The 211804-nt window shown below is 42.6% G+C and overlaps 2 protein-coding genes across 11 annotated transcripts in view; one reads left to right on the top strand and one right to left on the bottom strand.

Annotated features, from left to right (window-relative positions):
* PRKAB1 (protein kinase AMP-activated non-catalytic subunit beta 1) overlaps positions 1-4527 on the top strand; it is a 9539-nt gene extending 5012 nt beyond the window's left edge. The window contains exons 5-7 of one of the 3 annotated variants that reach the window (XM_090291657.1): positions 1442-1575; positions 2922-2990; positions 3195-4527. In XM_090291657.1, coding sequence (XP_090147783.1) covers positions 1442-1575; positions 2922-2990; positions 3195-3272 — 281 coding nt within the window. In that variant the 3' untranslated portion in view covers positions 3273-4527. Of the gene's footprint in view, positions 1-860; positions 924-1441; positions 2222-2921; positions 2991-3194 lie in introns of those variants that run through there. The other 2 variants (XM_090291655.1, XM_090291656.1) reach the window with 2 other exon arrangements.
* A 4417-nt stretch (positions 4528-8944) lies between these two features.
* Positions 8945-160384, bottom strand: CIT (citron rho-interacting serine/threonine kinase). 8 transcript variants are annotated; one of them, XM_090292496.1, is made up of 48 exons: positions 160289-160384; positions 156323-156464; positions 149020-149195; positions 145643-145744; positions 134759-134901; positions 133964-134057; positions 128669-128872; positions 126633-126786; positions 109187-109370; positions 91844-91949; positions 90780-90923; positions 89399-89518; positions 84781-84951; positions 84450-84500; positions 83854-83907; positions 81653-81793; positions 79659-79784; positions 75823-75918; positions 71753-71869; positions 70654-70763; positions 68494-68668; positions 64925-65122; positions 56738-56791; positions 50269-50466; positions 49606-49799; positions 44026-44161; positions 41682-41786; positions 36927-37067; positions 36147-36254; positions 34106-34223; positions 33683-33847; positions 30456-30593; positions 29719-29899; positions 29005-29096; positions 28383-28487; positions 28002-28171; positions 27257-27301; positions 26727-26807; positions 26435-26570; positions 24685-24824; positions 23525-23617; positions 20559-20667; positions 20335-20463; positions 19657-19737; positions 18014-18092; positions 17686-17865; positions 12188-12488; positions 8945-11370 (listed from the first exon to the last, which is right to left on the bottom strand). In XM_090292496.1, exons 1-48 carry the CDS (start codon positions 160382-160384, stop codon positions 11347-11349), a joined length of 6207 nt encoding a protein of 2068 aa, XP_090148622.1. In that variant the 3' UTR covers positions 8945-11346. The 8 variants fall into 8 exon arrangements, with proteins under 8 accessions (XP_090148622.1, XP_090148621.1, XP_090148620.1 ...); XM_090292495.1 differs by having other exon boundaries at positions 12188-12491; XM_090292494.1 differs by having other exon boundaries at positions 34106-34268.
* Between the last annotated feature and the right edge of the window lie 51420 nt (positions 160385-211804).

Below are 211804 nucleotides of genomic sequence, written 5' to 3' on the forward strand. Positions count from 1 at the left end.
ACAGCACGTACAGTTCAGGGGGAAGGGTGTGTCGTAATCCGAAGGGTCAACAGCAGCCGCACCGCAGGGTCTGGGTAGTTCTTACAAAGGCTGAGACCATTCCTGGGCCCCTGGGGGTGGCGGTGAAAAGATTCCCCAGGACTGCCTGCCAGTCTAAGAAACTGGATTCGGTTCAGTTTACAGGATGATTCTCCATTGTCCCCTGACTCGACCTGGAGGTCCTGCCACCAGGATCTCTTATTCTCGTCAGCTTAGAAATGACAGTGGTAAATTGACCGTGGTGGCCTTGCTGGGGCTGACAGCTCAGGTTGCTATTGAGTAGGAATTGGAAATCCGAAAATCACATTCTTCTCCGGCTAGCTACCTAGTCTTGCAGAGAAACCGTTTCTTTCTTCTTCAGATAGGTGGGAAGCCCCAAATATCTGCACCTTACTGACAAATGTAATTTTGAGCCACGTACCGAAGCTTTCAGTCACGTTTTCACAGCATAGGTCACCTGGGGACAGAACACTGACCCCTCGCTGCTGGTCAACCCATTTCACGCTCTCTGTAGACTCCTCATTTTTAGACATTTGCTTAAAATCTATATTTACTCCCAGCGGCTCAGTTTCCTGCTGTGGTATGGTTGGGTCGTGTGAAGGGAGCCTGTACCCTCGAGAAGGACAGTGAGGGAGTTGGCAGCACCAGGCCGGGTCAGGTTTATCCCAGCCAGCCCAAGGCTCGGGCGGCCAGCCCCCTCCCAGGTGTCCTTTGAATAGCAGCTCAGTCCCTTCCAGCTGGCCAGACATCACTCAGGGGACTGCTCCCTCCCTTATGAAATACCACGCTGCCAAGGTTCTTAATACACCTGTACGATGCAGGTACCCGGGCGAGAGCGCGAAAGGAACCTGAGAGCGATAGAGTCGAGCGCCTTCGGAGATCAGGTTTCCAGTCTTGTTTCGTTTTGGTTGGAAGTGTGCCAGTGCGTTGTGTGCCCCGTTTTCGCCACTGCCTCTGTATAAACGGACCACTGGGGCTTCCGTTTTACTCTGGCTGGTGGTGCGCATGACGTGGGCCTCGCCGCTGGGGCCTCGCCCGACACCTCGGGCGACTTTGCAGCATTCGCCAGCCCGGCCCGAAGCGAGAAGCGGCGTTGCTCGGCAGCGGCTTGTCCCGTTCCCTTATTGTGAACGGCTTCCTTGTTAGTGTGACCCAGACTCCCTGGCTTCGCCACAGCCGCTGTCTTCTAGAAGCCAGGGACTCTAAGGTCACTGCTGAGTGTTATGCCAGGAGGGTGATTGCCTCTGCTCCTCCTCCTGGGGCCTGTGTGTCCTTCGGGAGAACATAACTCTGTCCTGAGGGGACGAGAGCCAAGCAATACCAGACAGCGCTGCAAATTAAATGAGACTGCTCCTTGGCTCCTAATTTTCAAAGTAAATGTCCTGTCACCACCTCCTAACAGAGCTGTCCAGTTCCCCACCAGGACCCTACCACCAGGAGCCCTACGTCTCAAAACCAGAGGAGCGGTTTAAAGTGCCACCCATTCTGCCCCCACACCTGCTCCAGGTCATCCTGAACAAGGACACAGGCATCTCTGTGAGTACACAGCATCCGGCCACCTCTGGCAAGGCTGCTGGCGAAAAAGCTCCGTGTCGCCAGTCAGTGTTAATTGCGGGGGGGCCCATCTCTGCCGTGGGGAATGGGCTTGTAGCAAGGTGTTCTCCGGTGGGTGCTGCCTCCCTGTGCAGCCAAGCCCGTCGGGGCTGTTCTTCCGTGCGTGTGTTTCACTCCTGCCTCAGTCTAAGCCCCATCCCTTTTAAATTCCAGGACAAAATATATAAACTACCCCTTTTCAGTAAGCTGTGTAACGCAGGTCCTCCTTTGGCACCCACATTTTAGAGTCTAGTTTTAATCACCAAATTGCTTTCAGGAGCATGATTGCTGTTGGATCAAAATTTGGGGTATCTGGGTAACACATTTCCTCTGGGAGGTTGATGTTACTCGCAAAAAGTAGTGTGGATCCTCCCGGATCCTGAAGAACACGCCATTATTCCCCCGTGGTTAATTTCCCATTTTGTTTAACCCTAATCGCCCGGTTCCCCGGCTCGGGAATGCGCAGCCTAATTCTAGAGAGCCTAGATGTTCCTTCAGCTTTGTCCAAGTCACCACCTAAAAGGCACCCATTTATAAGGTGACAAGCGCACGGGGCTGCGGCTCTGGACTCCACGTGGAAGGGGCACACACGTGCTGACACAGGGCACTGAAGGCACGCGTGCACAGGCGTCCCCCGCCGTGGCCGGCGCGTTTCCCGGGGGCCCGCCGCTCTCGGGGCAGGCCCCACCGTGGCCAGAGCACCTACACGCACAGCTGACAGCTGAGAGCGTTTGCCCCGCGCCTTTTCTCTTTTGAATTAGCATTTATAAAATCGGGCAATGGTATGTTGAAAAAAAGAATCCAAATTTCTGGTTTCTCTTAAAAAATTGGAAGGTGTGGCAACATGAAGTGCCAGTCCTGGGTGAGCCTTTGGACGCTTATCCACGTCCTGTCCAGGCGCCTGCCTGAGCCTTACAGACACGAGTTCGCCATCCGCTGCTCAGGAGTGATTGTACCCCGCTTTCTCTGAAAGTGCACTCGTGGGCAGCTCTTTCTTCCTGCCCCTCCTGCAGGAAGGACAGCCACGAGCCACACTTGGTAGAGGCCCAGGTAAAGCCTGGCCAGACACCCCAGTGAACCCAGCACACACCCAGGGAGCACTCCTTAGTTGGAGCGTGAGGCGTGACCCCCTCGCCTCACCTGCCATCCTGGACAAGCCCTTTCGCTGCCTGAGGAAGAAGGGGCACAAGAGGCCACCCCCTTCCTTGGCTACCTGATGCTGTGAAATAAGGTGAGAAGTCGTCTTGATTCCAGACCCCAAACCCTCGTCTGCTTCTGTCCCCTCACAGTGCGACCCCGCTCTGCTCCCTGAGCCCAACCACGTCATGCTGAACCACCTGTACGCGCTTTCTATCAAGGTAACGGCGCATCTCTCGCTGCTGGGGCTGTGGTTCTCAGAGTGCGCTCTGAGGGCCCTCGCAACAGAATTCCTGGGGTTCATATCGAAAGGTGCTGAGCTCCGGTCCTGAAGGCGGGCCCAGGAATCTAGTTATTAAGCCCCCTTGGTGATTCTCGTGCACTCTAAGGTGCGAGTCCCTGATCATCTCCGCCCTCTCTCTCAGGATGGAGTGATGGTGCTCAGCGCAACCCACCGGTACAAGAAGAAGTATGTCACCACCCTGTTGTACAAGCCTATATGAGGAGCTGGGAGCCAGCGTGGGCCCGGGGAACAGCTGCACCGGCGGGCTACACGCGTGCGTGCTTCCCACCCGAGGGAATGGACTGTCAGTTTCCCATTTCACACTCTTTAGAAGCCGTTTCTTACCTGCCCTGGTCCTCCCTGAAGGTCTGTTCTGGGCACAGCAGCTCCTGAAGTGCCTCGGTCTGTAATGGCCGCTCAACTCCCAGTGGCCAAGAACGGAGAAGGGGCAGGAGGCCTGCAGCCCCACCGCAGGGCACGACGGGTGCAGTTCTAAATAGACACCTGCCGAACTAGTCACGGAGACTTTTCTGAAGCCAAAAACAAACACTAGCCACTTTGGTAGCAAAAATATGGGAAGCACGGGCCAAGGCCTCCTAAGATTTCTCATTGTATGTGCGTTGTTAAGGCCATCAGCTTGTCCCTGTTGAGGCCTGACTGGCACTAACAAGTACAGTGTTAGTGTTGTCCTCTGAGGTCAAAGCAATTTTGTCTCCCGCTTTCTGCTCCAGGGAGGTGTAATTTCTATAGAAATTAGAACCTGATTTCCAGGTGAAGTTGTACGATTGTTATTTACACTTACGTGCACGAAGTATTAGTGGTTTGTTTTTTTAACCAGAGGTGGCTGGCTGCAGCCCGAGGGCAGTTTTCTAATCACCTCAACTAGAACATAGATCATGTGAGCAAACTGCTCAGCAATAATCTGTCCTCGGAACAGACTTTGGGAGTTGCTGCCGATTTCTCCATTAAGCTGGGCGATCCTGAGGACTGACCACTGCTAGCTGGAAGGTCATCCAGCTTTTTAGTCTCATTGTATCGAGGTGACAGTTCCCATGAAAACTCTGGAGAAGCACCCTTCCCTGGCCTGTGCCACCGTGCTCAGGACCTCTGGCCCTGCCTAGCAAAGAAGGCTGTAGCCGTTACCATTGCTTCTTCTGGAAGGAACTTGGACCCTGACAACAGCCTTCTAAATTTGTGTCGGGAAGATGTCCTTTGGACCAAAGCAACCTCCACACTCGGTTTCCAGGGAGATGCTGCAGGTGCTCCCATGAGCGCAGGTTCCTGTCCCCAAGTCAACAGAAGCTGTCATTGAGCCCTCTGTTCCTGCTGGGAGACGGCAGAACAGGCTTCCTGGTTTCCAGTGCTTGTTTGGTAAACCCACGTCCAGAATACCCTTTTTTGCTACTGTTTTCAAAACACTGAATTACTATCAACTTGACGTATGTACAGGTTTCAATAAAGCTTTGTAAAGATAACGGGCATGCACGTAGAAAAGGCTTTGATTTTTTTTTCAGTTGTTTGGAAGAGACTGGAATTCTTCCAGAGGTTTATTCAATGCATGCTTTTCCATTGTTTTTATGTCTTGGCACATGTTGAAAATGATACCGTCCTGTGGCACACTGGGGCGAGACTTTGGCAGCCCCGTGGCGGAGGGCCATTTCCTGACCCACCGCTTCCGCACACCGTGTGAAAGGCTATTAAGGGACCTTGAAAATCAAGCCCCTTTGAACAGCTCAGTCACAAGGGGAAGCTGAGGAGAGGTAGCTGCGAATGTCCCAGGTCAGAGGTGTTGCTTCCTGTTGCTCATCATCAAGCACTGTGAGGAAGTCTGGTATCGTGACACCTGCCTGGAAGCCACCAGGACATTCTGGAGTCAGAGTGGTTCTCACCAGCTAAAAGGGGGTCTGCCCCTTCTCCCAAAAAGATGGAAGGTTACACGTATCCCTTTAATAAGCCTTTCCTCCCAGGCTTCAGGAAACATTTAAATGGATTTCAGAGAACAGGGAACCTCTGGGACATGGTCCCCTTGAGGTAGGAAGGAGCTTAGAAAGCATTTCTAGCTGGATAATTGGCTGTCTCACCCTAAAAACCCAAATGATGTGGGGAACCGTAGGTTTAAGGGACTATAAGGATTGTGACGAGTAAGGAAGCATTAAAAACCCTCTTTCCAGAACCGTATAAAATATTTTTAAAATACAATTGAAAATACATAGCTAACTTCAAAAGTATAAAGGGTATATTCAAGCACCAGAAACAGAAACCATAGCCCCTAGGCCTGGTGGGACTGGGTGGGTGGTGGGGCTAAGACCCAGGGCTGGGTCTGACACCCGCACCTGGGCGGGAAGCGCCCCCATGAATTGGGGGGCTTCTCAGCATTGCCTCTCAGGTAAGCGGGATTAGAGAATCTGGCTGATGGCCAAGCCAGGGCTCAGGGAGCCGTCAGCCCTGGGCTCCAGGGGGAACAGTAAGAAGCTGGAAAATGTGGCTTACAGATTGGCTCTGCCCACACAGTTCAGAAGAAGCCATGCTGAAAATCCAATGTAAGAACTAATTTGGAGCCAGTAAGCCCGGTAATTGCCCTCTGCAGCCCCAAACATGAGGACATGGTGTCAGCATTCGCCACAGCTGTTTGTGTATTTAAACGACTTAATTTTCTTTAAAAAGTTAACACAAAAGGAAGTCCCCTGTGGTCCAGAAGATTGCTCATAGACCCAAGTGAAAGACTTTATACCCAAGAGGTAACGGAGGCTGTTTCACAGCTGTGGAAGAGAGGCCCCTGCTGTGCCCAAATCCCAGGGGCAAAGCCGCATGTGGAACTGAGGGGCCCGTGACCCAGGTAATGTCTCCTCTGTTAGCATACCGATTATGGACGAGGACTGGCTCCATGGTTAACGCTTAAATTGCTTGTGAATGAAGATATGTTTCCCCCCAATAAGTGTATATACAAGTAAGGCTTTTAAGTCACTAACATGTGAGATGGTACTGCGGGATAAATAGAACCATGTATCAACATACTTAACAAGGTCAAAGGACCCAGGCAAGGCCATTTCCTTCCCCCTGGCTCCGCGAATGGGCGTAACTGAGGAAGTCAGTTGCGCTCCAAGACCAGGTCTAGCCTGATGTTACACGGGAGCTGGCCATTCCCTTGGCAGCCCCTCTCAAAGTGTGGGCATGACTAAGATATGACTAAGATTAGGCACATCCAGTTTGGTTGCTGACTAGCCAGGTGACCTTGGGCAAATCACATGACCTTTCTTATTTCTTGCCTTGGAAAAATGCGAGACTAGCACTAGATGGTCCCTAGGGCTCACTTCATTTCACATTGGAGCCACAAAGCCTTTACTACATGAATGGGATATGGGCACAGACAGGAAGTTGAAGGGCCAGAAAAAGTACCAACACCTCAAGCTCAATTAGAACACTTTCGAGACTCCAAAGGCCAAGCCTGAAACCCAGAACATCAAAGTGATACCGTCCACAGCTGAGGTGAGAGACACCACCATTTTAGAGAAAAGCAACATTTCATTTTCTTCAGCTCTGTTGCTTCCAGATGAGCACGATCTCATTTCTGACAACACGCTCAGTTCTGGTTCCTGACCCTCCACCAGTGTTTACAAAAGGTTCAAACGAATTCATGAAGACTGAGGGCTACAGACCCGTCAAATCTTCATCCACTGGAGAAAAGAAAACTAGACGATTGTAACTGTCTTTGGGAGAAAACAAGGAAGTTAGTATCATACCTGCCTTTCTTCTAAAACCCAAATCACCCCAGCTATAAATAGCCAGAGGGGCTCTTCTAAGAGTGGTGGCTGCTGTGAGCCAGACTCTTAGGACCCTGGGAGCTGGGGCCCAGCTGTGTCCCTGGGGTGAACTGCTGAGCTCTGCCAGCAGGGTCACCTCCCACAACCCCCTCGTATTTTTTGTCCTAAATACAGCTCCAGAGCCTTCGCCTGGATGAGGATACTAGCCCATCCCGCCATCTTTTCTACTTCGCTGGAGTGAATTCACCCATCTCATCTGGAAAACTCAACAGCAAGTGAGAGAGAGTTCCAGCTGCATGTACCTGGGCCAACTTATTTTCCGTCTTTGTGGTTTCCTGAAAGACTGTCGAGTTAAGTCATTTTCAAGGTTCTTTCCTCCTAACAACCCCTTCCGGGCAAACAGAGTTCCATTAATCATTGATAGGCTCAAGGGAAAGCCAAGCGTTCAGCAGCATATTTTATATCCACTGCCCTCACCCTCCCAGCTTCAGGAAAATAAAGCTTCAACATTTGATTAGGCAAGTGATAAACCATTATTCTCATATCAACACTGTGTGCCTGGAGCCACTGTCTCCATACTTTGGATGTTACAATCAGTATTTAAAGTGACATGAAAGAAAGCTGACTAGAACAGCCCAAGGTTTCTTAACCTTGGCACTATTGACAGTTCAGGCCTGATAATTGGGGACAGGGACAGAGGAAAGCTGTCCTGGGCATTGTAGGGCATTTAGCAGCATCCCTGGCCTCTGTCCTCTAGGTGACAACCAAGAGTCTTCAGACATTGTCAAATGTCCTGGCAGAAGGGGAGCAAATTCTCCCCTAGTTTAGAACCGCTGGAACAGGCCCATGTAACTGTTGTATTATAAGACTGAAAGCCTGGCTAGTCCCACCTACCCCTGTGGGCCTAGATTTAACGCTTTAGACTTAACTCTGCATGTTTTCTAAAGCAAACCACATTCGAGAGACCCAGTTCTGAAGACAAGCTGCCAAGGTCAGTCCTATTAAGCAAATCAGCCCTTTTTGGCCTAAGTCTCCAAATCCTCAAGTTTCACGGTTATGAAATTTGCTGTACAGTCAGCCTCTTTAGTCTTGTGCAAATTAAATTGTAAAAGCAGAAACATGTCTAATTTTGTGCTTAAGACACAGAAATATGGTGTGGCTGAGTAATGTGCCAGTTGTTTCTTTGAGGTCATCCCTGAGGGGTCAAAGGACCTTTCTGGCGCATTCCTTTTGGAACAAACCAGTTTACTTATGCTTTTGAAGTTTCTGTGGCTGATGAGAACCCTCAGGACAACAACTGAAATGCCAGGTTGATATTTAATGGACTTTTTCATCTTTGGAATTATTTCATTATCATAGTTATGACCTTGGGCAGATATTTTGTTCCCAAAAGTAAAACAGAAAAGAGGAACAGAATTAAAACTACGGTTCCTGTCATAAACCATGTTAGATACGACCCTGTAAGTCAAATTTTAACTGTGGTCAGATTACTCCATTGGAAAATAAAAATCAAAAGACTAAAAGCAGCAGGAACCATGAGAATATCATCAGTTGCCCAAACTGATGTTTTTGTCTGGCTCAGGCAAAGTTTTACTAAAGCTGGGAAAAAAAAAAAATTCAGAGGAAAAATACTTTTCATTGTAGACCATAAAAATTCATCTAGTTGAAAATAGGAGTATTTACATTTTAAATCACCTTGATCTGAACCCCTCCCTCCAAGGAAATCTATCTACATCTTTAAATGCCTGTGGCCTCATAATGGATGAGAGAAATTTTAAGGTGACTTATTTTCCTAATTAGCTGCATGCTAGGTAAGCTGGGTAATCCATTCTTGAGTAATCCTTTCGAAATGGCCTGACTGCTCAAAGAGCTTTCCAGTTCTGCAGTCCTATAAAGTGACCTGAATCACCACTTCATGGTTCACTGGTCGCACTTTAGGAACAGAATGTCACAGGTCTCTTCATTCCAGGAGAGGGGCATGCTCCCACAGCTGTGTGGTTCCCACTTCCCCAGAGAAAAAGCCTCATCAAAAAGGCAGGCCCCAGGCCGTGATAAACCCCTGCTGACACTGGTCATACTTAGGACTTTTACGATCTCGCTCAAGAAAAGAAGAGGTCATTGCACTCGAGCAAACATTTTAGATCATTGCTTTATTTCACTATTGTTCAACAGCAAAGTTCATTCCTCTCGAGGCGGATCTTGAATCGTTCTTTTCCTCGTTCTGAATAAAAAAGGTAATGAAGAAAAAGCCTGTACTTTTGGAGACCTAGAATCTTGTTTATGCTAAGAAGCTTTTGACTGCAATTGCGTGTTGCAATTATTTCCTGCTGACATCTTGGTGGTCACACGGAGCTCCCCACCCTCCAGTGAAGATGGCTGTCCACGACTACCACCGTTGAAACCAAAAGTAAGTGGTGAAAAATGCACCTTGTACAATAAAAAAGTAGAAACCAATTCAATTTCCTTTTTTTTTTTTTTTTTTACGAATATAAAGTTTCTTGTAAATATGTACAGTCTTTTGAGCTAGTTCTATAGCAGGAAGCACTTCACAAATGAGACACGATACACACGTTCGGGGCTCTAAAAGCCCATTCGCACGGAGATCCTAAATGAGATGCCAAGACTGAAAGACCAGTTTTCAGTGACCTTCCAAATACTTGTGGACCAGGAGACAAAAACTTCAGCAAACATTCAGTCGGACCTGCCCTGGGGGACGGAGGAGGTGCAGTGTGACCCCAAAGACTCTAAGCAACACATGAAACAAGACAGCATGACACTGGCCAAGGGTGCGACAACATGGAGGATCATGGGCGTTTCAGATGAGAAAGCACTTAGGTTAAGAGACGAGCAGGAAGAAGCCAGGACTTGGGCCAGGCTGCAATCTGGAAAGTGGTCTAACTGGACACATGGGTTGAAACATGGTCATGTTCACCTGCTGTGGTGGAAACAGTCTACCTATCAGCCTACCTACAATGCGCCTTGGTTGGTGGAGGCGTACCTAAGAGTCATGGAGAATCCGAAACAAGAGATGCCTTGTGGGAGATTAAAAGGCAGAAATAAGGCCGCTAGTTAGCTTGCCAACTGCAAAGCCTCTAAGTTGGTTCTTTACCGGTCGCCAGGAATTTACTAGTCGCCAGAGGGTAGAGACATGGTGAGCCGTACTGCACCTAAGGACTTCCAGACCCTGGCAGAGGGGGAGTTTAGCTGCGGCTTCCTTCTCAGCTTCCTGGTCTTAGTCTGGCCCTAGGGAAAGGCTCATTTGGGAAGTCACAGTTTTGTGGGGTAGAACCATGCTGGGTTTCGTGTGAACACAGTCGTCCATGTGGGAGTCAGCAGGAAGCATGACGTGTGAGGTGGTGGTTTGCTGAAATCCTTCTCTGGTCGTAAGGCTTGAGCGTTTGGTTTTTTGTTTGTTCAGTGCTACAGACTGCAGCTTGTTGTGGCCAGTGAGTTGGCAAGTCGTCAGAGGGTCTCGATTCGGCGGGAGCTATGGTATGATACTAGGACATTGGCAGAGCAACCCAAGGGGGGCAGCCAGGTCGGGGGGCAGCACATGCAGTGAACCGCCATGCAGAACTCCCGGACACATCTCTTCCCATCCCAGAGCGGGAACAGCGTGCCATTACGGATAGGAGGTGGGCGCCCCCAGTCCCTTCGTGGGCCCAGAGACCCATTAATGCTGGGCTCAGAGCAAATCTATTGCATGCTTTCCTGGCCAAAGCTACATGGAAAGCGGGGGTAGCAGGCTGGGACGATGATGCTGGGGGGCGGGGAGAGAAAGTTCCTCGAGGTCCCTTGGCCCCAAGTCACTGCCTCCAAGCTGAGGCCCGATGACCTCCATACATTCTCAGCTGGTGGGAGGGGAAGTCGTCAAGGCCATAAAAGGCAATGAGAACAGTAAACATTTGGCTAAGATGTCACCCTGGGTAAAACAGGGCCATCTGTGAGGATGGGCAAGAATGAGGACAAACCTATGTGAGTGCAGGAGGTTAGCCAACTGGCAGGGACTCTTCTACAATACGTTTCAGTAGCAAAGACCTGATGGTGTGATCCAGCTAAAAATGACTACAACAGGAAATACATTGCTATTCAAATCTAGTAAGAATTCTGTTGTCTTAAAAAAAAAAAAAAAGAAAGAAAGAAAGAAAACTGAAAGGAAAAAAACCAACCAACCAACCCCCTAGGATATTAAAGTAGCTGTTCCTTAGGACTCTAACCACGTTGTAGTAGCGCCCGGTTGGTTTCCTCGGATGAGCTGGTACAGGCTAGAGCTAGGTACAAAAGTCTACAACGCTGTGAAAGAGTAACAAAGTGCAGAGCAGATGACTGCAGGGAGGCGCGGGCAGCTCCCGCGCGCCTCGGCCCCCCGCACCTCCCGGATGCAGGGCTGTCCTTGCTGAGGTGGGTCTGGGCCCAGCTCGGCCGTCAGGTGGCTGAGCCGATGGGCGCTCGGGTCCCGGTCAGCAGAGTTCCAAAGTGTGTTTGGTGTTTTCCTGCAGGTTAAGATGAGGAGTTGGTTTTTCTGACTGAGATTTATACTGAAGACTGGTCCCAGACCTAGGAGCAAAAGAAGGGGCGGTTTTTGCATAATCCAAACAGGAAGTCTGCAGCACCTCCCACCTGCTCTCAGCTTTGCAGGGTGGCACCGAGCGCAGAGCCATCCTTCAAAGCTCAGGGTCCACCAGACACTGAAATTCATTGAGAAGTCCCCAAAGCTATGTGTATATTTCTGCTGTTTTACACACACGCACACACGCGCACACAATCTGATCAGTGACGTGGAGGAAATAAAAAACACTGAGATGGCTCTCCTCCTCTCTGAACCGCAGGGGGGCCTACAGGACGTGCAGTTGGCATCATAAGAAAAATGGAATCTAGAACATCAGCTTCTGGGAAAAGAAGGCTCCAAGTTCTAGAAGGCAGCCACTGTGGCCAGTTTCTGTGTAGCCTTGCAGAAAAAATTTTCATGTCCATGTATGTTTGTATGTGTATTTGAAAAACCTAAGTCCTAGAACGTTTTATACAGTATGTTATTTGTGTGTAAGAGCGAACACACACACACATCTGCTTACATACATGGACCCTCTTTAGAAACTGCTAACAGCAGTTGCCTCTGAGGAACGGAATGATCTCTTTGGTAGCTATTGCTTTTTTTCCTTTTTTTCTTTGGTAGCTGTAACATTTCCAGGTACACATTTACACATACACATTATCCATTTGCTTAGGAAGCCTCTTCTGAAATCAAGTACATCTTCCTGTCCTCATTATGTGACTCACCAGATCTGAATTACAAAACACAGTTCCATTTCTCAACAGTGGCCCTGAGGAGACCTCGGCTCCTGGTCACCCCTCTGGCCTCAGGGTGGTGCCTCACCTTGTTTACCTGGGACAAGGGTGTCCTCACGGCTCCCGCAGGGAGCCGGCCCCTGCTGCTGTCTTCAAACAGCCTCCCGGGGGACCGCTCCCTCCGCGTGCTGAGCACGCGGCCAGGGGACTTCTCCCGCTCCAGGGGGCGGCCGGGAGACTTGTCCCTGCGCAGCTCCGTCCTCCCCTCTCGGTAGCGGTGGGGTGTGCTTGGCTCTCGCGGGTGGCTGGGGCCTTCGGGTGGCGCTGGGCTGGAGGCCACGCGCTTGGTGATGTGCTCGTTGTATGTCGGCGGGCCTCGCTTGTTGGGGCTGCTGGCGACAGGAGAGGAGGGAGCGCCGGGGAGTCACCACCGCAAAGTGGCACTTTCTGCTCTGCGAAACCCCCATTCCCAAGCTCCCCACTATGAGAAAAGGGTCCCACCTAGAGCTCTTCAGGCCTGCTTGGTTTATCTCAGCAGAGAGAGCAAGGCGGAGAGCAAAGATGACGACAAATGGGAACCACGCGTCCCCCTCTCCAACAGGCTTTTCTGTTTACTGAGCGCCCCTGTGTGCCAGGCCCTGGGCTCAGCTCCCAGTGCTGCCGAGTCGTCATCACAGTGCTACAAGCTGGGGACAAGCAGGCCCCTCGTAGTACAGACAAGAAACTGGAGACACAGACAGGGGGGTGACCGCCTGAGCCCGGGGACTGCAGACTGGGACTCCAGTGCAGGTCAGTGAGATGTCATAACCCCCACAGTATATCCTCTGACCTAGTACTTTTCAGAGCCTAGGAAGCACAGGAGGGCGTCTTTGTTTAAACGTTAAGCCTGCTCCAAGGCCCTCGATGCGAGGGAGCAGTTTTGAGAAAGCCTGTTCTCATCACTGTCACCTGCCATTTCTGTCCCAGTCCTGGGCCTGGTGTTTGGTCACCTCTCCCTCCAGGTGGCTTTCTAGGTCATTGTGGCAACCCAGGGCCGCAAGAGGTGTAGGGTGAATCAGACCCGATACGATTAGGAAGTTGAACAGAGCAGATAAAAACAGTATAGCTGGCTCAAAAATGTCCTTGGCTCCAAAGATTGATGGTTAATAACCAAAGAGTTGAAAATGCTGAGGCCTTTTTGTACAAGCAATCCAGCCCTGCACCCAGTGCTGACCTGGGTATTTCAGATGAAGATTTCTGCACACGTGTGCCTAACCACCTCTATGAAGAAGCAATATCCCGAAACATAGAACTGAAATGCATCCTTCCAGGTCAATTCCTTCCCAGCCCCATGAGCAGAAAAAGTCCTTGGGTCCTCGTTGCCTGAGCATAGTTAGTGCTGGGAGAAGGCAACGTACTTAAAATGGCAACACCATTTTATAGTGAGTCCTCTTGGAGACATATTTTCATTGATTGGGGCTTTAGCTTGGAAAGTGAAAATAGCAGGAAAATAAATTTATTTCATCCTAGGTGTTTTAAAAATCTAAATTACAATGACATGCTGATTCTAAGAATGAACCCAGCATGACTCTCATACTGATTTAGTCTGTATTTTTCTCACCAACACTGTGTGCTAACGCACTACATGACACCCTTCACATCGATGTGGGCTTTTGCTGTAAGTCATCAAGACATTTCTTTGAAAATATTTGAGAGTGTCATTGGTTTTCCGAAAGGCCTATTGTAATCCTTGAAAGTTAAATCTGTCTCTTGGGAACAGGTTATCATTTTATCAAATTTGTTGATTTTCTTTCTTCAATTATTGGTATAACTTTACCAGAACCTCTTTTGTCAATGCTTGTAATTGAAAGCAACTGATGGGAGAGAGACTCTAGAGTAGGCATCCAGACAGATGCCTGTTTTGATTGATTGATTGATTTTTAATCCTCATCCAAGATTTTTTTTTTTAAGTTTATTTTAGAGGAGGGGGGAGGGGGAGAGAGAGAGCGAGCGAAGCATCGATGTGAGAGAGAAACACTGATAGGTTGCCTTCCGTACACACCCTGACTGTATCAAGCCCATAACCTAGGTAGGTGCCCTGACTGAGAATCAAATCTGCAACCCTTTGGTGTACAGGACGATGCTCCAACTAACTGAGACACCTGGCCAGGGCCAGATGCCTATTTTTTAAATAAAGTTTTATTGGAACACAGCCATACCCATCTGGTTATGCACTGTCTGTGGCTGCCTTCACATTACAGTACAGTTGAGTAGTTGAGACAGAGACTATATGGCACACAAAGCCAAAAAAATTTACTATCTGGACCTTTACAGAGAAAATTTGTCAATCCTATTCCACAGTGAAACAGAGGTTGGTGAACAAAGATAATTTTATAAGTGGTCAGTTGGTTGTGCATAGTTTCATGTCATTCTCTTGCTTCGTGGTGCAACTCTAACTGTGAAGATTCAGATAAATGTTCAGAAAGCCAGAAGCTCCCTGTATTTGAGTAAGCAGCAATAAAATGCAGTAACTCAGACTGCAATAGCTTGGATTCAAGGATTATATTCATCTCTAGTTGGGTAGCTTTAAGATATAGTAGACAAATAACAAAATGAATCCCAAGTAGGAGGATTATATTGAGTCCGTTTGTAATGGAAGAGAAATTATAAAATGTGTCCACAGGGCCCCATCATAAAGCCAGGGAGTGGGCACTTACTGCCCAGGGGAAGAAAGATGGCTCAAGGAAGGCCATTCGGGATGGCGGCTTAGATTAATGGAATGAAAGGAAACACCCATCATCCCAGGCCGAGTGGGCAATCCTCCATCTCTGTATCCATTAATAACCAATGATTTTCCAAGTCAATTTTATGCTGCTTGCAAAGAGTTACATTTCCCGCTCTACTAAACAGACCAGGATGATGCAGCCCAGAGGGTAGCTGCAGAGTTAGATTGAAATCACCAGGCACAGATTTAGTCTTGTCATTTTGCTTATACACTGAGGGAAAAATAATTTGGTTTATTAAACATTTCATGTGACTGCACCCAAGTTTTGCCAAGCTGTGTAGTGACTTTCTAATTCCAGTTTTCATAGCCTGGAGATTATATTGTTGCTTTCTCATGATGTAATGACTTAAGTTTGTTTTGTATTATAGTCTCTATACTCCTTGTATTTTTCAAGAGCTATTTTGTAAACAGATGATATACTTCTCCACTGAAAACACAATCACTTTTTTTAAAAAGCACAGTCCCCCATCCCCCCAAAATTTCAGACTTCTGCATTCTGACCTGCCCAAAGCAGTCAGCAGCTAAAAGACCATTTTAAAAGTCAAGAGGCAGCTAAAGACTAACTGCTGATTTTCCAGACACACCTGGTAACACACACCAGGAAAGCAACAGCATTATTTCTGCCCCATGTTCACAGGAACCGGGACCACGTTTCACTACAGAAAAGCAACTCACTACAAAGACATCATACAGTTGCAAAAGGAAGGTGCCTGGCCAACTAGTGAGGCAATGGAGGGAAAAAAAAAATCTAATTACAGTACTTGGGTTTGTTTTTCGCATGACTTGGGGCTACTTATATAATATCCAGATAAAGAAAATAAAAACTACTTAAATAAAATCTAAAACTTTCAGGTGAAGACCACAGCCCCTTGAGCAGCCACTCTTGAGTTAGAAGCTGCTGGGTATTTGGCACTGGTTATCCAGCAAGTCCCCAGGATTAAAATCACACTGACCAAACACTTCTGACTAACTTGCATATTTCAGAAAAAAAAAAAAGAGAGACTGACTGTTCACGAGGACATACCCTCAGAATATTAAAATCGGTGGCTCTCTTTTCCAAGATCTAAGCATTTGGTAATATTAGAGGTGATTCCTCCAACAAATGGAGAGTCCCTTCAAAATAAAGTGGCTCCTTCATCCGCACATCCCAGCCCCAGACATTGTGTCTGGCATGTGGTAGGGGGTCCACATAACTCTTTATAGGGCAGACATGTGGAGTTTGTAAACCAGTCCAAAAATCAAAATCTCAGACCTTTCTATGGACGAAGAACTTAAATTTACACTCCTCAAACCTATATATACATCAATTGGGACCTGGGTCCTAGCCATCTAGGTCACAACAAGGTAGGTCCCATTTCCACATGATGCTGGTGGGACTACAAAAGGGTTCGGCCTCCACTGAGGAAAACTCAGCAACATCCATCAAAATCACAAACGCACAGCCGCCTCCAGGCGTTTATCCTACAGATGGATTCCTAAGCATGCAAGGGACAAAATGACAGGCCCAAAGTCATGTGCTACAGCAACGGACTAGAAACAACCCAGACGCCCACTGGGGAAGAAGCAGCTAAGTAAGTTAAGGTCATGGGAAGGAATGCTCTGTAGGCATAGAAAAGAACAAAGAAACATTTCTCATATTAACATGGAGCAATCTCCGACCACGTGAAGGTCTGCAAGAATGAATCGTGTGCAACCACCTCGGTGCATTAAAAAGAAGGGGCACAGCACTTCCAGAAGAGCAGAGCAAGGACCTCCAAAAACCTGTTCCCCCATAAAAGCAATAAGAACACAGACAAAAATTGTCAAAATCAACTTTTCTGAACTCTGGAAATTAACCAAAGGCTTGCAACAATTTGAAGAGTATTTATGCAAGAAAAACGGCCGAATCTCAGTAAGAACAAGCTTTGTGACATTTTACCTTGACCTGTTCCCACCCACTTCTCCCCAGACCTGTGGCAGTTTTGAAAGCCACAGCCTTGTCACCACAGGAGCCGTGGAACCCAGCAGCATTGCTGCCCCGGAGGGAGCCCATCAGGACTGAAGCTCCCCAGAGAACTGTCACTGTCTGACCCCTACGATTACTCCCTAGAAAAGACCGTCCTCAGGGCTGGTTTTCAGTTTTCCTGATTCAGGGCTACCTCAGGAGAAAAACCCCATCCCCAGACCTCACTGGCAGCCATAATAAAGAATACACTTCACAGACTTAGGGTAGGAGGGTCACCAAATAAACAGCAACAACAAACCAGGGAGGGGAACTGACTTCCAGAGTCACCACATTATATTATCTGAGATGTTTGGTTTTCAACAACAAAAATCACAAGACATGCAGAGAAAGAAGAAAATATACGTAGGGCCTCCCTTATTCCAGAAAATCTTCCCTGACCCCAAGCCCAGGCAGGGTGCCTCCGCTGAGTGCCCGAGGTGCCTTAAACAACCCTGAGGGCAGCAGCCGCACCCCTCTAGGCCACGCTGGAATCGCCTACATGCCCGGGTCTCTCCCCCGGGGCCTCATCAGGGAGGACATGCACCGGCTTCTCCACCACTAACCCTCCCACACTGCCCAGCTGGCCCGGCAGAATGTCTGCTAAAGCAACGAACGCACAATTCACGCTCCGTTCCAAACAGGGTCACTGAGAGCGCCACCGGAGAGTGGCCGGCTGTTCCCTGCCGCCTTGTTTACGGGGCATTTAAAAACTCTCCTGCCGCTTCCTGTGACTACTGCGTGTCACGGCTGCAGACCTCTAGCCAGTTTAGCAAGATTTCCTTCTGCTTTGCAGAAAGCACTTGGACCCCTGTCATGAGGAGGAGGAGGGACACAGTACCTGCGGGAGGTGGAGGGACCCCGATGGTGGTCAGTGCCGGACTCCTTCACGAGGTTCCCTTTGCAGCAGATGACCCTTAATTTATCCTGGTAGGAGGACGCCAGGTAAATCGCTCCCGAGGAAATCGCAGGGCCCAGGTAGCGTGGGTTTGGGATTTCCAAATACGCTCGGGCAGGGGTCCTGCGGGATACCAGACAGGAGTGGGCATCGCAGGTCAGCTCCACTGCTAGGCAAGAAAGGAAGGAACACACCCAGCCCCAGCCCCAGCCCCAACCCCGACCCCGACCCCAACCGCTGCGCTCTTCAGAGCCTGGGGGACAACGCTTACCCCAGAGAGGAGCGTGCCTGGATCTCAATCACTTCGAGTGAGTTGAAGTGGGTCACAAACAGATAGGGTTCTCTGTAGGCTGCACGGCCACCACGGGGGGAGCGTGTGAAGGGAGGGTTAAAAGAAAGGAGATCGACACCTGCACCCAATGCATCTTTGGCCCCAGCAATCCCGCCCAAAGGGATTATCGTACATCCACGCGCCAGAAGAATGGGCGAGGGTGTTCACTGCCGTGTTGTTAGGGCAGATGGTACGTTCCAGGGGATCAGTTAAAGGAATGACGGTACATCTACAGCCCTCTGCAGAGCTGAAAAAATGCAAGCGGCAGCTCTCTGTGTGCTGACACGGGAAAAAATCTGAGGTGTGCTGTCTTACTTAGTGCCTAAAGCAAGGTTCAGAATAATGTGTAAAGTGTGCTACTGTAATGTTAAAAAAGGGGTGGGGGATATAAGAATATATTTTTATGTCTCTGTATTTGCATAAAGCCCTAGAAGGATAAGAAACTCATAATTTTTTTCTCTTGAGGGACTGGGGATAAAGAGTTTGGAAGATGAATAACATGGACGAGACTTTTCATTGTATACGTAATTAGATTTTTCTGGTCTTACTACTATATACCATAGTGTCACTGAAACTCTAGGGTATGACCGGAGCTGTTTTCTTCTTAAAGAGAAAAGAAGATTCTCTTCTTATTCCTTGTGGTAAACTTTGCTTTAGTATTTGACTATCACCCATGCCTCCCAGTGCTGAGGCCCCAGTGGAGTCTCCTTGCCTTGCATCTGGGCTGCTCTGTGGCCTGCTTTAACCAGAGAATATGGTGGAAGCGAGAAGGCCTGACGGCTGCCACTTCTGCCCCCACGGAGAGGACCTGAGGCTGCAGGCCACCAGCCCCAGCTGAGCTCCCGCCCACTGCACCATTTGCTGCCATGTTTGTGAGGCCACTGTGGACTTTCCAGTTGTCCCTGTGGCCCCGCTGACACCACATGAAGCAGAACTGTCCAGACAACCACAGAATGTTGGGCAATAAGTTATTGCTACGTTAAGTCACTAAGTTTTGAAACTTGATATGCAGCAACAGATAAACGAAAAAGCCTCTAAGGGTATTTCAGCAGTAGTGGTAATTCAGAACACTCACACGGCTAAGCATGTCCGTATCTGTATGTAGTGTGACTTTGTATGTAGTTCCACTTTTAGAACTTATAAGCCGAGGATACTATTTGACAAGTGTATAAAAGATTAGTACAAGATGTCTGTCACAGCGTTGTTTACACTTACAGAAAGAATGGCCATGACCTAAGTGCTCTGCCCAACTAGGACTGAGAATATTGATAGGTTTTCAGCTAGGCCATGAATACTGTGCTGTGTTTGAAGTGTCTTAAATAAACTCACAGGGAATGGTCTCCTTTCTGTCATGAGAATCTAACAAATACTTCACAAGGCTGGTGGGTCTGGCTGATGCAATTCTTCGTCAAGTCTCAGCATCTTGGCCCTGAGCACTTACTGGGTGACGACTACATATGGCATGTGGTGTCCAGTGGAATCCACAAGGACAGTGCTCAGGTCAAAAAAAATTCCACCCACAATTCTTTCCCAGGACACCAGCTGCTGGCAGGAAAGAGCCCTCCACACCTTGCCTCACTTACCAAAGGCCAAAGGTAAGCGACTCCACTTGAGATCGTCTGTGCGGCTACGTCTTCCGTAAGAATCCACGAACACCCCAAATTCTGCAAGGAGTCAGAGCCCAGGGGCGTCAGCATAGCCAGAGGCTGGGGGTGTCAACAACACACGCTTGACAGGAGAAGAACGAATCGGGCCCAGGGACAACTGCCCAGATTTCACTGAATCGTTAAAACCTAAGGACCTCTGCTGAGCCTGATTTATTAGAAAAAGTGGGTTTGAGTGAAAGGGGGAGAGAAAGGAAGGAGGACAAGGATAGGAGGGGAGGCAGACAGGAAAGAAGGGAAAGAAACAGAGACCCAGAGACAAAGGAAGAGAAAGATCCAGAGATTTGGAGAGAGAAGAGAAACATCAAGAGGGAAAAAAAAAGAAGGAACGAAAAAATAAGGAAAGGGAGAGAAAGAGGCGAGGACAGCGAAGGAAAGGACGGCCTGCTCTTTGAACAGCATACAACAGAGCTGGATCGGGTTAGCGCCCTGGTGGGGAGGACAGGACCCTGAGGGGGTCTTTGTGGCAGCGGGATCGATGTCCTCTGCACTCCCAGCAGGACCCACCCTGCCCCAGAGGCCCACTGGCCAGCTCACAGCCCCTGGTGGACCCAGTCTGGGACCGTGGGTGCCAGTGAGGAGCAAGCCCCCGCTCACCGTGGAAGCAGAGCAGGTACTCCTCCCGCTGTCCTGCGCTGTTCACCTGCACGATCGAGACAGGGAAACTGTTGGAGGAGGAGGCAAACACAGCAGGAGCCAAGGAATGGTCGTTCTTATCCAGGAATTCTGAAAAGGCAGGTGAGAAGCGGGGCTTCAGGGACGGGCTCGAGGTGGCAGCAAAGCCGGAGCAGTGTGTGGGCTAGGGAGGACTCGGGCCCTACCCTCAAGCGTGTACTGCTTCATGTCAATTTCGTAGAATTTATTGGTTCCGATGAGGATACTGTAGTTGGTGAAGTGGATACAGCTGCAGGGCTCTGAGGTCTCTATCTCCTGAGACAGAGGGCAGAGAGGAGAAGGTGAGTGTTGACCCAAGGCAGCCATGATTCTACTGCTCTCCTGTTTCCGCCTTGGGCATCTAACCAAGCCTTGCGAAGGCCGCCACCAGACTTGTTCAAGCTGTCGATGACGCACAGCACGGAGATCTTTTCATGTCCCTTGCTACCTCTAAATTCTTTGCAACCCCAGATAAGAAAATAAGGCCAAATTATACCCCAACAGAGTCAGAAACACCATTTCAATGCAAAGGTAGCATTCAGAAAGAGCCCTTTGAAAGTAAACATTCTCATCAGAGGAAAAGAGCCTGGAAAAATACACCAACTACTAATCGTGGTGGCTAGAGGTAGTGGGTTTAGTTTCCTTCTTTCTGTGAGCTTCTACATTTCTATTTTGCACCTATATTACCTATATAAGTATTGTCATCATCACTGTCATCATCTGTCTGAATTACCTGCTTCCTAATTCAGGTTGGTGCAAAAGTAATGTCTGACTTTTTTTAAAAGGAAGTTTTAGATGTATTTATATAGTATTTATTATATTTGTGCCCCTTCTTATAATTTTTTGATGTCACAGTGACTAATTTACACCTTATTTTTTCAGATTATCGAAGTATTGTTCATAATCGTCCGCAATATTTGCACCCATGTTCGTCCCATCTAAAGACCACGTTAGAAATGTTTTACTCTGTAAGTTTCATGAAGGTGCCAATGCAAGGACAGCAGCAAAGTCTATTCAGAGCTCTTATGGGGACGATGCAGGGACCAAAAGAAGTTGCAGGAGGTGGTTTTCCTGTTTCCAAAGTGGGGATTTCAGCTTGAAAAATGAGCCAAAAGAGGGTCGTCCCAAAACACTTGATTCCGAAGTGTTGGAAGCTGCTGTCACAGAAGACCCCACCGTTACCTCCAGGGAACGGGCAGAACAATGTAACGGAGCCCATACAGCGGTGCTGCGCTGACTGAAAAGGACCGGAAAGGTGTCAGTGGTTGGGAAATGGGTCCCACACGAACTGTCTCCAGAGAATCTGCAACAGCGTGTTGCTTGTTGTGAATCGTTGCTTTCACGACACCTTCAGGCACCACTTTTAGGTCGGTGTGTTACAGGTGCTGAGAAGTGGATCCTTTACCGTAACGTTAAATGCCGCCAACCGTGGATCAGTCAAGGAGGAAGAAGAGTCCAACAACCAAGAGGAGGACTTCATCGAAAGAAGGTCATGTTGAGTGTGTGGTGGGATACAGTCCGTAACAGTCCATTACGGATTGTTAGACAACAATCAAACCATTACTGCTCATCTTTACTGTGAACAACTTCATCATTTGAAAGCAGCTTTGAACCAAAAGCGACCCTCCTTAGTCAACAGAAAGGGTGTCATCTTCCATCACAATAATGCTCGTCCTCACACAGCTTGACTCACCAAAAACTTACTGAAAGAGTTTGGCTGGGAAATATTGCTTCATCCTCCATATTCTCCTGACCTTGCTCCTTCTGATTATCACTTGTTTCGGGGACTACAGAACCATTTTGATGGTCTTAGGGTGACATCAAGAGAAGAGGTTGAAAATGAGTTGGATTCATATTTTGCTTCAAAACCTCAAGAATTTTACAAGTGTGGCATTTATAAGCTAGTTGACAGATGGAATGAGGTTCTAGAAAGCAAAGGCGGTTATGTTAATGAATATATTGTCATAATCATGGTTTTTTCATTTTTAAAATAGACCTCGAAATCAGACATTATTTTTGCACCAACCCTATACTTTCACTTGCTTTCTGGCCAGTCCTAATGGCTTCAACAACCTAGACATGCTCATTCAAAATGGTGGCCAGGAATTATATAAAAGCAATGATTTTTGAGAATTCTCCTGAAACGAATAGTTCAAACTCTAATCAGCATTATCATGACCACTGAATATTTATTGATCACCTACTAAATGTAAGGAAACATTTAGGGAACATGACGTAATAAAATGGTAGGAAAAATCAAACTTCAGTTTTGGTCTCAATTTTATAACTTAGGACCTCAGCCAGCCTCAATCAATGGTCATACCTGAAATTGGGGATGGCCAAACCTGCTTTTCAGAGCTGTTGTGAAAAGTTTTTGTCAAGAAGCCAGCTCAATGTCTGGTACCAGTAGGCGCTCAATAAAACTCCAAAACTAACAAGAGCCCACCCAAGATGAAATAGTTTCTCTAACAGTTGTGACCTTTATATATTCATCTCTCATTTCACTTCTGAGACTAATCATGAAAGTACCTGAAATAAATCAGGCTTGTGATGGGTGAAACATCCCAGTCTCAGGGCAGTAGCTTTCTCCGGAAGCGAGGCAAATGTAAGGATCTAACAGGCACCCTGTTCATTCTGCAGTCACCATCACACCTCCCTCTGCCCCTAGCAGAACTAGGTCCCTAATTGCATTCCAGAAAACAGCTAGCACCGGCTTTTTCAAGGTTATTAATAGATACTTCTAGGATCTGAGGTTCTAGTAAGTGCCACCAGGGACTGCCAGCTTCTCAGAGGTCTCTTTCCTTTTTTTCTGCTGGTTCAAAAGAAGTGTCTCCTCCATCAGCCAACTTACTTTCTGTCTCAACAAAAGGCTGGATTCACTGGGCCGGCTGGAGAGACAGCTACAAATAGCAGAAGGAAAGTGAGAGAAAAGCCTGCAGCTACTAGCAGCTCTGGAGCCTCCTCCAGGAAGGAAGGCGCTCTCCCCCACCTCCACCCCTCTCTCTCTCTCCCCCTAAGGAGGTCACCCAGGCTAAAGGACAGCAGATGAAGGGACTAGACACATGTTCGCTGAAACAGCCCACTTTCCACACCAGCTTGCGGGCAGAGCAGACGGGCCAGGCCCAGGACTTACTTTCCGAATGCAGTATTTGCTGAGGTTTTCATTGTAGCGGAGAATGACGACTTTGTTGGGCATGGCTGCACAGATGCAGAGCCCGTTCTCAATCTGAAAAGCAATCAGAGGAAAAAAGAAGGAAAGAATGTCACTGGTGTGTATACCAACTGTGCAGCAAAACTAGGAAAAGAACATCAATTTAGATCAGGGTCTCTCAACTTCAGCACTACTGACCCTTCAGACCAGATAGCTGTCTGTGGTGAGGGGCTGTTCTGGGCACTATAGTGTTTAGCAGCAACCCTGTGCTCTACCTAGTCAATGCCAATGTACAAGGGCCAGTTATGACAAGCAAAAATGTCTCCAGACATTGCCCATTGTCTCTGGGGGGCAAACTCACCCTTGGCTGAGAACCACTAAGTTAACAAAACTGCAGAGAAAGGCTCAGAAAATCCACCTGCCCCCCATGCACATGTATGTGTCTTGTCCTGGAGACAAATTCTTTTGACAACCGTATATCATCAGGAAGGGGAAAGGCAACAGACAGGGCTATAAGAATTTGGAGATGGTATCGGCCCAAAGACAAAAGCTCTTAGCTAAGATCTGTGTACAGAGTTCTACATCAAAATTCTGTTTTTCTGGAACAGCTAAATCCCTCTTACTTCACCTTCCACAGCTAGATCTTTGTCATTTCATCAAGGATAAAAAGCTTATTGTTCAAATCAGTCCTGAAATGAAGGTGGCTAGCAGGGTCAGTGGAGGGAGATGGGCTAGAATAGGAGAGGAATATACAGGAAAATGCAAATTGTTGGTAATGTTCTATTTCTGGGGTTGGGTAGTGAGTTTGTGGATGTTTACAACATTATTAGGTGTTATAATTTTATAATTTACATATATACTCCATATATTTATTTTTTAGTACTTCAAACACTATAATGAAATTAACCTACAATTTTTAAAAACCAATTTTTGGAAACTAACATATATATTTCTAAGTAACAACATTCATGGGGGAAAAAAATCATAAGAAACTCAAAAGTATGTAGAATGAAATTTATAGAGTGCAACTAAAATTGTAGTTAGAGGAAAATGCATAGCCCTATAATGCTTATATTAGAAAAAAAAAGCCTAAAAATTAATTAGTTAAATATTCCACCAGCAGAGGCCCAGGGGCAGCTTACCTTGCCAGCAGAAAACAAGTGGCAGCCCTTGACAGCTTCAAAAATGTTGGGCGAGACATCTGGCTGGGCGGGCAGGTGAGACTGTGCCAGGGACTGCTTCACCTTCTTCACGTCAACAAGACACAGGGCCCGCTCTTCTCCTGAGGGGAGAAGGAACACTCTTTGGTCAGTATGAGGCCATTAAGCAAAGTCATAGGATGGCAGCTCTATTTATAAATAAAAGCCAGCAAAGCCACATGGATGGACTATTTTCTACCAGTTCCATAAATACAGTTTAGGTCCACATTTTAGATCTCAAATGAAAACATCTGGCCTCTTAGTCAAGGTTCTGGGAGAAAAAATATTCTGCAGGCAGAAAAATCGGAGAGGGTGCATCATACTTTTCAAACATACTCCACCAAAGAGAGAATGTATCAGGAACAACGAGAGACATTTTATAGAACAATAGGCTCAGACTATCCCAATGGGCAATGTCATGAAAAACACAAGAAAGGCTAAGGATCCATTCAGGTTAATGGAGACTAGAGAGACATGACTACAAGAAGTGCATGATCCCAGACTGGACCGCTAATCAGGAGAGTAAACACTATGCTCTAAAGGACCTGATTGGGGGCACAGATAAAATCTGACGATGGGAGGTGTATCAGATCAATGTATTCCAGCAAGGGCTCAGCTCCATGAATTCATAACTGTACCATGTGAAACTCCTTTGTGTGGTGCTGCCATAGTGGATTCATGCCATGGCCTTTGTGTCCAAACCCACATACAGCACCAAGAGCAAACCCTCATGTAAATTACGGACTTTAGGTGACAGTGATGTGTCAGTGCAGGTTCAGCAACTGTAACAAATGTACCCTCTCCTGGGGGATGCTGATCGTGGGGGAAGGCTGTGTGTGGTTGGGAGAAATCTCTGTACTTTCTGTTCAGTTTTGCTATGAACCTAAAACTTCTCTGAAGAATAAAGTCAAGGAGGAAAGGAAGAAAAGGAAGGAAAACCAGTAAGAATAAAGAAACAAACACATGAACAAAGTAAGCAAGCAGAGGAAAAGAGCTGAAAGACCAAGAAAGTCAGTTCTTGGCCTCATTAGGTCAGCCGCTGGATCCATCCAGCTGTGTCTAGCACAAGACCTAACTGTGGATGTTGTGAACATTGAGAAACTAAACTACTGTTTTCGCCTTAAAAAAAAAATAGTACCACCAATGAAGAGAGAGAAAAATTTTTTTGCCAGTTATGTGAGAGCATACCCTTGTCCTTTGGTGACATGCTGAAGAACTGACTGCAACTGACTCTCAGTCCAAAAAAGTGATAGCATGTCTGTGTATCATAGGGAAAGAGAGAAAAAGTGCGGCAAAACCTTGAAAAGTGGTAAATCTAGACAAAGGGTCTCTGAGAAGTCACAGAGAAACAAGAGAGCCAGCAAGCTCTCAGAGAGTCATGGCTCACAGTGGCATTAATGCGACGACGGCAAAGGTCTGACATTAATGAGGCCGAGGCTCGCTACACTTCACTTGGCATAATGGTGAGATCTTCCCTGGGGGTGTCAGCCTGTGCTAAGCTGGACCCCAAGGGAACCAAAACTGAACAGAGAGAGCCATCAGCCTGGGCACGAACAGGGACAGAGGGAAGAGCTGCTTCTGCTCCAACCTGCCACCAGGATGGCCTGTCTCTGTGTTCCACAAGCATGACATTTGGCTTTCAAATAGTTTTCCTTAAAAGTGAAGAAAAAGCGCCATGCCCTTGGCCTACCACCTGCTATCATGAGTAGCTTCTCCAGGTCCTTGATGATATAAATTTGGAAGACTGCTCCAATTCCTGGGACGTGAGTGAGGGAGTTTTTCAAGACATTCAGTGCATAGAGCCCTTCCTCGGTGCCCACCAACACCACCTGAGGGCAGAAGTCCAAAGGCAGAGCATGAGCATCATCATGTCACCATAACAACCCCAAATAGTAAAAGCAGTGAAGCTGATGTAGCCCTTCCTTTCCTGACTGCATGTGGCTATTGCCAGATGTCAGCTGACAGTGTCTAAAAAACATCATTACCTGGTCGCTGAAGGGCAGTGTGCAGTTCATGTCTAGACGGTCATCACCTTCCAGTTTCAGCAGGGAGTTTCCAAGCAATTTCTTTTCATATGTGAAAAAAAAACAAAGGAAAAGGAAATAAAAGAGGATCTGGTGAGAATGAACTTTTCACGACCAAACCATCCAGAGAAACAAAAGCAAGAATGGAGAGACATTTAATGCCAAAAAGAAAGGCAAGTTACTCCCGAAACTGCTCAGAAACACACATCTGCTCTTGGCTTGCTTCATATTTTGAGCTGAGCTCAAAAGGGAAGACATGAATCTTATCGCTATCTCTGGAGGGGTTAATTAGCATCAGTTATAGCTCTGCTTGGACACAAGTGAGTGTAAGAGACAGAAAATATTCTGGGGTAGGAAATAAGCTGAAGCTAAAAAGATGTCACCTGCAAAAAGTTAATGAGCCACCTGGAAGGCTCCTCCCCCTCCAGGCTGCAGCAAAAGTGCAAAGCACAGCGCGAGCAGCAAACCAACAAGCTTCTCAATCCCTTTACCTGAACACATGCGGGCAGAATCTCGAAGGAAAGGCAGTCGTGGCCCTATTATACACATATTAATGTGGATTTCAGTAAAAGGTAGACACAGGTAATGATGAAGCAGGTCATTAAAACAAGTCTACGCAGTGAGCAGAGCCCCTTATCAGGAGATTCGTGGTTAAGAATTTCCAACTGCTAAAACATGAAGTGTTTGGTCTTTGGTGGAGAAAATGCCAATGAGCAATGAGCCCTGTTTATATACTGGGAAGTTCTAGGAGTGCTGCCAATCAAAACACACCTACGTTTCTAATATCTGCCCACGGGAAGAGCAAACCGTGGGCAAGCAATTGAGGAGGTTATGCAAAGCCTGCCTAGAGTAGCCATGTCTGTCGGCAGCCTTTTGTGCCGCTTCATGGCCAGAGTGCTTCGAACTCAAGCCTCCAAACCAAATAAACTTGTCAGAGTAAATAAGAGAGAGGACTCCCTCATAAATCCATTAGCTGCTGTGTTGCCATAATCAAGAGTTGGCTCACCAGGCTGACTCCGCCATTCGAAAGGACTGTGGGAGGAGGACCCATGATACCCAGACAAGCCACCGGAGAACCTGTATCTCTGTCACCACAAAACTCTTGGTCATGACAGTCTCAAGCCTTCACCCCTCAGAGAGGGAGTCCGAGGGAATTCATGGCAGCCAGAGGGCCCCCCGCCCCCCAAGTCAGCCCACTGTTCAAAGACGAGCTCCAGCACCCGTTTTCATACTCACAGCATCGGCTTCTGCTTTTTCCCTAGAAACTCTCCCACCTGCGACAACTGATTCTAAGGCGGTGACCCAGCGCTGTTTGTCAGGGAAGCTGGGAGCTAGCAAGTAGAGGGTTCTCCCGGGCCAGCAGGTGGTGTGCGGGTGGGATTCCATCTTCAGTATGTATGGGACATCTAGGAGATGGGAAAGAGAGCTTAGGTTGGGGGTGGACTTCCTCCGCTCTCGCTGGGACAGCTGACCCTGAGATATCAGAGATTTAACGGCTAACGGGAGAGCTGAGGAGGGTGGGCCTCCTTTGCAGGCCAGTCTTCTGTGTGCTCCTCTGGCCCTTGCTAACTCAGCAAGCCCAGCCCACCTCTGGGGTGAGGCTCCCCTGCCTCTCACCTGCTTTGGCTGTATTTGCGAGTTCAGAAGCACCAACGGCGCCATGAATAGATACGTCCCCATCGGGAAGGCACAGCTCAAATTCTTCCACCGGCCTCTGTCCAGCTTGGTGCAAAGAGGAAGGGCAGAAAGAAAAACAAAAGAACAGGAACAAGAACAAGGGGAGAAAAGAGGGAAAGAGAGAGCGAGAAGGCGAGAGAGACAGTGCGAGAAAGACAGTATGCGTGGAAAGAGAGGCGCACGAGAACAAAGGGGGGACAGGGTGTGCAGAGAAGGTGGAGAGGGAAGATAAAAAAAAATAAAGTGTGTCAGATGAGTAGCACAGTCAAATTTCTGATGACGATGCGGATTTATGGGTTAGTTGACTGAGGCAGAAGTTCTCGGAAGGTGTATTAGCAGGTAGAATCTTCAGGGCAGCACCCTGCAGTGTCTTCAGAGGGGAGACCTATAGACGTGAGTATCGTACCAATAACCTTTAGCAAAGTCACTTCGTGTTTAATTTTCAAAAATGGAAAATCGTAGAAGGCTTGCAACGCAGTCCGAAAAGCAAAGCCTTCACGCCAAGACTGGGAGACCTAGGTCCACCACGTGCAATGAAATTCCCCCTGAATTATTAATTTACCTTCTCTGGCTTCGTTGTCATAAATAAGGACTTTGGATCCCTCCAGTACAATGTACTTTCTGTCCCAGCCTAGCTGTCCTCGTTTGTTATTCCTGGGGAAAAAAAAGATGGAAAAGAAGAAATGTTTGAACTCAGAGGAATCAGGCGGGAGGAAGGTGAAGAAGGAATCTCAGAGAAGACATCCCTAGAATTCTCTAGAAAGCATCAGGAGTGGATGTGACTTGTGGCCTTCCATGCCAGTGCAGGGGAGGAGAAACTTCTTTCAACCCTTCTAGGTTCTGTGGCTGGCATAGGAATTCAACTAATATCAGATAGATGAACGGGAGAAAAGCATACAAATTTTGTTTTACGTGGGTGTCTCCATCAGAAAATAAAAACCTGAAAAGCCGATAGGCCCAAGTGCTTACGTACTAAGTTGAACAAAAAGTAGTAATTGTGGAAAAGTAACTAAAATGTACATGGAGGCCAAAGAAACACATGATTTCTCTCGGTCAGCCTTGACTCCCCGTCTCTGGAGATAAGAACATTTCTTTCTTCCTGCTACAGAGACTTTTATCTCTGATTTTCAGGATGGGAAAGGGAGGTCAGAGTGTTCTGCTTGCACCTGCTGCTTTTTAGGTGCCTTTAGCTCAAAATAATCCCTATTGCCACGGGGCATATTTGGGACACCCTTCACCAGCACCTGCCCCAGCCCAAGCCACCCTACAGCAATACCTGGGCACCTTCATCCACCCTTCCAGGTGCAAGCTGCTGCTGGGCTCCTTGGTCTGGAGACCTGGGGAGTTCATTTTGTCACGGCAGAAGGCCTCAGTGAAGTGTGTGGCATATTCGGCTGGCAGGCCACAGGTAGCTGGCAAGCATGTGGAGCACTTGGGATGACACATCACCTGACATTCTAGGGAAAAGCAGAGAACAACCTGGAAACGGGCTTGGCTGATCCTGGACCATTCGTTCCCTTCCTCTGCCAGCCAGCCCCTGTCAGGCTTGTCAGTCTGAGCAAGTCACCAAAGTAATCCCTAAACTCCCCTAGGAGCCAGGCCTCTGCAGAGAGAGGAGATAAGAGAGCCAAGTGCTCTCCATCCCATTGTTCTGGCTTCTCCCAGGACGTCACAAACAGATGTGTAAAGGACACATCTGCACGTTCCAGTTGGAGCCAGGAAGCACGCAGCCTAAAGAGAGCGAGAGACCAGCCTGGTGAAAAGGGGTCCAGAAATTAGCAAAGCCCAAGGCATTTTGCACAGCAGGTTGGAGACATGAGCTGAAAACAGATATAAACTCACTCCTCTAATAGGAGAAAAATAGCATCCTCCCACTGAAACTAAAAGCTTGAAAATGAAAGCACTCTATGATAAGGAATTTCAAATGGGGAAAAAACACCTCCCCCAGAAAGATTTTTTTTTTAGGTGGCGACGCACAGGTGCCCACCACAAGCACACGACCACTGTTCTTACCAAGACATTTGGATGCCTGGCGTCCAAAGTGCACGGTATCCAGGCACACAGCGCACTTTGTGGCTCGCATGTTCAGTCCTATGTTAAATCGGTGAGGGATATTGTGGTGCATGCGCTCCTTAAGACGCCGACTGAATTCTGGAGGAAAAATTTTAAAAATCATTACAGTGCTACAACTTATACAATCAAGAAAGCGAAAAGACAACTTATAAAATGGGAAAAAATACTTGCAGATCATATTTCTGACAAGGGACTTGTAGTTAAAATACATAAAGAACTCTTATAAAGCAATAATAAAATGACAAGTAACCCAATTTAAAAATGAGCAAAGGATGTGAATAGGCATTTCTCCAAAGAAGATAAATAAACGACCAACAAACAAATAAAAAGATGCTCCACATCATGTAGCCATTAGGGAAACCCAATCTGGCAGTTCCCTTAAAAATTAAACATAGGATTACCATATGACCCCAAAATTTCACTCATAGGCATATGCCCAAGAGAATTGAAAACATATGTAGCCACAAAAATTTGTGCACAGTGTTCACAGCAGCATTATTTATGACAGCCAAGAAATGGAAACAACCCAAAAGTCCATCGATAGCTTAAGAGATAAACAAGATGTGTTAGTCATGCAATCGATTATTATTCAGCCATAAAAAATGAAGTACTAATAAATTTTACAACATAGATAAATCTCAAAAATGTTATGGCCCAATGAAAAAAGCCAGACACAAAGGCCACATACAGTGTGATTCCATTTATATGAAATGTCCCGAACAGCAAATCCGTAGAGACAGAAAGCACAGTAGTGATTGCCAGAGGTTGGGCAAAAGGGGAAAGTGGGAAGTGACTGCCACCGGGTACAGAATTATTTTTGGGGGGGACGGAGGGGGGCAAAAATTAGAATGTGATGGTTATTACACTACCTGATAAATTTAACAAAAAACAACGTATTGTACATTTCAAGTGAGTAGATTGTATGATACAAAGGGGCAGGGCTCAAAAAAACAGAATTTATAAAACACTGTGTATTTTTACATACTTAAACTTCAGTCACCTTCAATGTATTCTCCATCTGATGCAATACACCTAGGGAGACATTTTTTCCCCTGCTCAAAACAGTTTTTGAACTCATCAATTTCGATGCCTTTTAGTGCTTCTGTTTTTTCTTTCACCTCTTCCACATCAGCAAAACCTTTCCCTTGGAGGACTTTTTTCATCCAGGGAAACAAAAAAAAGTCACAGGCGGGAGAGATCGGGTGAACAGGGAGAGTAAGGCACAGGGGTCATGCTGTTGGGGGTCAAAAACTGCTGCACACTCAGTGCTGTGTGGGCAGGTGCACTCGTATATCACTCATCCTGAAATGGGCAACGTGTTGAAAAGAGTCTTCAAACAAAATTCACTGAAGCCAAACGCAGCCTCTCACAACAACGCCAGCTCGTGCACTGATATACATGGGTTCCTAGAACACTCACCTAGCGGGGGAAGCCTGTACTACAAGGGGCTCACCCTCCAGAAGATAATCACGGGTTTCTTTTTGGGTCCCCTCGGTATGTGAATTTATCTCAACAACATTGTTAAAAAAACGATTAAATCAGGTTAGTTACAGACTGGGAAACTATTTTAACTCTAACAGATGCATCTAATTTATATGAATCAACTGAAAATTTCCTTTATCTGGTTATTAGGAATTAAGGCTTTTTGAAGAACGTATTACTATAGGAGACTGGCTATATAATAGCACAGATGTTGTGGGCAGATGCTTTTAAGTCAAATATTAGTAAATATCTTAGTCACGAACACTATAGTTTTCCAGATGAAATGATATATCTAGACTGTTTCAGAATCCAGTTTAAAAATCACTCTTATGAATTACAGAATTTCTAATTATTAAGTATGTAAGTTGACTGAAGAATTCTCCCTTCTTTCATGAATAACCTCATGTTAAAACCAAACTTTTAAGCCTCAAAAAAGATTCTTACATTTACATTCCTGTCTGTTAAAATTAATAACTTGATTTTTTTTTCCCTTTTAATAGGCCCCCTCTCAATAGTGACCTAGAACTAACTAAATAAAGAGAAAAACTAAGGACCCAAATTTCTGAATCCAAATTACGTTCTCCATATAACACCTTCCCCCTTCCTTTACCGTAAAGTTGTAAGGAATTAATAACGTGTACACAGTTAGAAACTTCCCGTGCAACACACCCAAAGAAGGTGCTGAGAGCAGTACAACAAATGACTCGGGGGTCACTCTACCCAGCCACCTCAATGAACACCAGAGCCAGAAGCCATTCCTGCCTGTGTTAGGATCACCATTTCAATGAATTTAAGCGTAAAGCTCTTTGACTGACTCAGTGTTGTGTAAACATAGAAAACAAGATGACATCATCACTAAAAAAAAAAGCCATCCATATTCACAACTAAAGGAGGTTTGTTGGTGATACCATGATGCTACACCACTGCTCTACTCCACTCTCCCTAAGACTTCCCAAACCACCTTCTTTGGCCTTTATTTTTAAGTCCTTTTCATCTCTGGGTGAACCGAGTACTTTTGAAACCACAAAGGAAACTCTTCACACTGTTGGTAGGAATATAACTCAGTTCAAACTCCCAACACTCAAAAAGCATATGACCTTAAACCCAAAGACCTGTTTCCTAAGAACATATCCTACAGCCATTATGCCCACGGAGATGCAGGATGGTCACTGCTGGGTGTCTATGGTTAACGAGCGATTGAAAATAACCCAAATGTCCATCAGCAAGGGCCTGGTTTGGCAGGTGAATCATATACACACACCACAGAATACTATGCAGCCCTTGAAAAGGATGAGGTCTATCCATGTGTTAATATGAACCACTCAAAGATAACATTTTAACTAAAAGAAGGTGTTTTGTAGTGTGTAGCATAATGTGCTCTGATATTTCTAGAAGAAAAAAGTGCTGAAAAAAATATGCTTATTTTCTCATGCCCTTTAAATATAATTACATAATATAAAATATATGAATAATATAGACATGCAGTTCCATGTACAAACCGTTGCTGGATGAATACAATGGCTGACTCTGGGTAAGAGAACTAGGATTGGGGGCGTGGGGGTGAGAAGACTTACTTCTTACTCTTTATGCCTTAATATTATTTGTTATTTTTACCATATGTCTGCATTTCTTAGTCAATGAAAATAAAATGTCAACGGAACTCCAACGGCCACTTGAGAACATACCCTCCGGAGTTGAGGACTCCTTTCTGCGGCTGGACGGCGGGGCGAGCAGGCTCATGGCACTGGGCTGGTGCTCAGGCGACCGCACGATGGCAGACATGGCGATCTGCTGCCTCGCAGTGGCTGGCGTAGATGGGTGCGGGTGGTCTGTGGCTTTCCGGTGAGCGGCTGGGAAGAGAGAAGCCCAGCACCGTTTGGTTAGCTGAGTCACCAAGAGGCCCCAGCCGAGCGGACTGCCCCTGGGCTATCATTCAAGGACCCCAAACCAAAAGAACACACATTGTACCAAATCAGCAACGCCAAGGATGCCATGAATTTTTCAGACTTGGGATATCTGGACTGAAAGCTTATGGGCCTAAATGCAGATGCTGAGCTAGTCTGGAAGAACCTCCTTGAGATCAGTCATAGAGAGTCAGGAGCCCCTACCTTCCTCCCGGGCGGACCGGAGCTCAATACGGGTCTTCTGAAGGGCTTCCTCTAGCTCTGCACAGCGAGCTTTCTCCTTCTCCAGAGCCACCTTCAGCTCATTGTACTGCAGAGGAACCTGTGTGGGCAAAGCAGGGTCCTCTTTCCGTCGACTAAATAAACCCTAGCAATGGAAACAGAGATATCTCCTAACTCCTGGAAACTGGCACTTTAAACTAGCTAAAGGAACTCTGACTCGGGAGGAGCATACCATGAAAGCCAGGAGCATACTCACTGTAAGTGGACTGAGTAAAAATGGCATGTGAAGGGGGAAAGGGGACACTGGGCCACAGCCCATCCCAGCCGGCTGGAAAAAAAAAGGGGTGCGCAAGTTTCCACCGAGGGTTTAAGATGCTTGGGTTGCCACCACCGCTTCCTTAAGCATTCCCAAGGAGAGCCATTTCCTGATTCTTTACCCTCAAAAAATGGAAATGAAGGATGAAGTCAGGAGAGATGGCTCAGAAATCTCTCTTGCCTTGAATTGTCTCAAGATTCTTAGTTACAAGACACAGAGATGAGTGTTTTTTAAAAAGGAAGCAAAAAAATAAAATAAAATGAAATAAAGAAAAAAGAATGGAATGCTGAAATGATGTCAAAACAAGGGGCTTACTCAAAAAAAGGCAAATGGGAACATATGTTATACATGGAAGAAAAAAAAAGGAAAACACAGCAATAATGAGACAAAATAAAAAATAAAGAAAAAAGAAATGGAAATACCCTGACTACATCAAGTGACATAATCCAGTAACAGTCCACAGCTAAAATAAAAATATTAAACATCATAAGCATAACAAACACAGTCACACAGTGCGCAAGAAACACCTCCCCCTGCAGGCACCACTTAGTAGGAGGTGCTTCTGAATGCTTCCCTTATCCCTGCACTGTAAACACAGTGTCAGGAGCATTGAGACCAACTGCCCACTTCAGTCCTAGAGGTTTTTCCGGGGAACACGCAGCCCCTGCTGCTCTGGAGTAGGAATGCCTTTGGACAGTAACTTAATTCCTCAGAGAACGTTTCAAACTGAGAACACTGGGCGCAACCTAGTAGTAGGAGAGCTTCAGCAGTTTAGGGATGCATGTTAAAAGAAATTATTAAAGCTTATTAAATTATTTAAGCTTATTAAAAGAAACCTTCCCGCCCTGGCTGGTGTGGCTCAGTGGATTGAGCGGCAGCCTGTGAACTAAAGGGTCGCAGGTTCGGTTCCCAGTCAGGGCATATACCTGGGTTGCAAGCTAGGTCCCCAGTTGGGGGCACACAAGAGGCAACCACACATTGAGGTTTCTCTCCCTCTTTCTCCCTCCCTTCCACTGTCTCCAAAAATAAAAAAATAAAAAATAAAAAATCTTCCCATGTGCATCTATATTATAGGAAACCCTGTTCATTGTTGTTTGGGGAACTTTTTGGCTAGTTTTCAATTTGTCTGCTACAACTTTACAGGAATGAAGCAGTACCTAGTGGAGGGTATAACTGTATGTATAGTCAGGTCACTTCAGCTCTCTGGGTCCCAGTCTCTTCAAGAGCCAATCAAAAGGACTGAGCTAGATGACTTCTAAGTCCTTTCTGGGGTCCCAAACACGTGACCTGCAATCTCTCTAGAGCCCCATACCTGCAGTTTACTGATCCCTTGAGTCCCGTACACATGTGCTGAGAACCCCTTTGGAGTCCTGTCCGGTGCCCTATGTATAAACCTTTCTCTCTGCTCCTGTCCCTATCCCTGTATCTTAGGTTTAAAAAAAAAACAAAAACAAAAAAACAGAGACAGGCACCACAATTTTAAAGGTCATGAACATAAAGTAGTTTGTTACAGAGTTGATAATGCTATCCTCTCTTTAAGGGCTATTCTGATGATCTCAAAACCTACATTTCAACCCAAAATAAAATAAGAGAATGTACACTTCATTTTCTTCAATGTTTCTTGGATTATCTATCACCGTGGCTTTCAGGGAATCATAACAATCAGGGAAAATGTCAACTCCCCACTTTTCAAACAGGTTGACCCACCTTTTTCTTTTTAGCAGGCTGGTCCATTTTGGCTTGCAGAAAATCAATGAGTTTGGTTTGTTGCGAAATAGTGCCTTCCATTTTCACCTTTTCATGAGAATAGAGAACCTAAAATTCATGAAAACAAAAATAACCTCAGACCCAGAAAGAACTATACTTTTAAATTTGGTACTTTAAGAAAATAAAAAATAAAGTCTTTAGGATACAGCAGTCCCTCTCTATGTCGCGGCTCACTTATCGCGGCCTCACTGTATCACGGGACTTTTTGAAATATTATATTAAATTATTTATCATGGATTTTTCGCTATATCGCGGGATTTTGCGGTATTGTATACCTATGTTGTTAAAGTTACGTAGGTTTAAGAGTGTAGAATAAATGTAAGGTTCCTACTTTGCGGGGGGCGGGGGGGAGTCTAGAATGTAATAACTGCGATAAGTGAGGGAATACTGTACTAGCATATGAAAATTCTATACAGTCAATATTTATTTACTTAGCCCTATTCTTATAGCCAAAAAAAAGGGTGGGATCAGACTGATGGATGGATAGATATGTGAAAAATTTAAAATAGCAGGCAGTTAACATCAGAATCTCAGGAGTAATCATTATAGGAAATTTACAACTTTTCTGAATGTTTGGAAATTTTCATAATGAAATACTGGGGAAAATATACAATGGACAGGGCACAACATGAAGATACGGACTATTTCATCAGACGGCTTAGCCACCAGGCTTTGCCTCCGAAGGGAATTTTTAAGTAAATTCCCTTTGCCAGGTCTCACCTGAATGTTTTCTAGCTGATATTCCAGATCACTCCTTTCTGTCTTCAGCAGATCAGCCCGATCTAGAGCTTCTTGGAGCCCTTGAGTCAGACGGAAAATGTGGTTCTTCTGCAGATCCATCTGCTGCTGTAACTTGGCTTGCTAGGGGAAAGGAAGGCCAGAGAAAGGTTCGCTACCCCAAGCAACACAGCTTTTTCCCACACTGTTCCTATTCCAACCTTGTTTCAGGCCTAGCACCAAGAGTTCAGCTTCTGAAATCATCTCATTCCAGAATTACCAACTGACTCATAAATAGTTAAAGAGAATTTGCACAGAAATCTCTAAAGGCCAGCAGGTCATGAAGTGTCCACTGTCACAGGAGGTCCAGGCTGGTGGGGCTGCCTCCCCAGCAGAGTTGCAATGAACGCTGTTTTGGTATTTAATAAGAGTACGAGCCGTTTGAGTTGACACCTAAAGCTATGAGACTTAGTGCCTTGACAACTAAGTTCCAATTTGTCCTTATTTTTTGGTTTTAAGATCTCAATTCGCTGTTAGGAGAAATCATGTTGTCTGGGCTGTGGAAAATAAGCAAAGGGGAATCACATCACTTCGAATTTAAAGGCTCCCTCATCAGGCTGAAGGGCACCAATAAGCATGCAAACAGCCACAATCATAGGAGATATTTCTACAGAGTGGGGACGAAGGTAGAGGATGATCCCAGATTCAGTATAAGTGTCAGTAAAACCAAGGAAAAATTTTCAGTTTATATTAAAAATAGTTTTGAGCTGGAAATCTCTCCAATTTTTACAATGGAAATCAACCAAAAAATGAGGAAGGCTATAACGATACTGGTTTTACGGCTCTCTTTCCTAAAATGCTTATTTGTAAAAAGCGGGAGAGAGCAGCTATCCTGATGAGATGCTGCTTGGTTCCCTCCAACCCTTGGTTTAGTCTAACCACACTTGCTGTGGCCCAAAACCTCTCTTCCCGGGAGGCCTGAACCCTCTGCAGACTTAAGGACAGAGAGCTAATTAAAAGCAACACACTTCACCATGGGAGTCTTCCAACAGACAGTGGCAAATGTCAGTGCTCTCAGACCAGCAGACCGAGAGCTACTAGCAACCTCAGAATCTGCTGACCCTCTTCGTCCTACTTCACTTCCCTTCACCTGTGTTTCTCTGCCCTCCCATTGAGAGGCATCACAGCCTAAGGCAACGAACCGGGGCTTTGGAATGTTAGGGACCCCGGTTTAAATACTGATATGAATACTTATCAGTCATACGACCATGGGCAGCTCCTGTTGCTTCTTGGAACCTCAGTTTCTTCATCTGGAAGTGAGTATAAAACTTCCCCTCGCTGGGTGACATACTAGTGCAGTGCTGAGTACACAGCAGGTGCCTAATGAACTTCAGTGCCGTTTCCTTTGTCCTTCATTCTTTCCTCCATCCAGCTCAGGAGCCCCCCTCTTTCCCATCTGCCTTTCCTGTCCCTACCTACTCCGCCAGCCTCTCCCCAAGCAGTCCTCCACAGGTAAGAGATACTGTTCCTAGCCAGAGATCACCTGGTCTGTGAGCCAACCTGGAATTTCTCAATCAAACCACAGAACCCCCTGAAATAAAACTGAAAAACAAGAAGAAGGAAAACAGCTAAGACAACTTCTCCAAGGGAGCTGTCCACCCCCTGTAGCACAAGCGATTTCTTCTGCAAATTACCCTCTTTTGTTTCTTCCCACTGTTTTAGGACAACACTAATCACTAGGCAGGAAGCAGAGGAACACGCGCTGGGGACAAGAGTCTGTCTGGTGACAGTCAGGCCCAAGATTTTCTCCTAAACACAGCAACCATCTTGTAGATTTCCACGAAATAGGCTCCTTATTTACCATAGTAAAAAACAGGAATGACATTCGTGATCAATGAAATGATTTTTAAAACCATTTACCTGCTTCCCAGAGAGAGGCAAATGGGGGCTATCCCTGGTCAGTGTCAGACTGAAAGGAAGGCTTTAGTTATGTGCTTAGATCTGCCCAACAATTTGACAAGGGTGACATGAGACTGGGAGGAAGCATGAAGAAGCTGGATGATAGAAACCAGAGCATGTAACAACCATAGTGGTGGAAGGACGAATGAAAACTAACAAGAGAAAGTTCAATAGGATGGTATTTTTAAAAACTTCAACTGAATAAATACAGGACATAAAGATATCAAAAAAGAAAAAAAAAACCACTTGTGGAAGGACAGGTGGTGACTTAACAGGTCAATGGGTATCAAGGAACGATAAAGCTCCCCAAAGAGCCCAGGTCACTCGCAGAGCTTTACAGAGTCCTGAAGGGAGGTGATGATGTCCCATGTATTCCGTGCTGTTCAGACCACGTGGACTCCTAGAAACTCTCTTTGAAAAGATAAATCTACCAGAAAAGAACATCGCAAACTTGACATGTTTCATTTAGAAAAGACCAGGTGGTTTGGAGTGGGAGGGCAACTTGACCATCTCATTGACCACCCAGAGATAATACAAGTCATTATCTCACAGAATCGTCGCAAGGACTGTATGCATTAACTCATGAAAAGTACTCAGAAAGGCACCTGACATGTAATAAGTGCTAATTAAACATTAGTTATTTTGGTGAATAATCAAGTAATCAATATTAATGTGCTATTTCAGCTGGAAATATTAAACAATTCTCTCTTTGCAAATTTTCAACCTAATAGAACCAATGGGTGGAAGTTACAAGCTTTTGTTCAAAGTAAGAAAAATTAAGAATTAGAGTTGTTGAAAAAATGGTTTGGGCTGTCCAAAGTCACTGTATGTAGGTTGAGGTCCAATGAGACCCACCTGTGAGGAACGTTGGGGAAGGGATTCTCTACCTTGGACAGGAAATTACTTTGACTAGGATTAGCAAATGGACTTTCGTCTCTGGCATTACTTCCAATGGAATCACAGAGGCTGTAAAGTGTCATGTAGAAAAAGCTTCTGAGGCCATTCAGGGCCCAAGAGGAAAGATTTGGGAGAAAGATCAATTAGTAAAGTCTGCCAATGGCAGTGATAAAGTAAACAGTGAGGCCAAGAGTTGAGAATTTGGGCTAGATGACATAAAAATTCTTTCTAGCTCCAAGACTCTTATTCTGGCCCCATCAACAAGTCTCTGTACCTAAGGACAAGGACAACTGGGTTAAGCCCATGGTCACATACTTGGAGGGTACGCACCACAACCCCATTCAGGCCAATAACGATCATTCTATGTTTCATAATGGTTTCAACTGTCAGTGAAATCTGCCTCAAACTCAATGTCAGCCAGATGTCTGTGCTCAAAAATCTGTCTGTGAGGTGTATACAGACTGGGAAACTGGAAATGTTCTCACACAGTTTCGAAGTGAGAATAAGGGGACTGAATCAGGATTTCAGCATTCTATTCCTAGCATTGTCCCTGACTCATCATGTAACCTTGGACCAAAGTATTGAGCTATCAGGGCCAACTCTCCTTCCTCGGAAGAAAATAGGACAGGCGACATCATTGATTATTTCTGTTTCCAACATGTGCCTAAAACGGGACACTGCCTATTCAGCCCAGATAAAAGACTATAATTCTCTATTTGACCGCCAGGTAGACTTTTAAATTTCTATTATAGTCTCCTTAGTGCTGCCTTTAGTAAACTCCATATATAATTAATTGTATTTAAACCTTTCATGTGGCAAAATTTATATCACATAGAATTTAAGATTTTACATAAAACATAAACATTGTTTTTTAGAAGTATACCATAAAAGTCCATGTCAGAGATAACCTTACATAGGTCATTTTTAAGTGGGTGGGTCGGTGGCACTAAGTACATCCACACTCTAGTGCACCTGTTACCGCGTCCATTTCCTGATCCTTCCCAAACTCTCACCCATATTTTTAAAAGTATTATTCTATCAAACACTCCAGAGTCACATGCAAAGTTTTCATCGCATTTTTCAATCAATAGCAGAGCAATATTATTTCTACCAGCAGGGCCCTTCGGGAGCTGTGGGTATCATACAATAAAACATCAATTAAACAGAATAGGCACTCTGGCTAACTGAAGTGTCAGGCTCACTACGAGTTAAACAGGGCACTTAAATATCTTTATACAGTATATTTGTCCTGGTTGGTCAAGTCTAATGAACAAAGCAGAATCATTAGTGATTCAACAGAGATGGCTTTGCTTGGGAGCGGGAAGTAGTTACCACTTTAATTAGTGATTTTTCAGATTTTTGCTAATAAGCACAGGAACTAGAATAAGGGATTGGTTTATGAGGTCATTTGAGCTTTTCATTTTATGTCTCAAAAGCAGGGGATAATTTTTTGATTGAACTAATCGGATGTTCAAGTCTTTATGAAATTTGTTACTCAGCATAATCTATACAAGTTTCTGCCCTGTGCACAAAGCTAATTTTCATGGATGTTCTATCAGCCTAAAAACTTAATATACTTTGGATATTAAGAACAATTTAACTCAATATTCATTCACCCACATATTTAATAAACTTGCACTGGGCACATAATCACCATGCACTCAACATTCTATAAAGCACCATGTGGGAGGACACAAGTGACAGACACCCTCTGGCCTTCATGACACATTTTTTAAAATGTGTTAAGTACCTCCAAGAGAGCATTAGATGACCACCTTACTTTTCCTCAAAAATTCTAATTGTAAAATTTGAACATCTAATTTAAACCTGACCACCTGAACACAATAAATGTTCATTTTCGAAACTGCACCTGGCTCTATTTGGCAGGTATTTTATACTCACCTCTTCCAGAAGCCTTTGTTTAAGCTCACGTTCGGTCTCCAGTTTCTGTTGTAAACTCCGGGCATTCATTTCAAGCATGGCATGTTTCTTCTCCAGGTCATTGAGCTGAACAGTTGGGAAAATTGGCCATGATACCACATTTAGAAATTTTGAATGCTAATGACTTTTGCAAATATCCATAAACCTTCACATGTAAAGAATAGTTCTGAAGGTCAGAACATAAACATTGTTTTTTAGAAGTATACCATAAAGGTCTATGTCAGAGATAAGCCTTATATAGGTCATTTCTATGAGGACAGAAATTATTTGTAAGGGATAGGTCATATATAAAGCTGTGACAAGTTCTAAAAAAATGACTACTAAAGAATTTATTTACCTGACATGCTGTGGTTAAATTAAATAATACAGCAGTCCCTTGCGATATCGCGGTTCACTTATCGCGGCCTCACTATATCGCGGGATTTTTAAAAATATTATATTTAATCATTTATCACAGATTTTTTGCTATATCGTGGGATTTTGCAGTACTGTATATGTATGTTGTTAAAGTTACATAGGTTTAAGAGTGTAGAATATGTTTAAGAACATTAGTGTTTATAAAAGTGTAGAAAAGGTTAATAAGGGAGTGGGAAAGGTTATAAGGGACTGGGAACAGTTTATAAGTGTGTGGGAAGGGTTTATAAAGCCTTAAAAAATATATAAATACTAAAATAAATGTAAGGTTCCTACTTCGCAATTTTCACTTGTCGGGGAGCTGGGTCTAGAACGTAATACCCACGATAAGTGAGGGAACACTGTACCTGACAGGCTGTGGTTAAATCAAATAATATTCATATGCTGAACACTTACTATTTGCATAGGATATCAGGGGCTTTGAGGATGAAAGGATGAACAAGCTCTCTCAAGAATATTAGATCAAGCCACAGGGCAGAAAGCGGCCTGTAACTAGGCATGTAAGCAAATAGAGGCTGCTTTGTAAGAACTTAATTTTGATAAGAAGTATATTGAAGAGAAATTCACCCCGCATTACCAGTTACCAAGAGAAGATGGTATCAGAATGTCTGTAGCCTTAAAGGATGCATAGGATTTTGCTATGAAATATTTTAAGAACAGTCAAATAGAAAACAAATATTCTTCAAGGTAAACACAAAAGGGTTCACTTATCTCTAAATATTTATTTTCATCATGGTGAAAAAAAATATAGTAAGCCAGTATCTAGGAACTCCGGATATTCCTGAGTGGCAAGCTCTAGCCCTGATCTAGTCACTGTAGTTCTATAAAACTCTGGTAAGAAAATAATCATGGATATCCATAAAGATTTATGTTCATCAATGTGTTGTTTATAATAATAAAAAATTAGAAAAGCTCAAATTTATAATACAAGTGGAATGACTAAAATAGATATCCATGAAATTGATGTTTTTAGGACTAAATGTTTAAAAAATATTCAATAATTCAAGACCTTTTATGTGATTCTTTTTTTAAAAATAAAGCTGTTTCTATAGCAAGAACCTAAATTTGTAAATGTGTGTGTATATGCATAAACATATCATGCAAAGAAAAGTCTACAAATAAATTCATCAATGTAAGAGTGTTGACGCATTATCAGTCACTTTTCCCCTTAATTTTCTGTGGTTTCTGTATCTTCCACAATGACCCCAAATAATTCCTTTTATAATCATGAAATAACAAAGTGTTATACAAATACAAATTTCAGATGACTTCATGTGCATGTGAAAGTGTGTCTGTGTGTACATCAAATCTCGCTGAGCTTCACTTTCATTATCTATAACATGGAAGTACCTATTCCAAATCTCTTTCAAGACTATTAGATAAAATCTCTAAAACACTGATATATCACTTTGTAACTATAACATGGAGCACGACGTGGACAGAACGCACATATTTCCAAAGTGAAAATATTGAGGTCTTGCATTATCATCAGACTTATCACATCCCTGGACTTGGAACATAGACAGACTGAGTAGCCCATTACAGCAGTGATGGAATGATCATTAGGTCTTGCCACCAAGCACTTCCCAAGGATGCTCAATATTAAATCCATAAAGGCTTCTAGAAATCAAGTGCCAGATAACGGGAGAGCTGTACTCCCAGATCAAACTTCAGACCTCAGGGGCCCAGACAGGGAGAGGTTAAGAAGTCACCGACTGTGATACCCTGGCACCCACCACACCCACCCACACTACTGCCAGCCAAGGATGTCCCACAGTGACACACAACCGGGACTATACGAAATATATTGACCATAGATTGCATTTGAATTTTTGTCTAAAAGAAGGAAATGAGAATGTTTTCCTTAAAGGCAGAAGGGACAGGTGCTGACCTTGTCGGAGAGGCTCTCGGCTTTCAGCTTCTGTTCTTTGAGGGCCTGCTGCAGAGCGAGGATCTCGGCCTTGTGTTCCTTCACGGCCAGCTCTACCACCTGGCGTGACTCGGTGATCCGCTGATCGGCTCTTGCCCTGCGGGAAAAACACAGACCCGCCTTCAGAATCCCCATCGTCATTGGAGACAGGAGGTTGGCCCACCTCTAGTCCTGATAAGCAGCCAAACAGGCTGCGGGCTGGGTAGATGCCCAGCCTTGATTCCTAGTTTCAAACTATGTCTTGCTTTCTGACTTATTACAGAGTGAAGGTTTGACTCTCTTTAGGCCTTGGGTAAAAATACTCTTGAAAAAGTTCCTGTGAGTATTCGCTTGGAAAGGTTGACTAGGAAAAGGCATTTTTCCAAATGCTACTGCGCTGAATGGAATTTTTCAAAACCATCACACCCTCCCATGGGAGTAGAAATGGAATGAGGTCCCACTGAAGGACCACCAGGTGCAGAGGATCATGGGAGACCCTATTTACACAAACATTTCCTCTCCTTAAAGTAGATACAAGATGTTAGGTGATTTGTGTGCTCAACAGGAAACTAAAACTTGAATCTGATGAATTCATCTGTAAATAAGGTTAGAGAAAAGAAAAACTAGAAGAAACTGGAAAAATCACTTCCCTTCCCCAGCAGGTCCCACGTTTTGCCCCTTCCATGCCTGGGCGTGCAGTGAGCTCCTCCACGGGCAATGTTCTCCTTCCCAACACTACAAACACAACCGGACTCCGCCTCCAAGGATAAGCTCAAGGGCCATGTCCACCAGCAAATCTCTCCCAATTTCTCCTCCAGAAGTAGCCTCTCCTTGCTCGGTATCCAGAGCACAAACAGACTTCTTTCCTGGCCTAACCCACTATCTATTTTAGGTGATTAATATCTGAATGCATAGGTTATCTCCTCCACTGGACTCTTAGCCTCCTGAGGACAAGAATTAAGAATTAGATTTTAGGACTTCCGGCAAAGATGGAGGCGTAGACAGACAGGCTGCGTCTCCCTCCACAACTAAGAAGGAACACAACTACCTCAAAACTAGAAACAACCAGAAGTTCCAGAAAATCAGAGTGCATGGAAGTCCAGCAAACAAAGATATAAAGAAGAAATACTCATCCAGACAGGTAGGAGGGGCGGAGCCGGGGCAGAAAGGACGCGGTGTGGTGGCGGCAGCAGCGACAACAGCAGCGGGCCGGCAGAAAGCGCAGTCACACGTTTTAAAAAGTCAGGAGGGACACCTGGGGAGCATTCCCAGCTCCTCCCCGAACCTCACAGCTCATGGTCCCAGCACGGGAAAATCAAGCCTCATTGCTTCTGACTGTGCAGACCAGTGGGGGTTGGGGTGGAAGCAGAAACTGCCGGTCTCTCAGCAGAGCCACTTGTTTAAAGGGCCCCCATGGTCCTAGAATGTCCGCAGACCCACCCACTCTGGGAACGACAGCCAGGGCAGCAGCTAGAGGGGCGCCAGTCCGGTGCGGAAGTGGGAGAGGTGCCTGGAAAAGGGGCGAGTGCTGGGCAGGTGGCATTGTTCCCTCTCGGACCCCTCCCCCACACACAGCGCCACAAAGTGGTGAAACGGGTCGCCCTGCACTGATGAATCCCTAAGGCTCCACCTTCCGGCCAAGATGGAGGCCTAGACTGACACACTCCATCTCCCTCCACAACTAAGAAGGAATACAACTACCGCAAAACCAGAAATAACCAGAAGTTCCAGAAAATAAATGGAAGTCCAACGTATGAAGTTATAAAGAGGTGGGGCTCGTCTGGACGGGGAGGAGGGGCGAAGCTGGGGAGGAGAGGTCAAGCTGTGCTGTCCGCGGCGGCAGCAGCAGCGACAGAGGCAGGACAGCTGTAAGCACAGACGCTCATATTTAGGGGGAGGCGAGAAGCGCCTGGGGAGCACCCCTGGCTGCAGACCAGACCCGTCAGCTTGCAATTCCAAAGCCGGGGAAGGCAGACCTCCGTTGCCTTGGACTGTGAGGCCCAGAGGGTGTAAGGACAGAGGAGGAGGCTCTCAGTCTCTCAGCGGAGAGTGAACGGCAGGAATGCATCTTGGACCCCAACCCCCACAGAAAACGCCACAGTGTGGTGAGACGGGTCACCCGGTTGTGATGAGTGCACGGGGCTTCGCCCCCTATAGTGTAGGAGGTGTGACGGCCCCGCCTCGGAGGCAAAGGCAAACACAAAATGGTCAGGATGGCACAGATCATGATAGAGATCCCCGTGACGCAGCTGACCAGACAGCAAATATCTGATCTAACGGCTCAGCAGATAGGAAATCTTTCTGAGGCTCAGTTCAGAGCTTTGGTTATACGAATGCTTACAGACCTAACAGCAGATCTTAAGACGGAGAAGGAATGAAGGCTAGTCCTGCTGAAATGAATGAAAACACATATGAAACTAGTGGTGAGGGCAAGAAAACCAGGGATCAAATCAACAAATCAGAACATAGGGAAGGAACAAACAGTCAACCAGTGCAGAAAGAGTAAATGAAAAGTGAGGAAAATGAGGAGAGGCTCAGAAACTTATCAGACAGCTAGAAGTGGGCCAACATCCGAATCATAGGACTGCCAGAAGGTGAAGAAGAAGAACTAGAAACTGAAAAATTATGTGAAAAAATAATGAAGCAGAACTTCCCTAACTTGGGGAAGGAAACAGACTTACAGGTCCAGGAAGCACAGAGAGTTCCAAAAAAGCTGGACCCAGGGAGAACCACACCAAGACACATTATAATCAAAATGTCAAAAATTAAGGATAAAGAGAGAATCTTAAAAGCAGCAAGAGAGAAGAAGAGAATTAAGTACAAAGGGGTCCCAATAAGACTATCAGCTGATTTCTCAAAAGAAACTCTGCAGGCAAGAAGGGACTGGCAAGAAATATTCAAAGTAATGAAAAGCAAAAACCTACAACCACGACTACTCTATCCAGCAAAGCTGTCATTCAGAATAGAAGAACAGAGAAAGTGCTTCCAGGACAAAGTAAAACTGAAGGAGTTCATCAGATCCAAACCACTGTTATATGAAATGTTAAAGAGGAGAAGGAGGATCAAAACGATGAACATTAAAATGAAAACTGTATCACAACAACCAACCCTGGCTGGTTTGGCTCAGTGGATTGAGCGTCAGCCTGCGAGCTAAGTGTCGCTGGTTCAATCTTCCAGTCAGGGCACATCAGAGAAGGAAAACTCTGACTCCAAAAAACCTCCGCTGCCTTGCGGCATACCTCTTCAGGGGAAAGGCTAAGGGAGTAAACCCCGACAGAAAATCCGGAGCCGGAGTCCCTAAGGCGGTTTGACGTTGTAGTCAACACCGGCAACTCCTGCGGCGCACCTGAAGCCAAGCTGTATCGACTCCGTCTTTCCCTTGGACCCTTCAGCTGCGAAGAGAGGGGGGGTCTGCTGCATGGGCAACAGCAGACCCTCCATATCACCCTGCCCAGGCTCTGTAGCTTCATCGCAAGATGTCGATTCAACACGGGAGGAGACAGATACCATGTCACTCCCGAGTCGGACTGCACAGCCATTCTCGGTGGTGCAGATAGACTCTTAAGAAGCTACACCATCGTCTCTTGAGACGGACGGCTGCTGACGATCACAACAACCAACAGCAGAAGCTAGGGAATTGAAACAAAGGCAGACTAAGTAGGCAATGAGAGTGGGAAAAGAATTATAGGTATGGGGAACATTTTGGGGGGAGGTCAGCGGGGAGGGGGAAGGGGGTAAAGGGAGGAAGATGGTACAGGAATTAAGAAGCATAGTAGGAGAGAGTGGAGTATATAGGAAGATGTTGAGAAGAACTATATGCACAACCAATGGGCATGGACTGGGGGGGGACGACTGGAGGGAGGGAGGTGACTGGGTGGAGGGGAACAAAGGGAAAAGAAATTGGGACAACTGTAACAGCATAAACAATAAAGCATATTAAAAAAAAAGAATTAGATTTTATTCATCTCAGTATCCCACATAACACCGAAATGGGGGCAGGGGGTGTTTTATTATTGCCTCTGAAAGTACACATGAAATAATCTACCTAAGCGCAGATCATAATTTTGTCTCTCATGTGTAGGTGTATATTTCTTAATGCTGAAGCCCGCCTCAGACGACCAAAACTGTCTCTGAAGGACTCTAGAAATAGGATAGAAGCTGAACTTGAGAGCAGAGGGAGGGGTCTGTGTGAATGTAACCAGAACGCACTGTGAAGATTCGGGCGCCCACGAGTTCAGAGGGAAGCAAGAACACAGGAGATGTTAAACCAGCAGCCCCTCATGTCAGCAAATATCCTGAGTGAGAGGATGTCCAAAAACAGGGAATATTTCTACCAGTTTCTCTTGAAATTGATGGTTCTCATCTTTAGACTCTATAATCTTTTTCTAGTTTAACTAAGTATAGACTATAACATCCATCACATTTATAATAGTTGAGTCTCCTAGAGTCAAGTAAATGTGGAAAATACCAAATGTGTCTGACAGAATCCAACTAAATGATAGATGTTTCTGTGTGTAGTTTATCTTGCTTAAGGAGTATCACAGGAAGGTAAGTTTCAGAGGAAGGTGATGTTACCGAGGTGATGAAGGATGGGTATATCCAGCAGTGCGGACAAGGAGCCGTGGGGCTAACTCTAGCCTATATGGTATCTCAGTGCAAACTGGAAAAAAGCACTGTTCTCCAAGGCCGTTTATTTCCATCTGTTGGTAAACTGCTTTAATATGTCAATTCTGTTCACGCAAAACCCTTTCCTGCCGTGAGCTGTAAGACTGTCCTAAAAAATCTTCAAATCTGTGATGTCTAGGCACTGCCTAGAGCTACGCAGTATGCAACCTGCATTTTTGTGGCTCTGGCAAGAAGGGGATTCTATGCCAGGAGACTGGAAACAAAAGTGAGAAAGCAGAGGAAGAATACTGCCTGAATGTATGATTATTCTTTCCTATGAAAAAAGAAAAAAACAAAAACTAAACCATTCTTGCAAAGCAGCTGTTCTCAACTGGGGGTGATTCTGTACCCCCAGGGGTCATTGGACAATATCTGGAGACATGTTTGGTTGTCACAACTTGAGGAGGAAGTGCTACTGGCATCTAGTGGGCACAGACCAGGAGGATGCTCAACATCACAGAGTGAGCATGGCAGCTTCCATGACAAAGGATTATCCAGCCCAAACTGTCCACTGCCAAGGTTGAGAAACCTTAGGATAGAGGGAAGATTAGCATTACCCATGAACAGGATTAAAATGGTGATGGTCTTGCTCCTTGCTCACAATAATATGAAACCTGAGGAAAGAGTTTCTGCAAAGAAAGCACCGAGACATTTGCCATGCTGACTCCTAGGTCTCTCCATGGAGGAAAGAGACACCAGCTAACACCACCAAATTCAAGTGACACTGACCATAGTTACACTAGGGTAACCAACCCATCCTGGTTTGCACAAGAGTCTTTGTCCCAGGAAACTTCTCAGTCTTGAGCGAGATGGGACAACTAGCCACCCTGTTCATAACTCTCAGGTGATCCTGCGGTAGTCACCTGTCATCAGCTTTCTACAAACAGAAAGTCCCACCTGCTCTGTTTTTCAGTGTCCAGCATCCTCTGTAACTCACGAACTCGACACTCAAACTGGGACTTCTCATCACCCAGGACGCTCCTCCACGCCTCCCACTGCCGCTCCTTTTCCAGCAGCTCATCGTTCAGGGCCTCCAAATCCATGACCTGCTCCTCCAGCATCGTGCAGGTGGTCTTCAGGGCCTCCATCGTCTGCAAATCAGTACCACTGAGTTGTGCCTTGTGTCAAATGAGGGTTTCCCGGACATTCCTTTTGTCAGATCAGTCTCAGAAAAGCCCAGCTTTCTCACTGCAGCCTGAAATACAGCTGACCTTTTTCTTCTACTGACTGAGGGGACCAGATGAGAAAGAGCAAAGGGCCATTTCTGCCGCTGTCTGACAGGCAGAATCCAAAGCCAGGCCAGGGGGAGAGATCACACCTAAGGACCAAGGGGCACACACAGGCCTCCCAGAGCAGTGTATCTTTTTTTTAATTTTTAAAAATAAAAAAGAACTACACACTTTTCAAGGTCATTTTAAAAACCTCCAAGCCTTTGAAACAGACATGACTAAAATAGAGCCCATTTACTGGACAGACTCAGTCTTGGAAGCCAGGGGAGAGATGCACCAGGCACTCACTCTCATCCAAAGGGGGTCGAGAATCTCTGCGAAGCGCCCTTACTTGTTTCTGGCTGGTGAGCTGCATCTCCCTCTCTGTGATCTCACGGCGGAGATGGTCCACTTCACTCCGCAGCTGCACTATCTCATCGCTGGCACCGGAAGCCTCATCGAGTTGTTTGGACAAGTAGAAATTTTGGTTGTTGAGCTCAGCGTTGTCCTCCGTCAGCTGGTTTAGCTGCTCCTCCAGGTCGGTGATTACCTAAAAGATAAAAGGAATCCAGTTACACACCTGCAGGTCAATTTTAAATGAGAAAATGCTTCTATAGCCGTGGATTTCTGAAGCTGCAGGACAATGGCCGTCAACGAGCAGCTCCCATGTTAGCCGATCCAACGCTAAGAGCCAGATGCAAGCTTCCATGCCCACCCCCTGGGCACTGAGACACACACACACACACACTGTGGCAAAAACAAACAAACCTCCATTTCTAACTCAGGGTTCATCTGGAAAACATGGCAAAAGCAAATCAATCAAAAGTGAAGGCCACACAAAAGTGAAGGCCTCATTTAAAGGCAACTTTAAATGAGATAAAGTTCGTGGACAGTAATATAACGTAGAAAATGCAAACTGAGGAAAGAGAAAGGAAAACTGGCTTCACGATCAGCTAATTAAGCTAAAATGCCCACGATACCATCCGTAACAGGTCCCCAACCTTTTCGGTACCAGGGACTGGTTTTTCCACAGACAGGTGCGGGGGGTAGGCAGTGGGGGGCGGACAGGAGGCGGACCTCAGGCGAGCTTCCCTCGCTGCCCGGTTTCTAACAGGTCACGGATGGGGGTCGGGGACCCGTGCACCCGTGACCTATAGGACATTATAATTGGAGATAAGTCTTAGAAACTAAAATAAAGTTCTTGTCAAAGAAGACTTAGTGAAGGACACTAAATTATTTCAGTAATATTTCAGGCAATATATTTAATTCCATGCAACAAAGGGGAAAGAAAGAATTCAGGGAGGCTCAGAGTAATCCTGAAAATACAATATTATACTATGGCATCACTTCAATGGTTTTTATTATACAGCTAGGTATCAGCAAATGGGAAGGCGTGTATATGAAATTGTCATTTTATCGAGAGAGATTTAATCAGGTTTTGCTAAATTATTTCCCCACTCAGTAGAAAAATGACTTCCATTTCAGTGCTTTTAGCTTTCCTATTCTCTTTGCCGAGTCTCAGTGTCAGCACTTGCAGAGGTCTTTAACACACAATACTTTAGAAGTTTAAGGCCAATTTTCTTATAATAGTTGGAATGAGGCGCACAGGCAATAAATTTTATGTAACAAAAAGATGTAAATTAAAAGGAAATGGCTTTAAGCCTATGGTTATTAATTGTTTCCAATTTTCAAACCTAGAGTAGAGTTAGTTTACAAAGTGGTAACACAGTTTCCATGACTAATTTCCTGCTTAACCACCTCTGATTAGCAATTAAAAAATAAAATCTTCCCAAACACATAGAAATCGGGAGTGTCAAGTAAGTAATCTGTCCAAGGTGGCTCAGAAAACACAGCTTTTCATTTTGTTAACTGAGCTGACATATCTTTAGTGCAGTAAGTGGTCTAGGAGCTTGTATTTACATGTCAGAAGTCATGTTAATTCCTAATGGACTGGTTTGAGCACAGAAAAGGGGGCATAGAGGTTATCTGGTTAGGTTCTTAGCTGAGACTCCTCCTCCATCATGGGCAAAGGCAGGGAAACACTGCCAGTTGGTCGTTCCTAACAGGCACCTATGCCTCAGAGGCATCCCTGTATCACCCTTTCTGTAACATGGGAAAGTCTCCTAATAACCAATGAATAAACAATGCCTCACAGTCCAACTGGTCTCCTTCAGATATGTAGTAAACCCAACTCCACTCCTTAAGAGAGTTTTCATTCTAGACTGCAAATATCTCCGTTTAACTATGATGCTTCCTTCTACGTCCTTCCCAAGGAAAAACAAAATGGAGGCAAACTGGCCTGGACTCTATGCAGTAAAAAGCATTCAGGAACCCCAAATAAGCAGTGCTGAACTTGGTTGGGTTGGCTTCTCCAGCTGTGACATGGAGAGAAATACTATATTCACTATCCTTCTGTTTCTATTGTTTTAATAAAAGTTTTGAATTTTTTTGCCTACTATTCCACCTTAATGTACCATGCAAAATACAAGCGATAAAAAAATTAATGGTGCTTCATTGTAAAGATTACAGTGGTGCCTCCTGAGGAGCAGAGACTACAAAAAATTTGTTCACATAAGAACATACACACTGTCAAAATTATTTCCTTGCCATCTGAAGCATATATTTAAGCCTTTGGGTACCCACTTCGATATTTATGAAAAAAAAAAATGCAGTTTGTTATGAATCCATTTCTTCCCCCTCTTCTCTTTCTCCCAAAATTAAATTACAAATTGCTGAAGAAGAAACACCCAAAAAAAGTCAATTAGGTGCCAACACTGTTACTCTCACTTCAACAGAGATGGGCCCATTGGAGCAAGAACTGTCCTATTTCCCTCCTGTCAGCTGGTTTTCAAGGAGGGGGTGGGTCTCATGTCTCTGATTTCCGTTTACAGTTTGGTTCTAGATTTTGTCATTGTCTCTATTTTGCCCGTTGGACAAGAGAAGGATGATGTATTTGTGTGAAGCACCCAAGCACTCATTAAAGCATTTTAATTCACTCCAAGTTTTACATATTCTTTCTGCCCAAGCCATAACAGGTTTAGCTAGCGTTTTGGTATTAAGTGTTACACACACACACACACACACACACACAATTGAGTCTGCAGATATCGAACTGACTTGAGACAAGGCAGTAAATCCATGGTCTCCATGGTTTAAAAAAACACATATATAATAATAAACTTTTATAATAGGTGATTTTGAACCAGGTAATATGTAACGAGAATTCTTGGGTCTACTTTGTGGCCTTCAGTATATTCGCTCCATGCCAAGGGCAAATTATTAGAGTCTGTTAACCTTTCAACTCCAAAGATAGAGGGTAAAAAAGAAAAGCTGAAAGCATGACGCCTGGCTGCATCTTAACAGTAAAAAGCGTGAGGGAGGCAGGGGTACCAGAGCTTTCTTATATGCTGTTTTTGCAGATAACATATCTTGGTGCAGTTCTGAGAGAAAACAGGATATAAAAAATGAGGTGAATCAAAAAAAAAAAAATCTCTATTTGAGTTTATCTGTCGCTTTTCAAGGCTTTCACGCAAACACCATGGTTCTGAGAAATAGATGTAACCTCTCCCACGCAGGTAGGAGACCTGTAGAGGACAGGTTACCAGGTAAATGTTTGCTAGCATGTCAGAAGTGGAGAAATCAGTCAGTTAATGAGCATCAAGCTAAAAAGACACAGGACTCAAGTCCTATTTTAATGCCTGGTATTTTCTTGAAGGCAGCTATTTGCATATTATTTATTTTTAATCTTATAGCTGACAGATTGATTCATAATTAAAACTGTGTCATATGTTTGCCCACCAACTCCACTCCAAAACAGACTTAGGTAGGGTTTTAGGTGCCAGATTGAATCAAATCCTTTTTTTAAATCTCTTCAAAATATAGAAATGGTCAGAGCTTGAAAATCTTACTGTTCATGAGCTTTCTAAAAGCTGCTAACGGGAGCTTCTATCAATGGAGTTATGACACAGGCGTTCCCAGCAGTAACAACGATGACATTTCCTAGTGGAAACGATCTTGGACAGCGCCCACCAGAAAGGAACACCTGTCATGCTCACTGAAGTGTCTTGAAAGCAGCCTTTGAACTTGCAAAAATATAACTGAGATTGACTACTGCTGCCAAACGTTGTTCTAAAGGGGTTATTTTCAAACTTTTTTAAGGAGCAAAACCCTTTTCTAAACAAAAGATTTTCTTTTATTTTATAAATCCAATATAATAAAGTAATAATAGTAACAAACACTACTGGGCACTTTCTAAGGAACAGGCCCCTATGCAAGCACTTCGATGCAGCACCTCATTTATTTATTGCAGGAATCCCGTGGGGAAGGTGTTATTACCACATTTCTAATTCTATGAGTCAGTGTTTCCTAAGTTTTACTGTTTCTGAAATTTGAATGTGTATTGGAACTAAGCAGCTGCCTCTCTTCCCTCACCCAATGGCCAAAGAGCAGTTATTAGATAAATTATGTGTCTTACAATCAATGACACTGGAATCAAGAACAATGTTATCTCCATTTCACAGATAAAGAAACAGAGGCTTGGGAGGGTAACATCACATAGGCTATCAGGAGGTCAATTTAGAATCTGACCCTGGTCTGCCAGACACGGGAGAGCATGGGGTGGCACGCTAAGCTACCCCACTGCAGTAGCCAAAATGCGGTGGGTTCCTCCTCCCACTTGCAGAGGCCCCCAGAGGCTTCTCCACAGAACGCCAGGGGTAAGTAGAGGAAGAATTAGAAGACACTGTTCTGAAGCAAATTTGAGGAATAAAGAGAACCTAAAACTTACATAAGTTGAGAAAGTCGTCGGCAGCCGTCCGTCTCGAGAGACGATGGTGTAGCTTCTTAAGAGTCTATCTGCACCGCCGAGAATGGCTGTGCAGTCTGACTCGGGAGTGACACGGTATCTGTCTCCTCCCGTGTTGAATCGACATCTTGCGATGAAGCTACAGAGCCTGGGCAGGGTGATATGGAGGGTCTGCTGTTGCCCATGCAGCAGATCCCCCCTCTCTTCACAGCTGAAGGATCCAAGGGAAAGACGGAGTCAATACAGCTTGGCTTCAGGTGCGCCGCAGGAGTTGCCGGTGTTGACTACAACGTCAAACCGCCTTAGGGACTCCGGCTCCGGATTTTCTGTCGGGGTTTACTCCCTTAGCCTTTCCCCAGAAGAGGTATGCCGCAAGGCAGTGGAGGTTTTTTGGAGTCAGAGTTTTCCTTCTCTGATGTGCCCTGACTGGAAGATCGAACCAGCGACACTTAGCTCGCAGGCCGACGCTCAATCCACTGAGCCAAACCAGCCAGGGAAAGTTGAGAAAGTAACCAAATTAATTCTACATATTGCCATATTCTATTAAAAACTAAATTTCCAATTTTAAAAACGTGGGGGAGAGTGGATCACAAAGCAGCACAGGAAATGTTTGAGGGGGATGGGCAGGCTCATGATTTGGATTGTCCTGCTGCTTTCTTAGGTATATACGCATGTCAAAGCTCATCAGGGTACTGTACTCCGATTATACTTCAATACAACTATAAAAAACTTTTTTTAAAAAAGCCCTTATGCCAAAAGACTAAAAAAGAAGAAAAGAAATCTCCAGATGAAGGATTACTGATATATACATTTCAAATACATCCAGGTTTATTTTAGGAAAATAGAGTAATCTAAAAATATCACAGCCATAAAAAGATCTATATTTTATTCAATGATCATTTATGAGCATGTACATAATATAAGCAAATAACTCTTGTGTAAAATAAGAAACCTAGACAGAAAGAAACTAAAAAAGTAGGGCAAAAGAGGAAAGGAACAGAAGGCATCAACTCTGCAAGGAAGGGCGTGAGAAAGGAGGAAATCAACAGACATTTCTAAGGTGGGCCCACCCCAATCCAGCCATTGCATCAGGAAATGAAGACAAAAAATCCATCTGCTCGGTGCCCTAGAGTCAAACAAGAGGGACATCTTATGACCCAGTTATTCCACTCTTGGGTATACGCTCATCAGTAATAAGTGCTTAGAGCCACCAAGAGACCTGTACAGGATGTCTTCCAAGAGCTTTGTTGATAGCAAAAACAAACAATTCATACACTAAAAACACCACACCATAATGAAAAAACAAAACAACAAATTTTTAACAGACACAACATGGATGAACCACACAGACAACTTAAGTCAAAAAAAGCTAAACCCAAAAGGGCTTCATTTAAATGAAGTTCAAGAACAGGCAGAACTGATCTATGGAATCAGAGGTCAGAGTATGGTTACGCTTTGGGCAAAGGATGCTGATGGGAACATGAGGGACCACTCTGGGGACTAGAAACGCTCTGCATCTTAATCTATGTTGTGGCTACGCTGTTGCCTATGCATGTAAAAATTTCATTGAGCTGTACACTTAAGATTAGTGTACTTTACGAGGTCCGTCTAGAAGAAGTCCAGCCATTGTTAATACTGGTATAACTGCCCCTGCTCCCTGGACAATCTCTGGCTTGGGCTAGCCTGGGAACCTTCCACTTTGGAGAAGGATGGAGAGCTGCTTAGGAACTTTTATTGCAGCTACTAAAATCTATAAGTGGTTGTGCAGTGAGAATTATTTGGGCCATTCCAATTATTCTCCCTCCAGCATGAAGAATGGTTTTAAATGTTTAAAACTGGCAGAAACTCAAGGAACTGAAGTTCTGGGGCTCAGTAATGCCAATTCAACTTGACAGTATTAACTACTTCAAGCTAGAAGTTTGTATCAAAAATCAGTCACTGATATCACAAAGAGATACCCCTTTTCCTTCTCGGTTTGAATTTTATGCTATTTTAATCATCTTTGGTTAATACTCACAGTACAGCTGTTGCGAAGGGCATCAAATTTGCGCTGAATTTCATCTCTATGTGCCTAAAAGGTAAGAAGTTGATTATAAATTTTCCACAGGGAGGAATACAATTGTACATGCTATGGGTCAAATAAAGAAAACAGTATTTGCACAGAAAGCCAAGAATGCTGTTGCATCAGCCACAGCATCTGTTTTTCAGAGAATTAATAATCAAGTCATTCCCAACATCAGAAACATAAGTTACAAGAACACATGATGTAGTGTTAATACCAAACTGACTATTTTTTTAAATTTAATTTTTCAATTACAGTTGACATACAACAAGGAACTACTTAAGACCACACGTGTTAATCCTTTACAAATATATTTGAACACTCATACTAATGCTTAGAGATGAGTGGGAAAATAATACATAATAAAGGATGAAATTTTTACTCTCCTTCATTTAGCTTGTTCCCCAGCCTTAACCTTTCCCTCTTCCCTCTAACTGAGCCTCCCCCATCAAGCCTACTCCCAACAAACACACACACACACACATACACACACAGGACAATAGCCAAGACAAAGCAGGAACTTTTTTTTTTTTTTAATCAAAAGCTGCTGCAATTCAGAAACCCCAGAGGGATCTTGAAATAAATATAGAAGCAGAACTGCTTCGTTCAGTTGATAAGGATTTTTTGAGTGCACACTATATGCCAGACACTGAGGCAATAAAGCATGCAGGGCCTATCCCTTCATTCTAGGGAGGGAAACGAGAACATAAATAAGCGCATGGTTCCTAACTGTGACAAATGCTGTAAACGAAACAGAAAAAGGGAGTAAGGAAGTTAGGAAGGAACTCAGACGGGTGGTGAAAGAGGCTCCTCTGAAGAGGTGACATTTATATTGAAACCCGCATGACGACGGGGAGCCAGCCATGCAAAGAAAAGGGCAGAGGGAGCAGCATGTGCAATAAGGGCACTGGGGCTTCTGAGGAACAAAAAATAACCTGAGTGGCTAGAGCAGAATTTCTTCAACTTCAAGCTGTGACCCAGTGGCGAGCATGACAAGTGGGATTTTTTGGTTTGTTTTATCCAATGAAATGGAGTAAACAGGAGAGAATAAAAAACATCAGAATATACCTTTTCCGCAACAGTGAACACTGTTGTAGGAAATTTGTTTGAGATATCATAATTCATAGAGTTTAAGTTGCCATCAATTGTAAGACCATCACAATTTTATGTGAGATCGGAAAAGAAAAAGTGCTATCAATTAAACCATGACACGTTTATGTCTATGCGACTATATAATCATATAGATTATGATTATAAGAAGCATCCCGATTTCAGATACCTTAAAGTCAAAGAAATACACTACATGCGCTCTCTTGCATTAAAATGCAAGGTGAAGTGTATTCCTCGGTGGGCTGTGGCCGGACAACTTTCGGAAACCACCTCACTAAAGCGCAGAAGAAGGAAAGCGCGGCTCTAGATGGCAGTAGAGGCAGGCAGAGACCAAGGGTCTCAAAGTCTCAGAAAAAAGTTCTGGATTACATTCAAAATGCAATTAATTGGAAGCCAATGGTGTTTTAAGAAGCAGACTTACGTGATATGATTGTCACTGCACGGATGCAGCAGGAAGAATAGATCAAAAGAGGACAAAGGTAGAAAAGAGCAGGGAAACCACTGTCATTCAACGGAAAGAAGATGGTGGCAAAATACAAAGAAACGTGGATGGAACTGAGATTTCTTTTGGAAACACGTGATAAGACCCACTGATGAACATGGGGGCCAAGAGAAAGGAGGAGTCAAATTCTAACAGCCTTTTGATTCGAGAGACAAGGTAGATTATGGCACCATATGCTTAGCTCTGAAAGCCCAAAGAAGAATCCAGCTTGGGGCAGAGGCAAAAGTGGTCCTTCTCTTTACTTATTTATTTTTTAAAGATTTTATTTATTTACTTTCAGAGAGAAGAGGAGAGAGTGAGAAAGAGAGAAAGAGAAACATGCGAGAGATACATTGATCAGTTGCCTCTCCATGCCCCCAACTGGGGACCCGGCCCACAACCCAGGCGTGTGCCCTGACTGGGAATCAAACCAGCCACCTTTCGATTTGCAGGCTGGCGATCAAGCCGCTGAGACACACCAGCCACGGCTGGTCCTTCTCTTAAAAAAAAAAAAAAAAAAAAAAAAAAAAAATTAGCCTACATCAGAAGGTCTACAGGACAACTAAGTCAAATTTTTTAGGGCTGTGATTTATTCTCTAATATGTCTATTTTGACATAAATTAATATTATAAGTTTATAACAGCAGATTGGACATTGCAGAAAAATAATTGTGAACTTGAAGACACAGCAATAAACTGCAGAATGAAAACAGGCAAACAAAAAGACAATAAAACAAACAGCATTAATGGGCTGTGGGACAACTTCATGCAACCTAATGCACAGTGTAGGAAAAATAGGTTTACAGTTGTTCATATGGAAAATAATACAATAATTAATAAATAATACGAGAATAAACTGAATGTTTTGCATACTCACAACTGTAAGCCTAATTTTGCCCCACCCTGTACATGTAACTAGAGCCCTGAAGGACTGTAGGGATGAGACAGCAAAAATATTTGAAAAATAATGGCCAAAAATTTTCCAAAGTTGATGAAAACCATAAACTCACAGACGCAAAAATTTCAATGAACCCAAGCACAAGAAATATGATGAAACTTAAGTTAATCAAACTTCTTAAAACCAGTAGCAAAGAGAAAACATTAAAACCACCCAGAGAAAAAGACAAGCGACAGATATAGAAACAAAGAAAAGAAAGACAGCGGATGACTAACCAAGGGGTGCTGGGTAAGGGTAGGAACCTGGCTAGAAGACATGGAGCAACATCTTTAAAGTACTGATAGGGGGAAAAAAAAAAAGACAAAAATAACCCAAAAACCCTGTCAACCTAGAGTTCTATGCTCAGCAAAAATATCTTCCAAAAATTAAAGTGAAATAAAGACTTTTTCAATATACAAAAGGTGCAGGAATTTGCCATCTGCACACCTGTACTATAAGAAATGTTAGACGAAGTCCTTCGAGGAGAAGAAAAAGGACAACCAGAAACTTAAATCTACACAAAATAATCAAGAGGACTGGAAAATAATGTAAAACAAAACAAAAATAGAGAGTTGCATAGACAGACTCAAAAACAGATCCATAAGTTGAGTTATCATTTAGAATCAATTTCCAGGAAAAAGTAGCCAATGTTTTTATGTACTGATTTAATAGATTATAATTTTTCCCCAGTACTGATGTGCTTTTTATCCAGCAATAATACAAGTGATTTATTCACTGAATGGGGTATGAATATAATTTATCCAAAGCTGGAACATGACTCTCTACTCTGATGTTGAAAACTCATCTGTGAGCAAGCAGCAGCCTGCCCCAAAGACCATCCAACTCCCTTGAGTGCATTTCATGATCATCAAGGACAAAAGGCATGGGTTCTTCCTAAAAGAAGAATAAGGTCCATAGATTAATAAACTCTACAGCAGGAGTGAGCAAATTTTTTCTTTAAAGGACTAGATAGTAAATATTTTTGGCCTTAAGGGCCATTCAGTCTCTCTCACAATTAGTCAACTGCCCTCCTAGTTTAAGAGCAGCCATACTCAGTATGTAAAAGCATGGGCATGACTGTGTACCAATAAAACTTTATTGACAGAAAACATGAGGCAGCCTGAAGGTGGCCCACTGGTAAAGCTTGCTGATACCTGCTCTAAATGATTATTTAATGTGAAATCTCTCAAAGACAGCAACAAGAAGCTGAGGGTAGAGTTAGTTCCTTCAAAGCCTAAGCAGTGATCATAAAAAAGCTTCCTGGCCTAGACTTAAACATAGACAACCTATTCCACTTTCTTATTAATAGCAAAATTTCCAAATAACATTGCACCATTAAAAGTTTGTTTAACTGCCCCCACTGTAGTTTGAAATTTTAATCACTAATACTGTTTCATTTTCTTTAAAATTTACCATCATTGAGGCTTTGGATTATTTTGACACATCAAATGACAATCCTGTTTGAGGGTATAATATAATGAATTACCATTATAATGGCTTTTGATTTATCATTGACTGAAATATAAACACAAAATGTAGACCAAATCCTGTTGTAACTCCTAGAAATACTATTAGAACTTAACAATTATTAGACTGATCTGGGTTAAAAAAAAGAAGTCAAGAAACATATGTTTTATGTTTCTTTGAAATAAGTTGTAAACCAAATACACAAAATGCAAAAGGTTACACAATAGTGTATATAAGGGTAGTAAAACACATAAGAAAACCATTGGATTCTCTCAATGAAACAACTGAGTGTTGATGAGACATTACATGCCACCAGAAATAGTTACTCTTAAAAATTATTGAGGACCCCAAAGAACTTGTTTATGTGGCTTATATCTTTCTATATTTACCATATTAGAAATTAAAACAGATTTTTTTTCAAATATCTGTATTTTATTTCTTTTAAAATAACAGCATTGCTTTTGTACCATCAGTGTGTTAACCCAATAAAAAATGCCAAACGACATCTTAGTATTATTGTGAAAATAATCTGAACTCGGGGACCATCAGGGATCCAGACCCCACTTTGAGAACCACTGAGCCAGGGGTTGGAATCACAATGAAGCAGAACAAACAGGCTGCAGCCAAAAGAGCAGAGAGACATTCTCTCTGGGTAGTGCTTACTTCTTCATTAATTTTAAGGGAAGTTACAAGAGGAAGAAGCAAAAGAGAATTATAACGCAGCCTTGATAAGAGCAAATACCTGTAGAGCTGAGGAAACCCGTGTTCAGATGTCTGACCACCTTCTGGGATCCACAGTCAGGGTTCTAGAATGCTCAGGCTTCCACTCATCCACCCCTTTCCGTGTTGAAGGCAGGCACCAAGTAAGACTATCTATCACCTTACATGCCCCAATTTCACATCTTGGCTACCATGCTGATGGCTTATTAATTAAATACAAAGTTTTATATTTATGTAAAAAAATAAGAGCATGCACTGACTAATAATATTAACAACTCAAAGAGGACGACTTTGAGACCTCACAATCACGTGATGCTGGGAGACTTCCTTTCATTAGTGTCTCTAGCTTTAGACTCGTGATTATTCTGCATTAGTTACTTAACCAAATCAATAAAAGAACATCATGGGAGGGACACGGAGCACGTCTGTGGGGCCATGCTGGTGTATGCAGGGCTCACGCCACACCTCTGTCCCAAGGCCCCATTCAGAGGGACGCTTACATCATGTCGCACATCTGTGTGCTCTAAGGTGTGCAGATTCAAATCCTCTTTCTTACAGAAGGGGTTGCATGGAGTCTTTAAGTTTCAAGTCCAGGCAGAATATTCTTTCTTCCACCAATAGGCATGGAAGCATCTTGAAAGTGTGGATTTTTATTTAAATTTGACTCTCCTCTGGGTCTCTGCTTTGATTTAATCTCAGCCAGTGAATTTCAATGCAAATGCAATTGACAGGACAGGTAAAGTGAGAGTGGAATAAAAAGAAGGCAGAAGACCAACAATGGCCTCCCAGTGGCGCCTGCCAAGCTCCTGCCAATGCAAATCTTCAATTTAACTGCGATCCATCTAATTTGGTCCAGAGGCAGAGGCCAGATGGGGTAACTACTCTTTCCCAGGCTAGGAGACGGAGGCCTGCTAGAGATAAGCAATAATAGTCCATTTGACTTCTCCCTTTTATTGATTGAACAGCCTGCTGTTAAGCTCACAAGCCTCCTGGGAGATAATTTTAGATTTAATTTGATTGATGCTTACTCTGGGTCTGAACTTGAGCCTCGAACAATGAGAGAGCATCCGAGTACTGCATTTGTGACCATTTTTTCTTTCTCTTGGAAAATACATTCTTCAGAACAAATTCAACAAAGCCATTCAGGCAACAGCCACAACCTGTAACCAGGTTTACAGGACATAACCAAAGGGAGGAGAGAGGGAAAACCCACAGCCTCAGAACTGAATGGAAGCAAACTGACATGAGATGGGGATTCCTGCCTGATGGGTTTGCAAACAGTTGACCGAAGGCAGTTTTCTGCCATCATTTTTAAGACGCCCTGTTTCCCATGGAATCTTCCTTTGAGAGCCTGGTTGAGCCCTCGTTTCTAGACCTAGGGAGGCTATTTCTTTCTTTTTTCCTAAGAAGATGCTCTGAGGCAGTGATCGCATCCAAATTAAGCCGTGACTTGCTGCTGTGCTAGGCTCTCAGCAGCCATTAGACACAGCACATTCCAACCAGCAGCAAGACAGGATTTAAAGACTAATTTCCCCACAGATAAACAACAGTGACACATGCTCTATTTTATATGCTCCTCCTTCTAAAAGGAAGGATGAGATGCAGGGCCACGCCCTCCCTCCAAATTCCAGCAGATCAGGGACAAAAATGTGTCCTTCTCCTCCCATGTAAAGAGATCTGAGGAATTACATGCCAGTCCCCTGGGGAGAAAAGGCTAAAGACACAGCCCTAAGCACATAGTGAGGACTCGTTAACTAAGGATTAAATGACTGATGTCTTCTCCTTTCAGAGGCTGGCAGATAGGGGCAAAATATTAACATACAATGCACTAAATATAATACTGGTTAGATTTTTTTTTTTTTTAATGAAGAAAAATAAATTTTATTCACAACACTTTGCACATAAACTTTTCCTTCTGCCAATCTGCGTGGAGTTGAAAATAAAGGATGCTAATATGCACATTGTGCAGCACATCTTTAAAACTTTGGACTTCTTTTCCCTCTGGGGCCTCTTGTTTTCCTTTATAACCCTTTTTTCCCCTTAAAATCTGTCTTAATTAGCCTCTGCATTCTTCACGGCGAAGCCCACGAGGTAGCCATCTTGCTTGCTTCTGCAGAGGAAGCCTCTACAGTGGAACAGTTCTGCAAACTGCTTTTTGGTATTATTATCATGGTGTTTAAAGGCAGCCCTGGCCTGCCAGCACTGTAGAAGTGCTGGGCATGCCTTTCGCAAAAACAGCCCCACAAAGAGTGCAGCCAATGGCAATGCAGAGCTTAGCAACTCCAAAGTGATCTTCTCTGCCTAGCCTTCCTAGACAAAGGATCTCCTGTCTGGTTAGATTTTTAAGTGTCTCTTTTAGCAACTAAGAAATGCTATCTGGTTGTCTTCCTCCCTATCCATCCAACTCCAGAAAGTACAAACCTTCTTTGCATTCAATCTTATATATTCGTTTCATTCTTACCTCCATTTTTATAGTCTTATTTTCTCTTTGCCTTTTCTTTTTATTTATTCTGTAATACTGTTTTGTATCTTTCTAAACTGCTTTCAATATATTTTGAAACAAGGCAAAGTGTAAAGAGATACCTGACTATTTTTTCCAAACCAAATATTGGTGGCAAGTGGCATCAAGTGTTTAATAGGTGTTCTTATAAAGACAATGGAAAGTCAGATAGCAGTCAGTATCTGAGCTCGGTGTTAAGTCCTAGAAAATCTAGGAATCACAAGCAGCTTCTACTCAGGAGTTACTGTGTGCCCCAGAATCCTGGACGTCCCTGTGTCCCGGACTGGTCCGTAAGGACCCTGGCATTGTCCAATCATGTTTTCAATTCAGTTCAGATAATGGGCTCTTGAAACTCAACAAAGGGAGACAGCTTCTAAGAATCAAACTAGTTTAAAATATATACCATATCATACCAGATGCATACATAAGACATAAAGGAGACCTACAACTTAAAAAAAAATGTAAAATACGGCTAACCAAAACAAATATAGAAATATGGTAAAAAGACTAGTATAAAGTATAAGACTATTATTTTTTTAATGATTATTGAAATTCAGAGTAGAAGATCCAAATAAACAGACTTTGCCTAACACTGGAATTCAAAATATAATGATAAGCACATCTGAAATGAATATAATCTTGAATGTCAACTGTAATTGAAAAATAGAAAAAAAATATATAATGATGATAAATAAAATAAAGGAAGACCTTTTCAAGATGGTAAGGAAAGCTCAGATATTACCAACTGAGTGGGAATCCTAATTCCAATGAAGGAAAAGGCAGTATAAGCCAATTTTCTGCCCACTTAACATCTCTACGGACCCTTTTTTGGTCTCTCAAAATTTCTAAGAGTGAGCAGACATCCTCAGCACCACGCCGATCCTAGCGGAGGCCTTTAGCAACCTGAAGGGGCCACGCCCGGGCCTACCGTGAGCGCCTGGATTTCCTCCTCGGCTTCTGCTGTCGTCTCCTCCAGCTCCGTCTTGGCCTGGCGAAGCTGGCCCTCAAGGGCCGCGCGGGCAGCCTGCAGCGCTGTGAGCTGGGACTCGCGCTCTTGCAGAGAGAGCTGCAGCTCTGTCAGCTGGCGCTTCAGCTCCAGCTTCTGCTCCTCGTGCTCGAGGCTGACCTGGGAAACAGAGAAATGCTCAGTGGGCCTTAACTACACAGAAAGCCAGGATGCGACCTGCTGTTCAATGTAGATCTTAAACTCAGTCATGGAATCAAACTCTTCAGCCATCAACTGAGTGGGAAAATTTAATTAACCGGGTCTGATTTCTATGGGTCTCAAAAATCAACAGGAGTAAGAAAATGTGAGAGGCTATATATACAAACCATCCCTTACTTACAAATATTCAAATGCTTGGGAAGGTTTCAAAAGAAAAACCACACAACAATCTCCAGTGGATATTATAATAAGTATTCTTATTAGAAATACATTTAAAAGCAGATATAAATAACATCATATTAGTAATAGGAACACCTTCATAATAAGAATACAGATGGAACAACAGACTGAATTTATGTATTTTAAATATTCTTGCTCTGATTTGTTCCTCTTAGGTAACCAGTATTAACGTCACATTATGAACTAAACATTCTTCCATGTGCCCATCTATCCCTCTACCTACTCAACATTTCATTCATTCATATAAGAAAAATTCACTCAGTAACTTCTATGTCAAAAGGAATATGGAGCTGAAAGGCAGCATCTGCCTTCAAGTTTAGAAGAAAAATGAAAACCAACCATTATCATATATTGTGATCAAGTGCGCAAAGGTCAAGACATGCAGGGATGTAACGGGAACACAGCAGAGGGTAGAGGAGGTAACTCTGCATCTGTGTGTTTTGGAGAATACAGGAAGCCAAACGAGCAGCTCAAAGAAGAAAGAAAATTCCAAGCAGGGAAGCAAGACATCCAAAGGCATGGAGACGAGGCACATCTACAGAGAAGCCTGCCTCAGGAACCAGGACAATGTCTATGTCAGACAACGAAAAGCAAGCAAATAAGAGATGCTCGCCGCCCTCAGAGAGCGCACCGTCCGATGGGGCCTGCCAAGAGGTACACAAAGTGATGAGCTAAACACAGAAGGCTGTGGGGACACAAAAGAGACATCAGATCCAGCTTCAGAGGCTAGGAGAAGGCTCCGCTGAAAAGTTGACATCGGAGTCTCAAAGGCCATATGGGTGAAGAGAAGAAAGACATGCAAAAGATTTAGCCTAGAGAACCAATAGAGCTTAGTGGTAAGTTCAAGGTGGGGCAGGAAACAAAAGTCAGAGGTGAGTGGAAGGTGAAATCTGTGTTTCTGAGCCGGTGAATTACAGAGTGAGACCATTGGTTAGGGCAGGGAACATGAGAGGAAGAGCCAGTCTGGAGGAGAAAGATAAGAAATTCAGTCCTGACGTGTTGAACTGGAGCACTATGGGAGACATCTCAGGGAGATGTCTAATGCTTACTGGGATAATGGGTCAGAAACTGGGGAAAGGTCTGGGTTGGTACGTCAGTGGCACCTGAAGCCAAGGCTGTCATCTCTCTCTAGTGAGGATTAATGGTGATGATGGTGGCAATGGCAATGATGTGACAGCAGCAAATGTACTCACAACAAGCCAGGCACTATTTTAACTCCTTTCCCCTTCATAACAACCCAGTGAGGGAGGTACTATCATTACCTCCTTTTACAGATTAGCAAACTGTGGCACAGACAGATCAAATAACTGAGCAAATGTCACACAGCTAAAAAAGGGCAGGGCTGGCTTCAAACCCAGGAAGTCTGACTCTACTACTTAGTACTGCCTTATCAAAAGGCCAGCAGTCAAATCAGGCTGAGACTCTACTAGCAGGCTTGGGAATTGCCTTGATGCCACTTGGCAAAACCATGAGAAGCTGGTGACAGTGAGGCAAGTGGCGTGGGTGAGCAGGAAGCTGCACACTGACAGAAGAACCCAGGAGCCCTGCATGCTCAGGACCCCATACACTTTGCTAGAGAAGAGCTAACACTGCTCACACGCAGTGTGGGTGAAGCCCAGGGCCCTTTAAGGGGAAGCACACCCATAGCTGAGGCCTCTGCCCCCTACCTCAACAGCAGCAGGCAGCAAAGAGGAGGAGGACCCGCTCCCATACCACCTTGGGGGCCCAGCTGTATTAATTCAAGGACAAAGCAACATGCTTCCCCTCGGGCATTTCGGTTGCCCAGATGAGCTGTACAGCTGCAGGGCAGGGGACGCAAGAGAGACATCTGTGGGAAAGAAAGGCAGGGCAGCCAGCCAATGTTCCCACACTCAGAGAAACCTATCTGCATTATTTACATTCATATGCTTAAGGCTGACACTGCGTGGAAATGGGAAACTTACACTGAAGAGTAAGAATACAGCCTGGATGATAAAAGTTAACCCACCTAATGCTTTTAGAGGACCTAGAACGATGGTTCTCAAACTTCACAAGAATAAGAATTCCCTGGGGCACTTGTTACAAACGCACAGCCCTGCTCTCCACCTCCTCACCCAATCCCATTAAAACCGGCTGAGGGAGGAAGGAGCCCAGGAATCTGCATTCTAATGGAGGGCCCACACCTTGACAATTCCCGTCCTTTGGAGAGCTGGCCTCATTTTAACACTCCAGCACAAAGATGTACCTAAAATCAGGATTCCCCAAGGTTTGGTCATCAGACCTCTGCCGGCTTAGTGACCAACTACTCTTAGAAGAATTCCATCACAAATATTTGAGTTCGGTGTCTCCACTCCCAGCCAGATATCCCCACTCCCAACAACCATTCTCCTGAGCTCCAGGACTGCCTCTGCCGGTGCCACATAACCCTGCCCACGAGGCTGGCAGCTCCCAAGATCAGGCGCTGGGTCTGTATATCAGACTATGAATTGGCACCCAGCAGGCATTTAATAAATACACAGTGAGTGAGTACATGAATGTAACTGCATCACTTTAATCACTCTCGACATGCTTACAACCAAATGTCTGGTATTTTCTTCCCAAAAACCTGGCTGTCCTTCCCAGCTTCCTTACACCCCTGAAGAGAATCATCTTCCATCAAACAAACCTAATATGTGGGTTTGTCTTTTAAACTTCCACTGTCGGTATAAGACCTCTGCCACTGTCATTAAGTCACACTCTGTAGCCAACACTGTGCTAACCTCTGGGCATGGACTGGGCCATGTGACCCTCGCTAAATTGAGATCAAGGAGGAATCGCTCTGCCCCCATTGACAGATGCACCAATTACATAAGCTACATGTAACTCTGTGAGGGGGCTTCATGTTCATGGCCACTGTACAGATGAGGACACTGATGCACAGAGAAGTAGCCTGCTCAAGGTTACGAAACTCATCAGAGGTGGAGACGGAGCTCCACCGCAGCCCCCCGTGCCCAGTCGGCGCTCCTCCATGCACAACGCCTCTCGGGTGAGCACTGATTCGTGCCTGACACGCGGCTGGTCTGGGCCCCCGGGCCCGCTAACACACCCGCTCGTGCAGTCACCCTCACGCTCACCTCCCTCAGCCTTGTCTCCAGCTCTAACAGACGATTCTTGTCAGTGTGGTCTTGGTGGCTGATTTTTTCCAGCTGCTCCTCCAGCTTCCGGTTCTGGGCTTCTAATTTCCCAGCCTGCGTCTCCAGGTAAAACTTCTGTTGCCTGAGTTCTGAAATCATCTCTTCCTGGGCCTTCCTGGTGGGGGTGGTAAGAGGAACCAAGCAAAATCATAGTCTCGTCAGAAGTGAGCATGTGCCCTTAGAAGGACAGACAGAATCAGTGCGAGGTGTGACTTAGGTAGTAAGTAGACAATGGTCATTCCCAGGTTAGCTCTGACCTGACCTGGCCTCATGGTCATTCCCAGGTTATCTCTGTGCTGACCTGGCCTCATGTGCATGACCCCAGCATGGGGACGCAGGGCTATTTAATCCTCACAGCTCAGAGTCCCTCGTCTATGGGATTAAGTATGGTCACGGGCAATGCAAGAGAAACTAACTTTTCACGCCTTTGGCAGAGCTTTTTTTTTAAGCATTTTTAAGGGGGCAGAAAGAGGGCCCCTTAGAATACAAGAGTACCCTAACCGAGGCAGGAGATAGCATAGGAAGAACTCTGAGACTGCGCTGCTGTTGCTGGCCAGTGGCTAGCATCCTGGTTGCCAGGCAACACCTTTTAGCACTTCAGTAGGATGGACAGTAAACGAAGGCAGGGAGGAGGAGGGAGACATGTCTCACCCACTAACTCAGCAGTCCTGACCCTGGTCCCTTAATATTGCCAGGTGTTCCAACGTTGCAGGAAACACTATGTTAGCAGGGGAGGAGGGAAGCCCTTGAAATTCTATGTATCATTTCCACTATCTGGGAAAGAAAGCCTTTGAAACAATGTATCATCCCAAGGCCCGAAGGGAGAAGAGGAGGGGTCCACAGTGCCCAAACAAGAAGCCCATGAAACAGCTTTAACTGCCTACCTCTAGTCACTATCTGTTTTCGGAGGGAATTCCTAATGCTTACAGAAAAAGCCCATAAATAACTGGGTAACTGCCCCAACTTTAATTAACTGCCTCCTATCACATATCTATTTTACAACAAGATGAACAAACAGGGTCTGGAGCAAGATAAGGATTTGGGCTAACAGATCCCTACACATACCTAAGTCTGGGTAGTCATGTACCCATGCCCACCCCACCCCCACCCCTACTGGGAGAGCTGGCACCACCTTTACCCATCAATCAATATGTAACTTCTTCGCCCCCGTCCTGCCAACTGTGTAAGTCCTCAGAACAAAGGACCTGATGCCTCTGGCCATTCTTGTCCTTGCTACCCCTGCTCTTGCCTTTCTCCCCAACTTTGGCAGGGCCCCTTCTCTTCCCTGTGAACGTATCACTAGTAAACCCTGTTTGCACTCTAACAGATTTGCTGATCTGTAATTCTTCACTGCGTCGGCCAGAAGAACCAGGTTTCTCCCGTTAGCTTAATGACTCTTCAAGGTGGACACTGGAGAAGAAAGGGCAACGAGGAGCAAGAACGCTATTCCTTCTACTTCACTGTGACTCATGCTCACCTCTCCACCAGACGGCCCAGAAGCATCAGAAACCAGAATGACTCAAAGACCAAAAAGAAGTCTACCAAGCTGGTTTAAACTAAGATGGGAATGTTTTAGAAGTTCTCTGAAAATATATCTTTAAAAAAATAAATAAATAAATAGTACTATGGAGATTGTAATTCCTTCAAGGAAAAGATTAAGATCAAAGTGCTCCTGGAACACAAGAGTTCTTGTTGAACCCCAAACTTCATTCCCCAGGGCCTAACTTAATAACAGCAAAATAGAAGGCCTCATTGGGCGCACACAGCTCACCTCTGGCTATTTACAGTAGGCAAGTCTGGAAACAAGAACTGCAGCTTTCCAAAAGCAAACTATAAATAGCCACATTACAGAGAGCAAAACACTCTATAATCTGATGGCAATGTGAAGCATTTAAGAAAACCCAGCTCAAAAGAGAGGACACAGTAGAATGAGACCACTTAAGAGAGGGCAAGATTACATAAGTATGGGGTGAGGGGCTGAGCCGAACTACAGAAGTAATTAAATCTGCTCCAGCTCCATCAGATAGAGGAACAGAGTTTATGCCCCAGGAGAGAAGACCAAAGTGTAATCATGCACACCGTTAGAATTTGAATACTTACATGTTCCTCTGGGTAAAAAGACTGCTGTTTGCTGCAAGTTTATTGGCTTCCGACAGTTCCACAATCCTCTGTTCCAGGGATCTGATCTTGGAATCCATAGCATTGATCATCTGAAACAGAGGGGCCTTTGAAACCTCATGCAGACAGCTCTCCCAGAAGGAGAGTAACGTAGGCCATGTGGGCCAGGCAGGGGTCTCATCTGAAATGCAGGCAATCTAACCAAAGGTAACAAGGCACTCAAAGAGTCTATACCCTGAGGATCACAATCTTATTGCTCAAACGAATGGCACTCAGTTGCTTTACCAAAACAGAGATTACTTGTCCCCACACTAGTTAAGTGGCTTGCATTAAAAACAGGCAGAAGGACCTATTCAGGAACCTGACATTCTACAAATAAGCAGGCCTTGTTAGCCCACGTTGTCTGCATGCGAGCTGAGCCTGCAGGAGCCTCTGATTGGAATCTGCAAGTTCATTCTCTCATCAGCCACGAAGTTGTCCTTTTCTGAATGATTCCTTATCACCCAGCCACTACTATCCTACATTTTCCACAACCCAGTTTCCCCATCTCAAGGAATCATAAAAACTGGAAGGGGGAGGATAGGACAGTTAAGAATACAATTGCCCAGGACCATCCTTTAGAGAGTATGATGTGAAAAGTCTCACTAGGGTCTGAGATAATATGGAGATTAACAAGCACTAGAGATGATCCTTATGAGCAGCAAGTTTCTGAAACATCTGCTTACACGGATTAGAAATGAGAGAAATGGACAAGTGAAAAAGAGAAGACACATGAGGGAGGCCAAGGGCTACTGGGCATTATGTCAGGGGGCATTTTAAAGAACAATGTTTTAGCTAATGGCAGATCAGCTCTTAAAGAAGAGTGTAAAAGGCAAGACCGGCCATCCTAACCTACCACCTCCACTGCTTTTAGGAATGAAAAGTTGCAGAGAGCCACCTGTTAGCAACAAACTCCACAGGATAAAACAGAAAGAATAATTCATCAGCTGAAGTAGAGTTGTCTCAGGTGTGAGGTGTGTGATTCCTGGCATGGTTCACAAACGCTTCTTTGAAAACTGGCTTTGCGATTTCTTATACCTACCGCCTTCTGTTCGCTGAGAATTTTGCCTTTCTCGTGAGCCTCCTCTTCATGTCTCTGCATCATGTTCTCCAGGGTCTCTTTATCAGCCAGGTCCTTCTTTATCTGGTTGTCCAACACCTATGAGAAACAAAAGAAGCAGTTAGTTCTCTGAGCAGTAACACTGAGCAGGGAAGGCTAACCAACGGCACTCGAGAAAAATGGGAAAAGGAAGTAGGAAGGGAGAAGCAGTGGAGAGGACAAGCCCTCCAAACTTTGGGGCAAAGAGAGGGATTGGGAGCCTGATTCTCAGCTGACATGAGGTTAAGAAGTCTTACCATGAAATGGCAAATAACCCATGGACTTGAACTAAGAACTTATTTTAAAATCAGCAACAAAAAATACCCCAAAGATATATCCAAAATAGAGGTGAACTCTAAAATGAGAGAGAAAAAATAATATCTCTCTACAGATCTCATAATTTCAAGATATTACCTGGAGACAACTTTATCATAAGCAATACACCAGTAGTTTTCAGAATATTGGTTGCCCTTAATTTTTAGGAAATTAATCTAGATATCTCTGGGCTGTGTACGGAGAAACAGAAAGCTGAAGACCGAGGAAGTCTGTGTGACCAAGGCTGATGATCAGAAACAGTCAGGGACAAGAGGATTTTGCCCACCAGTAAGGTAGGTGGAGAGTCAACATAAAAGAAAGAAAAAACAAATCCCTCTTTCCTGTTCTTTCCTCTGATCCAGCTGCAAAAAAAAAAAAGTCACTGGAAAAAGAAACCTTTCCCAGGGGAATAGAAACCATGTGTTCTCAGTTCTGAGAACGCCACTGTAAGCACCCACTGTTCCCAAGAGGAAAAAATAAAGCATTAATGGTGTCACTATCCACCAGGTTGATCTAATGTTCCACAAGGTACACATAGCCCGACTGGTTGCCAAAACAACAAGTGAAAAAGAAAGGGAAAAAGAAAGACATCATAACTTGTCCAAGCCTTTGACCACAACCCTGTGTTTCTCATCTGAGAGAACCCACTTTGCTTTTCTGAATGACACCAACTGCACCCGATACTGGAAAGAAAGCTGAAAAAATTGGGGTCACAGATGGGATTGAAATCTGCTGTCCCCACAATGTCTATTGTGAGGGGACCTTCATAGAGCATTGGGGATATCGTCCCTAAAAAGAGGCAGTCGGCAGGGAGGGGGTCCACATGATAAAGAAAGGAAAGAACAGACTTCAAAGAGGGCTTTTAACTAGAACCGACTGATGGAAAAAAATAGAATAAGAGTTGGTGGAGAAGAACAAAAGGTGGAGGATAAGGTCATGGGAAGAGGGAAGAGGCTCAATAGGATAAGTGGCCCATTCTCTTGGATGTTAGGGCATGATTCTAAAATTACAAACAAGAAAAGGAAAGAATCTAGGGTATGATCATAATTATAACTAAAATGGCCTTAGAGAGGCTGGAACAGGAAACACAAAGCAGAACAGGCTAAAAAGAAATGGTTTCATAAAGACTCCAGGAGGGAAGACAGAAGAAAACGGATCCTTCCCTAACATTCCCTAGCACCTATAAGACAAAGTTCCTTCCATCTAGAAGGAAACAGAGACCACATAATATCTAAACCAAGTATGCTCTTTCCTTACAAGGTGCTAAAGTGATGATGTACATTTTCAGGATGCCTCTGCTCAAAAAAAAGACCCCAACTTCGGCAGTAATGGACATCAGTAAGTTCGGCAGTAATGGACACCAGTAAGTGGTAATTGTGGACCAGAAGGAACAAGCCACAGCTAAGACAGAACATGGCTCTTTGTCAGGAAAGTCAATACAATCATGCCAATCTCAATGAATTTTGCAAAGGGTTATTTTCATAACACAAAGGGGGCAATGGACTGCGGTATACACTCCCCTAATTTTATGAAAGTCAGTCTATGCCAAAGACAAAAGTCTGAATGACAGTAATAATTTAAACTGAAATAACTGGAATATAAAGTTTAAAATGCACTGAAGTAGGCAGTCATGCTAAAACACTTTGAGGGTTATTTACCTATATTCCTTTTAATAAAAAATAACCAGAAGTAACACCAAGGGTAAAAGAAAGAAGGTACCAAGGCAGGGATGGTGATGATGTTGTGTGAGCACATGTATGTTTAGTTCTTCAGAAAAAGGACCAGTCAAGTCTTTGAGAATACCAACTAAATCAATAAGAGCATCATCACAAAAATTAAAAGCCTTCTTCACCATCTGATTTGGAAAGAGAAGAGACAATATTTGAGATATAATGACCAATGTCTGATTCTCTAGAACATAAGAATTAAAAGCTAGGTCCAGAATCATAATTTAAAAAACTGTGATGCAATTTTAAAAGGAAATAGATAGGCTGGCATCCATTTATGGTCACTGAATTTATTAATAATAATTGAATTGAAATAATAATTTTAATAATTAAAATAAATATTATTTTATATGGTATGTTAGATTATTTAGGCCACCTCTTCTACAAAGAATAACTTAAAATGTTAGATAAAATATGTAAAACATTTTTCCAAAAGCCTGTAAAAGTGAAAGCAGAAGCCAAGAAAGCTAAAATCAGCACAAACCAGTTTTTAACTTGAGGCATTTGCCAAACCAAATAAACTGAACTTTCAGTTTTAATAGCCTCAAAGGGTAAGACAGACAAGTCAAAACCCAAGGCCAACCCCCAAAATGGGCACACATTTTCATTGAATGTCTCAAAGAATTCCCATTAATAATTTCTCAAGGAAAATTAGCAGCTCTGTGAAAAAGAAGCAAGAGAAACAACAGAGCAGAAACAGACCTTCAGATACCTCAGATATTGGGATTGTCAGACACAGATCATAACATATCTATGCTTAATGCACTTAAATAAAAGACAAGCTTAGAGATGAATGCATGAAATAGAAAAATTATTCTCTTAACCAATATAGGAAACTTGGAAAAGAACCAAATCGAATATCTAGAAGCAAAAAAATACAGTAACTGAAATTTTTAATTCAGTAGGTAGATTTAACAGATTATACAGGTAAGAATTAGTAAACTGGAAAATCCGTCAGAATTTACCCAGAATGTAGCTCTGACAGATAAAGAAATGGAAACTATAAATAAAGGATAGATTGGAGTTGATCTAACACAAGCCTAATCAAATTCAAAAGGAAAAAGGTAAAAAAGAGGAAGAGCCAATATTAGAGATATAATAATCAATAATTTTCTGGAATTGATAAAAAATACCAATATATTCAAAGCTCAGTATATCTTAAGCAGGATAAATAAAGATAAATTTACATATAGACACATACAGTAGAACTTCAAAAAACCGAAGACAAAGCAAATTTTGAAGAGTCAAAGGGGGTAAAATCAATTACTTTCAAACACAGCAACAGTTAAGACTGACAGCTGACTTCTCAATAGCAGTAATAAAAACCAAAAGTCAATGGAATGATAAATGCTAACCTAGAATTCTATACCCAGCCAAAATATCTTTCAAGGATGAAAATGAAAGACATTTTCAGACAAATAGATCAGACAGCTTGTCATCAGCAGGACTTCACCAAAGAATGTCCTAAAGAATACACCTTAGACTTACTGGAGGGATCACTTCATAAATTGTATAAATGTCTAATCACTATGCTATATACCTAAAACTAATATAATATTGAATGTCAAATATAATTGAAATTTTTTTTTTTAATTTAAGGGTATGCTTTAAACAAACCAACCAAAAAAATGATCATAGTTCTGAGATGCAGGAAGGAAAATAAAAGCAAAGAATGTGGTGAATCTGTCTACATCTAAATCATTATGGATTGAATGACAGTGAGTCAAAAAACATTTTAAAGATAAAATTGAGACACATAATGACCAAGTTTTTAAAATAAACAAAATTTTAACCTGTTATCCATGTCCCCACATAGATAACACCACAAAACCTTCCACTATGGCCTGAGGATGGCATTTACCCCAGACATTGCTTTGGTCTAGCAGGAAGTGGTCCGAAGTGCCAAGGAAGAGAAAGAAGCTACATGGTGCTATAGGAGGAATGCCAGGGAAGATCAGAAAATGTCTTTACTTTAATTTTTTCCTCATAGTGCTGCTCTTTCTGTTTCAGGTGGGCCTCTAGGTGCTGGGCTGAGATCTGGGCCTCCCGGTGCTTTTCCTCCAGCTCCTGGACACAAAAGAACAGATGGTCAGGTATCAAAGGGCAGGACATAGCTAGTGTATGTTAAGACATTCACAGGAAACATGACTTTGGCACAGGCACCACAGGTAACAGACATCTGTTCCTCCATCACTAGCCCTAAGGCTCTTGGAAAGGAAACCACCAAGGAGCCTTGGCCCTGGGCTTCCGAAGTCCAAGTATACACACATATACACACACAGCTGGTGGGCAGAAATCAGAAATGTGTCAGTATGACAAGTCAAACAAAGGCAGCTCTTCACCTCTGAATGGAGAAATAGGAGTAACAAGGCAACATTTCAAAGTTTAGTTCACTGCAAAGCCCCTGACCTCTATTCTGAGCCTCAGGTCATTTTCACTGCTATGACAGCCTTAAATGAGACAAACAATTTTAATTTATTTTAAATTTAAAGTTAATTTATTAAGATAACAAAAATATAGTTTGTGTTTTCTTTATTAACAAAATGATTGCTCAAGAAACCTGAGAAAAAAATACTGATATTAGAATTCAAACACTTTGAGTTCTTAATGATTATTTTGACTGACATGCAGAATACGTGAATGGAGACATTCATATACTCTAATGTTTATACCAGTGATTTTCAACCTTTTTCATCCCAAGGCACATATGAACTACTAAAATTCTGTGGCACACCCCAAAATACTATTTTTTGCCAGTCTGACCCAAAAAAAGGTATAATTATGATTCATTCACACCAGATGTCTATTGTTGAGTTAGCTGTTGTCATTTTTTTATTAGACAATAATGGGAAAGCGGCAGTGCCTCTTACTAAATTGTCAGGTATTGCATGTTTTAGAAATTCTTTTTTTTTTTACTGTCCTAAATTGCTTATTAGGTAAGAATTTTACAAACATTACTTATATTAGTGGTAGTAACAAAATTCTTGTGGCCCATGGTTGAAAATCATTGGTTTATATGATATGATGCTAATGGTAACAAAGGAGAACATAAAATACACTGATAATAATGGCATAAATATATATGCATATAAAAGATTGGAAGAGAATTTAGAGTAATTTAAAAAGCTCAAATGTAATGTTCCCTGCATTGTTTTATTAAGTATTCTGCTTTTAAATAAAATTGTAATTCATTTGAAAATTATACCAATTTGCCAACGTATTATAAAATGATTTATAAAAGGCAGCATTCAATTCACTGAAACACTCTCTAATTGCAAATATATATTTGCATTTATGTTGTCTTATGAATTTAACCCATTAATTATTAATATAAGAATATATAAAATTTTATAACTCCAAAAATAAGATAAAAAACTACAAAAAAAAAGTTAGCACTACAAGTTTTCATCTCTTCACACTATTATGAAATTTTTCTTTGAAGTAGAAGTAATTATGAGAATTCTGAAGAGTGAAGAAATGGGAAGAAAATACTTTCAAATTCGCATGCATATAAAAATGTTATTGATTAAGCTTTTGACCTTCTAAAGTCTACAAGTGTTGGCTTTGCTTTAGGGGCCAGTGAAGTGTTCAATTTTAAGACCAAGTGCACAAGATCTGTTGCAATCTAATAAATGTGACCTTGAAAAGTTGAATGTAAACAGGATTTTAATTAATAAAAACATAATTTAAGGGCTTGATGTGTACTAAAGGATCCTCTGCAATGATTTATTTTATTAAAGCAAAACACTTTGCTATAACGAGAATGCCAATTATCTGTGTTGAGAATTCTTACCAGAATAGCAAATATTTTAAAGCAAATGACCTTTTGGGATCTGTTTCCAAGCATCATCCTTATATAACAGTATAAAAGACCACCCTCCACCCATGTCCTAGATACTTTGCACCCTAAGCACAGGGTTCTTGAGCAAAAGGCACCTTCCAATAAATGAAGTCACAACCACAAAGGTACTCAGGCAGATGGCATATACATTCAAACAAAGAAATACGATTACTTTTTCTTTATGTTATAAAGAACTTGATAATCATCTTTTCTTAGTTTCAATCCTAAAATAGCACAGGAATGGACATCAGAATGTAAAACAGGTCGAAAACTCAGATATCTGAGATGACAACTTTAAGACCAAATTTCTGGTCTATATAGAATGGGAGTTTACAACATACAATCAAAGAATGCAGAGCTCTGTACGCCTCCAAATTAATTGCAAGTGAACCTTTGGAAAAGCAGATATTCTAAAATCTGACTTCTTGGCGGTTTGGCATTTTTTGTTGTTGTTGTCATTTTTTTAAATGTTATCTTTTCTATATGTATCGGATCCAACTCTTCAGTCCTGTTTTGCAAACACTGTTGTTGGCTGCTATATTTCCAGCTCCTAGAACAGTGCCTGGCACATAGTAGAAGCTCATTAAATATTTATTGAATGAATGAATGAACACATCACCGGTAAACAGAGAAACACCTTGCAATCACAGGAGACTTAACCACTTCATTTGCACCAAGCAAGGGATAGTGGCAGCAGGATCTCTGTGGGATCTAATTTTACTCACAATAAAATTCACACACTTGACAATTGCCAAGAGAAACTCTGATGTGATGACGGAACAAGAGAACGGAAAGGGCAGACCAACAGTCACATTTGCCTTCGCGTACAGACGTATATGTGAAGACTGTGTCCAAGCAAAACAATATAACCAATTTCTCTTTCACCAGTTTGCTCAAGAGCATCCATATGCATGTGGATATATACAAACATATAAATGTAAAGTTTAAAGAGTTTTTATTTTTTTGGTAATTAAGTACAGGCCTAAAAGTTGGCTATTTTTGAGTTCATATGGTTGCTGGTGAGTCATTTCCCAGAACTGATGCAGAGAGAGAGAGAGAGAGAGAGAGAGAGAGAGAGAGAGAGAGAGAGAGAGAGAGAGAGAGAGAGGAGTGACCTGCTCACCACCTCGCCTCCTTATGGTAGAGAGAAACAGCCGACCAACTACTTCAGAGTCTCTTCCAAGGCGGGGGAGAAGGGAGCTATGAACAGACTCCAAGTCATCACTAAGTGGCATTAAATTCCTGGCTTTGGGACTGAGATCCAAGGAGGGCTCTTCAAAGGTTCGCCTGCCTTCCACTCCGGCAGGGGCAAAACTTTAAACCCATCTGCAAGTACCACCCAAGCCGCCCTTGATAAAGTTAAATTGGTCACCAGAACCAAAAATATAATCATAATAATGACAAAGCTTAAAAAAAGTCCTGCTACATCTAAGGAAATCAAAAAAATAATAACAACCACCAACTGTAGCAGAGAGTGTGAGTGGGTGAACATTGGTCTATGATAAACACTACTCTGAGAAAAACAATTCTGCATGACTAACTTTTTTCTTCTCCATGAGCAAGACTCTGGGTTTTGGTGTTAAAGGTCTAAAGCCCTACAGTTTTTTTAATTTGCATTGCAAAATTAATGGCCATACAAAACTCTGTTCATAGAAGGACATAAATGTTCCTGGAAAAATCTATGGGAAATGACAGAGTATGCATGTTCATATTTTAAAATGTAAAGCAGTAACAAACAGAGCAAAATATATATATATATATATGTAGTAATAATATTTAAGGATCTGTTACCAAATTTTGCTTATTCCTACTGTTCGCTGATGTGGCATACACTGAAATCACTTCTCTTAGTTCTCCTACTGAGTAATACCTCCCCTCTGACGGTGTTTAATGCTTCTTTTACCCCCTTCCCTCTGCAACCTCTAACCTGTTATCTTTTAACTTTTCAACTTTCGTTCCTGCTCACCAGAATTTTATCAGCCATCTGCTGGATCTGTTGGGATTTTGTCTGGATGTCATCCTTCAGTCTGTTTTCTCTACGCTCCATGGTCTCTAGCCTCTTTACCTTGTTCTCCAGAGAATGGCGGCGTTCCTGTAGATCATGAATCAATCAGAGAGTTTTAATGGGGTAACCGCTATGGGCGTAATGCCTGCACTCCAGGAAGGAAGCGTAGTATCAGGCACCCACAGCAACAGCGAAGAAAATAAGACTCTAGAATTCAAGTACTCAGTTGCGTAGATTACAAGAGTGCATTCATTCATTCAAATATTTACCAAGCACCTACTATCTGCAAAATTACCATACCAGGCATTACGGAAAATAGAGAAGAAGCCGACATAATTCTGCCCTTGCTAAAGATAAGGCAAACACAGATAAACATAACATAGGTTAAGAGAGGGAAGAGCCATAAAGCAAACAGGTAGAGAGTGCTGTGGAAGGTCAGAGACAGGAAAGAGGACTTTTTACCCAACAGGTGAGGGGGAATCACAGACACGTGAGCTCTGGAGAGGCCAGGATATGGGGAGGGCAGAAGAGGAGGGTGGAAGGCCTCTCAGACAAAGGTAGGCATATTAACAGAAACACAGAGGTGGTCCCAGTTTAGGCCCCTGCTAAAGCCTAGAGCAGCTACAGCTTAAGATGCATGATGAGGAGAAGCAAGAGTAAAGGTGAAGTTTGTGGGTCAAATAGTGAGAGTTTCATGTACCAGGCTCAGGGGTGCATCTAAGATAAATATATGGAAGTCCTGAAAAGTTTGGGATGGGGTAGGGGGTACTGATGAGCCTTCTGCCTGAGGTCCACAAGTCATACACTGCGTAAGCTAGCTTGGAGAAAGGAGAGACTGGAAGCAGAAGGCAAAAAAATTACTACATCTACTCAGCTAAGAGGGAGAGGGCCTGGTCTGTGAGGCCGCCCACAGAAAAGGCGAGCAGGGGATGAACAGGGGAGACAGTGTGGCTGTATTTATAGGACAGTGTGACTCACTCAATAGCAGGGTCCACGGAGAAGCAAATGACGTCAAGGTTTCAAACCTGGGTGAGACTAGATGAATGACGGTGGCCCTGACCACCGTGAGGAAACTGAGCAGGGAACTCAGTTCACAGGGGAAGAGCCTGAGTTCATTCTGGATTTGCTTCACTGTCCAGATACCCAATCCAGATGTCAGGGGAGCAGTGGGAAATACTGCCAGGAACATGAGTGAGGATGGCCCCGAAGAGACATGAGCAAACAGGTTCATGCCAGCACTGAGAGGGGAAGCATAAGGCCCAGCACCAGGGGCTGATTAAATGCACTATGGCACATCCGTACTGCAGACCAGGCACCAAGGGGCTCGGGGAGACAGACAGGAGAAAAGGGGAAGTGTCACTTTTTATTCTACATTCTTCAGTACTTAAACTTGTTTAACTTTTTGACAATGAGAAGACACTTGTGTATTTCCTGTATAATTATATAAACGATTTCAACAACAACAACAACAAAGAATTTGAAGGAGAGAAGTTGCCCAAAAATATACATCTGGGAAGTAAGTCATCAACACACGGGTAGTAGCTGAAGCCTTGAAAATTAATACGTTACGAACACTGTGAGGAAAAGGCAAAGAATAACGAGGGTATGGAGGGAAGAAAAAGAAAAACCCAGGGGCGGCATTACATTCTGTCGTAAACAAACCCTCCCAGATGAGTGAGCAGGTCAGAGGAAAACAGAAAGGAAAAGCTTTCATCAAAACATCTTTCTACTGGAAACTGCCGTGACAAATCTTTCTTCCCCTTTGGGGAAAACGTTTCCAAGCCACTCAAGTTTCAAAGTATTTGCAGAAGGGAAAACAGTTTGATCAGACATAAGCAAGAGGTGGCTTTGCAGGTCCTCTCCCATGGCACAGCCAAAGGCTGGTCGCTCTCACTCCCACGTGGCCATGCTGGGACCGGGGTCAGTCCACCATGGGCTGGCGGTCCCCTGCTCACCTCAGCTTCAATCAGTTTCTTTTTTATGCCTTCAGAAGAATCCTCGCGGTTCTGCAGCTTCTCCAGCTCACGCTCAGCTCGCTCCTTTGCCTGGCGGATATTCTGCAGCAGCTCGGTGGCCTCTGTGCTGGCTTTTACAGCCTACCAGGAAAGAAGGGACAGGAGATGGATGGCCAAATTTATTCAATATTCTAAATGGAAAAAATCAGGGAACACAGCATTTAAAGTATATCCATTTCTCAAAACATAAAAACACTTATTTTATTCTGTATTCTGTCTATTCTAAGGTGCACATACTTTTTTTTTTAACATCACTGAATTTGGAATGCATCCTACAATAAAAATTGACAGCATTTTTTCTTTTTTGGGCTACATAAGATAATGGTATATCTCATAATTATCAGCATCTTAGAGTCAATGCAACACGGATTTGATGCAAACACAAAAGTTTAGAAGGATTTATCTATCCAGGTAATAATTATTTACCTCGAAGCACTAATTATCTCCTTATTTAATTATCCTATGGATAATCTGTACTACGTTTATAAGAAAACAAAGTAACAACTGTAATTTAAACTATTTTTCAAATAAGTATCTTTCAAAGGACACAACAATCACAGAATACATGGTAATTTGCAAATCTGAATTTTTTTTTTAATGACACATTTTGCAGTTAATTTTTGTTTGGGTCTTCACTATATTGTTGCCCTTATAGCATCATAGTAAAGATCTGAGTTTAAGAGACTAACAACCTCACACTTACTTGCTTTAAAATTTAAAAAACTAGAAGCTTAAAAATTTAAAGTATAGACTGCAAGAAAAGTCCAATTTCTAGACCAGTACCGTCCACACAAGAGCCAGTAACCACATGTGGCCCTTAAGCAGTTGAATATGGCTGGTGTGACTGGGAATTAAATTTTTATTTCATTTAGGTTTAATTCATTTAAAAATCAATATAGTGGAAATGTTTTAATATTGATATATGGTACCATGATATATTGGATACACTGGGTTAAATAAACTATATGATTCAAATAACTCCATTCATTCCTTTTTGCTTTTTCTAATGTGCATACTAGAAATTTTTAAATTACATCTGTGGCTGACATTTGTGGCTTACATCACACTTCTACTGGACAGCGCAGTTCTAGATGAATCCTTACACAAGTGCCTAGCTGAATAAGCTGGCAGGAAAGACTTTCATTAGTGAACTCAAGAATAGGTAAGAAGAGAGATGAATTGATAAAGAAAATGTGAATATAGACAATGGAATATTATGCAGCCTTGAAGAAGGAAATCCTATCACATGCCATAAAATAGATGAAACTCCAGGACATTATGATTATGCTAAGTGAAATAAGCCAGTCACAAAAGGACAAATACTGTATGGTTATACTCACATGAAGTACCTAAAGCAGTCAAAACCATAGAAACAGAAAATTAAAAAACGTGGTAGCCAAGGGCTGGGGGAATGGAATGGGAGGATTAGCGTTTAGCAGGTACAGAGTTTCAGTTTTGCAAGATGGAAAGTTCTAGAGATCCGTTGCATAACAATGTGAATTAACAGTACGGAACTGTACACTTTAAAGTGGTTACAATGATCAACTTAATGTTATATGTTTTTTACTACACTTTTTTTTAAAAGCATAAGAAGAGGCTTTATTAAACGAAGCCAATAAACACGCTCACAAACAGCCACAGGGCATGTCTCAGAACCACATTCATTCTGGTCCTTTCATTGGCGTTTCCAGGGTGCGACTGGCACGAACTTTGCAGGATGCTGTACACCAAACCACCCGCTCCTCCCACCACGAGATGACTCCGCGGCTCCTCCCATCTTCCAGCGCACAGCAGTGCTGCCCACAGACTTTCTAATTGCTTCTCTTACAAATGTGCAAAATGGGGAGCCTGGCCCCACGAAGGGGGAGAAGCACTTCTTGGGTTCTGTCATAATATAATTAGAACTTTTACTTGAGAGTCTCACACAGCTTGGCTTTTAAAAATAAACATTGCAGACACATTTCAAAAGGAAAAGCATATTCAGAACTCTCATATTTTCAGGTAATAGCTCCCTCCCCCTTCGTTTTCCTCGGCGCTGGGTGACTAAGTCTGTTTGTTTCATCTTCCGCGCTCCAGGATGAGGCAAGGTAAAGTATTTGGAAGTGAGGGCTAAGTTCCCGAAAAATCCACCTCAGGCTTACCTTTTCCAGCTTCTCTTGGAGCTCCTGAATTTTGAGCTGCTGCTCAGCATTGACCTACAATTAAAACCCCAGAAAATAAAGAGAAAAGCAAATCGGTATTAAGATCTTGCTATGTTTATTGTAGTCTTATTTTCTTGAGGTTTCTGTGGGGTCTTTTTGTTTTATTTTCCAGTACCTACTAATGGAGAGGGGAACAAAGTGGCCTGTCAGAAAAGACTTTGAACGTCCCAGGGCAAACCTCCATGTTGACTATTCCTCTAGAACCAGCAGCATACAAATGGCAAAAAGAGAATCAAAGTTGCCCAGTGCCTTCAGACAAAGAGAATTTTCACATGTATTTGACTAAGAGTCTGGGTTTACTTGTTTCTGTGAGCAGGTATGACAAAAAAAAAAAAAAAAAAAAAAAAGAGGTGTCTTTTATCCCTTTTAGAATCATAGCTGAAGCTAAAAGTGGTCACCCAGAGGTTGACCATCAAAATAAACCTGAAAGAAAGGTCTCTATTAAGTGCAGGAGTATTCTTACCAATGACTGGCCATTGATAGCAACCTTTAAAAGATTATCTACCAAAAATAACAATATCGATAATGAAAAATACCTTCTCCAGCTTGGAATATTCTCCCACTTCAGGCTTCCCTTGATCCTTAGCCTGTAATTTAAAAGATACGACATAATGGGAAGTTTCAAGAATATAAAAGTCTTATAGACAATATTATCTCCTGTACTTTCTTAGTCTCTGTAACCAAAACGATGATGATGATGATGATGACAACGACAAATAGGTTTTCTTCTATAAAAAAGACCAGGAACTTCCCAGGGTATCCCATTATTTCCCAAACATATACTCATTAGCTAGCATTCCCTTTATTCTTGCTAAGATCATCCATGATTCTACCCACAAAACACCATCCCGGCGGGAGGCGGGCTACCTTCAGCAGTTTATGCTGACATTCTGTTGCTTTCCGCTTGAACTCTTCGGCAGCGAGCCGGGACTCTCTCAGCTCTGATTCATAGAGATCACTCCGTCTTCTTGCCGAAACCAGGTCCTCTTCCAACTGATTCATCATTAACCTCATTTCTTCCACCTGAGCCTGGTACTCCTAAAGGGCAGACAATGGAAGACAGGTGAACTTCAGAACTCCGAAAAGACAAGCAGTGAAGATGGACAAACATCGGCCACAGAGGGAAGACAAAAACTGAAGGGAGATTGGCAGAGAACAGACCTAGAGAGAAGGTGAGAGGACAGATGGGCAGAAGGGAGAGACATGGGAGGACGAGGAGGGAGAAAAGAGTATTAAACCTTTAAACTGTTTTAATGTGGAACAGGTATCACTACTAAGACCTTTGGGAACACGTGTGCCTATAATAAGATCCTTTAAGCAAATAATACCACAAATAAGCAAAGAACCTTAAGGCATTTGCAACACAAGAGAGCTGTAAGGGATGTTCTTTAAACAACCAGGATAAGCTGCTTATGTGTAGCTTTCTTTCAAGGGTAATCGTTTATATAGATTTGTCCTTTAGAAGTCACGTGTTCCTAACATAATTAGATATGGTACTAGTTTTAAAATTAACCTTTCAGACAACAGAAGAGGGTAATTGGAAATCTCAGTGGAAAGAATCTTGGAAGGTGAAACTCATCATGTCAGTTTCTCACCATTAATTTTTCTGGGCTCCAAACTGAATGATGATGAACTTAACATTGCTCTTGAAACATAAGTCACCCTGAAATTTGGAAGAGTCAGAAAACACTGGCTCTGGTCAACATAACTTGTGAGAAAAATTCCAAAGAAAGAATTATCTTGTTCCCTTTAACAAACCCTTTAAAGTGATCCAAACAGCCTGACCTTTTCCAAAATGCATTTCTACTATCAAAACAGAACATTTGAATCAAGGTTTTTCAAAATTGGATTTACCAGAAGAAATAGGCAATGGTTCTGAAAACTTTTGGCCAAAGTATGAAAATATTTTTTGTTAGCAAAATCAAAACTTACACATATAAGAATTATGAATGACCGTTAAAAAAATTTCTTTAATCCTCACCCAAGCACATATTTTTTTCATTGCTTTCAGAGAGAAGAAAGCAGACAGAGAAACATTGACATGAAAGAAGCACCGACTGGTTGCCTCCTGTACACATCCAGACCAGAGGTAACATATATCCACACCTGGAGCAGAGATCGAACCAACCACCTAGGTATGAGCCCTGACCAAAAAACAAACCGGCAACCTTTCGGCTATGAGATGATGCGCCAACCGAGCCACACCAGCCAGGGCATATGAATGACCATTTATGCAATCAATACTAGATGCCTTGGGGTGGTAGAGGGTGGGGGTGGGATAATAAAATGAAAAGAACAAGGAATTGAATCAAGACTGTCTTTGACATTCACAATATACAGTGAACATCTCTAAGATCCATTCTCCCAAGAAATAATTGAAGAGGTATCAATTGAGCAAGGATATGTTTTTTTCTTTTTAAGTAACAGGGTATAATAATAGGCAATTCCCCAGTGCACACTAAAGGGGAGGTGATGTCCTCATGAAAACGGGGTAGTTTTCATGCAAACACACCTCTCTCTATATCACTGATAGAGGAGAAATGGGAAAAAAAAAAAAATGAGCCCAGAGCGAAGCGTGGTCTTATTTCACTGTACCCAAAAATATATTATCATTCAAGTTCAAGCCTAGAAGTCATGGTCACCAGGTTTCTGTGTAATGCATGGTTATATAACCAAAGGTCTTTCTAACCTGCTCACAATTATCTGAACTTACAGAGTGGAACATGAGCTGATTACATAAAATGATAAATCCTTTCCTTGGGGTTTTTCTAGACCCCTTGGCCAGGGACGCATTATGACTGTCATGGCTCTGAGTATTGTGCCTTCCTGGACCCCCCCCCCACATTAAAAAAAATTAATTATATGTTATAACTGTTCATATAAAGGCAAAAACATTAATATTATCTATGAAAAGTTTCTTTGACCTAAAAGTTCAATTTTTTTCTTCTAAATGAAAAAACAAAAAAAAAACTCCAAACATTTTATGGGCACCTAAAATAAAAGTGCCATCAGCCCCACCCATAGCCACAAACACCAAACTGTGGAGGAAGCAGAGCTGGGAGAAAATCTTGGGCATCTTAGCCTCTAGCTCCCTTTTCTAGAATTTGTTAGCGAGAAGGGAATGTAATTTTCGTATTTTGTCAAGAGCAAGGACAGCGCTGTTTATGCCCCAACATCTCTCTTTCCTGAGCTGTCAGCACCCGGGGGAGGAAAGCACGAATCAGGCGACACCCCCGCCAGCTCTGAGCTCTGGGGGCCTTGAGCCTGCCACAAGCATCAACAGGCACTCTGCCTCGTTGGCTGAGCCACTGTTAAGACGCTGCGGACTTCAAGGCAAACTCACGAAGCTAACCGCACCCCTGCAGCAGGGGAATCTGAGAGAAGGTCATCGGGTCTGTTTCCTGCGACAGCTGAGAGCACGGCCTGGACTGCCAGTCAGAGCTGAGCGGGACCAGAATGCGGAGCCACGGCCAGTTTCTGAGGCCTAGGGTAAGCTTCAGAATTTTGTGGGCAGAATCAGACAGCAATTACTACTAAAGGTGCATAAACCAAGTCCAAATACTCTATAGGAGGTAGCTAAGTAGAAGCAAAATATTTTTTTTAAAAAGGCTATACAGAAATTAGCTTTTAAAATAAAGAGTAGGGGAAGACGCCAAATCTGAGAGGAACTAACATGCGGCAAACCAATTATCCGGAGTTTGTTAAAAAGCATGAGATGCTTTTTCCTGGACCACAAACATCCTGCTCTTACAAAACTTACCAAAAGTCATTTTAATAATCCCTCTTCTTCTTCTGGTAAAAAAAAAAAAAAATCTGAAACCAAGAAGTTTTCTTCCCCCAGTGGAACTTGTACCAATCATTAAATCTAAAACTCCACATGCATGCCACCTGTGATATGAATCACAAAAGACATTTCTTTGAACTCAACCACCTTTCAAAATGTCCTGATAATTCTATTTCTGTGGAATTCATGGACACCAGCTGCTCCCTCTGGTGGCCAAATACAGCTTTCATTTCCCCAGCATGTCACCAAAATCGAATTTCCAAACACATTGAACTAACGGGAGAAAAAGAATCCCACCTCTTCAAACTCTTAGAATGGAAAACTATGTTGATAAAAGGGGCAATGAGTCAGCTGTCAGAGCAGATTTTTCAAACTGCATGTGTAGCCTGTAAAATCTCTAAGATTAGTATTATTCAGAAACCTACTAACCAGATTGCTACGTTTCCTATGCATATTTACTTAAAACATTTTTATCAAGCAAGAGGATATTAACCAATCATCTTTAAACTTTAAGGTGATAGATTATGCCAACAACCCCCCCCCCAAAACAATAGTTATTTCTTTAAAGAATAGTGAATGGATCAAATTATTTGCAGGAGTTCCTTACATTTAGCACCACCCAGATGGCTAAGCTTGTACTACCCAGAGACAAAAATGTTCATTTCCCTGAGTGTTTACATGAGATTTTCTGAAGTGAAGGAGAGTTGTCTGGCAGCTGATAATTCAGTTCTCCAATTGCTCATTGCCGTCTCTTCATTAAAGTTTCTATTTACAGTTTTTTCAAAGGACAGAAAAACCCATGCTAAAAAGGAAAGAATGAAGCAAAATAAAAAAATGAACCTTCTTGAAAGAAAACCCTTTTTGAAAAGGAAAAAGAAAAAGAGTGGACTTTATTTCACGGTCTCGATGCTCTTTTCTTAACACACAAAGGATGGCTTTCTGCACCCAGATTTGCTGTGTTAAACATTACTCGGCCTCAACTGCTCACACTCTTCTTCTAGACTATTTCTGTACATTTTACTAATAGTAAGTTTTACTTACTATGAGTTATCCTGACTTCTCTCAAAAACTTAAAGTGCAAATGAAAAACTATAAAAAAAATCTTTATTATTTTTCTTCATGATCTAAAGCAGAAGTTAGCAAACTCTTCCTGTAAAAGACTACATAGTAAGCCATTCCAGCTTGCGGGCCATATAATCTTTGTCACAACGACTCACGTCTACAGGTGTAGCATGATTAACAGCTACGGGCAATACGTAAATGAAGGTACGTGGCTGTGTTCCAATAAAAGCTTTATTTATGGACACCGAAATTTGACTTCCACATACTTTTCACATGCCATGAAATATTATTCTTCTTTTGATCTTCCCCCCCAACCATTTACAAATGCCAAAACCATTCTTAGCTTGTGGTCATGAAAAGCAGGTGAGGAGCCAGATTCGCCCATAAGCCACAGTTTGCCCACCCATGCTCCAAACCTACTTCTTTAATTGAAAAGAGTAGCCATTGTGGGGTTTCAAAGCAGCTAGAGCCAAGTACTCTAAAGTTTATATAAGTGAGGAATCCGAAGTTTCCAAATGACCTACATCTCTCTCTCTCCCCCCACCCTCCTCACTCCCTCCCTCTCGCTGCCTCTCAAACATGCCTTTCCTGAAATGAGAGGTCCGAGTCACTGCCCCACTCCCAGGCGAGCAGTCATACCTGCTCTTTGATCTCCTGGAGCTTCCGGCTCTGCTCTCTGATGTCGTGGAGAAGCTGAAGCGCCTTGTCATCCTCCTGGGACACCTCCATCCGTGCTTGCTCCAAACTTCGCTTTAAGCTCTGCAGAAAGCAAAAATTTTAATAGGGATGCCCTGTGGAGCCTGCTCTGCTCGAAAAGATTCATTATGGGAGCAGCAAGCTGCTTCGCAGACACCAAGACGGTCTCAGGTGACGGACCAAAGCTGACAGCTTCCAGCTGATTGCTGATTCCAGTTTTCAACCTGTAAAAACCTCTGGGTTCAAGAAAACATCATCTCAGCTCTGTGACCTTAAGGATCCAGCCTGAAACTACATCAACCTGTCTCCTACCATCATCTACCTGTCCTAGCAGATACTTACTTGTATGTTTAGGACTAAAAACTAATAAGATCCCTTAGCCATTATGACACCAACGGGATGGCAATAGAATCTTTTCTGTAATATCAGTTATTCAAGACTCACGAGTATATAACTCTCTTTCAAAGTAGCAATGACTTCATTCTCTGCCCTGTTGTCATTTAAGGCTCCAAGAAATCTATTTCCATCTCCTGGCTTACGTCTCCTGGACACCTTTCATCCATAAGGTTCCCTCCATGCTTCAGTGGCACTTAAACATAATCTGAAATACATAGTTGAGTAACTTCACCCACCACTGAAAGGCAGCCAAATCTGGAATGGAAACATAGCAGTTACTCTTAATTAGCCACGTCTGATAGATTTCCTCTCCGTCCTGGGGGGAAAAAAAACTTGAAAAATGTGTGATTCAACTTCTTAAAAGGACTGTTTAATTGGGCACAATAAAAAAAAGCCTGGATGAAAATTTAACAAGACAATGGAGAAGACAGTCTACTCTTGTGAAGGAAAGAAAAAAAAGCCACATGGTAAATAATGACAGAGGGTCTGGGTTCTGAAGGCTGTTTTCTAGTTGCTACGCCAGGTGTACACAATGGAAAATTGATTTCAGGCAGCTTCCAAATGCATTTTCCTGTGCTTATTTGCTAGTTTGGTTCCCGAGGCCGACCGTGTCAGACATGGTGTCGGAATAGACCGGGGAGGCTGGAATGGGAGACGTTAGGACTCTGAGCTGCTGCAGTGATGACTACACCCATGTCCAAGCTCCGCGGCCTACCTGGACTTTCTGGAGTCCAGTCTTATCTCTCTCTGGGGCCTCTCGCCAGGCTCACACTACTCTGCAAATCCCAGTTCTCGCCTTTGTAGTCTCCCTTTCTCTACTCTCTGCCACTGGCTGTGATGTGCCTCATGGAGCTGTCATGAAACAGGATGAGACACACACAACAGGAAGTGCCGCCTCCAAGGGAAGGGGGCTTCGGGGAAGGCTCACACTGCATTCTGTGATGTAGGTGGCAAGGTCCTGCTCCAGGAGGGATCTCTGAGTCTCAGAGGCCTTCAGCTCCACCTCCTTCTGACTAAGCACAGCCTCCACCTCTGACACTCTCCGATGTAACCGGGTCATTTCCTGCTCCATCTGAAATAAACACATCGACAGGTTAAAAAGGCCCGCAGAAGCTCATTGGGGAGCTAGCAAATCTCAAGTAGCCTCCAAAACCACCTGGTGGTCTGGGCAGGCACTATGTTGCCAAAGGTGGGGATGGAAGTACCATTGTTTCTTCGCCCGGGGGCACACGTTCTTCGTAAGGGTCGTAAGGACAGTCCCCAATGCTAAGTCACTCCTCTCATTCAAGTCTCAGTTCACACTTGATTACTTCTCTAACCCAGTGAGCAAGAAAGCCACAATCATCACTTTTCACCTGTTTGCTTTTTGGGTTTGGTTTGGTTTTTGCAGACGTCACTTTAATTTTACCCCAAATCCATCTTGATCCCCTCCCATCTCCTTGCAAAGATCTAGAGGACAAATCCAGGACAGGACAAGGAGATTTGTATTCGTCTGCACTTTTAGGAGTCCTGGGCAAGTGGTGACTTTTATGAGCTTCCAGAAAGCTGTCCCTGGGCAGGAACAGTGAATGTTAAAGAGACGTTGAGCATAATCAACACCGTGGCCGCAGTTACATAAGCAGGAGTTTTAAAAGACTAGGAAGAGAGACTTCGCATCACTCAAAGCAGATGAGGTGCATCCCAGCCACAGGTGAGGACCCACGCCACCTGCCGGAAGAAGCAGACATCTGGCTGGGTCATGCTGAGGAACCGGCTGCTTTAAATCCAGGGCCTCCTCTGGTTAAGATTTAAAGAATTTACAGCAACGTCAAGGCCCGAATTCATCTCCCTCTGAGCTGCCGGAGGCGTGACTTCAGCGAGGGAGATAGCACCTCGCTCACTCTGTATGGATCAGGTGGCTCAGTGCCAGCAGCGGCCCCAGGTGGCTCCCTTGGCATATATTGACGGGAGGATCCTGGAGCAAGGAGAGAGGCCGGCTGTGGAAATAAATACCTTGTGACACTTGTCCTGGGAGTCTTGCAGCTCTTTGCTTTTGATGAGAAGTTTCTTTTCCATGGAGCTAGTCTTGGCAGGGGAGTCCAGGCCCGACACAACAGACCTAGATAGAAGGAAACCAATGTCAAGGTGCAAGTAGGTGGGCCTGAGAAACTGCATTCAAAATCTACGGCACAAATGACGGACCTTCCAGAGTTCTGTGGCCATCAGCAGAGTTTCTAATGACATCAAGGCCATGAGGCAGGGCAGTGAAAGAAAGCAAGAATTCTGGAAGCAGGAAGAAGACCTGGGTGTAAATTCAGTCTCCACTGACCTGAGGTAATGATTCAGACGCTCAGAGCCTCGGTTTCCTTATCTATAATGTGGATAAATAAATAAAAGGACCTACCACACAGGAGAGTGTGAGCATTAAATGCAGCATCTTGCCTACCTGGCTTCATTCACTTACTCAACAGATATGTACTATGCAGCCATTATGTTCCAGAAACTGTTCCAGACACTGAAATAGCAGTAAACAAGACATCAAAGTCCCTGCCCTCCGGGAACTGACATTCCACAGAAGGCAGAAAGAATATATCAGACAAGGCCCTGGGCTGGGTATCTCAGTCAGTGAGAGCATCATCCCAATGCACCACACAAGGTTGTGTGTTCAATCTCATACAAGAATCAACAATGAATGCATGAATAGATAGAACAACAAACTGATGTTTTATCTCCCTTCCTCTTTCTAAAATCAATAAATAAAAATTATTTTTAAAAAGAATGCATCAGGCAGACACACAAACAGAAAGGATACAGATGATGATAACTTCTATCTAAGAGGAAAACAGGGTGAGGTGATTATGACAGAGGAAATGGGTCAAGGATCTACTTGGTAATCAGGGAGGGCTTTTCTGAGGAGGTGACATTTGTGCTGGGCCCTAAAGGATAAGAAGGTATAGGCCATCCAAAGCCCTGGAAGGAAACAAGCTCTAGGGAGGAGGGATAATAGATGCCACAACCCTGAGGCAAAACAGAGCTAACATAGCAAGTACCCAATAAATGTTGTTAGTTACAACGTTTTATTGTTTATTCCATCCCCAAGCCAGCCAGTTGGTTCTGCTTCATTTTATACAAACTGCTAAGTCTTATTATGATAAGCTGATAATGCTCCCCACCAAGATGTCCACATCCTAGTCTCCAGACCCTGTGAATCTGTTATCTGACATCGCAAAAGAGACTTTGCAGATGTGATTAAGTTAAGGATTTTGAGCTTGGGAAATAAATGTGAATTATCTGGTTGGATCCAATGTAATCACAAGGGTCCTTATAAGATGAAGGCAGAAGGGGGAAAGAGATGTGACAAGAGAATTAGGATCAGAATCAGAGAGATTTGAAGATGCTACAATGCTGCCTTTCAAGATGTAGGAAGGGGCTGTAAGCCAAGGAATTTGGATGGCCTACTGACGCTGGAAAAGGTGAGGAAACAGATTCTCTTAGAGGTTCCAGAGAGTACGGTCTTGTCTACACCTTGATTTCAGCCCAGTAAAACCCATCCCAGATGTGTGACCTCCAGAACTCTAAGATGATAAATGTGTCCTATTTGAAGCCACTAAAACTGTGGTAATCTGTTCCAGCAGCCGTGGAAAGCCGAACACTTACTGGGCACTGACTACATGCCTGGTTCTAACTCTAGACATGTTTGAACTCCTTATTCCCCACAACGACCCTAGAAGGCAGATACAATTTACTAACCTCATTTTATAGATGAGAAAGTTGAGGCCCAGAGAGGTTAAGCAACCTGCCAGTTACTAAATGGTTTCTGTTGGTCTCACAATAGAGACCTTGGGTAAAGAAACTGACATGATGCACCTGATATAATCCTCAGGAAAATACCACAAAAATAACACGCGTGACCTCATCAGAGTGGGCTAGAAGGATGCTCTCCCCACAAAGGGAATATACTTGTGAATATCACTCACACACTCTGCCTCGCCCCCAAAAAGCAGTTAATTGCGGGTGGAAATGACAGTTTCCATCCAGGACAGCCTCCCACAGTGGTTGGCTCCCTGGGCACAAACCCTGGGACTGGTGAAGGCAGGGCCGGAGCAGCAACCAGCAAGGGTGCCCCCCCCAGGGAAGGACGTGCGGCAGAGCCCACTGCTGTCCCACGGCCCCATCTTTGTTGCCTTGATAACAGGGTTGTGGGAGCTAGTTGTCAATGAGCATTCACATCCTACCAGCAGGTGAACGTTCTTTCTGCAAACCCAAACTACGTACTTCCCTGCCTAAAAGAGTTCAGTTCCCTGCAGTGACTCAGAACACCTCTCTCCCGCAGTCCCCCACCCAGTGACAAGGGTCGGCGCGATAGTGCTGTCTGGCTGTACCCCAGTGACAGCTCCCTACAAACACACTACAGGACAGTCAAGCAAGTCAACACCCAGAGTCAGGCTGCTCTGTTCAAATCAGTCTCCGCCACTCCACCTATATGACCTCTCTGATCTTCTGCTTCCTCTTCCATATAACGGGGATAAGTCTCAACCTACTTCAAAGAGTTCCTGTAAGGATTAAATGAGATAACCCACATAGAGCCCTTAGCACAGGGCCTGGCATGTCGTGAGGGTTCAATAAATGCCAACCATTTACTATGATCACTGTCATTTTTATCATCACTAGCCATGCAACGTCATAAATAGCACATGCCTCACAGGCCTAAAACAGTTGCTTGAAATAGTCAAACTCAGGGGGTTGAATTCCCTCTGTGTTTTTATTCACATTAAAACAGATGTTAATTATTCATAGAAATGAGCAACAGGGACTGAAACTCAGAAATAAATCCTCTTTAAAATCTAACTTTTTGCCAAAAATTTAAACCGATTTCTACACCTCTCATTTGCCTCTTTTCTACCTAAATCTAGCATGTGCGTGCGTACGCACACGCACACACACTTTTCCCTTTTAATCTGAAATGAAATGGGTTGTTTGGCATGACTTGAGTTAACTATGCTACATCCCTTATTGTTGACTTCACTCTGGGGTGAGTTAGAGAAGAAGACCTAAACCACCCAAGGAGCGAGGGGTGATCCAAAGATGGGCTCCCTGGTCCTTCGGTAATCAAGAGTCAACCACACGTCACTAAGTCACACCCATTGACATGAGTCAGAGATGGTAACACAGGCCACAGTTCTTTGTGTCCAAGGACAAAACGTACACCCTTTAAAAGAACAATTACATGGGCGCATGATGATGGGATGATAAGTGGCTCCCAACACTTGAGGACGCATGGAGGGCAGGCTCCAGCAGTATTTAATGCTTACAGTGCGCTTCTGTTGGTGCAAAGCTGATTGCTCATTCACTAAAAATCTAAAAGAAATAAAAAATAAAAAATAAAAATAACAGCGATTCTAGGTCACTAATTAATGGGGCCCAGAATTGAGGAGATGTGCTACCCCACCCATGGGCACTTGCGGGAGAGAAAGCAACAGCTCTCTTTGCCACCCAAGGTCCAACTTCCTCGTTCTTCTCTTATTTTGATGCTTGACAAATGTTCACCGTTTAGAAGTTCTAAGTATAGCAATTAAGAGCTCTTCAGAATAAAGGTACAAAGGAAATCATTTTTTTAAAGGAAAAAAAAATCACAGATAAAAAAGTTATGGTAAGAATTGTGACTAAACCTGGCTTGTAGCAACAATCCCATAAACAATAATGGATTGGAGCATGAGGTTGGAAGATAGAGGGGGAAAGGTCATCACAATGTTCTGGAACCTTCCTGGAGAGCATTTGAAAAATACTGATGTTGGTCAATGAAAATACTCCATACAACCAGCATCATTCAGTGGGTAGAGCATCAACCCATGAAGCAAAAGGTCACCGGTTCAATTCGGGGGCAGGGCACATGCCTGGGCTGCAGGCCTGGGCCCAGTCGCAGGTTGGGGCATGTGCAAGAGCAACTGATCAATGTTTCTCTCACTTTCTTTCTCCTTCCCTGTACTCTAAAAATAAACAAATAAAGTCTTTGAAAGAAAGAAAGAAAGAAAGAAAGAAAGAAAGAAAGAAAGAAAGAAAGAAAGAAAGAAAAAGAAAGAAAGAAAGAAAGAAAATACTCCATGTGATACTACTGTGATGGATGCATGTTATTACATAAATGTCCAAACCCACAGAATGGTACGACACCAAGAGTGAATCCTAAGGTAAACTACAGACTTGGGTGACAGTGTGTCAATGTAGGTTCCATTGTAACAGATCTACTGCTCTGGTGCCAGACGGACGTTGATAGTGGGGACGGGATATGTGGGAAATATCTGGACCTTCCTCTCATTGCTGTGAACATAAAACATTTTTTTTTATTACTCTTTTTTAAAAAATGGCGTCCAGGGCCCAACCAGACCAATTAAATCAGACAGACTCGTCGTGGGCCTGGGAAGCACCATTTTTATTAAGCTGCCTGGTGACTCTAATGTATACACAGGATTGAGAACCATAGTGCTAATCAGAAAAAAGTGCCTATGATTTAGGGTCTAGGCATTTAAAACTCACAGCAAGACTATCTCCAGCATTTGGTGCTGGGTGGCACTTTGGCCACGCCATTTGGTACTGGTGCTCTTTGGATAGTTACTAAGTGGGAACACAATTTTTAAGTTAATCATGGTGGGCTTTGAATTTTAAGACAATGTACATGTTTCAGACCATGATAAATGACTATTCCTATGCCCAATTTTAATAAATCAACTAAAATATACCATTCTCATGTCTTTCTATAAAAGAAATAAACTAGAACCAGTTAATATGGCTCAACCTAATATATTTGTATTCTATTCATTTTCCGTGTAGATACTTAGGCCAATTCAATCACTAACACCAATGATAAGCTCTCAATATGTATTTCTTGAACGAACAGACCTCCCCACCAATATATATTCTGAAATATTATCACAGCTCATTTATTTCTAAGATTTCATTAGCCATCCTTCTGGCTTTCAGAGCAACAGTAAATTATTGCTGACATTTGCATTATTGTAGAATTGACCAAAATGTGAATCATAGCTTGGGAGGTTCAATCCAAAGCTGGCCTCACAGCCACCAGACTATTACCAAATAGGGCCCTGTTCTCTACAAGTAGTAACTCAGCTGGTCTACAATTACCCTAAAATGCACCATTTCACCAAGAGTGGTATTATTAAAGAGCTGATGCTATTGTTGCTTTAAGGAAAGTTTGCAAAAAATCGTGTAGCAGGTTGGAACTCAGAGTTATAGGTGATACGCACAGGACTACAGTAAAAAAATCTATCTAATTATAAAGTACTGTTGACCCTGGAATAGGACAGAGTTACCTACTAACTAAAGAGTCTTTCAAGGATTTCCCTTTGTTCTCAAAATTCTCAAACTTCAATAAATATTTTTGTACCACCTTCTGTAAGTGAATGTGTATGTGAGACATAGATAAATATGATAGATGAATAGATAGAAAGAGAGAGATATAAAGATATCCCATGAAAGGCACCTGTAAACCAGTGGTTCTCAATCAGGGATAATTCTGTCACCCAGGGGAGATTTAGCAATGTCTGGAGATTTTTTTGACTTTCATAACTGGTGTTGGACTGCTATTAACATCTAATGGGTTGAGGCCAGAGACGCTGCTCAACATCCTGCAATCTACAAATTAACCTCCCACAAGACTTATCCAGCTCCAAATGTCAATTGTGCCAAGGTGAGAAACCTTGCTCTGGAGGTTATAAAATTAAGAAAGCCACAATTCCTGTTCTCAAGGAAGTAGCAATGTGAGAAAGAGAATTAATGCCACCACTTTTATCAATAACAATGCACATCTCTTGAGCGCTTACTACGGGCCAGGCACTGTGCTTAGTGCTCCATGTGTTACCTCATTGAGCCTTCCCAGCGAGCCTACATGGCGGGCATTATTATCCCATGGCACTGATACTCAGGAGCAGCTTATCCTGTGACTTCCACCTTTTCCTACATTATGATGATTGGGGTGCAGGCAGTATAGCTGGAGTTCAAAGTTGGGCTCTGCAACCCAACAGTTGTGGGTTCAAATTCTAACTCTGGTACTTCTTGGCTGCATGGCCTTGCACATGCCCAAGAAAAGTATTGGACAGGCTCATAAAGGCAAGGCCACAGAGGAAAGGGAAATGCATCACTGAGGGAAGTTAACTTCTGTCCACGACTGGCTGTGTGCAGTGCTGGGAGAGCAACTCTAAGCCAGAGCCCAAGACAGCCTTGGGTACCAAAAAACATCCATAGACCAGGCCTGTCCACAGCCACCCCCAGAAGCAGCTCAACCCACACACAAAGAACAACTCTTCCTCCACTTCTTAGTAATTCGGGTGGTAATTAAATAGGAAAGAGTACAGATTTTAGAGGCCCAGGCTGGTTCATGCTCCAGGCTCGATGAGATGCAGTACAATAAGGATGCTAATAAAAGAACATACAGCCTGCCCACACATTGCTTGCCTACCCCTTCTGGCCACGTCCCTGATACACAGCCAGCTCTCCCCATGGAGAGAAAAGGCGCTTCTGAGCCGCGGGTGCATGCAGCCACCCACCCACACAGAGCAGTGCTGTCTCTTCGAGCACAAACCCAAGTTTGGGTTTTCCTTTTCCCTTCTATTTTCTAGAAAAATTTACTTGAAATCAACACCTCTTCCTGATACACATCTGCTTTATAATTACAGAGGCCCAAAGAGTATTAATAGAGGTAACGAGATGACACAGAGCAAAGGTTGGGCTTGGTCGTTACTGCTGCAGCAGAAAGAATATGTTTTTCAAAAATGTGTTAGATGTGACCTAAAAATTGCTTTACATGGAACTTCAACATTTAAGTAAAAATGATAAAATGCAGTTTTCCCAATGTCTATAAATAATCTACATAACTCCAAAAACACCCTTACCCTTAATAAAGCTATTAACAAAATACTTCATATCAAAAGAGCATATAATCTGTACATGTGTTAAGTACTTTCTAATCACCACTGAAATGATTAAGATTGCTCTTCAGCATCAAGCCACCGATTTATTCCCTTAGAAAGAGGACCCAAGACTGCAGAGATGCCATCAATTCATAGATCACACGTGTCGCAAATCACAGATATTCATGAGATAACCAAGAATGGAGACTGGAGGATAAAACGTGGGAATCAAAATTAGCTCGGCTGAGGGCCCTACCTTAATTGTGGCCAACGGCACTAAAAATACATGCCACTGCAGGATGTAACACGATGGAAAAAAATAAAAACTCATCAGCATTCTGTTACAAAAATATTTTTGTAAGATGGAGCATTCTGAAATTTATGAACTAACTTTATAAACCTATTTAAAGTACACAGTGGTGTTCATCATGAACACATGGAAATATCGAAAATACTGTTGTTCTAAAGAGCTTTGGAGTCTAGCTGGCTTTGGAGCATCCCCTACACACACACACACAGAGCAGTGGTTTCCAGCTGAATAAAAGTATTTGGTTTGGAATGATTAATATGTAACTAAAGAATCATTTATGAAAAATCATGTTATTAATAAAAGCAGAGCCTCTCACGTGACCTCCAACGCAGTCCCCACTTCTAGGCCGGCGCCTAGCTTTGCGGGTTAATTTCATTGATGTTCCTCCATCTCTCACCTGGACAGCTGCAATAACCTAAGTCACTTCCCCGAATCTAACTCTTGTGGCCCTGCTACCCACCACACGACATCAGAGGCGCTCTTTGTATAAAATGAGAACCAGCTATTCCACGTCCCTACTCAAAATCCTGTCCAGGCTTCCTGCTCATTGTAATTACAAATGCTCCTTGACTTATGATGGGGTTATATTCAATAAACCCATCATTAAGTTGACAATATCGTAAGTCAAAAATGCATTTAATATACCTAACCTACCAAACACCATAATTTAGCCTAGCCTACCTTAAATGTCCTCAGAACTCAATATCCAAAAAAAAACGACAGCAACACAGCGTACTGTAGGGTATTGGTTGTTTACCCGCGTGATCTCACGGCTGACAGGGAGCTGCAGTTCGCTGCTGCTACCCAGCGTCATGAAAGAGCATTGTACCAGAAAAAAATAAAAATTCAAGATGCGATTTCTACTGAACGCATATTGCTTCTGCACCATTATAAAGTTGAAAGATCCTAAGTCAAACCACCAATCCATCGTAAGTCAGAGACCCTCTACCAAGCAAAATCCAAACCTAAAGGCCCTACCCAACCTCAGTTCAGACCACGTCCCCCACGCATCCTGAAGATCCAGCCACTCTAATATGCTCCCTGTTCACCAAACACCCACAGGCTAGTCCTGGCCTCAGGGACTACCGTGGTCATTCCCAGTACACTCTGATTTCTTCAAAGCCCCTACCACCATCTGAAAACTTCTTATTTATGAGCTTACTTATCCTGTTTTCCCCCAACAGAATGCTATGCCTTTTTCACAATTAGTCCACAAGGCTTAGAGCAATACTTTTGTTGAGTGAGTGAATGAATGAATGATGTGCCAAGAACTTCTGTGCCCCACCCAGCCTCAGTTCAAGGATCACAGTGGGACAAAGGAAACCAAAACAAGCAATGCCTTCAGTCCATGGTAGCATGAGAAATATTCTGGCCCTTGCAAAGGAAGCAATGTCACAATCATACACACTCTCCCATACTCAAGCACTTGAAAGTGGGGGCAGCACATGACACCCAGGTTGCACACACTGCACTTTCTTCTTCCCCAGCTCTGAGTTTCAGACCCCACTTGAAATGGAACCTACCAAAGCCTCGAGCATGTGTTATGGGAGATACAGGTTTAACCAACACATCACAGGCTCTATTCAGAGTAAAATACTGAATGGAGCTATTAGGACATCTGTCAGGCACCCCACATGGAGTCTGATTCTCTCAATGTGCAGAAACCAGCAAGACGTCTTTACAAAGTGGAAGGAGGAAAGGAAAGAGAGCCAAAAGCACCTTTAGGCCCACCCTCTAATAACAATATTTAGGCCATCCCTAAATAACAATAACAAATACGAAATGAACAGCCACTCCGCTCCAGGCGCTAGCATTGCCTGCTCTACATGTCCCCACAACAACCCTAACAGACAGGCACTATTATAACCCCCCACTTATGCATAAGGGAACTGTGGCAGAGAGAAGTTAAATGACTCGTTCACACAGCTAGCAAGCAGCGAAGCTTAGATTTGAGTCCATGTCGCTCTGGCTCCAAAGTCTGTGATCTAGTTCATTCCCAAAAATAAAGAATGCTTATATCAGCTCTAAACTAAATGTTGAAAAAGTTGGCTATCCTCTACCGTGTGCAAGGTACATGAAACTTAAGAAGTACCCCAAGCTTCTTCATCATCACTTGTCTTATCTGTAAAACAATGGACTGTTGTTGGGATTAAATGAGAACGCTTGTCAAGCATTTAGAATAGCACCTGGTACAGAGTGAATTCTCAGTAAAGTCAGCTCTTTCACCGTTTTTATTATTAGGCTACTCCGTAGGTTCTGCATAATCTAGCAAAGTCATGACTATTAGAGGCAGAACAGTACAGTGGTCCTGGAGGCTGCCAGCTATTGGTCTAAGTCTTAGATCTGTAACTACCTCCCAAACTTCAGAAAAAACAATTTAACATTGCTGAGCCTCAGTGTCCTCATCTATAAAATGGGGATAATACCAACTACTTCACAGAGTTATGGTGAGTACTTGACGGGACAATGCAAGTAGAACATTCAGCATAGTTCTGAGTGAGTACATAGAATTCTTATAAGTCGTCGGCGGCGGCAGCCGTCCGTCTCGAGAGACGATGGTGTAGCTTCTTAAGAGTCTATCTGCACCGCCGAGAATGGCTGTGCAGTCCGACTCAGGAGTGACACGGTATCTGTCTCCTCCCGTGTTGAATCGACATCTTGCGATGACGCTGGAGTGTCCTCTCCAGTGAAGCTGAAGCTACAGAGCCTGGGCGGGGTGATATGGAGGGTCTGCTGTTGCCCATGCAGCAGACCCCCCCTCTCTTCGCAGCTGAAGGGTCCAAGGGAAAGACGGAGTCAACACAGCTTGGCTTCAGGTGCGCCGCAGGAGTTGCCGGTGTTGACTACAACGTCAAACCGCCTTAGGGACTCCGGCTCCGGATTTTCTGTCGGGGTTTACTCCCTTAGCTTTTCCCCTGAAGAGGTATGCTGCAAGGCAGCGGAGGTTTTTTGGAGTCAGAGTTTTCCTTCTCTGATTCTTATAAGTACTTAATGAGATAATGTATGTAAGGCACTCAACATAGTTCTGGGCACACAGAAGTACTCAACAGATGACAGTTCCCATTAGCAGTTATATAAACTGTGTAGAAAAAAATGGTATAATCCCTGGCCACTTTAGTCTAATTCAGCTTGACAAATGTTCATTGAAGACCTGCCAGGGGCAAGCCATAAGGTAGAAAACACAGTTCCTGTCCTCGAAGAGCTTGGACAGCTTGGCCAGACACAGGGGACAAGAAGGAGTTACGAATGAAAGGCAGGCTGGGGTCTTGGCATAGCAGGCTTGAATGCCAAGTTCAGGAGTGGCCATTAATTCTGTGCACACTGTGATACTATTGAAGGTCTAAGCAAGAGAATGACATCATCCAACCTGGGATTTGGAAGAATTCCACCTTCTGTGGAGAATGGATTAGAGCCAGGAAAACTGGAGGCAAAGGAATCAGCTAGGCTACTGCAATAGTCCAAGCAAAAGTCAATGACAGGGGGCAGTGAGGACAAAAAGATGGGCACAGGTGCAAGTGTCACCCTAGAAGCACAACTTACAGGTCTTGGCAACTGATGGGATGGCAGGGAAGGTGGAAGAGAGTTTAAGAGGGCCCTGTTTTCTTTCCTCGAAGGGTAGGGAAAGTGGTAGTTTCTTAAATGAAATGAGGAAGTCAAAACTAGCATCTAGCGGCTTCCGGAATGAGTGAGTGCGTCTGTCTGTTTTGGAAGGGACCAGAGGACAGAGATGGCGAGAAACTGTTAGGATATTCTGGCAACGATGAACACAGAACACTCTGGGAGGAAGGCAAAGAGAGTTAAAGTCAAGAAATGGAATGAGATCACAAAGAACAGGCCCAAAAGAGGACCAAGGAGGGAACTGCAGAGAACGGTGTGCCTGGGACAGAAGGTGACAGCCACAAAAGAATGAGAATGGCATAGAATCAGAAGGGAAACCAAGTTTCCAGAAGTACATAGAACACTTCAAGACAAGTAGGGCAAAGAATGGTATCAGCGAGGAAGTGGGAATCACTGGTTTTAGGGGTTGAGTGCAATCAGTAGCTTCTGAGACAGTAATGTCGGTAGAGTTGTAGAGATGGAGAAGCAGGTACCGCACGTAGGCTATTCTTTCTGGAAGTTTGTCAGAGAAAAGAAGGTGAGTGAGGGCAGGAGAAAACAGATAAGTAAAACAGAGAGAACTGCAGGAAATTCACTTAGGCAAAGGAAGAGTTGCCAAACTGGCACACAGCTTGGGAACATATAGCACCATTTAGTCAATTACTGTCTTCTTAGGGGATCCGAGGCAACCATGCAAATTAGCATGTGTAGGCCAGCAAAAAAAAAAAAAAAAAAAACAACACTTGACAGATCTTTTGGAGCCTAATCTTTGGGACTGGGCTAGGATGGTTTGGTAGATTTCCTAAAGGTATCTTTAAGACAAATGAGAAGGCGGCAGAACGGTCCTGCCAGGCCTGCAAGGCAAGCACGCACAGGCTAAATAGGGAACAGAATAAAGCAAGCAGAACAAGATGTGCTCAACTAAGAGAAAGAAGAAATTGAATGATCAAGAGGAGAGAACTGAACACAACAGAGGGGAACGTTAGACATCTGGTCGAGATAATGGCAGAATGGAAACAACATGGGGCAACTTAGGGCAGGAACCCTGGACAGGAGCTAGTTGTGGTTTTTAACCTATTTGGGAAGGGCAGGGAATGCATACCTTTGTGTACTAGGGCAGATTCTATTACTTTTCTTTTCTTTTCCTTCCCCCCCCCCTTTTTTTTAAATCAAAACACAGATGGGGCTCTTTGCAATAGGATCTGGGGGCAGTACACTCAATGACTGGGGCTGGACCTGGAAAGGAAAATGATTTTTGAGAGAAGATCCCCTACCCTCTGAAGTATTTCGGTAAAAAAGAAGTTGGACTGACTGGAGAGTTCAGGTTGTCTTCCACTGGAATAAGCCACCCCAGGGTAGATGACAGGCAGCAGCTTGGAAAATAAAATGTGGATTTGAATATGCGTGGATCACAGAGTCATCAACAAATGGAAAGCTGCAGCCATAAAAATGATTTGGACTGATTCACCAAATGCTTATTGAGCAACCTGTATATGACTTGCCTAAAGATATGGTAGAGAGCAAGGTCAACAGTTCCCTGTCCTCACCAAACTTAGACCCTAGCAAATAAGAACTCTCAGGAAGAGAGTATATATGCCTGTGTTTATGCGCACACACACACACGCACATGCAAATACACACACCAGGGAAGAGTGTCTAAATGAGAAGAGGAAGAAGAAATCAGAAAAATCCTAGAGCTACACAGTCCACATACTCAATAAACTTGCAGAGATTGAAGACAAAACCGTTTAGCACTTAGACCACCTATTGGTTCTCATCCCACTCTCCCCAGCCCCACTGCCTGTCATTCTTCACTTCTGAGACAAGCATGTGAACCTGGGGATGTCATGCAAATTCCCCCATTTCTCCTTTCTGTGGCATTTATACTTGGATAGTACAGTGGCTAAGAGACTCTGCAGCCATGCTACCTGGGTTCGAGTCACAGCTGAGCCACTCAGGGCTGTGCGGCCTTGGGCGAGTTGCTTACTCTCTGTGTGCCAGGTTCCTCACGTGGAAAATGGAATTGCTGATCGTACCTTCCCTGTGGGCTGCTGTGCAGTTTAAGGGAGTTAATCAGTGTAAAGTGCTTGGAACACACCCTGATACAGAGCTGGTACTCTGTAAGGATGAGCTGTTATCACTCTGCCTACCTGAAATTCTCTCTGCATTCCTGTCCACTCATCCAAATCCCTGTCTTTTAAAAAACCAAGCCAAATATTTTACCTTCCATTATACACTTACAAACTCAGTTCCAACACATCTGATGAGGGTCTGCCACATCCAGTGCTCCAGAAAAAGCAGGGTGAATAAGACCCAGCCCTGCCACTGTGATCACAGTTGACTAGGGGAAACGGACAGACATTCCAACAACAATCATCACTGTCATTTGGCAAGAATCGTGAACTACCACTACCCATTAAGTGTCTGCACTGAATTTTGCCTTACTCTTCCTGACTCTCCTAAAACAGATATCCAATTTGTATTGTAATAGTCTGTAGCAAAGGTGTTTGCCTGGCGCTCCCGGAATTGTTTCACACAAATATGCTTTGGCTTGTACAACTTGATGGAAAGGAACCCATTCTGGGACTGGACCTTCTAATTCTATCCCCTAATCCACCCCATCCCAACAACCACCTTCTACCCAGTATTTCACAATTGTGGTTGGTCAGAACATTTAAGCTTCTCCAGCAGAAAATTTCCAGGGCTGGGTTTCTGGCCTGACATAACTTTGGACTACTTAATTATTGCTAAATTCTTCCCATGTCCTCTTGGCATAAATAGGACACCATGCATATATAGAACAGTGTATTAGTAATAACAAAAATAATAAAAGTGAACTTGCGTTGAGACTTTTCCATGTGCCAGGTGCTAGATTAAATGCTTTAAATGCTCCATATAATGCCCTCCAACAGCCCTAAGAGGAGGTATTTTTATTACCCAACTTTGCAGTGGAGGAAACTGACCTGCAAAGAGACTCCAGTAGAGGAGGAGGCACTAAAAACTGGTTCTCTAAAAATCTGGGAAGGCTGTGATGGCAGCCATTTCTCATTCCCCACAGTATTTAGAGGGCTGGCTCCAAAACGAAATTTTCAGATCCACCCAGCAGGAAAGGAAGAAGCCCTGAGCCAAAAGAAAGAGTGAGCCCCTTCCTAAACACAGCCTACCCAGACGCTGTCAGCCCACAGATTCCAGTCTCATGAGATCCCATTGCCCCTCTAAGACTTCCAACTTCTCCAAAAGCATAACACCAGCCTGTGTAAAAAACTAACATAGAATATAAAACGAACCGGCTTTTTCCTTCTGGAGTTTATAGTGAAGGTTTTCAGAGATGCACTGTTTCAGCAAGCATGTCAATGAGGCAGTGCCTCAGGTCTCGGAGGGAGGAGAAGGGACCTAAAGAAATGTGCCCATGCTGCCAGGGGAGGGAAGAGAGCTGGGACGCGTTTTATTTTGAAACCTTAAGCACACTGATTTCTGTCACAACCCTACCATTATGAAATTCAAGCAAAGAGAAGCTCACGGGAACCACCAGGCACTCAGAGCTCGGGGATCTGGTTTGGGTTATTGCTGGTTAAAAATAAATAGGGGATGCTCACCCACTCTCCAGCACCAACCAACTTCGCCATAACCCACCCCAAAGACAACCAAAACTAGTTCTGTAGAATCTCTCCTACTCCCTCCAACACAGGCTGCAAGGAACTCCCACTAAAACTCAGACATAGAACGCTGAAATCGAGAGCATTATTAAATCTTTAAAGAATGATGTGCTCAGTGGCTGGCTTAGAAACAGTCTGGGGGCCCAAAAAGGGATCCTAACAAACGATCGTGGCAATTAAAATCATTCTCACTGCCAGAGCCTCCATGAAAATTTCTCATTCATTCAGTTCCACCTCTGAACATTTCATTCAATTCACTGGTAGCAGAGCTGGGGTCAATTTACCCAGTGCAGTAGAGCAACATCTGCAATTTCCCCGGTGGTGTGAAGAGTGAGTAACAGCACAGGTAATCAATGTGTGTAAATAAAAACCTGTGATGCTGAAAACAGGGAAGGGAGGAGGAACTCAGGAAGAAACACCAGGTCCCTGGTGGTGATGGTGGTACCCCCAGGAAATGCTTCCCCTCACCTCCAAATGAATTTTGTAACTATATATATCAACGAGACTGCAGGGGATTCTAAGTAATTTCATCACTGCGTCTCTTTTATTGAATTTTTAAATAATAACACTCCAATACACCCAGGGTCACCTACACCCAACAGGTGGAATGAATTTCTAAAATGATGTTGGAGGTTTGACCCATAAGGCTGCCCATGGCAGTATAGCCAAGTCCGAAGGCAAGATAACATGAAAAGGCGTAAGATAAAAGATCTTTGTGATTCCAACCCCGAATTTCCATGGAAAGAGCATTCAAGTTCCCCCAAAGTCAGGTACTATGATTCCATCTTCCAGATGGGCTTTTTTTTTATTTTATGAGAATCTTCTTAAGCATTCTGTTAAGAGAACGAACAGAAGCTCATTTTATGCTCTAGAAATAAATTTTGAACTACCAAAAGTGAAATAGCATTATCTTCAAATACAGTGAGCAATATAAACATAATCTAGGGGAAAGGATCATGAGTAAATTAAAATCAACAAATATTTGTCGAGTGCCTGGGCCTTAACACGGAGGTGCCCTGTCAGAGAGCTCCCTTGACTGAGCCTTCGATGAGAAGCAAAAAGATGCAATTACAGTCTTCCTGGAAAATAAGCAATTAATGGCACACTGCTTCAGATTAATTGCCATGCCTAAGACTTCCCCATATCATTCTGCCTTGGCCCCTGACATCTAATCCCCTTGAGCCCTCTCTGGTTTTTCAGATCACTGATTAGCACTGAGCAAGCTTCCCTTCTCACTCGGCCAGCCCGCCACTGACCAGAATTAGAACTCTCCTCGCACCTCCCTTCAGCCTGATGTGTGACCTTCAGTATGCTGCATATGTCAAGGTTAAGCTGTCCACTAACCATGCCTCCTTTAATATCGGGCCTCCACTTCTGCCCAGCTCTTCGATGCCAGTGCAAAACCTCACAGCCCTGCTGGGCCATTTCAAATCTATCTGATGGCACATTCAACAGCTAGTTAGCTTTCTGCCTCTACTCCCATCATCCGGATTGCCCTGGGGTTGCAGAGCAAATTAGCCAGAAAGGCACAACCAACACTACCAAAATTCAACCCCAAATTTTACACCTCACCCCCAGGCAGGGAGGGAAGAAGGACCATCTCAGCCTCTTTCTAAATAAAAATCTGTCTCAAATTCAGTCACAGCCCTCAACCTATCTCATGTCAAGTGCCCAATTTTCTGCAATAGTCTGAAATCTTTTCAGGAACATTACTGTCAAAATAGCACCCAAGGGGAGACACCATCCAAGAACCAACATGACATCCCTTCAAATTGATATCTAAGCTACAAGCACAACAAATGGGGAATTAATGCTGCCAAGGAGAAAATCAAATTCTGCTCGTCTCCTAAGTGGACAGCAACTAACTACCCAACACTACCCCGAGAGCCTCCAAGCGAGGCAGCCAGGGCATGGGAGGAATAACACAGCCGGGTCCAAGACCTGCCCAGGAACTCACGCCTCTGAATACAGAATGTCATCAGATCATGAGAACGAATCAAGACACTGAGCTCCTACACCCACAGAGGCCACTGCATTTTAGATAAATTCCAGGACCCACCAATCCCAAGTGCCATGCTAATGCGGTTTTCATTAGCTTTTTCAAGAATGGAGAAGACCGATCATGTCAAGAGGTTTACAGTAATATTTCCATTTCCGTTTTCTAGCCTCCTGGTTTGTTTGGTTTACCCCAGTAACCAACTGTGAAGCCCAGTTTCTGGGGACCAGCGACTCGGCTACACCATACTCCCTCCCGGGGCTCCCAGTAATGGGGCTTTCGCGGGAGGCCAGCACTCTGCCAGCTCAGGGAGGCTCAGCTGCCAGAGCCCCGATCCCTCGGCAGACTTCGAGTGGAGCCGAGCCCTCTCTCTCAGTGGGAGCTCTGGTACAGCCACTTGCAGCTCAGCAAAACCCATCAGGAAACCTTGAGACACAGTTTTTACGTTGGTGTTATTTTTTTTTTTTTTTCAATACAGCCAAGGTAACAGGCTCCATCCACCCACTTGAGCGAGATATGGATACCCTGGTTGACAGCCCATCTTAACCCTGCACATTTCTCCTTCCACCAAGGGTCTGCACTGTTAGATGTTCCCCACCGTCTCCTCCCCTCTAAAGAAGACCAAAGACTGGAAAACTAACCCAAAGTACCCAGCTGACAATTATGATGCTGCGGACAGGAAGAGGTGCCTTGAACAGAGCAAAATGAGAACACAAACAGCCCACCCCTCCAAAGCCCAAACAGGTAAATGGCTTTCCCAATGCAGGCTGGTGGACAGCATCCCTCCACCGCGCTCCCCCCACCCAGCCACCACCACCTCTGGGCTCTGTACGCCTTGTCAATGCAGGTCCCTTAGAAAGTCAAACCCTCACTTACTCAGATCTACCAAGAATCCCCAGTGCCTTGCTATAGGAAAACCCCACAAACGGCAGTTCTTCGCCGGAGAAGCCCGAGGGGCTCAGCTGGCACGAAGAGGATGAAACCCACGAATTCTTCTCTGGTTCATCAAAATTGGAGGTGTCATCATCAGACTTGAGGGTGGGAACGAAGGGGGGAGGAGCTGGTTAAAGAAAAACAAGAAGAAGGGAGGGGAGAGAGAAAAATTCAGCCGGATTCAACACTGTTGCAGAAAAAATCGCCTCACTCCTTCAGCGTTTGCGATGGCACTGCAGCGCCTGCTTTCAATCTAGCTCACAGGCAGCCCCAGCCTGGGCTCTTACAGCAACAAGAGATTAACCCCCTCTCTGCCAACATGGCCTCCCACCCGCAGACAGGCTGCCTTCCCTGCTGGGATAAACTGAAGGATAAACTCAAACAGGTCACTTGGTGGAAAGCAAGCACTTGGGGAACTCATGTGAGCAAGCTGCTCATCTCTGCTCATCGTTCATCGCTGATATTTCCAGAAAGCTTCTACAGAGCATCAGCCGGCTGGTGCCAGCATGCCCGATGACCTAAACCTATTCATTTTCTCTTCCAGACAGGTCTATAGCATTAATAATTAGTGCTAATTGTTGAAATAAGATGGGATTTCTACGTCTTGTGGATTAGCTGGAATAAGAGGAAGGAGCAGAAAAGAGGCTTTGGGAGGCATGTAACTCATGTTAGGATAGCACTGCAGTCTATCTAGCTCCTTCATATCCAGATGAGTCTACTCGGAGCTCTTATTAACCACTTTTTTTTAGTTCATTATCCCTCCGCCCCAGCTCAAGCATGCCCCCTGAATCCACCGCAGTTTAATCAGCATAATGAAACACCAGGCAAATAAAGTTCTTCCCGATGATTTACAGCACCCCTGCACGCTGATGGTGCTAACACACCCAAGGACAACGGTGTCCTACCTCGTTAAGGCATGACTCCCAGGTAGGAGTATCTTACATCTTCTCCACTTGCTGCAGACCTACTAAACTCTCTCCGTCAGGGAGGTGGAAACTCATCCATCAGTCACCAGGAGGCTGCCCACGGGGGTGGGCTCCCAGGGGTGTAGCCGGCCAGAAGCGTTACCATGGCTGCAGGCTGAAGCATCTGTGGCAGCCCGGTCCGGGGAGTTGGTGAGCCGGGCATCACATCCCCCGCAGTGCAGGCTTCATGCTCCCCACGCTGTGCATGCTCTGCTCTGGCCTTAACCCCACCTGGCCGACTGCATGGCAGGGGCCAGTGCTGATCTGAGTGACAGAGCAGCATGAGTCACTGCCGGAGCTTGCTACAGCGCCCCCTAGGACAGTTGTCACAGCCCTTCACAGTCCAGACTTCTTTTTTAACTCCTTGTTTCCTGGGCAAAAGCTGTGTGCCAGATCTGAGCAGTCTGTTTTCTGCTCACAGACTTGAAAGATTCTGGCTGCTTCCAAAGTTCCCCAATGACAACAACATCAGAAGCAGCACTGGGAAGTAAATGGAGTGGTGAAGGGACGTGGAGGAAGGGGAGAGATGAAGCCAGAGTGAAGGAGTCTGGCTGCTCCCAGGAAGCACAAAAGAGCATTCTCAGAGCTTCAGGTGCATTGAGATGAGGTGGGAGACTAAAAATGTAAATTGTAAAATGCACACTGCCAGGAAATTATTTAATACCTCCAAGCTCTCAAGAGAATTTAAAGCTTCCCTGTTAGTATTGGAATCTACTTGCTTAATACTTTAAAAATTAACTGATGGAAAGAAAAATTACATTGAATGCTTCAGCCTACATCCCATGTGTACTTCCATCAACACAGCCTCAAATCCAACTTGATTTCAATTACCCAATACATTTTTTAAGCAAAAAAAGTTTTTAATAATTACATTTCATAAGAATCAAAGTTTTCTATCCTAAAATAAGGAAACTCAGATAAAGACTGAAGAAATGGATGAAGAGAGATTTACAGATGATAATAATATGGAATCATCAGGGTTAATGGGACAGACTTTGGCATCTGACTGAGTCCATTCAAGCTCTACCACTTAACAGCACTGTGACATCGGGAAAGCCACTTAACGTCTCTGAGTCTCACTTTCAATACAGAAATAACTTTCTCAAAGGGTTGTTGGGAGGTTTAAGTAAGAAAATCTATATAAAGTGCTTACACAGTTCTCAGCATAAACACTCCATAAATATTGCCTGCTATTACTATTATTGCTCATGTGAGATACTATTTACCACAGATGCTGCAGTTACTGAAGTCTGGTGAGATACCACAGAATCTAAACCTGAATAGTCTTCTTTTCTGCACAAGACACTGACACTCATATGGATGTTTGTGTTAATCATACTATATCATTTAATTCATCACAAAGGTTTAATTCTCTTCCTGCTGTATACTAATCTATCTTAGGAGCCTAAAATGGAATTCCATTTCTGAGTGATGAGTGTGATTAATATAGGGGTAGGAGCCCCTTGTTGTGAAGTAAGTATAATTTAGAAATTCTATACTATAAAATAAGATTTCTCTTTAAAACTCCATCATACTCAAAGCTAGCCCATGTGGTCAAGATTAGAAAAAGGACCAGATAATCTTCAATAAAAAGAAATCAACATGAAATATACCAGCTGATAACAAGTGAGATATTGACAGGACAGATTAAAAGCTAGGGTTGTAAACCTCCAGAGAGGTAATCGATTGAGTACAACAGTAAACTCTGAAGAGCATCTAAGGATCACATCCGAGCAGGGAAAAGAACCACAGCCTCAAACCAAAGGGAAGTGGGGAAGATGGAACCTGTCTCCCCACCAGAAAGTTATGAGGATACTCAGCCCTTTTCCAAAGCCCTTTGGGGAAAAGAAACAGGGTGGCTACTAAAACTGTAATCCCGAGTACAGTGCCTACATTTACAGTATCCTACATGATGTAGGAACTACAAGGCAAGAAATTAACATCAATACTGGTCCTGGATCACTGGGTCCTTAGGGCTCTGGCAGACACAAATAAAGAATAACTTATAGGGACACTTTTACAACCCAGGACACACACACATACAGAATCCCTACTGGAAATGAGTTCACAATTAAAAAGTAAAAACCAACAGCTACACATAACAAAGAAATAGGAACCATCCAAAATGCCGTGAAAGAGCATCAACAGATACAAAAAAAAAAAAGGAAAATTTGCCCTTCAAAAATACAGGTAAGAGAACAATCTAAAATGGACTGTTAAAAAAATGTTAATTTATTATCAAGGTAAGTGAATGGAAATTCTAATAAAAGAACAAAATGCTCTGAAAAAGGACCAAGCACAATTGAAAGGAACCAAGTGGAACTTTTAAAAATGAAAAGTATTATTACTGAATTTAAAGTTAAAAATTCACGGGATGCATTAAATAAAAACTTAGATGCAGCTGAAGAGGAAATTAGTGAACTAGCAGTTAGATCTGAAGAAATCACAGAGGCCCTGCTTCTCCAAGTGTCATCTGTACACTGGCAGCACCGGCATCCCCTGAGAGTTACTTAGACATGCAGAATCTCAGACTCTGCCCCATGCCCAGGGAATCAGAACCTGCATTCTAACAAGAAATGCAGGTCACTCATGAGCACACACTGGTGGGAAACATGCTCATACAGAATGTGACAGGGACAAGGAGAAGACATCTGAGCTCAAGGGGACAAAGAATGAGAAGGTTCAATACACATCTAATTGGAGCACCAGAAAGAGAGAGCAGAGAACTCGCTCAAAGTCTAGATGCCACATTTTAAAAGGATTATGTTAAATTTGGTCACGTCTAAAGACCACCAAGTATGTGACCACATCGATATTGGGGGACTAATTCCCCTCCTTCTTGTACCGTATGGAAAATGACCGTTTTCTGATCCTCATAAACTGTAATATTTTTTGCTTTAAAAAAGGTATTAATAGATCATTGAAATCATTGGGTCAGTGTCTATGTTAATGCAGGTACATGTTGCATCTCAGAACACAGTAGGTGCCCAGTAAATATTTACTGAACAAATATGTAATTAAATGACTAGAAAATACCTCTTACAAGAGAGCACCTAGCATAATACAGGCCATAAAGAAGTTACTTGATGTTTGAGTTAAATAAAGAGGCTTTAGAAGTGGAGAGAGTTCTGTCTGAAAAATATGTTAATGAATGCCTATATTAATATTTTCTGATACAGTATTAAAAAGTCACCATCTCTCCCCCACATACCCACCACACTCAATAACGACAAGTAACAAGCCATGTATTAAGATCTACTTTTCATTGGCAAAAGCCAATACAAAAAAAAAGGAAAAAATATTTCTATATATTTTTAAATAAATCAGCCTGTGCTTGAGGTCACGCCAGGGCACATTCTCCTCAGCGGCAGGGGTTCATCCAAATAAGTTCTAGAAGGCTTTATTTTTTTCCACCAGTCATGAGATAGATAGCAAAACAAGGCTTTCGGAAACAAAGAGCTATTTTAAGAGCTGTAGTTAATCTCTCTCCTATAAATTCTCTTTCTCTCTCTCTCTTTTTTTTTTTTTTTTTTTTGAAATCCTGACATCATTCATTAGAAGCTTTGAGGGACAAAACTTTTAGTGCCTTCAAAAATACAAGGAAAGGAGAACCAAACGGATTTGTCCATTGGCCCACTTCTTTTTAACATGCTCCATGGAGCTCCATTTACCTAACTCCTACCTTCAACTTTTCAGTATACCAGACAGACATCAGTATTAAAAACACGGAAGCGTTTACCACCGATTTCCCCACTGGAACACAAGCATGGTCCGTGAGGGAAAAGACTATGTTGTGTTCACCATTGTACACCTCACACCTAGAATAGTACCTGGCTGTCCTTATTCCATGTTTCATATCTAGTTTGTTAAAGAAATGAATGAATAACAAGAGCCTTAGATGTGGCATAATTTCTTAGACCTAATGGGTTATTTCACGCCATATGCCACTTTGGAAAACTCAGAGTATCCAATTTAGTCATGAAAAACTGACACATAAAAAATATATAAATAAAAATAAAAACACCTGAGCCTACATATAGCTCATAAAACTCCTATGGCTTTTAATCATCGCTGTGGGTTACAAATATTGGTGCTGAGTTGTGACAGCAGCAGAAGATGAGTAACAGCCAAAATAGTGTCATAAAAGGCAAAGGCACATAAATAAATATAATGAATTAGGACTGTGCCTGGAACACAGTGGACATTCAATAATATTAAATCAAAAAACATTTTCAACTTCATTCTATCTACCATGATGTCCTGTGCCTTTAAAAAAAAAAAATACTTAAATGACTAATTAGTTGCTATGTTCAAACCTAAAAAGAAGACTACAAAAAAATTAGCTATCTTCCAGTCCCTTAAAATCTGATTGCACTATCTATGTTAAAAGCACAGAACTGCAAAATAAGTGGAGGCTATTTATGTCATTTAGAGGTCAAAATATAGATGTGAAAAGTAGAGAACATATAAACGGAGTGATGGCAAGTTTTGCTGTGATGTGGATACAGTGAGTTTTATGTGTTCCTGCAGGAAAATGTCATGGAGGTGAATGAACTTCAAGAGTTGGTCAAACGGTATCTTCCTGGGCTGAAGTGCAGAAGAGAGCTACTTTAGAAAAGCCACAGAAGGGCAGCCCAAGAGGCTGTGGGTAATGAGGCTGCAAAGTAAGTGAAGTGAAATCTTGGCTGAGCCTTGAAAGGGGGGGTATCCTGGATTAGATTGAAAGATGGGATTATTAGAAAAGAGTTTTTGAGTGCTGGGCTGGTGTCATTTCCTGTGGCTGATATGATCATTTCAGAAGTGATGGTTGGAAGAGGTCGATGCTAGAAACCTCTAAAGGGCAAGCCTGCAACATTCAGCATGACAGATTCCATACGAAGGAAGCGATAACAGAACAGAGAGGATGTGTGTTAACAAGAGACAGGCTACAGAGAGGACTGGCATCATCTGTTATCATTAGAAAAATATCAGTGCCCAGCTCTCTGTTGTTGATGGGAACAAGTCCAAGAGAAAAGGGTTACAACAGAAAGAAGAGCAAGATCATCCAATATCAGAGGTCTCATGAGAATGAACCAAGAGAATACGTTAGGGTATAGACCAACAGAGCCAGTTACTAATATAGATAAATAACTTGCCCATGAGAACAGGTTATAGTCCTTAAAGCCTCAGACAAATGCCCTATTTTCTCTCCTCCAGGTAGGAAGTGATCAGATATAACTCATCCAAATAATACATTGTGTAAGAAATTCAAAAAGAAGATAAATCAGATCCAGTTCCCAATAGAATTAAGTAAATTAAAAGTTATCCCATCTCCTTGCTTCCCAAAAGTGTCCTGAGGGTAACGCTGATTTGGCTGGTGGTTAATTTTTACAATGTATCTTCAAAGGAAATGAACAAGGAAGTTAAGAGTCACTGAAGTGCGCTTCAATCAATCCAGCTCAAGGATGCTAGGGTCTGGCTGCCGACAGCTAAGTAGACTTCTTCTCTGGTGGCAGATAAGAGGTCTCAATGGAGTTGTGTACTTTATCTGAATCTCCCCATTCGCAAAAGCCATGCTGCTACTAGGCTATTTAATATCAAGTTCTTGGTTAACAGCTTGTTTTCCCACAGAATTATACTTTTAGAGATGCTCTCTTCTCATTTCTGGATGGCACTTGAACCAGATTTCAAACATCTTACTTTTGCTTTGTTTTTCCCTTCCCTCTCAGTCTAGGTACTCAGTGACCTGTGAAACACCTACATTGGCTAGAAAACACGCAAAAGACAGTCTTTTCAGGTTGCAACTAGGCATGACTGCATTCCTCTGCAAAGTTGGATTTGGATATACACATCCACTTTGGGGCCCAGGTGGAAGCCACCAGACCATACTTAAACAATAATAGCACATGAGCTGGTTCATTGGCTTCCGTTCCCAGAATCTGCTTGCCCTGGGCCCCAACAACTTTCCCTGAATTACCTTTCCCCCAAATTACTTACACCCAAGAACACACCAGATTAGACTAATTCTTTGCTGCCCTCAAGATTCTGTAGATTCCTTTCCTTTAACATTTTTTAAATTTATTTTTAAATTTTCACTATGGAAACTTTCACATGCACAAAAGTAGTAATTTAGAAAATTATTAAAAATAATCCCCATGTGCCCATCACACAGCTTCCACAACTAGCAACTCCCATTTTCATTTCATCCCACTCTCATCCCTATCTTGTTTACAGCTTCTTGACTATTAAAAGCAAACCCCAGACATCACACCATTTTGCCAATAATTATGGGAGGAGATATCTCTGGCACATGGTTTCTCAGCTGTGGCACCACTGCCATTTGGAATTGGAGAATGCTTTATTGTGCGGAGCTGTCATGTGTAATTTAGGGTGTTGGCAGCATCCCTGACCTGAAGACAAGGAAAGGGAGGGGGAAGGTTGTAGAGGATTAGAAAGAGGCGTGAAGAAACTTGAGGGAGTGATGGATATGTTCATTACCTTGAGTGTGGTGATGGTTTCACAGGGTATACATATGCCAAACCCAAATTGAACACTTAAAATACATGTACTTCCTGCATGTCTTTTATTCCTCTATAAAGCTGTCTCCAACCATCAGGAAGGGAGAATACTTTGTCCCCAAGCCCTTCCTGGTCTAAGGAGCTTCCACCCAGGCTCCTTCACCCCATGAGGCAGAAGTGTTGAATAAATATATCTAGTCTCACTCCTCCCCCAAGGAAGGAGGAGCTGGACATTCACCAGGGTTACTGTGCTGGGAAAGCCAGAACCTGGCTTAACACTTCCTGTTTTACTGCCCGTGTCCAGGCCTGGCAGGCACTCAAGTAGCCACCCTTGTCCTCTCGTTTCTCCCAGGCCCACTGCGGCAGCCTCCCTGTGCAGGAGGGAGGGCCCACCATTGTTCTCTGTTCCGTAGGACAGGTGACTTTAACAGACCCCTGCCTCAAAGGTTATTGAGCACATGCCTTGCCAAATCTGGTCCTTACCTGGGTAGCAAGTCTTTGTGTGTGTTCTTTATTAGTCAGAATTCTGAGGGACAGGAAGGGTGGGTCTCAGAGCCCAAGTGTCAGTGCTATACCCTTCCTTTCTACCACCAGGGATCAACAGAGTTGGCCACACTTATTTTCTCGTAAGTGAGACACTGAGAATTAGTTCCAAACTCTGAGGCATGAACAACCTGGACCTCCCTATTCTTTGCCCCAGGCTTTAATCTATTTTTTGACTCCTGCCAACCTCCCTCTTTAATTCTATCCAAACAGCTCCCTCAGAATATGTACCTAAATGCAATCACCACACTTCATAGAACTGACTAGAAAGTCGGCTCCTGAATATAGTCCCAGATGTTTAATATAATTTTCAATCTTTGGCCAAATCATTTCCATGGCTGCTTGATTGTGGAAGGTTTTCTTGCAAGTGAGAACTGAAGGGTTGTGGACTCCAATTTATGGGCTTTCTCTACAAACCTATTTTCTGTTTCCCATCTTCTCCCAGGAAAGGCACTCACTTACCTCATTTAGAATGGATCTGCCAAACTGAAATTTAACAGTGCGCCGTTGGCTTATACTAAGGGGCACTATAGGAAGGATCACAAAATCAGCAGGGCACACATTGGTCCACCACGTCACAGGGGCCTCATTACGGAGCACCCACTGATGAAATTCCTCAAGGCTCAGGATCCAGGAGGTTGAGTCTTTTCTGAGCTAAGCATCCCGGGTTTCTTTTCTCGTGGAACTGAGGCTTCCATCACTGTTCATATTCTGTTTTGCTTTGGCCTCTAAAAGGCTGAGAGTCCCAAATCTGTCTTCTAGCAACTTGACAGGAACTTGTTTATTTTCACTTTTAGCTCCGACTTTACTTCCTTACCCTGATATTCCTGTCACCCAGATTTCTACATTTGTTTATTTTTTTATCCTTTTCATCCAGCAATTATAGCTAAAATAAGCTGTTTCAATTTATCTTGAAATAAAGTGAAATATTACATATATTTAACATCTCGGGATGTAACTTCTAAATTCAGACTAGAGGGGGGAAATCCTATAATTCTAATTCATAAGCATTTAGCTCTTTTTAGTCTATTTTCTCCTATCAATGACTTACTCACTAAAACAGAACAGCCCCAAGAGACACATCAATATTCACCTGTATATCCCATAAGACTGTAAGAGCTACTGACTATATGTCTTCATTACTCCCGTCTTACATTTCAGCATGCGGTGCCCACATGCTGCTGGTCCGGTAAGTTGTGTCTCTGCCATCACTAGTACAGCATCTCCCCTCTTTCCTCCCTCTGCAGGCTAATTCCCCAAGCATCTCCAGCCCCCTTTCCTCCCTTCCTCCTGCCCTGAAGCAACTGGGTGGGTGTCTGACAGGGAGAAACATTTAAGGGGCCACCCAAGGCTAACAGAAAAGTTCATCTACTATGATCCTCCAACTAGTTTATAAATCAATACACGGCCAGAAGCCTGCTCAAATGATAAGAGACCTTAGAAAGGACCCAAACACACACACACACACACACACACACACACACACACACACACACACACTGCACAAGCCACGGAGAGAATGCTACTTGAAAAGCAGAATACTAAAATAAATAACTGAAATATTTACATCAAAACCGTAAGAGGATTTCATTTGAGAAGACTGCACTGCTCATCTGAAATCAATGGTCAGAGTAGCAAATTCAAAGGATAAACACGGTAGGGCTTTACAAAGACTTCTTCCTCATTTATTTCAATGATAAAGGGAAATAACCTGACAGTAAATACTCCTGAATTCTTGGGAGGCAGTACAACAGTGCTGTTAAAAGTACAGGCTGTACTGGCATTTATATTAATGGAGATTATGGAAAGTTATACAAAAACTTGGCAATAGTGGTTCACTTTAAGGAGAGGTACTGGACATGTGGTGGGAAGGAACTATTTTTCATTATATAACCTTCCTTAACACTTGAATTTTTTACCATAGACTGTACTACTTTTTCAAAAAAAGAAGAGCTAAGAGAACTTGGAGTCAGGGAGACCTGAGCTTGACCCCTGCCACTGCCAACGCCCGGCTCCGTGACCTGCACCGGGGGCTTTATCTCTTTAGGCCTCAGTATCTTCTTCCGTACTAGGGATCAATAACTGTATCTGCCTCAGGGAGGTTTGGGGAGCAGTAAATGAAACGATAATATGCATAAGGTACTTTGCAAAACCCTTAGCACACAGTAGGTGCTCAATAAATGGCATGGCAGTACTCATATAACACACACATTCAAGTGTTAATGATAAAAACTTAATCTATCCTTAATTAAAAGTAAATATAGGACAACAGTAAGCTGGGGTGTGGGGAGGCATAAAAAATGCCTTTTTCCAACCATTTGCTATCAGCAGGTGAAGATTAAGTTAAACCCCCATCCTGAAAGATATGAAGGGTATAAAGCCCATCTGAGGGAAAGCTTTAAATTCCTCGAAAGCAGAGCCTAAATTGGCATTTCTAAGTAGTTCCATCTATCCCTGGAAGTTCTTAGCCAAAAACAGTCTTCCCTTAGCCTGAGCCTAGGACACAAAACTAGGAAGACACCACAAAAGTGAACAAGAAACTCAGATCTAATTTTCTCCTCTTGCCAAGCTCCCCAAACACTAACATGCACAGGAATCGTATTGCTGGGGATCTTATTAAAATGCAGCTTTGGCTCAGCAGGTCCGGAGTGAGGCGTGAATCTCTGCATCTCTAACAAGCTCCCAGGTGACGCTGCTGCTGCTGGTCCAGGACCCACCATCTGCGCCGCAAGGTCCTACGGACCCCAGATGATGGGTCCACTGCTTGTCAGCCAATGGCAGTCTTGGGGGATTCTGATTACTGCGATATTCTCTCTCCTGGTAACAATCAGTCAATTCTTCTAAATCAACGGTTCTCAACTGGGGGCAACTGTGTCTCACAGGGGACACTGGGCAATATCTGGAGACATTTTTGGTTGTCACAATTGCAGGGGTGAGGGTGCTACTGACATCTATGGGTAAAGGCCAAAGGCACTGCTAAGCATTCTACGATTCACACAACAGTACCGCCAACAAAGAATTATCTGATCCCAAATGTCGATAGTGCCAAGGTTGAGAAACCCTATTCTAAATAAACAGAAAACACGAATCAAGTCCTCTCAATTCCCAAGACTATAAACCCTGATTTTAGAAGTGGGTCATTGACCCAACATTGACTGTCCTTTCTCAGGCTAAATCTAGGGGGTGGGAAGGGTAAGAGATTAGGAGAAAGAACAGAATGCTATACCCTATTCCCTCACTTATTGCGGGTATTATGTTCCAGACCCGCCCCCCACGAAGTAAGAACCTTACATTTATTCTACACTCTTAAACCTACGTAACTTTAACAACATATATATACAGTACCGCAAAATCCCGCGATAGAGTGAAAAATCCACGATAAATAATTAAATATAATATTTTTTAAAATCCCACGATACAGCGAGGCCGCGATAAGTGAACCGCAATATAGCAAGGGACTGCTGTATAGAGAGAGAAGGAGGCCACTGAGTCATAGTCTATATTTTGTTTAAAATTAAGCATATGAGCCCTGGCTGTTGTGGCTCAGTGGATTGAGCATCAGCCTGTGAACCAAGTGTTGCTGGTTTGATTCCCAGTCAGGGCACATTACTAGGTTGCACGTCAGGTCCCCAGTTGGGGGCATGAATGAGAGGCAACCACACAGTGATGTTTCTCTCCCTCTCTTTCTCCTTTCCCCTCTCTCTAAAAATAAAATAAATAAATAAAATTAAGCATATGTGGTTTAGTAAGCCAGTGAGTGATCCACTAAGCATTAAACTCTCGACCATTTTGTATAGCAATTTAACAGGACCATTGTTCTATTTAAGCAAAGGACCTAGTTCAGACTATAAGCTCCAAGAAGGCAGGGCCAGATCCAAACTTCTTCATCTGAGGGCTACAACACTCGGTGCAGCACTTAGCACGTCATAGATACTCAAGTATCATGATAAGTCTCATGCATTCAAAAATTACTACAATTACAAACATGCTCACATAGACACAGATTAAACCACTCTCCAGTGTGACATGGTTTATTACTTGTCGTCATTGCAAACATTATTATAAATCATAATTACTTATGCTAAGGCATGCCCGGTATAACAGAAGGAGCATGGGCTCTAGACCTCAACCCTAATCTGGCCTCTCTCACTCACTTGCTACAGGACCTAGGACAAGTTGCCACAATGTCCACATCTGTAAAATGGAAATAGTAATCCATACCTCTGACAGAATTGTTTTAAAATAATATCATGTGATGTACTTAAATAACTAGTAGTTGACCTAGAATAGGTGCTATTTCCTATCATACTAAAGGACTGGCATAAAACAGCAACTGAGTTACATGGTACTTATTTCTATACACAGCAATATGTAGAATTTCACCTGAGGCTAGAAAGAAATAGAATCCCTCTCCTTTAAACCAAAGGCTATCATCCCTCAGGTTAACTGAGCATCCACAGGATTATAAGCTTGTGGTTTCATTATTCAGGGCCAGTAGCAAATAATGATCATCAGCAAATAATAATAATAATAATAATAATAATAATAATAATAATAAAAGGAGACCTATTTGGCAGGGGAATATTTCAATATTCTTCAAGCAAGAGACCACCAGAGACTCTCCCAAATCAAAACAAATGTACTGTCTGCTAACAAATGCTAAGAATCTGAAAATCCAGAATAATTTTTCAAGAACTGCCTTTTTGAGAATGGTGAGAGGAAGGCAATCCAAAAGAAAAGCCCATGCCATAAGCAACAGACAATGCAAGTTCTTGAGAGAATTAGCTATAGATGTTCTAGGAAATAATCTATAATCGACATGAGTTATGCGTTTCTCAGTGTCGAGACCTGCGGCCTTGGATGAAAGGTGCAAGCGTGCTAGTCCCATTGACATCACTATGCCTTTGGGCGAAGATGTTCAAAGAGATGTGACTAGAGGAGTGCTGCAGACAGCAGACTTTTCCCATTGACAGGAGTAGGTGCATGGTGCCACGCAAGGTAGGTGTGTAGCCCCAAAGGCATGAAAGAGGAGCTCTGATTGGCTTCAGCTTTCCAGAGCCCAGAAAAGTAGCATGGATACAACCAGATTCCTGACCAATAGCTGAAACATCACCAGAATTGCACAGCCCAGGGAATCTAGTACACTTAAGAGGCCCCGACTGAAATTTAGAAAGTAACCTTGAAATAATAATAATAATAATAAGCAGCTGAAAACCAACCTTATATTTGATTATGTGAAGTTGGGAATGAAACATCAAGATAATGGGCACCCAGTGACTCATGAACATGGCAGTAACTCATCACAGAGTTTTTGACTTGTTGGAAGAATGAGCATTCCTGAACTGGGTCACATTCCTGGTTTGTGTGGTATTGCCCATATCAACCCCAAGAGGCAGGACTCAGCAGGAGGGTGGAGGGTAGGGGCATTGATGCTCCATCTGACCTCAGTATCAAAGGCAAGACCTGTCCAAGTTTCTCTCAGGAGCCATTCCCAGTGTTGTCATTCATAAATTTGCCCTGACCCTTCTTAAATTGCATTTATATATCCTGCCAGAGCCACCTTTTGAGATAATGAATTTTAGAAGATTATTACCTGCTGTGTTAAGCAGTACTTTCTTTCTTTGGTTACAAGAAGAAGAATTAGGGGTGAAACACCAGAGAGGTTAATGTTCCTTTCATCAAGAAGCAAACTTGTGTGTGGAAAGTAGACTATTCAACAGCTTGGAAGCACAAGGCATTTGCGCAGCAACCATGAACTCAGGAAACTTAATGACTTCAAGTGTGTTGGTTGATGAAAGTTATTCATCATGTGTTTATGAAAAATAGGACTGGGCAAAGGTATAATTTCTGTTAGAATTATCTAGTTAACTCAAATAGCATGAAGTCCGGCAATGTTTTCAAGACCCTGAGTTGATTGCAAGTATGCAGGGATCAGAGGTTGGTGAAAAAAAGGAAAATCTGCTAGGTGACAGTGAAATGAATACCATGGCTCTCTGCGTGGTCAGGGAGGCCACACAGAACCTCCAGGAAAAAGCACTACCAATCCTCAGTGGGCATGAAGATGCCACCCACTGGCTGAGCTACTTAATGTAACTCAGCCAGGATTAGTCCCATCAAAGGCAAATGATTGCAATATGGTGCCCTGGATTCTGTTCCTGGAAAAGAAAGGGGACATGAGTGGAGACACTGATGAAACCAGAATCAAGTCTGAAGTTTATTAATAGTCGTCGTCGGCAGCTGTCTGTCTCGAGAGACGATGGTGTAGCTTCTTAAGAGTCTATCTGCACCGCCGAGAATGGTTGTGCAGTCCGACTCGGGAGTGACACGGTATCTGTCTCCCGTGTTGAATCGACATCTTACGATGACGCTGGAGTGTCCTCTCCAGTGAAGCTGAAGCTACAGAGCCTGGGCAGGGTGATATGGAGGGTCTGCTGTTGCCCAAGCAGCAGACCCCCCCTCTCTTCGCAGCTGAAGGGTCCAAGGGAAAGACGGAGTCAATACAGCTTGGCTTCAGGTGCGCCGCAGGAGTTGCCGGTGTTGACTACAACGTCAAACCGCCTTAGGGACTCCGGCTCCGGATTTTCTGTCGGGGTTTACTCCCTTAGCCTTTCCCCTGAAGAGGTATGCCGCAAGGCAGCGGAGGTTTTTTGGAGTCAGAGTTTTCCTTCTCTGATGTGCCCAGCGACACTTAGCTCGCAGGCCGACGCTCAATGCCCCGACATTAATCTCAGTTTTGACAAATGTGGCACAGTGAGTCATGTAAGATGCTACCATTAGGAGAAGTTGGGAAAGGGTATGTGGGCACTCTCACTACTATCTCTGCAACCTTTCTATAAATATAACATTATTCCAAAGTAAACAGTTTATTAAAATTAAATTTTTTAAAGCAAACGTATTTTGTCCTGACTGATGTGGCTCAGAGGGTTGAGCATCATCCCACAAAGTGATAGGTCGCCAGTTAATTGCCAGGGCAGGTTCGGTCCCCAGTCGGGGTGTGTACGAGAGACAACCAATGGATGTTTCTCTCTCACACTGATGTCTTTCTCCCTCTTTCTCTCTCTCCCCTACCAGCCCTTCATCTCTCTAAAATCAATGAACATATCCTTGGGAGAGGATTAAAAAAAATTTTTTTTAAGTCAAATACTTAAGAGGCAGAGAGTAGAAGATTGGTTACAAGGGTGGAGAGGTGGGGGAAATGGGGAGATGTTGGTCAGAGTACAGCATGATGAATATAGTTAAAAATACTATACTGAATTCTGCAAATCTGCTAAGTAGATTTCAGGTGCTCTCACCACACACACACACACAAAAGTAAGCCCTGACAGGTGTGGCTCAGTTGGTTGGGTGTCATCCTGCAAAGTAAAAAGACGCTGGTTCAATTTTTGGTCAGGGCACACGCCTGGGTTGTGGGCTCAGTCCCTGGTCAGGTAAGTGTGAGAGGCAACCGACTGGTGTTTCTCTCTCACATCAATGTTTCTCTCTCTCTCTCCTTCTCCTTCCCTTCCCCCTCTCTCTTAAATAAATAAATAAATAATTTTTAAATTAAAAAAGTTAACCATGTGAAGAGATGGATGTAGTAATTAGCTTGACTACAGTAATAATTTCACCATGTACATGTATATCAAATCATCAGGTTGTACACCTTAAATAAAACAATTTTTACTTTTAAAAATAAATTTTCTAAAAAAACCAAGATTCAGTTGGATGAGGAGAACCCCTTAAACAAATGCAGGTGTTGGGGGAACCATGTTAAAGGTAAGGAAAAACTAAGACAGCCCCAGAAAGCACAGTGAGCCAAGTACAGCAGCAACAAGTGTGAAGGTGACCAAGACGCTTAGTGATCCATCACAGAGCCACAGCCTCCCAAAGATAACCGTGACCTTCAAAAATGGCCCTCATGATAAACGACATGGACCCCATTCTACGCTGACCTGTATCCTCCATGGGCACTATATAATTTGCAGAACAAAAGTTACACTTACTTATAAACCCAGTGAGTTTAAAACCTATAAACAGCCTGAAAGGAAAAGATTAGAACAAAATCTAAGAATTCTGACAATACTAAAAAGTCAAGGTTTACCAAAACACAAAATAAAATTACTTCGGTAATTAATCACCATTCACTGACTTTCCTGAGTGGAGGGAGTTATGTTGTTAGAAATAATCAGTTAAGTGCGTGCATAAAAAATTAGCTGCTTATTAAAAAAATATTACAGAGATAAAAAGACAAGGCAAGAAAAGATTAAGTATTTGAACAGCAACTAAAAGAAACTGTGTCAAGTCTTTCTGAAAGCAAAAAGACTGCACTGAAAATATGGTGCTGATTAAAAACTTGGAACCTTGGAAGTTTGGGGATTGATTGGAAGTTTGGGGATTGATGCCCAAAGATTAGAAAAATAAAGCCCGGTGGCTACCGGGAGAAAAGCCACTGCCAAGAAGAGACGTACGGAAATGCAGCCTACTGAAATATGTCGTCGGGAGGTTAGAGAAACCATCAAAATGGCTTTCAACTGGACAGTACTGGATCTCAACCCAACCCACACGTTCCAGCTGAAGGTGCAAGCAGGCATCATTACGACGCAGTTCCAACTAGAAGCCCTGTTTTGACACCTAGAAATAGCTTCCACTTTCCCACCTCCCCTCATCGGCAAAAAGAAAACAGAGCTCAAACAGGTCCAATGCGCTAGTGGTTCTGCACCAGGCTAATCACTGGGTCAGGTCACTCGAGCAGAATCAATCAACAACAAATCCAAGAATAGAATAAACAAAAGTTCCAAAAAATTACCAATTTGTAAAAAAAAAAGAAACAAGCATCTTGGTTTGTTGACAATAAATCGGGTGTTTGTTTTTAATGAATTTAGTTTGCACTAATTGATGTATGAATGAATCCACTGTGCATATAAATATTTTACATGCTTATGAGCAAAGACAAAAATTCTAGAGGGAAACAAATAAACACACAAGGCATTTACAGTTTTCATGCAGGCTTGGTCATTGGCAGAGCAACCAGGGCGCTCTGCCTAATCTCTGAATCTTTTCCCTAACCTGTGAATGAAATACCTAGGTCCACATTTCCTCTGGGAAGAAACTCTATCAAACCAAGTAACAACCTTCGAACTCTCTCTAACTTACTGAGGGATAATATTCTAAAAGCCACATCAACACAGTTTGATAAATGACCCAGTTCTAATACAAACAATTTTAAAGTGGAATTATTACTCAAAGACAGCTACACTATATCATTAGCCTTTTCTGTCCTGTAGATAATTAAAGCCCTTATTTTTAAAATTTATACCAGCCTCTGTGGGCCACAAATAACTTCATATCATTCTCCAGTATTTCTCAATCCCAAAACCAGAATTGAAGGAACGCAGCTCTACTTACAGTTCCGAATATTATTCCAGTCAATTTTTGCGAAAAAAGGATGGCAGCAAAGGCCTTCAAACTTCAGTCTCTCTTTCTGGCCACACAACAAACTTTGAATCAGATCCAGTAATTCGCTGCTAACTTTGGGGTTATCGGGAAACTTCAAAAAACGCTATTCCAAAAAATAAAATAATTATTTCCTTAGTAAATTCAGCTTTGCATGTCCCGAAGTCAAGATTAAGTATTTCTCATATGTTTCTTCTTCTTTTTTTTAAAGGAGGAAGTTTTGTGCCCTCTTCACTTTGGACCAAAGGCATGCTCCCAAAATAAAGGGCCTGTTCACATCGGTAGTCTTAGTTCCTTTGCCAGGGTTCAATATTTTTCATGACTTGACCCCTGCTCCTCTTCCCTGTCATCTAGCGACACTCCCACCTTGCTCTTTGCTGTCCAACAATGAGGAGCTATTTAAAGCTGCCAGAACAAATCACCCTGTTCTGTCTGCCTAGCACACCCTCCCCAACCTGAGCCCTTCCTCCCTGCCTACCTCTCCCGCCTTCTCACTCCCTGCTGTGCCCTCCCTCTGTACTCTGCCTTTGCACACACACACAATGTATCCTGACTTCTGTGTGGTGATGAAGAAGGCAGAGAGATCCTTCTCCTTCTTTAGCACTGTAAACCTGTGCCTAGTGCAATCTACTCACTGCTCAATGGGTGGACTGAATGAAGAAAATAAATCAGCCCCAAGAATCATCTAAAGGGAAACCTTAACTCAAGAGGAGACTTGCCCTGGCTGGTGTGGCTCAGTGGATTGAGTGCCGGCCTGCGAACCAAGGTGTTGCCAGTTTGGTTCCCAGTTGGGGCACATGCCTGGGTTGCAGGCCAGGTCCCCGGTTAGGGACATGCAAGAGACAACCACACACTGATGTTTCTCTCCCTCTCTTTCTCCTTACCTTCTCCTCTCTCTAAAAATAAATAAATAAAATCTTAAAAATTAAAAAAAAGGAGACTTAAGAACAAATAACATGTATGTATTAAGCGTATAAAATATTTATTATACATTTAAAAATATGTATTAAGTATTTCAGAAAGATGAAATTGGGTAAGATACAAAAACCTGTGAAATAAGTTTTTTCCTTTTGGCTGAAACCAAAACATAATATATTTATAAGAAATGGGCTTAATATAGTGGAAAGTCAGTTATTAGAAAATAGTCTTAAATTCTACTTTATATATATATTACTGTATTTTTTTTTAAGGGAGAATTCTTTTTTTTTTAACATTTTATTTATTTACTTTTTTAGAGAGGGGAGAAGGGAAGGAGAAAGAGAGGGAGAGAAACATCAACGTATGAGAGATACATGGTTGCCTCATACACGCCACCAACTGGGGACCTGGCCCACAACCCAGGCATATACCCTGACTGAGAATCAAACCAATGACCTTTTGGTTCGGAGGCCGGCACTCAATCCACTGAGCCACACCAGCCAGGGCTATATTACTGTATTTCTAATTCATGTCTTCAATCACATAGGATAGCTACTAGTAGAAAGAAGCAGTATATAGCATAATACCAAAAGCATGGACTGCAAAGCCAGACTGCCTGTGTTATTTTGGACAAGTTACTTAACTACTCTGTGCTTTGGTTTCCTCATCTGTAAAATGAAATTAGTAATATTTACTTCACAGGGTTATCAGAATTTGCCAAGTTAATAAACTGTATTTGATCAATTCTAAGACTCACATTTATTCACACTGAAGAGTACGGAAACCAAAATGCATTTTATAATCAATCAAATATCATTGATTAATTGGCAGGTTTTCTTTTGTAATGGTACACAAAATAATGACATAGACTTACTATTAATTACTGACTGCTGGAAGTCAATAAAATACAATTAATAACGTGTTTAGAATAGCTTTCGGCACAAAGTAAGTGCTATATAAGTATGTGCTATTGTTATTAACCAGTACTGCTTGTTTATACATTATAAACGTTCATTCCACAATTTTTAAATTCTTCAATATTCCTTCAAAATCCTCTAATAGCTCTTTACCTGGAAATTCATGATGTTATTAAAGGTTCTGGCTGCTGTTCCCTCAGTGAACGGGGATCTTCCATAAACCATCTCATAAGCAATAACCCCCACTGCCCACCAGTCACAGTCTAGACCGTAGACAGGTTTTCCATCCCCATTCATCATTGTCAACACTTCTGGAGCCATGTAATCTGGGGTCCCAATCGGGAGTTTAGCATTCACCTGGAAACAGAAATAAAATGAACACAACACACTTTCAATTATCCTCAAACAGATTGCAAACAGCCACAGTTCAGAGACACCAGCCGATTTGCCACTGATTACTATTCTCCCAGGCTCTTAAACCTCTGTCAAGTGGCACACTGTCAGGAAATGCAAGTGATTTACTAATTTTTTTTAAAAAGCACATAATATAATCCAAAGGCCAAGGGCAGAGAGTTGTTGATGATATACACCCTTTGGTTACACAATGAGAGGGGAGTATGTATCTGAAATGGAAGATATCTTTCCTGGTACACGTTACTGATAGGACAGAACTTCTTTTATTTATGAAACAGCAAACTAATAAATCCTAAAGATTAACCTATAAGATCAACCTACCCATTACTGAAGAACTGGCAGCAAGCTGGCAACACAATATTACAAATGTGTTATATCTCAAGTTTAAATATTTGGGATCAACATTCTGACTCTGACAAGTCCACAGGGCAAGATATGAAAAACTTGCACCAGAGGTCAAATGTTGATGAGTTCATTTTCCTCACCCCCAACTCCAGTTCCTTGGTTCCTTCCCCACTGGGGGCCTTGAATCCAATAGCACCCAAGAACACAACCTCAGAAAGAAAGAATAGAATGATGTAGGATGTCTTTTTATAAAGCTAAATATATTTCATTTAAAGAACTGTCCTGTCCTTTTTTCTGAGAATATGTCCTTCTGACTGTTTTATTAGTGTTGAAATGTCCTGTTTCTTGAAATGATGCTCATAACAGAAATAGGTTTTCTGCCCCTTCCGAGCAATAAGTTGGCAACACTTTGATCTTCAAAATTGTTTTCAAGTTTTACTGAGCCATGAAATTTGAGGTCTAAGGATCATCACCTGTCTAACCTTCTTCCCCGTGAAACAGAGAGGGCCTGATGTTAGTCATATACACTGTGCTGACCAGCTGTCCAATAACCCCACATCTAAAAAGGCTCCTCTCTCACCGGCAGTTACGTGGCACAAAAGAACTTTCTCCCTGTCAAAGGATGTTAAGTGCCCCTGAGTAAGCCAAGGTATTTTCGGGTAAGGTCACATGTCCTTAATGCTGGGCTTTACATCAAGAAAGTAAATTGGCTTGGCTTGGCTTTGACTGTGAATCGAGAGGAAAGCGAATATTTAGAGAGGATACTAGGTCTCCCTTCCCCAGTGAGGAAGACCCAAGCACTTCCTGCCTATAATTTTAATTTTGTCCATCCTTCTGCCCCAGAAACCCATTGTGAAAGGAAACAGATTCATGCTCCCTATTTCCTCTCTTTCCACCCCCTGCCTAGGGTCCACCATAGGTTTTTCCAAACTGTAAACCCAGAAAGCAGTGTGATACTGTAATTCTTGATCCCGATGTCATCCACTGCTTTGGGTAACAGGATTCCCACTGCAAGTACCCATTTGGGGAAGCTAGATGGTCACACCACCCAAGAAACCCACAGGCCTGTGTTGATGGACAAAAGTGAAGAGAAAGAAAATATATACAGGATAGCCTACACTTGAGGAACTGAAAGTATCTTAAGTCAAGGGGAAGCCTTGACGCTGGGAAGGCTGAGTCCAGACTTCTGTCTTTTAATGTGTGTGTAAATGTTAATGAGCTCAACACAAGATTAGGATTAAACTGAAGGGTTGTAGGGGGAAAAAACTTAATAATGGCAATGAGAAAGGAACATCTTTTAAATACAAAATAAGAAAAGAAACACTAAGATACCTTGATTTAACTAGATATTGGTAATGTCACAGTACCGTTGATTAAATGCTTACTTAACCTTTATGCTTAATTGCCTTGCAGAACCATTAATACACAATCCTCAAATATGCATCATTTTCACGTTGTTGGGTTTTATTTTCTCATCACAATAGGTTGTTTGAGGCTATTCAGTTCTCCCTGCTTGTAGCTCACTTGGCTTCGTTACTTGATCACAACCAAAGAGCTGAGAGGAACTTGGCCAGGTCATGTTTACCAGCATGACTCAGAGAAGGGCATAAATTGTCAATGTCTCGTTTTCAAACTCATGATTAGACTTACCAAAGAAGAGTCAGATAACTCCCCAACTAAGTCTTGCCCATAAGAGATATGTGACCATATAAATTTGTATCTCGTCATTTTGTAAATTTTCTAAATATTAAAGAAAAATACTCTCCAGCTTGATTTTTGTACGTCTCCTACTATAATAATTAATAAGAATTGACAAAGACTTTTAGTGACTCCTAACTTTCCATTAGCTGCTGCCCTCCAAGCACATTAAATCTGTTCAACATGTAACTTCACACATCCTGATAAGGATTTTGCAAGATGCTTTTCCTCTCCTCTGGGGTCAATTCAAGCCAGCTAACCTGGGTGAGATATTAAGGGAACCCAGCCTTCCTGACAGGCTCCAGTTTTATGAACTTTAGTTCATTTTTACTACATTGGCAGGGAAGAAAATATACCAGTTCTGGAGGAGACAATAAGAAAATGACTAGGAGACAGAAGGGTCAGTCATATTTAAAGAGATAATTTTTAAAAAAGAAAAAGGAAAAGGATTAATCTAACAGATTCCTTTACAAGCAGAAAGCAGATGAGAAGGTAAGAACACCACCATCTTCCCCTTCCCAAGCCCCTTCCCATAAAATACTTAAACACAAAACTGCTTCAGCCTGTCTTTTCCTATCCAGCTGCCCAGGACACAAATATACACCTTGGCTGAAGCAGTGGGGTAAGAAATTCTCACGGTGTTGTTCCACTTGTGGAAAAGAAATAGAATCTTTTCACTCCTACATCAATCTCAAAAAGAGCTATCTCCTAGGGGTTTCCAACTGCTAAGTGGGGTTGATTTATAATCTTTATTTATAATCTTCTTACAATTGTTTTCCTGAGAGCTGGATGAGACAGGCTGGAAATGTTAGCTGTTCACCTTCTTTGAGACTAATATGGTGAAGTGGGTGACCTGTGTCACACAGCATGTCAATGGCACATCTCAGCTCAAAACCCAAACCTCCAGAAGTATGGCCCACCTGTGTTTACTACCAAAATACTCCAAAGCAATATTCTAAGAAGCTTGAAATAAAGACAATGGAAGATGGAAAACACAACAGATTTAAGATTCATAAATATCCAAAACACAAAGAAAATATTTGGGAGTGATAGGGGAAAGAATTCATTGATCTTGGATAATGTACAATAATTTCAGTCACTGTGGATTCAATTCTATATAGTATATTTTAAGTACAAAAAATATTTAGAACCTACTTTAGGCCTACAGAACATTCTATTTAAAGGGAACACATTTTAAACCTACCGCCACTTATCAAAAATACTCAAAAAATATATTATTCTATATCCAAAGTTAATCTAGGTTGCAGATTCTTGGTCTTCTATAATAAAAGGACTTTGCACTTAAAACAAGGCTAAAAATTCCTTCTCTGCTGGTCACATTCTTGGCCCTAAAAGCAGAAAGTTCTAGAGAAATTATTCCAAGAGGAGAGAAGGTGCAATACTCTCGAGTGGAGAGGACTGAGTGCCACATCTCCTTAATCAAAATAATCAGGGGTTAAACTCGTTAAGCTGCAAATAAAACTGAGTGCCTGCAGGAGGCTCCCTGCCTGGAGTGAAGGGTGCTACAATTAGGAGTGAAAAGGGCAGTTTGAAGAACTGAAGAACAGAAATCAAATGAAAAGGAGTCCTGTCTCTCCACAAAGCGCTCGGAAGAGAGTGACTCCAGATGCAGAGACAGGGCCTCAGTCTTAATTCCCAAGCAGTGACTTTGGATCCTAATCTAGCATTTTGAGTAGGTTTTCCTATAGCAAACACATTAACTCTAGCTCTCATTAACTCGATTTCTGATGCTTCTCAATCCACTGTGGTGGTTCTCAAACAGGGGTGATTTTGCCACCCAGGAACATTTGGCAATGTCCGGAGACACTCTGAGTTGTCACAATTGGAGGGCAGGTGCTATTGGCATCTACCTAGTGGACAGAGGCCAGGGATGCAGCTAAACATCCAATAACAAGCAGGACAGCCCCACAACAAAAACCATGAGTTTTTAAGGTCATGAATGTAATGTACAAGTTTTTAAATCCTAGATGATAAAACTTGTTTTACTAAATTTTTTCGGGGCTTTATTCCATACCTAAGTTTTCATGCCTGTTTCCGAATTGTACATAATTATTATTTTTTAAATGCCTTGGTTCTATCATCTAATTCTTAATGTAATGATCAAGGGGAATAGATTCTAAAACGTAATCTGAAATACTACCCACCTTCCCTCTAAGGAACTTGAGAAAAAAGGTAATTTTACATATTGCCCTTTACACAGAGGACTTAACTCTCACCCCTGAGGCATTTCAAACAGCAGCTTCTCTAACCTCTTAATTTGTGCATTGTTACTAGAATTAGAATTTTCTAGAGAAAGAATAAAAGGCCAGATTAATGAGGACTTGTCTTAAAATCTCACTTGGTTTTCTTTTACACCTACCATTTTTTGTATAATTGACTTCCAAATTCACATTTTAATATGTATCAACTTTATTAAACTTTTAAACTATATATATATTTTTCTACTTTGTCATCTTTTCCCTAAAGCGTTCTCACTTTTGATCGCAATAGCTACCCTCTTGCCTTACTACTTAGCACGTGGAATATACTTTAATTTTTACCATAGTTTCGAGACTTAGAATTGACATTTTAACACCTGGTTCTTAATGCTTAAGGAAGGATATTTGGTTCAAGTTCTCTGATGATTAATTTAAATTTTGCTGCATAAAAAAATAGAGGACGCGAGATAAAGAAGGTTACATATCATCAAAATATTTTAAGGTGAAAAAAACATAATGTAACAGAAGACACTCTATAACAGGCAAGGAAAATGAGGGGAAAAACAAGCTAAGCGTTTTCCTTTCCTAAAAACATCTTGTAGGGTATAAACAGGTATTATAACATAACAGGGTGCCAAGGTCAAGTAAGTCTGGGGAATAGCTCTGGGTCCCCATCCCCACTCATCCCTCAAGAAATAATTTCATACCCTGGCAGACAAAGGCTCCCAAACTTATGAGAATCACAGAACACTATCTTATTGCATTTTGTTACCATCTTATCTGAGTTCATTTTAGCAGCTGATCCAAAATCCACTAGCTTGATGTGTCCCGTTCGATCAATGAGAATGTTCTCGGGCTTGAGGTCTCTGTACGAAAATCAGGGCACAAATTAGTGTTGTCTTCTCCATGCCAATCAGCAAGCACTTACTAACCTAGGATACTGATTCAGGCAAGAATCTTAGAGTCTGTATTCTCCTACACAGATCTCCCTATTGATGGATATAAGCAACAAGCATACATTTTTGCAAAACAAATTGAAGAGGAAGAGGAGAAGGATTCCTGTGATTCCTGGCCTAACCAGGACTCCATTTCCACAACATCCTCAGACGTGCATAAAGCATCAGATGAGCGAGGACGCAGGGACACACTTTTGGAATGAGGGTTTTGTGGAACACGCTTATAAATTACAAACAGGCGAGGTCAGAAGTACAGCTCCGTGGTGTTCTGTTCCTACATGGTATGTTAGTTCCTCCTGCAAATTCTGTTTTTCTACCATGTAACCCAAAGAACCCACTGAAGAGCTTCTAGTCTTATTAACTATGTTTAAAGATCTTACCGGCAAACTTGAGAATGTTACAATTCTAAATCTATTTCACTGTTTAATGGGTAAGCTGAAATGTCTGACATTTTGGAAAATTTAGTTTCAGCCAGTCATAGTTAAGACACTAAAAACTGGATGAAGTGTTATTCTGATGCTGAAATCATTTATCCATTTGTTCTATTGCTGGAACTCTTAGGTGATACAAATAAGTTCTCAGTAGACATACTACCAGCGAGTCTCACTTACCGATGTACATATCCCATCTGATGAACGCTGTGAACAGCCAAAATCAGCTCGGCTAGGTAAAATGGAATCATATTTTCATCTAATTGGTCCTCATATCTATTCAGAAGTGACAGCAAGTCCCCTCCTGGCTGATATTCCATGACCTGTATAGAATACCAAAGTTATTAATTCTTCATGCACCCCCAAAAAGGAAATGTCTCAATTAGCTCCTCAAATCCTGCCTGACGTGTTATAATGACGATGTCTACACAAAGTAATGAAGATGTGGGAAACATATGGTAAGTCACGAAAAGAGAGGTCCCTGCCCTAAGGAAATTACATCCGTTCCCCAAGAGAATCAATACAGTGAAAAACTAGTACCAGACACCATGCACACTGTTTGCAAGGCAAGCTTGAAAAGTTGAATTGAATCCGCCCACTCAGCCACCCACCCACAGTGACACCCCAGACATTCCCTGGGATCAGGTACAGACTGAATGGAAATTCCTGGAGGGCAACAAACCCTCTGGCACCCTTTTTCTTTCCCCTCAGCACCCGGCAGAACATGGGAGGCATGCAACAAATGTGATACAACCTCTGCCTCTAACAGTCAGTCACTGGAGAAGGCAATCTGACTCTCTATTAAATATTTAAATGTGAACATACACTGTCTGATCTCGTAATTCCACTTCTATATATTTTACAGGGAACTTGTAATAGTTTACACATAGATAGATAAACAGATTCACTGCAGCACTGTTTGTAACACAGAAGAAAAAAACCTGGAAATCACCCAACTATCCATCATTAAGAAACTGTGAAAATATGATACATCTAAACAATGGGATAAATGCAGGTATTAAAAATGAATGCAGTGGATCTAGTCCTACTGCCATAGAACACTGTCATGATAATATAAAGTGACATCACATTCACAATAAAGCACAACCCCTTTATTGTGATTTTAAAAAACCAAATTATTACATTTTTTAGTATAAAGAAAAAGATCTAGAAGAAGGAAGTAAAGTAAAATGTTTGATTAGCAAAAACGTTCTTCCACACCAGGGAACCTTCGCAATACACAGCCTGGCGCCAACAAGGCCCTCCACACCCTTCATGTCCTTTCACTCTCTATGTGAATTCTCTCCATCCTCCTCCAAACTCCTGTTTGCTTTTAGTCCGAATTAAAATAAAGCTCTAGGCAATCAAACAAGGAACATCTTGTCTGTATCCCCAGAGGCCCCCCGCTTGTCTAGGAGGGACTCTGCCCCCACAGTGGGCCAACCCCACGCCAAGACCCCCCGGAGGAATCAGTCACTGACCTGCCCCCTCGCCCCTAGAGGGCTCCACATCACCCGAGAGACTCCGCCCATTCACATGGCATCTTACACAGAGCAGCTACCCAACCAGAGGCACTGGACAATTTGAAGAGTAAGGTTCCATTTGCACTGCCATTGCTGAAAACATTTTGATTTATAAAGTAACAAGAAGAGCAACACTTAGAAGGGGAGGCAGCTGAAATGTAGACTATTTCCCCCAAATTTATAGCAGACATAAGCTACTTGTCTCCGTGCTAGAGGAGCACACAGGAGCCACCTAGCAGCCTGCAGCTCACCCACTCATCCCAAACTGGCTCTCCATAGCCCCTGAGTATGTGCGTGAATGCTAATTTTTATGTCTGCTTTAAATATATATTGCCATTAAAAAGGTCTTAAACATCCCAGAAAAATCACAGATAATAACAGGAGAACTCACACTTTTAGAACGGAAATGTCTTAAAATAAGAACAATGCATATTTATGACGACACGTTAGTTATAAATTTTCTAATCTGGCTCTTAAAGATGTGAAAAATAGAACAGCTTTTAAGTTCAAGGATGAGAAAGTCAAATATATAGCAGCTACTGGCAACTTTTAAGAACTCACAAACTGACCACTATTTAGTATTTAACAGCTTCTTCTGAGTAGTAGTTGCAATAACCAGTAAAATAATTCAGAAAATAAGAACCATCTCTTATAAAGGCAAAAAGATATGCATGCTACTCAAAAAATAAAATAAAATTTTCTGAGCTGGAGATCCCCAGACTAGATTAGTCTTTTCTACAAGTCAAACAGCTTTTATTTCTTCAAAACCAGGACTGGTTGAGAAGACAAGCAACAAAAATTATCACGGCTGCTAGGCCGCACACTCCACAACATAAGGCCAAAACAGACATACGAAATGACGAACCTCTGAATAGACTGGGCCCTTGTCAAAGAAGCTAATCAAACTTGACCCGCCAACATGATTCCAGATTACCATACAAAAAATCCCAACTGTGCACCATTAGGAGGCCTTAGCTTAAACATTTATGAGTCTATCTGGCTATCCCAAGATGTTACCCGTATCCTAAAACTATCCCACTGCGGCAGTCGCTCATCCTGGTGGGAATGGAGCCCATGGGGAAGGCAGTCTGCGTGTAGCCAGCCCAAGCTTAATCAGTCGTTTTGCTGTTGTGCTTACAACAAAGAATCAGGACTCGGGCAGTTTCAGAAAACACTTTTGGGCTTTTAAGGATGGCACCAAATCAAAAGGCTCCAAAAGCATCATCAGAAGTCACAAACTGCCCTGGCCGGTATAGCTCAGTTGGTTGGGCATCACCCTACAAACTGAAAAGTTGCCAGTTCAATTCTCAGTCAGGGCACATGCCTGGGTTGCAGGTTTGGCACCCCCACCAATTGATGTTTGTCTCTCCCATCGATGTTTCTCTCCCTTTTCTTCTCCCTCCTTCCCCTTTCACAAAAATCAAAAATCAAAATAAATGTTTTTTAAAAAGTCACAAACTAAGAGTCTTTAAGACCAACATCAACAGAACACTATGGACAAATTAACCCAAAGTCACCACCCAGGCTGTGCCAGACTGATCATTTATAGTTTGGTTTTACTACTCAGTGATGGCCAGTGAGGTGTTGATCCCCCCAAAATGTGGTTTCTAACCTAATTAGACTGGTAAGTCCTCTACGGCAGGCTTCTCAAACCTGCCTGCCCACCAGAACACTTGAGGAAGCACTATTTTAAACTAGATAAAACACATTCATCCAAATAAATATCTGAGTGTCTACTATTTGTCAGGCACTGTTCTAGATATTAGGAAAAAGCTACCCTCACAGAACTGGAATTCTAATGGGTTGAAAAAATATTTTTTTAAACTTAAGCAGTATAAAAGGGTAAAGTATGTTTCCTTCCCATCCTAATCATCCAGGGACCAACTCAGACTTCATGGATCAGGCTCCATGGGTGCGGTCCAGGAATCTGCATTTTTCAGGAGCTACCAGAATGATTCTGATACAGCCAGCCCAGCACTGTATTGAAGTTATGAAGCCAGCATGGCTCCCTCCTCCAAGCAATTGAAAAGTTTCTATAGAAAAGGTGCCCTTGTATGAAACCTTGCCTTAATATAGCCATCACTTCAGCTGCTTCCCTTTTATTTCAATAACTACCTGAAGGCTTTCGGCAAATCAAGACAAGAGCACTGCCTTGGCTGGTGTGGCTCAGTGGATTGAGTGCCAATCTGCAAACCAGAGGGTTGCTGGTTCGATTCCCAGTCAGAGCACATGCCTGGGTTGCGGGCCAGGTCCCCAGTTGGGGGAGCGCAAGAGGCAAACACACATTGATGTCTCTCTCCCTCTCTCCCTTCCTTACCCTCCCTCTAAAAAATAAATAAATAAATAAAATCTTTTTAAAAAAAAGACAAGATCACTAACAACAAAGGGCTGGAAAATAACCAGTCCATCAGCACTGAAGCAACAACCACCCATCTTTGCAAGGACGGAAGATGTCCCTGCACACAGTGAACAGCTGTAGGTCACCCAAATGGTGATCACCAAGGCATGGTAATCAAAGGCCAGGGAAGCGCAGGAGGAGGAAAAAGAGCCCCAGACAGTGTGACGACACTGTGGACGGCAGAGAGAGCACAGCAGCGGACAGGCGAGCCCAGCTTGGAGCTGTAACGGACTTGCTCTTTTAAAGCAAAGACATTCAGGCCAACAGAGACGGACCCTTCTGATGGCAGCAGCTGCAGATGCTAATTAAAGGGCAAGTCTTACAAGCCTCTCTACTGGTGTTTGCATCTATATCCCGAAATACTGGGGTGGCAATTCCCATCAGCTGTGTTGCATTAGAAACCAAGGACGCGCGTGTGTGTGTGTGTGTGTGTGTGTCTGTGTGTATGTGTGTGTACATATGCACATGCATATACCTGCACACACACTTGTATGCACATGTATGCATATGTGGGGGTGTATGAATATTTAACAATTCTTTAGTACTCTATTCTTCTTTGCCTAGGGTGTCATTAGAGGCATGCTGTGCTCGCCATCACTCAGAAATGTTTTCCTTGAAATGCTTGCACTATAATCAGCATGACTGCAAGTGCCATGAAAATGTAATGACGCTACTGGCATCACTCTCTGCTCTGCCCAGTGTCCCTGATATTTGGCATGCGGGAGGAAGGAAGGGATCCTCTAAGCAAAGCGGTCCCTGGCAGAGACCCCAAATTATTCTTCTTGAAGGGCAAGATGACCAAGAGGAAAAGAAAGGAGGCCTTTTATTTCAGAAACTATGAATCCCAGCCTGATTCATCCATGAATTCAAAAAAATCCTCACTGAGCACTGAATCATCCAGAGTCCCGGCCAGAAACGGACAGCACACTCTAACTAGGTGACTGAAGACATGAATTAATGAAGGGGCTATTTACAAAGGTGTGGGAAGGTTATAGGAAATAAACATGGAATGGTGAAGCACACTGTGGCTACTTAACAGCAGAGGAGTGGGTAGGTACCACTCCTTGGCCTAAAAGATCCAGAAAAGGGATCTCAGATGTGTACACTATTACTGAAGGACTGAAAGGAAGATGTAGTAACCAGAAACGAACTAGAGCTGTAACAATAGCTATGGGGCCATGGTTCTCAAAGTGGGGTCCGACAGCAGCAGCCTCACCTGGGAACTGGTTACGAATGCAAATTCTTGGGCCCCATCCCAGGCCTACTGAATCAGAAGCTCTGATGGCTGTGCCAGACTAACTGGGACAAGGTAACTCAACGGTGATGCCTAAGATGGTAAAATTCTAAATTCACTCACTTGAAATGTGCCTCAAAAGACCAGAACACGAAACTATTTCAAAAGCACAGAGAACTCAAGGCTCCCCCTAAGGCAGTAACACACTTAGCAATTGAATTGGGGTCCATAAAAGGTATTAATATCTCATTCCGCCAATGAGAATATTGAAGCTGAAAAGGCCAACAACTCCAGAGAGACCAAATAAGGGACAGGAATGAAACAGCCTATATTCTAAGTAGCAGTTTGCTTCTGATGGGCAGCCGCCTTCCAAAGCCCGGCTTCTGAAGCAGCAGCGCGCAAGCACGCTGGCGAGTTTTGAGACAAGCCTGAAAACTGGATATATCTTACCCCGTGAGATCAAAACAGCACATGTCTCACTGTCAAAACTATCACAAGCTGTCACATTTCACTGAAATAAACAATGAAGTTGTATTCGTTAACTCTCTCCAGACTCCCAACAACAGCTCTGGCTGGTGTTCATACAGGTCACGGGGTCACTGCCTAGAAACAGCCCACCTCTAAATTGCTCCTACACAGAAAGGAGATGCTACACTGTCCACCAAATTGCAAGGCTGTGTGTTGAAAGCGAGACAGGAAATATAAAGAACTAACTCCAAGCAGCACAGTGGAAACAGGGTCATGTTAGAAGTGGTTTGGATGCTACAATAAAATGTAACGAATAACAACAGTATGGGAGGTGGATCTAGGGAGCCTGGCTTCAAACCAACTCTGTTTTAATCTTGTGGTGAACTATATACTTTGTCCCCAAATCCATTCTTCCCTTCTTCCATAGTAGTAAGAATTTTAGCTGGATATAGGCCATGCAGCTTGACGGTACAGATGTGTTATCATGTGATAAAGTTCTGGTCAGCAAAATGTGAGAGGAAATTATCTGTCCCTCTTCTATATCATTCTATGTAAAAGAAATGTGCTTGCTTTGCCTTCCTACTCTTTTTTCCCACCAGCCGGGGGAAAAAAAGGCATGAAATGGCCCAAGTTCAAGCACATCAAAGAATACAACACCCTAAGAGATAGGAGGAGCCACAGGATGGAAGGAAACTGGGTCCCTTAAGTATCACAAATAACAGAGCTACTCCACATGCATGGACTGTATTTTGGGGTCTTTTCATTATGGTAACTTAGCCTATACCTTAATTAATACACCCCTACGTGCAACTGGGGGGAAAAAAATGAAAATCAACAGAGGGAAGCTGATGTTAGGCCATAAAAGGGAAAGAAGATTCACAGGTCTGCTATTGGCTTAGAGCAAGGGCAGCCTGAAGAGACCCGCAGTGTGAAAAACATCAATACAAAGCCAGCATGATTTAAGAATTTCACAAAGAATTTAGATATAACAATATTATAAGTGGTAAGTGGCAAAACAATGTTTTCTTTGTAAAGATCACCTCCTTTGTGGAAGGACATTAGTGAAGGCATCTGTTACACAGAATTGAACAGATTTCATCATGAACCAGATTTTAAAAGCACTGTTTCCACGGGCCGCCTGCCAGGATGCGGGACTAGCCTTGTTATATAGCACCAGACATTACAACGGACTTGCTACAATTTTCTGTATACCAGAAAATGGTAAGCCACATTCATTAGCATGTAACTACAAATGGGAAATTTTAACCATCAAAATTCCAAAGGACCCAAGTTCAATTTCCTTGCACTGCACTTCAAATCTTAAAAATCCCACTGTGCCTGTCTTGAATTACATACTTTAAAGAACAAAACTCACACTGCTAACATATGATTTCCATAACACAATTAGTAAATGTGTATGTAAACCAAATTTCTATGAAATTAATCGTGTATTCATCCAATAAACATTTCTTAAGAATTTACTTGGGGAAGCTCTACCGGAAGCAAGGGAGACATCATGGAGGGAGTAGCCTGGTGATGGAGACAAACACCCACTGAGGAAGAGAAAGTACAGGGTGCTATGAGTCCAGTAGAGGGTCCAGGAAGTCTCTGCAAGAAGTGACATCTGGTCTAAGCCCAGAAGTTGAAATCAGAGCAAGCCAGAGAAACAAGGAAAGAGGAAACAGGATGGAGAAAGGTCAGAGGCAAGTTCAAAGGCAGTTTGGGCTAAATGTCAAGTGAAAGGAGAGAAATGGTAGGCAATAAGGCTAAAGGCATATGCAGAAAAGGCCATGTACACCGCGTGAAAGGGTCTGGCCAGACTTCATCCAGAGGGCAGCAGGGAGTCTTGAAGGGTTTTAACAGCAGGGTGACTTGGCTGCACTGTGTGGAAGACCTGGGGGAAGGGCGGGACAGATGGCAGGGAGAACGCTGAGGAGGTTATTGCAGTGATGCCGGCAAAAGGTAGCGGCCTGGGCTCACACAAGCAGGGCTGGAGAACTGAGACAGCTTTCAGAAATATATCGAAGGTGGAATCCTACAGTTTTTTCATTAACATAAAATGTATCCTCAATTAAACTGCATTTGCATTACCAATTAATATTCAACTGTCAGGGGAGCTTACCATGATTTGCATATTTTCCCAAACTTCAAAGGTTTGATGATCTGTAAGTGGCCAATAGGTAAGGGAATTTCAGTACTTTACGATGCCAAAGGAGATCTACAGTCCCCTGGTCTTGCAGCAGAATCAGTTTCCGGATTCAGAAATGTTCAGATTTCAGAAAGGTAAAATGGTGCATATACTTTTTATTACATAACAAGGGTAAGGCCTGAGATAGCACCCTGTAATAAAATACATTCATAATTTTGCAGCAAAATGAATGAATAGTCACACTACAGGGAATGAATAAGAGAGTTCAGGTCAGGTTTTGCTAGAGTTCAAGTTAGGATTTGCTGCCAAATCAGTAACAAAAAAAAATGAGGTTACTCAAGAGTTCTGGGTATTTCAAAATTGCAGATAAGGGATGGTGGATCTATAATCACATCTTAATTCCTATGCTAAGTTTGGATTTTTATATGAAAACTGTACTCTTAGTAAGCTTTTTACTCCAAAGTATCAAATACTTGAGAAGACAATGCAGACAAGGATATAATTACAAGATCCCATCAATGATACCCAACTGAGCTACTAAAAGGCATAAAAATGTCATTGTAGGCAGGTACCAATGTGCTAAGGAAACTAGAACTCCAAAAAGCAGCTGTTTTGCGGTCATTCCCATCTTGAAAAATGGCAGGTGATCACCTGACAAAACCAGAGAGAAGGCCCACAGCTAACAGACCGAAGAAGGGAAGCTCCCTGCAGCCGAGATCCATCCTAGCAAAGGAATGGCAGATATTCCCAATCCATGAGATATTTCAAGAAGATATTCCAAGCAGAAGTCCACACTAGTTAAATCCACAATTAAAAGCAAAGAGATAAGCAAAAGAAAAACCAAAAAAAAACACAAAACAAAAAAACCTCATAGACACAGACAACAGTATGATGATTACCACAGGGAAAGCGGGGTGTGGAAGGGAGAAGAGAGTAAAGAAGGGATAAATGGTGATGGACGGAGACTTGACTTGGGGTGGTGAACACACACTACAGTATATAGATGATGTATTTATTGAATTGTGCACCTGAAACCTATATAAGTTTATTAACCAATGTCACCTCAATAAATTCAATTTAAAAAAAAAGGGAAGGTCCTTACCACTGTGACAAAGCCAATTAATTGGTAGGGATGAAAATGGTGACAACAGAAGACTTTAAAATTCTCAAAATGCCCAAATATTAGCCTCTTGAAGATGTGCTTTGAAAACTGCTGAGCTATGAAAAAAATAAAAAGAAAACTACTATAGTCAACACAAAGAAAACTACCAGTGAGTGTCGCTCCTAGAATCTGTCATCACCCCTGCCAAAACTGACCTTGCCAGTGTGACAGTCCCAGAGCATCTCAACAATGTGTACTTTTAAGAAGAAGCTGCCTGAGATTGGCTATCAAGAAGGTAAGCTCTTCAGCCCAGAGGAGAAACATGAGCTCACAAAGCAGTGCAAGGCAGACCAGAAAACAGTGGACTCTAAACTTTTGCCAAAAATCAGAGCCTGTCCTAGTTCCAAGACTGCCTGTATTGCTTTGAAAACAAAGCTTATCCTCACAAGCTGGTCTCCTAAATAATTTGCAGAGTTCTAATTAAAATATCTTAAATAACAATAACAAACAAATAAACCCTTGCATTTTCAAGGGAATTTCTTTCCTGAGGGCTAATTGAGAAGTCTGTTAATACACCCAAACATAAGAAACTCTGTCAGATTACAGACACCACAAGGCAAATGTTACATTTGCAGGATATATCCTAGAATATCAGTGACCATAAAAACACATCACGGTCATTTGTGAAGGTCAGAACTCCATGTCCCAGGTCTCAAGGAAGAAAAGCTTCCCAGGCAATACTCAAGGAAAGGAAGTTTCAGACTGTAAACACAACAGGTGTGGTGTTGGTTTTGAAAGAGTATGAGATTGGTACAAGGCTGGGCTCCCAACATATTCCTAAGAGAATGTCCTCGCTTAGAAGGCTGGGTGGGCTCTGGAGGAACTTCTCCTCCAGCACAGGTTCTCAACTAATGTAAAACCAAAGCAAATAAACTGTTTATTCCAAGTCAGAAATAAAGGCAAGATAGTCCCCCCCAAATATGTCCTGTGAAATTTCAAGATAAATAGGAGTCTATCTCTCTCTTACATAAGCCTCTATAAACTTCAAAGATTTTATTTATTTTTAGAGAGAGGGGAAGGGAGGGAGAAAGAGAGGGAGAAAAACATCAATGTGTGAGAGATACATTGACCAGTTGCCTCTCACACGCCCCCAACTGGGGGACCCGGCCCGCAACCCAGGCATGTGCCCTGACAGGAATCAAACTGGCGACCCTTTGGTTCACAGGCTGGCGCTCAACCCACTGAGCTAAACCAGCCAGGGCAGCCTCTGTAAAGTTTATACTGTCTTGTTTTAAGGGCTGAATCAGGGACAAAAACTGTTTCTAGATACTGTATTTTTTTTTTTTTAACTTTAGGAATCTAAACCCCCGAAAACCTAAACAAGGCCCCACGATGAATTTTAACAGTCTACAAGTTATGTTACAAGTACATCAGGAATACCTATGGCACCATTCAAACAAATAAGGCAGATCTTCATGGACTGACATGGGAAGATGTCCAGGACAAATCATTAAAAGGCAAAAAGAAGCTGAAGAGCAGAGCAGAGAATAATATACCATTTTTGTAAAATAAATATACATGTCTTATAAATACAGACAGAAATATTTTTTCTATAAGGCATACTTAAGAATCAGAAAGACCACACATAACCATTAATATATGTTTTGCTAGGGAAATAAATTAGAAAGAAAGATAGAAAATTTTCCCTTCTATTTCATACAGTCCTGCAGTGATTGCTATTTCTTAATAATAACCATGAATTACCTCAACTTTTAAAAATTAAAAAATTTAATGTTAACTAGACTAATTGACTTACTGTGGTGATCTTTCACAATATATCAAAAATTATATTATATACTTGACATATAATATTATATATCAATTATACTTCATTTAAAAAATTAAAGCAAAACTCTATTCAAGGTGATATTAGGCTATAACCAAATAAATGATTTCTCATTATTGCCATAGCTACAATACCTACAATACCCAACAGTTAGTAGGGTTGTTTCTAAATGGGCTAGCTCACAATCTTTAGAACAAGGAGAACCAGAAGACAGCTGATGGGAAAGCAACTGAACGAATGAGAGAGATTATGGACCGCACGAGCAAGAACCACATTCAATTCTATGGCTGTGATACCCAAGTATCAGAGCACCGGACTAATTACAGAGAGATGTAAAGACTCACCAGATAAAGGTTACTTTTGTCCTGAAAGGCATACTGTAATTGGGGGATCCAAGGACTTGTGCTCCGAGATAATATGCTCCGTTCTTCCTCAAAAAATGAAATCTTGAAGAAAAAGAAATCTTTTAGACAATTATAATATAAAAAAGTAAATGTAAAGGAGCAGGAAATGCCCTTTTCTCTCTTTTTAAGTCTAAACTGATGTCTCTAGTTTTAAAAAAACAAAACAAAAAACAAACCACTTAGCCCAGCATTCCACAAATCTCATCCATTCGCCCACTTTGCTCACAATCTTTGCCAGCTCTGTATATTATCTGTATTATTACTTACCATCTTTCTTTCAAGTCAACTCACTTCCTTTAACTCTAAGCACCTTTCTGTTTCTCTTCACCTTCGCTTCCTCAATAATTCAGTTCTAAAGCCATTAGGTGAAGCAGATTCAGGTCAACATCCATGACAGGTGGTAGGGAGAGAGTCATGGGGGCCCAAACAGGTGCCAGGACCAAGCAGGGTGAGGAGGGCTGCAAATGTGTGGGGGCAGTCCAGCATAGGATATCAACAACCCACACAGCATAAAAATGAAATCCACATGCAAGGATGGCCTGGAACAGAATATCTGAGCCTACCAAAGGGAGGGGGTAACACCGAAGACGACAGAGTAGATGCACACAGATGTATCGGATAAGTTAAAATACTAAGGACAGAGTCAGGGAAGAGAGTTACAAACATGGAAAGGGTGAAATTTAGAATGAACCCTGTGATGTGGGTACTGGTGTGAACACATGGTTTTCAATACAGAGGTATGAAATATAGATGTAAATGTGTGTGTGTGTGCATGTGTGTGTGTGTGTAGGTAGGTATGTTATATACCTGTACCTGCATTTCCTAGCTCTGTCCACTGACAAGAGTCTGGGAGCAGTGATACGCCAATACCAGTGAGAACATCTAATACCTAGACCCTGACCTCTAAATACAATTTTTACACTAAAAGGACTGATTGCAAGGCTGGGGCAAGCAAAGTATAAGACCTGAAAATCTTGTACCAGAAAGCATGTAGTATTCAAAGATGGGAATATGTTAAAAGGACAAAAATCCAACCTGAAGAGATTCTCATTGGCTAACTTGAAAACAATTTGAGTATAAAAATATATAATAACAGGTCCTGATCAGGTAGTTTGGTTGGTTAGAGCGTAGTCCCAATACACCAAGGTTGCAGGTTTAATCCCCAGTCAGGGCACATACAAGAATCAACCAATGAATGCAACAGAGAGGAACAGCAAATTGATGTCTCTGTCTCTGTCTCTCAATAAAAAAAAAACAACCCTCCAGCCCATACTTCACAAGGGGCCATCTTGAGTCATTCACCTGGAGGAAGGTATACCTATTTGATTCTGTAGCGTGGTATGTTGGATTACTTTGTTTTTACATGCACTATTTCCCATCTAAAACATAAACATCTAATGCCTCTTCCTAAGGACCTAGAAACACTCCAAACACAACAGGTGTTCAGTAAATGTTTCCTCATGATAGATGGTGCATCGGTATCAGGAGGTTGAGTGAGCATCTTCCACACCTCCCTTCCAAATGACCTGCCGCATCTTGTCATTTTTCCTTTCTGTGTAGTTGCTCACACTGCATTCCTACATACAGGCTACATCATTCTTGGGCTCTAACAAGCAGCTTCCTGCCCTCCGCTGCTTCTTTGTTGGAAGCCCCACAAAGCCACTGAAGTCCTCAGACTCTGATCCCAACCTCCTCCTTCCAAAAGCCTAAATGATCTCCAACCATCTCACAAATTAAATTGCCATTCCAAAAACTGGTTTTGGGGGGAATGATGAGTTACCCCTTAATGGATACAGAGTTTCTGTTTGGGATAATGAAGAAGTTCTAGAAACAGATTGTGGTTACACAATATTGTGAATGCACTAATACCAATGATTGTATCTTAAAAATGGTTAAATTGATGAATTTTATGTTATGTATATTTTGCCACAAAAAAAAGGGTTCTTGTGATTTCCCACCAATTACCCACATCCCACCCAAATGTCCTCATTTCTTCTCACTCCCAGTCTATTTGTTCTAAACCACTTAAACACACACACACATGCATATAGCATTCTAGTACTCAAACCTTAAGAACTTCACACACATGACACCTGGCACATTCTCATCACTTCTCTCTGCCTAGGATCTGCAGCAGGGTAGAACTTTCCCTAACTGACCGTGGCTCACCCACCTCTTTCCTCACTCCATTACTTGAGAATCTGCTAACTGCTCCTGTGATACTTTAGCTGTTTTAGCTGGTAAGCACCTGCTTTATATACTTGCATTTTTCCTCTGCTTTCCAAGTTTGTTTTTTAATTGATTTTAGAGAGAGGAAAAGAGAGAGATGAAGAGGGAGAGGGAGGGTGAGAGGGGAAGAGAGAGAGAGAGAGAGAAAGAGAGAGAGAGAGATTTATTGTTCGACTTATTTATGCATTCATTGGTTAATTCTTGTATGTGCCCCGACCGGGGATCAAACCTGCAACCTTGGCATGTCGAGACAATGCTCTAACCAACTAAGGTACCCAGTCAGGGCCCCAAGGTTGTTTCCAAACCCTGAAACTAAAAGCCATGGAGCCTGAACTCCTTGTGCAGGCTTCCCACGGAGCCAGGTACATTATCACACACATGATGTGCACTTGAATGTCTGTAACTAATAAATTACTCTCTGAACTCCAAGGCTGATGGCCATCTCTCTAGAAACACAGCAAATGAATCAATATGTTTGGAGCATCAGGCTTGTTTAAAAGAAAGAAAACTACTGCAACCTTAAAGATAACTTCTTACCCTCTCTGAAATAAGCAACTCCCTAGCCACAAAAGAATTTTATTTTATTTCTTTTCTTTTACATTTTATTGAATTTATTGGGGTGACACTGGTTAACAAAATTATACAGGTTTCAGGTGCACAATTCTATTTAATTTCTTCAAAGACCTGTTTTAAAATCAAATATGCATGCTCATATTACAAATACATAAAATGTGTACAAAAGCAAATGCTGACTCACCCCATAACATGCATATCCCTAAATCCCAGTTGACAGTTATGGAAGATCTTAAACTCGTTAATTAAAAGGCCAAGTTGGTTCTGAATAAAATACAACTATAAAAACATGGTAAAGAAATCAAGGAGATCTTGTGAGCCTTCAAAATGAGTCAGTACCAGTTCAAGAAAAAAAGCTGAGGACGTGAGAGACCTTTCTGCCCATGTAACCATAATTAACGAGAGTCACAGAGGAAAATGGGCTTGATCCCAGATGTCAATTCAGCAGACTGTTGTCTCTGCAATAAACATGCTAGTACAGAGAGGGAGAGGGTGTGGTGTTAAAATGCTCCTACCTGCTCCTGGGCCAACAAGGCCTTCTTCTTCATGACTTTCATAGCATAGACGTCCCCAGTGGCTCTCTCTCTCACCACATGCACTTCAGCAAAGTGTCCACAACCTACCAGACTTCTGACTTCAAAGTCCTTTGCAGAAGGCTGGAGCTCCTGCAACTCAGCAATGGTGCCGGAATCTGCAAATCATAGAAGAATTACTCCCAGGTAAATAAAGAGCTTTGAATATCTGCATCTTTATGAAAGCCAAAAAAAGAAAGATAAAAGTGTTCTTATGTCTCTTCCTTCACTGTCAAAAGACATTTAGTCAGTTTCTAATCATCATGAATAATTATAAAATCGGCACAAAAGTGTTTTTATATGTTCAAATTAAGGGCTCCCAAAATTCCAAAGCACAGTTTCCATGGCAGCTATAATTTGCATCCTGTAGACTTAGAAAATAGAGAAGAAGAATACAAATCATGCTTTTCTTCCTCCTCTTAGAAGGCTGCAGGGCAGTGTTTGGTCAAAGCGGCTTGTCCACATTCAGTCCACATTTAGACCAGTTTACAATGGGACATAAGCAACATGATTCCCATCTCAACGTTGGAGTTGGTTTCCAGATCATTCCCCTCTGACCACATGTGCACTGCCCAGTTTTCTCTCAGCAGCCCATTTTATCTGCCCTGCATTGTGTAATAGTAATGCCTTCCTCGCCTTAGCATATGGCAGTGCTGCCAAAAAACCAAACAACAACAAAAAACCCTTAGCCCACGTAACCAAATGGAGCCTGACATTTGCTCTGCAGAGTTGACATGTCACAGATCTGGAAGGGTCTGCACCTGTCTTTTTCTTAACATATAGTCTTATTTCTTTTTTTTTCCTTCCTTTTTTTTTTTTTTTAATTGATATACCCATTCATTTACTCAGGACATAATCAGCTCTTTTTTTTTTTTTTTTAAGATTTTATTTATTTTTAGAGAGAGAGGAAGGTCGGGGAGAAACAAAGGGAGAGAAACATCAATGTGTGGTTGCCTCTTGCATGCCCCCAACTGGGGACCTGGCCCTCAACCCAGGCCTGTGCCCTGACTGGGAATCGAACCTGTGACCCTTTGGTTCGCAGGCCAGCACTCAATCCACTGAGCCACACCAACCAGGGCCCCTTATTCCTTTTCCTAGTGTAATCTTGTTTTTTATTGAATTTATTGGAGTGACACTGGTTAACAAAGTTATACACGTTTCAGGTACACAATTCTACAACACATCATCTGTACACTGTATTGTGTGCTCACCACCCCAACAGTCTCCGTCCATCACCATGTATCCCCCCATACCCTCCTCTACCTCCCCCCACATCCCCCTAGTCCTAGTGCACTCTCCATCAGTGCCTTGGTTTGTTTGGGCTACTATAACAAATACCATAGATGAAGCGGCTTAAACTACAGGCATGTATTTCTCACCATGCTGAAGGCTGGGAAGTCCAAGATCAAAATGCTGGCAGATTCAGTTCCCGGTGAGGCCCCCCTTTCCTGGCTTACAGATGGCTACTTCCTCACTGTGTCCTCACATGACAAAGAAAGAGGGAGCTCTGGTCTCTCTTCCTCTTCTAATCACATCTTGGAAGCCCTATCCTCATGATCTTATCTAAATCTAAGTACCTCCCAAAGGCCCCACCTCCAAATACCATTCCACTGAGGGTCTGAGTCTCAACACATTAATTTGGGAGGGACACATTCAGTCAGAGATCTTCACTGCAAGAAATATGGTCTAAATAAATGGGAGGCAGGTTTGGAATCAAACGTACATTTTTAACACTCTGAGAACACTAGGCTGGAGCATCACTGAATATGCAACAACTCCAATGACCATCAAGAATGAAGAGGAGCAGCTGTGACTGAGTGAAAAATTAATGCATTTCTACACATTATAGGGAAACTATACCACATACAGGGGTTACACTCCAAAAGAAGACAAGAAAAGCATATAATCAAAATTACCCTGGAGACTCCCTCAGACAGGTACCACCTTGAAGACCAAGAGATTGTCTTGCAATCCCAGAGGTACCCTGGAGTCCTCCAGGCACTGAAATGGATCACCATTTCCATAGGTTGGCCACCAGATCAAGTTGGAAGCTACATTTCTAGTTACATGCAGCTCAGCAAGTTGTCCAGACAATGACAGGGACTGAGTCCACCAAAGGGAAAAGCCATTTCATACCCACAGTCACAGAGTGGCATATTGATGAATTAGTCAATGCAACTGTGACTGTTGTCACCCATACCCCTTCTCTGTCACACGGTGGAATCCCATTCACTTGGATCAAACGCATGTATGATGAACTGTTACACTGAGGGTCTTTCCACCCACAGACCCACCTCTCATATTAGCCAGTCACCCTGAAAACACCTTCCTTTGGTCCCTTGGGGAATCATGCAAGAACGGTAGGTAGATGCCCATGAATTCATCATGGTCACTGTAAAAAATAAATCTACACGCTGTCTTACAGCTCTCTGGGTTGAAACTGATTTCATTATTGCTCCCACACAAGGCTAATCTCTCTTGATTCTCTATTAGGCTTCGGGCCCCCAATTTGCTCACAGCATTTGTCCAACTTATTAACTTTGGGTCTGTCACTGCCAACCACCAGGCATCTCCATCACACAAGGAGACGAACTACTTACAGGCAAACCCACCAGGGCAGTCTCAGAATTCTGAGAAACCATTCCAGATCTCAGCGTCTTTTTCCAAACGCTTGGGACTGTTAAGGCGAACAGGCGAGATCCTAGACTCAAGTCTATGAGTATTAAAAAAAACCTTTACAATTTCTCTCCAAATCAGCAGCTTCTGTGACTCCAAATACACATCACCCTTCATCCCTGCAGGAGGTTAGAGCATTTAAGAGCCCAGAGGGTACTGAGCATTGAGGTGGAGATAAAGACCAGAAGCACTGTAATGAAATGCAGTCAAAGAATGACTTTGTCAGAGAAATGTTTGCACCCAGGGGGCAAAAGCCAACACCCCTGAAAGCGTGTCTTCCTTTTTAACACATTGTTGACCAGTCACAAAAAAACTCGAGTTTCAAGCCCAAACTTTGTTGACCTATGATGAGTTAACTTGTTTGCACTTGCATTAGCTCATACAATCCTTAAAACTCAGAGTAATATAGGACTTTGTAAAAATATTTGTAAGTTGTTTCATTTTCATATTCGATTACGAAAAGATAGCGGGTGATATGGGATAGTTTTTGTATAGAATTGCAGGTCAACAAGGTTTAAGACTCAGTAATCCAACATTTCAACTTCCAGGAACTCCTGCTTCACAGAAACACTCGCCCGTGTGCTCAGAAAAGATACATATGAAAATGTGATGAGCACTCTTGTAACAGAAAAACACTTAGAAACAACCTAAAGCTTCATTAACAGGAAAGTCCCCCCACATAAAAGAATACGAAGCCCATGTTTAAAACAATGAGGTAGAGCTCACCCTCCACTAGAATATGTAATTTTTTTGTCTGTTTTGATCATTATTGTAAACCTAATGCCTAAAATGGAACCTGGCACAGAGCAAGTATTCCATAAATATTTGTTGAGTAAACATATTGCTAAGGGAGCAAAGCTAGTGACAAAACATTACACACATATGTAAGCAATAATGTAAACTGAGCCACTGTCAAATGGAGCTGGAGCTGCCCGGCACCTCTTCCGTCTCAAATCTTTGGAATGTTAAAAAGGGCAAAATAACCTTTGGACTGAGCATAAGCAACCTTGTGTCCCAAAGAACTATTTCCCAAACCACAAAAAAAAAAAAAAAAAGCAGTTATTATGACTGATGCCTACTGGATCAAAAATTTAAAACACTATCTAGAATTAATATCACTATGTTATATTACCGCACGGATAGAAATGCCTCCCTTCTACTGATGCAATTGCTCCCCTTCTCTTTCTCACAAATACCCACGGCCTTTGTCTTCTAATAGCAACACTATTTGGGCTTTGCCTGAACCACTGATTCCCGAGTAACTATTATTGATCTCAGATAAATCCTTATATCTCGTTTTTAATTTCACACGAATGATCCATTTTGTGTAACATTAAACAAGAGTAATGTAAGGACGTGCATGGTAAGGGCCGACCGCTGCTAGAGTTAATGGAATGGTACGTAAGGGACTCATAGTACTACTTTCTTTACCTTTCGACATGTTTGAAAACTGCCATAATAAATATTTTATATAGACAAAAGAATTGCAATACTATGCACCAAACTATTAACTGTGGTTATCTCAGGCAGGTAAGATTTTGAGGCATTTTTCTTTTTGACCTTTTATATTTAATTTTGTATTATGTTTACAATTAGGGGGGAAAAAAACTTCAAGTTATAATTTGCCCAAAGTACTAAATTTGTAAATATACAGAAACTTTAACCTTATAGTAAATATAGAAGAGGGTAGAATTTCAGCTATCAAAACACCAAGAAATGCCCAACTTTGACAGTTTAAACACTTTCTTATGCACGTTTTAATATCATACTTGCTGTTTATTTTTTACACAAATAAGACACTATGCTTAAGGTTTGGCCACTTATTTTGTTTACTTCACATTACAGTCAGTCAACCAATATTAATTGAGCATTTACTATGTGCCAGACACTGGAGATAGAATAGTGATTAAGAAATAAAAATTCCTTCCCTGGTTCCCAGATGCTAATTCCCTGCCTCCCTAGGCCCATGCTAGGGGTGCAACACTTCAGGACTTGAACTCTGTCTCATTTCCTCCAACAGACCCCAAAGAAAATCTCCATCTCTATGACAAGATTCAAGAAACTTAGGCAACAGCAGCTGTTGGACCCTTCTTCTCGTGGGAGAACAAAGCTTACATCCCAAAAGAGAAATTCAAAAGGGAAAAAAAACTCATACTAATGTAATCATCCTTTTTCAATCATAGCCTCTCAGCGGTACTCTCCAGGAAGCCTCTTCAATAATATGAAACAGTTCCCTGGAAGAGAATTCCGTTAGAAGAATCTACATGTCACTAAGCCTAGCTCCCTGATTACTGGATGAGCTGAAAAGATCCACTGCTTTACAGTAATCAGAGGGCAGTCTCAAACTAAGGAAGGTGCCTGTGGATGGCTCAGTAAATCCGCCGGTCATACAATTTCCCTTCCCCCCCACTCCCTATTTGAGAATTTAAATTTTCAAGGAAATAGGTGGGAGTTTATTCAAACAAGTACAGAATAATGAGCAAATACCCCAAGTACATTTTAAAGTTCAAGATATACAATATATTAAACGTCGATGAGGTTTATGACTATCATTGGGTAACACTGACTGAGTGTCTCCATGTGCCAGGCAACATGATAAGCCTGGTCTGTGCACTAACTCATTCAAGCCCCACATAGCCTTATTAGAGATGGATTTTCCCACTTTACAGATGAGGAAATTGAGGACAGACAAGGTTCACACATAAATATCTGAAGTCACTGTACTTGACATACATTGATTTTATCTATTCAAAACTCCCAGTTCATTTGGGTACCTGCACATCCCCCATGCCAAGAGGTCCTGGCAATCACAGTGCCCTAAACCCCTGGTCACCCAGATGAGACCAATCACAGTATCTGGTCAAGGGGGGGGCGGCAAATGATCCAAAGCAGAGCTGGTTACAATGCTCCCTGACATTGTATTAACAGAGTGAAAGATAAATATTGGGTGGGTAACCAGTCTCTGAAGATGGTGCCCAGTGACCCATGCCTCCTAGAATCTATGCCTTTGTGTAGGTCCCTGGCACATGGAATCTGGGCAGCCCTATGACTCGCTTCAAACAACAGAACACAGCCAGATAGATCCCGTGTCCCTTCCAGACCTAAGCCCTAAGAAGGCCTGACCACTTCTACTTTTGTGCTTTTGAAAGTCCAAACATCTCTGCTAGAGAAACCATGCAGGTCAGGGGTCAGCAAGCTTTTCCTTAATGGGTCAGAGGCTAAATATTTCAGGCTTTATAGGCCTCAAGGTCTCAGTCACCATGACTCAAATGCCACTGTAATGTGACAGCAGCCATAGGCAATGCCTAAACAAGTAAGAGCAGCTGTGTTCTAATAAAAACTTGGTTTAGAAAACAGGCATCCCAGGCTGTAGTTGGCTGACCCCTGATGGAGAGACCACATAGAGGAGCCACGGAGACTTCAGGAGAAAAGGGCCCAGTCGTCCCAGAGCCCCCAGCTGAGCCAGGCCTTCTGGTCAGCATGCCAAACGTTGGGTGAGCCATCTGAACATTACAGACCAGAAGAGTCCCTGGTGCCGGAAACCTTGGCCAACATCACACAGAGCGGAAAAATCCTCGGCTGAGTCCGGTCAACCCACAGAACCATGAAAGTTCATCAATGATCATTATTTGAAGCCACTAAATTTAGGGTAGTTAGTCACACTGCAAAGTCACATAAGGCCGGGTTTCCTACCTGGGCACAACTGACATTTTGGGCCCAATAATTCTACAGTGTGTTGTGGAGAACTGACCCATGCATTGTAGAATGTTTAGCAGTATCTCTGCCCTCACCCATTAGATGCTACCTCTCTCCCCTCCCCTCCCCCAAATTCTGACAACCAAAAATGTCTCCAGACATTGCTAAGTGTTCCTGCGGGACAAAATCACCACTGGTGTAAGGTAAAAGAATATGAAACTGGGGCACCAGCAGCCAACTTCCCCGCCAAGTGGAAGCCAAGAACAGGGTGTGGGCAGCGCCAATTTAGGCCCCAGGCACTTTTGCTTTCATTGGCTCCTTTCTTAATTTAAAAAAAAAAAAATTCAAAAATTATATATATTTTATGACTACAGTGGCATAATGATGAATATAATCCAGAACCATTACAAATTTCTATATTCATATTTTCCTTATGATTTTAAAATAAATTATAACAAATTAAACTAATTAAATCTGCCAAAATTAAATATTGTGGGACAGGACCTAACCACTGTGCCCACTATGCCTAATGGAGAAATCCACCCTGAGCGAGTAGAGGAATGGGCCAGAGGACATTATTTAATCCCTGGAACCAGCCATGCCTAAAGTTTGACCCATCCCTGCATTTCTCAGATTCATGAGCCATAAATTCACTTTTTGGCATAAGCTAGTTCTAGCTGAGTTTCTGCCACTTGCAACCAAGAGGTCTGACTTATCCGGTCTCCCAACTACAGCAGGTGGAACCTGACCTTAAAACTGGGTCTAAGAGCAGAATTCTTACCCACGGTCAGCAACCACTCACTCACTCTGCCTCTGGCATCCTTCCAGTTTTCTCTAACGGGACAGTTTTCTAGAAACAGTTCTCCCAACTTACACTTCCGGACAAAGTTGCTCACGTGCTTAATCTTCATCAGAGCAGGCTGACTGCATTCTTCAAAGAGCACAAAGAGGGCATCTAATATCCCTTCTCGGGAAAGAGGAGACATCTGCTGTTGAGTCATAAAGGGTGGTTTCCCCTAAAAACAGCAAACAGCAGATGGAGACACTGTCAATAATGAGAAGCTTTGATCAGTAACATCCATCCACACAGAGTAAATTACAAACCACCAACTCGACTAACTGCTCACGACACACACTAACCGCACGATTCTGTGGCTTCATTCTTTAAAGAGACATCAATTGACAGTCATTAAGTTATCACTTATACAATTCCATTAGTGTGGGTTTCTGTAACCAGCACCTGAGAAGAAAAACTTCACATACATGCCATTAATTAGAAAAGGCCCTTCTTTCTTAATGGTCTGAGGCTCACAGGAACATTCATTCTGGACCCTGCCGGTCTTGACATGTCTCCATGTATCTACAATAGGAAACAAGGATGGCCACTTCTATCATGTGCGCCCAGAGGTTTATTAATATAACTTCGGTTTCTTTAATCCACTTGAACAATCTGAAGTAGAACAAATGGAGTAACTATACCAAAGCTGAATTCATTCATGATCTAGAGCAGCAGTTGTAAACTGGCAGACTGTATCTAGCCCACAGACATGTTTTGTTTGGCCTGTGGTGTGTAAAATAATTTGAATTATCTGCCAATATTGAAAAATCAGATTTCACCAAAAAGTGGGGGAAAGGGAAGATTTCTGGCTTCTCCTAAAACGCTGGTGGATCTAGCAACACCGCCCCACAATCCTGCCTTGTGACTCTGAGCTGCAGCGGTGTAACAAGGCCCCTCTGGGTAGCGAATGTGTTCTGCATTTCACTGCAGACCTGAATTGCATTCCTCCCCCTGGCCTATTTGACTCACTTATACTCCATACCTGGTTGCCAAGGACAAGAGTTGGCAGCCCCTGATCTAGAGCAATGGACCCCACGTGTCGGGCCATAGACTGTGTGGTGGTCTTTCTGCTGCTCCCATCAACAGCTGCAGAGCTGGAGTCTTTTTCCCGTACCCCTGAATCTGTGCTGTTTCTGTGTCTCACGTCAACCAACAGAATATGACACATGTGACACTGCTTTTGCTCTTTTGGAAAGCCAGCCACCATATACAGAAGCTTAAGCTAGACAGTTCAGCAAACTGGCCCACCACCTGTTTTTATAAATAAAGCTTTATTGGAATACAGCCACGCTCATTCATCTACACACTGTCTATGGCTGCTTTTGTGTTACAATGGCAGAGTTGAGTCGTCGCAGCAAAGACCATATGGCCTACAGAGTCTAAATACTTATTATTCACAGAAAAAAAACTACAAACCCTGGGTTAGACTTACTGAATAATGAAAGATCTCATAATGAACAGAGATGAGGTAGAAGAACTCTGGGATGCCCCAGCCTGCTGTCAACACCCAGATGTTCCAGTCCTGGCTACGCTCCCAGCCTAGTATGGCCCCTTGAGTGACCCCAGCTGATGTTACAGAGTGGAGCGGAAGTTCAATCCAGCCAACCCAGAGAATCATAAGAAAAATAAAATACTGTTGTTTTAAACTTGGTGAGTACATAGTTTGTTACACAGCATTGGATAGCAGAAACAGACTGGTTACATTTGAATCACCTGGAGAACTGGAAAAATTAACTAAAAACAAACAACAACAAAAAACAGACTTTCTGGTGCTATTTGCAACCTATTGAGTTAGAATTTTCCAGTTTATAGGTTAAAATCTGTTTCATTAACAAGCCCCCCCAAGAGAGTCAAACCTCAGCCAGGATTATGAGGCACTGGCCACAGTAGCTGTCATTTTACAGTTCTATCACTAACACAGAAAAATAAAAGCTTTTCTTCTGTTCTTAAATGAGTGTAGACTAAGTAGAGGAGCAGCTGCCAAATACTGTAATGATTCTTCACAGTTTTCAAGTCTGCCATGAAATAAGAAAAAAATGAACACCACATAATGACTCTTTTATAACACTAAATGTACTCAAATTTTTTAAGGGTCTTTTATTCTGAAATTATGTCCTTTTTCTCTTGGTGTTTCTTAAAATATCCTTTCTTTATGAATTAAAAGGACCAGAAGATAATAAGGGTTTTTTTTTGTTGTTATCTGTTTTTTTTACCTACCTTACTTGGCAAAATAAAAAGCTGGCAAACCGAGTCAGCCCAGCAAATTTGTGAAATTTTACTGACTCAAAAATCTAAGTCTGCCAAATACTGACCTAGAGTTCATTGGGTAGTACTACTAAGTAGAACTTGGAACCCACTGTAAAGTATTTACCTGAATGGAAAACAAAATCACCACTCTATTAAAACTTCATTTAAATGGCATTTTATGGAGAAAGAACAGAACCCTCAGCTGTTTACACTAGGCAAATGTTAAGTATATGCTACATTTGCAAATGATGGCTTTCCTGGGGGTGAGGAGAAACTCAGCATTTAAAAAAAGATGACCTGGGGATTTACCCCCAATGCTTACTGTTATGATGGCACTTACTGTTATTTAATAAACTGCCATATACTGGCAGTGTTGCCCAGTAGTTACATGACCAGCATCTGGAGTCAGACAGACCAAAAATAGACCCTGGCTCTGCCATGTACAAATTGCATGATCCTGGACGAGTCCTTGCCTCCCTAATATATGTTTCCTCCTATTTGAAATGTAACTAAGAATAGTCCCTACTAGTATTGGGCTGAAGACAGATAATCAGAAACATGCTGGTTCTGTGCCCAGCACACTGGAAGCCATAGTTATTACATAATCAGCACATTATAAGCTCTTTTAAATTTTTGTAATAAATTGGGAATGTTTTGGAGTAAAAAATGATGAAAGGGCTAAAAAGTGGAAGCACACCAATCAGCTAAGGTTAGAGACAGACTATTCATTTGTGAAAAATATCTCATGACTTAAAATGGAGAGGTGGACGGTCCCGAAAAACAACCTAAGCTTTCAATCTATCTCCATTCTGATCTGTTTGAACATTTGCCAATACAAATATTTTGAAAATAAAAATAAGAATCATCAAGAACATATTAGTACTTATTATCACACAGGTTCTCTACATAAATACCCTCCTAAATATAATCACTGCTAAGGGAACATAAATGTATTGTTTCTATAACTAATATTACTATTTATAAAGGTCTTTACCAAGAGCTGGGCAAGGAGCTAAGTGCTTTTCACAAATTAGCGCATTTAATCCTCACAACTGTCCTGTGAATTAGGTGTTATAACCTCTATTTTAAAGAGCGGCAAATGGATTCAGAGGAGGTAACTGACTCACCCAAGGTAACACAGCTCACAAGGGCTGCGGCTAGAATTCAAACCTAAATCTTCACCACTAGTTATGTTTCCCCCCTGACTTGTGAATACACAAGTCAGACAAGATTTCTACATCAAGGGCATTCCATCAATATCAGAAACAAAAGAATTAGAAGTCTACTTGGATACAATCTCATGATATTAAGTTTTAATACTTCCAGGGTGATGGAAATGTCCTACATCTTAAGAGAGAGGTGGGTTTTGCCAGTGTGGTATTTATCAACCTTTTTTTTTTTTAATCTAAAATATAAACATCCTTTGAATAAAAAAGAAATAGGATTACGCCTACAGAAATTTTAGTGTGGCGTGCCTTTGTTCATTTGCTCCTCTTCTTTAGTAAATGGCAGAACATTCGTACAGAAGTATAAAGTGTGGGAAATAATAATAAATAAATAAAAACTTCCTTTAAGGGCAGGTTTAGCTATCTACTCCCGTCTGTACAGTGATTCCTCTTTCCAATGCTATCAGGACATACAAAACACCAAATGGAATTTCTCCTAGATTAGCCTCAGTGTTATAATAGAAGCAACAGTGAGTGACAAGAAAGTTCCAAGGAAACAAACTCAGGTGAGCAGTTGGCAGCCTGTTACCTGGAAGAAAAGATTCAGCCTGGAGGCCCGGCTGGCAATGGGCTCGGCAACACCACCATCCGGCAGATTCCGTGCTCCATACTTGAATTTCAACATCTCCCCACTGCTTAAAGGAGATAAGAGAAGGTCAAGTGTGTACTGATGCTTCAAGGAAAAAGGGTTTGAGAGATCCTGATCTTCCTCAAGATATCAGGGACAGAGAGGTGAAGATCAGCCGCTACACGAGTCTTGGGATATTCAGTTTGATGACAGAATAAAAACCAGATTTTTATTCCCTGTAACAGGTGGCGCACTTATCTGACATACTCGCTCACTTACAAATTTGTTTATTATCTGCTCCCCCTTAGAATGTAAGCACAAAGGCAGGGATTTTTATCCTCACATAGTAGGGGCACATAGTGTGGAATATGATAGGTGCTATTAAATAGTTACTGAATGAATGAATGGAAATGAGCAAATTACATAATATTTGGGGCAATGATTGTTATGAGGTTAAAAATACAAGCAAGGGGTGGGCAACTAGGGCATGGGTGTGTGTGTGTGTGTGTGTGTGTGTGTGTGTGCACGGGCAATTTTTAAGTGTGGGCAGTGCAGACTTTACTGAGAAGGTAACATGTGAACCAAGCCCTGAAGGGAGTGACCAGCAAGCCTTGCCGATAACAGGAGAAATACCCCAGGCTAAGGATCGGCCGGAGCTAAGGCCCTGAGGCCGGACCTGGCTTTCTCCAACAACAGCAGGGAGACCAGAGGGGCAGGACCGAGTGAAAGAGGCCCGAAGTAGCAGGTGATGGATGGATACCCGAGGATGAAGTCACTAAAGTAAACTAAGGTCACACGGGTGATAAATTGCTGCCGGACTCCACTAGACAGAATAATGAAGGGGTGCTGACAGGAGGCAGGGCAGAGCACCAGAGCACCCCACCCCGGTTCAGAGAGAAACAACTCCTGCCCCGGCACCCGCATCGCACACCCTTTGGCCCCCCGTGGAAGTGGGCGCGCCCACCGCCTGCTCGAGAAGCCTGCCTGACTCCCTGCCGGCAGCCCTGGGGGCGGGACCACCGTCCTCCTCGCTGAGGGAGGAAGAGCGGGATTGGTGTGGGTAGAGAAGGCCCTTCCCGGGTCTTGTGGAGTGGGGTCGGGGAGAACTGGACGTCGGGAGGGGTTCAGACTCACGCTCAGAGGCCCCCGCTAGTCCGCGTTCTGCGCTGCTCTGCGCCTCCCGCCGTCCTGTTTGAAACCGAAACGCCTCGGGCGGGGTCCAATCACATCTGGACCTATCAGAGCGCCCGTACCTATGAAGGACATCTGCGAATCAGCCACGCCCTGTCCAAGTCCTTAAAGGGAGAGAGCACGTGACAGGGTGAGCCAATCAAATTGTTCCTTCCTTTCACTCATGACCAATGGGAATCCGGGAAGGGCAACCCCGGCAGGGGAAGTCTTGGAAGTTTGAAATTGGCGGTTAAGCAGGATGTAATGTTTAGGAAGCCTTGGTTAGTGTCTACGATCCCTGGGGAGGTCGCCAGGGCGGCGTCCCCTGCTTTCACGGCCACCTGCGAGGAGGAAGGGAGCCAGGCGTCGGCCTGGTATTGTTTCTCAATCTTGGCTAAAGTCGAAGTACGTGTCACTTTGGTGAATCAACTGGTTCTCTGCTACAGCTGGGGATAAAGATGTTTTCAGTTTGAATTTCCACCTGTCTCGGTGACAACAACTTTGGTCTGATGTCCTGCGGAGTAGGTGCAAGTATTGAGACTGTCTGAAAGGTATTTTAAAATAAAAGGCAAGAGATGTAAACAGGCACTTCACTAAGGAGGAAATCCAAATAGCCAATGAACATATAAGGTGCTCAACCTCATTGATAATCACAAAAATAAGAAAAGTAAAGCCACGAGATAAAATAATATGCATGCAGATAAGGGGGAAAAAGGATCTGACTGTCTCAAAGAAGAGGAGCTACACGCATTCATACACGGGAGTGGAAAGTCGTACAGTGTTGGCACTATTTGTTAAAATTGAAGATATGCACATTCTGTGACTCATTCGTATATCTTAATTATGTACATCGGGAGACATGTACAAGAATGTACAAATAGTATTGAGTGGTGTAGTGGGAAAAAAACTGGAAGCTACCCAAATATCCATCAGCAGTAGAAAGGATAATTTCTTATTTGCACTGTTTTCAAACAGCAATGAAAAGAAATAAACTACAGTGACAGCATGTGTCTCAAAACAATGCTGAATGAAGGAAGCAAGACAAAAAAGTATAACTTATTAATATGAATTTCAAAAGCTGACAAAATACAACAGTGTTGTTTAGGGATATGTACACAGAGGTAGTAATAAGAATGCAGAAGTGCAGACAGTGGTTACACAGAGCTGGGAGGGAGGCCTTTCAGGGTGTCAGGGTGCTGCTGTGATCTATTTCTTAACCTGGGTGGTAATATGAAGGTTTTATAATTATTAAATTGTGCGTATTATGTTCTATTTGTGTACATAAAAATTAAGGTCCTTTCTGTACTCTTCTAATCCCTACACTAGATAGAACTGGAAATGTGTTACAACACTCACACATGCCTGCACATGGGCACACATCAGTACAAAAGCAAATCTGCAGACTTGCTTAATGCACTTTTCCCCCAACACGACTTGCTATTCATTCCTGGGACAATGATGATAGCTATTACTTATCAAGCATCCCCTTCCTTTACCAAGCACTTTATCTCACTGAATCCTTACCACACCCCTGAGCAGAAGGAATTGAACCACATTTTCCTCATTGAAGCTGAGAGAGGACTACTAAATCTGGAGTCATTCACCTTTAGGCCTTGGAGCTAGGTTTGGAACTCCAGGATTAACTGACTCCAAATCTTTTCCTCTACACAAAACCTGCTTCTCAGATGTTACAAATTCTTCCAGCCTCTGCTTTGTCATATTGCAAGGGCTGACCCAGTCCCGAAAAATATATAAAAATAAGAAATGCTTCTAATGACATGAGAGGGTTAACCGAAGTTTGGAGATGGCAAGGTGAGGGAAGACACGAAAAGGGTATGTAGGCAGCTCTTGCCTTGACAGAAAGAATCTCAGAGAAGCTGTGAATGTGGAGCTAGTCAATGCTTCTGCTGGTTTTTCTAGTCCAGCAAATTATTAGTTTCCAGGTATCACAAATAGAAGCCTTTACCAGAATCTTGAGACTTATTCATTCTAAATTAGAGTGCAATGTTTACACCCTTCTGCACTGCCCGGAATCCTGCCTCGATATTCTACTAATGGCCCAGTAGAACAACTACTGGCCTCCGCAAATCCTTGGTGAAACAAGACAGGGAAAGTAAATAAAATGGAGAAAGAAACATAAAACAAAACCCGCATTAACTCTACCACTTTTCTGTGAAGGGTAGTCACTGCACAGAAAGCGTACAAGAAGAGAGGGTAAGGAGGGACAGGAGTGGTTAATAGTGGCTCAAAAGGTACGCACTGCCAAAAAGAAGGAACTGTCATTAGAGCGAGAACGTTAGGAAACCTGATGTTTGTTCTTGCACACAGTGAAGCAATGGCCAGTTCTGTGGTGAACGTGAATCCATGATGATTGCTGTGGTGGGGATTCTGGAAGATCATCAGAACTGAGTCATAACGAAGGACATTATGATGTTCTTGCATTGAATCATTCATTTATTCAAAAAATGTCATTGTGCCAAGCACAGAGAGCGCCAAAATGAAAAGGCCACCCACCTTGCCCGTTTTTGAGAAGCTGATTATGGTGGGAAAATGGGGCCGTACGCAAACGACTGTAAGACACAGTGATGACTTCCTGTGGCAGTGGAGACTGCAGAGGGCTACAGCAACCAAAAGGAGGAAGGGCAGGAGGTCTGTGACAGAAAATGCCTGAAACTTGGAAATTAAAGAAATGTGATTGCCTTCGGAGCATTCAACTGGGAAATAGCAAGCAGAGATAAGCCAATGCACCTTAAAGATATAGGAGGAATGACTGCAAGACTCCAACTAGACTTAGTGGCACATTAAGAATTGTATGTACCATCCTCCCAAAGGGCAGAAAACGAAGCTGAGAAGATAACCCCATTGTAGACATAATGAGGCAAAGCTATTCTGGTTCCTTTGGCAAGAAAGACTTCCTCAAGCTATTTTAGCTGCAGGTAACTTCTAAATAATAAAAATAACTACCACTAGCTGAGTGCTTTCTAAGAGCAATCCATATCCCAGGTGTTACCTATTCCCAAAAACGAGTTCCCACCACTAGTACAAGAGACACTTTCAGGTCACATACAAAAGCCATTTTTTAAATTTTACCCTGTGCTCAGGAAAACTGTAGCTAGTCTGTCAAGCCAGGTATTTCACGGCTTATATCACTTGGAGGAAGACTAAAGAAGTATTTAAGAACAAAAGAATGAGTGAATTAAAAAAATGTTAAGTAAACACTAGTATAAGTGTCACACAAATATAGGTTTTTTTTTTTTTTAGTCTTGAAATTTGGGAAACACAGATCATTTAACCTCTTTGAGCCTGAATTTATGCCTTGTTATTGTAACAGTAAGAGCTAAGAGATGTGAAAGTCCTTTGTAAACTCTAAAGCCAGCAAGCAACCCACAGTCTGGGAGAAAATGTACATCAAGTATCTGATAAGGGCCTGGTATCCAGGATATATAAAGAATTTTTACTCAACAGTAAAAAGACAAATAACCCAACTTTAAAATATGCAAAAGATTTGAGTAGACATTTCTTCAAAGAAGATATGCAAATGGCCAAAAAGCACATTAAAACATGCTCAACATCATGGTCATTAGGAAAGTGTAAATCAAAATCACAATGAGCCCTGGCTGGTGTGGCTCAGTGGATTGAGTGCTGGCCTGTGAACCAAAGGGTTGCCGGTTTGATTCCCGATCAGGGCACACGCCTGGGTTGCGGGCCAGGTTCCCAGATGGAAGCATCCAAGAGGCAACGCTCACACATTGATGTTTCTCTTCCTCTCTTTCTCCCTCCCTTTCCTCTCTAGGAATGAATAAATAAATAATTTAAAATAAAATAAAATAACATCTCATCTTGGCTTGAAAATAAAAAATCACAATGAGATAACACTCTACACACCAGGATGGCTATAATCCAAAAACCAGACAATGCCAAGTGTTGGTGAGGATGTGGAAAAAACCGAACCCTCCTACATTGCTGGTGGGAATGTAAAATTATGGAGTCACTTTGGAAAACAGTTTGGCAGTTCCTCAAAAAGTTAAATATAGAATCTATGATCCAATAATTTCACCTGTATGTTTATATAGCCAAGAGAAATTAAAGCGTATGCATACATTTTCCAAGTTTAAAGATTATGAAAATTTTAACTGATTGTTACAACTTTCATTCTGAAACCTAACGGTGCCAATGTTTTGTCCAAATTTGAATGAATCATTTCTTATCTATGTTTTCTTTCCTTCTTTGACCCTAAACAAAGCTTCTAACAAGGAAAGATAAAATTTCAAAACTCAATTAGATGGCAATTAGCCTTCCTGCCATTAGAGTCTAGATAATTACTCTCCGATGCTTGGGCATGTCAGTTAATCATGTTTCTTCAAAAATGTTATAAGCTTTAAAACATACCTCTAAAGCTTCAGCCCACTGATTTCAGGAGTGTTTTATAATCGCCAGTCCATTTAAGATACAAGAAATTCAGGCACCAGACTCACTTCAAATGTTCTCTAAGGACAACTAGGAAAAAAAAACGTCATCAAATCCCTACAGTGTTCAAGAAAATTAAGATACAGGCCACAGACAGGGTGAAAATACCTACAAACAACACATCTGATGAAGGACTGTTACCCAAAATATACAAAGAACTCTTAATAGTCAACAATAAGGAAACAAACAACCCAATTTAAAAATGAGCCAAAGACCTTAACAGGCACCTCACCAAAGAAGATGGACAGATGGCAAGAAAGCATATGAAACCATGTTCCATATCATATCTCATCAGAGAAATGCTAATTAAAACAACAAGGAGGTATGACTATACATCTATTACAATGACCACAATCAGGAGCACTGACTCCACCAAATGCTCGTGAGGAGGAGGTGGAGCAACAAGAACTCTTGGTTCATTGCTGGTGGGAATGCAAAATAGTACAGCCACTTTGGAAGACAGTTGGCAGTTTCTTACAAAACTAAACATACACTTACCATACGGTCCAGCAATTACACCCCTTGATATTTAAGGAGTTGAAAACTTAGGTCCACACAAAAACCTGCCTATGCCCACCCACACTTTAGCTGCATAAGGACTAGGATCATGCCTAGCTTGTGCCCGGCAACAATCTTCAGCATCTTGCACAGTGCCTGGACCTTGGTAGGCCCTTGATGAATTGTTATTCTCTGAATTCACGTGTGAATAAATGCACAAATGCACCCATGCATTCAGTAAAGTGCTAGATCTAAAGTTCAAGTGAAAAGCCACTCTGATTTAAGCATTACCTTTAAAATTGTTGTCCCTTTTGCCCTGTAAGGTCACATATTCACAGGTCCTGAGGATTAGGACATGGACATCTTTGGTGGGCCACTCCTGAGCCTCCCACAACCTGCAACATTGAAGAAGAAGGAGTACAGGCAAGACTAGTAGGAAATAAGGTCAAAGATGCTTTTTTTTTTTAATGACTAAAAGCTTATTAATTAAAAAAAGAATTGTCTTTGCAGTGGCATTCTTTCAAGCTAACTGGGTTGGCCTTTTCCACAATAAATAATATTGGTTTGCACTTTTCTTCTCTTTCTGCTGTCAAACAGCCTTTGTGATGTTCTCTTTATTTCTCAACTTTTAATAAAGTTAAAACACTTGGAGGGACTGCAGTATAAATTATTTCAGCTTCCCAAGTGTGGGTGTTGAGAGAAATTGTCCAAGACCAAAAGCAAACCTAGCTGAGAGGCCTCTGGGAGGAAAGGAAACACAAAACATGGGGTGGATATAAAAAGATGTATTCTGTTGTTCATTAGCAACACTTTACAGAAAAACCCAAGACTGCTATTTGGGGGGCCTGTAAATATTTGTAAAGACACTGTCCAGCCTGGCGTAGCTCTTTTTTTCATTTATTTTTTGATTGTGGTAAAAAATACACCTAAACATAAGACTTACCATCTTAATCATTTTTAAGTGTACATTTCAGGGCATTAGGTATATTCATATTCTTGTAAACTATCAATACCATCCACCTCCAGAGCTCTTTTCATCTTGCACAACTAAAACTGTATGCATATTACATCATAATTCCTCATTCCTCCAAGCCCCTGGTAACCTCCTTAAAAAAAAAAAAAAAAAAAAAAAATTCTATCTCTATGAATTTGCCTATTCTAGGTTCCTCATATAAGTGGAATCATACAATATTTATCCTTTTGTCTCTGGTTATTTCACGTAGAATAATGTTTTCAAGACTCATCTACATTGTAGCATGTATCCGAATTTCATTCCTTTTTATGACTTAGCAATATTACATTGTTTAGATAGATCACATTTTGTTTATCTATTCAACTGTTGATGAATCCTTGGGTTGTTTCCACCTTTTGGCTATTATGAATAATGCTTCTATAAACGTTAGCATACAAGTATCTGTTTGAGTCCCTGATTTCAATTCTTTTGTGTATATACCTAGAAGTGGAATTGCTGGATGATGTAATGTTACATTTAGCCTTTTGAAGAACTGCCCAACTATTTTTAACAGCAGCTACACCATTTTACATTCCCACCAGAAATACATCAGGGCTCCAATCTCTCCACATCTTCACCAACACTTGTTATTTTCTGTGCTTTTAAAAAAAATTATTACTATAGCCATCCTAAAGGGTATGAAATGGCATCTCATTGTGCCTACTTATTTTCACTTTCTTTGTTTGTCAATAGAAATATTTCACACAAAATGCAGGCATTTCTCCATTCCACAGTGTTTTATTCAACACCTATATTTCACTTCCAATAGCCTTTAGGTTACCGCCTTCAAAATTTCTCCCATCAGGGCCTCCCTTAAAAGGATCGCACCCTTGCTTGCTCTGCATTTTGCCTCACCGAAGCAGAAGCGCTATCTAGTGGCCGAATAGGATAACTGCAGGTGCAGCCCCCACTTTCACTCGGGCCTATCAGTCCTTGACTGTATTTTATTTACCTGGAAGTGCCCATCTGGTAGTGCCACGAAAGGCAAAGTCCGACTCCAAGCCAGAAAGGATTGCTTTTACAAAGATTACATAGATGGGCTTTCACTCCAAATGACAATGCCTTCTCAGGGTCCTCTTAATTGCACCCCTTCCTAAAATAGGAATAATAGAAGTGCAGCTGACACTTTAAATGCAACTCGTTTGTTGGACAATCTATTTAAAAAAGAAACAATTTTGTTTTCTTTCTGTCTCTTCCTTCCCCACTGTCTATGAACTCTCCCTTTACTGCCCTTTAAGAACATCCCTAGCAAAGCCCATAGCTTTCAGGCTTCTTCAAGTCTTCACCAAGTCCCTTGCAGTGCCTTCTGGTTCTTCACCTCCTCCTATCCCAGAATTGGCCAGGCTTTGGAGTGGGGAGGGGAGCGATCTGCTCTTTCACGCTGCTCCCTCTCCCCCTTCTTCCTTTAAAAGACCTCTGATGTTTGGGGTAGGGACTAGAAGTTAGGGGGAAGGGCCCCCTCCCACACAACTTTCTGACGTAGGAAGTGGACTCCAGCTTGGACTTCTCCAGCTACCGTCCAGCAGTTCACACCCCTTGCTCAGTTCCAAGGTGCCCGCTTACTTCATGCCCCAACATCGAGTGTTCAAACTTCTCCATCTTGTCCCCTCTCTCTGCCCCTCTGCCTGAGCCCTGCCCCCATATCCCTCCCATTTTACTTCCTTTTCTCAGAGATCACAAGAGTAAAACAAAGGAATAAGTATCATTCTTAGAAAAGGAAATAATGTTACCATTGGATAGGACTGTAAACCTAAAAAATTCAAGAGGCTCAACTAAGAAATTATTAGAACCAAAAGAATTCCGAAAGATAACTCAATATAAGATGAAAGTATTTTAAAAACCAACAACTTTCTATTATAGCAGTAACAACCATTGAGCTCATGTTAAGGAGAAAAGATCCTATTCCAGTAAGAACAGAATATCGAGTTCCTAGAAAGAAACTCACAGGAAAGGAGCAGAGGTCACCTAAAGAAAAATATAACGCTGGGCTTACAGGAGTTAAAAACTAGGCTTGAGTAGAGCGGGGAGAAGCATGGCTCGTCCCTAAACAGGAAGCACCAACATTGTAAGAATTCCTTTTCTTTCCAAAGAAACATAAAAATACAAAGCAGGCCAAACAAACTGTGGCACACCCAGACAATGGAATTCTGCTCAGCAATGAAAATGAATGAACTATTGAGAGAGGCAAAAGCATGAATAAATCTCAAGACCATCATGCTGAATGCGAGAAACCAGACACAAAGAAGTATATGCTGTATGATAGCATTTATTTTTCTTTATTTATGAAGGTTATAATCTAAGTGTTTATGAAAATTACCACTTATGTCTAATGACTATGCTGCAGAAAGAACCTACCAATCAAAAATCTGCTAGAATTACTTGCTTTACATTGTGTCTGAATATATCAGGAAACTATATGCTTATGGCTGGACTGGCACCCGTTCTGCCATCTTGATTTCGTTTTTATAACATTCTAGAAAGGGGGAAAAGTGAGAGTTGCTAGGTTTGAGGGTGGAGATGATGATTAATTGCAAAAGGGCATGAGGACTTTCTGGAGGCTGATGAGAAAGTTCTATATCTTGACTGCACTGGTGGTTATATGGTATATACATTTGTCAAAACACATCTGAATGTACCCTTAAAATGGTGCGTTTGTTTTATGTAAATTACACACCAATGAAGTTGAAAAACTGGAATGCAATTCCAAGTGAAATGCAGTTCGAGAAAAACCCCCAGTGTGAGGGTTTGGGGGAGAAAGGTGACAGAAACTTAGGAAACTGAAAATAAAATTCTTTAGGAAGGATAAACACAGGGTACCAGCCAGGAAAAGAAAGCATACACTCAGAGGGTCCATTCACTAGTCTGATGCACAAATAGATGGCCACCCTAGTCACCCCGGGAACAGGATACCTCCAGTTCTCCCTTCTGGCAGGCACCCTCTAACCCTCCATCTCTAAGGAAGTTCCCCCAGGGGAAGGGGAAGGAACAGTGCTAGTCCAGCCTGGGTCTGGAGTCAAGAGAAGTGAGGCTACAAGCAGCAAAGGAGTTTGGTTTCTTCTTACAGAAAAGAGGGACCCCAATTGCTTTCTTTTCTCTTTGGAACGCGGGGTCCAAGAAGACTTCTTTGTTGTCAGCTCTGAGTCCTGGCTGCCTCCTTCAGAGTCATGCCATTACAAAAGGCAAGCAAGAGGCTCGAATTCCTTTAGGATGCTCTTTTATCGTGGAGACTTCCAAGAATATACTATTTCATGGCGTAACAACAAGGGCTACCTGTAAACCGAAATAAATAGGGAGGTAAGGGGGTAATGCACATGCATCTGACAGTAGGCTCAGTACACTCTGTGCTGGAGAGAGGAGAGTCCAGGGCTGAACTGATTTCGTGAGTTCCCACGATTTGCTGTTATTTAGGATGAAATTATTGAAAAGGGAGAACAGTGGGTTGATGTTTCAACATACTTTGCATTCACTGCGGGGAAAAGCCAGACAGCGCCTTAATGTGACCAATTTTTCTGGGTGTAGAGATTTTCCACAACTGTTAAGACATTTCTTTTTCAATCGGTGTGTTTGATGGTATATTTTTAGAATTGAAATTTCCTGTTAGGGGATGATGTGGTTTAAAGATGATCACTCTTCTGAGCTCGTTTTCTCTCTGCTCCACATTAGCAGGGGTCTAAAAGGCAGACTTGGAAAATGAAGGCTTTGTGCCTTCAGGAGTGCAATTCCCAGCTCACTTTCCTCTGCCAAGTAGAAACCGTTTCCAGCGCTCGCAGAAAGGTAATACGGCTGAGATCCTCTACCAGTTTTTCACTCTGTATAGCTAAGATTCTTCCAGGAACAAGAAATCATTATGATTTGAGATTTATTGGAAATATTCATGGCAGCCAATCGATGACAGAAATGAGGGCCTACGTCTCCACGGGAATCGGCGCAGACAGTCTTGTCTTCTAAGTCACTGAGGTGTCTCTCTATTTTCTGCTTGTCAGTAAAATAAGAACAACCCCATAAGGTGCTCCTGAATGCCTGCTGCAAAGTAAATGGAGTGTATCACTCAGGTCTGTCTGTATTAGTTATCTAACGCTGTGGAACGACGTTGCCACAAACCAAGCAACATAAAACAATACATACAGGGTGGGACAAACGTAGCTTTACAGTTGTCCGTATGGAAAATAATACAATAAATAATAACACAAGAATAAACTCAGTTTTTGTGTATTCACAACCGTGAAGCTGTTTTTGCCCCACACAGCTCCCAGGAGTCAGGAATCCACGCGCAGCTGAGCCAGATCCTCTGCAAAGCTGCAACCGAGGATTCAGCCAGGGCGGCTGTCTCACATCAAGTTGGACTGGAGAAGGATCTACTTTTTTAAATTTTTTAAATTACAGTTTACTTTCAATATTATTTTGGGTTGCTTTCAGTGGATAGCCTAGTGGTTAGACAATCATATACTTTACATAATGTTCCGCCCAATATTTCCAGTACCCACCTGGCACCATACATAATCATGACAATATGCCCTACACTGTACTTTTTTATTTAATATTTATTGTATTTTTTCCATTACCATTTAGTTCCCTAATACCTCCCCCCTGTACTGTACTTTACATCCCCATGACTTCTGTAACTAACAAATTGTACTTCTTATTCCTTCATGTCTTTCACCCAGTCGCCAACTCCGCTCCTCTCTGGCAACCAACAGTATGTTCTCTGTGGCTAGGAGTCTGTATCAATTTTGTTTGCTCATTTGCTTTATTCTTTAGATTCCACAAATAAGTGAAATCAGGAAGGATCTACTCTTTAAACTCATGTGGTTGCTGGCAGCATTCAGTCCCTTAAAAAACTGTAGCTCTAGTTTCTTGCTGGCTGTCAGCTGAGGCCACCCTCAGTTTCTTGGCTTGTGGCTCCATCCATAGAGAATCTCACAAGACAGCAGCTTGCTTCCTCAAAGCCAGCAAGGAAGACAGTCGTGCAGTCAGACAGATGTTACATCTTATATAATTTCATTGCAACCCATTACTTTTGCCATATTTTCTTGGTCAGAAGCAAGTCACAGGTCCCGCCCATATTCAAGGGGAGGAGATCACACTAGGACATGAACACCAGGAGGTGGAAATCATAGGAGTCACCTTAGGGTCTGTCCTCCACAGTGGCCAAACTGGTTGCCAACATCACCTTGGTTTGAATGATTATGACTTCATTTAAATGGGAATGATTCTATCCCCACGACGGAGAGATGGACCATCCTCTGCCATGAATCCTTTAATTCAAGAATAGCATTTGCCACACAATTGAGGGCTATCTTCAGTGATTCTCTAATCTTCTTACCTTCTTTCTTTCTCCTGTCTACCTCTCCTCCAAATACTGAGAATCCACACCGCTACTCTACGGGGCACATCTGCCTGAGTGCACTGCTTGGGTACCCCCCGGCCTCTGGGGCACATTGACCTCTGGGAATATAACTTTGAGTGCATGGAGGTCTCCACCATCACCACTATCATAGGCACTTCTATTCCTCCGATTTTCTCCCACCAGCAAGTGCTGTGGTTCCTCTCAAGTTCACCCTCTTAACTGCTCCCAGTAATGGATACCTCCTGCCACCAGCACCTACCAAGCCAGTCTGGGAGAGAGGGTGCCCAGGTTTGCTGCAAAGACACAAGAACTTGATGTTGCCTGCCTCTCTCAGTGTATTCTGTAGCTTCTAACCAGCCACCTAGCCTTGACCGCTTTCCTTCTTTTAGCCTCCAAACGTTTCTGGCCTTCTAGGTTCTGCCTAAATTGGCACACGGCCTGACCTGGGTCCCCAGCTGCAGGTGCAGCGTTCCATCTGATGTTTGCTGCCTAAGCCCCCTGGCTGTGGGCCATTTTCAAGGCTCCAGCTCCCAGCACAGTGCGGATGGCCAATGTCACCCTATTTTGCTAAGTCGGGTCACTCACTTCCAGGCCTAAGTTGTTCCTCTGCATCCTCCATCTTGCAAAGTTTTTCTTGGCCGAATTTCTGCATTCAGAAGGGACAATAAGAGTAAACGAAGAAGAATGGGTTAAAAAGCACATTGGATGGATGTCCTATACAAAGAATGCAATGCAAATTGTGTCCCCTGCAGGAAAATCCCAGCTTTGTCATCTACGTGAATGATTTCTCCTTTCTTCTGACAAGGTGATGCAAAGGGGCTCTTACAAGCCGTGTGGCTCTGAACAAGTCAGTTAATCTCTTGGTGCCTCAGTTTCATGGCTACAAAATGGAGGAAATATATAGTACCTACCTCAGAGGACTGTTGTAAGAAGAAAATGAAATGTTATATAAGATAGCACAGTATCTGGTACATTAAAAGTGTCCTATGTGTGGCAGTAGTTACTATTCTCTAAATAAACACAGTGGCCAACCCTTCTTTAATCTAATCAAAGTTTTATCATACATGCTGTCTTTCTACATATTGGTGGAACCAGCAAGCAATACTTTTGGGTCTTATTAGTATATGTACTGGAGGTTTTTGTTTGTTTGTTTGTTTGCCAAAAGTTATGCTTGGCTACATTTGGGTTCTACACATTTTGACCGGGTCTCAGTACAAAAACAGTGTTTTTGAATCACTGAGGAATCTTGTTAAAAATGCAGTTTCTAAGCCAGCAGGTCTGGTCTGGAGCCTACGACTTTTCTAAACTGCTCCTGGGTGATACTGGTGCTGCCGGTTCATGGGTGGTACACTTGGAAGAGCAACAAGGTTTTACTGAGATATGATCGTAAACCATAAAATTCACCCATTCTAAGTGTATAGTTCAATACTTTTTGGTGAGCTTATGAAGTTTGCAGCCATCACTATAACCCAGTTTTGGAACATTTTCATCACCCCAATAGGCTATTCCGTGCCTATTTTCAATTAACACCCATTCCCACCCTTGGCCCCAGGCAACAGTTAATCTACTTTCTGTCTTTATAATTTGTCTTTTCTGGGCATTTCGTATAAACAAAATCATATGTGTGTGGTCTTTTGTGTCTGGCTTCTTTCAATGGGCATACTGTTTGGGGGGGTTCATCCACGATAGAGCATGTCATTACTTCGTTCCTTTTTATTGTTGAATAGTGAGGCTAGACCACATTTTGTTTATCCATCCACCAGCTGATAGATTTTGGTTTGCTTCCACATGTTGGCTAGTATGAATAATGCTGCTATGAACATTCACATGCAAGTCTTTGTGTGGAGGTATGCTTTCATTTCTCTTGGGTAAATACCTAGGGGTGGGGTTGCTGGTGAGCAATAAGGGTTTACACAACATGATAAAATGTTAGACACGGGGCTTTGTTGAGCAAAACAAGGCTTTGCTGTTATTTATGACTATTCTAAGGCCCAGGGATGTGGTTATGACCCCTATTCTATCTAGCAATTCTATTTCCATTAAATCAGGGTTTCTCAACCTCAGCATTATTGATCTTTTAGGCCAAATATTTCTTGTTGTGTGTGTAGGGGTTGGGGGACATTTGGGGGGTGGAGGGTTCCTGTGTATTGTAGGATGTTGAGCAGCATCTGCGTCCTCCACCCGCTAGATGTCACTAGCATGTTCCCCAGCCCCTGCCCCAACTGTCCTAACTCAGTTGGCTTCAGACCTTGTCAAAGGGCCTCTGGGTGCTGAAATCACTCCTGAATGAGAATCACCGTATCAGTGATTACTTAGTAAAAGCAAGGTTTCTAATTCTGCTACTGATCTGGGGGTATTTAGTGGTTGAGCACAGGGCCGGTCCTGTCTTCCACACTCAGAGTAAGTGAGTGGGTCCTGTCCTGGAGCACTCAGCATTGATGTCACTTTATTTAATTTGTCTCTAAATCAGCCATTCTCTTGCGGTTCGGTGTGCATGCATTGTTCTCAAACTGGGCCGAGAGAAGAAGCAGCAGATTGCAGATGGCACAGGCTGTAGTCTCCATCTACTTAATTCAGGTCAGCCATCCTGGTGGAATTTGTTCTAAAAGTACAAGTTTAAGACAACAGGTAATAGGCAGAGTGTTTACACAGCGCAGCTTGCTTGGATATTTGTTGTTTTTTGACTGCCAGGTAAATATTTCTCTTCCAAAGAGCGCCCTGACTATGGGCAGCTGGTAGAGCAGAAATTCCAGGTCGCGTTACATGTGCTATGGAAGTCGAAAACAGTTCCTGGACTCCCCTCTTGGCAGATCCCTCCTGTCCAGCTCCAGGGGGTGGGGATGTGTTTCAGTTATCTATTGCTGTGCAACAAACAATCCCAAACTTAAACTTAGAAGCTTAAAACAATAGTGATTTAGAATTTCATATGATTCTGTGGGTTAGCCCTGTGAATAGATCTGCTGGTCTTCCCTGGGCACACCCACGTGGCTGCCTTCAGCTGGGCAGAGCTGAGCTGGATGATCCAAGATGCTCTCACTCTGTATTTGGCGGTGGGTTCTGACTGATATCAGGGGGCCCTCAGTTCTCTTGCACGTGACTGCTCATCTTCTAGGAGGCTAGCCCTACAACATGGCAACTTGGGGGCTTCAGGAGGATGAGAGCAGCAGCTACAAGTCTTCTTAAGACCTAAGCTCTAGCAATCACACAACATCACATCTGCCACATTCTGTTGGTCAAGGCAAGTCATAAAGCCAACTCCAATTCAAGGGGGTGGAAAAATAGACTCCACCTCCTAAAGGGAGGAGCAGCCACATCACATTATAAAGGGATTCCAGATATATGTGTATGTTTATGTACATACATGCATGTGTGAGTATTTGGCTGGGATTGGCCTGGGATGATTTCTGTCACAATCAGAAAATCCTAATGATACATGTATCAGGTCTACTGAGTTAAAGACCTTTCTCAGATCTTGGTATATAAGGGCATATGTTTACTTTTCTGCACTGGTTATAGAGGTAAACACCAAGTCCCTGAGAGCTGTCTTGTCCCCATTCCCAACTCCACTGGTGGCCCCCTTTGTCTATATCTATACGGTGTGACTATACTTGTTGGACCAGGAGAAGAGAATGCCACTATTGAGCCCAACCAGGTTATTTCTCCCAACACTCGAAATCAGGACATGAGGATCCATCAGGCTCTGCTAATATTTAAAGAAGCCAAGTAAACTCAAGGACTGAGGATGGTCACCTTCCACCCTATGCAGGAAAAAAAAAAAAAATAAGAAAAGATAATGTGCAGAAATAAAGAAGCAAAGATGCAGAGAGGAGAGAAATGAGAGACCACATAGTATCTGAAAAAGGGAGCCTGAGAGATATTTGACTTCTGAGAGCTTTCTGGCCCTTGGTTCTTGTCTCCCGGCCACAGATTGGTTCTGGAATCATACAATGGCTGGATTCAGGTCCACAAGAGAGAATAAATTCCATGAGTCATATGAGAGATAGCAGAAGATATATTCTTTCTTCCCTTGGGTGGTTCAGCATGAAGATGTGAGATGTGCTAAAAATAGCAGAATCTGGAACAGCCGTAGGACCACTTGGTAAACTCTGAAGAACGGAGAAGTGGAAAGAAAGCACGTGCTTGGTGACATTCTGCGAGCCACTAGATCAAGCCTTACCTGAAGGGGAATACCTACAGATTTTCAGTTATGTGAGCAAACAGATAATAAATTTTCTGTATTGTTTAAGCCATCTGGAGTTAGGCTGAAACCAAAAACATCCTCACTGGGTGGGGGAACTTCAGGCCATGTGCCATTGAGAAGGACCTAACTCCCAAAGCAAGTTCTGCAGGCTCTCCTGGCACTTAAGGGGTATTTATGGGTCCTCCTTGAGCCCCTTCAGTTATAGAAATCATGTGTCTGAGTCCTCCAATAGAACCTATTCAATGTCCTACACAAGCAAAAACTCAATAAATTTGCTGACCGACTGGATGTTTTTATTTTTAGTTATTGAAAATCATTCCTATAGTTGGGCCTCTAAATTTGAAAAATCAGGCAAGATCAAACAGAGCAAGTGTCTTGGGCCTCTTTCTGGGCTCTTACAACCCACAGAAAGCTCAGGAACTCATTTATTCTACATCTCTGTCCACTGATACACGCAACTCTCAGCTGCGTAGTGCTGACCCAAGGGCTCAACTTGCAGGATTCAGAAATGATTCGGAACTTCCCAAAAGTGATTAGCAGACAGCAGAGCTTGTGAGAGCTGATCAGATCATTCACTTTAGTCTTTTACTGTTGCTAGCTTATGAAAAGGAAGTATTAGCTCCACTTTGTGGATGAGGCAACTTGAGGCGCATGGTAGTGCCTGACTTAGCTACGGGGTGACAAGACAAGCAACAGCAGGAGTGCTCACAACGGATGCCGTGCTGAGCTCTTAAGTCACCTTTGTAAGTCGCATATTATCCACCTACCTACGCACCTAAAAATAGAATTGGAGGCTCCTGAGTGGCCAGGAGGTGCAGCCCAAAAAGGGGAAAAGTAAAAAAAAAAAAAAAAAAAAAAAGGCCAGGAGCATTTTTAAATTGTGAATCTAGTTTAAATGATCAGGACATGCATTACAGTGACACAGTGCAGGGACCTCATTAGTGACCGACTTTTTAAAGAGTTACGGGAATTGTCCCGAAATGAATACTGATCCTTCCACAGTGCCACAGGTAGAATCAAACACTATGAATAACTATGCTCATTAGCAGGTGCCCACATGCCCAGGGTCTAAAGAAACTAAATTAAGAAGCTATCCTAACCCTGGCAGGGTAGCTCAGTTGGTTAGAGCATTGTCCCAGTACACCAAGGTTGCAGGTTTGATCCCCTGTCAGGGTATATACAAGAACCAACCAATGAATGGATAAACTGGTGGAACAGCAAATCAATGTTTCATTCACTCCTCCTCTGTCTCTCTTTAAAAGATTGATAATATTTTTTTAAAAAGAAGCTATCTTAAGATAACTTTCAATAAACTTTGTTTTTCCCTTTTTTTAATTTATTTTATTTTTAAAGAGAGGGAAAGAGAGGGAGAAAGAGAGGGATAGAAACATCAATGTGTGGTTGCCTCTTGCACACCCCCAACTAGGGACCTGGCCTGCAACCCAGTCATGTGCCCTGACTGGGAATCGAACCAGCGACCCTTTGGTTCACAGGCCGGCACTCAATCCACTGAGCCACACCAGCCAGGGCAGTTTTTCCCTTTATTAGCATTCAATTCAGTTTAGTCAACAAGTTTATTGAATGCCTACTACATGCTGAGCACTGGGCATTTCATTTCCATCCGTGTGATGGTCAGCTGTCACTGTATTAGTTTCCTAAGACTGTCACAACAGAGTACCACAAACAGAGAGTGCTTCCCCAAAATGCATGGTTTAAACAATAGAACTTTATTCTGTCACAGTTCTGCAGGCGGGAAGTCCAAAATAGAGGTGTCCTCAGAGCCATGCTTTCCCTAAAGGCTCTAGGACAGAATTCTTTCTCACCTCTTCCAGCCTCTGGTGGTTCCACATGCTTCTCGGCTCGTGGCCGCATTACTCTAATCTCAGCTCTGTCTTCACGTGGCCTTCCTCTGTGTGGGGGCCTCCTCTCTATGTCCTCTCCTTGTCTTATAAAGACACCAGTCACTGCATTTAGGGCCCACCCTGAATCTAGGATAATCTCACCTTGAGATCCTTAACTAATGACATCTGCAAATAAGGTCACATGCTAAGGTTCCAGGTAGACATGAATTTGGGGGTGGGCGTGGGGGAACATTATTCAACCCACTATAAATGCTGTCTCACAAAAGCATGAGTCAACAATGCCAATTTCACCAAAGCTTTTGAAAGGGAGGAGGAGGAGGTTTAGATTCCTCACCGCACCTCAGATACCTTGACATCCCTCTGTTGCAGGTTGGGTTCCTGGAAAGCAGACTCTGAGATGGAGATTTGCGTGAAGAATGTTTGTTAAAGAGTGTCCTTGGGATTCCAACCCTTGAGGAGGGCGGGGAAGGATGCAGGCCTGGGAGAAGTTGAGCTATGATGTAGCCACACCAAAGGCTAACCCCCATGAAGAGCTCTGGAGCCAGGATGGCCCTTCAGAACTTATTTTCCCCATCAATAACTGGATGTGGGCTTTCCAGGAAATGCGTGTGACCTTGGGTGAAACATCTCTAATTAGGAAAAGTGGTTCCCATGGGGGTTGACAGCTGAAGGCTGCCTGTCGGCAGCACTCCCAGCAGCCGGGGGTGTAAGTACTTTATCCTTGAAGAGCGATCTGTGCTGTACATGACACCGTCAACCACACCTTCATAGGCATCTCTTTCCACTGCTGCCCTCACTCAGGGCTCCCCTTTTCTCTTGCTTCCTTATCGTGCTGAGGGCCCCTGATATTCCTCACCCTCACCAAAGCTTCTGTCTTCAAAATTGCTGCCTCCTTAGAAGATATTGAAGGGAGTAATAAAGGACAACCAAAACATTTGTTCATGTTGATGATTGCATAATGGAACGAGTGCTGGATTTTAAGTAAAAACACACAGATTTAAGTGCTGGCTCCACCAGTCACTGTGTGACCCCAAGCAAATCACTAGCAGGCAAGGACCATGTCTGCTTTCTTCTGTTTTTGTTTTTTGTTCAATTACATTTGACATTCGATATTATTTTATATTTGTTTCAGGTGTACAGCATAGTGGTTAGACATTTATGTAACTTACAACGTGAGTCCCTGCAATAAGCCTAGTACCCATCTGGCACCATACGCAGTTATTACAACATTACCGACTACGTTTCCTACGCTATACTTTACATTCTCATGACAATTATATAATTGCTGATGTGTGCTTGTTAATTCCTTCCTTTTCCACCCAGACTCCCAACCCTCTGTATCTGTCAGTCTGTTTGTTTTTTTTAATTTTTGTGTATTGATTTGAGACACAGAGAGAGGCTGATTTATTGTTCCCCTTATTTATGTATTCATTGGCTGCTTCTTGTATGTGCCCTGACCAGGGAATCAAACTCCCAACCTGGCATACTGGGATGATGCTCTAAACAACTGAGCTACCCAGCCAGGGCTAATGTCATCTTATTAAGAGCAGGAACCCTTGGCCCTGACCAGTGTGGCTCAGTTGGTTGGGTGTAGTCCTGCAGAGTGAACGGTCGCTGGTTCGATTCCCATTCGGGGCACATGCCTGGTTTGCAGGTTCAGTCCCTGGTCAGGGCATATAGGAGAGGCAGCCGGTTGATGTTTCTCTTTTCCTCCCTCCCCCTCCCTCTAAAAATAAATTTTAAAAAATTTAAGAGCAGGGATCTTCGATGTCTTCTTTACCACTGGAACCGAAAGTCCTAAAACAGTGCCCGAAGCAAAAGTCAGCATCCCATAAATGTATGTTGAACGAAGGACTCAAAGGCTCTGCTTCACTCTTGGGATGTGGGCGCTCTGCTCCGTGCAAGGAAAATATTGTCTCTATAAACTTGAGATGACAATGAATCTGCAGGAGACACATTTTTCACGTTAAATGAATGGATCTAAAAATGCAGTACATCTGGCAGCCATGTGTCAAGGAAGTGCTATTTTTAACAAAGGGCTCACAGGGTCACCGGTCCAGCTGATCTGCTTCACAGCCTCACCACAGATGCCCAGCAAAATACTGTGCTCACAGCCAAATTAGGTTTGCACATAACTACACTAGAGCTATGCACAATGGCCTAACCGTTGTGTGTAAGTGCAGTTTCGTGAGAAAAATGACGTTTAATGCAGGTTTGAAACCTGCCTAATTTTAGGAGAATTGTAAGCTCATGGAAAATTTGCAAAATAGAAAAACACACAAAGCGAAAAGAAAACTCCAATCTTTGAAACAGTGAAACATTTAGATTTAGGGACTTTCCAGTCTTTTCCATGAATGTTTGAAAAATAAATCAATTCTATCAACTGCTTTGGGGGTGCATTTTTCCCTTGGTAGTATATCATAAATACCTTATAAACTGCTTAAAACAGTATAGCATGTATGGGGATGTGTGTGTTTGTGTGTCTGAGGGCAATTTGGAAATCTCTAACAATTTGAAATGTATCTCTTTTTTGACTTATTGATTCTGTATACTTTGGAAATCTATAACATTTTAGGTAAAGAATTAATAAGTCATGATTAATTATGTATTTTAAATTTTGTTAATATTGCCAAATTGCCTTCCAAAAGGATGTAATTGGTCTGAGGTAGAGCCCAGATACCAGTATGCTACAGTTTCCCCACCTCGGCACTATTCACATTTTGGACCAGACAATTCTTTGCTGCAGGGACCTTTTCCGTAGGATGTTTAACAACGTCCTTAACCTCTATGGGTTCCAATAGCACCCTTCTTTCCAGCTGGGACAATCAAAAATGTCTCCAGATAATTGCCAAACATCCACTGAGGGAAAAATTCTCCCTTACCTCCCCAACAGCCCACCTTGCTTAAGAACCACTGGCCTACTGCTTTTAACTCCCCAAGAGAATCTAATACACAAGGAAGGTTAAGACCCACTGGTGTAGACAATGCTGCAGTGAACGCTTTTAAGTAGCTAGTGTAGCAGACATCTCTGATCATTTCCTTAGGGTAAACTCAGAAAGTCTCTGCATCTTAAGACGTTTGACACAATTTTGTCAATTGCCCTTCAGAAGGATTGTACTGTTTATTCTGCCACCACCGGTACCTTAAAGTGTCCTCTCTCCCTCCCTTTAACCCATTCTGAATAATATCATCATCCTTTTCAACCAATCTTATAGGTGAGAGACAATATCAGATTTAAAAGTTGACATTTTGTTGGCTGCATTAAATAGAAAACCTATGTAGAATTACCAAAGGTGACATTCAAATTCATCTTTACCATCATATTAGCTGGTGTGAAAGCCTGAAGGGTTTGGACAAATTTCTATGCTGACCTAGCACCAGTGTTGTGCTGGTAAGTATTTAACAGCTGGCTATCTGGGGGGCTTAAAGATAACAACAAAATCTACCCCCAAAAAAATCTGATTTCTTGTGTTCACCAATTTAATTTCTGTGGTGTTAACACTCCCATTGTGGCCAGTTTCAAGTTATCAATGTGATGTCACTGGCCATGAACGTGGGGACAGGTGTATGTAGTTGGCTTTTGGTAGCTAATAGAGTCTGGCTCCAGCCCGTCATAGCCTTGTACAAATGTTGAAATGACCGTACAATTCAGGCCCAGGTCCTATATTTAATAATGAGAAATTAACTTATTCCCATTAGATTGGACACCTGTACATGAAGGGCAAGGAGAAACCCAAGAAAGAGGCAATCCAATCCAGATGGGTAAGTGGCAGGTTTAATAAGCAAGAGAACCTACATACGAGGCTTGTCTTGGGTGTGCAAGAGGAGATCTCCAGACTCACCTGCCAGAATCTCAAAAGTTTATATAGAGGCTGGAATTGGATTCAGTAACATATTCAGTCCAGATGGCCTCAACAACACATTGCTCTCCCCAGGCTGTGTCCTTGAAAATGGCTCCCACTGTGGGAACAGTGGGCAAAACGTACATGCCAAGGACAGGAGGGGACGAGGAGACTCCAATTGCCCCGGGGCCAGCTCACTGGTCAGCTGGCAGTCACATCCTCTCAACCACCTCCTTCAACACTATGTCATCCAAAATACTTATTCTAAGTGCCCGATTGCCTAGATATTATCAGCTCACACTTTGTGTTGCATAACCTGACTTCAGAGAGTCTATCTTTGACTTTGACACTTGCAAGACATCCAGCCTTGAGCAGCTCCCTTACATTTCTGTGCCTTATTTTTATCCCATGAATTGAGGAGGAAAGAGGCATATTCTTTCACAAGAGAACTATGCAAAGCCTTCCACGGACATCAAGGATTGCAGCCAGGCCTTCTGCCCCACTGATTAACATGAAGCCACTGAATGATAAGTCGGCCAATTCCAGCTCTGCCCACTCATACCATTTCAAGACCTTAATAATCATCGTGACTTGCACAGAATAGAAATGCATGACTTGACTTGCTAAGCAGTTTCCCACTGACAGCAGTCAAAATAAGAATGAATTTTCCTCCTTCCCAATACAAAAAAAGCAACATATAAGTTCAGCTACCAGAGAGAAGATGACCTATTAACTACAGGAAACATTCCACTGTTCAGGGACTGATTAAACAGTTTAACGATTTCCTGAACCAGTAGCGCTCAATCCTGACTGCAGAGCAGAATCACCTAGGTAGGTTTTATAAAATACAGTGCCTGGATCATACCCTCAGAGATTCTCGTTCAAGAGGTTTTCGGGTGGGGGTCTAGTAATCTGTAATTTTTAAACTCTACAGGTAATCTAATGTGCAGCCAGATCTGAAAACCAGTGACCTAAACCAGTGGCTCCCAAACTTTAACATGCATCGGAGTCGCTTGGGATAAGCTCATTGAGCATGTAGAGTCCTGGTTCCTACTCAGAGACTCTAATTTGGTGGGCCTAGAGTAGGAGCCGTGGAATCGGCAGGAATCCTGATGCCCTGTTCCTCAATTATTGTTAAGGTGTTTTGTTTTGTTTTTTTAAACCTGCCCAGTCCAATTTGCAACAAGGTAGAAGAAGAAAGAGGAAGAATCTGACATTTGAATCCATCAGTTTCGCAGATGGTCCGAAGCCCATTGAGGGAGCTGGGTGAAGAAGCTACGGACTATAAAAAGATTTGGAATAAGCAATGGCGTGCACATATCTATGCTCTTGACCTGGCAGGACACACTCACATACACACACAAGCTTCCACACAAGTTGCTACTATTTAGCCAGTATGTCCATACTGATCGTGAAAATGTTGAAATACTTCCATACTGGTTAGTAAATAACTGCTCCCTTCAAGACCTCTGCCTCTCCTCCACCTCCATGCTACTATTACGACCCTGTTCTTCCTGGAGTGACCCTCCCCACTAACCAGGCACATGAGTGTCTTAACCTCTGGGTTCGGATAGGACTGATCGATGTGCCACACTGTACTGATGATTTTGAACATCCCCTCCTCCCACCATCTCTACAATAAACATGTGATACTGAAGGTTTGTCCAGAGTGGTATGGAGATACAGGGAAGGGAATGATTCATTCTGCCTAGAGAGGTCAAAGAAGGATTTGAAAAATAAGTAGCCTTTGAACCAAATCCCAAAAGATTAGGAGGTCTTCAACAAGTAGAGAAAAGAAAGTACTTTAGACATGGAGAATCAGCAAAAGGTCCAGAGGTGTAAACTGAGGTAAGGAGTAGTGGGTAACTGACATCACTACAGGGTGGGACAGGAAGAAGTTTTAAAAGGTAGGCTGGAATTAGGTCAGGAAGACCATGTTACATTTATCCAGTATGATAGTGCTTCTCAAAATAAACTCCAAGAAATGCCTGGATTTTTGTTGTTTAAAATGCAGATTCCAGATCACTACCCAATAGTAAATGAACTGGAAGCTCATCTCTGCAGCAGGACCTAGATATCTGTACTTTGAACAAACTCCTCAGTTCAAGACGAACTGTTAATTTGGACAGCGGGGAATGCTCCAAGGATTGAGCAGTGGTGGGATACCACGTGATCGGCATTCCAGGCACATGGCTCTGGAAAAGACAGAGACAGAAAGGCTCCCATCTGGGAGCTGTGGGAGAACTCCAAGCAAGGAATTCTGGGAACGGTGTGTAGGAGCCGGACCTGGGACAGACATGAGAGGTGGTGTTGGCAGGATTTGGTAATTGACGGGACGTGGAGAGGAAGGGAGAGGAAGAAGTCCCAGGTGACCCAAGGTTTTTCCATTCAAGACTGGTTGGGTAGTGGTACAAATAAGGACATCGGAGAAAAAGCAGATTTAAAGAGCCAAGCAGTGTGTTCAGTGTTAGACCTGATACATTCAAGATGACTCCGGGACAGCCAGTGTGGATTTCTGCGAGTGACTGAGTGATCGGGTCTGCCATCGAGAAAGATGATGGGGCTGAAGGTAGAGACCTGAGTGTTGCTGGGACCTAGGCAAGAGCTGAGAAAAGTGGAAATGGATGAGTTCACTCGGGGCTGACTTCTCCATCAGGCCCAGTGCCTAGGGCCCACAAAAACGGTTCCATTGCTTTTCGAAGCAAAAGAAAAATAATTATGATAATAATGAATCCAATCTGGATTACATGCGTCTTTATACCCACGCAGTCATAATATAATTTTTAATATCTTTTTTGGAGGAGGGGCCCCAGGGACACAGTGTCTCAGGCTCAAAAGTCATAAAACTCCAGGGTTTTGCAGAAGTTTCTCACCATTTCTGTGTGTGGAGTCCCTTTGGTAGTCCTGTAGTGCTGAAGGACCTTTCTCAGAATAATGTTTTTAGATGCCTAAAATAACACGGAATTACAAAGGAACCAATTACATTGAAATACTTCTAACAACTAATTTGGGATATAGTAGTATTGTGTGTGTCTTTATTAACACATTAAATAATAAGATTCAGCAGCAACTCTAAAAACTGCCATAATTTCAAAGTGGTGGTGAGCATTAACTCTGAGATATCAGCAACAGCTATACATGTGATATGCAAATATCTGTGCTTCTTCTGGTAAAAAAAAAAGAGTCACAGGAACACTCCTGTGTTTTGCTGCCTATGTTCCTAATGGAAGAAGAAATGCTGACTTTGTTAGAACTTCGTGAAAATAATGAAGCGATATTTTCCTCCAGCCAAGTTCACGAATGCCTGAATTCCATCCACAGTCCCCTTGGGGATCTGTGAATTCCCGTTTAGAACTCCAAGTCTAATGAGTGTTGGGGAAGAGGGGACGGGAAAGATCGGAGAAATAGGAACAGATCCGAGGAAGACATTACCAAAATGTGGAAACATTTCATACAAGCTACCCTGAATATTAAGACAAAGAGAGGGTAAAGAAACCATTGTTACAACTGAACTATCAGTCCCTTGAGGACAGGGATTGTGTCCTGTGTTACCCAGGGATGGGGCAGGGGGTCTTAGAGTTATCACAAGGACTTTATGAAATCAATGCAATCCATCACCATCTATAGACTGAAATAATGTTGCCTCCCACATACACACGTGAGAAATTTTCAATTATGTATAAATGGTGTAAGAAATAAAACAGAAATCTGTTAGGCGTCCTTGAATCCTGACAGCTTTTGGTCATTATATATTTTCTCCATCAGAGTGCTCTGGAATTATAGGGCGGTCATTGGGCCTTCAAGTATGCCATTTCCTCTGCACAGGGGCCCTGTCTGCTCCTTCCCTGCCTGGCCAGCTCTTGCTTCTTCTCGGGCCTCAGCTCACATCACATGTGTGATTAATTATTTGTCCAGTATTTGTCTCCCTTTTCCCTGTGAGGTTTGGGACTGATTCTGTATTCCCAAGCCAGGAATAAATAAAATGTTTGTTGAATGGATGAGTGGTTGATGGATGCCCCACCTGGGACAGGAACTTAGAGAACAAGTAATCTGCTTAAATAGTTTCATTTTCTCCATTGTTTCATCAATTTTCACCCATTTTGCCTGAAATTTATTCCATAATTCTTCTAGGTTTAATCCCCACTGCCAATTCATGTTAACCTCAGGCTCTGAACACAGAGATTGCTGTCACTTCCAATTTGCCCCTCAATGCATTTTTTTCTTTTTTTGGTACCATTCCCATGGCGGGAATTGGAAGAAAGAAAAGAGAAAAAAACACGTGGATTTGGAACAGGAACAAGTTGGGGAGGTGGACAGTGAGTGAAAGGAATCAGGTTCATAGACGTCGAGGAAACCATCAGTCACTTTATTCCCCCCAAAACCTCTCAGGGAGCCTCTGAGGGAAGCTTGCTCTTTGCTGCCATCTGGTGGCTCTTATTGGAGCGGTTCTCATGGGAAGAAATTCCACCCAACAATTAATGCGACCCCTACTGTGTTCAAGGTTTTTGCAGGCAATCTATGAATAATTCCTTATGTTTTTATGTTTATTCACCAGTGATGAAGCCTTTTTACATACAGTATTGCAACTCAATCTTATAGCAAGCCTGCGAGGTAGGCCCTGAGCACGCAGAATTATTCCCACTTTGCAGATAAGGAAACTAAGACTCAGCTCGCACAGGGCTCTACAGCTGGTCAAGAGCAGAGTTGAGATGAAGCTGGAACCCAGGTCATCTGACTCCTGGTTCACTGATTACAACAAAACAGATATTACTTCTTGATTTTATTCAGGGTAGAAGACAAAAATGCTAGGTTCTCAAGCAGTGAAGGCACGTAGACCCTGAAAAGTGACAAAGAAAGGAAAATGAACCAAAAAGAGAGAGAAGGAAGAAATTGCATCTAACTTATTTCCAGTTCTAAATTCATTAATTTCAAGTAATATTCCTAAGTTTTAAGATCTTGGATCAGTGAGAGACAAATAAGAATCAGCCACGATAACAATACTATATTGTATATTTGAAAGTTGCTTAAAGAGTAGATCTTAAAAGTTCTCATCACACCCTGGCTGGTGCGGCAGAGTGGATTGAGAGCTGGCTGCAAACTGAAAAATCACCAGTTCGATTCCCAGTCAGCGCACATGCCTGGGTTGCGGGCCAAGTCCCCAGTTGGGAGCGTGCAAGAGGCAACTGATGGATATATCTCTCACACATCGATGTTTCTTTCCCTCTCTTTCTCCCTCCCTGTCCTTTTCTCTAAAAATAAATAAAATCTTTTTTAAAAAGTTCTCATCATGAGGAAAAAAACTGTAATTGTGTGTAATGATGGATGTTAACCATTGTGCTAATTATTCTATAATATATACATATACCACATCATGTTATACACCTGAAACTCATATCATGTTATACATCAATATAACCACCACTCCATACTAAGCTTCATATTGAATATTTGGCTGATATCAGGTTTCGATAAAGTAGTAGAGAATTGAAAATAAACATTACAATACATAGTACTTGATATTTTCCTGGCATTTTTCAAAGTTCTTTATGTATATGAACCACTTCACTCCATAATAGCCCTGTGAGGAGGTACTATTATCAGCTGCGTTTTACAGATGAGGAAACTAAGGTTGGTTAAGTAATTTGCCTAAAGTCACTCCAATAATAATCAGAAGGGTCAGGATTTGAATGCAGACAGACTGATGCCAGAGTCCCTGTTCTTTATCGCCTCATTATACGACTTCTAAAAAGAAGCAGTTGGTACCATTTGTTGGGGTTGATGGGTGGAGAGGGACAGTGAGTGGTGTGGAGAAAGATGCAAAATAAGAAAGCTAAAAGTTAAAAATTCATTATTTTCTGTTGTATAGTTTTCTGAGACCACGCTTTGTTTGTGGGGTTTTCTTACATTCTATTTGTCATGCGTTAAATTCCCCAATGACAGTAAATGACTATTATTTTCCAAGGGTCAGCATAGAAGTAAACCAAACATTGGCAATTCTTAAATTGTAATTTGAGCTATTTGTCTTCTGCTGAAATGCTTTAAATTTTACCCTTAAAACAAAGAGTCCAGCAAAGCCTGGAAGGATACGTGTCCTGTGCAGTTCAGCCGGTCACCTTAAAAACTTTTACCTGCCACATTTGTTGCCTTCCTCCCAAACTGAGAAAACAGAACTTCAAATGTACCTGAATACACCAAGACCAGCTGCCATAGTTTCCCTCTCTAGGCAAGTCTTCCGTTGGAGACTACTTTATAATCAGACTATATCTGTTTGTATAGATCAGGGATTCTCAACCTCAGCACTGCTGAGATTTGGGGCCAAGTAATTCTTTGTCATGGGGTGCTGCTATCCCACTGTAAGATGTCTAGCAGCATCCTGTTCTATTTACTAGAAGCTAGTAGCATCGTCTCAGTTGTGACAATTATAAACTTCTCCAGACACTGTTATTATTCCCTGGGAAGGCAAAATCGCCCTCCACTGAGAATCACCAGTACAAGATCAATGACAGTTTACAATCCAAGAATGCCCACCACCATCTGTCTGTGGGAGTACACATTGGCACAAACCTTTTGAAGAGTGATTTTGAAAGTAGGCCTTGGAAAGCAGTCATTAAGATATTAAAAATATTTCATTTGGAAAGGTTTTACTATTTATAGCCCAGGAAATGCAATAGCTTCATTAGGAATAAGGGCTTGACAATATATAAGATTTTGTTTTCCCTGAGTGAAAGACACATCCAGAGGCTGCCAGGTCCCAACTATCCCTGAAGTAACCCTGTACATGAGAAGGTCCTGGGTAACTGATCTGAAGTGTGGGCATCTGGCTTAACTGGCTTAGTCTCTACATTATTCCCTGGATTATAGTAGTTGGTCCAAGGTTGAGCCAATCAAAGTACTGCCCTAGGTTTCCTCTAAATGATAAGAGGGGACAGAGCAGGAGAAGATGGTGTCTGTTCTCTCTGGTCACAAGGTTGTAAAGATGAGAGCCCACCATCCAATACCCCACACCTCCACATAGTGAATAAGCTGTTCTGAAAATATGAAGCCAAAATCCAGAAGAGCATGGGTGAGAGGCACAGAGAATCCCTGTGATATTCAAGTCTCAAGTTCTGGCCATTCCTGTGGCCAGCTCCAATCAGTACATGCCCATGGTTTTGTTATGCAAGCCAATTTATTCAACCTGATTCAATTTGGATTTTTGTCTCTTGCCACCATTGGGCCTTGATGAATATGCATTAGCAAATAAAGAGAATTCATTTAATGACCAGGAGCATGGGTAACATTTTGACTCATAAATGTCCTGAGCAAAGAATCCCTGTGCAAACTAGATGGGTACAAATTCACCTAGGAGCCTATCTGGTAAATCCTGGCAAGGCTCTTGAAAACTCGCACAGCTATGGTTGCCTTTTGCTGTATACAGATAGCTCCCACAATTGCTTCCATTCATTCAAAGGCTTTATGCTTCCCCACGGAAACACCATGTGGCTAAATGACACTTTTTTAATTTTTTTTTTTGAGAGAGAAATTTGTTGTTCCACTTATTTATTCATTCATTGCTTGATTCTTGTATGTGCTCTGACTGGGGATCAAACCCACAACCTTGGCGTATGGGGATAATGATCTAACCAACTAAGCTACCCAGCCAGGGCCACTAAATGACTTTTTTTTTTTTTTTTTTTTTTAATGTCATCCAGAGGTCTGGAACGAGATCAGAAGTTCTCGAACTCAATCAGTCATGAAGAGTGTCATGAGTGATTTCAGGCTAATGGTTATTACCGGAACTTGAGAATAATTCATCTTTTTTTAAATAATACATTTTCCTTACAACAACCTAATTCTAGCCCAGATTCAGTATGCTTTCCTGGGCTGCAGAAAAAGAAGTGGCGTTACGGCTGGCATATTGGGAATTCCATGGGCGTGTTATGCCTGTGAATGCTCAACCGTGCGCAGCCTGACAGAAAAAAGATTGAGAGTCACTGGATTAGCCAGGCCCCTAAGCTGTTTCTAGCTCTACAATTTCACCCAAACAAACAAAGAGTTGATGGCATTTGAGATCAAAACTAACCACTCTTCCCTGTCCGTATATCAAATGAGGGGTCACTCACTTTCAAGAACGGTAGGATGACCACAAAATATAACACACAAACCAAGATATTTATACTTTTAAGAGAAAAGGGGGCATCGATGGAATGGAACATCAATCAGGACAACAAATTAAACAAAAACTGTGTTGAGCAAACCAAGACTTGAATCACCTTAAATATCTGTAACTCAAGAAAAGTATATTTACATAACTGGAAACCACCAGACCTGCCCCTAGGAACATCACTCTAAAGGCAAATTCGTATGTCTTTATTTCAGTTCCCCTAGAAGCAGCCCCTGAGATGGGGATCTGGGTTCAAGTTGATTCAGGAGGTGAAGGAAGCATCTGAAGGGGAGTGGGGACAGGAGACAAGGAGAGGAAGGCGGCTGGTCAGTGTAACCAAGCCAGTGACCGCTGTGGGTAACTGGAATGTGATCCCTCAGGTGGCCACAGGGATGTGCCCCCCTGCATCCCCCTTCAAGAAGGGACTGGCTGTCCAGATGCAGGCAGTGTGGTGAGCAGATGGCCCCCAGCTGTCAGCTCCTTTGGGGTCTGCCTCAGGGGCAGAGAGCTGCCTCGTTCAATGTCATGCCCTTCCCAGAGCAGCCTGCACCTGCTAACCAAGCAAGGCAGGGCTGTAGCAGCCGGCCATTTCCTCCTGATCCTAGACACTTTGATGGAGAGTCCTCACTCCGGAGCTTCCCTCTGGGTTGGCCAAGCATTTGTCAAACCTGTGTTGCAACTAGACTTTTCCTTTCCTTTCAGAGGGGTTGGTTCCCTAATAAGCATTCTGTATCCCAAACTGCATTTAAGCACCTGCTTCCAGACACCTGAACCCCAAACTATCCCTCTAGGGAAACTCTGTATATTAATCATTAAAAAAATTTTTTTCTGTATCTTGTGATGTTTGGACATCTTGGGGAACCTTTCAGATGGGGAGAGACTATCCCTACCAGGACTAGAAACTCGTAGGGGTGGTAGACACCCTGCCTGGAACATGCCTGGCCGCGAGCACACCACCGGATCCAGCAGCATGCCACCACCCACGTGCTGATGGGACTCTCACACACCGAGCCAATATTTCCCCTGCCCTAGATCTACCCAGATCTACCAGACAACTGGTACAGTTCCTACGCCCCAAAACCAACTGGAATTATTCAAATTCGCCAATCCTGCACTGTATCTACCCTGTCCTGCCTTGCCTTTCCTGGGGAAACCCCAATGAAGGTTCTGGCTTGGGCTTTCTTTCCCCTCCTCCCAGCTTTTGCCTTCTGATCAGACCCTGATGCCCTTCCTGTGGCCCTGCCCTCTTCTCTAGGGGATGTAAGTAACAAAAATCTTTCAGTGGCATTGGCCCCTCCAATGGCCATAGCAGCTTTATTCATAATTTCCCCAAACTGAAAGCAACCAAGGTGTCCTTTCAAAGGTGAACAAACAAGTGAAAGAAGCCAAGCTGTAAAAATATTTTAGGAAAAAGGAAACAGTAACAGTTCAGTGGTTGAAGAGTTTGGGGAGGGAGGGAGGGAGGGATGAATAGTGGAGCACAGGAGATCTTCAGGGCAATGAAACTATTCTGATACTATAATGGCGTTTCTATGGCAGTATGCACTTGACAAAACCCATACAACTGTTCAGCATGAAGAATGAGCCCTAACGTAAACTAGGGACTTTTGATAATAATGTATCAAAATTGCTTCATCGACTAAAACTAATGTGTGATGTTACTAAAAGGGGAAACTGAGCCGAAGAGAGAAGGCGTATACGACAACTCTCTGTACTATCCACTCCATTTTCTGTAAACCTAAAACTCTTCTAAATAAACAAAACAAAAATGTATGTGAAAGAAAAAAGATGGAAAGAAACAAAAACAATGGATAAATGCTCCAAGACAGGTATATCTGGGCTCAGACAGGACAGAGGAAAATTAAAGCTTTCACCAAAAAGAAAAACAACAAAACGAACAGAAGTAACCCATGAGATATCACTTCAACCCATTAGGTTGGCTATAATTTAAACACACAATAGCAAACGTTAGAGAGGATGTGGAAAAACTGGGACTCTCACACACTGCTGGTGGGAATATGAAAGGGGGCAACCACTTTGAAAAACAGGCAATTCCTCAAAAAAATGAACACATTGTTTCCATGTGACCTTCTCAGGGATTCTACTCCTAGGTCTATGCCCAGAGGAATTAAAAGCAAGGACTTGAACAGACAGTTGTACAGCAGTCCCTCTCTATATCGCGGTTCACTTATCATGGCCTCACGGTACCGCAGGATTTTTTAAAAATATTATATTTAATTATTTATCGCGGATTTTTCACTATGTCGCGGGATTTTGCGGTACTGTATACGCATGTTGTTAAAGTTACGTCGGTTTAAGAGTGTAGAATATGTTTAAGAACATAAGTAGTGTTTATAAAAGTGTGGAAAAGGTTAATAAGAAAGTGGGAAAGGTTAATAAGGGACTGGGAACAGTTTATAAGTGTGTGGGAAGGGTTTATAAAGCCTCAAATATATATAAATACTAAAATAAATGTAAGGTTCCTACTTCGCAGATTTTCACCTATTGTGGGGGCGGGGGTGTCTAGAACGTAATACCCGCGATAAGTGAGGGAACACTGTACAGCGATGTTCACTGCAACATTATTCGTAGGAGCCGAAAAGTGGAAACACGCCAAAGGTCTGTCCACGGCTACATGGCTAAACAAAAGGTAGTGTACCCATTCACTAATGGAGTATTCTTCAGCCATAAGAAAGGAAGCACTGATTCATGCTTAAAACATGAATAAACCTTGAAATCATCACGATAAGTGAAAGAAGCCAGATAGGAAAGGTCACACGTGTGACTGGATTCCATTCATATGAAATATCCAGAAGAGGCAAGTCTGTATGAGACAGAAAGTAGATTAGTGGGTGTCGGGAGCTGGAAAGAGGGGGTACAGGGAGTAACTGCCATGGAGCACACGGTTTCTTTTTGGAGTAATGGAACAGGTCTGGAATTAAACAGTGGTGATGGCTGCATAACACAGTGAATATACTAAAAACCACTGGACTGTTCACTTTAGCAGGTGGATTTTATATTATGTAAATGTACCTTAATTTAAAAACACGTAAGTAACAGAAGTGTCACGCCGTCTCTCTCCTCCTTTGCTAAGATCTATGTGAAAATGGAGCTTCCTGGAAGTAACCTACTTACGGGTGATGCTATCTATTGAACACTAGGAAGTTGTCTTTCAAAGGCTAGACATTTTAGTTTTTAGTTAGTGTTTCATTAAATAAAACTACTGTGCTTGCCTCTTAAGAGCAAAATATTAACGGTACAAACCCCCAGATACCTTCATGTCTGTGACCCACCACTTAAATAATTTTTTTCTGATTCATGGGACATAAAATAGTCACTCAGTTTTTAGTATCTGAGACTCCTGGGGAGCCCTGTTTCCAACATTGCTGGTAATTCTTTTCTCCATAGGGGTGTTATTGAAAACAATTTGCCAGGACACCCACAGGCAAAGATTAGGTTCATAAACAGGATGCATTTGAATTACCATTGGGTGTTCTTAGATACATAGAGCCTGCTGGGTCTACATTTTAAAACACCATCTCTAGATCTATCTTTAGTCCCTGCTTCCCAGCTTGTGCTCATGAAAATAAGTTCATCCACATGATAGTAACCGCAAGGGTAACCTTGGCCTTATGAAACACACAATTCCAGTATGTTGGTGGATTTCTAACTGGTAATCTATGGGAAGCCATACTGTATAGAAGTCCTATAAGTCTGATTCGCTCACTTAACAAATGTTTACTGAGCACCTACTACATGGCAGGCACTTTTCTAAGCGCTGGGTTCAAGAAAGGAGCCAGACAGTCCTGTGCCTCTGTGTCTGCACCTGGTCTCAGAGTCAGTTTTTAAACAACCTGTGTATCTTGGCGCTATGAGTCATTCTACAGAACAATAACCAAATGCTTTCAATGTGCCCAGCATAGTACAAGGCACAAGTGAATAAAGCTTTGTTCCAAGAAGTTCACAGAAGAGGAAAAATGGTCAACAGGGAAATGTTCAACCTCACTAGTATCTATTCATACCCTGTTTCCCCCTCCACCCCCAAAAAATTTACTGCAGCTTATAAAGACACATAAAACATAGCCAGATAACATTATCATAAGAAGGAGAGAAGGAAGAAAAAAATCCAAGAATGAGGACTGAAATGGGGCCAGAAATGAGAGGAACACAGAGATAAACATGATAAATTCCTCTGTGCTCATAGCCTGGTACAGCCCTGGCGTAGTAAGTAGATGCTGCTGAGGCCCAGCCCAGAGCCCCTTACCGCTCATCTCTGTACACCAGAGGATGCTCATTGCTACACCTGTGACTCTGAATGAGGGCTTTGTTCTGGCTGTGAAAGCACACCTGGCCAGCAAGCAAGCAGGACAGCCCAGAAATGCCGGAGTTCATATCCCTAGAAGTGGCCCCATCCAGAGACGGGTGGGAGTAGGTAGATGAGTAGCTCGGCTTCCTCCCTCTCCACTGAGGTACGTGAGGCGTGTTGTCTATGGTCCCCGGGGATGCTGAGCTCCAGTTGCCCATAGCGGTAACATGCTTGGCACACACCCTTTAGGGGCTCTCTTCCTTCATGTGTCCCCCTTTCCCTCTCCACACGCTGCTCTTTCCTGGGATCATCTCCCAAATAAACCACCTGCCCTTGAATCCTGGCCTCAGCATGTGCTTTTGGGAGGATCCAACCCAAGACAGCTCACCATGCCCTCATCTGCTAGTTATTATAGAATTCCAGGCTCCTGCAAAGTTTATTCCCTGCCAGAATTTCTGGGGGTGCCCAGGAGGGTATCGCACGTACTCAGAAACAATAGTCAGCTACCACATTTGTGGATTTTTCCCCTTTTTCTCCTGCTCTGTACACTCCCTACGTTAAGCAGGCATGATGCTATTTCTCCTGTTTAAGATTATCTTAGATGACTTCCACTTTATCCAAGAGACGCCTCCATCTTTTATCATTGGGTACCAGCTTTCCTACCAGTCACTGCTGCCTTCTATTGGGTACCAGCTTTCCTACCAGTCACTGCTGCCTTCTATTGGGTACCAGCTAGTACAAGGTGTCAAAGTTATTTGACATTCAATGGTGACGTTTGGTAGAAGGAAATGCCTCCTGCCATGTTGACAAAATGTCACAACAACATTGCTAGGGGACCAAAAAGAGGTTTTCATTAAACAGGCCCTTTAGTTTTTACTTACAGCCAAAGTCACATAAAACTCAGGCATGGTAAATCCATAAGGACCATCCTGAGAATAAATCTGAGTGGCATGTACTCCAATGTCCTCAAAAATCACCCATCCAAACTCTAGCCAAATATAAGCCTTGTTTTGAGTCTAACTCGCCTGACTGACCTTGACTGGGATGATGAATTGGAATTGGAAATAATTGCACAGTAGTTAAATTTTAAAACCTTAAAGTTGAAAAAGTAGATTCATATTCCTAAGTAATTCCAAATATACTTAACAGTTTTCCAATTTAAAAAATAAGGTATTAGCTTTTAAATTTAAAATGGAAATTAATTACATTATTCTAAGTAAAAGATGCCAGACACAAAAGCTCACATATTGCATGAGTCTATTTATACGAAATGTCCAGAATAGGTAAACCCAGAGACAAACATAGATTGGTGGTTGCCAGGGGCTGGGGGAGGGAGAAGCAACTGGGGAGCAATTGCTTAATGGGTAACAGGGTCTCCTTTTGGGGTGATAAAAATTTATAAAGGTGGTAGTTGCACAACATTGTGAATGAATGAAATGCCACAGAAAGATTCTTCATTTTAAAATAGTCAATTTTATGTTATGTGAATTTTATCTCTATTTTTTTTTTAATTAAAATGAATAAAATTTAAGTAAAAGTTCAACTTCAGTTCCTCTGTCACACTAGCTACAGTCCAAGTGCCCGACAGCATTAGGCTGTGACATTGCATGACACGGAAGTAGGCTATTCCCACGCAGAGGCGATGACTGTTTTAATCACTAATTTCTGCGTCTACAGGACTCGGCTTCCCAGCACTTACCGAAACTTTCAAGGTGAAGTGTCCCAGTTTATTTAAGCACCACCTGGCAGCCACTGAAGTGTCACATTTCCATTTCACAAGAGATTGCTACTGTTCCACATGATTAGCACGTTTTGGGTGACAGATTGCTAGGTTTGCCACACTTTTGAGCATGTTGTGATTCTTCAGTAGTTTTTCTGAAGGGTGCCAGGCACCCAGAGCTTGTGCTCTGTGCTTCCAGAATGGGCCTCCTATGGTTTCCGGCAGCCCTTCCCTCCAGTTAGGGCAGTTGGAGGGTCGCGGGGAGAGCAGAGAAGTAATGAGCTCACGGAAAGCAGGCACTGTGCTGATAGTGACACATACTAAAAGCAGTTTAGCCCTGGCCAGGCAGCTCAATTTGTTGGAGCATCATCTTGATAAGTCAAGGTTGAGGGACAGGTGTCAAGAAATGAATTCACAGGTAGGTGGAACAACAAATCGATGTCTCTCTCTCTCTCTAATCAATTTTTAAAAAGCAGTTTAAATGATTAGAGGCACAAAACCTTAACAAACCCCAAGGATGATTCATAGGACTCGGAAGGATCTGATGACCTCACCTGGTCCATTCCAAATGAATAAGAGCAATTTGCCCTTTTCTTTCAGCTCCCTAGAGATAAAGATCCACAACCAGTCTTGTTTTCGCCTTGCACTGAATCATACCTCTCAAGTAACAGGAAGTGTTTCTCTTAAGTCTTTCTTATCAAAACCTCTCCTATTAGATTATCTTTTAAACCTCTCAGCTAAGTCTGATATCATTCTATCAAGGCTGTCCCTTGAATGTCAGGACCCTTTACCTGGAAAGATCTCTAGAATTTTCTCATTTTTGATGCTTCTACATCGCAATGTAATTATTCAGTTTGTAGGTTGCCTGAACTGTTTCTTCTCTCTCTGACTTTCTTGCTGCCCTTTTCCCCCCTCTGCCCTTCCTTTACCACATTCATGGGAAGAGGAAATAAAATCTCCACAGGTCAATTTTTTTCTTGCCCAGTCTGATAGTGGAAATGTATTCAAATTCTTCCTTTCTGATATTGAAGCGATAGCTGTCACCATAAATCTACAGCTCTTACTTATTTATAACACAGACCTAGGATAGTTTTCTCTTAAAAAGCAACAACAATAAAATACAAAGCATGCTGGCACATTCTATCTTGTTGCTGACAAAAGTGATGACTTTTACAGATGCCTCAGAAGAAATGGCAAATATCCCCAAAAGAGTTGCTGTCATTTATGCTTTTTTCAAGGTTAAACCTGGCTGTCTGCAATGTCTGGCTTGCAAAGTTTTGATTGCAAGTAGTAGAAATGCCCTACGGCTAGCATAAACCATATAAGGAAAAGAGGGTAAGAAGGTTAATGAAAGAAAGTTAAAATTTAGAAAAGGAAGAAACCAGGGTAAGTTTTGATTATTCAGTAGCAGCTCATGAGCTTTTCCTCCAGAGTACTCCCATTAACATCACTTTTCAGGTCTCCTCCTACTTCATTCCTTCCTATTTCCAATTTCACATTCCATATGAATTGTTGGGGGACAGGAACATGGAGTCAACCTGGCAGAAGTTCTTAGGACACAACAAACATCTCTTATATGCCCTCATTCTTTTAGCCCTGGTGCAGCTGCCCTGGGAAGGGTCAGGTAAAGCCAACCCTGAAGGAGAAATAGCTAGAGGCCAGCCCTTGACCACACTCTGGAGTAACAAGTTCTTTCTTGAAGACGGATCGAAATGGCATATCTCTGTGTCTGCCAGAGTCCACCTCTTGCTCTTGAACCCAAGTCTCCATTGACTCTCAGGGAGTGGCTCCTCCATTGGAGGGAGAACGCAGGAGTGGATTAGTGGGATGAGCCACAACCCCTACCATTGCAGTGGGCCTGAGGCTGCAACTGATACTCATCCTTTCCCTTGTCCACTACCCGTTCTGGATTCATCTCAGCCTTAGCCACCACCTCTCCTGGCTTTGGTATCTCAGCTGATATGATCCAGACCCTCATCACCGAGCTCAGTGCGCAGGGAGCTGACTAGAGAGAGCTCTCAACATCAACACCTGGGGGGTGGGGGTGGGGGGCGAAGGCAGCGAGATTGGACAGAGGGAGAGGCTGTGACACAGACAATGAGATTTCTGCTGACTCCACGGGGAGCTCTGACATTGGGCACACCCTTCAGAGCTGTCTCCCGCTGGGGTGAGAGGACCATGCCATTTTTGCCCCTGCAGTGACATCGTATTGGATGCAGGTTGTCCTGAGGAAGTGGGAATGATGCTGGCTGGGTGAGATGGCTTTCTTCAGCAGAGGGCAATTACGTCAAAGAACTGACAGCCGAGGGCTTGTGATTGTGCGATTGTGGTGTGTCAGCTGTCAGTACTCCCAGCAGCTGGAGCAGGTGTCCTTCAGCCCCGAAGGGGGACTGGGATGGCACCAACCACACAACATCCCCGTCTGTATCTAGGACCCAACCCTCGTCTCTCCCTGTCAGTGTCAAATTCTTCATCTGAGTTGTTCCTCATTGGCTCCTCTTTCCAGGATTTTTTTAAAAATTGCAGTAAAATACACATAACATAAAATCTACCATCCACCATTATTGAGAGTACAGTTCAGTATGGTTAAGTATATCCAATCTCTAGAACTTTTGTGTCTTATACAACTGAAACTCTACAGCCAGCTATTAAACAGCTTTTCATTCCTCCCTCTCCTCAGCATGTGACAACCACCAGTCTACTCTCTGTCTCTAGGAATCTGACTATTCTAGGTACCCCATACAAGTGGAATTATACAGTTGTTGTCTTTTTGAGACTGGCTTCTTTCACTTAACAGAAGTCCTCAAATTTCATCCATGTCATAGCATGAGTCAAAATGTCCTTCCTTTATAAGGCTGAATAACACTCTATTGTGTGAATATATCACATTTTGGTTATCCATTCATCCATGAATAGACACTTGGGTTGCTTCCACTATTTGGCTATTGTGAATAGTGCTGCTATGAACATGGATGTACAAATATTTCTTCAAGATCTTGCTTTTAATTCGTTTGGATACAAAGCCAGATCTAGGATGTTTTTGGCCAAGACGTTCTTATTCAAGATGGGTTTATCTCTTATTGGCTTAATTCCTTCTAAGATCAGAGAGAGGCAAGGATGGACTACCTACATTCTTCTCAGAAAGGTAAATCTTAGAAATCAGAACTGAGGTAGGATCAGGCTGATGGGTATCAAACCTGGTTCATGATTAATTATGAGTCAATATATGCCATAAAAGTTTCTGTTTTTTCCACTGAAGAAAAATAAACTATCTGTAAAGGAAATTTCCCACATGCTGCTTAAACTGCTCTACTTTTTGTTATCCTAACCACCAAGGTTAGTTAATCACAAACAGGACTTTGAAAAACAATCTCTATGATGGGGTGGGGGTGGGGGGCTAAGAGGCTAGCAAGGGGCCAGCTCATTACATTATGCTGAAGCTGATGAGGGTATCTGTGATGATGCCGGGAAGGGAGGGGGAGACACTGCCAAGGGGAGGTTGAGTGAAGCTGAAGGAAACTTTGCCAAGAACCTAACAGGACATCATTTTGTTGGCCTGCTGGTAGACTTAGGCTAAGCCATACCTGAGCTTTCATGCAGCAAAAATGAAAAGTGCATTCTTTATGAATTTTTAAGGACAACTCGGGCTTTTTGTCTAGGACTTATAAATTTGGACCAACACATAGACTTAAGAGTTTATTTCTTCTATTTTTATTAAAGTTAAATCCAATCTACATGACTCAAACTAAAAGTTAAAAGCATTATCAGATGTCTTTTGAGCTTTTCCTCACCCCAGGTAGCCAGCTAAAATTGGAAAGTGATCAAAGGAAACTTAAAATTCAGAATTCATTCTCTTAGGGGAATTCTCAACTCTGCAACTCACCCACATGCAAGTGGATAATTGATACTGAATATATTAATGGCAAAATTGTATGCATACTTCCTAAAATAAGCAGAACTGTAGTACCATGGTTAGAAAGGAGGCTTAAAAAATAAATAACAGGAAAAGCTTCCTACCACAAAAGACTGATTCTTAATCATCATTTGAAATAATACTAGATGACTATGCTAGATGCTCCCAAGAATGTGTTCTGAAAAGATCAATCAACCCTAAAAATACGTTTGTTATGGTTCAGTGTTTAGTGAGCTGCAGGCTAACTAAAGTTGGTAACTGTCTTGGGATATCCCCGTTTTTTAGTGTATTTTTTTTTGTTTCATTTTGTTTTATTTTTACTTTGGCTTTTTCTTTTCTTACTTTTGGTACTTCCTGTGCTTCCTTGTGAAGCCTCTTAAAAATTAAAGATGATCTCATATTTGCTAAAGGGAACAAGGGAAAGAAAATTTTAAATTTGCCCATGTTTTAGTCAACGTTTAAAAGGAGAACTACTGAGAAAGTCAGAGATGTACTGGGTTTTTGTTTTTGCTTTTGCCAATTTCTTTTCCTTGTTGAAATGAACATTGGGAAAGTCATTTAAAGTATAGAATCACTGCACGACCAACCACCTTCAATAAAATAATACAGGTATGTTGTTACTTACCTCAAGTTAAATAATTCTATTCACTCACATTTTCTTTATAAGTTCTATTTGCCAACTGTTTAACCAAATTCTGTGATTTTTCTAAAACATATCCTAGTTTGGGTGTCATATATTGGCTCATAATTGAAAATGGCAAAGTTAATGGCAGCTAGTTCATCTCTTTGTGTCAGGTCCCCTAGACCAGCATAGTTCGCTCCAAAAGCAACAGTCAGGGTCTGTCCCAGGCTCATATCAGCTCCATTTCATGTTACTCTTCTGCCCCAGCACTTATAATTACTATGCAGCAACTCACCCATACCTGAAACCCCTTAGTCCAAGAATTTCCCAAGTCTCACTCAAAATCCTGCAAGTCTTATAAAACCCCTTGAGTTCACACAAGAGTAGTTTTTTCTTTCTGTATCAGTCTCAGAAATCTTTAAAGGGACAGCAGAAAAAACAACAGGCCTGAGAGGGAGCACCAAATGGGCCTAAATGACCCCTAAGTTGTTTCCTTATTGGCCAATCTCAGTCAATTAAATTCTACAATTTGAGATCATTCCTTTGGATGTTGGCAATAAATTTCCGGAAAGGTTAAAATGGATGCATGTGTAATTCATAGCTATTATCAGTCATGACTTTATTGGGCAATAAATTTTTCATATTGGCTACAGCAACCTTGCCAGGGGCTTGCAAGCTAGGTTATGTGAGGGCCAGAGTTTGGGGTACTGCCTGTGGAAGGGGATGGCTTTTTCTCTCTGTGGTAGAAAATTCCGAGGGTGTGTAGTGCTTGGAAGCAGAGGGAGAGGCAGCAAAAGAGGTAAGAATGCAACCAGAGCTGAATCCTTCACAACTTTGCTTGCATTTTGAGAATAAGAGGTGTGCAGATTCCAGCAGAAGAGAAGCATATGAGCTCTGTGAGGTCAGACTTTGTCTACCAAGAAATCTCATAGGTAATTTCCCATTAATAACATGATTCAACATTTATATACTATTTATTATGTGTGAGGCACTGTTCTAAACACTTTACATGAGTTCATTTAATCATTACAACAACTCTATAGGGCAGGTACTGCTTTTCTCTAATTTTTAAAGATGATTTTATTTATTTATTTTTAGAGAGAGGGGAACGGAGGGAGAAAGAGGGAGAGAAACATCAATGTATGGTTTGCCCCGCCCCCCGCCCCTGTCCCCAACTGTGGACCTGGCCCACAACCCAGGCATGTGCCCTGACTGGGAATTGAACAGGGACCCTTTAGTTTGCAGGTCAGTGCTCAATCCACTGAGCCACACCAGCCAGGGCGGGTAAGTACAGCTTTTAACCTCCGTTTTCAGATAAGGAAACTGAGGTTCTGAAACATTAATGGCCTGGTCCTGGTCTATGGCCTAATAGGCTTAGAAATCTCCTTTAGCTGGCATGTCGATAGCTGCAAAATGTTTTAGAATTGCGTCCACATTAATTAGAGCTTAATAGGCCCAATGTTCAACACCAAGATGCCAAATTATTAATTTATGATGAGAAATTTAAGCTCTCAAAGACCACGATGCTGAGGTTGGCATGACTAAAAACGTTCTTCCTCTGCAGGCAGAGAAGCCAAATTGCAATCAGAACACAGCTTACGGAGCACATAATTAGAGCCAAGAGAATTAGATGAATGAGCTGAAAAAGCATCCCTCCGCTTAGTTTTTTAGACACGCCCTGCCCTTCTTGCGATAGTCTCATCTATGAGTCTGTAATACTCATTTGCTAAGTCATTTTTAATAGGACTCCTGCTAGTTACCCTGTTATGCTCTTTCTTTCTCTGCTTCCAAATAGACCAACTTCTCTTCGGATAGACAAATTTCTTAAAAATTGTGTTGAACCCCTGAATTCAAGCCTTGTTCTGGCTTAGAAGTAGCACATGGTATACTTATTTTATAGAGTTCTTTTATATCACCAAATTAGTCTTAATTATAAACTCCACAGAGCCTAGCATAGTCATTATATAAGGCAAGTTCTCAGTAACATTTGTTGAAAGAATGAGAGTGAAGGAATGAATGAATAAATGTATCTCAATGTCAGATTACTTTAAAATAGCTCTCCGCCCTGACTGGTGTGGCTCAGACCGGCCTGCAAACCAAAGGGTGGCAGGTTTGATTCCCAGTTAGGGCACATGTCTGGGTTGCGGGTCAGGTCCCCAGTTGGGGGCACGCAAGCAACAACCACACATTGATGTTTCTCTCCCTCTCTTTCTCCCTCTCTTTCTTTCTCCCTCTCTTTCTTTCTCCCTCCCTCCCCCTCTCTCTCTCTAAAAAAAAAAAGACTTTAAAAATACAGCTCTCCATCACTATGTGAAATATATGGAGATGCCTCAAAAGTTAAAAATAGAATTACCATATGATCTGACAATTCCATCTCTGGATATATACTCAAAATAATTGAAAGTAGAAACTGGAAGGGATAATTGTGTACTCGTGTTCACAGCAGCATTATTCACAACAACCAAAAGGTGGAAACAGCTCGAGTGTCCATTAACTGATGAATGGATAAACAAAATGTGGCATGTACCTATAATGAACATTACTCAGTCTTAAGAAGGAAGGAAATTCTGATACAGTATATGCTACAACATGGATGAACCTTGAAGACATTATGCTCAGTGAAAGAAGCCAGTTACAAAAGGACAGACACTGTATGATTCCATTTATGAGGTACTTAGAATAGCTAAATTCATAGAGACAGAAGTACAGCAACGGTTGCCAGGGGCTGGAGGGAGAAGGGAGATGGGGAGTTATTGTGTAAGGGGTACAGATGTTCAGTTTTGCAAAACGAAGAGTTCCGTGGATGTGGGTGATGATGGCAGCACCATAACCTCAATGGACTCGATGCCACTGAATTGTGCACTTAAAAATGATTAAAATAACAGATTTTAGTTTATATGTATTTTACCGAAACTGAAAAGAAAATGCCCTTCATGCTAACTCATGGCTTACGTTTTTAAACCTGAGCTCTATCAGCTCCTGTATTTGTCCTTGTTTAGGGAAGTAGTTTGCCTGTTGAAGTTCATTCTGCTTGAGGCTCCCTGTGTCACGGTGTCACTGTATCAGCTGTACCTAGAGTTGTGCAACATAGGACACAGCACTTCAAAATTGAGGCATAAACAATGTTGTCACTATTCGCCAATTAAAAGGACAGACTTACAATCAAGAAAATACAGTCTTCGTGGTTGATAAACAAAGCAGTTTGACACTGAGTTGATATCAATTTTGACAATCTTATCATACTTCGGGTTTTTTTTTTTAGATCCGCAAGAAACAAATATACCCGCTGAGTGCAGCTGAACAAAAATCACTGCAGAATTAGCAGTTTTCTGACCCACTTACTAAAAAAAAAAAAGCCGAATCACTCCATCAAGACCCCAGGGAAATGTAGATTTATACCTTTGATGTATTGCTTGGTTCTTCTTCAATTAAATTCTGGGATCAGTTTTTGAGTCCTTGCCATCTTCTCTTCTTTTAATAGGTAATTTCATATGTCTTGTTGAATATAAGCTTTTGCAAATTCTTGATTGTTGCAAACACAAATGTATAATAAAACATGCACACAGCTTTCTTCTGTGCAATTATTTTCTAAACCCATCAGGAGGGCCTGCTTCTCTCCCTAATCCCTTCTTTTATTAGATTGGGGGTGGGTGGATGGAGTGGGCTGTCAAGGAAAGAAGCCCAATGTGCTTTGCTGCAGATGAGAATCAGGGGAGATGGGGGGAAATGGTCCCTCCACCTGTGGCCACACCAATAAAGGAGAGACACTTCTATTCCCAGAGGCGTTGGGTCATGCTTAGCTCTCTATTTCCCACCACCAGGTCTTCACCGATGCTTTTCCAAACACAATAAAACAACTTCTCCTCCTGTCAAATATTCTAGCCATTCTTCATCTATTATAGTTTTCCTTTAAGAAGGTTTCTTCCAGATAAGGAAACTTTCCAATTTCAAACCCATTAATACAATTTCTGACTAATATCTCATCAACAATGCACTTTTATAACTGCTGTATTTATACTGATTACATGCTTGTCCTAGTTCCCTGTATAAGCCAGGTGTCCTTGGCCATAGGCCAATCAAAGGTCTAGTTGTGCAATTATCTCTGTAGTAAGATTTAAACAAGATAATGTTAGCCATCCCTTTGGCTGCTCGTAGTAGGCACCCAATAAATGGCACCTTTTAAAAAAACCCACAGATATATTTATTATCTAATTGGTCAATTGAGTGTTATAAACAAAAATGTAAAGAATACTTTAAGAATTATATCAACTTATTCTATTTTATTATAGAGAATACTTTGTTTTAATTTTCAAAAAGAGCATCTTTTCTTTTTCCACAAGCCAATGCCAATCTACGTTTCTTTACAACTCCATTCTCTGCATCCTTTGCTGGTCCCCAAACACAACTTCTTGGCCCTTGCTTCTTTGGAGAAGCTGTTCCCTCTACTTGCTTTGCCTTCTGGCTTTGTCTGTGGAATCCCCTATGTGCTTTACTGGCCAACTTCACGAAGTGCTCCTTAATCAATTTTGTCTAATATTGTCAGTGGTGTCCCAAGGGGGGAGGTGAGATTATGTTGCCACTGACATTGTTTAGAATTGTCAGCTCACAGTGATAATAAAACTCACGTAGACTTTTCATTTCATGCCACTGTATCTGGTAAAAAACTCACTCCTCTGAATTCTAAAACATTTATAGCATAATTTATAAGGTGTTTAATATACTGTTAAATGTAATTCAATACTGGTTATAATTATAGTTTTTCTATTCAGGTTTTTTATACTTTATTAAATTGTAAATTTTTTGAATGCAAGTATTATAGCACATATATCTTTTTTTCTTGAATACCTAATACCACAGCTTCTATATAATAAATGTTCTGAATAAATGAGGAGGTTAATACCAACCCTAAAGACCATGTTAATATGTAACAAAACCAGCATTCTGAGATCAAGATGTTTTTTTCCCTAACATCTTACTGAGTGAGCACTGACTGCTAGGCAATGTGCTAAGTGCTTTACATTAGTCATTCATCATAAAAATGTATCAGGATCCTAGTATAAACACTGCACTATGCCTTAAGAATACATTAGTGATCAGAATCATTTATTTACATGATGCTTGGTGGTCTGATGCTTGGTGGTCAGAGAGGTTAACTTGCCCAGGATTATTCAGTTAGTAACTGGGGGAGCTTCAACTTGAAATTGGGTATTACCCTAGAAACCATTCTTAACCACTGTGTTACAACATATTTCCTCTGGTATGAGCTATTCGCTTGTTTGTCCATACTCTCTTACATAATCAACGATGGAATACTCCTTGAGGATAAGGATTATGTTTTCATAAATTCTGAAGGTCTTGTATAATGTTAATACTAAACCCATACCAACTTCTGTTAGTTACTCAATAAATACTGACCAACTTCCCTGATAACTGTACAATCCATTGGATTTAATTAGAAGTTGGGAATTAAAAAAAAAAATTTAATTCACCCATAAAAATATTTTTCACCACCAATAAAAACTTATTTCTCCCAAGAACCAGAAGGGTAATAATAGCAATGATAACATAAATTATGAAAAATAGATTATAAGGCACCCTACCTATTCACTGGCAAAATTTTCAGTTGTCTTGACAACTGGGCGATATGCTTGCTATTTATACAATCAGTTTGCCCTGAAACTGACAAAGAAAACTAAAGAAAAAAATGGGAAATTCACCTAAGAAACAGTGTTAGTATGAGCAGTAACAATACATATAAAAACTTGCCTGCCAACATTAAACCAGAATGTGATGCAGAAAGAACAAGACATAACAAATGTTTGGGAAATTCTTGAAATGAAATAAAACTAAGGAATGTCTACATATAACTTCAGATAAATGACATATGTAGCAAAACACATCAGCAGTGTTTTCAGGGCCAAGATCATTGAAAAGAAGCAGAAAGATGTGAACAAAGAAGTTACAGCACAAATCTTTCTAGATGTGGGCAGTGGAAGAACAAAAAATAACCAACTCTGGAGCATAAAGCAGTAATTTTCTGATGAGTTTGGGCAAAGTAAACAGCCAAATCATTAGAAGAGGGAGGGGTCTCGAGAGTAGGGAGCAATTTAGTCAAAATTGGGAGCAACTGAGCTCAAAACAAAAGGATTGCTTGTTTGTTTGTTTGTTTGTTTGTTTGCCTAAGTGGTATGGCTCTGTTATGGGCTGGTTTCCCAATGGGGCAGCCAAAAGCATGCTTGGATTCACATCACAGACCCTCTTGTGTATAGCCCATTTACATTCTTTTCATGCAACAAATTTAATGTTCATATTGCAGCAAAATGTCATTTTAGATCACAGTTGCTCAAACTCAGCACTATTGACATTTGGGGACATAAAATTCTTGTTATGGGGGCTGCCCCGGCATTGTAGTATGTTTAGCAGCATCTCTGGCCTCCACCCATTAGATGCCAGTTGCAGCCCTTCCTCCCACTTGTGACAACCAAAAATGTCTCCAGATACTGCCTGATGTTCCCAAGCGGCAAAATCACCTCCATTTGAGAGCCACTAGCTTATGTGATGATGGATGATCGTCTAGCCCAACCTCTTACCATACAGATGAGGAAACCAAAGCCCAAGCACATTGAATGCTTTGCTCAAATATACACAGATGCTCAATGCCAGATCTAATCCAGGAACTCCAGATCATCACTTCCAATAACTCCACTATACGTACACTAATTTCAGTCATTTGCATACCACCATCGTGATTTTCCCATACCCAATGCCACCTGTATAATTATTTATTTTTTTTATTTGAATTGACTCATTTTTTAACTTAATAAATTTAATTTATTTATCAGGGAAAGGGAGACAGATGTAAAAATCAGGAAAGATCATGGTGTCAGAAGGAGATCAGTGCTCAGTTATTTTACATACTTATGTATCAAACAGCCACATTGTACCTACCAGGCACCATACACCATTTTAAGTGCTTTAGATATATAAAATCTTTTTGTCTTAATAATGACCTCATTAGGTAAGTACTATTATTATCCTCATATTATAAAGGAGTACAGTGAAGAATAAATATTCAAGATCATCCAAGTCATAAGTGGTTGGACTGGGATTCCAGCCCAGGAAGTCTGACTCGACAGTCCATGCTCTTAATCAGTAAGGGAAAAGATTGGAAATGCCTGATGAGTAAGAGATGGGTCTGGAGCTGAAAATTCATGAGTAATTTCTAAGTAGTTAGAAAATAATGGATACAAGTAAAAAAGCAGTCAGACCTGGGGTGTTAAGCAAATCCTTTTGGGAGAAGAAAATTCACCAGAAAGAGAAAAAGTTGGGCAGAAATGGTGGCGGAAAGGTACAGAAACTGAGGGAGGGGTACTCGGGGGTAGGGGGACAAGATGAAACTTTGAGTCAAGTGTATCAGACACTGAGAAGCACAAGGAGTTTGGCAGGGTGAGGAAATGGTGAGGCTGCAGGTGAGCACTTAGGCATGATGATGATCTGGGAGAAAGGGAAAAAGGATTGTGGGGCGGGGGACTACTACAGTTTAGGTGGGACTGGGAAGGGGCCCCAGCAGGGCAAGCTGGGGCACCCTGATGGGTAGCAGAGAAAACATACTCCCTTGCCGGGCAGAACAAGGTGTCTGCTAAAGGCCAACGCTGGTGAACACCAACCATGTTTTTCCCTCAAAAATCAAGTTGAGAATCACTAGGGGTATACACATTACATTTTGCAAAATGTTGAATCAATTCATCTCCAAAAATACATAAAGAGATTTTGGGTAACATTTGAGAACACTTTATGTTCCCAGCACTAGTTCATAAATAAATTATACAACTTAAAAAACGCACACACACTTGTAATTACCAAATGAAAATACCAAGTGCGTAACTGTCTTATCACATTTCGCCAGCTCCTCATGTTTCTTTAACACTTGACTTTTCAAAAACAAATTTTCTGGAGAATGTTTTGTCTTTTACACTTTCCAGTTTTTGCAGATCGAGATGTTAATACACAACTTGGGGAAATTCAATGAGTGTTGTCATATGTGGAAATAGGATTTTTTAGAAGGAAAATTCCATGTTTTGCCCTTACTAATTTAACAGCACTTACATAGAAGGAAAACTCTGACTCCAAAAAACCTCCGCTGCCTTGTGGCATACCTCTTCAGGGGAAAGGCTAAGGGAGTAAACCCCGACAGAAAATCCGGAGCCGGAGTCCCTAAGGCGGTTTGACGTTGTAGTCAACACCGGCAACTCCTGCGGCGCACCTGAAGCCAAGCTGTATTGACTCCGTCTTTCCCTTGGACCCTTCAGCTGCGAAGAGAGGGGGGGTCTGCTGCATGGGCAACAGCAGACCCTCCATATCACCCTGCCCAGGCTCTGTAGCTTCAGCTTCGCTGGAGAGGACACTCCAGCGTCATCGTAAGAGGTAGATTCAACACGGGAGGAGACAGATACCGTGTCACTCCCGAGTCGGACTGCACAACCATTCTCGGCGGTGCAGATAGACTCTTAAGAAGCTACACCATCGTCTCTCGAGACGGACGGCTGCCGACGACGACGACATAGAAATCCATCCGTAGTATGTTAAGATTGGTCATATCCAAGTTCATTCAGGATATCCAGGTACCAAAAGCAACACTAAATACAAATATATTTAAAGGAATATATAAATGATAAAAATGTAAATTGAGGCATAGTAATTAAGAGTCAGTCAGGCCTAAAACACCAGCATCATAGTAGCAAGTAGTGTATCTACTGGCGTTATATACTAGTATGATAGGGTTATTGTGAGAATTAAATAAGATGTCATGTAAAGAATTTAAGAAATGTAAAGCTAAATATATTTTAGCTACTATTATTCTAGTATGAAGCAGAATAAACTTCTTAGAAGCCTGAGGATTTTCATAACTTTGCTTTGAGTTTTAAATCCTGGCACGAATTTTCATGTAGGCAGGCACTTACTTATTCTTCTTATCTCAAGGCTGACCTAATGGTTTTGAATGACTGTGGTTTACCATTTCCTGAAGGTCCCAAAAGATGTTTTTCATGAAGTCTACAAGGTAAACACTATTTTCATAATCATTGCAATAATGAAAATTCTAATTTTATTAACAATGGTATAACTAATTTCATAATACTAATGATGTAATACTATTTTCATTTTTCACTATGTTGACATTTGCACTGATGGTGCCAAAGCAATGGTGAGTAACACTACCTTAGCATGAATCGAGGCAGTGGTACCAATGTGTACTGGTAGACATGTTACTCTTCACTACTGTATGCTTACATACAGGAAAAAATAAAGCTAGTTTCACTTAAGAATGTACCTGATGATAACAGTACTTTTACTAAATCCTGACCCTTCAGTACACATCTTTTTAATATTCCATGAGAAGTACCCATAAAGCACTTCTTGAGATATTAAAAACACTTGTACCCCTATTTAAGTTATGAGCTGAACTAACCTTGGTTTTCATGAAACACCATTTTTCCTTAAGAATAACTGACTCGCCCTGACTGGTGTGGCTCAGTGGGTAGGTGTCGCCCTGCAAAGCATAAGATTGCTGGTTTGTTCCTGGTCAGGGCACTTGTCTGAGGTTTGGCCCAGACTCCAGTCAGGGGATGTGTGAGAGGCAACCGATTAATGTTTTTCTTTCACATCAATGTTTCTCTCCCTTTCTTTCTCCCTCCCATCCCCCTTCTCTCTAAAAATAAAAATTGAAAAAGAATGACCAACAAACTATGGTATTCAGATTTGAGTATTTGGCAGACATTTTCTCCAAAATTAATGAAGCAAGTCTGTCACTTCAAGAAAAACAATTGACAATATTGTTGCCAATGATAAAATTGGAGCTTTTAAGTAGAAATAAAAATTTTTAAAAATTCATAACCACATCAGTGAGCTCAATAGTTTGCCAATAAAGACTTTTCTAGTGAGACCAGTGGTTACATAAATGAATGTGATTTTTATTTGATTTATTTTTTTAAATAATTTATTTATTTGTTTATTTATTTATTTTTAGAGAGAGGGGAAAGGAGAAAGAGAGGGAGAGAAGCATCACTGTGTGGTTGCCTCTCACTCGCGCCCCCAACTGGGGACCTGACGTGCAACCTAGTAATGTGCCCTGACTGGGAATCGAACCAGCGACACTTGGCTCTCAGGCCAATGTTAAATCCACTGAGCCACAGCAGCCAGGGCTAATGAATGTGATTTTTAAAAATATAGTATAAGGACATACTGTGTCATATTGTGACACAGTATGTCATTATACTATAGTGACAATATTTGGAGGATCTGCATAACTCAGTGAACTGATATTTTCAAAATGACTAATACATATTGTTACAGAATTATCATGCATGGGTTAAACAT

This window comes from Furipterus horrens, unplaced genomic scaffold (genome assembly GCF_987537825.1).
Source record: "Furipterus horrens unplaced genomic scaffold, mFurHor1.1.pri manual_scaffold_11, whole genome shotgun sequence".
NCBI lineage: Eukaryota > Metazoa > Chordata > Mammalia > Chiroptera > Furipteridae > Furipterus > Furipterus horrens.

Excerpts from the sequence above, each read along its gene's own strand:
- CIT (XM_090292493.1), bottom strand. The coding sequence starts at position 160,384 with ATGTTGAAATTCAAGTATGGAGCACGGAATCTGCCGGATGGTGGTGTT. Across the intron at positions 56,792-64,924 it reads AGGAAATCCAGGCGCTCACG|GCACATAGAGATGAAATTCA; the intron begins GTAGGCCCGGGC and ends CTTACCTTTTAG. Across the intron at positions 41,787-44,025 it reads CCGAGAGCCTCTCCGACAAG|CTCAATGACCTGGAGAAGAA; the intron begins GTCAGCACCTGT and ends CCAACTGTTCAG.